Source organism: Scyliorhinus canicula, chromosome 21 (assembly GCF_902713615.1).
Source record: "Scyliorhinus canicula chromosome 21, sScyCan1.1, whole genome shotgun sequence".
NCBI classification, from domain to species: domain Eukaryota; kingdom Metazoa; phylum Chordata; class Chondrichthyes; order Carcharhiniformes; family Scyliorhinidae; genus Scyliorhinus; species Scyliorhinus canicula.
The window spans coordinates 50,235,831-50,524,188 of NC_052166.1; the positions used below are offsets into that span (position 1 = coordinate 50,235,831).

Here is a 288,358-nt window from a genome sequence, read left to right on the forward strand (position 1 = left end):
TGCGCATGACTGTACACCTTTAGCCCCATTTGTGACACCTCCGATAATGAAGCAGTCTGTGTCCAAATGCAGCAAAACCTGGACAATATCCAGGCTTGGGCTGACAAGTGGCAAATTACAATCTAACCATCGCCCCTTGACATTCAATGGCATTACCATCACTGAATCTCTCACAATCAATATCCTGGGGGTTACCATTGATCAGAAACTGAACTGGACTAACCATATTAATACTGTGACTACCAGAGCAGGTCAAAGACTGGGAATCCTATGGCAAGTAACTCACCTCTTAACCGCCCAAAGCCTATCTATCATCTACAAGGCACAAGTCATGAGTGTAATGAAATATTCTCCACTTGCCTGGATGAGTGCAGCTCCAACAACACTCAAGAAGATTGACACCATCCAGGACAAAGCAGCTTGCTTGACTGCTCCTCCTTCCACAAACCCTCCACCACCGGCGAACAGTGGCAGCCGTGTGGAACAAGATGCACTGCAGTCATTCACCAACGTTCCTTCGACAGCACCTTCCAAATAGACGACTGCTGCCATCTAGAAGGACAAGAGCAGCAGATACCTGGGAAACCCTCCAAGTCACTCACCACCCTGACTTGGAAATACATCGCCGTTCCTTTGCTATCGTTGGGACAAAATCCTGGAACTACCTCCCTAATAGCACATTGGCTGTACCTACACCTCAAGGACTGCAGCGGTTCAAGAAGATAGCACACCACCACTTTCTGAAGGGCAACAAGGGATGGGCAATGAATGCTGGTCTAACCAGCGATGCCCACATCCCGTAAATTAATTTTTTTTTAAAACAAACTCTACCCCTGGAATGGGTTACACACTGCCCCAGAATGGGATGCATTCTGCCCGCAGAATGGGATGCACACTGCCTCTGGAATGAGGTGCACTCTGCCCCCAGAATGGGATTCACTCTGCCCCCCGGTTTGGGGTGCATTCTGCCCCTGGTTTGGGATGCACTCTGCCCCTGGTTTGGGATGCACTCTGCCCCTGGTTTGGGATGCACTCTGCCCCTGGTTTGGGATGCACTCTGTCCCTGGTTTGGGATGCACTCTGCCCCTGGTTTGGGATGCACTCTGCCCCCGGAATGGGGTGCACTCTGCCCCCGGAATGGGGTGCATTCTGCCCCTGGTTTGGGATGCACTCTGCCCTGGTTTGGGATGCACTCTGCCCCTGGTTTGGGATGCACTCTGCTCCTGGTTTGGGATGCACTCTGCCCCTGGTTTGGGATGCACTCTGCCCCAGAATGGGGTGCGCCCTGCCCCCGGAATGGGGTGCACTCTGCCCCCGGTTTGGGATGCACTCTGCCCCCAGAATGGGGTGCACTCTGCCTCCGGTTTGGGATGCACTCTGCCCTGGTTTGGGATGCACTCTGCCCCTGGTTTGGGATGCACTCTGCTCCTGGTTTGGGATGCACTCTGCTCCTGGTTTGGGATGCACTCTGCTCCTGGTTTGGGATGCACTCTGCCCCTGGTTTGGGATGCACTCTGCTCCTGGTTTGGGATGCACTCTGCCCCCAGAATGGGGTGCACTCTGCCCCCGGAATGGGATGCACTCTGCCCCGGTTTGGGATGCACTCTGCTCCTGGTTTGGGATGCACTCTGCCCCTGGTTTGGGATGCACTCTGCCCCCGGAATGGGAAGCACTCTGCCCCCGGAATGGGGTGCACTCTGCCCCCGGAATGGGGTGCACTCTGCCCCTGGTTTGGGATGCACTCTGCCCTCGGTTTGGGATTCACTCTGCCCCTGGAATGAGGCGCCCTCTGCTCCCGGAATGGGATGCACTATTACCCCCGGAAATAAGATGCACGCTTCCCCCGGAATGGGCTGTACGCCACTGCTGGAATGGGCTGCATACTGGTTTCGTTCCCCGGAATAGGATATCTGCTGCCCCTGTTTCCCGCAATGGGTGCACACAGCTGCTGACTCAGGATTGGGGTACTTTTTTTTGAAAAATATATTTTATTCCAAACACAATGTAACATCAACCAAGTAAAAAATACACAATCCATCAAATCACAATCCACAGTTTGTACAATTTTTCCCCATTTATCTCCCGGCTTCAACCTGTGACTCTACACAATGGCATCAGCACCGACATTCTTTCTAACTTTCAACTGGTTCCACACCCTGACCGTCGATTGCACCAATGGGCTCCCTGTGTATTTTCCTGCAGCTAGCATCAACGGCGTGTCACCAGAGTCTCTGGCTGGATCCCCTGCAGCCCCCGCCCCACCACCCACCATCGCCTCATCTTCTCTACATTCGCTACCTGGTAATAATGCGGCAGGTTCGGGAGAGCCAACCCTCTTTCTGTCTCTGCCCCACCAACAGAGCCCTCTTTACCCTCGGCACCTTCCCCATCCGTATAAACTCCGAAATCAGTACCTCCATCCCCTGGAAGAAGGTCTTGGGGAGAAAGATCGGGAGGGTCTGAAAGATAAGCACGAACCTTGGCAGCACATTCACCTTCCCATCTGCACCCTCACTGCCAACATCAAGTGCAACGCATCCCACCTCTTACAATCCTCCACTAACACTGTCAGATTCCACCTGTGCATCGTGGCCCACTCCCGTACCACCTGAATCCTCAAATACCTAAACCTCTCTCTCACTACCTAAATTGGCCCTAAATTGGCCTTCCATCCTGCCGCATTCAACGGAAACTCCTCACTCTTCCCAACTTTCAGCTTCTGCTGGAGAAGGCCCCAAACCTCTCTAACAGGCCCATATCCTACCCCTACTCTCCAGCGGGTCTGACACAAACAACAATAGGTAGTCTGCATGCAATGACATCTGTTGCTACCTGCCACCCCCCCCCCCCCCCAACCCCTCGTCACTCAGCAGACCCCCAAAGTGCCATCGGCAAAAGTTCAATCGCCAACGCGAATAGCAATGGCGACAGCAGGTACTCCTGCCTCATTCCCGTATGTAACCCAAAGCCCGGTTGTAGCCATCTGGGATGACCACTTACAAAGGAAACATGGACACTTGCAAAGACTCGAGGGAAATATGGCCAATACAGGAATCAGGCAAACTCAGAGCCTAAATGTATATTTGCTAACAGAGAACCATACAGTATCGAAACTCTAGCCGATTTGCATTCTAATGACCCATTTCCCCAGGACAAAGGACTGGTACTCAGGTATCAGATACAATTCCAAACACAGCAGTGCCACTCCCTTCACCCAGGAAGCCCAAACAGCCAAGGTCAATGACCGCTCAGAACACGCCCAGCCATCAAGGCACCCGCCCCTTTATTGGCTCAAAACGAAGGCAGTAATCGAAGCCTGCCGAATTATTGGGTCCAAAGCTAAGGACCACCCAAAAGAGCGCAAAACCCCAAAGGATAAAGAGAGACACTGCCATGTGTTCGACCTCTCTTGGCCCTGGCACACCGGCACTCTTTGGCCCGGCCTATACCTGAAGCCAACTGCAGCACCACGACCAGGAGCAGTTCAAGATCAACAATCGCTGCCAGACGGATGAACCGAGCAGTAACCAAAGTTACTTCTTCAGACTCAGTCACTCCAGATCCGAACAAAGGCCTTGTTCCTCTGCCAAAGCCGGGTGCCTGAGGTTAAGTACAGGTTGTTGTAGTGTTAGGTATAATTTAGCTTGTAGTGTTTTCATGTTGCATGTGTGAGTTAATTTTGTGTGTAAATAAACTATTATTGAATTGAACCTTGTGGTGGTATCATTTGATACCTGGCGACTCTGAAAGCAATATCCTCATTAATAACGGTCAGATTAGTATCTGACTAAAGTAGATACCCCAGACTTGGCAACATTATTGGTGACGCTCATGGGATAGGATTCTATTAAAAAGAGCAACATTACTGGCGTCTCCGGTGCCAAATAGCAACACGGTGAACTCAACTTGTTTGTACGCACGCTTGGCACCAGGGATGCGTACAGCAGATGCACCCACAAACTTCGGCCAAACCCAAACCTTCTCAAAATTTAAAACAAGTACAGCCTCCTGATGTTACTGGAGGGCTGCCTGCCCTTCACAAAACCCATCTGACCCTCAGAGACCACCCCTGGCACATACCCCTCCATCCTCCCCACCAAACCTTTCATGTCCTTATTTAACAAGATGGGCCTGTACGTCACACACTCCAGTGATCTGTCCCCTTCTTCAGGGCAGTGCAATCCATGCCTATGTCAGCACCTCTGGCAACCACTCCCCCCCCCCCCCCCTCCCCCCCCCCCCCCCCCCCCCCCCCCCCCCCCCCCCCCCCCCCCCCCCCCCCCTCCACCACCTTACTAAACATCCCCAGCAGTGGGGCCAATTCTGTCGCAGACAGCTGATAAAACTATAGGAAAGCCAGCCAGAACCGAGGCCTTCCCCAACTGCATTGCCCTGATACTATCTAGCACCTCTCTCAGCCCTAGTGGCTCCTCCAGTGCCTGCCTCTTTTCTTCCTCCAACTCTGGGAACTCCAGCTCATCCAAGAATCGTCCCATATCCCCCACTTCTCCGTCCGGCTCGGTCTTATACAATTTCTGGTAATACCCCTTGAACACCTCATTTATCGTTCTCCGATCCGACACCACCTCCCCATTCTCCGCCACATCCTCCCTTCATCCCGGAAGCTTCCTGCCATCATAACTGTCTTGTTATGCTCTATGTGTAGCATAAGCGGCTTCCTTGTGGTGCACTTGACAAAGGAAGGATCAGACGTGGAGATAACTTCAACACGTTTATTAAACTATATACACTTCTATCACTTGGGTTCAACACTACTGTTAATCCTACTATAGCTACTCAGACTGACTAACCAGACTGCTACAATCTACTGAGTGATATCAAATGAACCCTGTGTCTCTACTCACTGACTGTCTCCACTGGAAAGAGGCAGATCATGTGTGTGGTGTCCTTTATATATGAGTTGGTGTAATGCCCTCCTGTGGTCGTGTCACCTCTGTGTGTATCGTGAATGCCTATTGGTCGTGTCCTATCTAACTGATCTATTGGTTGAGTGTGTGTGTGTGATGTCTCTGGTGCACCCTCTAGTGTCTAGCTAATCTACATGCATTTACATTAACCCCTTGTGTATTTACAGTGATGCACATCACCACAGGAGCTGGTGAGCCAACATACAGCTCGCCCGCTGTCCATACTTGGACTGCACCCCCCTCGCCCTCTACAGCTGCCCCACCACTTTGCCAGTTGTCAACGTATCAAACTGGCCCTGCAGCCTCTTCCTCTCTGCCAACAACTCCTTTGAGGGGCCCCCAAGTATCTCCTATCCACGTCAATTATCTCACCCAGCAACCATCCATGCCCCTCCCCCTCCTTCTATCCCTGTGGGCTTTGAACAAGATAATCTCCCCTCGAACCATCGCCTTCAACGCTGTCCAGAACATGGCTGCCAACACCTCCCCATTCTCATTAAGCTCCACATAATTCCAATTGCCAGTCTCACCTTTTCACAAAATGCCTTATCCACCAAGGGACCCGAATCTAACCTCCACCCCGGCCTCTGCACCATCCCCGCACTGAGCTGAACCTTCAGCCAATGTGGCGCAAAGTCCAAAATCACAATTCCCGCATTCCCTGCCCCCACCGCGCCCAACAGCACCGCCCGACTCACCACAAAGAAATCCATTCTAGAATATACCTGATACACGTGTGAGAAGAAGGAGTACTACCTCCCTTCCGGGTTCCTAAACCTCCACGGATCCGCCATCCCCATACGCTCCATAAATGCTCCCAGCTCCTTCGCCAATCCTCGACCTGTCCACCTTCGCCTCTATTACACAATTAAAATCTCCTTCCATAATCAGTTGGTTCTTATCCAAGTCTGGTATTGTTCCCTTTGCACCTCCGCATGGTCCTAATTCAGCGCATATACATTGACAAGCACCACCAGCGCCCCTTCCTTCACCCCACTCACAATCACATGCCTTCCCCACCCGCGGGTCCCACACTTCCCTAGCCCCCGCACTTCGCTGGCCCTACAAATCTCGTCCTCTTGTTCAACAAATAGCCGCCCCCCCCTCGACTTCGAATTAAATCCCCGAGTTAAATACTTGCCGCACCCATCCTTTTCTCAGCCTAGCTTGATCCTCATCCGGAGATATGTCTCCTGTAGAAAAATCACCTCCGCTCCAAAACCCCTCAGATGCCCAAAAACCCAGGACCTCTTGACCGGTCCATTTAACCCCCGGATGTTCCACATCACGACTCTTACTGGAGGCTTATGCCTCCATTCCCCTCTACCATCCTCCATCATCCCACCAGTTCTGCCTCACTTAATCCCGCCCTGAACTAGGCCCATCCAAGGTGCCCGCTGCCCTCTCTGCCCATGACCACACTCAACCTCCAATCCTGCCATGTCGTATTTCCCCCTTCCCCTCCCCTCCGCAAACCCCCCCCCCCCCCCCCTCAAGCTGGCCAGCCCTCACGCCCTCTTCCCCCAGATCCGTTCACTAGCATTGTTTTTTAGCATAGCAGCCCCTGCCTGAAGACACCCCTTGCACATCCTAGTGCCCCTCCTCCCCACTCCTTAGCCTGCACCACCGGCCCCGAACCCCACTGAATACTGACAAAACTATCAACCTCACCCCTTACATGAAAAAGAAAGCACCCAAATTCACAAATATCCTCCCCTGAAAGAACAATACAAAAGCAGGGGGGGCGGGGGGGATCGCCCACCCCAACAAACTTCCAATTCTCCAAACATGGGGTGCACACAGCCCCCGAAATGTGATGCACACTGCCCCCGGAATGGGGTTCACACTGCCCCCAGAACTGTCCCTGTTCCCTGGAATGGGAGCATGAGATGTACACCGTGCCCGTTTCCCGGAATGGGATGCATGCTGCCCATGTTCCCCGGAATGGTGTATACACCGCCCCATTCCCCGGAATGGGGTACACGCTGCCCCTATTCCCCGGAATGGGGTGCACGCTGCCCCTATTCCCTGGAATGGGGTGCACACTGCCCCTATTCCCCGGAATGGTGTGTACACTGCTCCTATTCCCCGAAATGGTGTGTATGCCGCCCCTATTCCCCGGAATGGGGTGCACACTGCCCCTATTCCCCGGAATGGTGTGTACACTGCCACTATTCCCCGGAATGGTGTGTACGCCACCCCTATTCCCCGGAATGGGATGCACACTGCCCCTATTCCCCGGAATGGTGTGTACACCACCCCTATTCCCCGGAATGGGGTGCACACCGCCTCTATTCCCCGGAATGGGGTGCACACTGCCCCATTCCCCGGAATGGGATGCACACTGCCCCTATTCCCTGGAATGGGGTGTACACCACCCCTATTCCCCGGAATGGGGTGCACACTGCCCCTATTCCCCGGAATGGGGTGCACACTGCCCCTATTCCAGAATAGGGTGTAACTGCCCCTAGAATGGGCTATGAGCTACCACTGGAACGGGGCGCACGCTGCCCCTGTTCCCTGGAATGGGATGTTCACCGCTCCTGTTCCTCGAAGTGGGATACATGTTGCCCCTGTTCCCTGGAATGTGGTGTTCACTGCCCTTGTTGCCCGGAATGTTGTGTTCACTGCACATGTTCTCTGGAATGGGGGTACGTTGCCCATGTTGCCTGAAATGTGATGTACGCTGCCCATGTGCCCACTCCCGGAACGCCTTGACCCACTTCAATTCGCATACCGTCGCAACCGGTCCACATCAGACGCCATTTCCCTGGCCCTACACTCATCCCTAGAGCATCTCGAAAACAAGGACTCCTACATCAGACTCTTATTTATTGACTACAGCTCCGCCTTCAACACCATAATCCCAGCCAAGCTCATATCAAAGCTCCAAACCTAGGACTTGGCTCTCCACTCTGCAACTGGATCCTTGACTTTCTGACCAACAGACCACAGTCAGTAAGAATGAACACCAACACCTCCTCCACAATAGTCCTCAACACCGGTGCCCCGCAAGGCTGCGTACTTAGCCCCCTACTCTACTCACTGTACACACACGACTGCATGGCAAAACTTGGTTCCAACTCCATCTACAAGTTTGCTGACGATACGACCATAGTGGGCCGGATCTCGAACAACGACGAGTCTGAATACAGGAGGGAGATAGAGAACTTAGTGGAGTGGTGCAACGACAACAATCTCTCCCTTAATGCCAGCAAAACTAAAGAGCTGGTCATCGACTTCAGGAAGCATAGTACTGTACACACCCCTGTCAGCATCAATGGAGCCGAGGTAGAGATGGTGAGCAGTTTCAAATTCCTAGGGGTGCACATCACCAAAAATCTATCCAGGTCCACTCATGTCGACGCTATCACCAAGAAAGCACAACAGCGCCTTTACTTCCTCAGGAAACTAAGGAAATTTGGCATGTCCACATTAACCCTTACCAACTTTTACAGATGCACTATAGAGAGCATCCTCTCGGGCTGCATCACAGCCTGGTATGGCAACTGCTCGGCCCAGGACTGCAAGGAACTTCAGAGAGTCGTGAATACCGCCCAGTCCATCACACAAACCTGCCTCCCATCCATTGATTCCATCTACACCTCCCGCTGCCGGGGGAAAGCAGGCAGCATAATCAAGGATCCCTCCCACCCGGCTTACTCACTTTTCCAACTTCTTCCATCGGGCAGGAGATTCAGAAGTCTGAGAACACGGACGAACAGACTCAAAACAGCTTCTTCCCCACTGTCACCAGACTCCTAAATGACCCTTTTATGGACTGTCCTCATTAACACTACACCCTGTATGCTTCAACCGATGCCAATGCTTATGTAGTTACATTGTATATCTTGTGTTGCCCTATTATGTATTCTCATGTATTTTCTTGAATTCTGTTCGATTCCCTTTTCTTCCCATGTACTGAATGATCTGTTGAGCTGCTTGCAGAAAAATACTTTTCACTGTACCTCGGTACACGTGACAATAAACAAATCCAATCCAATCCAATGTTGCCTGGAATGGGATGTACACTGCCCCTGTTCACCGGAATGGGGTGCACACTGCACCTGTTCCCCGGAATGGGGTGCAGACTGCCCATGTTCCCGGATTGAGGCGTACGCTGCCCATGTTGCCTGGAATGGGATGTACACTGCCCCTGTTCACCGGAATGGGGTGCGCACTGCACCTGTTCCCCGGAATGGGCTGCATGTTGCCCCTGTTCTCGAAATGGGGTGCACGCTGCCCATGTTCCTGGAATGAGGCGTACGCTGCCCGGTTTCCCAGAATGCAGCAGGGTAGCATTGTGGTTAGCAGAATTGCTTCACAGCTCCAGAATCCCATGTTCGATTCCCGGCTTGGGTCACTGTCTGTGCGGAGTCTGCGCGTTCTCCCCGTTTGTGCGTGGGTTTCCTCCGGGTGCTCCGGTTTCCTCCCACAGTCCAAAGATGTGCAGGTTAGGTGGATTGGCCATGATAAATTGCCCTTAGTGTCCAAAATTGCCCTCAGTGTTGGGTGGGGTTACTGGGTTATGGGGATAAGGTGGAGGTGTGGGTTTGGGTAGGGTGCTCTTTCCAAGAGCTGGTGCAAACTCGATGGGCCAAATGGCCTCCTTCTGCACTGTAAATTCTATGAAAAGAATGGGGTGCACGCTGCCCCTGTTCCCCGGAATAGGGCGCACACTGCCCCTGTTCCCAGAATAGGGTGCTTGCTGCCCCCTGTTTCCGGGATGGGGTGCACGCTGCCCCTGTTCCCCAGAATAGGGTGCACACTGCCCCTGTTCCCAGAATAGAGTGCTTGTTGCCCCTGTTTCCGGAATGGGTTGCACGCTGCCCTTGATTTCGGAATTGGATGTACATTGCCCCTGTTCCCCTGGCATGGGGTGTTCGCTGCCCATGCTCCCTGGAATCAGTGTGGGAAGGGACTCATTGATTCATCCACCCTGCAGAGACATCAGCGAGTTCACACTGGGGAGAGACCATTCACCTGCTCTGAGTGTGGGAAGGGCTTCACGCAGTTATCCAGCCTGCAGACACATCATGTACACTGCCCCTATTCCCTGGAAAGGGATGTAGGCTGACCCTTTTCCCCGGAATGCCATGTTCGCTGACCCTGTTGCCCAGAATGGGAGATAGGCTGCCCATATTCCCTGGAATTGGGTTTCCGCTGTCCATGTTCCCTGGAATGGGGTGTACACAGCCCCTGTTCGCCGGAGAGCGAGTATGTTGATCCTGTTCCCCAGAACGAGATGTAAGCTGATCCTGTTCCCCAGAACGTAATGTAAGCTGATCCTGTTCCCCAGAATGGGATGTACGATGCTCGTGTTCCCCGGAATGGGATGTATGATGCTCCTGTTCCCTGGCATGGGGTTCACGCTGACCCTAGAATGGAGTGGCTGGAGCTGATCTGGATGATAAGGGAGTTTATAACTCCCTGATGGCGGCGCGTTAGCACAGTGGTTAGCATTGATGCTTCTCAGCGCCAGGGTCCCAGGTTTGATTCCCCGCTGGGTCACTGTCTGTGCAGAGTCTGCACATTCTCCCCGTGTCCGCTTAGGATTCCTCCATGTGTGCTGGTTTCCTCCCACAAATCCTGAAAGACATGCTGTTAGGTGAATTGGACATTCTGAATTCTCCCTCTCTGTACCCGAACAGGCGCCAGAGTGTGGCAACTAGGGGATTTTCACAGTAACTTCATTGTAGTGTTAATGTAAGCCTACCTGTGACAATAATAAAGATATGTCACTGCTGCCAATCACGGCGCCGACGGCCAGAAGTACCTGAGCACTCCATTCCCATGCTCCAGTCTGGGGCAAGTCATTCTGAATTGCAATAGAATTCCACCTGCCAGCCTTCACGAATCCCTGACAACCTGGTGGATAGGGCACAGGTACATGCACATTCCACAGCCAATCAGCAGGAGCCCCAAGTTGAAAGGTCTTTACAAACTTCTTGTCTGGGCTGTAACACATTTTACACAATCAGGACAGTGTCTGGGCTGTGACACACTTTACACAATCAGCACAGTATCTGGGCTCTGACACACTTTACACAATCAGCACCGTGTCTGGGCTCTGACACACTTTACACAATCAGCACCGTGTCTGAGCTGTGACACACTTTACATAATCAGCACCGTGTGTGAGCTCTGACACACTTTACACAATCAGCACCGTGTCTGGGCTCTGACACACTTTACACAATCAGCACCGTGTGTGAGCTGTGACACACTTCACACAATTAGCACCGTGTCTGGGCTGTGACACACTTTACACAATCAGCACCGTGTCTGGGCTGTGACATACTTTACACAATCAGCACTGTGTCTGGGCAGTGACACACTTTACACAATCAGCACCGTGTCTGGGCTGTGACACACTTTACACAATCAGCACCGTGTGTGAGCTGTGACACACTTTACACAATCAGCACAGTGCCTGGGCTGTGACACACTTTACACAATCAGCACCGTGTCCGGGTTGTGACACACTTTACACAATCAGCACCGTGTCCGGGTTGTGACACACTTTACACCATCAGCACCGTGTCCAGGCTGTGACACACTTTACACAATCGGTCACAGGGTCCGGTCTAATTCGTTTTAAAACTTTCTCCACAAAATTCTAACATTATAAATATGATGAGGACATATTCAGCATGTTCAGCATAAACATTATAAAATATATCCCCTATGCCGAGAGTAAGCCAGTCAGTGCCGCCTGTGCGGTTTAGTAATCTTCCGGAGATTCCTGTCCATTCCTGGGCGTCACTGTACAAATGGGAAAACAATAGTTGACGTTGCAATTTCGTAGCAATACTTTGGAATAGGTTGTAACTCCTTCAGACACCCCAACTAGACGGCTGCTGTGCTGGTCCAAACTAATGTTAAATACATTACTCATACCCTGTTGTACTAATAATACTGCTGGGCACAAGTTTCCGTCTTCCATCAAATCATTGATGCCAAAAGGATATCCATTCTCGAAATTGGCGCTTTTATTTCGTTGCTGATGTTGGTTTGCCTTCGCTAAGGAGTTGGCGAAGGTGCTTGAAAGACAGCAGCTGCCTGCAGGCTCACAGTTGACAGTCCCTCAGCTATTGTGGCAGTGGCCACACCGCCTGTTTTCATTATATAATGCGGCGCTTGCTTCAGTATCTCATTCTCTCACTGACAGACATGTTCATGTTGTGGATCTGGAGGGAAATATTGAAGTCTCGGCTTTAACCCGACCTCCAGATCCTCACTAAACGATGGAAGTTTAGTGACTTCTTGAACAGGATGGCTGACTTCGAGAGAGGAGCTTTGCAGTCCCTGAGATACATATTTAAATCTGTTCGGCTTGGCATAAAGCTGAACTGAATTGACCGTGTCCAAGTTTGGATTTGCAGCAGGCTCGCCCCCAGTCTGCACCCCCCACCGTGCAATGCACACGTGCTTCCGTCGCCAGACCCACCGACATATATTTGGCTTGGCGGTGCTGTACATAATCCGGGGGTGTCCCCAACCCTCTCACATACACACACAAAACACAACCCAATAACATGCTTTTAGCCCAAAGGAATTCGCCTGCCTCTCAATGGTATGTGAGCTATTAAGGCGAAGAAGTGCAGGAAAATTAAGACTGTTTTTTACTCTCTGAGTGTGTGAGTGCTTTAAAGTGTTTTAAACACTTCCCATTTTTCCTCTTGCTGTCTGGACAGGTCGATGTATTGGCGGCAGAGGGACAGCGGGGGGCGCAGTGGTCCGATCGCGCTTCACTGGCACAGTTCAGTTGCCAACCTGCCTGCGGGAAAGCTGATGCGCTTCAGGAATTGAGGTACAGCATTATATCCCACTTCCAGTCAAACCCAGCCCTGTACTTTGCACTAAACTATTTTCCTACCCATTTCCACTGGTCAGTCGCTGCATAATAATTGTTCATGACCACCACCATCCCCACCTTCCCCTCCCGAAGACAGTTTATAGTTGAAATATAGAACAGTCCTTTCAAACTGTTAGCGTCGGCGCTGATGATCCTTCGAATCGTACCTCTTTACGGGATTTGTTCGTTAAATAGCGGGTTTTGCGGCGAGAAATATTAATTTCGCAGGGATGCACGCCACGTGTGCATTTAGTGGCGCCACTTGAAGTCCCAGTCGGTGAGCGTTAGGAATGGCAAAAAATAAGGGGTTGGTGTGAAAGCGTCCAAAATCAATCGGGACATTTGCGGGGGCTGATCGGAGGCCACGGAGTGGTTTTACCAGCTGGCCTAACGTCCTGGTTCTCGATTTTCAGTTTCATTCGAGGTAGCGGCTGGCTGTGAGTGTAGATATTTCAGCACAGAACCGGCAGAGCAGAGCCTGCGCTCTCAGATCGATTATTCCGTTTCAGAGGCTGTTTGATACATCACAACATTAAAATGTAACCGTGTCAGCAACCGGGCGATGCGACTCACTGTTGGGGCGTTTCTTTTCGTTTTAAAATGCAGCTTCTGTTATTTAATTTAATTGTATTTTAATGGGTGATGATTTGAACAATTAGAAGTGGCCAGGAATCGGTTGAGTACATTTGCAGTGTTAAAACTGAATGTATTGTGATGGGCGATGGGAGATGCACATTTGTAAACGGGAGACAACTCTGTAGCACGGGGGGGTTACCCCTAACTTTCTGACACCCCCCACCAGACATCTCCATTTACTAAAACGAAATTGTTGGAAAATAAATCCAGCGGCTGCTCCTTTCGTCAGTTTCCTCGGAGAAAGGGCAGCGAAATTTGAGTTGTTTTCGAAAACCGTTGAGACAGGAATGTGAGCGACGATCAGAAGCATTATTCCGAAGAATATACAAATATATATATTTTAAAACTGGGTCGAATTACAAGTCGTTTAAATGCATTTAAGCCTCTCGTTTATTTATTTTTTAAAAAGAAGAATTAAACACCGTTCATTTCCATTCGCCCTGTCACATGAAATTGCACATTGGAAATAAGAGATATTAAAATAAACGTGTGTTTTTTTTTTATAATGATCTTTGAATAAACGGCGTCTTTCCCCAGGATGCCAATTAGTATTTAATAACCTGGATGCCCACTCGCCTCCCATTCGCCGCTCAAAACAATTCTGTGAGCGTGGATTCGATATTTCGATATTGTCTGAATTGTCCTTTTCGAATGGATTTGGCGGCTGGGGGGCGATTCCGCTTTTGAAGATAATGTGAGAGGATGTTCTGATTCAGCAATAAAGCCTCTCTCTTTCTCTCTCGCCCTCTGAATTGTTGAAGATATCAGTTTAGTGCCGTTAGCTCCGAGGTTGCCTTTGCGGCGCAGCTTCGGTTCCATTGCGAGTGGTGGGAAGTAAGTAAATTTTAACTAAATAAACTGTTTAGCGGCCGGGGTGGTGTCAACAATCTACCTCTGACTGTGCCGCTTTTTCCTGCTGCATTGGGCTCCCACACTGGCATCAGCGCTGTTCAATCCCCCCCCCCCCCCCCCCCGAACGAATCGAGAAGAGAGTAAAATTAAGGGGCCACTTTCAGCCGAATTGCGAGCGCGAAAGTGATGTGTGTGTGTGTGTGTATAAATATATTTTTTAAAGGGCCCCTATTATTTAACGGTTCAGGGACTAATGAAGTGAAGGGCAAAAGTGATCTTAACTCCCCCCCCCCCCCCCCCCCCCCCCAACCTGCCACATCAATCTTCCCTTCAGGCAACCCAACACCGAAAGAAGTCATTTCACAAATAGCGCCTCGCTGCAATGTTCTCAACACATTATCAACTCGGTCAATTTACGCGCAGATCCCATCGGGTGTGACCATCATTTATTTCCAGAATTAGCAACAGGCAGACTCTCGGCCTTAGAGACAGGGGGTAATTCCTCCCGCGCTGACCTTTCACAAGCGCGACTCCCACCTCTACCCAGGGACATTCGGCTGGGGCAGAGCAAGGCATTTTAATTGAGATATTGCGCCCTTTGCAACGCCAGGAAGGTTAAAAAAAACGAGGCGTCCCCAAAATAACCCTGCAAATCGCTTCTAGATACGAGATGTGGGTTTTTTTTGTTAGTTTTTTTTTGGGGGGGGGGGGGGTATTCCCATTCTGTCCAGGCCTTGTTTGCTGTCAGCCTTCGGTAACTGTTCTCGTTCTAAAAGGCTGGGGACCAGGCTGCTAAATGTCAGCCTACGGGACCGGAGGCGGAATGGTGATGAGGGACGAGCGAATCGAGAATATAATGGAAGGTGGGGGGCAATCCTCCAGCTGTCATTTTTTTTTAAATCAAGGGCATGCTTTCTTGAATATTATCTCTGTTCTTGTCACACACACACAAAATGACAAACTACCCCGCGCGGCGCTCAACAATATCTGCAAAAGCCATCTATGCAGATTTGCAGCCAGAGACAACTGGCCGTTCTTGTGATGATTGTGTTGAGAAGAGGATACTGGGTGGAATTGTTCTCGCCTCCTTGATTCTGTTTGACATTATCGCCGGCCATCGCCAGGTGCACCGCAAAGGCAGTCGCTCCGCTTGCTGCATTCCCATTTTCCTCATTCGCAGCGACCTTGGGAGAGTTGGGATGGGCGTCCGTAATGTTTAATTTACTGCATTCTGAATTGTGGTAATTAACTACCAGATCGAATGTGCTGGTGTAGGGTTTTTTTTAATGTTACAAAAAAATAAATGAGCACCGTTTTAAAAGGGGAACGAAGCCTGATGGTGTGTGAGTGTGTGTGTCTGTGCTTGGTGTGTGTGCATGGCGTTGTGTGTCTGTGCATGGTGTGTGTGTCTGTGCATGGTGTGTGTGTCTGTGCATGGTGCATTGTGTGTGTGTGCATCGTGTGTGTCTGCCTGTGCATGGCGCGTGTGTCTGTGCATGGTGTGTGTCTGTGCATGGCGTTGTGTGTCTGTGCATGGCGTTGTGTGTCTGTGCATGGTGTGTGTGTCTGTGCATGGTGTGTGTGTCTGTGCATGGTGCATTGTGTGTGTGTGCATCGTGTGTGTCTGCCTGTGCATGGCGCGTGTGTCTGTGCATGGTGTGTGTCTGTGCATTGTGTGTGTGTGTCTGTGCATGGCGTTGTGTGTCTGTGCATTGTGTGTGTGCATGGTGTTGTGTGTGTGTCTGCATGGCGTTGTGTGTGTCTGTGCATTGTGTGAGTATGCATGGTGTGTGTGTGTATGTGTCTGTGCATGGTGTATGTGTGTCTGTGCATGGTGTGTGTGTCTGTGCATGGTGTTGTCTGTGTGTCTGTACACGGTGTGTGTGTGTCTGTGCATGGTGTTATGTGTGTGTCTGTGCATGGTGTTGTCTGTGTGTCTGTGCATGGTGTATGTGTGTCTGTGCATGGCGTGTGTCTGTGCATTGTGTGTGTGTGTCTGTGCATGGCGTTGTGTGTGTCTGTGCATTGTGTGTGTGCATGGTGTTGTGTGTGTGTCTGCATGGCGTTGTGTGTGTCTGTGCATTGTGTGAGTATGCATGGTGTGTGTGTATGTGTCTGTGCATGGTGTATGTGTGTCTGTGCATGGTGTTGTCTGTGTGTCTGTACATGGTGTGTGTGTGTCTGTGCATGGTGTTATGTGTGTGTCTGTGCATGGTGTTGTCTGTGTGTCTGTGCATGGTGTATGTGTGTCTGTGCATGGTGTGTGTGTATGTGTGTCTGTGCATGGCGTGTGTGTCTGTGCATGGTGTTGTCTGTGTGTCTGTGCATGGTGTGTGTGTCTGTGCATGGTGTGTGTGTCTGTGCATGGTGTTATGTGTGTGTCTGTGCATGGTGTTATGTGTGTGTCTGTGCATAGTGTTGTCTGTGTGTGGTTGGGGGGGGGGGTGGCTTTGGGCGATTTCTACCGATTGTGGCGTCGATTTTGAAACGAGTGCTTTAAACGTGTGTGTGTGTTTCAAAGTAAATACTTATCTCGGGTTGTGTCAAAGAAAGCCACCTTAAGGATATCAGGAAGAGCAGTATGGCCAAGCGAGGACGTGTTAGGCTCTCTGATTATTTGAACGCTCTCACCTTTCACATCTGCAGTGGGTCTCTGAGCAGCAATTGGCCACGTTTAACGATTTCCTTCCCTGTCGTTTTAACATAAACAAAAACACAGTATTTCCGAAACCATTAACTCGTCACTTAACGCCAACTCACTTTTGCAGGGTAGAAATGTACATGCAGTTCGCCACATTGATCCCGAAATGTTCTCTAATATGTATGGGGGGGGGGGGGGGGGGATTTCCCTCTACCCAGAACAGAAATCATGATTATTTTGTTTTAGCTTTTTTTTTTCGTTTGCATTATGTTTGACTTGAAGCAGCGAGATGGTGAAGAATGTCTACATTTAGTGCTCAGAATGGAGGTTAAAAGTGAATTGAGTTCCCACCTGGTGCCTGCGGAGCTGACGCTCTATTTCCTGGCTGCAGCTCTCATTCCGGAGGGAGGCGCAGGCGTTCTGGCGTCTGTATCCATGCGCCGGGGCGCTCCACCCCCACCCCCCCCCCCCCCTCCCCCTCTCTCTCTCCCCCTCCCTCCCTCCACTCCCAGGTTCTATACCCACCCGCTCCAAAGAACGCTCCATGGCACATTCCCATCCGAGCACCCAGGGAAAACCTTCACCTCGCTTCTTGGGGATTTACTCCTAGTTAACTTCCTCCTTGTTTTATCTTCGCGTGTGTGTGTGTGTGTGAGAGAGAAATACTCCGAGAAGGCTGGATTGCAACTTTTACCCTGGTTCATTTCAGTCCTCTCTGCTCACTTGTGCTCCCCCAGGTGCTAACAAGTCCGCGTTTATTTTAAGAGAACCTTTTTTTCTCTCTCTACCGGACCAAGTGCTGGTCTAACTTGTAAGTGCAGCCATCAATTACTCCCGATTACAAGTTTCGAGACCCTCCCCCCCCCCCCCCCCACCCCTGCATGTAAAGAACGTGTCCTCGGAAATAGCTGGTATCGATTGTGCTAAAGTTAGCATTAAAGTTGGAGGTGTGTGTGTGTGGGGAGGGAGGGGAGAGAGGAGAGAGGGAGGGGGGCCGCCGTTTGCTGCTTGTATAATAGTGACCCTGGATGGCTCTCGCAACAGGTTCCCAATCCCTGGATAGGTGCTTCAGCAGAAGAGAAGCCGAGGCTGCAAACATGCTAGACGATATAAAAATGGAGGAGCACCCGTTACGTTCAGGTCCTGCCACCTTGGGAATGCGACTGGGTAAATAACGCGTTTGTAAACTTTTTTCCCCCCCTTTTTGTTCTGTTTTTGTTTTTCTGTCTTCTGAAACGGTTAAAGGCCAGTCAGTCCTTTGCTTGCGGCTCGCGGGATTCGAACCATTTATCTGCCGGCTTTCAGCCGGGCAGCCGGCTGCCAGGAATGAGGAAGATGCCGACAGTAGGGCGATGTTTTTGTGTGTGTGTGTGTGTTGTTGGAGGGGGGGGGGGGGGGGGGGGTGTGAAGAAGCGGCAAATGTGATTTCTTCGTTGAGGGGAGATTACATTGTTGGCAGCAGATTCGGAGATACTGCACACACTTTCTCCAAATTGTCCCGTTTGCTAAAGAAAAGAACATTTGGAAGGGGTGACAATTTCTGCAGAGCTGGGGTTTTTTGTTGTTGTAAAGCGGTGAAGGTGTTTCAGAGGCTGGGGCTAAGTGGGGAGGGGGTGATATTCGAGGGAAGGAGTCACTTCCACATCTCACGAACACTGGTCGCCAGGAGAAAGAAGCTGGATAATTTTATTGTTTCGTTCCAAAACACCTATTTGTTTATTCCCCTCTCTCTCTCTCTCCCTCTCGCCCGCTCCTGTAGGCTCCGACTGTAAACATAAAGAAATGTGTGACGGTTGCCAAAGGCCGATAGAAGATCGCTTTCTTATGAGGGTCAATGAAGCTTCCTGGCATGAACATTGTTTGCAATGCACGGTGTGTCAACAGCCCCTCACCAGGAGTTGCTACTTTCGAGACAGGAAACTATACTGCAAACACGACTATGATCAGTAAGTGCCAACGCGTCTCCTTTCACCAAGGCAAGGGGATTGCCCGTTTATTATCGTGTTTCATGTGGATTGAGCTTTTCTGTTTTATTTTGTGTGTGTGTGTGTGTTTGCTGGTTCGGCATTAAAGCCGCAAATTCCGATATTTCTTTTAAAAAGTGAGTTGCTTTCCTTCAACACCCCCCCCCCCCCCCAAAAAAAACCAAAAAGAAAATATAGTTTCGCCGGTAACTCTGTTATTGACTGAGTTTTCTGTTTACCGTGAAGTTTTGAAAGCTAGAGATTGTTTCTTTCTCTAGCAGAATGTGGGTTGCTGAAAGCAATTGGGCCTCGACATCCTCAATTCCGCAAATTCAATCTTCGCCGAATGTTTAATGTGCGTGTCGAGGCCTCTTGTCTAATTTTTTTTGGGGGGGGGGGGGTTATATTTTACAAAGCGCCGTTTATAAGGGAGCATTGTGTGATTCTCGGCGCGTACCTTGCTCAGACTGTGTGAGGGATGTCGTGGGTTTTCATTCCGTCTGAAGACGTTTAGACTGTGCCTCTCAAGATTGGGCCTGGACAAGGCCACATCGGAATCTATCTGTCACCCGCTTGCAGCAGTTCGATTGTAGAAAATACAGCCATTGTGGTCAGAATTATCAGGCAGCCAGAGTGTTAGTTTTCGGATATATTTAGAATTTTCCGGGACACGCAAAACCACCAGAAATAATTTCAGTTGGCCACGATTGACAGTGCAACTGGGCACCTACCTGTGTGCAGAATGTCTATATTACAGGCGGCACCTCGAGGATAGGAAAACCAGTCCTTCTCTTAAATGATTATGTTGCATTCCCTCACCCACCTTCCCCACAAAAATAAGAACATATTAAGAGCTTGAAAATTAAAATCATGCCTCAAACCCCAAATTATGCCTCAAATATTTCCCCTCCCCACAATTATCTTAATCAGAAACAGTATCTTGGAGAGCGGCGGCAGCCCTTGACGATGAAGTAAGCCGTGTTTATACAAGTTAAAGCAGAATGTGTGTGTGTTTAATCCCCACTCCGAGCTTTCCATGATGATTTGTTTTACTGAATGTCTCCTGGTATTTTTTTTGGGGGGGGGGGGGTGTGTATTGGAGGGACACACACACACACTGGAGTTGGAGACGGACTAGTTACCTGAGCCACAGCAGACCGTTCCTTCACAATGGCTCTGCTTCTACACAGAGCTCCCACAAACATCTAAATATATCCAAAACAAAACCACATGCACACACACACACTCCGGCAAAATAATAACTACACTGCCCAGGATTTGCACCACCACAAAAGTGAAGATGTATCAAACCGCCCGCCCCGGGACAGTTTGAAAGGAAATCTATTTATCTCCGACAGACAGGCACCGGTTGTACAATTCATGCAGCTCCCCGGCTTTCTGCTGGGAGCGAGCCACAGTGAGGGTTTCCCTCGGTGCAGATGCATTTCCAGGACAGCCTGGATTTATCCCAAAGAGGGAGAATTTGTTTTGGGACACCAGACCGGATTGATGTATTTTTCTTTTGTAAATGTCAGTGTTTTTTTGCCAGACACGGGTGGCATTTGGGCCTCTGGGGGATGTTTGGCGGTGTTGCTGTGGGCCGCACGATTATTCCGCAGCCTCTGTACAGACAGGGGCACTTGTACGTGGTGCTCCCTGATGTGGACTTTTGCAACCAGTTGGAAATATGAGAGAAGCTCATTGCCTCTACCCCCTTCCGGGGCCTTTAGGAAATTTTGAGAGCCAAAATATATTAGTCAAGTTCAGCCTTCACACTTTGATCATCTGTCATCTGCAAGTGGCTGTAATCGGGGCTGGATCAGTCAATCCATTGATGCCATTCAGGCCCGTTGTGATGTGCATCTTCTGGTCAAGTTGTGTGTGTGTGTGTGTGTCTGGTGGCTATGGGGGCAAAAACTCGCTCTCCATCCAAAGCTAGAGATTCACTCGCTCAACAAGGGCGTCAACCGATTTGAACTCTGGTATATAATCGGCATTCTTTAAAAATATCTATAGAGTGCTCCCATCATATTTGAAAATACAAGCTCGGCTTTGAATATTAAAGGTCAGATATTCCATTTATAGATAGATGGTGGTGTATGGGTGTAACAACGACAACGGGAAGAGTGTTGATTGTAAACGTAGAGACGAGACGAAGCTGAATTAGGCTTTGCGATATGTCCCGTCAGTCGGGTTCCTAAACAGTAAAAGCCGCTCAGATAAAGCTGCAAGCCAGGAACATATTTTGGAACATTCAAAATGTTGCGCGTTATGCCGGCACATTGATCTTGTGATGAATTATTAATAATCGTTTTAGGTTCCGTTTAAAGAGTTCGATTTTCCTTTCGGGGGGAAAGCAAAGTTCTCTTCTATCGACCCTTAACCACGGTTTCTCTGAAAATTTAATGAAACTTCGTATTTAATTTAGAGGCAAATCAGCCCAATGTGTTGGGGAATTCTGAAGCTGGGGGGACGGGAATGTGCGAGGAGAAAGGGAGGAGAGAAAAGGGGGAACTAGGGAAGGTGAAAGGAGCAAGGTGGGAGAAGGGGAGATGTGAAAGGGAAGGTGGAGAGGGAGGGTGTGGGTGTGGGGGGTAGAGGGTGTGTGGGGAGGGAAGGAGGGAAAGCGTGAGGTGAGAAGAGTGAAGGTCTGAGGGGGAAAGAGGGAAGGTGTGGGAGAAGGAGGGGTGTGAGGGGGGAAAGTGTGAGGAGGGAATATGTGAGGGGGAAAGAGGGAAGGTGTGAGGGGGAAAGAGGGAAGGTGTGAGGGGGAAGGAGGGAAGGTGTGAGGAGGAAGGAGGGAAGGTGTGAGGGGGAAGGAGGGAAGGTGTGAGGGGGAAAGAGGAAGGGTGTGAGGGGGGAAGGAGGGAAGGTGTAAGGGGGAAGGAGGGAAGCTGTGAGGGGAAGGAGGGACGGTGTGAGGGAAGAGGGAAGGTGTGAGGGGGAAAGAGGGAAGGTGTGAGGAGGAAAGAGGGAAGATGTGAGGGGGAAGGAGGGAAGGTGTGAGAGGGGAAGGAGGGAAGGTGTGAGAGGGAAGGAGGGAAGGTGTGAGGAGGAAGGAGGGAAGGTGTGAGGGGGAAAGAGGGAAGGTGTGAGGGGAAAGGAGGGAAGGTGTGAGGGGGAAGGAGGGAAGGTGTGAGGGGAAAGGAGGGAAGGTGTGAGGGGGAAGGAGGGAAGGTGTGAGGTGGAAAGAGGGAAGGTGTGAGGGGAAAGGAGGGAAGGTGTGAGGGGGAAGGAGGGAAGGTGTGAGGGGGAAGGAGGGAAGGTGTGAGGGGGAAGGAGGGAAGGTGTGAGTGGGAAGGAGGGAAGGTGTGAGGGGGAAAGTGTTGGAGGGGAAAGTTTAAAACTAATGATGGGCCAACTTCATTTTGTCAGAGCGAGGTTTACTGTGTGGGGTGAGAGATGCCGCGGGACGTTTTGTTTTAGTGTTGCTGAGAGTTCACACGTCAAACTGCTGCACAGAGGCGGTGCCTGAAAGCTCAGTCAGACATTCTGATATCAACTCTTGCTGACAAATATCCTCAGCCTCTTCAAGGGTGACATAACCTCTTTTTTGCAAACTTTAAAAAAAAAGTTGGAAGATTGTGTGCGATATGGAAAATGGTCACAACAGCAATTGGCAGAGGAGGAAGACGCCGAGGGGCAACGCAATGACAGCAGCTACCTACTCGCCTTTAAATAGGGGGTTCATTCATTTTAGGGGGAATTTCCATTTCCAACTTTCTTCGGAAGTTTGGCCGCTGAATGGAGACTGAGTATTTGAACCAGTGGGTTAAACCTGGAAGCGCCTGGCCAAGATTGTTAAAGTCAGAGATATGTCCTTGGAGAGGAGCTCTCCCGAGGGTTAGGGCCGCAAATGCTGTGCATTAAACCCTCTCAGACACGCTGTGAGTTTTGAACACACATGGAATCCTTAGTTCATTTTTGTTTTAACGTGCTCGATGGTCTTTTAATGTTCAGGCATTAGGAGGGCTAAACCTTAGGACAGAAGACAGTCCTTTCAACTCTGAAATAGGAGGGTGTGAGAGAGGTGAATTGGCGTCCAGCTTTCAAATGGCCAGGTAGCGATGTAAAGTCAATCTGTAAATCAAACATTTCGGCCCAAAACAGTATAGAAGGGATTGGTTAAAAAAAAATAAACACCTACAATTAACGAAGTCCAGTTGTAGTCTTCTGTGAGATTATTTCACAGTAACTTCATTGCAGTGTTAATGTAAGGCTGCTTGTGACAATACAGATTCTTATTATTAAATATCAAAGAGGGAGCCCGTTTTCAATGGTCGCTTAAAACCGAAACCATTCAAATCAGTTTAAACTCTGGAATATGAGAGACGAGGCAAGCGGGCGATTCTTTTTAAAACGAACGAGGCAGGTCCGTTCGCACGAAATAGGATTGCGGATAAAACGGGTTGTGTTCTGAACAATTAAAGGTAAACATGGTTCCCCAGCCTGTCTGACTGAAGCTATGAACGGTTTAGAAATGTTTTTCAGTCCCCCCCAAACCCCGAATTCAGTTCACAGCCGGTTGATTTGAAATGATTTTGCCCGACTGCAAATAATAATCCTGATCTTTCCAGCCGGTGGCTAGAAATTATACTTGTCTTCGTTTTTTATAATACGCGCCAGACATCAAATCGAGCCATCGCAATGATTAAAACGATAAGGAGATATGCCCAGCCCGCGAACAGCGATGATCTTTGAACGTTTGTTCAGAGAGGTGCGTGCTGATAACTAGGGTTGTCGGGGGAATAGCTATTTTAAATAAATTGCCAACATACCAAAATTGCCATCAAATGTGATATAGGTGTATCTTGTAAAAAAGGGATTGGGGAAAATGGTGTCCGGCTGCAATTTAATCAAGGGATTTAATCAAGTTCTCCCAGTCACCGGAGTGAAGTATCTACTGGGAATAGGGAACAAGGTGAACTTGCTGCTTCTGCTCTTGCGTGTACTGCACAGGTTTACAGTGGACCCATTACACCGGAGAGTTAGGGAAGCTCGCAAGCCTGCCAATCATTTCATTATTGTGGCGGAGAGCTAATTAGCAGAATCAGAAACACAGACTATCACCGTCCCTGGAATGATGATCAAGTGCAGTTCCATTGTTGGGAAAAGTCCTCATTTAATTGCGTTGCGCGACGACAGGGAATTCGTTACAAACCATACAATTTTTAAAAAAAACTTTAAATTCGCGTTTTGTCACTTTTCACCAGGATTTCTCTGCTAATGCCACAATTGTGAACACTGGGCGTTTTGCAAATGCTTGCCTGCACACATCTACTCCTTACTGCCTCGGCTGTAATGCGATTGACTGATGCATGGGAGAGTGTAGAGTTTCTGATCGAAAGTCCTCAACGTGTTTAGTCCGTGTCCCATTTTGTGAATTCGCAAGGCAAGGGACTCAATTTGTTTCACTTCTTATTTGTGTGTGTGTTTGAGGTTCTGACTTAAGCCCGGTTATTTATTTTGGTAAGATTTTCTTTTTTGCCAAATTTTGGACTTTCCAGAGAGAATCAGCGTGATGTCATTCTTTAAAAAAAAAGAAAGGGTCTACCCCACATAGCTGTCCACTGCATTATCACACTTCATGCCTGTCAGTAGAATTTAGCCCCTTTTTATATATAGGGTTTTAACATGGCCACTTCAATCACTGGCGCATAATAGTACTCTGCTAGAAGCCTGGCAACTAACAAAAGACAACAACTATTGCTTTGCATCAACTTTTGTCAGGCATTGACGAGCCTTCCCAACAGGGTCTTAAGTGGTTAGTGGCAACAATGTGAATTTCATAGCTACAGCATGAAAATCCATCACCATGGATACTGGCAGTAAATGCTTACACAGGAAAATCTTTGTTGAGGTTATTGGGCTTCTGAAAGATTTTCTTTAAATGCGAACTGGCCCGACATAGTGTTGCCTGAACATTGGCCCAGGGCTGTGGCCACTTTCGCAATGCAAAGCGCAAAATACCGAGTCCAATTCAACTCGGTTACCTGAGTCCGGAGCCTTGCTGCATCCCGCAGATCTGATCCAAAATTATTTCAATGCACAAGCAAGTTACACATTGACCTGCCATGTTAAATGGTGCAGCTGAGATCTGTAAACAGTTCTGCGGCAGAATAGTTTATACTTATTAACCTCTGTTGAATCGTGATACCTGGTGTGACATGACATGGCAGCCTGCTGTGAACACTACCTCAGACTGACAGCCGCAAACATTTAATGAGATGGGATGCAGCCGCATAAATCAACAGCTCTTTGGAAGAACACTGGTTCTGAAATGCTTTTACAAGTGGGTATGTTCAGCATGGTAACCCACAGCTTCTTTTTTCGTTGGGACTTTTTAGTGGACCCACTTAAATATGATAGGCAGCCCACAAATTGCAGTGGTGGGTCAGGATAGTTTTTTGTTAATCCAAAAAAAGTCGATGCTTTCTCATAAAAAGAAGCATCCATTCAGATCGCAAGGCAAATATTGCATCAATGTGGAATCAAAACTTTTGAACTTCTTCTTTGATTTGATTATTGGGATCAGAGTATGCGTGGCCCAAATTGGGGGCACAACCGATTGCCATTTTACCCAAGGGCTAGTCTGCACAAAATATTTGTAAAGGAAGTGATTCAATTCTGGGGCCATTTGATTTTACAACAGGTGACACTTTTTCGTAGATGCAGTTTTATATCCGTTACTTAAAGGAGAAACAAACAAAACATGGAACATTTATTGAAACATAAGTTTCTTAGGATGGCACGGTAACACAGTGGGTAGCACTGTTGCTTCACAGTGCCAGGGTCCCAGGTTCGATTCCCGGCTTGGGTCACTCTGCATGTTCGCCCTATGTTTGTGTGGGTTTCCTCCGGGTGCTCCGGTTTTCTCCCACAAGTCTTGAAAGATGTGCTGATAGGTGAATTGGACATTCTGAATTCTCCCTCAGTGTACCCGAACAGGCGCCGGAATGTGGCGACTAGGGACTTTTCATTGCCATGTTAATGTAAGCCTACTTGTGACAATAAAGATTATTATTGGAAGCCTACTTGTGACAATAAAGATTATTATTATGTTTTTTCAGCCGTTCAAGCTGGATATGTTTACTTTTGTTTATGGTGTGGGCTTATAGCGGTTAAAATAAAGACATCTCACTATACATGTATGTGATTGAGTCCCATTGCCACAGCTGAGCAGATGGACAGGAATTTAGTAATAGCGTGTGTATAGTATTGTCTCAGGTTATAATTCTGTTGATTAGGGCAGCACGGTGGTGCAGTGGGTTAGCCCCGTTTCCTCACGGCGCTGAGGTCTCAGGTTCGTTCCCGGGTCTGTCCGTGTGGAGTTTGCACATTCTCCCCTTGTTTGTGTGGGTTTGGCCCCCACAACCCAAAGATGTGCAGGCTAGGTGGATTGGCCATGCTAAATTGCCCCTTGATTGGAATAAATTTATAATAAAAAATAATTCTCTTGATTAGATTACAGTTATACTGTCATCCTTGTGTTGTAGTTTTTGTTCACTTCACTGTGACACAAATGTGGCAGTGTAATTCTGAAGTCGAGTCTAGACGCGACTCTGGGGGGGAAGCAGTGTGACACACCTTGAATAACGTCACCTCCTGTTCCTTGTTATAATAGCTCCTGTGTCGTCTGACACCCAGTTTTTTTAAATGTTCACGTGTTTGCAGGAGGAAATCAGTAGCCGTGGTATGATTGTAGTGTTAGTTAATTCCTGGACGTTGTTTGTTATTAATGCTGTCATTTTCTATGGGGGAGTAAATACGTCAATTAAAAAGTACTGTTTTAGGCAGCACCTATTAGTTTTGTGTATATTTATTCTTGGGGACTGGGTGTTGTTGGAAAGGCTCGCCCCTATGTTTCCTGCTGTCATTTGGACTGAAAGATTTGTTGGGGAAGCCAATATTGAGTTGCTGCGATGGTTGACTGATAATGATCATATACACCAAGGAAGCTTTTGCCCTTGGTTGGTGGCAGGTATACTGAAAGGGATGATACAATTACCCTTACAGTACATGGGCCAGTTAATAATAATAGTCTTTATTAGTGTCCCAAGTAGGTTTACATTAACACTGCAATTAAGTTACTGTGAAAATCCTGTAGTCGCCATACGCCGGCGCCTGTTCGAATTCAGAATGTCCAAGCATGTCTTTCCGGACTTGTGGGAGGAAACCAGAGCACCCGGGGGAAGCCCACGCAGGCACGGGGAGAACGTGCAGACTCCGCACAGACAGTGACCCAAGCCAGGAATGGAACCCGGGTCCCTGGTGCTGTGAAGCAGCAGTGCTAACCGTTATGCTACCGTGGCACACAGTTGAAGGTGGTACACAGGGCACACTTAACTAGGGCTAGGATGAGGTGGTTGTTTGAGGGGGTGGGAGGTAAGCGTGAGCATTGCGTGATGGGCCCAGCAATCATGAGCATATGTTCTGGACATGTGAAGCTAGTGAGCTAGTGAAGTTTTCCTTCTTCAGCACCTTGTCACTGATTCCACAAATGGAATTGGAGCCCAGCCCCCTGGTGACCATATTTGGGGTGTCGGACCTGCTGGAGCTGCTGATAGGTGTGGGGGCGGATGTCTTAACCTTCACCTCGCTGATCGCTTACAGGCGGGTGCTGTTGGAGCAGAGGTCAGCTTCTCCACCCAATGCCTCGGTATGGCTGGAAGATCTTGTGGAGTTTTTGCACCTTGCCAAAATTAAGTATTCAATAAGGGGCGCAGTGGAAGAACTTTATAAAACATGGTGTCCTACGGGCAGCACGGTGGCACAGCAGTTAGCATTGCTGCCCCACAGCGCCAAGGTCCCAGGTTTGATCCCTGCTCTGGGTCACTGTCCGTGTGGAGTTTGTGCATTCTCCCCGCGTCTGCGAGGGTTTCTCCCCCACAACCCAAAGATGTGCAGGATAGGTGGATTGGCCATGCTAAATTGCCCCTTAATTGGAAAAAAAGAATTGGGTACTCTAAATTTAAAAAAAATATATGGTGTCCTTTCATTCTGTTTTTGAAAGAGCTAGTCACCGTGAGCTGTTGGGGTGGGGGTTTGTGGTTTTGTTTGAGAGTGTGTTTTGTTTTCCTTTATTGTTCTGATTCATTGAAAAATGTTCAATTAAAATATTTTAAAGAAGAGTACGTGGGCCGGTAATGGGAACAATCGGTCAGTGCGTCCACTTTTTACTGCTCCCCATTGCACACTGCTGGGATGTATCTGCACATGGATATGTCTGGTGAGGACAACAATGGACTCAGCTGTGATGTTCATCCCATTGGGAATGGCTGGTTGACATTCCCTCTGTGCACTTGCACATGAAGAAAACCAGGCGCTACAGCCTGCCATGTAACTCATCATGAATCACTGTCCCCAAGAGAGAAGGGGAAATGATGGGGGAGGAAATTGGGAAAAGAAAGCAGATACATACGTCAATTAAAAATGTACAAGATTCTGCACTTTAATCTTGAGTAACACTTTGAATCTGATTTTGTTTGTTTTCCCCTGGCCTTCACGGGGCGATAATGATCTTGGGATGGAATTGATGGCTTCATTGTCTCTTTAATATCGACGAGGCTGGTACTAATTTGAAAGGGATTTACCGCAGGGCCTGCCTGTTTTGGGAAGTAGCCCAACTTTGATATGCAAAACTTCTCAGATTGTCGTTTCACTTTGGAAATGTTTGGAAGAAGCACTGTGCAACCCTCCAAGCATTTCCACGGGCGATGGGGAAGAACAGGCCAGTCAGGGAAAGTTTGCTATTTTTGTGGGGCACAAAGGTGCATTAGATCTTCTCTATGGTCCACCTATTTACTTTGATGTCAGGGGAGCGTGACATTGGCCATTCTTAATCCAGTGCGTAGCACTACAATTCTGGCTCGGCACCCACTTCCTGGTGTGATTTTAAGAGTGGTGAGTGCCTCAAAATCATGGTCAGCTCTTCACCATAGATATGGATAATCGAAGGTCAGCGCCATTCCCTTTCCAAAACTGAACCGACCATTTATAAAAAATAAATTTAGAGTACTCAATTATTTATTTCTAATTAAGGGGCAAATTAGCGTGGCCAATCCACCTACCCTGCACATCTTTCGGTTGAGGGGGTGAGACCCACGCAGACACGAGGCGAATCTGCAAACTCCACATGGACAGTGACCTGGGGCCGGGATCGAACCCAGGTCCTCGGAGCTGTGAGGCAGCAGTGCTAACCACTGCACCACCATGGCACCCCAAACGTACCATTTTAAAAAAATATTTTCCCAGCTCATTCTCTAAACCCCTTCTGGGACATCATAGGATGAAATGTTAAAAATCAGTTTTAAAAAGGAAACATCAAAAATATTAGTAAGATAATTTAACAGCAATTACTTTGAGAGTGAGCACTCAGAATTTGTGGATTGTTGCACGTTTCGAACTGAAATCGTGCTTTTTTCCATCCAACTGAGAATTAACCTGCAATTCAGAACCGCATTCACATTCCAGTCAAAGCTCAATCCATTAAATTAAGCGCAATATTCACAAATGCAATTATGCACTCTATGCTTTTGATTCCTGTGTTCCAAATGTTATCCCATTTTTAAACTTCGACAAACGAAAGCTTCGAACATTGAGTAAAAGAGTCGGAATCTAGCATTAAGTGTTTTCAGTGCCTTCCACACATTTGAATGGCAAAAACTTCTTTATTATCAGTGCCATTCAAATGTGTGGAAAGCAGCGTCTGCTTTTAAAGTTACTAAACATTTGCAGGTTTTCTGAACCAGATTTTGATTAACCTTCATTTGGTTTCTCTTTCTCCCGTCGAGTCATCCTTCTCCTTGGCTCAACAGCTGCTGAGAAGCTAGTTTAGCGCTGTGAAGAATGTTTGGGGAGAGCAGATCATTAGGGAATTGTGTTAAGGTTGGGAGGGCCGGAATATACCCTCTCATTCTCACCCTGTTTAGATTGCTGATACTTAAAAACCATTTCTCAGTTTGCTGAACAAATAGAGGCCTCCTATGTTCTGCGAAAATGAGTTCTCCCATCTGCAAAATGAGGGAGACAATATGGAAACGGGAGACTTATCTTTGTCTTTCTGTCACCCGGCAGCTGAGGAAATTATAGTGAAGACAACGACTAGGTAAATAGCTGAAGGCATGCAGTGTGGCCTGCATGACAGTGACTCCCACTATCAGCTGCTGTGTGCACTTAAAACAGAAAACTGTCTACACCTTTAGTAACCGATGGTTTGGCTCCTGTTATAAATCCTACTGTTGTTTGCCTGCCTCCGGGATGTCTTCCCTAGAGGCAGGAGTTTCGGATAGCCTGGGCCTGATTTTAACCCATTCAAAACTCACCCACTTGCAGGGAATTAAAGTTGGGTCGTCTGTCTCGGAAGGATATATTGTGGTTCCGAAAGGTTTCCCCACTGATTTGACCTCTCCCTGAGTTAAAATACTGTGACATGTTGGTCTATTTGGTGGTGTATTGCTTGACCTGATAATATGTCTCGCAACATTTTAATAGTTCTGTATCTATGTGTACATTTATCTCTTTTCCTTTCTCCTTCCATTTCCATCTGCTGCTGTCATAGGCATGATGGGCTGAATGGTCTCTTTCTGTGCTGCATCATTCACTATGTTCGGTCACAATGCAGTAGACAGCAAGAGGTTAGATTTGAGTCTGGATGGTGGGTTACTATGAAGGGTATTGTAGCGAGGCCTGACCCTGCCTCTCCCAATGTCCAGCCATGCACACTCCATTAGTGGTTGCTGCTCGTGATCTGGAACCGATTCTTAATCTGCTGTTTTCATGGAATTATAGAATCCCCACAGTGCAGATGTATGCCATGTGGCCCATCGAGCCTGCACCAATCCTCCCAAGCTCATTCCCCGCTCTACCCCAATAACTCCTTCACCTAACCTACACATCATTTTTGGGCACTAAGGGGCAATTTAATATGGCCAATCCACCTTAATTGCACATCATTGGACTGTGGGAGGAAACTCACGCAGACACGAGGAGAAATTAAATGAAAATGAATGAAATGAAAATCGCTTATTGTCACAGGTAGGCTTCAAATGAAGTTACTGTGAAAAGCCCCTAGTCGCCATATTCCAGCGCCTGTTCGGGTAGGCTGGTACAGGAATTGAACCTGCGTTGCTGGCCTTGGTGTGCTTTACAAGCCAGCTATTTAGCCCAGTCTGTTAAACCAGCCCCATAAAGTGCAAACACCACACAGACCGTCACCCAAGGCCAGAATTGAACCCGGGTCCCTGGCGCTGTAAGGAAGCAGTGCAAAGCACTGCTGTTATTTTCCTTGGCTAGTAGATAGGGTGGGCAATAGTGAGACCATTTGCACAATCCCCGCACCACCCCAGCAGGGTACAGCAGAGACTGGAACCTGTGACTCTACTGGGCTGTATTAATTTTTTGCCACAATGCACAGACATTGAGCTACGGCAAGAAAGGATCTTTTCTACTTGTACTTTTATTTAGTTTTCCAGACAGACTGGTTACTTTATAATGTTGGAAAAAGTAATTGAAAGACCATCATAGATGCTGCAGTATTTATTGTTTTGAAAGATTCTTATCAATAATGCATAAGATTTTTTAATACCGTCGCTAATGGAAGAAGGTTTCAGAAGGAGTATTATGGGGTTAAAGTAATAAAACCAAACCATTTTTATGTGACATTTTCATGTGAAAGAGGCACTATTGTGGGAGTGTTAGCAGTTAGAACACCCACATATTATTTACATCACATGCAAGCTATGCAGTATCGGGAATTGCTTCCTTCCATCTCGGGAAACAAAATGTTTACATTATAGGTTTACCTGGGCTCAGATGTTATTTTTTTTTCACAGTTACCCACTCAGTGAGTTTTGAGCTGTGAGTCTGCCATTGGGGAGGAACGGGTCCGAGGTGCACTGGGAGGAAAAATGTAATAAAATAAATAAATTTAGAGTACCCAATTATTCTTTTCCAATTGAGCGGCAATTTTGCGTGGCCATTCCACCTACCCTGCACATCTTTGGGTTGTGGGGGTGAAACCCACGCAGACACAGGGAGAATGTGCAAACTCCACACGGACAGTGACCCGGGGCCGGGATCGAAACTGGGTCCTCAGCGCTATAGGGAGAAGTGCTAACCACTGCGCTGCCGTGCTGCCCACTGGGAGGGAAAATCAGCAAGTGGCTGTATGGCACATTTCCTCGTAGCCCATTGTGGAGAACCATTGACAAACTACGTTACTCAGAGTGATGACACTATGGCGTCTGACTGTGCTAACAGATTCACAAGGGAGCTGGGACCAGCTCCTACAGAAAAAAAAAGTAGATGGGTATGGGAAGTGTCACAGAATATGATATTTGTTCACTGCTGAGACAGGGCAAATGGATATTTTCCATGGTCTTTTTAGGCCTATACGTTTTGGATGAGATGTTAAAGCAAGGCCCTGTCTTCTTGTTCTGGTGAATATAAAGGATGTGACGACAAGATATGAAGAGAAGCTGGGGAATCCGCCTCCAATTTCTGACCAACACCTATGGTCAGAATAGGTGACCATATTCTGCACTTACAAACAGGACATGCAGAAATAAAAGGCTGCACGGTGGCGCTAGTTAGCACTGCTGCCTCACGGCGCTGAGGACACGGCCCTGGGTCACTGACCGTGCAGAGTTTGCACATTCTCCCCGTGTTTGCGTGCGTCTCCCCCCCCCCCCCCCCCCCCCCCCCCACCCCCCACACAACCTAAAGGATATTCAGGGTAGGTGAATTGGCCATGCTAATTTGCCCTTAATTGGGGGAAAAAAAGAGTTGGGTACTCTAAATTTAAAAGAAAAAAAAACCAGAACATTCAGAAATAGGTTCACTGGTTATTTATCACATTGCAGTTGATGAGATATAGAATGGCTGGCATGGAAAGAGACCAGCAAGAGCAGGTCAGTGGGTCCCACTCCCCAGCCCCTTCCCTGAAGTCATGCAAATTTCTTCCGCTCATGCAGGACCTTGGCTGCAAGTGGCTGCTGCATTTGCCTGCAGAAATAACAGGCGGGCAGCACGGCGGCGCAGTGGCTGCCTCACGGCGCCGCGGTCCCAGGTTCGATCCCGGCTCTGGATCACTGTCCGTGTGGAGTTTGCACATTCTCCTCGTGTTTGCATAGGTTTCGCCCCCACAACCCAAATGTGTGCAGGGTTGGTGAATTGGCCACGCTAAATTGCCCCTTAATTGTAAAAAATTAATTGGGTATACTAAATTTTAAAAAAAATAACAGGCTGTTTGCTTCACTGGCAATTAATTGACTGTGAAGTGCTGTTGGACATGCTGGGGACTTGAAAGATGTCATATGAATGTGAATTATTGCCGTTTAAACATACCCAAAGCAAATTCAGCTACCTGGGGATCCAAATGGAAGCTGACTAGTCTGGCAGAGGAAGTAGAGAAGGACCTGCAGAGGTGGGACACACTCCCACTCTCCCTGGCGGGGAGGGTACAGACGATCAAGATGAACATACTGTCCAGGTGTCTCTTCCTGTTCAGATCGATACTGATTTACATCCCCAAGGCCTTTCTTTTTTCACCAAAATAGACAAAATGATCATGGCGTTTGTATGTGTGTGGTGGTGGGGGGGGATGTCCCTCTGGGCTCTTCCCATAGCAACACCGATGCCTGCCAGCCAAGCACTCTACGTGCCCAGTGGTTACAGCCACGCTCCGGTCATAGAACCAGCTAATGTCCACCATAACTCCCATTTGCAACAACCACAGGTTCATGCCAGCCATAATGGGCGGCACGTTTTAAGAGGTGGAATGAAGACAGGGGGACTTTGACAGTTAGTGACTTCAAACAGACTAGCGACATTAGAGGAACCGACGTAGAGGTCTCAACTGCCCAATGGAACAAACTACGACATCTACAAATCAAAAACTTCCTCCGCAAGGAGACAATAACATACCCGTGGACGCTGAAACACTCAATGGTCGAGGAACCGCTGGATGTGGGCGACTTAGGTGGCGGGAACTGCAGGGACAAGTATGGACGACTGTTAGAAGAGTCACGTTCCTCACTGGACGAGACATGAGAAAATGGGAGGAAGAACTAGGGGCAGAAATAGGGGGAGGACTCTGCAGTGAAGCTCTGAACAGAGCCAACTCCACCTCCACATGCACTAGGCAAAGCCTAATGTAGCTGACAGTGGTACACAGAGCACATCTACTAGAACTCGAATGAGTCAGTTCTTCTCGGAAGTGGCGGACAAATGTGAACGGTGACAAGGAGGCCTGGCGAACCACACCCACGTGTTCTGGGCATGCCCCAGACTAGCCGGTTTCTGGACAGCTGCCTTTGAGGCAATGTCTAAGGTTGTGGGGAAGAGGGTGGAGCCAAGCCTGAAAGTGGCAGTCCTCAGGGTATCAGACCAGTCAGAACTCTTCATGGGGAGAGGGAGCCGACACCCTTGCCTCCCTAATCGCCCGCCAAAGAATCCTGCTCGGCTGGCAATCAGTAGCACCGCCCAAAGTTGCAGACTGGCTGGCCGACCTGTCGGGGTTTCTCCACTTGGAGAAAACCAAATTCGCCATCCGGAGGTTGGAGGAGGGTTTCCACAAGACATGGAAGCCATTCTCCAACTTGTCCCAGGACCTGTTTGTAGCTAACAGCCAATAGTGTGGGGGGAGGGGGGTTAGAAACAGATGAGCCATGGTTAGCAAAAAGATGAGAAAGGGGAAGGAGCAGGGGGGATAAAAACCCAGAAGAAGACTGTGAGATGCAAGGGGCACAGAAGCAAGGGAATAAACCCGAGGTCAAAAACAAAACGAGAGGGCATAATAACAAACGATAAAGCACAAGCCAGGGCCAACCACAGACAGTGCAGCAGAAGCTAACTGGCCAAATAATATCCACAGCCACCAAAGAGAGACGAAGCATGAAGCTGTAAATATGTACAGTGCACCCAGTCTGTTCACACTCGAGTAAACATGTTGGATTTTCTTCTTTTTATTTTCTTTATTATTATTATTCAATTTATTTGTTTTCTTGTAACATTGATCTCTTTGGTTTTTCTTTCTTGTATAAACTAGAACCACAGCCTGATTACTTTCTGTAAAATACTATTTGCTGGTATGACACCTGCCATGTAATGTTCAAGCTAGAAATATGTAATATAAAACAAATTGCCAAATTATATAATGTGAAAATCCAATAAAAACATTTTCTTTAAAAATGAATGTGAATTTTTTCTTTTCTTTGTCAGAGGCATGAGGCAGGACCTTGCAGCTTGAGCTGGCCAAAAGATAATCTCCTCTCCCTGTAAATTTAGTAGGCTTGCTTGGACATCCAGGGCAGGATTTTACAGGCACCAACGCAATGGGCTAGGTGCATAAGAGGTGGAGATGCCAGGCAAAATATCTGCGGAGCCGTGTGTCAGACTAGCTCCCCGACTCATAGTCCGCCTCCGGGTAAGCTTCCCAGCCATGGGACTGGCTGCAACCCGGCTGCCCACCAAACAGGGACGGAATGCCAAATTGAATAATTAAAGGCCCAGTTAAGGACAATTTTCCCAGGCCGCTGGCATGTTACCAACAGCCGAGCGGCAGCCCATCTTGGAGACGGCATCTCCCTGCAGTCTCTCAAGAGGGTGGGTTCCCATGGAGCCAGAGGTTCCATGACCCGGGGAAGCCAGCAGCACCACAGGCCACCCTTGCAGTCCCGGGGCTGTTCAGCACACTGGGCTAAATCGCTGGCTTTGAAAGCAGACCAAGCAGGCCAGCAGCATGGTTCGATTCCTGTAACAGCCTCCCCGAACAGGCGCCGGAACGTGGCGACTAGGGGCTTTTCACAGTAACTCCATTGAAGTCTACTTGTGACAATAAACGATTTTCATTTTTTTTTTCAATGCTGCCACCAGAGTGGTTTCCTTTCCATTCAGCAGTGCCTACCTGCTGGCAGGTGTAAAAAAAACAAGTTATGCTCACCCACTTCAGGGTGCTTCCATTTCCAAACACAACGTTTCAACAATGACTGTTTCTCTCATTGGCACTGCTAAGTCTCTGGAGCTGCTGCCCTACTGATTGGATGAGCAGCATAGAAGACCTGCCCACTACCCTTAATTGGCGAGCTTCACCCACCAATTTTAATTGCCTTTCCCTGGCAATATCTCAGGCAAAATCCCTCCTCCTGTCCTCAACCTTCAATCCAGAAAACACTCTGACAACGGAACCTCCACCATTTTGGAAAAATCTCACTGAGCAATTCTCAGCCTGACTACCACAGCTTTTCAAGATTCTGGATGACAGAAACTTTAGTTGGTCATTTATATGATGAGCAGTTTTATTTTTGAGTGTGTGGGCGCGTGTATGTGTGTATGTATCTTCTTCATCTTCTTGGGCAGTCCCTCAGCATTGAGGATGACTTGCTTCCACTCTGGGAGATGGGATCTGCGGTGGCTGAACAGTCCAATCCTCGATCCGCAGACTCTGCCACAGGTTTGGCAGATGGTGCTTGATGTGGTGGGTGGGTGGGACTCTCTGGAATTGGTGCTCTCTTTCCACTGTTTACACTTAGCCTCCACGTGCACCACCCTACAATACTCGAGGTGATTAGAACCTTTGCGGATGATTTTTCCCCAGTCTGTGATTTCTAAGGCAAGTGGTTCCCACATGATTCCACGTGCGTATGTACATATATATGAAAAATGCACATTTAATAAGCATATCATTTTACTGGAAGTTTAGCCATTTTAGAAGTAATTGACTCTGTGACGCATGCCTAGTTTAATATATGATTTATATAAAATATATCTGTGTGTGTGTGTATGTGTGCAAAATCAAAAGGCATAATCTTAGAACATAGAACAATACAGGCCCTTCGGCCCTCAATGTTGTGCCGAGCCATGATCGCCCTACTCAAACCCACGTATCCACCCTATACCCGTAACCCAACAACCCCCCCTTAACCTTACTTTTATTAGGACACTACGGGCAATTTAGCATGGCCAATCCACCTAACCCGCACATCTTTGGACTGCGGGAGGAAACCGGAGCACCCGGAGGAAACCCACGCACACAGGGGGAGGACGTGCAGACTCCACACAGACAGTGACCCAGCCGGGAATCGAACCTGGGACCCTGGAGCTGTGAAGCATTTATGCTAACCACCATGCTACCCTGCTGCCCTTATTTGCCTTTTAAAATTGCTTAGTTCTTAAATTGGCCAATAAGTAGGTGAAATTGGCACTGATTTGTGGTGAATTGTGTGCTTTTCATTAATCCTTTACCTCAATGCATTTTCTGGCATCCCTATATGCTTAGTTGACTGGTTGGCTGGTTTGTGATGCAGAGCAAAGCCACCAGCGTGGGTTCAATTCCCATACTGGCTGAGGTTATTCATGAAGGCCCCACCTTGTCAACCTTGCCCCTCACCCCCTCAACTTGCCCCTCACCCCTTCAGGTTAAATCACCACCAGTCAGCTTTCAACGGGGACAGCAGCCTATGGTCTTCTGGGACTGTGGTGACATTTACATTTACCTTTAACCAAGATTTGTGGACACATGAGATTTGCTTTAAACTAGCATGTAAATCCCTTTGCCTATACTTTCTTCTGAATTTTAGACTGCTTTACGTGCTGGGAACTCAGGCTCTGCGAAACTATTTCAACAATTCTGCCTTGCAGGTAATAATAGGAATGAGTGTCAGAAGAGATTAAAGTGCAAGGTTTGAATACACTATTGACCTTTTGTATTGTTATTCTTGCGGTCTAATAATCTACTCCCTATGATAAAGATACTTTTGATTAGTCAGAGGAAACCAGATTCTGCTTGTTAGCTGTTGCGCAGAAATGTGTTGTTCTCCTGCAAAAAAGCAACATAAAAAGGCTAATTACTGCAAGTTTATTGCATTTCTGACATTATAAACTGTTTATTCAATATTCATTTTATGAAGCTGAGCTGCTTGAGAATGTAGGAGTTTCATAGATTTTAATTTTGGTATTTTAACCTTTGCTGGAGAAGGAGGTTATGTGCATTTTGTAACGATTGTAAATAATTTCCTCAGTTTTAAAAGATAAAATAGACCCAAATCCAATTAGACTCCTCCTCAAATTCTCCAGGCAGTTGAGTGGGGAAATGCACTATGTATTTTGATGGTGGGCCAAGAACACCAGAAAGAGACCAGCTTCAATCCCAGACTGTGCAGTGCTTGAGTTTTGTTGGCTGGAGGGGAAAGAACAAAGAACCTAGGACATAGAAAAATACAGCACAGAACAGGCCCTTCGGCCTACGATGTTGTGCTGAACTTTTGTCCGAGATTAAGAACAAATTAATCTACACCCCATCATTCTACCGTAAAAGAAACCGATACAATCGATCTCCTACTTCTAAAATTTGCAAAGGCGATAAATGACCAGATTTGGTGTTTCAGAAATGTAACAAATACCTTGATCCCTCCCTTTCAAGAAGAATTCAAAGCCAATTATCTGATGGTCTGATTTATTTTCAGGGGGAATTGCAATTTTCCCATTTCATTGCATTGCATCATTCAAATTGCTGGATAATACAACATTTTCCGAGCACAGATAATGACTGAAGTATCAGCAATGGACTGTATAATAGGAACAAATTAAAGGGAGCAAGAGAATCTGTTCTCGTAACAAAGTGTCTAATACTCACATTCAAAATGTTACCACAAATGACGGCTATATTAAAGAGTTAAAGGAATTTAATTGTACAAGCAGTGATGGTAAGACAGGCCTTGCTGGTTGTACTCTCGCCGTCAATGACTGTGAGCCCCTTCCATCTACTCTTTGGGGTGAGCATTAAGATATGCCTTGCATCTGGGATGGAGACTGTCTGATGGCATTTCTTTTACAGCATTGATAGTCACAATTGGCCCAGCACAATGGGCCAAATGGTCTCCTCCTTAGCTTTATCATTACAAGATTCTATATTGGAAGTTATATATGTCCCCTTCTTGAGCGTCAGTCTAAATATCTGAAGGTAGCGTGTGTTCCCAGATTGGTTTAATCCAGCTACAGCATTTGGCATAGCCATAAAATTATTTATAGTTCTCCATAAACTTTATGCAATGGATGGAACTATCTCCCTGTGCCATCTAATTGTTTCTGCTCGCAATAACTGCAAACCCTATTGCCATGTATATGTTACAAAATCCAATACTCTTGACATTGGACTTTTGATATTACATCAGTTTGAAAATCATTGTGTGACTTGCATTTGTGTCTAATTTGGAAGGTTTTCAATGACAGTATTTTAGTCGTTAGAATTTTGTAATAATTACTATATGTGATGAATGACTGTCACAATATTGCAACTGTTTTATGGATGTTTTTTCAGGATTTAAGAATACTTTCCTATCAATCTATTTGTAATGAAATCTGGTGCTATAATTGAGGTATAGTATTCAAATCCTAGTTGGCTACCTTTTTTAAAATGAATTCAGAGTACCCAATTCATTTTTTCCAATTAAGGGACAATTTAGCGTGGCCAATCCACCTAGCCTGCACATCTTTGGGTTGCGGGGGCGAAACCATGCAAACATGGGGAGAATGTGCAAACTCCACACGGACTGTGAGCCAGAGCCAGGATCGAACCTGGAACCTCGGCGCCTTGAGACAGCAGTGCTAACAACTGCGCCACCGTGCCGCTATTGGCTACCTAATTATATTATAAATGTGTAGAATAATGATAATTAAGCAGTACAGACATAGGCCTCGGCGGGCATGGAGCAGGACAAGGAACCAAGAGGGCGCCGCAAACAGCCACTCGAGAGGGCATCAGGGCGGAGGGAGACCCTGGAGCGCAGGGGCGCACCCGTGTGGCGTGCACACAGCTGACGGCCACATTGGGTGCTCCCTGGGCAAAGGGAAACCCCTGAGCGCTGGGGTCCGACCCCATGTTGAGAGCGGTGACCCTGGCCGTTTTGGACGGCCCCCTAGCAAAGGGAAACCCCAGAGTGCAGGGGTGCGTCCACCAGGTAAGTATGGGTGATCCCACAGGACCGGAGGGGAGGGGTCAGAAACCCCCCACCAGGATTGTTACCTGGAATGTAAGGGGACTCAATGGCCCAGTGAAAAGATCCAGAGTGTTCACCCACCTAAGAAGCCTTAAAAGCAGACATAATCTACCTACAATAGACGCACCTGAGCGAGAAGGACCGACTACCCGTAAGGGAGGGCTGGGTGGGACAGACGTACCACTCATGCTAGGGGACGAGGGCTAGAGGGGTAGCAATATTAATAAGCAAAAGGACAAGGTTTACGGGAACCAAGACAGTTAAGGACCCAGGGGGAAGGTCGTCATGGTCAGCAGTGTCCTGGAAGGGGCACCTGTCGTACGGTAAATGTGTACGCTCCCAACTGGGACGACTCAGAATTCATAAAGAAGACCATGGTGGAAATCCCCGACCTTGACACACACCGACTGATTATGGGGGGAGGGGGGGGGGGGACTTTAACTGCGTGCTGGACCGACTGACTGACCGATCAAACCCCAGAACGGGAAAACATCTGGCAAGGCTAGGAAGCTAGGGGCCTTCATGGAACAGATGGGGGCGGTGGACACATGGAGGTTCCTGCACCCGGGAGAAAAGGAGTTATCATTCTTTTTGCAGGTGCACAAGGTATACACCCATATCGACTTCTTTGCAGTGGGGAAATCGGTGCTTCCAGGGATCACGGGAACGGACTACTCCGTGATCGTTATCTCCGACAACGCTCCACATTATATGGATGTGAGGTTGGAGACAGGCCGGGCCCAGCGCCCCACGTGGAGGCTGGACACGGACCTCCTGGCCAACAAAGCTTTCTGCCAAAAAATATCGCAGGCCATAGGCGACTACGTTAGTAACAACCAAAATGGGGAGGTCTCACCCCTCTGATCAGAGGAGACATCAGAGCCTACAAGGCAAGTAGAGATAGGGAAGAGAGGGTGGCCAGGCAACAGCTAGTGGACTCCATTCTGGAAGTCGATAGAAAGTACTCCAAGGCCTCGACCGTGGAGCTGCTGGCAGAGAGGAAAAGTCTGCAAATGGACTTTAACCTGCTATCCACCAGTAAAGCAGTGCACCAACTCCGTCAGACACAGGGGATCTTCTATGAACACGGAGACAAGGCTGGCTGCTTATTGGCTCACTAGCTGAGAAAGCAGGCAGCCCACGAGGGAAATAGCGCAGGTTAATGATCGCAAAGGCAGACTGGTAACAGAGCCAAAGGAGGTCAATCGGGCATTCAAGACCTTCTACCGGGGACTGTACACCTCCGAGCCCCCCGACGGGGATGCGGGAATGAAACAGTTCCTAGGCAGACTGGAACTACCAGTGGTGGGGGAAGACAGATGGGGGGAGCTGGAAGCACCAATAGATCTGGGAGAAATCATGGAGACCATCAGCTCCATGCAGGCGGGGAAGGCACCGGGACCCGACAGGTTCCCGGCGGACTTCTACAAGAAATTCGCACCAGTCCTGGCCCCACACATTAGGGACATGTTCGCGGACTCACTGGCAAGGGGCACCCTGCCCCAACACTAGTGCAGGCCACAATTTCACTAATACCCAAAAAAGATAAAGACCTGACAGAATGTGGATCATACAGACCCATTTCCCTGCTGAACATGGATGCGAAAATACTCACAAAGGTCCTGGCCAAAAGGCTGGAGGCTGCGTACCAGAGGTGGTCGCAGAGGACCAATCGGCCTTTGTTAAGGGTAGGCAGTTCACAGCGAACGTCAGGTGGCTGCTGAATGTGATAATGACCCCCCCTCCCTGCCCCTCCGGGGAGAGAACACCAGAGGTGATCATCTCCCTGGACGCAGAAAAGGCCTGTGACAGAGTCGAATGGAGCTACCTCCTCGAGGGACTGTAACAGTTTGGGCTAGGAGCAGGATTCACCGCCTGGGTGAGGCTCCTGTACAACGCTCCCAAAGCGAGTGTCCGAACTAACACCACCAGCTCTGAATACTTCCAGCTACAGAGAGGAACAAGAGAGGGCTGCCCCCACTCCCCACTCTTGTTCGCACCAGCAAACAAACACCTGGCAATAGCCCTGTCAGACGCAAAAAGCTGGAAGGGAATCCGGAGAGGAGACAGAGAGCACAGAGTCTCACTATGTGCAGATGACTTGCTCCTCTATGTCTCGAAGCCACAGGAGGGACTGAAGGCAATACTGCAAATACTGAAAGAGTTTGTAGACTTCTCGAGCTACAAACGTAACCTTGGCAAAAGCGAGATATTCCCATGAACCCAAATGGGGAAGGGACAGAGCTGAAAGGGCTCCCGTTCAAAACGGCCCAGAACCGATTCCGTTACCTGGGGATCCAGATAGCCAGAGACTGGACACAGATCTACAAGTGGAACCTGACCAGCCTGGTGGAGGAAGTGAGAAAAGACCTTCAATGGTGGGGCTCACTCCCACTCTGCCCGGCGGGAAGAGTGCAGACGATCAAGGTGAACGTACTGCCAAGGTTCCTCTTCCTGTTTAGATCCATTCCGATCTTCATCCCCAAGGTCTTTTTCCAAAACATAGATAGGCTAATCATGGTGTTTGTGTGTGTGTGGGGGGGGGGGGGGGAGCAAGAACCCGAGAATTCCCAAACCGACACAGCAAAGAGGGAAAGTCAGAGGGGGCCTGGCTCTACCAAACCTACAATACTACCACTGGGCAGCAACAGCAGAAAAAGTGAGGGGATGGATACAAGAACCCGACACAGATTGGGTACAAATGGAGGAGGCATCCTGTAAAGGAACAGCCCTCCGGGCCCTGGCCACAGCAGCACTTCCATCCTCCTCAGCAAGATACACAACGAGCCCAGTGGTAGCGGCCACGCTGAGAACGTGGACCCAGTTGAGACAGCACATCGGGATAACCAAAATGTCCCTTATAGCCCCCATCTGCGGCAACCACAGATTCCCCCCAGCATGCTAGATACCACCTTCAAAAGATGGAGGCGGGACGGGGGCACACTGACGGTTGGAGACTTCTACATAGGACGCAGACTGGCGACACTGGATGAACTGACGAGGAAGTGGAAACAATCAAGAGGATAGGAATTGAGACACCTCCAAATAAAGCACTTCCTCCGCAGAGAGACAGTAGGGTACCCCGGGGCTCCAGAAAGCACACTACTAGATAACCTGATAGGCTCAAGCAGTGAGAAGGGGGGGGGGGGGGGGGGGGGGGGGGGGGGGGGGCTATGTGGGAAAATATGCAGACAGCTACTGGACAGAGCCCGAACACCACTGGACGGGGCCAGACAAAAATGGGAGGACGAACTGGGGACAGAGGTAGGATGGGGACTCTGGAGCGAAGCACTGAGCAGGGTGAATTCCACCTCCTCCTGCGCAAAGCTAAACCTAATGCAGCTCAAAGTGGTGCACAGAGTGCACCTGACCAGAACCCGAATGAACAGGTTCTTCGCGGAGGTGGAGGACAAATGTGAGCAGTGCCAGAGGGGCCCGGCCAACCACACCCACATGTTTTGGGCTTGCCCCAAGCTTGCTGGGTTCTGGACAGCCTTCTCCGAGGCAATGTCTAAGGTTGTGGGGGTTAAGGTGAAGCCATGCCCAATAGTGGCAATCTTTGGGGTATCGGAGCAGCCAGAGTTGCACATGGGGAAGGAGGCCAGCGCCCTTGCTTTCGCTTCCCTAATCGCACGCTGGAGAATCCTGCTCGGCTGGCAATCGGTAGCACCACCCAAAGCTGCAGACTGGCTCGCTGACCTCTCGGAATTTCTCCATCTGGAGAAGATTAAGTACACCATCCGAGGGTCAGAGGAAGGCTTCCTGGATACTTGGCGGCAGTTCGTCGGCCTGTTCCAAAACCTGTTCGAGGCCAGCAACGAGGAGTAAGCCAGGGGAAAAAAAAGATGAAGAACCAAAGGACTGCGCAACCCGGTGGGGGGGGAGAAAAATGGGGAACTACAAGAGAAGAGAAAGGGTGCTGAAACCAATTGGGGGAGGAGGAAGGGGTGATATGATAGACCGATTCAGAGGGAAGCCAAATGTACGTACAGTTAGTCAAATTAAGGACAAAACAAACCTGTCAGTAAAATAAAGCAAATTAGCGTGGGCAAGAAAAATGTAATGTATATAAGTATCAACTGTTTAGAAATATGAGAAAAGCCAATAAAAAGATTTTCAAAAAAAAGAATAATGATAATTCATTTTACATCAATGGATGAAAGAACAGAGCAAAAATTCAGCAAGAGGGGAACAGGGATTGTAAACCAGGCGCCAACTTATGGACTGGTAGGTGTCTGAATCATCATGCTGAGAAGTAGGTCTGAAAATGGGTATAGTACAATCACAGCAGAGGCCATTTGGCCCATCGTATCTATGGCAGCTCTCAACAATAGCAAATTTAACTCGTCCCACTCCTGCCCCCCCCCCCTCCCCCACCCCCTTTCCTCACAAACCTGAAAACCCAAAGTCTTCAGCTAGTTTTTAAAAATTAATTTAAGAGTAACTAATTTTTTTTTTCCAATTAAGGGGCAATTTAGCATGGCCAACCCATCTACCGTGTCGTCGGGGTGAGACCCACGCAGACACCGGGATAATGTGCAAACTCCACACGGATAATGAACCAGGGCCAGGATTGAACCTGGGATCTCGGTGGCGTGAGGCAGCGGTGCTAACCACTGTGGCACCGTACCGCCCAAGTCTTCAGATAGTTACCCAATTCCCTTTTGAAGGCCAAGATTAAATCTGCCTCAACCATCCTCTAAGGCAGTGCATTCCAGGTCCTAACCACTCACTGCTTCCAAAGGTTTTTTTTCTCATATCGCTTCTGGTTCTTTTGCCAATCACTTTAAGTTGGTGTCCTCTGGTCCTCAACTCCTCTTTCCAATGAGATCAGTGTCCCCCATCCACTATAACCGGACCCTTCGTAGTGTTGAACACCTTGATCAAATCTCTTCAACCTTTTGCTTCCAATTTCTCCAATCTATCCAGTTCACTGAATGGCATGCTGTCTCCCTCTAAAGAACTGTTGAAGCAAGGTCAGTTGAAAAATTCAACATGGGGGTTGGGTAGATTTTTGTTAGGTAAGGATTTCAAGGTATATGGAGAAAAGGCAGATGAGTGGATTTGAAGTGCAAATCGGCCATGGTCTAGCTGAAAGGCTGAAAAGCCTTGAGCAGTGGTATGTCCTCTTATTCCTTCTTTTTTACGCTGTATCTGATTATCAAATTGGAGTTCAGGGTAGAGTGATATATAAATGCCAAGTTTTAACATGTCCCATGCTAGATAATATCTCTATTTTCCAGTCGAAATATATTGACACATTTTTAAATAGAGCAAAATGGCTTTAATGTGATGCTGCAAATTCTTTAATTACTATGTCACTGAGTGATAGTGCTATGGGTTCACATCTGTGCTTTGCCATATAATGAGTTGTCAGTCTCCGCTGTGTTGTCAGGGCAGGTGTCAAGGAGATGCTACTTACTTCTCCACTGAAAGATGAAGGAAAGTTGGCAAACATTTCTTTCTGTTGTAACCTGCTTATACAGAAACCTGTGAACAGGTCACCTCCCCATCTGATGGGAATAGTTGAAGTCTTACAAAGGGCGACCAAATTAAATTAAAAATAGACAAAAACAAAATACATGTAAAGTTTAGACGAGACCAGGGCATCACGGTGACTCAGTGGTTAGCGCTGCTGCCTCGTAGCGTTAAGGACCCGGGTTTGATCCGGGACCCGGGTTCGATCCTGGACCCAGGTCCCTGTCCGTGTGGAGTTTGGACATTCTCCCCGTGTCTGTGTGAGTCTCACCCCCACAACCCAAAAACAAAAATGAATTGGGTGCTCTAATTTATTTTTTTAATTTTTAAAAGTTTAGATGAGACCTATTCCTCCGATGAGGGGATTGTCCCATGAACAATTGATCAGACTAGGCCGCTATTCCTTGAAGGTTTGAAGAATGAGAGGCAATCTGATTGAAACTTCTAAAATTGTTAAGGGACTTGAGTGGGTAGATGCTGGGAGGCTGTTTCCCTGGTTGGGGGGGGGGGGGGGGGGGGGGGGGTGATAGAACTAGGAGTCACAGTTTGAGAATAAGAGGTCAACCATTTAGGAGTATGCTAATGAAATATTTCTTCCCTCAAAGTATTGGGTGAGCCTTTCAAATTATCCACCCCAGAGAGTTGGATGCTCAGGTACTGTGTACATTAGATTGACAGATTTTTGGATATTATCGAAACCAAGCGTTATAGGGATAATATGGGAAAGTGTAGCTGAGTTGGATCAATATTCCATGATAATGACAGCGGAGAAGGCTTGAAGAGCTTACTCCTTTTCCTTACATTCTTATATATATGTATATAGGGGATTATTTCATGAGCTGGAAACGGAAATCAATCTGGATTGTACAACGGTTGTTCTATTGTAAAGGTAGTTATTTAGCTATATCTCTATACTGTCAGATAGATTGTGGCGTCTCTTCCTGTATTCTTGAAATGTGAGGTGAGAATGACTGCCCTTGACATCAAAGTAGCATTTGACCGAGTGTAGCATCAAGGAACCCCAGCAAAACTAGAGTCAGTGGAAATCAGGGGGAAAGCCCTCCGCTGGTTGGAGTTATACCTGGCACAAAGGTAGATGGTTGTGGTTGTTGGAGATCAATCATCTCAGTTCCAGGACATCACTGCAGGAGTTCCTCATGGTAGTGTCCTAAGCCCAACCATCTTCAGCTGCTTCATCAATGATCTTCCCTTTATCATAAGGTCAGAAGTGCGGATGTTCGCTGATGGTTACAATGTTTAGCACCATTCACGACTCCACAGACTGAACCATGCCCATATGCAGCCAGACCTGGACAATATCCAGGCTTGGGCTGGTAAGTGACAAGTAACATTCATACCACACCAGTACCAGGAAATGACATCTCCAACAAGGGAGAATCCAACCATCTTCCCTTGACAGTCAATGGAATAACCTTCATTGAATTCCCCACTATCAACATTCTGGGGATTACCATTGACCAGAAACTGAACTATAAATACTGTGGCTACAAGAGCAGGTCAGAGGTTGGGAGTTCTGCGGAGAGTAACTCACCATTTGACTCTGCAAAGCCTGCCTGCATCTACAAGGCACAAATTAGGAGTGTGATGAAATACTCTCCACTTGACTGGTTGAGTGGGTGCAGCTCCAACAATGCTCAAGAAGCTCAACGCCATCCAGGACAAGGCAGTCCATTTGAATGGTACCCCAGCCACCACCTTAAACAGTCATTCCCCCCCACCACCAGCACACAGTGGCAGCAGTGTGTACCACCGACAAGATGCACGACAGCAACTCAACAAGGCTTCTTTAATAGCACCTTCCAAACCTGTGACCTCTACTACCTTGAATGACAAGGGCAGCAGATGTAGGGGTAAAAAACACCTTTAAGCATCATCCTGATTTGGAACTATATCTGTATTCCTTCACTGTCACTGGGTCAATATCCTGGATCAACTCTTTAGCTGCACTATGGGTGAACCTGCATACGTGGACTGCAGCAGTTCAAGAAGATGGCTCACCACCATCTTCTCAAAGGGCATTAGCAAATGGGCAACAAATACTAGCCTAGTCACCAATACTCACAGCTTGTAAAAAAAATAGCTTTAAAAGATCTGTGCAATTTTTTTTTAAATTCAGTATTTACTCACTTACACACATTATTTTTGTATACTAATAAAAAATATTTTCTACAATCATTGCATGGTTTGTTTGGAAACTGACTTTTGGAAGTTAGCAGAAGGAATGTTTAAAAGAGGTTTACCACAAAGAACTGTTTGGATGCCATAAGTTCAGGATAATTGCCAGAAAGATCACAGAAGAAACAGCCAATAAAGCAACTGATTCTGGAACAATTCTCTGAATGAAGTTGGCTTTTAACCACTTGCAAAGAACAACAGTAAATTGTTGCCACCAAAGGGGGAATGAACAAAATTGGGGATGCTCAAGTGACCAGAATTAGAGTGCAGACAGTCTGAAGAGTTGTGGGGCTGGAGGAGATTAGGAGAGGGTAGAGGCACTGGGATAGAATTAAAGAAGCTCACACCAAGCTAAAACTTACATTGAAATTTTTCATTTTATGTCATTTGCCCTCCCTCTCAATTCTGATTTGGTAGATGTGAGTACTGCTAGTGTGGTGCCAGACAGGACTGAACCCATCTTTATTCCATTTACGACACCATGTCAACATTCTGGTTTCAGGATGCACAACAGTTTTAGACAACCATCTTTCACCGTGAACTTTGATCTGTTGCAACAGATGTGCATTTCTGTCACAAGGTGACTGTCACCATATGGAGGGACTGTGCTCAGAATAATAGCCCCTTGGGCAGCACGTGGCACAATGGTTAGCATTGCTGCCTACGGCGCTGAGGACCCGGGTTCGAATCCTGCCCTGGGTCACTTGTCCGAGTGGAATTTGCACATTCTCCCCGTCTCTGCGTGGGTTTCACCCCCACAACCCAAAGATGTGCAGGCTAGGTGGACGGCCACGCTAAATTGCCCCTTAATTGGAAAAAAAATTAATAATTGGTTACTCCAAATTTTTTTTAAAAGAGTAAAAAGAATAATAGCCCCTTGGGACGTTTTGCTATGTTAAAGGTTCTATACAAATGAAGTTTGCTGTTGTGGAATGTAGTCCCATAAAAGTATGACTGCAGTGTCCAGACGATGCTTATTATCTCCTTTCCAGTTGCTATTCATTGTGGCAATTTCCCACAAATTTACTTACGGTAACTCAGCACAGGTTCTTCTCTCCAGTGATCGTTCTTGAATAATCTGGACGAACTCACGTACGCTCTGCATGCTGGACAATGTTTCAGGTTTACGAAACCTGGATCAAGACCACATCACCTGGTTGTGATTCAGCTTCTGTGTAAATAAGACCATAAGACATAGGAGCAGAATTAGATCACTCGGCCCATCGAGTCTGCTCCGCCATTCAATCATGGCTGATATTTTTCTCATCCCCATTCTCCTGCCTTCTCCCCATAACCCCTGATCCCCTTATTAATCAAGAACCTATCTATTTTTATCTAAATACACTCAGTGATTTGGCCTCCACAGCCTTCTGCGGCAAAGAGTTCCACAGATTCACCACCCTCTGGCTGAAGAAATTCCTCCTCATCTCAGTTATTTTAAAGGATCGTCCCTTTAGTCTGAGATGGTGTCCTCTGGTTCTAGTTTCTCCTACTAGTAGAAACATCCTCACTACATCCACTCTATCCAGGCCTCACAGCATCCTGTAAGTTTCAATAAGATCCCCCCTCATCCTTCTAAACTCCAATGAGTACAGACCCAGAATCCTCAACCATTCCTCATACGACAAGTTCCTCATTCCAGGCCCCATTAATGGCGCCATTATTGCCGCAGTTAACCCAAAGAATGATCAAATCCCATTCTTGGTGACGGCAACCACTCTCTTTAACCCCGCTTGTTCGATCCCCTAAGTACGTTCCCTCAGTCACATTGATACTGCACCTTTCAGCCTCAATCATCAAGCTCTGCTTGGCTGAATTAGTATGTTGTTAACGTACGTGAGATGTTCATCCAATTGAAACTTTTGATCTATGATTGTCAGAAATAAATCCGACAGCTGATCTGAAAGATATAACTCTGAACTTTAAAAAAAACTCATTCATGGGATGCATTTATTGCCCAGCCCTCGGGGCATTTGAGAGTCAGCCACATTGGTGTGGGCCTGTAGTCACAAGTAGGGCAGACCAGGTAAGGATGGCAGATTTCCTTCCCTAACTGTCACTGCTGAACCAGATGGGGTTTTTATGACAATTGGCAATGGTTTCATGGTCATCATTAGACTTTTAATTCCAATTTCTGTGCAAACCCCCATGGTGGGATTCGAACCCAGGTCCGCAGAACATTACCCTGGATCTCTGGGATTACTAGTCCAGTGACAATACCACTGTGCTACTGACTGGACATGAATGGACTGTTGCACTTAGTTGCATCTGCCAATAACTTTGTCAAATTCACACTCAACAGGTAAGTGTCCCTCAGCTTTACCAGGATACCCTCCTGTGTGTGGTGTAAAGTTGGTGTCAGGGCTCAGCCTCTGTCAGATCCCCATCGCTGAGCTACACGGTCTAAGTAGACTGAGGAAGTCATGTTCAAACCGCACACTGCGTTGGTCAGGCTGCACCTTGAGTATTGTCTTCATTTCTGGTGACTGAGAATCAAAGGGTGACATTCAAGCATTGGAGGCATTGCAAAGAGCCATATGTGTCGGAGCGCTGTGTTATGAGCAAGGTCTGTCAAAATATTCGGGCTTTTTAGCCGAGAAAGGAGATGTATGAAAGATGATATTATAGAACTATATGGAAAACACAAATAGTAAATGTTGGTGACATAAATTTTGACAATAGGGACACGGGACACAGTTTCAAACTCGACAAAGGTAAATATCAGGAAGCACTTTCTAATCCTTGCAATTAATTTATGGATTGAACATTGGAGATAATTCAGAAACAATTTAGCGTTGAAATGGAAGGATGGATGAATTCTTTTTGTTGGATAGACCAGGGCCATCCTCGAATACAAGTATTTTCTCAAGATTTTGAAAACTAGGTCAGGAAAATTCAGGTCTTTTGTGTAAACTTGCCTTACTCATCAAATTTGGACAGATTTAAGGGCAGCACGGTGGCACAGTGGTTAGCATTACTGCCTAAGGCACTGAGGATCCGGGTTCGAATCCCGGCCCAGGAGTTTGTGGAGTTCGCACATTCTCCCTGTGTCTGCGTGGGTCTCGCCTCCACAACCCAAAAATGTGCAGGGTAGGTGGATTGGCTATGCTAAATTGCCCCTTAATTGGAAAAAATAATTGGGCACTCTAAATTTTAAAAATAAATTTGGACAGATTTTTGATAAATTTGACTTGTATGTAAAGAGAAAATGAAATGAGTGTTTACTAATCTGAAGCTTATTTTTATTGACATCCAGAGTTAGCAGATCTTACAGCAACATTGAATTGGAATATTATTGGCCAGAAAATGTTTGAAAAGCTATAAATTGCAATAATGTGAAATACATTGTACTGTAATGGAGTACATGGGGAGTACAAGAGCAAGGAGATTATGTTGAATAGATATATGTATATAAGTCACTAGTCTGGCCTCAGCAAGGGTATTGCATCTGGTTCTGGGCACCACATTTTAGGAAGCATGTGATGGCACGAGAGAGAGAGCAGAAAAGTTTCACAAGAATGGTTCCAGGGATGACGAACTTCAATTATTATTTTTTTTTCTATTTTTTTTAAATAAATTTAGATTACCCAATTATTTTTTCCAATTAAGGGGCAATTTAGTATGGCCAATCCACCTACTCTGCACATTTTTGGGTTGTGGGGGCAAAACCCACGCAGACACGGGGAGAATGTGCAAACTCCACACGGACAGTGACCCAGAGCCGGGATCGAACCTCGGACCTCAGCGCCGTGAGGCGTTTGTGCTAACCACTAGGCCACCGTGCTGCCCTCCGAACTTCAATTATGAAGATAGATTGGAGAGGTTAGGACTATTATCATTAGAGGGATATTTCATTGAGATATTGAAAATCATGAGTTGTTTGCGCAGAGTAGATTGGGAGAAACTGTTCCGCTTGTGGAAGGATCAAGAACGAGCGGGCACAGATTTAAAGTAAGTAGTGAAAGATGCAAGAGTGATAGCAAGAGAAAATGTTTTAAGCAGCAAGTGGTTAGAGTTTGGAATGCACTGTCAGGCAGTGTGGTGGAGGCAGGTTCAACTGAAGCATTCAAAAGGGAATTAGACTGTTATCCGAAAAGGAAGATTGTGTCATGGGTCATGGAGAGAAGTTGGGGCAGGTGGTAAGCCCTCTCTCGTACTTTGTTAGTGTTACAGTATAAAATGGCTTTTGAATCCAATCTACCACTGTGGAGGTAGTTGGAGTTGGTTTGGACTCCCTCCTTAGGGCAGCCTGTATCTGTTCCAGCACCCATGTAGAGAGGGGTGGGGGGGAGCCGGGGGGGGGGGGGGGGGGGGGGGGGGGGGGAGCGGGGGGGGTCTTTTAGGACTTTTTAGAATGCTGGCCCTCTGGCCTGCTGTTGCAATGCCACTGTCAGACAGTTAAGCTAGTTTTTGTTGCGGATGTGAACCTAAAGGCCAACAGCAAATTCCCAGTTGGACGCTTTTAATTGGTCTAACTGGCCCTCAACAAGCCTGACTAGGTACCCACTGTATGCAGGCAGGTAACTTCCAGTTCAGCCCAACGTTCCTCATCTATGAAAACCCGGTGTGGAGAGGGGCAGGGAAGGAGCAGGATTTCCTCGTGAACCTGCTCCTGGGTCTGACCAAACTTGCCATAAACAGGTCCGGGTAGATGGAACCAAGGGGCCGTCCAATCTGACTCTCTACCCCTCTACTGTGGCTATATTCGTCGCTGGGTGTCCTTGGAGAGGGAGCATGCAGTGTCCACTGGCACCACTGAGGCCTTCGGTGCCCACAGGGCATGGAGGGGCTGGGGTGCCTTATAGACCCTTTTAATAACATTTTAGTTTGATATTTTGGGATTTGTTTTTGTTTAAGGCAGTGTCCCTTTAAGGGGTTGCCCCTTTTACTTTGTCCCTCAGTTTATTTAATTTTGTTTACTTGGGTTTCGCACAAAATAATTGCAGGCAGGTAGCCCTGGTGTCCACCATCTTGCCTCTGGGCATTGTCCGGGAGCCAGATGGAACCAGGAAACTGGCACCTAAACTGGTATTTCAGTTCCCCCCACATCTACAGTTCATCCTCTGATGTTAGTTTCCCTGCTGTTTGACCTTTCACATCTTTTGTCCTCTCTGGGGACTGCCATTAACACTCTTTCCCCCTTGGTATCTGTGGCCATTAGCACCCAGTTTCCCTGGGTTTCTGTGGCTATTACTCATCTTTCATTCTCACTCCACAGTATAAATATTTCCCACTTTCTCTGTCTGTTAGCTTTGACAAAGATTCACCTGAGGAAAGAGCTGCGCTCCGAAAGCTCGTGCTTGAAACAAACCTGTTGGACTTTAACCTAGTGTTGTAAGACTTCTTACTGTGCTCACCCCAGTCCAACGCCGGCACCTCCACATCTTGACAAAGAGTCATCGGACTCGAAACGTTAGCTCTTTTCTCTCCCTACAGATGCTGCCAGACTTGCTGAGATTTTCCAGCATTTTTCCTTTTGTTTCTGGTATTTCAATATTTAGTGCCCACCCACCTCTGATCGTGCCTGGTATGGTGAAGAAAAATAGGTCCTCACCTGCGTTCTCAGGTGGATGTAAAAGATTCAGTTATTTTTGAAGTAGCATTAGGGGAGTTCTCGCTGGTGTTCTGGCTTATATATAATCCTCCAACCAGCACCACTAACAAAGCAAGTTGCTGTTCACGGAGCTTGCCATGTGCAAATTAGCTGCCATATTTCCTACATTGCAACAGTAAATATACTTTAAATTAAAAAACACAAAATAAAATACTGCTGTAAATCAGAAATAAAATCTGGAACTGCTGGAAATATTCACCAGCCTGGCAGCAACAATGCAAAGTAAGTGAGTCAACTTTGCAAGTTTTTGTGATTTGTGATGTCTTGAGGCTTTAAGTGAGCTATGTAAATGCGAGTCGTTCCCCTCTTCTTTTGCATACTTGTTGGGATATTCAAATTGCGTCTCTTTTAAGTCTCTCACGTCTGATGGGTAATTACTTTTTGATAAGCGTGTTGTCACACATCTAATGTCACTTCTGTGCGGCCTCTTCACCTGTACGGTTTGCCCTCTCTGATGCTGCGCCCAACATTTTTTTCTTGTAACTGTGACAAAGGGTGAAGGAAGCAATTTGGATGTAATTATAATAAATGAGACAGTTGGGCTGAACTGCAGATTTATGTGTGAGGTCCTGTGCTGCCTTTGTGCTTGTATGTGCATGACTGGTGCTGCCGCTTACGCATGCACAAACTCAAAGTCAACAAGGAGCTGCAGGAATGTGCATGTCTGCAATTCAGCACCACTGTCGTTTTGCTACATTTCACACAGCATCTTTCAAATTGAGCAGCGCGCTTTCCCTTACGAAGAAAAGCAAAGATAGATTTATTTTCAATGGTACACAAGAATACATAAACAACCAGTTCCGCGGCACTGTGCAGGCCCCAACGCCCGCCAGAAAATCTACTGTATGAGCTTTTTCAAATGTTCAGTAGATGTTATCTGGGACCATCTTTGCTGCTGAAAGTGAATTGTAACATAACACCATATGTAACATATTGCCGGTTCCAGCTCATTTCCATGTGCTTTTATTGCTCAAATGTAACTATCACAGCAATGGAGAAGAGAACCTTTTGGTAGTTACATTGCCTTTGCTCATCGGCCTGTAAATAGATACATTTTTTAATGAAATGGGTCGGTGGAAGGTGAGGGTGTGCTGTGCATAAAACATCCAAGTACAGTCTCTAAAGGCTGACAAAAGGAGGTAGTGTCTCTTTGTAATCCGATATGTGTAGTGGTGTAGTAGCTTACAAAAAAAAAGGCATTTTGGTACAATTGAAATGGTGGCTTATGCAATATGTGCAGCAAATCCTGGTTAATTCTATTCATTTACTGCAGCTAATTAAAGATAGAAATGACACAAGTCTCCTCTGTAGGGTTTGCTTCCTTTCCATAACTGACGACTTTTACTTTTGGGGTTGCAGGTTAAATGTGGGAGCACTTGTTCTGGGAAGTTGCAAAATGTGCCAAGATCTAACTCTATTGCCTCAGTACAGAGCCTAAAGGGTGAAGCTTTTATACAATACGCCTGGTGAATTTTATACACCAATTTACATACCTGTCAACATTTTAATAGATTAACTGAAAGGAGCACTGTGGTTACTGGGAACAGTATAGTGAGTGACGGTGAAGCACAGGTTTGGGGAGGTCAGGCAGTAACTGGGGGTGGGGCACTATTGGGGACTGAAATATAAGGATAGAAAGACAGCACAGAAATAGGGCATTCAGTCCAGCAGGTCTGCGCTGGTGTTAATGCTGCACAGGAGCAGCCTCCTGCTTCACTCCACCTCACCGCACACGGTCAACATGTCAGATTAGAAACTGACAGCAGACCGACGGAAAGTAAGAACACGGAATGATCTCCGCACCAGCATGGGGCGACATGGCAGCACATTGGTTAGCACAGTTGCTTCACAGCTCCAGGGTCTCGGGTTCGATTCCCGGCTTGGGTCCACTGTCTGTGAGGAGTCTGCACGTTCTCCCCATGAGTGCGTGGGTTTCCTCCGGGTGCTCCGGTTTCCTCCCACACTCCAAAGGTGAGCGAGTTAGGTGGATTGGCCATGCTAAATTGCCCTTAGTGTCTAAAAAAAAGATTACTTGGTGTTATTGGGTTACGGGGATGGGGTGGAGGTGTAGGCTTAGGTGGGGTGCTCTTTCCAAGGGCCGGTGCAGACTCGGTGGGCCTAATGGCCTCCGGCCTACTTGTGACAATAAAAGATAGCTCACTGGGCTAAATCGCTGGCTTTTAAAGCAGACCAAGCAGGCCAGCAGCACGGTTCGATTCCCGTACCAGCCTCCCCGGACAGGCGCCGGAATGTGGCGACTAGGGGCTTTTCACAGTAACTTCATTGAAGCCTACTTGTGTCAATAAGCCATTTTCATTTCATTTCATTTTCATTATGCACTGTAAATTCGATGATTGTGGGCCTCGTTCAAGTGAGAACAGTGTACTGCAGGCCATGCTGGATATAATCCATGCAGCCTGATGACAAATTGACATTGGCTATCAGGCCACTTTTCTGCTAGCCACAGCCCTCAGAATAGGTCCTTGGGTGGTAGCATTGGGTTAGTTGACAGTCAAGGGGATGGGGGCAATCAGGCCACATGGGGCTAGCAATGGTCATCAGCACTGCATCTCTTTCCAGCACTACCTTCAGGCAGATATTTCTTTGATGGGAGCCTCCAGGTGTCCCTCTATGCACTGCTGGTTAGGCCATAAATAAATCATATTTTCCTGGAAACCAGCCTGGAATTGGTGCTGCCCAACTTTGTAAATGGGGCCTCAATCAGGTCTGAGGCTTCTTGGTTGCCTGTGAGCTATTTCAGTGGAGTGCCTGTACCAAAATGGCCAACACAGAGTGTGGACATGCCCACCATATTGGGTATTTTGGTGTTGGCTTTATGCCTGAAAAATAGGCATAGCACCAACTGAAATTTTGGTATCTTTGGTGATTTCTCTGTATAAATGTCTGCTTCTAATGCATACAACATAGGGTGAAGTAACTTAAAGGAGGAATTAAATATAGAGCTAATGATTGGAAAGTTTCTTTATCCCCAATTTGGGTCATATCAATATTCTACGCACAAGTGCAAAAAGACTTGCATAATGTTGCACTTCAGCCTTCTCTCTTTTGTTTATAAATTTAGATAACCTAATTCTTTTTTTCCAATTAAAGGGCAATTTAGCATGGCCAATCCACCTGATCTGCACATCTTTGGGGTTGTGGGGGTGAGACTTCACACAGACAGTGAGCCCTGAACCAATATGTAAGTTATACAAAAGTTCATAGCATTTTATAGGACAGAAAAGGCCCTTTGGCTTAACGTGTCGCCATCAAGCACCTATCTATTCCAGTCTAATTTCCAGCACTCGGTCCATAGTTTGTATGCTATGGCATTTCAAGTGCCCATCTAAATGCTTCTTAAATGATGTGAGGGTTCCCGTCTCTACCACCCTTTCAGGCAGCGAGTTCCAGATCACCACCACCCTATGGGTTTAAAAGATTTTCCTCAACTCCCTTCTAAATCTCCTGCCCCTTGCCTTAAATCTATGCCCTCTGATTACTGAACTGTCTAGTAAGGGGGAAAAGTTTATTTCTATCCATTCTATCTACGTCCCTCATAATTTTGTAAAGCTAGTGTCTCCCCATCTTGATTCCGAAGGCTTTCTTTAGGAGGGTTAAGTTTGCGACTTTAGAGGAGTTGGAGGGGAAGTGGGGTCTCCCCCTGGGAATACTTTCAGGTATATGCAGATTAGGGCGTTTGTTAAGCGGCAGGTGACGGGGTTTCCGCTATTGCCGCCAAGGGGGGTGCAGGATAGGGTGCTCTCGGGGACGTGGGTCGGTGAGGGTAGGATCTCGGCAATTTATCAGGTGATGCAGGAGGGGGAGGAGGCCTCGGTGGAGGAACTGAAAGCGAAGTGGGAGGAGGAGCTGGGGAGGAGATCGACAAGGGGACGTGGGCGGACGCCCTGGGGAGGGTGAATTCGTCCTCTTCTTGCGCACGGCTCAGCTTGATTCAACTGAAGGTGCTGCATAGGGCGCATATGACTGGGGCCAGGCTGAGCCGGTTCTTTGGGGGTGAGGACAGGTGTGGGAGATGTTCGGGAGGCCCGGCGAATCACACCCACATGTTCTGGGCATGTCTGGCGTTGGAGGGGTTCTGGAAGGGGGTGGCGGGGACCTTGTTCAAGGTGGTCGGTTGCAGTGTGGAACCGGGCTGGGGGCTCGCTATCTTTGCGGCAGCATCGGAGCTGGGAGTGCAGGAGGCGAGAGAGGCCGGTATCCTGGCCTTTGCATCTCTAGTAGCCCGGCGCAGGATTCTTTTACAGTGGAGGGACGTGAAGCCCCTGATCCCGGAATCCTGGATTAACGACATGGCCGGGTTCATCAAACTGGAGAGGGTCAAGTTTGCCCTGAGGGGGTCGGTGCAAGGGTTCTTCCGGCGGTGGCAGCCTTTTCTTGGTTTCCTGGCGGAGTGTTAGGTGGTGGTCAATTTCAGCAGCAACCCTGGGGAGGTGGTGGGGGGGAGGTAGTGGAGGGGGGGGGGGAGGGGGGCGGATTATGGGTCTGTTAAGTGGGTTTGTTTTTGCAATTATATGTTTGTTACTTTCTTTTTTGTTATTAATTTATTGCTTTGTATTGGGGGGAGGGGCTTTTCTTTCTGTTTTTTCTATGCCTTGTTTATTTTATTGTTGGGAGAAAATTTGTTGGTGAAACATTTGAATAAAAACGATTTTAAAACTAAATAAATAATTTAGTAAAGCTCACCTGGATGGAAGAGTGAGCTGTAAGGAGGATGCAGAGTTGCTTCCGTGTGATTTGGACAAGTTGAGTGAGTGAGCGAGTGCATGGCAGAAGCAGTATAATGTGGATAAATGCGAGGTTACCCACTTTGTTAGCAAAAACAGGAAGGCAGATTATTATCTGAATGGCTACAGATTGGCAGAGGGGAATGTGCAGTGAGACCTGGGTGTCCTTATATGCCAGTCACTGAAAGTAAGAATGCAGGTGCAGCAGGCAGTAAAGAAGGCAAACAGCATGTTGGTCTTCATAGCGAGAGGATTCGAGTACAGGAGCTGGGATATCTTGCTGCAAATATCCGGAGCTACAGTGAGACCAACCTGGAGTATTGTGTGCCGTTTTGATCTCCTTATCTGAGGAAAGATGTTCTTGCTATAGAGGGAGTGCAGCGAAGGTTTACCAGACTGATTCCTGGGACAGCAGGACTGACATAGGAGGAGAAATTGAGTTGGTAAGGATTATATTTACTGGAGTTTAGAAGAATGAAGGGGGATCTCATAGAAAGCGACAAAATGCTCACAGGACAAGACAGGGTAGATGCAGGAAGAATGTTTCTGATGGTGGGGGATTCCAGAACCAGAGATCACAGTCTGAGGATATGTGATAATCATTGAGGACTGGGATGAGGACACATTTCTTCACCCAGAGAGTGGTGCCTGTGGAATTTGCTACCACAGAAAGTAGTTAAAGCCTAAAACATTGTTTGTTCTCAAGAAGGGGTTAGATATAGCTCTTGGGGCAAAAGGAATCAAAGGATATGCATGGAAAGCGAACAGGTTACTGAGTTGGATGATCAGTCATGATTGTGATCAATGTTGGAGCAAGCTCGAAGGGCTGAAAGGCCTCCTCCTGCTCCTAGTTTCTATGTAATCAAGCCTGCCCTCGGCCTTCTGTGCCCTAAGGAAAACAAGGCCAGCCGAACCAGCATAACTTCATAGCTGAAATGCTTCAGCCCAGGCAACATCCCTGTGAATCTCCTCTGCACCCTTGTCTAGTGCAATTCAATAACCTTGTGAGCTGAGCTTCCCTGATGACACAGTGATGAAATGCACCAAGCTGTTTTTGTGCAATTGAGCCACATCATTTGAGAGCTTTGGTCCATTCTGTGCACACTGAGTTAGCTTAGTTTGTGTGATCCCAGCAGCGAGCTGACCATTGACTTTACTCTGCCCATAGGCTAAAGAGGAAAATTACCACTGTTCCCACTCTTGGCTTCTGTCCTCCAGCTGCTGTTGGGAACAAGCTCAGGCGACTGTGTGGTTGGGGAAACCTTTGCCACCATTTCCCTCCTCAGTCAATATCCATCGTCCTGGTCCACGCTTAACAATTGGCAACTTGGGAGTTGTTGTAATATTTTGTATTGCTAAAGAACTGTGGCACTTATTGCATTTTTTGGCAGTGATTAGTTGTTTCCCGTGTTCTTGTTTTCCTTCCATTTCCAGCCTCCCCGAACAGGCGCCGGAATGTGGAGACTAGGGGCTTTTCAAAGTAACTTCATTGAAGCCTACTCATGACAATAAGCGATTTTCATTCAGGGGCTGGTTTAGCACACTGGGCTAAATTGCTGGCTTTTAAAGCAGACCAAGGCAGGCCAGCAGCACGGTTCAATTCCCATAGCAGCCTCCCCGAACAGGCGCTGGAATGTGGCGACTAGGGGCTTTTCACAGACACTTCATTTGATGCCGACTTGTGACAATAAGCTATTTTCATTTCATTTTTTCATTTTAATTTCGGTCCTCTGCTTTGATTTCTTCATGTCCCTGCCGCTTTGGAATCCATGCACCCCCCCCCCCCCCCCCCCCCCCCCCCCGCACTGGCTCTGGTGGCAGTGGGTTTCATAGAGTCCCTACAGTGCTGAAGGAGAGCATTCAGCCCATTGAATCTTCACGGATCCTCAGAAAAAGCCTACCCCAGGTAGGCCCAACTCCCTGCCCTGTCCGCGTAACCCCAGCTAACTAACATCGTTGGACACTAAGGAGCAATTCAACAAGGCCAATCATGGAATCGTGGAATTTTACAGTGCAGAAGGTGGCCATTCAGCCCACTAAGTCTGCACCAGCCCTTGGAAAGAGCACCCTACTTAATCCCATACCTCCACCCTATCCCAGTAACCCCACCCAACCTTTTTGGACACTAAGGGCAATTTAGCATGGCCAATCCACTTACCTTGCACATCTTTGGATTGTGGGAGGAAACCGGAGCACCCGGAGGAAACCCAGGCAGACACGAGGAGAACTTGCAGACTCCGCACAGTCACCCGAGGCTGGAATTGAACCCGGGTCCCTGGAGCTGTGAGGCAGCAGGGTTAACCCCCGCGGTAGAGAAAAAAAACTTTTCAACCTCTTTTTCAAGGAGCAGAAGAGCTCACCTCCCTGGCCTGGTACCCCCTCATTGCTGAGTGCGTGTGCAGCAGGACAACACACACATCCACAGGATGGGCTGAAGAACAAGTATACCCTCCAGACATTGGACAGATGGAAAACGTCACCTCTCTTGAAATGGCGGAACTGGAGGAGGGCTAAAACCCAGAATGAAGTGTATTTACGCCACAGTTACTACCAAATTCTGAGCCAGATTCACGTACATTCATCAACATGGGTCTGAATGAGGGAAGCACGGTGGCCTAGTGGTTTAGCACAGCTGCTTCACGGCGCTGAACTCCCAGGTTCGATCCCGGCTCTGGGTCACTGTCCGTGTGGAGTTTGCACATTATCCCCGTGTCTGCGTGGGTTTCACCCCCACAACCCAAAAATGTGCAGAGTAGGTGGATTGGCTGCACTAAATTGCCCCTTAATTGGAAAAAATTATTGGGTAATCTAAATTTATGGAAAGAAAAACATGGGTCTGAATGATAAGTGGGGTGGGGTGTACTTTAAACCCTGAATTGAGGGGGGGGGGGGGTGACAAATTTAAGCTGAACGATTTATCAGACCCTCCCAACTTCCCCAGGTTTTCTGGCGTGTAACACACTTCCACTGTTCTTCTGAAATGAAATGAAAACCGCTTATTGTCACGAGTAGGCTTCAACGAAGCTACTGTGCCCCACAGTACGAAGCCCCACATTCCGGCGCCTGTTGGGGAGGCTGGTACAGGAATCGAACGGTGCTGCTGGCCTGCCTTGGTCTGCTTTCAAAGCCAGCGATTTAGCCCAGTGTGCTAAACAGCCCCTTTCTGACAAATTGAAAGATAAAATAAAAGCTGTTAAAACTAAAGGTCGAGTGCATTGCAGCCTGCCGAACCTTTAATCTGTTCAAATGATGCCCCTTCTTTTAATTTTTCTCTCTCTTTTTTTGTTTAATGAGGGAATAAAATGCAGTTGTGCAGAGTATTTAACAAGTTGCCGCTTCTTTACTGGCCACATCTTGGTCTGGGTGATTTAATGCTGACTTGCTCTAAAAGAGCGGAACAAATAATTTTACACTCTGGCCCGCTTATTAGCGCCGCTGCTCAGTTTGAAGAGGATAGCGCGCTTGTTAACTTTAATGTCGTTTGGAGCGTGGGAGGAATGTGAAACCAAACAGCTGTTTTGTTGACTTATTTTTAACCCCCCCCCCCCCCCCCCCCCAAAAATTAAATAATCAGCAGAAATAATATTTATTTTAAATTAACTTTTGTACGTGGTGAGGACAGACAGGGCTTGGGGCTGTCCACTGCTGCCTCTAACCCCTCCTGCTCTCATAGTGAGTGGCCTGTTGGTATTAATAAAGCTGCGGGATCTGAATGGCAGAATGATCAAACTCAGGCCCAGAGCCTTTTATGTGGAGAGGATATCCATCAGTTAATGATGGTAATGCCCTCTCTGTGAACTATATGTGCGGCATTCTGCCAAAGAAAAAATGTGCATCGGAGTCCATAATGTTACTTCTTATTTACCTGCCCCCCCCACTAAAGATTTCATGGAATAAGGCACGACTTCCCCGTGCAAAACCGTCTTGTGGTGGGGGCGTCAGCTGCATGTTCTGTCTGCTGGCTGACATGACGGTCTGTAACGTTAATATGAACACAGAGGCACGCCAGAACACATTGCAGAAATGTTCCTCTTGCACACAACTCACAGGCCCGTCAGCCGCCTCTTCTTTCTGTACAACAATGATGTACAATTGTGTGTGGGGGTGGGGGGGGGTTCCCCTCAGTGTCGAAAAACTTTTTGTTTTTCAAATGAACTTTTTGACGTTTTGATCCTTTTTTGGGGGGTGATGTCAGCTGGAAACGGCCTCGTCTGCTAGCCTATTATTAACATGTGCCAGCCAGGGCTACTTGTTACATTGAATGCATGGACCAGCGCCAGATATTGGCCACCTCAACACCAAAGGATTGGGGGGGGGGGGGGGGGGGGGGATTATTTTAAGCGCAAAAATTTTAAGCGCAAATGAAGATTCTGTGGTCCTTTTGTGCGAGTGTTATTATTTTAAAATTGCCTTAAAACACTAGCCCCTCGGCTACAAAACTGGGTAGACCTGCATAGTGAATCAGCATCGCAATGTTACACTAATTGCAGTCCTTCGTACCCCTAAAAGTTAAACTGCAACTCTTGTTGGTCAAAACTCTCTCAGGGTATGTTTGCAAAACATTCGAATGTCATTTTTTTAAAACTAAGAAACTGACGCTCGCACACCATCGTGTCTACAATATTTGTACTTCATTTTTAATCCAGAGTCAGGTTAGGTGGCGTCTTGTGTGATTAGGGCTGTTATTTAAAAAAAAATTAAACTCATATTCAGCCTCATCCATCCAGTGCCCTGATGCCACCGTCCTTGAGTCTATACCAATTAATTTTTGTAAAGCACAAGATTCATTCTTTCTAAAATATCAAATGTGCTGGATGATGTTGCTGCAGATAGGTTTTGTGTTGGTCATCAAGCAATTGAGTTTTTGGGGAAACCATGAGGGGGAGGAATTTTTGTAAATGGGCAGGATTTTGGGTGCAATTTGTGCCCGTTTCACCCATTGCGTCCAAAGTGTAAACTCTACCCCCTGCATCATTTCACCATGGCTGACCATCTCCTTCCAGGGGTGGAGAGGAAAAGAATGACCCCCCCCCTCCCTCTCCAAATAATGTGCTCTGGCCTTGCTGATGGTCCAGTTTAGAATAACTCATTCACAGGGTCAGTTCTGATCAAGGCTGGGATTAGACTATCTGAACAGGCCAGTTTCAATTATTTTGTCTGGGTTTTTTTTGGATAAACAAAGCAACGACTGAGTCACGGCTGTAAGTTGATATCTCGTGAACTCTTCTAGCCCTTGTGTGTATTGAACTTTAGGATATGGCCAGATTTAAAAGGGAACATTTTCCCAGGCTTCCTGCAACCCTCAGATGGTGAATGCGCCAATTTGATGCGGTGACAGGCGGAGAAAGAGGTGGCAAGATGGCTGGCTATAAGGTGAGAACTCAAAAGCATGTGGACAAGGTTACAGGAGGCCCTGCTACTAATGCGTTTGACTTAGTGGGATGGGGTTTGGCAGGGAGGGGGAGGGTACATGGGCCCCAGTGAGAACAGACACGAATGCTGAGATGTAGACCTAAACCCGAGTGAGGCCAGGGAGGAATTTGAAAAAAAGAAGTGAGGACCTTAAAGTTGGTCCACTGGAATTTTTGTGAACTGATGGACGTTGGCAAAGGCGGTGGTGTTAGATGTTGGGGCCAGGTGCACGATATGATCCAAGTAACAGAGCTCTGGTTGAATTGCAGTTTACATGTGGTGAAACTCAGGAAGCTGGCCAAGAGAGAAATTGAGATGAAGAATCCATAGAATCTCCACAAGGCCCATCGAGCCTGCACCGACCCTCTGAGAGAGCACCCTACCTACCCTGTAACCCCACCTAACCTGCACATCTTTGGACTGTGGGAGGAAACCCACACAGAGATGTGGAAAACACACAAACTCCACACAGACAGTCATTCAAGGCCAGAATCAAACCTGGGTCCTTGGTGCTGTGAGGCAGCATTGCTAACCATTGTTCAACCGTGGCTGAAGGTGTCAGCAGCAGTGTGACTAAAGGCCGAGGAATTAGGTACTGTATTGTGTGATAATGTAAGCCTTGAAATTCAAACAGGAGTTTGGAAATATACATTCATTGTGTGATTTAGATATGAAGAGTAGCCATTTGAACAACTTTAAAAAAAAAATAATTTACGGGATGTGGGCATCTCTGGTTAGACCAACATTTGGGCTTTTCACAGTAACTTCATTGCAGTGTTAATGTAAGCCTACTTGTGAGAATAAAGATTATTATAAAGATTATTATTATTTATTGCCCGTCCCTAGTTGCCCTTCAGAAGGTGGTGGTGAGTTGCCTGCTTGAACCGCTGCAATCCCTGAGGTGCAAGTACATCCACTGTGCTGTTAGGGAGGGAGTTATAGGCTGTTGCCCCAGCAACAGTGAAGGAATGGCGATATATTTCCAAGTCGGGGTGGTGAGTGACTTGGAGAGGAACCTCCAGGTCGTGGGATTCCCAGGTATCTGCTGCTCTTTGCTTTCTATATGGTAGTGGGTTTGTAAGGTGTTGCCTAAGGATCTTTGGTGAGTTACTGCAGTGCATCTTGTAGATAGTACACACTGCTGCTACTGTTCATCGGTGGTGGAGGGTTTGAATGTTTGTGGTAGGGGGAGCAATCAAACGGGTTGCTCTGTCCTGGATGGTGTCGAGCTTCTTGAGTTTTGTTGGAGCTGCACACATCCAGGCAAGTGGAGAGTATTCCAATACACCCCTGACTTGTGCATTGTAGATGGTGAACAGGCTTTTGGGGTCAGGGGGTGAATTACTTGCCATAGGATTCCTAGCCTTTGACCTGCTCTGCTAGCCACAGTATTAATGTGGCTAGTCCACTTCAGATTCTGATCAATGGTAACCTGCAAGGATGTTGATTGTGGGGAATTCTGCAACGGTAATGCCATTGAATGTCAAGGGGCAATTGTTAGATCCTCTTTTGTAGGTGATGGTCATTGCCTGGCACTTGTGTTGCACCAATATAACTTGCCACTTGTCAGCTCAAGCCTGGATACTGTCCAGGTCTTGCTGCATTTGGATATCAATTGCTTCATTAACTGAGGAGTCGTGAATGGTGCTGAACATTGTGCTGTCATCTGCGAACATCCCACTTCTGACCTTATGATGGAAGGGAGGTCAATGATGAAGCAGAGAGTTGGGCTGAGGCACTCCTGCAGTGATGTCCTGGAGCTGAGATGATTAACTACCACAACCGTCTTACTTTGTGCCAGGTATGACGCCAACCAGCGGAGAGTTTCCCCCCTGATTCCCATTGACTCCAGTTTTGCTAGGGCTCCTTGATGTCATACTTGGCTGGGGATGCAGCAAGTTCTGAAGGCTGCTAGCTTCTTAGGTTTCTAACTAAATAATGACCAGCATGGTCATAGATTCAGCCAAGCAGAGAATCTTATAGCACAAAAGGAAGCCCTTCTGCCCATGAGCCTCTGCTAGCACTTTAAGAGAGCTGTCAAATTTAGTCCCATCCCCATAATCCTGCAAGTTAGTCCTTTGCAACAATATTCTCTGCTGCCATTTGAAAGTTTCTATAGAATCTTTTTCAGGTAGTGCATTCACGTCTTAACTTTCTATGTGAAAAAGTTTCTCCTCATTTTCCTCATTTGCCAGTTATGTTAAATCCAGGACCAACATTCCAGGGGAAATCGTCTTGCCGTCCTTCCTCTATTGAAACCTCTCATAATTTTAAATACATCTATTCAGTCTCCCCTTAAGTTTGTCTGCTGTAAGTAGGACAATCTCCGCTATGGGCAGCATGGTGGCACAGTGCTGCCTCACAGGGCCAGGGACCCAGGTTTGATTCCAGCCTGGGGTGACTGTCTGTGTGGAGTTTGCCCATTGCCCTGTGTCTGTGTGGGTTTCCCCTGGGAGCTCCGGTTTTCTCCCACAATCCAAAGATGTGCGGATTAGGTGGGGATTACAGGGATAAGGCATGGGAGTGATCCTCGGTAGCGTGCTCTTTTGGAGGATCGGTGCAGACCTGTTGGGCCTCCTTCTGCACTGTAGGGATTCTATGTTTTTTGTATGATTCCATTTATTTCCCATTCGCTGTTTCGCTGGTGGTAGATGCCTTTCACTGCTACAGTCAACCTCCAAATGTTGCTCCCACAGTGGTGTTTCTTATTATTGTGCTTCATTCGTAGTTTTTGATTTAAAGTGAATGGTTTTGCTAGGCCATTGTAGCAACTATTCAGAGTGAACTACCGAGTGCAGATTAGAATCACATATCATCAACCAGATCTAGTAAGGATGGCAGGTTCCATTTCCTGGGTGGGGCTATAAGGCAGCTTTCATATTGATTGGTACGAGTCACTATTCAGTGGCTTTATTTACTTCAATTTTACAGCTCTCCCTGGTGGGATTTAATCTTAAAACCACTGGATTCTTGGTCCAGTACCACAACATGACCGTACCCAAGTAGCAAAATCATGGCTTGTAGTTGGACACTAAAAAAACAGCAAGAACAACATGTTTGGAAATTCACAGTTCATTGTTAAATCTAGTCCTTCATAAAGACAGGATTTTTTATGATGCATATTTAATCACAACTACATTTAATGCACTGGCAAGCTTTATTTTCTTACAAAAATATTTTGTTTAAGGTAATTTTATTGCTAGAGAATAGAATACTTAAGGGGACTTGGCAACATACTGCAGTGCATTAATATTTCTATACCATGAGCGATCATGTTATCAGTGGGCTAGGTAGAGCTGATTTATAAATACCACTGGGTAGCAGGAGCAACATAGATTGCTGTTGCATCCTCCGTACTCGACCTAGACCAAAACGGCTAATAAAGTAGAGGTGGGAACATTTATGAGAATGTTCAACTCGCGTAGATTCTTGTAGCAGGAACTCTGAGCAGAAGTAACTTTCCATTGCAATCATGTTAAGATTCTGAGCTCTGTTGTGTTGGATGGTTGGACATTTGCTAACGATCCAATAATGCCGTACTTTTGAGGACGTTGGCATGCTGTGATAATTTCCTCACATTGACCCAAAAAACTGCACAGTAACAGAGCCTGCCCTCTGACAACACTGGAGAAGCCATTATCTAGAATGGCCTTTTGTCTTTCTTTGTGCTTGAGGTGGACAGCCTTTCCTTCCTTTCTGTAAATATTTTTATTTTGGTTTCACTACTGCTCTGCCTTCCATTTTGTACAAACTCGAAATATGCAAATGAAAATAGCTGATAAGCACAATCAGTAGAAGACTGCAAGAAGTCCATGTATGTGTTTGGCCTAAACCATAGAGCACCCTCACCCTCCAACCTCTGCCAAGAGGGCAGCACGGTGGCACATGGGCGTGGTTAGCACTGCTGCCTCATGCTCCAGGGATCCGGGTTCAGTTCCAGCCTCGGGTGACTGCGTGGAATTTGCACTTTCTCCCTGTGCCTGCGGGTTTCCTCCGGGTGCTCCGGTTTCCTCCTACAGTCTAAAAATGTGCAGTTTAGGTGAATTGACCATGCTAAATTGCCCCTTCATGTCTCAACAGTTAAGCCGGGTTACTGGGTTACATGGATGGGGTGGAGGCTTGGGCTTAGGTAGGGCTCTCTTTCCAAGAGTCAGAGCAGACTTGATGGACCAAATGGCCTCTTTCTGCATTGTAAATTCTATGGTTCTAAGACCAATGCAAATAAGCAGTATGACTGGGTGCATTCCATTTGCGCTGCTGATTAAGTACAGTATGTCAGCGCTCCAGTGATAATGTAATGGGGTGAAAGCAACTTCATTGGTGGAGTGATGTTATAGGATAGTCCCCTTCACTCTTTCCCCTCCTGTATTATTACTCCACGAGTCTGCCAAGAATCTATCTACATGCAGAAATACACATAGACTGACATCATGTGAAAGCACCGTATCAGATTTCAGGACTGCTGACACTGAGCCCTCTTTTGATCTGCCTCTCTGAATTGTCAAACTGCTTGTCATACATTTAGTACTGGATGAGCAGAAATTTTCCGCAGCTAAATATTGGTGAGACCAAAGGGGCCTTTGGTCCCTGCCACAAAAGTCCATTCCCTAGCTGATGACTCCATCCCCCTCCCTGGCCACTATCTCAGAGAACCAGATTGCTCATAGACTCACCATCCTATTTAACCCTGAGCTGAGTTTCCCACCCAATATTCTCTCCATTACCATACTTATTACCTCCAGATTAGACAATTCCAATGCTCCCCTTGCCAGCCTCCCATTTTCCAATCTTCATCCAAACTCCTGCATCCAAATGTGCCCCAGGTCCCATTCATCCACTCCCCCAGTGCATGCCAGTTGTCTGTCAATGCCTCCAATGTCAAATTCTCACCCTTGTATTAAAATCCCACCACATCTTCCCTGCTCCATATCTCTGTGGCCTCGTCCAGGCCTATGGGATCTCTGCATTCCTCCCATTCTTGTCCAACCCTGATTTCCATTTCCACACCACTGCCTTCAACTATGTGGGCCTTAAGTTCTGGAATTTCCTTCCGAAACTTCCCTGTCTCTCTCCCGCTCTCTCCCAGTTGAATGTATTCCTTAAACCCGACCTCTCTGACCAAGTTATCGGTCACCTCTCCTGATGTATCTTTGCTCAGTGTCAAACCTTGTCAGATAACCCTCCTGTAAAGCAGATTGAAATATTTTACCATGTTAAGGGTGGCTGTTTGCAAGTATTATTTTAAATATTAATTCTTCACCTTACTTAATCTCCCCTCTCGCAGCTGAGGGCTTTTGAAATTCTTGTCAGCTGCTGGAAAGTTCTTTATTTTAATTTTATTTTGCTTTTATTGCGGAAAATAAGTGTCAAAATGTTTACTTCAAAATGCTCTTTTAATTCTATTATATGTAGCAACTTAATTTCCTCTATCGAAGCTGCAGAGCAAACAATCAATGGGGGAGAGAATTAAAATGCCACCTGACAACAATGAGCCATGGACACAACTTGTACAAATATACAGCACACATCTCTGGGCCCTGTGTTTGAACTGGTGCTTTTCATTATTTGCACAGAATATGGAATTTCTTTTTATTTAGAAACCAACGGCCAACCATCTTCAACCTTGAATTGCTTCCCTAGGTACTCCATCAGTACAAAGTTGGCCTTATGCCTACTAGTCCCTCGTGAGTCGGCCTTCTAATGTAAAATTGAATAAAATAAAGAATTCCGTAAATGCAAGCATTTGTGTGGTTATTTCCATGACATTTAACAGTTATGCATGTCAAAATGAGTTCATCAAGATGATATCTAATGCATTAAGGCATTGATTTCTGAACAGCTTCTAAAGCATTTGCAGTCTGCTGCAGTTTCCTAGCTGTGTATCACAATTATGTAAATTCTTGAAAAGCGTTCCCAATGCAATGTGAAAATAAAAATACATGTTACAAAATACCATCTTGCCTCCTATATATCCACATAATTATTTTATAAGCCTCCAGATTCGGAGTTTGTTCCTAAATGGTTTACAGCGGCCCACATGCAAAATCCATACGGCACATTTTGTAAAGGAGTAACCAACTCTGAAGTGCATGAATAATCAAAGGTTATGTCACCTCACATTTACATAATAAATGTAGAAATGATGAAAATAACATACAATTTCACAGGAGCTTAAATCTGCGCTGGGCCCAGAATGGCTTCTTCAACTGATTAATCAGAAGACCAATTGTAACATGTCAGTCAAGCAACTATGCCCAGAAACAATGGGAACATAAAAGAGCTGATTTCTAACCACTTGATTTTCATCACCCCAGGGTCTTTGGGGAGTCGTAAAGGTTCATTTGGGACTGGAATGAGCACTTCAATTCTTCCCTTTATAAATAACTGAAGCCTGCGCAAAACCAAAACAAAATATATTTTCAGTCAGATTTTCAAATGAAAGTATTTGGGGGACAAAAACGTGTGTTCAGAAAGCCAAGGAAAGTTGACTGGAAGACATTTGCCATTTCATCAGTCTGCTGGACTGATCCCTATATATCATAAGTGTCCTGTGTCATTTAATGCCAAAACCAACATAATCTTCCTCCCCAAAGACCTCTAGGGTTTTTTGTGATGAATGTTTATTTATTAATAATATACTTTAAAGAGCTCATTTCTGACCTCAAGTCAGTAAAAGAATCCATCTTCTTTTGGAAAAATCGCACAAGTTTGGTTAGATGCTCGGGGAAAGAGGCAGCTGACAGGCAGTATTTGTTAAACTTCTGCCATTTACCACAGCTACTATGCTTACATTATTCAGCTTTCTTGTCTAATTCTTTATGAGGCCCTATTGTCCCATGAGTGGCTACTTTTGTAAAATTTGGAAGGAATAGAGCTGACATTGACAGAACTTCTTAATAGTTTGTTGGAACTGTGTGCAATTGCATTGGATTTAAAGGAACCAACGAGATTACTCCATCTATTTATTCTCTTTGTGTGTGAAATTCATTTATCAATTTTATAGACATTTTATACTTGGGCAATAAATGGTTTTTCATTTTATTCTTTTGACTTCTGTACTGTATGGTTCTAAGGATGGCCATTTCAATATTAACATAATTTGCAGCATTAGTGAAAGATTCTACAAATTCTGAGGCTGAGTGTTGCCGCAGTGAATTAAAGAAATGTATTGAGTCACATTACATTTCTTGATTCACAGTACCCATTAGGTTCGGCAGATATTGCTTTTTTGCTCTATTATACAGGGCAGTGATATTGCATTTCTCAGAGTAAACACGCAAAGGATGACTGTCTCTGTCTGTTTGATTCGTAAGAGATTATTTAAGATTTATGTTGTTTTATTGAGGAGAGGGAAGGGCAAAGCATTTGCCTTTTTGTATGCAAATTGGGATGCAGCAAGCTTTAAAACCCCGTCTTCAGAAAATTAGTTCTGGCATGATATTCCCATTTCAAAATGTAAGACAATTAATTAATTTGAACACAAACAAATTTGCATGCAACTGGATGTTTGATATCTTCAAATTAAAATATTTAATTTTTGAAATATCTGAATTTTTGAAGTCACTTCCATTGCTGCGTGTTCATTCGTAACAGATTTGGACTATGACAACAAAATAAACAATTTCTCTTTTTTTTCATCTGATTTGGTGCAACCACAAATCTCTGATTTTAAAACTATCCGCACAGGAAACAGAACAGGTGTCCCTCTTTAACACAGAAAGCAAAACAGCATATGGAAGGAAAAGGAGAAATAATAGGATGAGAGCAATTAAACTTAACTTTTCCATATAAAAGGGACTTTACTCTTTTATCCCCTAATAAGATTATGTCACAAACACAAGTACCTATGAGAAACCTGATTGACAGGCCCCTGTACTTTTATCAGTAACTGTGACACTAAACCCCTAGGCTCTTTGTCCAATATGGTGAGCTGACGGAAGCATGCCACCCTAATCCCCTTATTCGTGTCAGGCAAAGAAAAGAAGTCTGACTCACATTTGGATGGCATCAAACAATGGTGTTACAACGAAGAGCCAAATGAACAGAGGACAGATTTCCCCCCATATTGTGGGGTGAATCTTGTGTCTCCCTAATCATGATGGGCATGTTTAACCCTTATCCCAGATTGATCATTATTTGTATTGTTTCTAAGACTGTCTCTGCAACCACTGGCCGGAGATATTTGTAATGAGAAACGCTTCACCACGCTGTAAAAATCATGCACTGCATGTCAAAATAATCTGTAGTGACTGCTCAAATTAAATGAAGTGTTACTTACCTTCCACATATCACATTTATATGCTGAATATTGTTGGTGAGGAATTGTTAATGTCATTCTTTTCTTTTAAATTCATTTTTTTAATGCTATAAGCTAAGATCAAGAAAACTTTCATGAACACATGATCTGAAAGAAGGGAATGGACACAGAATCTGAGCTACATGCCCTCTTTTCAATGAAACAAGCATGTGTTAGATTTACCACAATGGCTCAGTACATAAATGCATTGCGTGGTTTGGTATTGAGCCATGCGGGTCATGAAAGTCCCAGGCTTGAGATTTGGTGAATGCATGCATCACTGAAGGAAGGTTTAGTGTAGGGCAGCATGGTAGCACAGTGGTTAGTGCTGTGGCTTCACAGCGCCTGGGGCCCGGGTTTGATTCCCGGCTTGGGTCACTGTATGTGCGGAGTCTGCACGTTCTCCCAGAATATCTGAATGGGTTTCCTCTGGGTGTTCCAGTTTCCTCCTAGAACATAAGAACATAAGCACTAGGAGCAGGAGTAGGCCATCTGGCCCCTCGAGCCTGCTCCACCGTTCAATCAGAGCATGGCTGATCTTTTATGGACTCAGCTCCACTTTCTGGCCCGAACACCATAACCCTTAATCCCTTTATTCTTCAAAAAACTATCTATCTTTATCTTAAAAACATTTAATGAAGGAGCCTCAACTGCTTCACTGGGCAAGGAATTCCATAGATTCACAACCCTTTGGGTGAAGAAGTTCCTCCTAAACTCAGTCCAAAATCTACTTCCCCTTATTTTGAGGCTATGCCCCCTAGTTCTGCTTTCACCCGCCAGTGGAAACAACCTGCCCGCATCTATCCTATCTATTCCCTTCATAATTTTATATGTTTCTATAAGATCCCCCCTCATCCTTCTAAATTCCAGTCCCAGTCTACTCAACCTCGACTCGTAATCCAACCCCCTCAGGTCTGGGATTAACCTTGTGAATCTCCTCTGCACACCCTCCAGTGCCAGTACATCCTTTCTCATGTAAGGAGACCAAAACTGAACACAATACTCCAGGTGTGGCCTCACTAACACCTTATACAATTGCTGCATAACCTCCCTAGTCTTAAACTCCATCCCTCTAGCAATGAAGGACAAAACTCCATTTGCCATCTTAATCACCTGTTGCACCTGTAAACCAACTTTTTACGACTCATGCACTAGCACATCCAGGTCTCTCTGCACGGCAGCATGTTTTAATATTTTATCATTTAAATAATAATCCCTTTTGCTGTTATTCCTACTAAAATGGATAACCTCACATTTGTCAACATTGTATTCCATCTGCCAGACCCTAGCCCGTTCACTTAACCTATCCAAATCCCTCTGCAGACTTCGGTATCCTCTATCCTAAAAGACATGCTTGTTAGATGAATTGGACATTCTTAATTCTCCCTCAATGTACCTTAACAGGTGCAGGACTGTGGTGACTAGGAGATTTTCACAGTAACTTCATTGCAGTGTAATGTAAGCCTACCTGTGACACTAATAAAGATTATTATTGCATGCACTATGAGCGGCACGCTGGCACAGTGGTTAGCACTGTTGCTTCACAGCACCAGGGACCCGGGTTCAATTCCAGCCTTGTATAACTGTACGTGTGGAGTTTGCACGTTCTCCCCATGTCTGCGTGGGTTTTCTCCAGGTACTGTAGTTCCCTTCCACAGTCCAAAGATGGACAGGTTAGGTGGATTGGCCATGCTAAATGGTCCCTTAGTCTTCAAAAGGTTCGGTGGGGTTCCTGGGTTCAGGGGATAGGGTGGGCCATGGGCCTAGGTAGTGTGCTCTTTCCGAGGGTTGGTGCAGACTCGCTGGGCTGAATGGCCTCCTTCTGCACTGTAGGAATTCTATGTCAGAGGTGGGCAGGATGGATCTTTGTTGCGACCACTTGCCACCATTATCTGTCCAGCCTCATACATGAAGCACAGAACCCAGGGTGGGGCACTAATGAATGAAAAACAATGCCTTTCACAACTGCAACAAGGTCCAATGCGTTTTACAGCCAATGGAGTAATTTGAAGGATAATCTATCATTAGGAAACTTTAAGGCTGCCGACTTGTATCAAACCATACCTCAGCTTTGAATCTCGTTGTAACAGTAATGAAAGTGTTCAAGGGAAAAGATTAACAAAACGAGCTAATAGCAAAATAGGACAGTTTTAAAACTTAACCTTTAAAATGTTTTTGTAATGTACAAGTATAGTTTGCCACCCCAATATCTAAAAAGGAATGAAATACTATGAATTTTCATGGAGTAAATTTCTCCAGTGCAATTTGTATAAAATGAATCTAATAAGTTTCAGTACAGCAAAGATGAGATAAGATTTTCAAGGTCACTATTGTTTAGAAATTATTGAGTGCACAAACTTCATGAAAGCCAGATCAGTAATGTCAAGAATCATAATTTACCGTGTACTACCCGGAAGTAGTTACGCGGTGATATGTCAATATAATGGTCGGAAGGAGCTTTTTTAAAAATGCACCCTTCTTGCCAGCTAGCCTAACACCAGAATTCTTCTCTGCGGTCAGTATTATACTTTCATAGCTGCAGCCTTTGACCAACTTAAATTCCTTTGTTCATATCCCTGTGGTAAACCATTTCAAATGGTTATTCCCTGGGGTGCTTTATTTACTTGTCCAACTGTTTGGAAGTCTGTTAGAGTAAAGATCAGATGCACTGAAACAAATCTTATTACCTTAACCAGCCCAGCAAATTCTTTTCTATCCTTTCTTTATTGACTTCTCTTCAGCTAGAACTAATACATGTACGGCAGGTGGGCAAGTATGTCCGCCTCAGCTTCGACTCTCAGATTTAACATGAGCTGCTATAAATCATGTAGTTTATCTTGGAAAACAGGCTAAACCACAGGCATTTAAGAAAAAATCTAGTGCCCTAAACATTGGTGCATGTGCGTGTGCGTTATTTCTGTTCACGAATCATCATTTAGTCTGAAGAAAGTCACAATGACACAAACTGGCCGATGCAATTTAAAGAAAATCCATATTTTGTAACTTGTCTGTCAGCAATCTTTTAACAATAAACGATCAGCTATTGTGGGCGAAATTCTGCCTTCTCAATAAAATGGCAAAAACTGCCTCATTATCCACTGTAAGAATAGTATCGCTATTGACTTACATTTTGCTATTCAACTGTGATTTGGGCACTTTGGTCTTTTGTAACCCACAGCAAAAAAAACAATAGCAAGAGGTAGTGGCTACAGATTTACAAACGATTCCCCATGAGAGGAATCATTAGTCATTCTGTTTCTCTCTCTCTCTCTCTTACTCACACACACACGGATACACTGTGCAGAACTTTAGTGTCTGAATTTGCTGCTGATCTGGAATTAAGTTAACTGAATTTGGGTGTCCCTGGTACATCTGAAACGGGCACAGAGTGTCCAACTTCTGCAGTGTTTAGGGGTCGAGGAAGGAAATCGGGTTTTCATTAGGTAAACTTTAAAGCATTTTTGCTTGAGTGGTAAAAATGACTGTGCTTGGAAACTTCGTGACCTGTTTACCGCAGTGGCAGTAATTCATAAAAAGTGCTCCAAGCTGAGTGTTGCACTGTAAAAACTAACTACTCGGTTTTATTGGAAACTAGACAATGTTGTAAGTACTGCATCTATCAAAGTGAACAAAAATCCACGGTAAGCCATGAACCTTGCCCAGCAGGGCGCGGAGCACACTAGCTGTCCTGTGCTTTCTGAACAAGAGGTTTTGTAAACTGCAAGAACAACATTCGCATCGGAGCCCCCCTTCCCTTGCACTTTGTTGTGGTGTCACAGCTGATGGCAACTTGCTCTCTCGGAAAGAAAAATAACGTTAGCAAACGTTTTCGGATTGAATTTCAGAGCCTTCTGTTCTCTGTCCCCAACCCCCCACTATTAGCCAAGATGATTTGTGCTCAGAGGTCTGTGACCCAGGGAAGCATCAAACAGAGCGGAGGGGAAACATTTGGAGGTACAGAGGAACAGTGGATGGAGCTGACCAATGTAAGACAATGCAGATGTTTCCGATCAGAACTGCCCACTGATGACAGGAAAAGACACTGCATCAGGCACACCATTCCGATTCTCAGCCAGGTTTTTAGGTCCAGCTATCTTGGGCCATGATTAAAGGTAATACCCAATTGTCTAAAACAAAAAAATGATCATACGAAGTTTAGCAAGTCAAATTTATGCCCGATGGCATTTCCTATAAAAATGAGTAAAACAGTGTGGGTTTAAATATTTTATTAGTATAAAATCTACAGCCGAGAGAATGGGGAGGGAGTCAAAAGTTAATGAGCTCTACTTCTTTCGGGACAATATGAAATATTAGCCAGGTCTACTGTATATTACTGGCTAATGTTAATATTGAAAGATGAGAACCAAGCATTTCCTACTTACTGCCAACTTTAATGGGAGTTATCTGTGCTGATAGCTGTTTATACTTTATAGCAGGATATTATAACTGTAGAATCTACTGATGTAATGTCCTATATTCATTTGAAATTTTAACTGTGAGCTCAACATTCCCTTACCTGCTCTACAAGATCACAAAGACAAGAGCACATCCTTTTATCTTCCATTCAGGTATAACTCATGTTAAAATCATCACAACTTGAGGCATGGGGGGGGGGGGGGGGTGTCATAGTGGTACTGACGTAGTAATTCAGAGAGCCAGGGTAATGCTCTGGGTTTGAATCCCACCATTATTTGAATCAATAAATATTTGCAAGTGAAAGCCTAATGCCGACAATAAACCCAATTTTTATTGTCGTAAAAACCCATTTGGTTCACTATAGAAATCTGCTGTCCTTACCTGGTCTGGCCTACATGTGACTCCCGATGTGGTTGACTTTTAAATGCTCTCTAAAGGTGCCATTCAGTTCAAGGGCAACTGGGGATGGACAATAAATGGTGATTAAAAATAAGTGTGAAGATTAAAAATCTACACACTCAACAATGATACTTTCTTTCCCTGGTCCTCCACAAACGTTTTTGAGTAACAATCAGTCACTGGGTAAACTTATGTGGTTATCACTTAACAATGGTTTAGCTCACTGGGCTAAATCACTGGTTTTTAAAGCAGGCCAGCAGCACGGTTCGATTCCTGTACCAGCCTCTCCGGACAGGCACCGGAATGTGGCGACTAGGGGCTTTTCACAGCAACTTCATTGAAGCCTACTCGTGACAATAAGCGATTTTCATTTTCATTTCAATACTTGCACTTAGGTAATTCCATTTTTATAAGCAGCTGAAAACATTTCACATCATGATTTTTAAAAAACTTGCTACACAGCTCAATACAACAGAAATCCTGTTTCAGGAATGCCCCAGAAATATCAATGAGAACAATGGCAACTGAATCGTTTTTTTTTCCATGATGGTATTTGGAAAGGATTGCTGGCCAAGTCACTGCTCTTTGAACCACATGAGTGTATATTTTAACAGCTTGATGTTCCCTCTGAAAGACAGCAGCTCTGATAGTGCAGCACTCGCTCAGTGCTACACTGAACTATAAAATTAGATCATACTACTCCACAATCTTCTGTCCTGAGGAGAGAACAGTGAGGTACCCTGGTGTTACAATCCCAGTTGATGTTATAATTGGATGGGAGAATCTCAAAATGCAATCCTGGCACAAAAGGATCATCAGCTGGATTCTCCGTTCCTGAGATTAAGTGTTGATGTTGGAGCAGGATTTGTGGACTTCTACGACAGCAAAACTGGCGCCGCGCCTGGCCCAGTTCAATGATCATTGAGGGGCTAGCACCAACGTCACATGGAACACAATCAATTGCAATGAGAAATGTGTCTGATTCGCTGGATTCGCAGTTGACACTCAGGAGGCCGACAAGCTGCAGCTGCATAGACACACTTCACTCCCCACGCATACCATCCCAGTCAACAGGATGACACTGGTTGCGCTGGAGCACGCCTATACAACTGATGGGTTGGCTGGGGCTAGAGGGCACCTGGGGAGTGGCCTGGGGAACACTCATATGACCCGTGGCCCTAGGTTCACAGTGGGCAGTCAGCTGCATGCGCAGCGGCATGGCTGCCTTTGCCGGTTGTGGCAATGATGTTCCGTGCCCATCCACCCCAGCCCGCAGCCCACCTCCTAGCGACCCCCTGCTACTCCTCCCGGCCCTGGCAGAAGCACCCAGGCCAGCGGCACAACCGTCAGCAAACTCTGGCGATGTTGGACACTTCCTGTAACACCTCTCTCTCCCTCAGCAGCCATGGCGCCTCTTTCACAATTGTTAAAGCACAACTGAACCTCGCCATTGGGAATTTGGTCCAATGGAGGCAGAGAATCACGGAGGCCGCAGAGAATACCCAGTGAGGCCCTCTAATGATATGCCAATGGTGCTTACTGTATATGCATTCTGGAACACATTGACGCCGCTGTCAAGGTGATGGAGAGTTACGATTTGGCGTGAAATAAGCTCCCGCCACAATTACGGCATCGGAACCGATCCTCCGCACAATCGGGTTTCCCAATTCTGAGGCCGGCTGATGAGGAATCCTGCCAGGTAACTTTTAATATTTTTCAATGAAATGTGGAGGAACAGAGTCACAAGATGACTAATTTGTTTTAACAACAAGAAACAACCATTGATTAAACATGTGTCCAGCGGAGATTCACACGGATGATCCCTGGAATGGCGGGTCTAACATATGATGAACGGCTGAGGATCCTGGGATTGTATTCATTGTAGTTTAGAAGGTTAAGGGGAGATCTAATAGAAACTTACAAGATAATACATGGCTTAGAAAGGGTGGACGCAAAGAAACTGTTTCCGTTAGGCGAGGAGACGAGGACCCGTGGGCACAGCCTTAGAATTAGAGGGGGTAAATTCAGAACAGAAATGCGGAGACATTTCTTCAGCCAGAGAGTGGTGGGCCTGTGGAATTCATTGCCGCGGAGTGCAGTGGAGGCCGGGACGCTAAATGGCTTCAAGGCAGAGATAGATAAATTCTTGATGTCGCGAGGAATTAAGGGCTACGGGGAGAATGCTGGTAGGTGGAGTTGAAATGCCCATCAGCCATGATTGAATGGCGGAGTGGACTCGATGGGCCGAATGGCCTTACTTCTACTCCTATGTCTTATGGTCTTATGGTCTTATGGTCTTATGAAAAGATTGGATGACAAAATTATACCCCTTTACTCCCCCTTTAGTTTAACAATTATACACAGGTTTTAAAATTTAGATGGATTACAAAGTACATCTTAAGTACAATGGTCTGAGTAACACACAAAGTCCTTTTAAAGCACACAAGATGACTGCAGCAAGACACACTCCTCTCCAAACCAAGTGAATATTTGTGAATTTCACCTCAAAATCCACCAGATGGTTCTTCTACTGTGAACCACCTTATCTCATTGAACTCCAGCTTCCACACGAGGGATTTCAAATTCCGCTTTCAAAAGTCACAATTATGCTTTCCCCTGCTGCTTCCATCAAGGTTTCACTTTCAGGTTTGACATCTCTCCCTTCAGCTTTCCTTTCATTTAAAGGTTCTTACACAAACTCCGACATCCAGCCACGATTTCTCATGATCCTTAACACTGGCAGCATGTGGCACAGTGGTTAGCACTGCTGCCTATGGCGCTGAGGACCCGGGTTTGAATCCCGGCCCTGGGTCACTGTCCGTGTGGAGTTTTCACTTTCTCCCCGTGTCTGCGTGGGTTTCACCCCCACAACCCAAAGATGTGCAGGTTAGGTGGATTGGCTACGCTAAATTGCTCCTTAATTGATAAAGAATAATTGGTTACTCTGTTTTTTTTAAATGATCCTTAGAATTACTGCAGATATCTTTCAGCCCTCGCGTGCAGGCAGCACGGTTGCATTGTGGATAGCATAACTGCTTCACAGCTGCAGGGTCCCAGGTTCGATTCCGGCTTGGGTCACTGTCTGTGCGGAGTCTGCACATCCTCCCCGTGTGTGCTCCGGTTTCCTCTGGGTGCTCCGGTTTCCTCCCACAGTCCAAAGATGTGCAGGTTAGGTGGATTGGCCATGATAAATTGCCCTTAGTGTCCAAAATTGCCCTTAGTGTTGGGTGGGGTTACTGGGATAGGGTGGAGGTGTTGACCTTGGGTAGGGTGCTCTTTCCAAGAGCCGGTGCAGACTCGATGGGCCGAATGGCCTCCTTCTGCACTGTAAATTCTATGATCTTCTATGATGATCCAGTGCCTTTTGAATTCTGTGATCTTATGGGACATTAACCTGTTCTGCTTCCCAGTCTCCTCTGTTCCAAGCCTTTTGGAAATCTCTCATAATATCTCTAGTATATCTCTAGTTTCCCTAACTAGCTGGATTTTAGATTTCCAGCACCTGTTTTCCTCACCATTAATCAATAGTATAGCTTTTCTTCCAGCACAGCTGTGAGAAATTAACACATCTTGAATACAATTGACTCATTAACACTCAAAGTCCCTTTTAAGCACACAATATGATTGTGGTAAGACATACTCCTCTCTAAATCCAAGTAAATATCTATGGATTTCTTCTCAAAACCCGCAGGTGATTCTTATACTGTGAACCACCTAGTCTCATTTAACTCCGGCCTCCACACAAGTTATTTCAAATTCAGCTTTCAAAAGTCACACTTTTAAATCTTCCATTGCTTCCATCAAGGTTTCACCTTCAGGGTTCAATTGTCTTAAAGTCTTTTACACAAACTCCGATGTCCAGCCACTGATTTCCACAACTTTTTTAAATAAGACCTCCCAAACTCTAGTAATTTCTCACAAACCTTAGCACTGCTGGTGATATCTTTCTGGCCTCTCATGATCCTATGCCTTTTCAACTCTCTCTTCTGAAAAGCAATCTGTTCTGGTTCTCAGTATCCTCTGTTCCGTTAACTCCAGATTTCTTGGAAATATCTCTTAGTTTCTCTAGTTTCCTTAACCAGCTGGACATTAGGTTTCTGGCATCTGTTTTCTTTTTTTTAATATAAATTTAGAGTACCCAATTATTTTTTCCAATTAAGGGCAATTTTAGCGTGGCCAATTCACTGTCAGCGTTCACTCGTTCTTTTGTTTCTTTAAATTTTCTTCCGCGGTTCAATTTTTCCGCATCTGTCAAACAAGAAGTTAAAATACTAACCAGTCAGCGTCTGAGAGAGAGAGAGGGGGATAGTTCCATAGTATGGTTTTTCTTCTATCAAGGCTGAGAGGGATGTTCACTCTTTAGCCTTCTAAAACCAACTGCTTCTAGCAGAGCTGTGGGAGATGCCTTCTCTCTCACTACCCATCCCCAACGCCTCAGGCTTCCGGTTAAAACTAAGAACAGAGGAAAGCCCTTCCCTCTGGAAAGTGGCCTCCTGTTGCTAAGCAATTACTTCTATTTACTCTTCACACCATAACCCTCTCTAAGCACAACAGATTCACAGCTGAAATTTAAACAACACAAAAACCTTTGTCCAGCAGGAATCTAATTGTAGGTTATCCCCGACCAGGCACAAAAACATTAAATTAAATCCACTCAAACCTATATGTTTATCAATAGAAATATAAATCCCTTAAAATTACCTTTGTTTTCCTAACACTGGTCAATGTACCAAAGGACAGTGCGTTGTGCTTGGGAAGATGGTGAACAATCTTACATATCAGCAAGTGCCCCACAACACAAGTCCTTTTGTTCAACAAATAACTGCACTCATAAATTTTTAATATTTTATTACAACAAATCACTTAGGAATTAATGAACATGAAGTTCGAGCTTGTTAATGAAAACTACGATATTAAAACGGCCTTGTTAAGAAAACTCGCTTTGCCAGTCCCAGCAGAATCTTTGTGTATTGTAGTGAGTTATGATAAAACCTTACTAATAAATACCTTGGATTATAAACTTTTCTGGTCCCAGTGAGTTCTTACTAACGACGTGCTGCTGGCGCATTTGTTGGATTAGTTTATTTGCTGGATTACCTTTTTATGTTGTTGTCACCAGTGTTCCCCTGGGTGCGCAACGCATTGTGTAACGACAAGCGTTAAAAATGGAAAGCTTTTTAAAATATATATATACATGAACATATAGACATGAAGGCTTCACGCTGACATTCTTCTGTGTGCAACTACTTGTATCCAGTGGGTTTAGTCATGTGAGAAAATATGACTTTTGAATGCAAGACGAACCGCGGTGCTGTTTGGCTGCGGGGCAATGTCTGCTCGCACATCACCTCCGCCGTTCAAACAGGTCCGCTTGGCGCAGCTTTCGCGGTATTTAGTTGCGCAAAGTGTGGACAAGAAAACCTGAGACGAGAAGGGAAATTCCGCAGCAGGGAATGTGGGGGGGGGGGGGGGGGGGGGGGGATATAAAAAGTATTTCGGTATGCCGGGGGCAGCCAGCAACAGAGAGGGAAACATGAGTGTAAGGGTTTCGGCTGGATTCCGAGGAAGGAAAAGTCCCCCACTCTCTCTCTCTCTCAGACGCTGACTGGTTAGTATTTTAACTTCTTGTTTGACAGATGCGGAAAAATTGAACCGCGGAAGAAAATTTAAAGAAACAAAAGAACGGGTGAACGCTGCTTTATTTTTGGACCAGGTCAGCATTTCAAGCTCGATGGAGTCTAGTTTGAATTGTGCCTTGGAAGACCCAAATACAGCGGTGATTAAAAAGTGACAGCGTTTGCAACACCCCCCCCCCCCCCCCCCAAACATTAAACGTGTTAGCTGTTAATTAATTCCAAGAACACTTAAAATGATCTAGCTACATTTCTATCCGAGTATTAGAAATATTGCGAGATGAAGGTGTGATTCCTGTTGTGTACAGCGCGGTTACGTCTCGAAAGCTCACTGGCCAGTGGTGGTGCCGACGGGGCGGTGAAGCCAATCCACGCCGGAGTGACACCTCTTAAGGGCGGTGAACTTAGTCAAGTGACAACTTGCCCCCGGATCTGGTAGTCTTGAGGTAGGAATCCGAGTGCGTGAGCCCCACAAGGAAGACGCGGGAATGATTTCCTCATTTCACTCAGCCAGTTTAGTGAGATGGGAAAGATAAACCTGAGCCTTTGACCATGTGTGTCCTGATAGTAAAGGTGGTGGATATTTACACTGCATTTATACTGCCACCCTGCATCACTAGGAAGCGGCTTGAGCGGGGTTTGTTTCCATTATGAAACAGGGCCACATGATTCTGCAGTCAACACCCAGGGTGTTTCTGGAATGTGGAATGTACTAAGTCCCGGAGCTTTGAGATCCCTCCAAGCTCCCATGTAGTGTAGAACTCCAGGATGGTGTGAAGCCAGCTTTTACATCAAGCACCCCGCAGAGTCCTTCAAATGTAAATTTCCTCCGTGTAGTGTTTGCACGTTCTCCCCACGTCTGCGTGGGTTTCACCCCCACAACCCAAAGATGTGCAAGTTAGGTGGATTGGCCACGCTAAATTGCCCCTTAATTGGAAAAAAATAAATAATTGGGTACTCTAAATTTAAAAAATAATGTAATTGCCACATTTTCCTATTTCCAGAAAGCTGCCAGTGGAGCGGTGGTCATTCAAACCTGGTGGACGGGGTGAAGCTGTAAGCATGCACAGGCTGCAGTATAACTGGGGGTTTTGCTGGCTCTACCCTGGGCTGTTTAGCACACTGGGCTAAATCGCTGGCTTTGAAAGCAGACCAAGGCAGGCCAGCAGCACGGTTTGATTCCCGTAACAGCCTCCCCAAACAGACGCCGGAATGTGGCGACTAGGGGCTTTTCACAGTAACTTCATTGAAGCCTACTCGTGACAATAAGCAATTTTCATTTCATTTCATTCATTCACTGACTGTTTTTGAAGGAGGTCAATTCCACTGAACTATGTGATAACCATTTGAGGGTAACTGTGTCATAGAGACAGAGTTCTAAATATTACAGCTCATTTTTGGAGTACCTGCTCCTTGTCTGCTGCCCAAGTATTTCAGGAAATCATGAACAGCATCTCCACCATTGATCTTTGGGGGGCAGTGGCTTATAGACTGTCTGCCGACAGCCCCTCCCTGGAAAATGGGCCCCAATGCCAACTCATTATTAGCCATCCATTTGCATTTGGTTATCTTTACAATACAACAAAATTCATGGGTGGCACAATGGTTAGCACTGCTGCCTCACAGCGCCAGAGACCTGCGATCAATTCTGGCCTTGGGGTGACCGTCTGTGTGAAGTTATGTTCTCCCCGCATGTCTGCATGGGTTTCCTCCGGGTGCTCTGGTTTCCCCCCTGCAGTCTAAAGATGTGCCGGTTGGGTGGGTTGGCCATGCTAAATTGCCCTCTTGGTGTCCAAAAGGTTAGGTGGGGTTGCAGAGAAAGGGGGTGTGGGTGAGGTAGGATGCTCTTTCGCAGGGTTCATGCAGACTAGATGGGACAAATGGATACTATGGTTCAAAAATAAAAATGCCTCATAGACGTTTGCAACAGAGAGGGAGATCACATGTCTCATTTCTGTGGAACTATCCACAGATTATCCCAAAGGTATGTTTTGACAGCTCTTGCAAAAAAAAAATACATTACCAGTAGGTTTTATTAGTATGCCAGATTACCAATTGGTGGTTGATGAGCCTCCTGCTGGCCGGTGACAGTGTTGCACCATTACGTTCCAGCTCCTCTTGGGTTGAAATCCCTGACGGTTGATTTGAAAGAAAAGAAAGACCATTTATATAGCGCCTTCATGGTGTAGTTACCGTTGCAATGTGGAAAATGCAGTAGCCTGTAAAGATAACCAAATGCACACAGCAAGCAGCATCGTGAAAGTGAGCAGATACTCTGTTTTTGTGCTAGATGTTGAACAAGATTCCGGGGGGATAGTTTCCCTGTTCTTTAAAATGCGGCCATTGGATCTTTCATATCATCCGAATTGGGAGCCAGACAGCTTATCGAAAGGACAACACTTCTGCCAGTCCTTCAGTAGGGCACTGAAGTGTCAGCATTGATTTTTGAGCTCAATCTCTGGAGTGGACCTGAACCCACAACCTGCTGAGTACCCATTGTTTTTCCAGGGGCAATTTAGCGTGGTCAATCCATCTACCCTGTACATATTTCGGGCGGGGGGGGGGGGGGGGGGGAACCCCATGCAGTTATGGGGAGAATGTGCAAATTCCACCTGGGGCCGGGATCGAACCCGGGTCCTTGGCGCTGGGAGGCAGCAGTGCTAAGTTACACAAAACTCTAATTAGTTAACATGATCTGTTAAATTATGGTTGTGGAATTTTTTTTTAATGTAAATTTTCCAGCTAGGCATGAAATAAACCTGTTATCTAATCTAATGTATGAATAATTGCCGTTGTTTTCTTTTGCTGAATATAACAAAATCTTCTTCAAGTCCTGTAATTCTGGAAACTATTTTGGTTATAATGTGCTGAATGGGCCTAAGAGGTGAAAATCTTTCCACTATTTCTAACTATGTAAGAACAATAAATATTTTTTAAACTTTTAAGAGTACCCATTTTTATTTTCCAATTAAGAGGTGATTTAGTGTGGCCAATCCACTTAACTTGCACATCTTTGGGTTGTCGGGGCGAAGCCCAGGCAGACACTGGAGAATGTGCAAACTCCGCACAGTATGGAAGAACAATGGGGGAACTATTTATTAAAATACAAGATCAGTTCTTGTAATACAAATGTGTGAGTTCTAAAAAAAAAAAAGATTGCCTGGATTTTGGTATGTGTTCCACCAGACTCAGAATTGCAGAATTGTTGCAGCACAGATGGGGTCTTCCATTTGCTCATTTATATATGTGACGGCTCTCCGAATGAGCAATAAGGCACCTGGTGTCACCCCCCCCCCCCCCCCCACGTTCCCCATGTAGCCCTGCACATTCTTCGTTTTCTGATAATCATCTAATTCTCTCTTGTACGCCTCAGTTGAACACATCCCAGAAAATACTACTCACTACAGGAAAATGTTTCTCCTCCAGTCCCCTTTGCTTCTTTTGAATACATGGGGAGACCCTCAATCCACAGTCATTCCCGTGTACAGTTAGTTACAGCCTGCAATCAGTCCCTTTTTAAATGGCATCGGTTGATGCCATTCTGGCATTTCAATGTAAGATAAACTGAGCGAACGTGAGAAGAGAGAGGAGTGTCTCACTCAACAATGAAGTTCAATGGATTAAGTGTTAGTCATGGTGGCTCAATGGTATTGTCATTGGTCTAGAGACCCAACGTAATCCTCTGGGGACCCGTGTTTAAATCTCACCATACACATTGTAAAATATGAATTCAATAAAATTCTGGAATTAAAAGTCTAACGATGACCTTGAAACCATTGTCGATTTCATAAAAGTCCATCAGGTTCATTAATGTTCTCCATGGAATAAAATACTCCGTCCTTAGCCAGTCTGGCCTACATGTGACTCCAGGTCACCACAGCAATGTGGTTGACTCTTAAATACCCTCTGAAATGGCCTAGCAAGTCACTTTGTTCAAGGGCAATTGGGGAAGGGCAATAAATGCTGGCCTTGTCAGCAACGCCCACATCCCACGAATGAATAAGAAAAACTATTTCTCCCCTCCCTCATGCCACATAAAAATATGGCTGGAAGCAGTTTTCTGCTGATAACAGCAAATAGAAAGAGTCCCTCTGTTTCTAATACAGTTGATAATCAGGTACGGAGCAGTAACATCAGCGACGGCCTTTATCCCATCGCCCCCCTGATCCCCATTAGTGTATTCCACCCACACTGGCATTAAGCTATTATAATCAGTGTGGATTCCATGAGGTATAGAGTTTTACCCTGCAGTGCTATTATCATAATATAAAACCATTTGAAAATTGGGCAGTAAAAGTATTATGCGCAATAAAATCTAGTCTAATGTGGTTTCATCAACTTGTGTGCCAATTGCAAAGTGTACTTTCTGAATGTTAGCCAAATTGTTTTTATTACCTTAGTGAAATTTTATGGAGAAAATTGGTAAATAATGGAAGAACATTAAGTGCCTCAATCACTGTAATTTCATGCACTAATCTAAAATTCGTGGTGAAATGTAGGTCATCTTAAAAGGCACTGTACTATTTTACTTGAGCTGTGTGAATGTGATTCTAGTGTATCCTGGAGAAGGAGCTTAGATATAGAAGCCAACAGTTCTGATTAGATTAATGATGACCTGAAGAACAGATCTCCTATTACCCATGAAATGCTCTTTTGCATGGCATGAAGGTTTGTTTCGCCAACAGTTTTTCACACATTTTGCATACTATACTTTGCAAATGGCTGTTACAGCCTAATTACAGTTCATACCCACAATCCTATGGATTTTGCTTGAAAAGCAATTGGCGGCCCCTAAAATGGGTCTGGGCTCGTGTCCTTACTCCTTCAGAGTTTGCTTAAAAATGGAAGGTCCAGGAAAGGCTGTTTGAAGACATGTTGTGGTGAACATACATCAGCACATTAAACTTTTAATTTCCTGGTAATTTTGGTGTTACGGTTGTAATTTTCTGATTTTGACTCTCCTGTGTGATGTGATGATTCCACAGTGATAACACCACAGTTGTTTTTCAATCAAATGGAATATCCTCAGCTCATTCAGAATGGAAATGACTTTGGAAGGACAAAGTCCAGTTGAGGGCATATAATGCAAATTAACAGCATCTTGTAGTTAAGTTTAGGGCGAAAATCTAATATCTGGTTGGGATGACAGCCACAGCAACTTGCATTTATATAGTCCTTTAACTAGCAAAACTTCTCAAGGCGCTTCATAGGGTTTTCAAACATACTAGGGTGTCTGACTACATTAGGACCGCTGATCGAAAAAATGTGTCTGAAGAGATTTGATTTACGGAGCATCTTATGGATGGGAAAGAGGTAAAGAAGTGAAGCAATTTAAGGAGAACTGACCGGGATTTGGGTGTAGATGGCTGAAGGCACCAAAGGTGGAGTGATTAAAATAGAGGATCCATAATAGGCCAGAATTGGAGGAGCACAGAGATTTCTACAGGATCTAGGAGCAGAGGAGGCCACAGAGATGGGGAGAGCCAATTCAAATATGGCAACAATATACAGGCTTGTTGCATCCTCCAATCCTGTTGATTAAATTGTATGTTCTCTCCTCCTGAATATCCATTACTGGCAGGAATGAAGATTTAATATACAGATGAAATTTTTTTTGGATTATATTACCTAACCATAGAATCCCTACAGTGCAGAAGGAGGTCATTCCGCCCATTGAGTCTGCACCGGACCTCTGAAAGAGCACCCTACTCAGGCCCGCTCCTCTGCCCTATCCCTGTAAACCAACCTAACCTTTGACATATAGGGGTAATTTAACTAGGCAAATCCACTTAATCTGCATAACCTTGGACTCTGGGAGGAAACCAGAGCATGCAGAGGAAATCCACAGAGATGTAGGGAGAACATGCAAATCACACCTAGGCAGTCACCCAAGATTGGAATTGAACCCGGGTTCCTGTTGCTGTGAGGCAGCGCTGCTAACCACTATGTGCTTCCCTATTGTGCTGTTCCTAGATTGTCCCAATCCTTTTATGCACTAATTAGCCAGAATCTGCAAATATGATTGATGCAGTTTGACATGACTATTTCAAGAACCACCGAGCATAGTGACCTCAACCAGGACAGGCAGTTTTTTTATCCACACTAACCAAAGCAGATTAATTTATCCAACGTGACACGTATTCAGAAAGACTATTTTCCATTACATGGTTGCAGACATGGAAATCTCTGTTTTGGTGAAATGACAGATATCTTACGGCTGCTGTAGATTGCCACCCTAATCAGCCATTGAGGATGTTTAGCTATCCTGCAGTTTCTTTCTAGGTGTCAGTACTTCACCCGAGACTGTATTGTCCCACAATTCTGCGACACCCAACTGTATGCCGAGGACCTGTGTTCTAGCTTCGATCTGTGCTTTTCCCCTCCCCTCTTTGCAATGTCTCAATAATTATTTATAAAACATTGATAAAGGGATCGTATTTGTTCCCAAGAGGATGGCATAATCTCTGTAATTTAAAAAAAATTTTTTTCGAGTACCCATTTTGCTTCTTTCCAATTAAGGGGCAATTTAGCGTGGCCAATCCACCTACCCTGCACATCTTTGGGTTGTGGGGGCGAGACCCACGCAGACACGGGGAGAATGTGCAAACTCCACATGGTCAGTGACCCAGGGCTGGGATTCGAACCCGGGTCCTCAGTGCCTTAGGCAGCAGTGCTAACCATTGTGCTACGTGACCACCCTAATCTCTGTGGCCTTAACTGGTAGTCTGCCAACCTCTCCACAAGTGACAATGCTGGAGCTTGGAGGGTTAACCTCTGCCTTAACGTGATTTTACTCAGCAAAGCATTTGATTTTTGTGAATTTGAAATGAAGTGAGACACTCGGGCCTAATGATGCTGAGAAAGCATGTAGCAAAGCTGATGTGGCTTTCTGTAAAATGTGATCCCAGTGAATCAGCTGATTTCTTTACCAGATTGATGTCGCTCATATGTAAATCTGCAGAACATCTGCTTTCCATATGGATAAATACATGCTTTGTGTATATTTTTCCTTTTAGCTGTGACGAAAACCTAATGCATAGGTGGTATTATTGAACATGAATTTCTTTGTATATACCAGAAGGTGAGAGGAAAGGTTAGCATAAAACAAGTCTCATAAAGATATCGAGGAACATATAACGATTCTCACTTTGAAAAGAGTGCAATGAAGTTGCAGCATTACTGGGATCATGTATGATGCCAGACCATATTTTGGCAGACACCAGTTGAAGCAGTAAAGGAATTATCCAAATGGGAGGAGAATGTATGAACTTACATAATTTCTCCTGAAGCAAATAAGGAGTTGCTAAGTTAATTAATGCATTGGAATTAATTTCCTCCTCATGATCACTGATTAATTTTGGCGGAATCTATAATGATTCTAAATCTTTGATTCAGAATCTATGCTTTTATCTTCTTTTAAGTTTTTTTCTATTTAAGAGTATGCGCCTCTAACCGTTGTTCATTATTTTGTCATAGGTTCTAACTTTCTCCACAGCCTCACGACCGATTCAGTGCAGAGCACGCAAGGAAACACAGTACATTATTCAGCTCTTGAACTCAAATTGCTTCTGATTACTTTGCATGCTTTCCCCATACTGCTTTTATTACAAGACGGAATATATTTCTTTCAATGGTGTCTTCAATTAAGTGAAAGAAGACGGCATTCTGTAGCTATATGTAGTGAAAATGGTCATTACCGCCACAAAATTACTGTCAAATCTGGTTCTAGTAAAATAGACGTCTCGTTCACCAACCACAGCACAAAGTCATCTTTCCCTGCAAAACATTTTTCTCAGCCATTATATCAATAGTCTGTATACAATCTAAATTTTAGAAGTATGCAGCTAGTAAGTGAGGCAGCTTTCAAATTACTGACTTTCTGTCCTCAGAAACTGAAAGCTGTGTTTTATCACCTTTCGGCTGTCTGACATGCAGAAGTTTGCAAAGATACTTGGCCTTTTTCAATTAACTAAAAAAAAATCATTTAGGTTTTAGTTCAAACAAGGACTGGGTAGAGCTTTAACGGTTCTGTGCTTTGAACCGAACCGAATGTTTGAAACTGTCACTTTGAACTATGTTTGGATGCCCCATGGAGATGACCACCTCCTCCCCTCCTTACCTCAGCAGGCAAGGATCTGGTTCCAGTCTGAGAGTCGTGGAGCCAGAGAGTGGGTCTGGTCAGGTAGCCCTACTGTGAGATGAGAGTCTGATAAGTAGAAGCACAGACTTATCAGTAAAGATCGAGTATATGCCACATGAACTCAACATGTTTAAATATCAGCATGCGTCCAAGGCCTCAACTATGAATTTGGAGGGAAAGGTGAACTGATGAACCCCTTTTTAAACATTGGATTGTCCTTGAAATTAAATCCTTTCAAAATCACAATCGAGCTAAACATTGAAAAAATAGTTGGCCTTTCAAAATCAAAATAATTGTGCTCAAGCAAGTCACTATTTTCAGAATTTAGCTTAAATTTTTAAATAAATGTAACATTATCTCTCTATTTATTTATATGTATGTCTATATATAGATGTAGTTGGCAGCACGGTAGCACAGTGGATAACACTATTGTTTCACAGCGCCAGGGACTCGGGTTCGATTCCCGGCTGGGGTCACTGTCTGTGCGGAGTCTGCACGTTCTCCCCATGTCCATGTGGGTTTCCTCCAGATGCTCCGGTTTCCTCCCACAAGTCCTGAAAGACATGCTGTTAGGTAATTTGGACATTCTGAATTTTCCCTCTATGTACCTGAACAGGCGCTGGCAATGTGGTGACTAGGGGCTTTTCACAGTAACTTCATTGCAGTGTTAATGTAAGCCTACTTGTGACAATAAAGATTATTTTATTATAAAATATATTTAGTGCCTAGGTAATCGGCGTGAAAATGAATACAAACCACTTGAGACAATAAATTATAATTTTAGAGCATCCCCCAAATTGAAAATCCCTTGATTTTCCCTTGCTAACAGTGAGGACACCAAGCCACAATGAGGAAGAACTGGGGCAAGTGAGGGACTAAAAGCCCAATTGAGGAGAGATATTATGAGGATTTTGAAGAAACTGAGAGAAGTGACAAGGCAAAATGCTTTGGAGAAAGCTGCACTAAACGTTTATGCCAAACACCACAGCCACATTTGTTACAGAACAAATGTTGCCATGGTCAAAGCTGTTGTATGAGACATAATATAAAGTTGAGCTTTGGCCCTCTGATTTTCATTATGCAAATTAGATAAAAGGACCATGGCAGGGGAGTTGTAAAATTTACTTTAATTCTCAACTTCTATTCCAGCTTTCTCAGAAGAGATAGTAATTTATTCACTGATCTCAATGTTCTACTGATTTATGGGTGGACAACTTGATAATCATTTCACAAAGATGTCTATACATTTTGAAAGTTACAGCTACATGATATAGCATGAAAAGTGACATTTCACCCTGTTATGGTTTTTGAAACATTTATTGAGAAACGTTTCTGCTTTTAAAGTTAACAAGAAATTCTTGTGTATGTTTCAGTGAGTTGATGTAAGAATCTGGCTGTTTGAGCACCACTTTGCAAATAACTGATGCAACCACAAGCCACAAAATCTGTGCCAGGAAAAATGACTGTGATGGCCCTGCAAATGAAATTCCATTAATTCTCCAAGCACCTTTTAGTCAAAATGTTTCCACCATGACCAAATGACAGAGAAGATTGCTTATTCATGACCACTGTATCATCATTCAGTTGGATAAAGTCATTATGCAAAACCAGGATAAAACTACCTGCACAATATATGAGAATGGGCTGCATTTTTTTTGAAGAATAGATATTTGTGGGTTTCTTATAACCCTTTGCGGTGACACAGTGGTTAGCATTGCTGCCTCACAGCGCCAGGGACCTGGATTTGATTCCGGTCTTGGGTGACAGTCTGTGTGGAGTTCACAGGTTCTCCCTGTGCCTATGTGGGTTTCCTCCAGGTGCTCATGTTTACTCCCACAGTCCAAAGACGTGCAGGTTAGGTGGATTGGCCATACTAAATTGCCCCTTAGTATCAAAGATGCGGGGAAAGGGCAAGGGAGTGTGCCTAGCTTGGGTGCTCTTTCAGAGAGAAGGTGCAGACTCGATGGGCCGAATGGCCTCCTGCACTGTAGGCATTCTATAAATGCAGTTTAACTTTGTGCTTTTGATGGCTACACATTTCTTTACAGGGTAGAAACCAATGTATTTCATTGTAAAAAAAAATAACATTTTAAAGATGGGAATATTTTTGTTAGATTATTCAATCAAACACTTTTCTTCTGATTGTGCCCAACAATCACCAGGACTTGTTTAAGTGTGGTGTCTGCTTTTTATACCTTATAGAATTTATGCATTTGAGAATTCAGAATTGAAGATTTCAAAATGAGTTTACAGCACTATTTTCTCTGCAAATATACATGAGCTCTATAGTAGGAAGTAGAGAGAGAGACATGTTACAAAGCTGGGTCTCTTCGGGTGAAAATACTAGAGTTTTTGTAGTATACGTGTAAGTTGTAAAGTCATGGCTGGTTTCAATCAGTCAGTAAGATTGCCAGTGATAAGCAGTTCCTGTGGTCTCAAATCTTAAAAGTAACTGCACGGTGCTTGACGAACGCTGTAATGACCAATTCGGTTCATTGGTATGCTGTCACTTGTTGTGGATTGAACTTCTGTCTCCGGAGCAGTAAAGACTTATCTATTTGTAAACTCAGTCATTTATGAGAACATGCTCCTTTCTTACAATCTGCTGTGACGTTACTTTATTTGACAAGAGGCAACGACAACAAATTGCTGCATCATGCTTTTTACGCCAATCTTGGTCACACGTTCTGCATAGACCTGTAAATATGCAGATAGATTAACAATATTCTGTTGGCATTTTAAGGTAATTCCAGGAGTGTTTGAGTGAGGCATGTAAAGACTCCTTAATACATTGCAGACAGATAGTTGTTTTCAATAGACACTCCACAGAGATGAAGCAAACTACTGAAGGAGTGAAATTTACCAATTCTTATTGGGATATAAATGTTGGCCTTTGATTTGTGGAGTTCTTAACATGTGAGTGACACTTGCGAGGGATGTTTTCTGTAACTTCAGGATGCACAGTTGAAACGGGAGCGATGTATGAATTTACTCAGCAGATTTATTAGGAAGTAGGACATTGGGAAGTAGGTTACCTTAAGCTCATGAGTTTGGGCGAGATTTGATTATCAAACACTCAGGAAGGGAGTTGAAAGATAAATTGACTGATCAATTGGGAAGAACACCAACAAAACTGGGAGGGGTGTTTATAACCTATGGAATTCAAAAATTACTTAAGTTCTTGAGAAGTATCTGAAATAAATTAACATCTATTCCAGTGGACTTGGTTGATGTGGGGAATGGACAGATCTCAGATTCAATGAGAAACCAAGGGAAAACGACTTGGGAATAAGGTGAGAGTAAGGTAAAGATGCTCTACACAATCATAAACTATTCTTAAATGCTGGAAGATGTACGGATTTAAAAGCTTTTCCTATTTCCTGTTCTAAATCTCTGTGTTCAAGGCCTGTTCAAATAAGGTGCAGGAGTAGATGGTGGAGGAGGAAGAGGAGGTGGAATGTTAGGTGAAGTAAGGGAAAAGCTAACAGAACAATTAGAAAAGAGGATGTGACCAGCTCTGAGTTTTCCTTTTGAGTTGGATATGCAGAAAAGAATGGGAGGGAATGTCTCTAAAGATGGAAGTGAGCAGCTCTCATTGTGACTCCACCTACCTCACTTGCTCGCGAACTCACACGTTTTAATCATTGAAATCCTGGCAAGGACAGGGCGCAAGAACAAGAGACGACTTTTACAACAACGGAAACTTTCCGTGAGTTACTTGTGAGTCCCAGGAATGTGCTTAATTATCAGTTGTCATCACGTCGCCGACTATATTTTTTTGTAAATATTATATTTTTGTTCTAATCTGCCGAGATCCTATTGGCTGGGACAACTGGTTATCCCGTGTACCTGGAGGAATACGAGCTCTCCAATGAGTGGCGGCGGTGGTAAAGGTGTGGGGGGCGGTGGGGGACTGTCCGGGGTGGGGGGGGATGTGGCAGCAATCACGAGCAGTGCAGCTATATAAATTGAGCTGGCCACTGTGGTGCCAGCGAGAAAGGGAACCAGCAGTGAACTGCTGGTACTGTGTACACATTGTTGTAAATAAACTTACTTTCTGTTTGATTCTACAAACTCGTGCTGTATTCTTCATGACATTACAAAAATTTCATTAAGTTCAGTTAATGTTTACTTCCTTGTGGTAGTATGACTAGAGGTACTATGGTATCTGGGAGTGTGAGCTGCTATTGGTGGAGAAGGCTCGCCGCCATTGGCCCAAGTGTTGCTTTCCCATTGGTCGAGATAAAGGTAGCACCGCCCACAAGGCGGAGTATAAGAACCCATGTTTCCCAGCAGCCATCGTTCTTTCTGTACTCAAGCTGCTGGGCACACTTCTTGTAGATTAAAGCCTTTGATTCGGACTACTCCTTTGTTTCTGTGCATATTGATCGCACATCACTCCTTTACTCAAAAATGTCTAAGAAAGACAATGGAAAAATAGTTATTCCATAGTAATTTTAATGAGGATTTTTGGTTTGTGTACAAATAATAGCATTTTTTAAAAAACTACTCTGCGCTGTTATAAATTGATCATTGTAAGTGTCCCTTAATACGATCATAACTAATTAATATTGCAAATATTTAAGCCTCCTGTCTACAAAAGTTTGGAATTTAAGATTCAGATGTGTGCAATGACGAGGGTAATATTTTTATTTGCATCTACAACAGCAGTGGGGAATGAGAAGTTAGTCGATGGCAGCATTTAGAAAAATAAAACCACTGGGTCATTTCATAAATATGTATTACGAGTGGAGATCCATATTGTTGCTGATGGTAATCTGGGACCAAAGGTCTGGGGTGCAGTCATAACATTTTATGTGGGTCCGTTTTGAGCCAGAGAGAACATGTTGGCTCTGGTGAGCACAGGGTAGTTAGGAAGAAAGGCACAGTTAATTTCAAATTTGAAAGCACTGCACCTTGAGCAAAAGCATGCTGACATCACACGGGGTCCTGTGATGGCAGCCCTTGGAAGAGATTGTTCCCTCATCCCGGATCTTATTTCCAATCAGCAAGCTGAAATGTGGGAGAACCGAATATTGTTTATCCAATCGGAAACCTGAGTTGGGATTTACTTTAAAACACCAGTATCGATTGACAATAAGGCTGATTTTTTAACAAATCATGCTCCGGCTGTCTTTGCTATCAACTGTGAAATTAAAAGGAAATTGGAATTCAACAGGGCAAGAACACAGCTGGACTGGGTAGGCTGGAATAAAAAGTTGGTGGGAAAAACTGGAGCTGAACAGTGGGTTACCTTCAAAGACGAAATGGTTAAGGCAGCACGGTGGCACAGGGTTAGCACTGCTACCTCACGGCGCTGAGGTCCAAAGTACGATCCCCGCTCTGGGTCACTTTCCGTGTGGAGTTTGCACATTCTCTCCGTGTTTGCGTGGGTTTCTCCCCCACAACCCAAAGATGTGTAGGGTAGGTGGATTGGCCACACTAAATTGCCCCTTAATTGGAAAAAACGAATTGGGTACTCTAAATTTAAAAAAAAAAGAAATGGTTTGGGCACTGTCAAAAGCGAAAGGTAGGGCAGATTTTTAATTAGTCACAGGTTGAAAGGTTATGGAGAACAGGCACAGTGGTTAGCACTGGTTCAATTCCGGCCTCGGATGACTGTGTGGAGTTTGCACTTCCTCTCTGTGTCTACGTTGGGTTTCTTCCGGTTGCCCCGGTTTCCTCCCATAGTCCAAAGGTGTGCAGGTTGGGTGGATTGGCCATGCTAAATTTCCCCTTAGTGCCCAAAAGGTTGGGTGGGGTTACTGGATTAGGGGTATAGGGTGGAAGTGTGGGCTTAAGTAGGGTGCTCTTTCTATGGAATAAAAGGGATAGTAGCAACGTGGATTCATGGGCGGCATGGTAGCACAGTGGTTAGCTCTGTTGCTTCACAGCACCAGGATCCCAGATTGATTCCTGGCTTGGATCATTGTCTGTGTGGAGTCTTCACGTTCTCCCCGTGTCTGCTTGGGTTTCCTCCGGGTACTCCGGTTTCCACCCACAAATCCTGAAAGATGCGTTGTTAGGTAATTTGGACATTCTGAATTCTCCCTCTGTGTACCCAAACAGACGCCGGCATGTGTCGACTGGGGGATTTTCACAGTAACCTCGTTGCAGTGTTAATGTAAGCCTACTTGTGACAATAAAGATTATTATTATTATAAATTGGTTGAGTAATAGGGAACAGAGTAATAGTCAATGGATATTTTTCAGATTGAAGGTTTGTACTGGTGTTCCCCAGGCATCGGTATTGCAACCCTAGTAATGATCTAGATCTTGGTGTGCAGGGGACAGATTCAAAGTTTGCAGATGATACAAACTTGGAAGTATTTTTTTTAAAAACCCATTTTATTAAAACTTGTATCAAAGTAGGTTACAGCAAATAAATATCCCGGGAAACATTCTTCCCAACAATTAACTATGCAGTTTGTACAGATTTTTCTCCTTTTTCACCCCCCCCCCCCCCCCCCCCCCCCAATCACCCACCCCCCCTACGACAAACAGCTCCTCAAACACGGTCACAATCATCCCCTACCTTTTCTCAAACTCCCCTGCTGAGCCCCTTAACTCATACTTTGTCTTCTCCACCCGCAGGAAGTCATACAGGTTACCCAACCATGCTGCTACCCCCGGTGGCGATGCCAACCGCCACTCAAACAAAATTCGTCGCCTTGTAATCAGAGAGGCGAAGGCCATGACATCGGCCTTCCTCCTCTCCATGAGCTCCGGCTTCTCTGAAACTCCAAATATCGCCACCAAAGGGTCCGGGTCCACTCCCTCTTCCACTACTAAGACCGCGAACACTCCCGCCTAGAATCTTCCCAATTTTTCACAACCCCAAAACATGTGCGCATGATACGCTGGCCCCCGCTCACACCCCTCACACTGATCTGCTACCCCTTGAAAGAACACACTCATTCACGCCAGAGTCATATGCACCCTGTACAGGCTCAGGCTCATCCTTGCACAAGAGGAGGTCCCGTTTACCCTTCGCAGTGCCTCACTCCATACTCCCCAATTGATCTCCATTCCCAACTCCGCTTCCCATTTCTCCTTGAACTTCACCACCCGTCCGTCTCCCTGCTCCCCCAGCCACTTGTATACATCCCCAATTCTACCCTCCCATTCTACATCCGGAAGCAGCAGTCGCTCCAGCAGAGTGTATCCCGGCAATCTACGGAACCCCTTCCAGACGTTTCTGCAAAGTCCCTAACCTGTAGATACCTGAAATCAATGCCCCTCACCAGCTCTACCCTCTCCAAACTTGGAAGTATTGTAAACTATGAAGAGAACAGAACTTCAAAAGGAGATGGACAAGTTTGTGATTTGACAGATGTGTGGGGCAGATGAAGTTCAATGTGGAGAAGTGTGAGGTGGTGCAATTTGCTGGAAAGAACATGGACAGACAATACAAAATAAGGGGTACAATTCTTAAGGGTGGGGGCACCTGGGTGTTTATGGGCAAAAATCATTGAAGATGGCAGGACTGGTGGAGAGAACCGTTAATAAACCATATGGTATTGTGGGCCTTATTAATAGGGACATAGATCACAAGAGCAAGGAGGTTATGTTAAACGTATACATGACACAAGTTAAACCAAAGCTGGAGAATTGTGTACAGTTCTGAGTGCCACACCATAGGAAGGATGTGTATGCATTGGAGAGGGTGCAGAAGAGGTTTACAAGCAGAGTTTCAGGATTTGAAGCTTCAATATTGGGGATAGATCAGAGAGGTTGTGACAGATTAGGGATAGATCGGAGAGGTTGTGATTTACTGGGGATAGATCGGAGAGGTTGTGATTTACTGGGGATAGATCGGAGAGATTGAGACTGTGCCCCTTGAGCAAAGGTGACTAAAAGGAGATTTGATAGAAGTCTTCAAAATCATGAGGCGGCTAGACAGACTAGATAAGGAGAAACTGTCCCCATCGTAAAAGGATCGAGAACGAGAGGGAACAGATTGAAATGGATTTGCAAAAGAATCAATTGTGAAGTCAGAAAAAACTTTTTCACACAACGAGTGGTTGGGGTCTGAAATTCACTGCCTGGAAGTGGGCTGGAGGCCGGTTTAATTGAGGTATTCAAGATGGCATTAAATTATTATTTGAATAGAAAAATATGCAAGGGTACAGGGAAAAGGCAGGAGAAGGCATTAAGTCAAAATCTTCATTTGGAGAGCAGGTAGAAATGCAATGGGCTGAATGGCCTTCTTCTATGCCTTAACAATTCTGTGAATTATTTTTTTAAATGTTTTTAAAATATATTTTTCTTCCAATTAAGGGGCAATTTGGCGTGGCCGATCCACATACCCTGCGCATCTTTTTGGGTTCTAGGGGTGAGACACATGCAGACACGGGGAGAATGTGCAAACTCTACATGGAAAGTGACTCAGGGCCAGGATCGGACCTGGGTCCTCGGCGCCCTTAAGCAGCTGTGTAAGCAACACTGCGCCATTGTGCCGCCTGCAGAATTATTTTTAAAAAATAAATTTAGAGTGCCCAATTCATTTTTCCAATTAAGGGGCAATTTAGCATGGCCAATCCACCTACCTGCACATCTTTGGGTTGTGGGGGCGGAACCCACGTAAATCACGGGGTGAATGTGCAAACTCCACACGGACAGTGACCCAGGGCCGGGATCGAACCTGGGACCTCGGCGTCCTGAGGCTGCAGTGCTACCCACTGCACCACCGTGCTGCCCTGCCTGCTTAATTATAAATCTTAATGGACTTGTTCTCAATGTTCTTAAGAGGGCAATATTTTTAGTTAGGTCCAAATTAAACTTGTCAACTAGAATTACTATTAAGGAAATAATGGAACCTTTAAACTTGTTTTTTCTATATGTTTGTTGGGTGATATTTCAGCAAACCAGTTGCATGACTGCTTGTGTGAGCCATTATGAGACATTTCAACATTTCTGTGAAGGAATCAAATAGTCCAACCACCGATTTAATCTTATGTTATTGGTCAGAGTTTTCTAGAGCAGGACATACTGGTGTGTGCCATGTTAATGAGCTTGTTTGTGCATCTTCAGTTCAAAATGTTTACCCTGCAACATTTTGGAAGTATGAGCTGATAATGCTGCAGTGAAGGTGACAGGATATTGGGGGCCTCAGTGAATGATGGGACCAACAGTGTAACTCCTTAAACAAGGAGAACCAAGGTGATTCGGAAATTGAGAAATTATCAGAGATTGAAAGAAAGGGTGAATCAAAGGGAATGAATTGAAGTCAAATTGGGTTGAGAAAGAGAAACAAAGAGATATAAAGTCTCCAACAAGCATTCATACATGTTGGAATGAGATTCCAAATTTTTAATTGTTCGCTTTCTAAGCCAGATAGTGGCAATCAGTAATAATTATCATGTTGTTGAAGGGATACTTCTGATTTTAGTAACTTGATTTAACTTTTTGTGGTGAATTTAATAGCCAAACTCAGCCACCTTGGGAGGTTAAGGTGTAGATTCCCCTTCCTGGAAGCAAGTGGTAAAACGTTCAAATTAAAACGTTCAAATTAGTCAGCAACTTGTGGTGACTCACAATTCATGGGTAATCTCTTTCTTACCATTGCTTGATGGCCAATTTCCACATTGCTTCATTTTCAACTGATTCTGTGTCTTTTAATTGAATAGGTTTCCGAAATATAAGACTCCTATTTCCTGCACTGACAAACTCAGCTCATCAGTGCAGGAAGAGATTGTGGGTGCCATTTTAAAATGTTGCCTTGATCTCTCAAAACCGCCCGCGCCCCCCCCCCCCCCCCTTCCTCCCTCCACCCACCCACCGCAGCCCCCGGACTCCACCAATGCCCCAATTAACAAGGTTGGTAAAACTGTCATCAGTACAGTGCCAAAGGATCAGTTCTGGGTCTTACATATATGTCACTGACTTGGATGAAGTAACTGAGTGTATTGTAGAAGAAATTTGTGACCATAGGGGCAGCACAGTAGAACAAGTGGATAGCACTGTGGCTTCACAGTGCCAGTGTCCCAGGCTCGATTACCCGCTGGGTCACTGTGTGGAGTCTGCACGTTCTCCCCGTGTATGCGTGGGTTTCCTCCGTGTGCTCCAGTTTCCTCCCACAGTCCAAAGACGTGCAGGTTAGGTGGATTGGCCATGATAAATTGTCCTTAGTGACCAAATTACGTAACATTATTGGGTTACGGGGATAGGGTGGGAGTGAGAACTTAAGTGGGTCGGTGCAGACTCAATGGGCCGAATGGCCTCCTTCTACACTGTATGTTCTATGTTCATACATAAATAGATAGATGGCAAGGCATTTTGTGGGGATGACACAAAGATAGCTCAAGTGAGTCGGTAACAATTAGCCGGATGGAGGTTGCCTACCTTGGCAGGAAGAATAGACAACCGGGATATTTAAGGCAAAGATAGACTGGTATTTGATCTGTAGAGGGGTGTAGAATTATGGGGAACAGGAAAGAAAGTGGATCTGAGGATCAGGGTGGCCATGATCTTATTTAATGGTCAAATTGTCTTGGCGGTGGTGGGGGCTGGTCAGAGGCATGAACTTTTTCAATGAATAACTCCCCTCCAGACTCCTCAAAGCCTTTCCACCATCTATAAAGCACAAGTCAGGAGTGTGTTTGAGTGTACACTTGCCCAAGATGCTGGCACCATACAAGACAAAGCGGCCCGGTTAATCAGCAACCCACCCGCCATCTTAAACATTCAGCTCCTCCATATTGGCACATAATGGCAGCAGCGTGTACCATATACTGAAGCAGCTCCTCAAGGCTCCTTCGAAAGCATCTTCCAAACCCATGACCTCAATCATCTAGAAGGGCAAGGGCAGCAGATGCATGGGCACACTGCCATCCGCAAGTTTCCCTGCAAGCCACTCACCACCTTAACATGGAACTATACTGCCATTCCTTCACTATCCCTGGGTCAGAGTTCTAGAACTCCCTCCCTAACTGCAATGTGGGTGTCCCTACAGCACATGGCCTGCAGCAATTCAAAAGGCTGTTCCCCCCTCACTTTCTGAAGGATAATTACAGATGGGCATTAACAGATGGGCTTGTCCAGCGATGCTCATAACCCATAAGAACATTTTTGAAATCACTGAAGCATCCCTTGGGGTTATTTGTGTAAGTATTCAGAATGTGCAGTGGAATGCTGGTTCCACCATGAAAAAGAAAGAGCAGTAATTTTGTACAGGCCAGCTCAATGGACCGAGCGCCACATTACTCAGTAAAGCTTAATGGAGTAAGAATTGCATTACAAAAAGGACCTCCATGAATTAAAGTCAAAAATTGCTTATGAATGCTATTAATATTTGCCCCGTTTCTTACTGTGAATTCCTTCTTATTTCATAAACGGGGTCATTGTCCGCCGTCAGATGTTTGATTGCCTGCTGTTCTGGGTTCTCCTGCTGCTATTTCTTTTTTCTAACCAAGTTAGACAGGAGCTGTGGAGGTTGTTGAAATCTAATGCCAAGCTAAAGATTCCCATTTGTCTTTGTACTGGCTTATCTGTTGTTGTAGATTTATGGCGACCTGCTTTGAAGGCTGTTGGGGGGTATCGGCATGAAGCATGTAGGACACCAGATGCAGACAGAATGCTTCCGCCTGTGAAGATCCAAACCTTTAGTACTGCCCAGTTAAACAGACCCATTGACCAGACTCCAGCTTGACAGCTAAACGCAATTCAGAAATATTTTTATTCGCCAGGCTGAGTTTCAAATAGCCTCCACCATCATTACCTGCCAGGTTTTATTTCTGAAATTCCTCTTTTCTAAATCAAACTGTGTTGATTGCGCTGTGACAATGGTCCAAATGCTGACTCTGGAGCTGCATTACCGAATGACCACATTTTTGTTGCTATAATGTTTTACAGGGCTAGGCAAAATGTGCAAATTTAAGGAAGTGGAATATCACTCGCGCACCCAGAGCAAGTGACTTTCCAAGATTCCTTCATTTTTCACAGTGTTTGCCACTTTACTTTTGGTTTTGCACATGGAAGGTGGCAGGGAAGGGAATATATTGTAGCATAATGATGTGTAGGCAGGAAAACCAAATGGAAGCTATTCAACATGAAGATGTAATTGGTCATTGCTGAATGTTATTATTATGCTGGCTCCTGTCCATGCCCAGTGGAACACTTAATGCTTTTTGGAAGCTTGCTGGGCTGCTAGGAGATTTGGTGCTTACTGAAAATAACTAGCAGAACAATACAGAATGTCCAAACATACAAAATACATGATGTAAAGTCAGTGAGTGTAATATCAGATTCAGAACCTCATAGTGCAGAGTGAGACCATTAGGTACAGTGCTTGTGCAGAATCCTTGTTGGAACTATTCACCACTAATTGTGCTACTTCATTCTTTCCCCATGACCTTTTATCATCTGTTCAAGTGTTTCCTCTTTTCCCTTAAAACAATAAACTGAATTACTCCCGGTTGGAAAGCATCTAATGCCCCAACAATTTTACATGTGAAGAATTGTCTCCTCTTGTTTCTCCTCCCTCTCCCTGACCAATTCACATTGATAAGCTCATATTACTGACTCCCAACTCCCAAACGAAGAACGGTATTTTCTCATAAAATCCTTAATAATTTTTCAGTTCTATATTAAACCTGCTCCTTGCCTTTGTTGCTCCAGTAGAAATTGCCCTGGTATTTGAAACCTTTCCTGATGCCACAGGGCTAGAAGTTTGGCTCATGCAATCAATAGAATTAACTATCTGATAACTAGCAGACGATTCAAAATCATTCACTTTTGCACTATCACCCGAGACAAATTTCTCATTCGTATCTCATTCTTAACTTTATCTTTGTGAATTAGGGGCAGCACGGTAGCATTGTGGATAGCACAAATGCTTCACAGCTCCAGGGTCCCAGGTTCGAATCCCGGCTTGGGTCACTGTCTGTGTGGAGTCTGCACATCCTCCCCGTGTGTGCGTGGGTTTCCTCCGGGTGCTCCGGTTTCCTCCCACAGTCCAAAGATGTGCAGGTTAGGTGGATTGGCCGTGATAAATTGACCTTAGGGTCCAAATTGCCCTTAGTGTTAGGTGGGGTTACTGGGTTACGGGGTTATGGGGATAGGGTGGAGGTATGGGCTTGGGTAGGGTGCTCTTTCCAAGAGCCGGTGCAGACTCGATGGGCCGAATGGCCTCCTTCTGCACTGTAAATTCTATGAACTATGAATTCACTCTTTAGGTATTCTATGATTTTTAACGTATTTGTCCAGCATGGCCTTCCCAAGCTCTGTGGCCCATAACTGTGGCCCATGGGCGGCATGGTGACACAGTGGTTTGCACTGCTGCCTCACGGCGCCGAGGACCGGGTTTGATCCCAGCCCCGGGTCACTGTCCGTGTAGAGTTTGCACAGTCTCCCCGTGTCTGCGTGGGTTTCACCCCTACAACCCAAAAATGTGTAGGTAGGCGGATTGGCCATGCTAAATTGCCCCTTAATTGGGAAAAAAAAAGAAGTGGGTAATTTAAATTTAAAAAACATAACTGTGACCCGACCATTGCTTTGTCCAAATTTCTCATCACTTCTTTATTCTTGTCCCTATTATAATGCCCCAACTGATATTGATTTTCTCATAGCTTCATCTGCTTGCACTCACATTTTAATGAAGTTGTGTCTTTGTAATTTGTGGAATGTAGTAATTTAAGTAATTTTATGAATTAAGAAATGTCTATGCAATTACATTTATTCTCCTTGTTCTTCTACACACTTGTGGAAATTTTAAAGGAAGCTGGAATGAAATGTGTATACTTTGAAAACTGCAAAGGATATTCAAACTTTGTTTATAGGAGCCCATTTAGTCCACTGACCTTTTGACTAGTTTAGTTATCAGAATTTCCCTTGCCATTTATCAGTTATGTCACAACAACTTTTGTTATATAACTGCTATCGCCTTAACAGGTTTCCAAGAGATGGTTGATTAGTGTAGATGTAGAACTGAACAACTGGCTTAACACCACTTCGAATGGAATATGTTCATTAGCATTGAATGGTTGGCTTTAGTCCTTCCTTGCATTTTATGGGAATGCAGAAGAACTGGATCACAAGTCTGAAGTTTGGACTGTGAACTGAAGTAGAGCTTGGCTCAGTCATTCTGGCACGAATTTGGCAATCATTTTGTTTAGTTCCTCGAGCTAACGGAACTGTCACTTTCAGCCAAAGCTATTTTTCTGATCTTGGTATTTTGTTTCCTACTTTAGACTGGTATTGCAGTTAAAGTGAAATTATACAGGGATTTACAGAATATTGCAAAATTCCTCTTGGCTTAACCCTAACCAAAATGGTATTCAACTACAATGCCCATTTAGTATACGTCTAACTTGCTTATTTTATTGGCAAGGTGGAAATATTGGTCTTAAGTAGCCATGGAGGAAATGTAAACTGTAATTTATGGAATAAAATGCTCCTATGTCAGAAATGTATAACTAAAAATATCACTTAATCCCTTATCCTTCTTGTGTACAAAGTGAACATATTATTTGTTTGCTCAATATTGATGGTTGCACAAAATGCATTTTAATTTAATATTTTTGACAGTAGAGTATTTTAATATAGCCTTCTTATTGATTTCTTTCACTATTTTGAAGTAAATTTCATTTTATTCCATCTAATATACCATAAACGTTTCTGCGCCTGTGCACATATCTTGTTTAGTTTGATTCTTTGGACTTGTCATGTATTTCTTTTTCACTTTTTTTCCTGTCACATTGAATTAGTTGGATCAAAGTAAATCACCAGTCAAGTAGAACAGAAAAGGTAGGAAATGTAAGGATAAGAAGTAAGCATCTTCGAGAAGTGGCAAAGTGCTGAAGACCTCTGAAACAACTAATCTCCATTAACTAATTAGCATAGAAGAAAGTGAAACAATTGGATCGCTCACAGCGGGGTAAAAATGAGTGTGAAATGTTTTTCTCCACAGTAACTGCAAACTGTGTTATTCAGGTTTTAATCAAAATGAACAGGCCAAATTTACAGGGACATCGAGAAGGAGAAGATGAATGAAGTTAGTTGAATAGTCCTACCAGGGAGCTGGCACAGACGTGATGAACCAATTGGCTCCCTTCAGTGTTACACCATTCTTTAATTAATATTTCACAATATGACAGTCACGTTTAGATAGAGATTTCCTTTGTCATTCAACAGCTTCATTAGATTTTTCTCCATGCCCTTAGCTTGTCTCGGAAGCCAAGACTAAACCTGCATAGTTGTTTTCTCAAAACGGCTGAAAGGAGTTACTAATCACAATTGTACACTGAGTACATGCGTTTTCCAGAATTTGCTTACAGGCATCTGTAGATCTCGCTGGATTGACCAAAAGACAATGGCCAGAATTCTCCAGTCCTTGAGATTCACTTCTAGCGCCGACAGCGTACATCCCCCTCCGCTCCACCCCCCCCACCCGCCCCCGCACCCTCACCTATGGGTCTCCTGGTGGGGTGGGGTGGTTACAATGGGAATCGCATTGACAAGCGGTGGGAAGACAGAATCCCGCCGGCAGCAAACGGCATGCCACCGAGAACCACACGCTTGGGGAACCGGGGAATCCCATCCAATATCGTTTTTCCCAGTTTGGAATTTCTTTGCCTTTTCCTAAAACTGGAATCAAACTGCAGATTAAGTTCTCAAAGCTTTACTTCATTTAAGTTTCACATTTAAAGTGTTAGCAGTCCATTAAAAAAAAATTATAAACATGTTTAATTTTAGCTTAGGGACAGGGAGACAACACCTGTGGTTAACAGCACCTGTAGATTATTTAGCTGGCTAGAGAAGAAAAAAAAATTAGTGAAGATGATTTTCTTCCTGATGAGAAAATTGACACGAATTCCAGTTTGTATTTCTCAGTGGATCCTGGTGTGAGTCACTGCCTTTAGGAGTACAAAAGGGAGGAGGAAAGTCAGAAACAATGCAGAATAATTTTCAAGAGGAATAAACGTCTGATCTCACCGTATTGCATTCTTTGCCCTAGCTTTCAAATCAAAATTTGGGATCCTACATAATCCCCCAAGATAGTTTTAAATTCCGAGGCTTATTCACCAATGTGTCTTTGAATTTGATCAGCTGTCCAAAGAATTGAGTCTATTTTTCATACAATCCCATCAAAATCCATTTGTAGGTGTTAGATTTCAATGGCTAGAGTGTAGTAGCAGTAGAAACTGGAAAGCAGTGTAATCTATTGTCAACTGAACAGCATCTTGATCCATCCGAAACAAAGGGCAGTGGACTGACTTTGGTCCAAATGATTCCTACAATGTCATTGAGAACGCAAAATTAGATTAGTCTTAATTGAATACTTTTTAATCCAATTTATGTAATTGAAAAACAGAGTAGTAACTTTATAATTGAAAAGAGGCAATATAGTTTTATGTGTGCAATATAATTACAAATTGCGATTTGGTTTTGTTCTGAGTTTGGCTTTATTTGTTTACCCTGTGCTGATAATTGTTCAACTGCCTCAAATATGACTTCAGGATAAATAACGTTTGATTTCTTCTGTTCATTAAAAAAACCCAAAGCTAGTTAAATACAATACAGACTCTAAAATGTTTGCCATGCATAATTAATATTGTGTCTCATCCCTGCCAGCAAATAGCAGAAGGCAAATCAATAGTTGTATATGTAGATTACTGTGCAGTTGTGGTTAGCACATAATGTTGGTATGTACCCTCTGTTTTATGGTTTAAATAGCTACCTTAGGTCAATTTACCACAATTGATTTAAAGTGCAAATATAAAATATTTGGGTGGAAAGATTGCGTTGAATTGTGGATTCAGCTGTAGGATTTCACCATGAGGCCATGATTTTGAATCCAACACAGACTGATGGAATGACAATCTCCTCCCTCTCTTGGCCGAGCAACCCATTTGAAATTCAGTTGCGCAGCCTCAACCCAGGTTTTAGTTGTTCTGAGCCAATGGCACAAAACAGCTTGTAAATTGGAAATCTCCTTAATAACCAGCAAGGTGGATCATGTGGGACATGGAACGGTCACACTGCTGCTGCATGTGGGGTGCTTGGAAGTTGGCCTTCAAGATACATTGTCACCTTGACAGGGCAGAGCAGAGGGAGCTTCACTTAGCAGCTATACCTGTCCCACTGGAAGATAAAGTGTATGACCTGGAGATCCAGGACCATTGGGTGCCTGAAAAGGGAAGGGTTTTGCATTTCCTCAAGCTGAGATCTCTCGCTTTGAAAACCATAATGAATCCAATATTTTTGTGTCATCTTCAATACGTACGACCATCGGTGAAGTGCTGCAACTTGCTGCGATTTGCAACATCTTAATCCATTTTATTTTTTAAGGATTAAGAGACAGATACCAGACCCTGTATCCGGGAAGCTTGGGCGATGATGTGTGGCGCGGAATTGGGGATTTTACAGATTTTGGGTCTTAGGCCTAGCACGTACTTATAATACATTAAATGAAGAATAAAAGGATTTTATTCAAATTGCTACCCAGGGTGTCAGTGCTGGTATTACAAATTTTCATCTGTGTATCTATTTCACTGGAAGGAGATCAGGCAGCACAATTTATGGGCATTTAAATTTTTTTTACCCATTTTGCATCACTGCTGAACTTTTAAATTACCGCTATTAAGTTCCTCCCACATCTTCTCAAAGATAATCAATTGATATCCTTAATTTTCCATTTGAGCATTTTAAAAAATTGACATTTTTCAAATCCCTCTGGAATATAGTTTTTAAGTTCTTGACCACTTTGTCTTCTGCTGTTCGTTCCGCTCCCCATTAATATCTTTTAAGTATAGATATTCTTTGGCATTCTAAGATCACAACAATTGTTGTAGATAAAGGGAAAGGGGCGGCACAATGGCGCAGTGGTGAGCACTGCTGACTGCGGCGCTGAGGACCCTGGGTTCGATCCCGGCCCCGGGTCACTGTCCGTGTGGAGTTTGCTCATTCTTCCCGTGTCTGCGTGGGTTTCACCCCACAACCCAAAGATGTGCAGGTTTGGTGGATTGCCACACTCAATTGCTCCTTAATTGGCAAAAAAAAATTGGGTACTCTTTTAAAAAAAAAAGTTTTAATAAATAAATAAAATACATAAATGGAAAACTATATTTTCTCACTACCTTCTCTCTTCACAGTCTGCGCCATCTTAATATTCATGCTCCTCAGGCAGCAGCAGATTTCAGCTAAAGCATGCTCCTATATGTGAAAGTGTGATTTATGGGTATGGCCCCTGAGCATTGCTGTTGTTTTTTTAACCTGTGCTAATCAGCATGTGAAGAAAGAGTAAATACAGATGACATTTTTAATACACTGAAATTATTAGACATACATGTATACACTTTATTATAGGGTTTCAGGAACACTAATGCATGGTAATACTTGAAGCTACCGAGGGGATAATACAATATGATTATCTTCCCAAAAATGATCTTATCAAGTTAAGTATTTACGTTAGCCCAAGAGGTAAAAACCCAAGCTTGTAGAAACTAAAATTATTCTGATGCTGCGTCTGAAATTAGGGAGCAATCCGTATACCAACATTAAGATGTTAAATGGTTGTCATTTTCTCATATCCCAGTTATCATATTAGAGCTCCAGATAGTTCCAGAAGTATCATGGGATTCAAATGGGAAGTTATTATTGGTTGTACAGTGGATTCTGAACAGAATGCAGCATAATTAGTGCTTTAACTATCAATTTTGACAGTTCCCAATTTTAAAAGAATCAAAGTGATACTATTCGAAACTGGCTGAAGGTTTTTTACGCCAGTTTGTTTCACTCTCAAAATAATACTTTTATTTTGGTATGTTACACTTGGGTAAAATTGGACAAATGTTCAGCAAAAAAATATTTTTCAAATGGTAATTGCAGCTGAAACTACGATCCCAGTGTGGAAGGGAGGTCCTATCTATGTTACAATAGGGGCGTGTCACATAAGACCACAACCTTGTTCCAAAAAACATCTGTATTCCTATTTTCTGTATGTTACACGAGCAGCTGCAAAACTGCAGTCTCAAATCTATTGACCGCTTTTCCATATTTTGAACTATCATTTAGTGGTATCAGAAGTCATGGTTAAAGCATAGGATTTCAATTTTGTGGGATATAATACTAAAAAAAGTTGTTTTGTTTTGGTCTTCCATGCTAATAACCTAAAATTGTACACAATTGATTTGGTCCTGTTAATATGCACTGCACTCTGATAGGTAGCTAGAAAATTACAGGTAATAATGCTTTTATTGGGACAAACTGATACGGAGAGCACATACAGTAATTACTTGTGTTAATTTTTCAATATTGCTTTTCTTCTGTGTTTTATTAAATGAAAGTCTAATGAAAATCATATTGTCTCAAGCTACTATAGTGTATTTAATTGCTTATACCAATACCTGAAGCGGTAAAAAGAAGTTGCCAAACTCCTATCAATGCCAGTGTTTCAGGCGTTAAGAATAGCGATGGTGTCAGGTCTTACCTTGAGTATTCAGGGAATGGAGCAGAAAGAAAAATCACTGTGATTTTTTTTTCTGCCCCCCCCCCCCCCCCCCCCCCCCCCAAACATCCTCTGGCAGCACTGTCCTGTGATTGCCAGTCCGATTTGGCAGTTTTTAATCATTTTATCTCTCTTGTTCGCTCTCATGGGAGACAGTCAGTGTTTAGCAGTCTGCCGTGAAGACCTCAGGGCTAGTTTAAGCGGCTGTAGCTCAGAGCTCAGATTATTAGCTCTGCTCTTAGGAGCAGGCTCAGATCTTCCCCAAGGGAGCTGTGTGAAAAATTAACACCGGCTACAGCACCAGTGCAGCAGCAAATGATGCAACTGTAATTACTCCATTGATATTCTTCACACAATAACCCTGTCATCAGTCATTTGCATAAAGTTTCTTGCATGAAAAGCATATGACTGCTTATAATCCTACAGTGCATGCATTATTTATTTCTTCCATATTCCAGACACGCTGTTTTTGTACACTCGAGCAGGCCGAATTTAATTGTAGAAGTATTATTTTTGAAGCAAGCCAATCAATAAGTTTAAAAACCTAATGCCATTTTATAATGGGAAAGGCATAACAATAAATGCTTCTTTATCAGTCACATATTTTTATATGATCTTTCCTGTCAATCCACCAATTTTGCATCACAATTGTGTCATGGTACTTTCAATTCTACATTTAATATACAGTGTTAATATACAGTGTTAAAACACAATATTCAAATGTATCAATTTGAGTGGCTCATCAGTTGTTTTGTGTTAATGATTGGAAAGTAATTCTGCCCTGTTTGATTCGATGAATGGAAGTGTTTTTTGAGTTGCGCTTGTGACTACAAAGGTGCTCTTTTTGGCAATAGCTGGATGAATGAGTCTCTCTTCAATAGTTCTCCTGCCAAAAAGCAAAACTCAAGTTGTTGCCCCTTGTCTATTTTAGCTAATAAACTCAGTCCGAGATTCAACTAATGACGCTGGGTTATTTGCTTCTCAACATCTGTTTTCTTTTAAGCTTGATCTTGTGTGCACCTAGAGCAACAAAGGATGCATTTTGAAAGAAAAGAGAAGCTTTGAAGTGCACGGTCAAACAGAACAATATATAAATCGAGCAATTTTTATTGGTTGCATTGTGGGATGGAGTTGTCAGCTGAATGCAGAGGCCGCATTGTGGATTGACAGGTCCTGAACATCCACTTCTTTGTTCCTTTGCTGAGCAACAAGGACCTGCAGGGTACAGCATTACTTATTGCTGTCACAATAAACATTCTCAATGCCGCTGGAAGGGGTGTCAAGGGGAAATGTAGGCACCTTAGTCAAATTTCAGCTGTTGAATATTTAATGAAGCCCGCAGTGTTTATTTGGTTAGGCTGTCGATTTTTATCGTTCTGTCAATAGTTGCTCATATGTGGTGTGGTGATGATCTTTAGCAGCACGTCCCCAAGGAGCAGAGCCCCTAAATGCAATTATGGAATTTATACTGCAATGTGTTTGATATTTCTCTTGATCTAATTTGCAATATGGTAGTTTATTGTTTGGCATTTTAGAGCAGCTCAAGTGGCAAGAAAATTTGATTTCCTCTCATAATTCTTTATAACATCATTAATGTTCTTAGCACATTGGCCTCCGTTTTTAGAAATCACAAATGAGCCCATAAACCAAGATATTTTATTTCCCCATGTCATGGATGCAATAATTATTAAGAATTATCATAATTTCCTCTCCCTCTCTTTAACACAATATTGGAGATTACTGGGATCCATTTGAGTTATGTATTGCTGTTCAATCTAAAACTTAATTTATACACACTTGTAGGAGTATCTGTTTAATGAACAAATACAATGATTCAGGCATTCTCAAATAGTGCGCTATTGGAAATGCAAAGCTATTTTTGTAAAACTAATTAACATCTGTAACATTCAGCCTGAGACTAACACATCTTTGCAATCTTACTGCAGTTTGCTATGACATCTCTTTATTGCACAAAAGGCTGTGCAAGATGCCGTTGAACAATTTTATAATCCATTAAACAGAAGCTTCTCTTTTTAACATACAGTATTTGCATCACTAATGCGAAAGTGAGAACTGACTGCCTCTAGCTTTGCACTGAACTTGTCGGATATGTGCACTCTATCGCTGTATTTAACTACTTTCCTGCCAAATTGCTTCCTCATCATAAGATATCCTCAATTTCCTACCAATGTAGTTCAGAATGTTGGATTTACTGTTGCCATTGTGTCAGCAATTAATATTTACATCTTTTTCAAAGCTACCTTTACAACAAATTAATATGTCACAAAGTAGACCCCAGTGGTGCAAATTATAGTATACACACATGGAAAAGTCATGTGCCTAGCACCATTTTTAAAAAGTGTTTATTAATAAAAGTGTTTATTTGTACTGTATTAGAATTGTGCTGCACTGAAATTCAACACAAATATTTGGTTACATTTCAAACGCTCTGTCCAGCATAGCTCCCACAACTTAAAATTGTCCAGCGTTCAGAAGTTTCTGAGAAAGGTATTGAAATTTATGGGTGGGAACGTTTCCTCATGTTTTTTCATTTGCAACTTTTCATTGCTTCGGTATCCATTGGCTTGAGGTTTTGTGGACCAAAAGTGAGCATTGTCTGGAAAGGATACTGAGATGTCATTCTAAGGTTGAAGTTAATATAGCAACAAGCTGTGGACCTGGCTGCTTGTTCTTCAGTGTCATTCCAGAATGTTGTCTACCCAAAGCGGTGCAAAATATTTAAAGCCTGTAGTTAAGCACCGTCCCTTGCCAAAAAAACTGAGGCGACTAAAATATGAGCTCGGTTTCCAAAAAACAAAAACCACATTCTGGTAAACAGAATGTTGACTGAAACTGAACGCTGACTGAAACTGAACAAAATCGGATGTCTCAAAAGCTGTTTTAACTTTTTGCTGCAGGGAAGGGGCTTGTGAACATGATCCTTTTACCATGTAAGGCAAAATAACAACGTGGTTTCTGTGCCCCTTTTCAAGCCACGCCCATTTTACTAATTCTCGTTTGATGCACTTAGTGTTTTATTTGGTAAGCATATAGATAGCAGTCTGATTTCAGACTACAATCAGTTCTATTTTTTTTTGATCACTGATTAAGGAAAAAAAAATTTTTGTTTCCCTTTCGCAGTAAAACTTGACTCCAAAAATCCACATTAATGGATGCATTTGAAAGGCATTTAGAAGTGATAAAGTGTTAATAACCGATGGTAACATGCACATTTGCTGCATTTTATTTCATTAAACATTTCATCAGAGAGTTATGTTTTATTTTTAGTTAGTTCATGGGATGTGGACATCATTGCCAAGGCCAGCACTTACTGCCCATCTTTGCCCTTGAGCAGGTGGTGGTGAGTTGGTTTCCTCAGCCGTTGCAGTCCATGTGGAGGCATATTCGTATTGTTGCTATTTTGACCTAGCCACGACGAAGAAATTAAGATATATTTTCAAGCCGGGATGATTTGTGACTTGGAGAGTAACTTGCAGATGGTGGTTTTCCCATGTGCCGACTGCCCTTGTCCTTCTCGGTGACAAGAGGTCACGGGTTGTATGGTGCTGTCGAACGAGTCTCGGCGGATTGTTGCAAGTCATGTTATAATATCACACGGACATATTGTATCAATTTGGCGACCAGGTACAATGAAAATGAGTGAATTAGAACCTGAATATAATTGATTTTGCTCCGACCTCTTTCTTGTAAATGGTACGGACCAATGGCATCTTTTTCAGTCTCTAAGTCAGGTTTTGTCTCTGCTTTATTTTATCCTGGGACACTCCAAATAAGTCAAACCATGCAATATGATGTTGTTTTTCAGCACTTGCCCTTCCTTTGATAGATTCAGAGATGCAACAAAATACAGTGTGTGCTAGTGGCAATAAACAGATATCATCAGTAGTCATGTTGCCTGGCTTCTGTATTATCCAATCTGATAGGATTGACGTATCAACCTGACTATTGGAACATTGTAAATGTGTGTAGTGTTTAAACACATATTCCAGAAAACTCAATTCAGTTATATTGGAGATCAGTGATAGGGGCCATTTAAGGGATCCATTGTGATGAACAGATCTGATTTTCGTTTAGTGCTACGCTGACATACATTTTCATTTTTTTTTAAGTTTCAGTATCATTGAAATACGTAATTGAAGCATGAATGTAATTGAAGAATTCTGACTTTATAATCTCCGGCATGCACTTTAATCTAATTCCTAATCAAAAAATCATCTGCCCACCAATGCAGAACAACATTTTCCTGATTCACACAGCTTAAAAAAATAAAGCTGTTGCTGCTGTCGGTAGGAAAGTAAATCTGCTTAGCTAGGAATTCCTGTGCACAAATTTGTTTGTTGTACAACTTTGAGGTGTGAACATTAGGTTATTACCTTCCATAAATCATGAAACGCCAGGGCCAATAACTTGCCCCAAGTCTCTTGATATTCAGTGAAGAGTTAAGGCAAGAGAAGTATCGAGCCAAACTCATTAATGGCATTTGTTCACAACCACCTAGTGATCTATTTGCAGATGATAGATGAGTGCTTTCTCACCCTACACTGTGACCAACCTTGTCCCAATCTTGAATATCTGTCAAGACGTTAAGTGGCCTGCCACAGTCACCAGTGAAATAAGACCTCTGTAATCTGATGTTCCACTTAGAAAAGAAAACAAAATTCCTGCCACTTAATATAGGACTACAGCATGGTCAATACAAAAAGCGCATTCAGCAAGTGATGTAGAAGCTTGATAAAATCTTTACACCTCATTATCAAAAGTATTGCATTTACAGCCAGCTGCCATCACAAGTATAAATCTATTTCAGTTTTAAGTCTTTGTTTCCCCCCCCCCAAATGGTTATTTTCAGCAGCACCTAAAAACACATTCTTCAGCACTTAGTACTATACTCTTGTGTATGTACCTTTTATAATTTAAAGATCTCTGTGGTAAATCTGTCAGATGCATGGATAGTGAATAAGAGATAGACTGTGATTTGAGAGCAAGGTGAGAAATAAAAGATTTGAACAAATCTCTCTCCCTCTTTTTTGGGATTAAGTAGGACGCAACACTTTTTTTATTTCACACCTGATTGGCTTTCAAAACAAACTCAAAAGATCAAAGTGTCAGTTCTGCCTTTAGTCCAGAGAATTCCTCTCCTTTCACACTAAGCCTAACCTGTTCCCACCTGACACCTGACAGACTTCTAATTCATAGTTTGCATTTCACGAAGGATTAGTCGCCTGTAATTGACTGCTCTGCATGATTCTCAAGGGCTGGTGGGGCGGTGTGGGGGGTGGTGGTGGGGGGGGGGGGGGCAAAAGTCACCAGCACATACCCTTGGCCTCATTAGAGCTACGGCACAGCTTCATAATACCAAAGACCGAGGCCAGGAATGCAAAGGCCTGAGGTTAACCACACGCGTGCACAGAGGCTTTTGATTGGACACACTGAATTCCTTTACATAATTCAATAGAACTACAAACAAAAAAAATCAAAGTTTATTTTTGGTTTTCTTTGTTTAAAAAGCAAACCATTTTCATACTGTTTCTATTAGGAGGGCGTCAATTCTGCGCACTTTGCAAGCTATTTATGCACGGACATTAAAATAAATTAAGAGATTATAGTATTATACCGTTAAATATATCGCTGATGTGGAGCAGAAGTTAAAACGTGCAGAATCTGATCCCTGTGAAATTGTGAGGTAACAGCGAATAATATTTTACAATTGTAAAAGAAAATCGCCAAACAGCAAGCACCAGTTTGCCTGTGATTAAAGACAAATAGTGTGTGACTTTAAAAAAAATAATTAATTTAGAGGATCCAATTCGTTCTTTCCCAATTAAGGGGCAATTTAGTGTGCCCAATCCACCTACTCTTCACATCTTTTTGAGGTTGTGGGGGTGAGACGCACGCAGACACAGGGAGAATGTGCAAACTCCACATGGACAGTGACCCAGAGCTGGGATCCAACCCGCTAACCACTGCGCCACCGTGCCGCCCCTATAAATAGCATGTGACATTGAAGTAATTGTGGTTTTTTTTTACTGATTTCTAATTATCGTGTATTTATTAGCAATTCTGATAGATATTTATATTAGGGCAAATGCATTGAGGAATGAATCTGCAGAAAAAGTGAAAGAAACCTTTCGCTTATGATATTGCCTCAGCATCCAAAAGATCGATTCTCTAGCGTCATTATTCCACACCACTGATGCAAACCTGTGTGGGTGTGTGCATATGATACAGCTTGAGACTAGGCTGTGTCAACTTTCATATAGTTGCACGTTTGACTGGTAGGCATCTGAAGAGTTACTATGACCTTTACCAAACCTATTAGTGCCATTTTCAGATATTTCCTACATACTGGAAAAATCCACCAGAGTGGCCATAATTTAATTGTGAAATGAGTTATTGCAGACAAACCAGAAAATTTGGAAAGTATTATGATGGCAGGGAACGAAGCCACCTTTTTCCTTCTCCAAATGAGTTTAGAAATCCCGTTAGACGTATTTAATACCCTCCAAGTGTGTGTGATTAATAGCCATCATTTGTACACAAGAGCTTTTCCCCCCGATTACATATTTTAGTTACAAAAATGATGACAATGGTGTAGTAATGCAGCAAAATTTTCCATCCCTGTTATTATTGTCTGAAACCTCCCTGTTTGCTTTGAGGGTTGACTTAATGGAATCAGTTTGTACGTAGTGCTGATTCTCATGGTTCGATCAAGTGCGTAACTTTGGCAGATCGCACTTTTTATAAACAAAAGAGCTTCAAAGAAAGAAGCAAAGGCTAAAACAGCTTATTTCTTAACAGCCTTTCTTAAAAAGACGCACGTGGACCTGAAACAGTGTTGCTGGAGAATGGAAGATCAATCCACTCATCTGAAATTTCTGTTTCCACTAAGACACTTCCACTAATTTTAAGAGTGATTTCGGACGGGCAGCCACGGTGGCGCAGTTGTTAGCATTGCTGTTTCACGGCTCCAAGGTCCCAGGTTTGATCCCGGCTCTGGGTCACTGTCCCTGTGGAGTTTGCATATTCTCCCCGTGTTTGAGTGGGTTTCGCTCCCACAACCCAAAGATGTGCAGAGTAGGTTGCTTGGCCATGCTAAATTGCACCTTAATTGGAAAAAATGAATTGGGTACTCTAAATTTAAAAAAAAAAGAGATTTCAGACTAATTCATGCAAACTGCTAAATCATGGCAGAATATCAGAGTTGATATCTCTGGCCTACTACATTTTTATTCTTTTTTTTTGTAGCCTATTTTCAGGCTACTAGGGTCCACCATTTTGTGACTCCTCTCCCACCATGATTTGTTATGGGTGCAGATTATTGAGGGAACCCACATGTATCTCCGAGAGGCTCTCACTGGTCTGACCATGAGACAGTAATTCACCCGTGAACGATGGTCGGTCCAGGGCCACTCATAGGCAGAAATCCGTTCTGCATCAGAGAATGAAAAGTGCTTCTTCTGGGTACTCTGTTTGCCAATATCAAAGTCTATATGTCGCTTCAAATTGTATAGATATTTGTCATTGATGTAATGCTGAAAACTATGCTGACAGGTGTTCAATGCACAGTATAATTGTTGTATAAAATTGGCATTTTCTTCTACATGAAGGCTGTTTTTGGACCCGACGTGGCGTCGCAGAGGCAGGTGAAGGCTAAGGTTTAATCTCTGAAGAAATGCAACTTCCAAAACTTCGATGTTGTGGGTGCGATTTAACGGTGAAAAAACAGAGACCCATTTTGGGTGCATTTAGCGAGGACCCCACTATCAGTCAGGACTCTTTTTTTTTTTGGTGGGCTTGGCGAGGAATGGCCTGCCAAGGCCACACTTACCTCATTTCCTGCACTGATGATCTCAGCTCAGCTGTTTTTAAATGTCACCCCAATCTCTCGAACACCCCCCCCCCTCCTCCCCAGTCTCCAGAACCCCCCACCCCAACTGGTCAGGGGGTCCTCGAGCCCACCCCCCACCCCCCTCTCCCCCCCACCTCATAAGGGCAGGGCACCCTCGGACTGATCCCTGGCACGGGAAACCTGGTGCCGGAGCATGATAGCAATGCCACCCTGGCAGTACCAGAGTGGCACTACCAGTGTGCCCAGGTTGCAATTGGAGTCCCAGGATTACACTCTGCCTAGAGGCCAACCACCTGGGGTTGCCTCCAATGGCCTGGGAGACAGCCCCCCCACCCGTTTGTGTGGATCAGTGCAAAATGGTGTCACATATTTAAGTGAGTCTAACTGTTCATTAAAATATGTAATTCTGGACCATGCCCAGTAAGGTTGAGACCCAGATCGCGGCATATCGCATGATCTCACAAGGCGTTCCGAGTCTCACAAATCCCGTGAGAGCCATCCTGTGAGATTTAATGGCCTCACCACATCACTGAGTCAGGCACGCCGAGACGGTTCAATCTCACGCCGAGACGGTTCAATCTCACCCTGAGAGCAACTGCGTCACCAAGAGTCAGTTGCCATTTTAAGTAATAGAAGTTCTTCATAATGTACTTGCTGAAGGAACTGCCTGTTTTGAATTTTTAACTTTATTTTCAACTTGTTTAAAATATCAAAACATGCAATTAAAATGTAATGCTTCATAGGAATTCAGAATATAACGCCAGTGTTACTCCAGCATAGACTTTTTAAATTGTAATTAGTCCTGAACTTTAGACAACTATACCATTTCAGTAGGAGATTTTTATGCACAAAATTATACACTTGAAACAGATATGTACCATTGTACATCAGAACAATTTGTAGTTGACTTACTGGAGGCATTTGAGAGCCTTGCTTTGCGTTTATTCCTAGCATTTTAGTGTCCAGCGAGCTGTTTCTTATCTATTTTCTTCTGTAGATATCTTGTTTATTGGAAAACCGCAGTCACATTCCTGTATTAGACTGAAACAGAAATGCAGTTTTTAAATAGTTCTTTTCATGAACAAAATTTTAAAATATGTTAAACCCATGAATTTGTCCCCACTTCCTATAATATTTGCTGTCATGAATATATATTTCAGAAGCAGTTGAACTCAAAATATTAGACAGCAGTTTATTATTGTTTCAAACAAGTGACTAAAATGCTTGCAACGTTTTATTTTAAGCAGGAGGCAATTTCTGCCTTTGTTCAAGGTACTGAAGATGATTTCACTCTTGTCTAATTCATTAGGTTTTCTAAAAGGCAAACCTGAATATTGTTCTCTCCCACATGGTCAACAGTTTTTTCTTGTAATTGTGTTTTATTCTTGCACCTTATAGGAAATAATGAGGAATGACAATTAAAGTAAGCCAAGGGAATAGGAATCAAAGGGTTGAAATTCCCTTTGGCAAAGGGTTCACTGTTTGAATGTGCAGTCACTAAACTCAAAACAGATGTGAGCTCACGGCTGTAAGAATCATGGTCAATGCCAGAGACATAGAACAGCTCTATGTTGTGCAAAAGTGAACTCTGCAGAGTACAGATCAGTTTAACTACGGCAAGCCATCTCTTAACTGTGGTTGTTTTGTAAATATCATGCGTAATAATGAGTTCAACTTGCAGTTAAACCTTTAAGAATCGTAGGATACCATTGCTATCATCATAACATCTTGGCTCAATAAGAGAATCCACGATATACTGGCAGCAAAAGTTTTTGTATAATACCAACAGTTGTAAATTCATAGTTTATTAGGATATGTTCTGCCTATATTACTGATGTTCACTGGAAGAAGGAATCTCACAATCAGGATTCCCTAAGAACTGATATTATGTTTGACATTCTTTTATCATTTTCTATGCCCTTTTATTGATTAATAAAATATTTGTTTAAATAGTAAATGCTGACAGCACATATCTGGCCAAAGGACGACTGCATTTCTGTTTTATTTGGTTTCTCCTTTCATGTGTTTCCCTCAATTTTCCAATCCTGTCTATGGGTAGAATCTTTTGCACTTTGCGTCGGCTGGAATGGAGGGATGATTTTGAGGTTGGGAATCCAATTTCTAATGGGCAGGCAATGCCAAGACCCTTTCCTGGAACAACAGCGTAAACACCCTGTCTCCAGGTTACCCCGTCTCCTAGTTCCCCAACCAACCAGGGAGCTGTTAAAGCAAGAATTTGGGGATCACCTTTAAGAACTTAAGTACTTTTAAGAACTTGCCAGCACTTGAGACTGCAGCAATCACTGGAATGGAAAGGGGACCTGCTCCTCACATCTCTCACTTTTACCTGGATGTCCTGCAATGGGATCTGAGGGACTGCAGTGAGGTGAACTCTTTTGAAGGTGAAAGGAAGAGGACAGCCTCTCCAACCAAGCAGGCATGGATCAAAGTGGTTGAGGAAGTCAGCAGCAGATTTGTGCTCTCTCCACCCTGAAGATAGTGCAGCTAAAGGATCCGGGACCTCAAGAGATCTCTCTGAAGGCTCCTCACATTCCCATCTAAACAGCCGACACTAACTCCCCCTCAGCCTATTGTCCACTCCCCTGCAAGCCTTGCCACCCTCAATAAATGGTGTCCTTCCCTCCTCTTCTTTTAAAAAAAAAAATTTTTTATTGAAATTTTTGAAAAATGTATAACAACAGAACAATAATAATAACAATAATAAACACCCCCCGGACCCATACGTGTCCTTCCCTCCTCTGTGCACAAACCATTGCCAATTATCACACCTCTCTGCTTTTTCTCCTAGCATGAGCACACAACCTTGAAGAGAGACCAAGATCCAAGTGGGAGGTAGGATGTGGGGGTGGCCTTTCAATAACAGCCACTGCCAGTGCGCATCCCACCTACTCCACTGGAGAAGAGGTCTTCTTCCAGAAGCCCATAGGTGTCAGCAGCAACCAGCCATGAGATCTTGAGGTTCCAGTGGCATCCGTACTCGGGCATGTCAAGGGAGCTGATCCTTTGCCTGTAGACGCTATGCTGGGGACCTTTCCTCCTTCCAGTGATCGGGGGTCCATTCCCTCTGCCCTGGGGAGGGACAATGTAGTTGAGGAGAATGCAACAGGTGTGGCTGCTGGTGTTGTTGGTGATGATGCCTCATCAGAGTGGAGCTGCTCCTAAACTATGGTGAAAGTTGGCAGCAGAGACGTGTCGCTGAAGGAGCGTCAGATGTTAGAAAGGTGTTAGAAGGGCAGCACGGTGGCGCAGTGGGTTAGTCCTGTTGCCTCATGGCGCCGGGGTCCCAGGTTCGATCCCAGCTCTGGGTCACTGTCCGTGTGGAGCTTGCACATTCTCCCCGTGTTTGCGTGGGTTTTGCCCCCACAACCCAAAGATGTGCAGAGTCGGTGGATTGGCCACACTAAATTGCCCCTTAATTGGAAAAAATGAATTGGGCAATCTAAAATTTAAAAAAAAAGAAAGATGTAGGGCAGCATGGTAGCATGGTGGTTAGCATAAATGCTTCACAGCTCCAGGGTCCCAGGTTCGATTCCCGGCTGGGTCACTGTCTGTGCGGAGTCTGCACGTCCTCCCCGTGTGTGCGTGGGTTTCCTCCAGGTGCTCCGGTTTCCTCCCACAGTCCAAAGATGTGCGGGTTAGGTGGATTGGCCATGCTAAATTGCCCGTAGTGTCCTAAAAAGTAAGGTTAAGGGGGGGGGGGGGGGGGGTTGTTGGGTTACGGGTATAGGGTGGATACGTGGGTTTGAGTAGGGTGATCATTGCTCGGCACAACATCGAGGGCCGAAGGGCCTGTTCTGTGCTGTACTGTTCTATGTTCTATGTTAGAAAAGTGTGCCTCCCAAGAAGTCGGCAATCATCTGTGGATCACCTTGGTGATCTTGGCCAATTGCTGACAGACTAGGAAGCATGTCCCGGGGCTGGGAAGTCTTGAATTGAGGGTGAAAGCTGTCTTCATTGACTTAACTACCTGGAGTAGTTCCAGCATGTTAAGAGAACCAGCACCGGTTTAACTCAGAAAGGGGAGTGACCAGGATATATGCCAGATCGATAGCGAGTGAGAGAGTCAAACACAAAGAAACAAAACCATAATTAAAATCAGGCTAGAGAAAGTTGCAATTATAATGGGTGGAGCTTCAGAATAGTGCATTAAAATGGCTAATAATGACACACATCCCAGGTACTGGAGGAGAACATGCCAGGATTAACAGCAGAAGAGCTAAACGATCTCCAAAAGATAGGAACCACATTGGAAAATGGGTTCAGAAGCAGATTAACCATCCATATTTATCGATGAGAGCTCATATTATTTTGACGGCCTACAGAATCTATTGACCACTTTATCAGCAGGTGCAGAGAAAAAGGTACATAACTGTGATTTTTCAGATGAAGAACTAGCAGACAGAATTGTCGAGTTGGTGATCACATCCACTCCCCTGGAAGCATTCCAGTAAGATGTGCGAGACAAACCCAAAATGCACAGCATTGACAAGCTCCTCAAGGATGGACGCAAGTATGAAGCAATTCTCACAGTTCGTCAAAGCTTACAAGTCCTCAGTACAGCCCAAATTGTTGACGTGCTTACTAGAACACCCAAACCTAGCCAGACATGTGGAAGGTGTGGCCTTCTGTATACACCAGCTTTCCACTAATTCTGCAAGGCATGTGGTAGAAAGGGTCATTGGCAATAGTAGTGTGCTAGAGCAAAGGCTGATACAAAGATCCAAATAGACCATTCGCAATGGGTACCTTCAGGCACAAGGAATGGCCATTCTGTATCCCATCAGAAACGTACACATGAGGTGACTGACAAACCAGAAAATGTTGATGACGTGCGCATGAGAAGACGAGTCAATCTCATAGAATCCAAAGTGTTTGTAAAGATTCAAATGATCTGCCCTAAGAATATTGGTAACTACCCGTTATTGGCCAAGATTGGCAAGACATGTATCCACAGATACAGAAGGACATGGCAAAATGTATGCCTACTGTAAAACAGTCAGCAAATAATTCACTAATTCCATGTGCAGGATCCATAGTGCTGGAATGCAAATGCAATCAATCATCTTGGGGATCACAGCTGTTCTACATCGGAGAGACTAAAGGTCCAGCCATTGTGGGTCTCCTGGCATGCCATGACCTCACATTCCTAACAGCCCATGGGATTAGTTGGGCATCACAATGCAGATCAACCTCAAAAACTATTCCAAAATCAAGCAATGAAACATTATTTTGGAATCATACCTTTTCATACTTATCTATTTGTGGTAAAGAGGGTGGCATGATAGTGCCTCATGGCGACGAGGACCCGGGTTCGATCCCGGCCCCGGGTCACTGTCCATGTGGAGTTTGAACATCCTCCCCCGCATCCCAAATATGTGCAGGGTAGGTGGATTGGCCATGCTAAACTGCCCCTTAATTGGTAAAATGGAGGAAAAAAATCTATTTGTGGTAAAGATCAACTACAAGCCACTGGAGATGATTAGGGAAACAAATGTTGGCTACTGCACTGTCCAAGACTGGAATGTCCATTGATATAGATTAAAGATTACAACTGTGAGATCAGATACAAGACAGACAACTTGATTTTGTAACCCAGTGAAAATGGAAGATTTATTCTTAGAATTTTAAGTTAACCTAATTGTCATCAAACTTGAAGACGTTCCCTAAATTAATCTGGTACATTTTACATAATGCAAATGCCTGCAGCTACAAGAGAAAATGGTGAAAGATTCCACATTACAGACACTCTGGAAAGCCATAATTGGAGGATGGTCTGATTCAATTCAACACGTCAAAACACGCAAGACAATTTTAGCCTTGGCATCTCTTGGGGAGTCATTTCTAAAGGGAAGCGGGTCATCATACCAGAATCTCTGCGATTTGATATTCTTCAACAACTTCATCGCTTGCACAATGGGCATTAATCTCTCGCCAGAGAGACAGTCCATTAGCCAGACGTGAACAATGACAATAGCATTGTCGTCAAGAAGTTGTGAGGCATGTCAAGAGTTTATACCGAGTCAGGACAAAGAACCACTGATTCCACATGATGCTCTTACCCATTCTTGGGCAAGAAATAACATCTGATCGCTTTCATTTCCATGGCACTGACGATCATTATCTTTTTTTTTTAAATAATTTTTATTGAAATTTTTACAAAATATAAACATCACAACAATACTGACGATCATTATCATTGACTATTTTAGCAAGTACCACATTATTCAACAATTGCATAATACACTGCGTACTTTCACGTACAATTGTTTTTAGTTTATTTGCTACACATAGAGATCATCACGGATAATAGTACCAATTTAATGGTAAGCAATTTCAGGATACGTATGAGAAGTGGTACATCAATCACACTACTTCTTATTACCCTAGATCTAATGGCCTAGCTGAATTAATGATTCATATGGCGACATCCTTCCTTCTCAAATGGAGACAAAACCAAGCAAATTCGACACATTGAGGTGTTACAGCTAAAAGCGCCACCTTTTAAGTGCAACTGTTCCATCACTGGTGGAGCTCATGTTTGGCAGAGCAGTGCACACCAATGTACCTATTCCTACCCATTCTATTACTCAAAAACTGGACAGCAACTTGTCACACTGCAAGAGAAAATCACCAACATGCACGATAAATATCCAGGTACAAAATTGTCATGGTTACAGTTGGGGACTATAAGTTCAAATCTAGGTCCCACAGAAGATAACTAACAACTAGCTGGGGTGACAGCTTTTGTTTGGATGCAAGGTCTTATGAAGCCATTATGTACAAAGAGGCAGTGGTGAGGCGTAACCAAGGTCAAATCTGATCCATTCCAACTCCTCGAGCACCATACAGTCATATTGCATGGAGGATAAATTGCTAAATAGCCCCTTTATGTCCAAAAGCTTTGGTGGGTTACAGGGATAGGACAGGGATGTGGGCCTGGGGGCTCTTTCGGAGCGTCAGTGCGGATGAGATGGGCTATCAGCAGATTACCATAACACGTTAGAAACTCCTAGATCTAGTTATTCTATACCCTTGTATAATGGTAACAAAACATGAACATATATTGTGAATAGTTATATTTCTTTGGCTTTCTATCCATGTATCTGGTCTAAATAAGTGAGCCCACGTCCACCTCCCCTTGGCAGAGAGAAATCCCCCAATGCCTCTTCTTACCTCTTCTACCCTTGGCACATTGAGAGGAATAGAAGCTGCTGTGCAGAGATGGAGCACAAAACTGCCTTCCAGTCACACAGTCGAGCATTGGGTGCATAAATTAGATTTGTTGTGCTGCTGAAGCTGGCAGTATGGAAGACCGATTGTCTCCGGGTGTGGCCCATGCAGAACCTATTGCTGGGAAGGGTGCTCATATGGATGTGTCAGTTTTCACTTTCTCCCCATTTCTGCGTGGGTTTCCTCCGGGTGCTCCGGTTTCCTCCCACAGTCCAAAGATGTACACGTTAGGTGGATTGGACATGATTAATTACCCTTAGTGTCCAAAATTGCCCTTAGTGTTGGGTGGGGTTACTGGGTTATGGGATAGGGTGGAGGTCTTAACCTTGGGTAGGGTGCTCTTTCCAGAAGCCGGTGCAGACTCGATGGGCCGAATGACCTCCTTCTGCACTGTAAATTCTATGTTCTATGATCTACGTCCACGTGAGGTGAATTGGCCATGATCAATTTCCCCTCAGTGTGCAAAAGATTAGGTTATATGGGGCTACTGGCTTAAGGGGAGAGGGTGGGGGCCTGGTCCTAGGTAGAGTACACTTTTAGAGGGTCGGTGCAGACTTGATGGGCCGAATGTCCTCCTTCTGCACTGTAGTGATTCCATTCTAATCTATTCTATTTAATGGGCCAGGCACCCAACTTGCAGGTGAGGTGATTTACACTAACCTCTGTTATTGCAAAGACTCTGGGAGTATTCTGAAGTAGTATTGGAGGAGTTGTGGGGAGCTTGGCAGGTCGTCTTGCTTCATCTTCACAGGGAGGGCAGAGGATTTGGCTGCAACAGATATGGGAGCAACAGTGGCGATGCCTCTGGGACTGCAACGCCACAGGGAAATGGAGTAGAAGTTGCCAGGGGGGCAAGTTCTGCACAATGCGGTCTGACCAAATTGGAGCCAGGCTCCTGCAGGTGGCTAGGCATTTCAGGGAGCTGTTTGTTAGATTAGTAAATGAACCCAGCACCTCAGCATACATCATTAACCGTGTTTTTCTGTAAGTCATGCTTTCAAAGTCCTCACCTGAGTCGCCTGGAGCAGAACTGATCTGTGACTTTCCCCTCTGGGGAGCTGACACTCAAACTATCCTTTCTCCATTTTCTGATTGTAACGGGCTCATGCTCACTGACTCGTGAGATTCCAACCCTGTACCAGCCTCTAAGATACGGACAGTGTCATGACCTGAGTTAGTGGCTGTGAATATGACAATACTTCATGATTGCTGTGGTGTTGCTCTCTCTCTTTCTGCTGTGTGGGCTGGGGCTGGGGCTGGCAGCAGCTTGTGTGTGTCTGAAAGCAGGAAAACAGAAGGTTGAGGTGAGGGAAGGGGTGACATTAAAGCAATAGGTCATTGGTTTATGGTGACAGTATCTGCAGAATGCTCATCGGGCCAGACAGCAAGCAGGATGAGGGTGAGTGAGACGAAAGAGAAAATGCTGGAAAATCTCAGCAGGTCTGGCAGCATCTGTAGGGAGAGAAAAGAGCTAACGTTTCGAGTCCGATGACTCTTTGTCAAAGTGAGAGTTGGGAAAGGCCGCAGATCTGGTAATATACTGTCATCCTTAATGTTCTCGGTCATTCAGGCAGACATAGGCTCTGGTGGTCATGACCTGAGGTCATTAGACTTCCTTTGGCACTTCTGCCAAGTCCTCAGGAGCAGACCCCTTGCATTGGCTTCCCTGACCACCCACTCACATTCTCTCCAAAGGGTGGCCTTTGAGGGCTTCCTGCCCCTATCCCCAACAAAAACATGACCCCTCTCTTCCTGTCCACCTCCAACACTGCACATAGGTGAACCTGGAAGTTCACTCCCTTCCCCGGAGCTCCACTTTAAAAAAAAAATATATTTTTATTCTGAAAAACTTTTCATTATAACAAAGTAACAGCAATACAGCAAACCCCAATACAAACTACACCCAACTGAACCCCAGTCCCCTCGCCCCTCAGCCATCCATAACAAAAGCAAAAATGTAACAAAATGAGGTACCCCCCCAACAGCTGACAGTAGTCACTTCCCTGAGAAAGGAGATAAAAGACTGCCACCTCGAGTAGAACCCTTCCACCGACCCCTCTCATAGTACACTTGTTTTTATTGAAATGTTGCAGTTTTTACATAGTTTACAGAAAGAGATTGTCATACATTTACATATGAATACTTCCTCCCCTCCGCCCCCCGCTCAAGTAGCGCCGCCCTCCCTCTCCACCCCTTCCCCCTATTTAGGTGTTCCCTTGGCGTCGTGGTTTGTTCACGTTTTGGTTAGGTTTTATTTGTTTACTTCTGCCTCATTCTGACCTGGGACCCTTCGTCCCTGCCATAGGGGCGTGTCTTTGTGGCCCTGTTCTTGGCCCCCTGTTGTCTATTCTGCTGTTCCGGTTGCCATCCCCCTCCCTCCTTCCTCCCTCATCCTATTCTTTGGTGCCTTAGTGGCCCCAATGTTCCCCACCCCTCCCCTTGCTCTGTCGGCTAACCTGGTCTGGTGCTCCACTTGTACAGACCCTACGTAGAGCCAGTGTCAGTACAGACATGCAGCAAAACCTCCCTTCTATTGAGTGCAGCTTCCATATCAGAGGGAAGTGCACGCTGTTTGGACCCCGCATTGAGCATTCGGGCAGGTGGCAGCACATTCGATCCAACACGACAATCATTTAAATGAAGAGGCAGCCCCAATCTTGCAGGCTGCTTGCTTCAACAACATCAGGCACAGGCAGGTCGAAAACCACGACCCAAAATAGTTTGTAAATATATTTTCTCGTCCATTATCTTTTTAATTCATAGTTTTTTTTCTAAATTCTTGAAACCCTGTTGTTAAATCGGTTCTTTTGCAGGGTGTGTGTTTCTCCCATTGGACGGAAGCACTTACTTGGCTAATCAAAGTGAAAACCTGGGCCCTTTTTACCCTGAACAAAGCATTGTCTGTTATCAATCAACAATCTCCATTCTGGTCAATTCTTCTTTTTAATAGTTTCAGAGAATCTCTCATTTGGTCATAATGTGCTGGAGAATTTGTTTTCTGTTTGCATTTATGTGAACTATTTTTGAGGTGGACAACTGGAAAAATGTCCCTGTTTTGTTGTCATTCATCGCTTTAAACAAACACAATGTAACGGTGCCAGGTGGATTTACTCATGGGATTCCTGGCTCACCCTGTCATTTGCCGATGAGCCGTCAATATTCACTGATCCTTTCATTCCCACAGGATGGGCAGAGGCTCTTGGGAAATAAAGGAACCAACATTTGCATTACAATCCCATCTTAAAATTAAGTTCTGGCGTGATGTGCACCGTTACATTACTCTTTTATCACTTGTATAGCCAGGCTATACATGGGGGCAGACCTGACACACAATCCCTCCTTGCTTGGATTGCTGGGGGTGGGTGCAGAAATTATCTCGAGGAGAGAATGGCACTTGGGGGTACTCGTTCGTCAGCAGAGAATGCAGATCGAATCACGTCATTCATTGTACATATACTTGCTCTGCCATTGCAAAAGCAGAAATCAGAAACGGTTTCCTTGTGAAGAAACATCCATTTTCTAATGAGCAGGGGCATGTGGAGCTCGGCTGATTGACTTTGTACATAACTGTTAGTGATCCCCGGCGTGAGGTCCCTGGTAGCCCCCTCCTGTAATCTGTTATTCATATACATGATGTATGTTTGGCCTTGCCCAGAGCCTCGAGTCTCAGATAAATTGAAGTAAGGATTCTCCAGTCATTTCTGTTGTGATGACAATGTGAGCATTTCAGGCCCTGGTGATGCGGACAAATGTGAGTTATTAACTGCATGACTGGCAGAGAAGCATTAATTAGCTTATTTTTGCAATGTTATTCCTTTATGCTTTCAGAGTTGACTTAGCTCCCATTTCCAGTTGTATCAGTAACTGATTTATTTTCTTTGGCGCTGTCTTGTTTGGATTCAGTGTCATATGTTCACATGTGCTGGCTTTCTCATCCGCATGCTCCCCACCAGTGAAATTTTAACCGTTAAGTGAGCTGCTGCTCTGTGACAGTTGGCTCAATGATAAGTACGAGCTGTGTGCTATTTGCTGCCAAGGGTTAAAAGATGTTTCCTTCAAGGATGGGTAGCAAAGAATGCCAAAAAGAAAAAAATCCGAGGTGTTTAGTGCTGGATGATCGGGTGCAAATGATTCATTTCTGTGCTGAAAGGAATAACACTGAGCTGCTTTCTCTACTGACAGGATCAAAGACCTAGAGACAAAAAAAATGATGTGAACTTGATACTCCTCCACAGTCCTGATAGTCACGGGCGATATACACTGCAATCAAATGGCACTTAGGGTTCATGTAACCTGATCTTATTTCTGTAGCCCCCCCTCCCCCTTTATTTTGTCCCCATGACCTGCCTGCACCTGAGGGGGCTGGACAGTAAAAGAAAACACGTCGAGCATCAAACGTAACATCTCGGGGCGCAAATGACCCCTTGCTGCCACTTGCCGGACTCCTGAAAGCAGAGTCCGCTAAAAGGCAAGGTAAAGGATGTGTCATGTTGTGCGGGATGGGAGGTTAGGCCTCCGCTCTCATCTGAGCAAGTGTTATGTTTTAATCAAAGGGAGAGCTGCTAGCCTGGCAGCCACTAATCTTTTTTTTTCTGTTTGCAAATACGAGCACAGGGCAGGCTTTTTTTCTCAAAACACAGAAGGAAAACAAGAGTCAGCAACAGCCAAGAATTTCAATTCATTTCACAACAGGAAATGTGGAGGATTTGGGGATTGTGGGGGGGGGGGGAGTAGGAAATTAATTTAAAAGGGAGGAAAATGCCATTATTATTGACATCGGTATTATTATCCTAATTCTTTATACTCTCACCCTTTGAGTTCATTCAACACATGGTGTGTAATATACAAATTTAACTCTAACATTGTGTTAAAGCATGTGCTTTGATGGTGCAAAGATTTAAGAATAGCGTTAACAGCAGCAACTAAAATAGAAAATGAAAAGTGCTAACCTTAACGTAATTTAAACACCAGAGGAAAGCATTGAGTAGCCTTAGAGGGTTAATTATCAAATGTAGGATCACCAAGCAGTTTACATTCTAGTGTCTCCAGGGTACATTTAAGAGGCGGGTAATATATATACTCTAATGTCTTGTAGGCAATTTAGGTAATGATTCTGATAAACTGAAAAATGCACTATAGATAATTGGGGGTCTAAATGCTGAGGCAGACTACTAAAATATTGTTGGCATTTTCAGTAGTTAAGTGCTAAAAGGGGAAGCAATACATCTGAGCCATGATATGTTTGAATTGGGACAATTGATGTTGGGCGCAATCTGTCGGCCTGGCTACATCCAACTCGGGACGCGACAAGCCTGGTAAATCTTGCGAGAGGCCTCTCGCGGGAATTACCAGCCTCGCCGTGCCTCGCAAGGTCTAACGAGACGTTGCCCATTGAGTTCAGGATCCAAATTTGCCTATTCAAGTGAGCAGTTAGTCTCACTTGAATATGTCTGCGCTGGATCTACCCAGAGCGAATGGCCTCGCCTCAGAGACTCTTGAGTGGATGCTGTTTAGCACTGGTTTCCACAAATGTGGACCAGGCATAGCAGCACTTGTTGAGAGGGGATCGCCCAGGTGAGCGAGGACCCCTCAGGCCCGGGCGTCATGCTCTTATGAGACGGGGTGCGGGGGGGCTTAATGACACTCTTATTGGTGAGTTGGGGCATTGGGGGGTGGGTCTAGAGAACAGGGCGCCATTTTAAAAATAGTGCCCCAATCTCTGTCTGGCGAGTGGAGCTGGTTAGTGTAGGAAGTGGGACTATATGGCCTCAGCGGGGAATCCTTTGCCGAGGCCCAGAAATGAAGCAGAGTCCCATTTAATAGTGAGGTCATTCTAGACGCTGCTGCCTCCAGGGAACGCCCGACTAAACGTGCCCAACACGGGACTCTGTTTCATTTCCACTAAATCAAGCTCGTTGACTTTTTTATTTCACTTACTAAATTATATTTGTCATTGGAGATGGAGCAGGATAAATAAGCCCACCGGTGTTACTAAAGATAACCTAAATATTTCCTCCTTGATCTGGAATGCCACATTCCTAAAATTAAATTTCTTCAGGATTCTTGAAAGTGAGAACCAAATATTGCATGGCTGTGATAGCTGAAGAAGTGTAATCTTTGCGGCTTTAAAGGTCGCCTCAGCCGCCCCCCCGGCAAAACGTAAATAGCGCCCCAAAAAATGACCTACTGCTTATTAGAATTGTGTTTAATAAGATTAACCATAATGTATAGAACTTGCCAAGTCACTGCCATATCCCCAAGAACCATTGTTCTATAGCTGTACAAATCCTGTACATAAATCAGTTAATAAAACCTTACCTGACAACTACCAGCTTTATGTTGGATGGAGCTGCCAACGGAGCCCTCCCAAAGCCTGAAAAGCACAGAAGAAAAATGAACCCTGTCAGACAGTGCCTCGGGAAGATTCACAGTTTCCAGAAAAAGACTTCACCTCAAGCACCACAGCACTGTACCAAAGACGTTAGATCACTCCCATAGTAGATTATCTCTCCAGAGATCAGATGAAAGCCTACTGTCTCAAGTGGAAAATCGTGTCTGGCCTATTAGGATGTAACAAGATGCAGTTTGGGCCTAGTGAGCTTCTATCAATCACTCCATGAAGTAACCCCCTAATTATCATTTAATTGCAGCCTTCAGCTTGAGCTGCCCATCTTCACACTAAAATTAGTTTGCCTCACCATAAGCAGTGTGAAGGGCGTGAGGTACAAAAATCCCAGGGCAACCAAATTAATGGCTTTGTGGTTTTTTTGCTGTTGGGTGAATTTGCTGTTCACTATGAAGACAGATTGACTAAGGGGAAAAACACAGATAATAGGGATTCTGGTGTAGTGGCTGATGATGAATCTGTGACAAAGATTAAGGAATAAAGGAGAACAGTGCACATTACTGTTGGGACTCAAAATTTTGAAAGAGGAAAGTGTTTTCATGCAAAGACCATGTTAAATTCAGATTTATCTGTAATTTAATAGGGTACACAGACACGCACATGAATGTATGTCCTTCCGATAAACAACTTTGTGTTCTGGGATTTCCCTGTGAGGCGTCCTACAGAGTTATTTGTTCCTTTAAGTAACGATATGTTTGTCTGTCATATATCACAATTTGCGTGGTACGGACTTGCAGTTAATAGCATCAAACTGAAATAATGATGAAATTTAATTGTTGAAATGTGTGGTCGTATAAATGGAGAATGTTTTATGTTGTTACAACAGTGAATAGAAGCAGAAGAGAAAGGTTGTTGACTTATAAAGAAGGAGCCACGGCAGTTCAAAATATCAGCTACATTGGGGTCAGAATTTTGTTTGAACCGAGACCATGAATACATTCACAGTGACAGCTGGCCCTTTGCCTCTCCTTGTGCCTATTGTTCTTCTGATTCTGAGTTACTGTGCATTCCCCTCCCTCCCTGTTCACTTATTGAATCACTTATTTGTGAAAGACTTAGTCATTCTGCCCTCGCATGCTGGAGTTTTCTTCCTAAGTCCTTCCCCCTTGCCAACATCTCCCAACCTTCAGAACTCATCCATAGAAGGGCGGCATGTGGCGCAGTGGTTAGCACTGGGTCTGTGGCGCGAATCCCGGCCCTGGCTCACTGTCCGTGTGGAGTTTGCACATTAACCCCGTGTCTGCATGGGTTTCGCCCCCACAACCCAAAGATGTGCAAAGAGGTGGATTGGCCATGCTAAATTCCCCCTTAATTGGAAAAAAATAGTAATTGGGTACTCTAATTTATAAAAAAAAGAAATCATCCTTAAAAAGTAACTAATTGAGAGCAGCTTCTATCCCCCCCGCAGACTTTCACCTTTATTCTGCAATGTGTCAAAATTGCACTGGTGATGCGCCTTTGCTGTAGTAAAGGTGTTTAATTTAACTTGTGACAGGCAAGGTAGTTCGATATTGGCCGCAATTCCCTGACCATTGCGACCGTTTTCCCACCAGCAGTGCACCCCCGCCCACGGGTTTCAATGGTAAATCCCAATGACAAGCGGCGAGAAGATGGAATCCCGCTTCCAGTACTGAGAAACACGCGGCCGGGGAATGGGAAAATCCAGCCCATTACATCTGTCTTCCATTCCAATTCTTTCTTTGCACCTGAGAAAAGGATGACCTTGCAAGCTGACATAGGTTTCTAAATGTATTTTGCTTTTAGTTGGCTCCACAGCGACTCCCAGTGAATCGAATTCCGGAGCATGGAGCTGACCTCCGCTTGTTGTCTATTGGACAACTTCACACACAAGACCCAAATCCCAAAAGGACAACTGGTGAAGAAACAGAAACGGAGCCTTGGGGTTAATCTACACAGGTTTGCATTTCAAACCAATGATGTGGCGCAGTTTGTTCACGAGACCGAGAGCGAAGAATGATATTCTTCAGAAACTTTCATCCACCCCTTTGTACAGCACAAAATCCATGCCCACACTTGTTTGAACAAAATCACAGTGGGTGGTGTATTGGCAGATTTCAAACTGTACCAAGCTAGGGCTGACTATTAATGGATAAAATGTTACTGTACACTGATACTTTCATATTTGCAGGAGGTAGGTATTCCTCTTCCAACGCCTAGAGGAAGGGATTTCCCTTCAGAAAACCCTCCTGATATTGATTTCAGGCTAAATCAAGGGCAATGTTTTGCCCTATCACAATACTGCTCAGGAGACAAGAAACACAAATCTGCCCTGGAGTTTCATTGCACTTGGGCTAAAATTGGTGCAGTGATGAGAAAGTGTGACTAAAGCACATGAATTAGCAAGTCGCATTTTGTAAGTTAGTTTGGAGTTTCTGGGACTGGGGGGGCAAAAGACAGTTTTATTTGGTCCCCGTGTGAAATGTTTCTAAGCAACCTGGCACTAGGTAGAATTATAGAATGATAGAACATATAGAGGAGGCCACTGTGTCCGTGCTGGCCATTGAAAGAGCTAGCCAAATAGTCTCATTCCCCTCCTCTTTCCTGGTAACACTGCAATTTTCTGCCCTTAAGAATTTAGATGATTTCCTTTTGAATTTAGATGATTTTCTATTTAAGGGGCAATTTAGCATGGACAATCCATCTTTGGGTTGTGGGAGTGAAACTCACGCAGACATGGGAGAATATGCAAACTCCATGCGGGCAGTAACCCGGGGCTGGGATCGAACCCGGGTCCTCAGCGCCGTGAGGCAGCAGTGCCAACCACTGTGCCACCCTCGGCACACTTAAATATGTCTGTGAGAGTAAACCAGCTCTTGGGATCGAATGGCCTCGCTGAGGGGACCCCAGCGTTAGCACTGCTAGGGTGACCAGGTGGCACTGCCAGGCTGGCAGGGGCAGTTCCAAGGTACCAGGGTGACAGTGCCAAGGGGGCCTTTTGCCCCTGCTGGGGATCGGGCCCGAGTGTCCTCTGCCGTTATGCGGTAGGGTGCGTGGGGCTCGAGGATCCCCCAACAGAAAGGTTGGGGTGTTGGAGGAGCTCGGGGGGCCGTGTTGGGGTTGAGAGATTGGGGGTCCTCAGTGGAGGAAACAAAGGTAACTGTAGCCTTGGCGCGTCTTCCCAGTGGCACAATAGCACAGTGGTTAGCACTGTTGCTTCACTGCTCCAGGGTCCCTGGTTCTATTCTCGACTTGGGTCACTATCTGTGCAAAGTTTGCCCGTTCTCCCCGTGTCTGTGTGGGTTTCCTCCGGGTTCTCCGGTTTCTTCCCACAGTCCAAAGATGTGCAGGTTAGGTGGGTTGACCATGCTAAATTGCCCTGAGTGTCCAAAGGTTTGGGTGGGGTTACTGGGTTACGGGGTAGGGTGGAGGTGTAGGCTTGGGTTGGGTGCTCTTTCCAAGGGTCGATGGGCCAAATGGCCTTCTGCACTGTAAATTCTATGATTCTCTATGATCCTATGATTCCCCCCCCCCCCCCCCCAGGTCTGAAAAAATAATAGAGTCCTGATTGACAGCGGGGTCATTCCCAGTGTGACAGCCCCTGGAAGCATCCTGCTAAACCCGCCTACAACGGGATTCTGTTGTTTTTTTGTTAAATTGCGCCCATTGATGTTTGCAAATCCTATTAGCTGCCATCTTGTAATCTTCACTAAGCTCAACACTTCAGTAGAAATAAAATCTGTGACATAAACTATGAAAATTGCATGCTGTCGTAGAAAACTATTAAATAAACCACAAATTGTCTGTGTTAAAATTGCCGCGGAAAACAGTTCCCATAAAGTTCTGTAATGAAGACTGAACTTCCAGATTTTGCAGGCTCCTGCACCACTTACATTTCTAAATCTCCTTTAACATGATAAAAAGTTCCAGTATACTTCACAGGAGCATTATAAAACCCAAATTTCACACTGACCCTCAGTAAGAGATCATTGGTCAAATGACCCAAAATTAAAAGGAGTAAAGCAATGCAGAGGGATGTAGGAAGGATATTCCAGAACATCAGACCTGGACAACTCCACGCATGGTCACCAGTGGTGAAGCATTTAAAATTGGGGGTGCCCAAGAGACCAGAGTTAGAAGAGCGCAGATATCTTGGAGGGTTGTGTGTTTGGGAGAGAGTACAGCAATAAGGAGGGATGATTCCATGAAGGGGTTTGAAAACTAGGCTGAAAATTTTAAAATCAAAGCATTGCCTGACCGGGGTGGGTCAGCGCCCAGGGGTGACAAGAGAACGGGACTTATACGAGTTAAGAAAATTGCAGCAGAGTTTTGGAAGGCCTCAAGTTTATGGAGCATAAAATGTACGGGACCAGCCAAGAGGCTGTTAGAATAGTGAAGTCTACAATTAACGAGGTTATGTGTGAGGGCTTCAGCAGTAGATAAGCTGAAATGGTATGAGAAAGGGTGATGTTACGTTGGGCACAACAGCAGCTATGGAGCATGTCCGACAGAACTTTCTGTTTGCAAGCTTCGCACTTCCCCCAATATCCAGTAATTGAAAAAGAGTGAGAAATAAATCAGCAATTGAGAAGTAGTGGCAAGAGCAAGGGAATATTTTTAGAAACTGAAAATTTCTTCTCCATAAAATATTCAAGCGTGATAAATCATGGGCTCCAATGTTTTCCGATGCAATTTTTCTTAAAGAAGCATATTTAAGTTGTTTACATGTTGAATGTATGAAAATTAAACTTTCCATTTGAAATTTGTTTAATATTTGCATGCTGTAACATCTTATAAATGCTTGTATTCGTTTGTTTATAACAGGAAGAAGCAAAATGCAAATGTGTATTTTGCAAAAAGCTTTTGGAATGGCATCAGTAGTTACAGAATCACAGAAAAGTACACTGTGGGCAGCACGGTGGCCTAGTGGTTAGCACAGCTGCCTCACTGCGCTGAGGTCCCAGGTTCGATCCCGGCTCTGGGTCACTGTCCGTGTGGAGTTTTCACATTCTCCCCGTGTCTGCGTGGGTTTCGCCCCCACAACCCAAAAGTGTGCAGAGTAGGTGGATTGGCCACGCTAAATTGCCCCTTAATTGGAAAAAATAATTGGGTAATCTAAATTTAAAAAAAAAAGAAAAGTACAGGACAGAAAAGGCCCTTCGGCCCATCAAGTCTGCACTGCTGCATGAAAGACACCTGGGGCTGGATTCTCCCCTACCCGGCGTGACGGAGGGTGCCGGCGTAGGGGAGTGGCGCCAACCACTCAGGGGTCGCGCCTCCCCAAAGGTGGGGAATTCTCCCCACCTTTGGGGGCCAGCCCCGCGCCGGAGCAGTTTGCACCAGAAGACTGGCGCAAACACCCGGCGCAGTCGGAAGCGGGGCTGGCCGAAAGGCTTTCGGCGGTCGGCGCATGCGCCGGCAGTGACGTCAGCGGCAGCTGGCCGCTGAGGTCACTGCCGGCGCATGCGCGATGCGGGGTTCTCCTCCGCGTCCGCCATGGCGGAGGCCGTGGCGGCGCGGAAGGAGAAAGAGTGCCCCCACGGCACTGCCCCGCGGAGTGAGCGGGGGGCCCCGATCGCGGGCCAGGCCTCCGTGGGGGCACCCCCCCGGGTCCGATCGCCCCTGCCCCCCCAGGACCCCGTGGGCCTGCTCGCGCCGCTGAGCCCGCCGTTCCAGAGGTGGTTTAAACCTCGGCGGCGGGAGAAGGCCTCCCAGCGGCGGGACTTCGGCCCATCCGGGCCGGAGATTTGAGGTAAGTTTAAAAAAAATGAAATCCCGCCGGCGCCAGCTGTTTTCACAGGCTGCCGGCGGGATTTGCACAACGCCGGTTTATGACCGGCGGGAGAATTCAAAAACCTGCGGGAGCGGAAATAACGCCGCTTCCCGCCTATTCTCCGACCCTGCGTGGGGTCGGAGAATTTCGCCCCTGATCTGCCAATTCTAATCCCATTTGCCAGGATTTGGCCAATAGCCTTGAACGTTAAGATGTGCCAAGTGCTTACATCCAGATACTTTTTAGAGGATGTGAGGCAACCCGCCTCTACCACCCTCCCTGACAGTGCGTTCCAGACCATCACCACCCTCTGGGTAAAAAAAGTTTTTCTTCAAATCCCCCCAGAACCTCCTGCCTGTCACCTTGAACTTGTGTCCCCTTCGTAACTGGCAGCTGTTCCCTATCCACCCTGTCCATGCCCCTCATAATCTTGTACACCTCGATAATGTCGCCCATTAGTCTTCTCTGCTCGAGCAAAGACAACCCAAGCCTATCCAACTTCTCTTCATAACTTAAATGTTCCATCCCAGGCAACATCCTGCCGTATCGCCTCTGCATCCCCTCCAGTGCAATCACATCCTTCCTATAATGTGGCGACCAGAACTGCACACAGTGCTCCAGCTGTGGCCTCACCAAAGTTCTATACAATTCCAACACTACTTCCTTGCTTTTGTAATTTAATCTATTACAGTTACAGTGAGACAAAATGACTAATGGATATAGAACATAAATTGTCAATGGGTTACACCATTATACAAACGCAAGGGTAAGCTCTTCAGTTGAACCTGATTAAAGCCGAATCATTAAGGACTGTACATTTATAAATGAAAAGATGGCGTAAGTCACTGGTTTGATTTTTAAGTTTAAAATGTAATCTAAATTTTACAAAAATGCAAATAGATGATTATCAAAAGATTTTGCTTCCCTATAATATGTGTGGAGATATATTAATGAAACTGTGGCATTTTATTTATTTGCCTACTTGCAGACGGGAAAGAAAATATTTTGTTTTCAAGAAGCCTCGGAGAAAGTCACAATTTCTTTGGAGTTCTGTCACAAATCTCCGTAAATTCTTTACTTGGATACGTGACTCGCAATGAGTAATGCCATGCTGTGTATAAATGTTATACATCATACTATGGACGAAATGGTAGCACAGTGGTTAGCTCTGTTGCTTCACAGCGCCAGGGTCCCAGGTTCGATTCCTGCTTGGGTCACAGACTGAGCGGAAGCTGCACGTTCTCCCCGTGTCTGTGTGGGTTTCCTCCGGGTGCTCCGGCTTCCTCCCACAAGTCCCGAAAGATGTGCTTGTTAGGTGAATTGGGCATTCTGAATTCTCCCTCAGTGTACTCGACAAGGTGCCGGAGTGTGGCAACTAGGGGATTTTCACAGATATGTGCCCTTGATTAGTTCAAACTTTCTATTAATGAAACAGTGAAAAAAATCTCAGGTGGAGAACATGTCCATCAGAACGTACTAATGAAAACCGCCAATTCTGAAGTTAAAGAAAATCCTAAAATCCGGCATGGATGTTCAGCAATATATGTACGTAAGGAAAAAAAATTGAAAGTGGCTGATCAAATTGCTCAAAATACCAATATTGGGCCTCTATTAAGCTGAGGGTGTATTATTGAAAATACAATTTGTAACATTATTACATTCACAGGAATATGACCAAGCTTACCTATGAAACTAACACCTTTAATTATCAACTAACAATAGCACCTTCACCATCTCTAAACTGACATCCAGCATGCCCAACATCGTTTATTGTTTCCTCCAATTAAATACTGGGAAGACAGAAAAGCATTGGGTGGAACATGTGCCACAGGAGATTCCGTCTCAGCAAAGTGACTGTGAGGAATCTGTGCCACGTCCTCGTTGACTTGGCAACCCGCGGAGGATGAGGACTATCGCTCCCGGTGCCCATGACTATCACCGCAGCCCTGAACTTTTATGCAGCCAGTTCATTCCAGGACTCGAGCGGGATATCACAAGTCACAGCCCACAAGTGCATCCGTCTGGTCATGGATGCCCTGTATGCCCAGGCAGCAGACTATATCAAGTTTGAGCTGGAGCAGGCCCACCCAAGATGCCCGGGTTGCAGGATTTGCCACCATTGCTGGGATGCCCCAAATCTTGGGTGCACGGGGGTATCAATAACAGGAAGGAGTTCCTCCCTGAATGTTCAACTCATGTGTGACTACCACCTTTAGATCATGCCCGTGTGCGCACTCTTCCCAGGGAGCGTACATGACAGCAACATCCTGGAACACCTAGAGATCCCCAGCATCTTCGAGGACCACCCAGGATGATGGGTTGGGTCCTGGCTGATGACACCAGTGCAGAGGCCGAGGCGAGGACCTAATATATGGAGGCCCAGGACAGCACATTGGCGCAGTAGTGGCACTGCAGTCTCACGGTGCCAAGGTCCCAGGTTCCATCCCGGCTCTGGGTCACTGTCCGTGTGGAGTTTGCACATTCTCCCCGTGTTTGTGTGGGTTTCGCCCCCACAACCCAAAGATGTGCAGGCTAGGTGGATTGAACATGCTAAATTGTCCCTTAATTGGAAAAATTTAATTGGGTTCTCTAAATTTATAAAAAAAAATATAAGGAGGCCCATGTTGCTACCTGTGCTGTCATTGAGCGGTGCATTGGACTGCTCAAAATGCGGTTCTGATGGCTGGACCGCTCTGGTGGTGCACTGCAGTGCACTGTCCAGAGCGTCTCCTGCTTTGTGGGGTTCTGTTGTGCCCTCCACAACCTGGCACAGCAGCGGGGCGACATGCTGGAGAAGGAGGAGGGACATGCCTCGTCTGAGGAAGAGGAACCGAACCAGGAGCTGATGGTGGACGAGCCCGGGAGGAAATGCAGGAGGAGCTGGAGGATGGCGGTAAGGGTCCAACATGCCCAGAGGACCAGGGAGACCCTCATCCTCACCCACGTCTCATAAGATGAAGATTTGTTAGTCAGCTCACCCCTTCCTCCCCCCCCTCCCCCCACCCCAGTTCCCCTATTTCCTTTCCCCACCCTGTTGATCCTGTCTCTGCTTGATCTTTCGTGTCTTTTGCTACATTTCTGTTTGACCCATGATGCACATTGGAAGTGGAGGCAGCCTGCTGGTTTTTGCACCCTGTGGCCTTTGGCGGATGTCCTCTGGAAGGCCTGTAGCCAGGGGATCTGGCCAATTTACCAGTGTCTGGTTTTGCCATGCCATCCTGTTTTGCCTGCTGCACTTGAGATGCGCCAGTGTTCAGAAGAAATCAAGATCGCCATGGTCTCCGTGGTGACACGGCGTAGGTTGGCCTTCAGTGTTTCCTACTCCCTGACTGGGTCTGTAGGGCCCTGTGGGTCTTCAAGGGATGGAGGGGCAGCTGGAGTGATCTCCAAGGCCTCTGAGTTATCTGGCTCTGCCAGTCCTGGCGCTTCCCTGTTATCGGCACCATGGTGTTGACTCCCTTAGCAAAGCTCCTCAGTGACTGGGCCACACTCTGCAGTGCCCTGGCAATGTCCATCTGCTTCTGGGATACATCTCTCAGTGACTGGGCCACACTCTGCAATGCCCTGGTAACGTCCAATTATATATGGGACATGTCCCTCAGTGACTAGGACATGTCCCTCAGTGACTAGGACATGATATGGAGGCCCTCAGCCATGGTCATCACAGACTGAGCCATGCCTTGGGCAGCATAACTCAAGGCACTGACCTCTTGCTCCAGGCTTTCCACTGCAGTCGCCACTCCAGGAATGTTGGCCTCAGCGCCACCCACTGTCGGCATCATCTCCTGCCCCCTCCTCCAATCGGCAATGCACTCGCTGGAATGTCGTTGACACCAACACCGGCCCCCAAAAGAATCTCATGGCTTTGTCCAGAGGCTTGGCAGAATCTTGGGATCCAGCAGATCTCCGAGTATTGATTCCCTTGGGTGATCCTCCTTCCACCTGATGTGCATCAGCAACTGTGTGGTATTCACCAGATTGTGCCGAGGTGTGTGTCTCTGCCCTGGTGGAAGGTTGGGGTGATGGTTGTGACACTGCAATAATGGTCTTCTCCGAGCTCCCCTCTGAGGTGGTCTCTTGGGGCTGGGCCATCCGGAGTTATCCCCTATCCCCCCTGTGCCGCATATCAGATGGTGATCCTGCGAGACAATGGACGTGTGGTCAGTGAGCGGGTACTATCTTTTTTTTTACACGAGTAGCTCACTTCAGACAGCTCATCTGGGTGAGCGGGCAAAGGGTCCTCACCTCTCTGCCGCATGCCAGCCTCGCTGTCAGTGACTGCTTTCTCCAGGGCCCATTGCTCGTGATGAGGACTCGGATCTCTGGTACTCCACCCCCTGGCTTCGACCTTTCCCGCTTATTATGGGCTCTCTTCGCTTGCAGGATCAAAGAGGGTTTTGTGAGCTGCGCGCTTGATGGATCAGGGGGCTATATGGCAGGTGGCATGTGTGGACACCACAATTGGACACACAGGGGTTGTGCTGATGGGTGCCAAGGGGTGCTGAAGAAGAAGCATGAAGATCGGATGTGGGGAGGGTGCGAGGTGCCGCCCAGTGATTTGTGTGGAGGTTGAGGGGTGGCAGTCATAACTGATGCCAGGAGAGAGGTGGTAACTTAATCTTGCAGCTCGGTGGAGGTCATTGGATGTTGGTCATGCAGTCGTTCTGACGCTTCCCAGATGGTATTGATGACCCTGCTGCTGTCCTCTGACCCCCTGGAGACAACAGGAAGTGCCGTCTCCCATCCACAGTGTGAAGAAGCCAGCCCAGGTTGGCAACCCCAAAGTGAAGAGCAGGTCTGCGCACTGCCATGCTTGTGTGCTGACTGGGAGTGAGTGGTGAGAGCGTTTAAATGCAGCTTCCCCTTGTTAGCTGCGAGTCGCTGAGGTGCGAGTCACGGCGGCGAGACAGTAATGGCGAGAAGCTCATGGAGCCTCATTTCCAGCTGTTGAGTTCCATCCTTGGATCTCTTTCCTGCTTTGGAGAACCTCCTGAATAAGGCATTTCACATCTGCCCGATGGCTCTTTATGTGGCTTGATGTCGATTTTTGTTTGATAAGCGCTTGTAAACATTTTGATTACATCTAAATTCAAGTTGTCATTGTATTTGAATTGCCTGTAATGGCCATTTCCATGGGGGGGGGTCTGTGCCTATGCAACTCATTACCCCCCCAGGGGATCACTGATGGCTGACACAGTTCGCCATATTTGCAGGATGAAGTTCACAAGATGTACTTGTGTTTGAAAGTCAGAGATTTTGATCTTGCTGAATGGGTAGACAAGACCCTCCATTCAGACAGAAAGCTGGGACTTTCCACCAGTTAATTTCTCCCAATCCAACGTACACGCCTGTTCATCATTCGGAAGTTATTGCAATGGAAAATCTGCATGGAAAATCGTCTTAAGGAGAGGGAAGTTTTTTGTATAAAAACAATTAAATCACTTTCTCCAAATTTAGAGAGAACTTTAAAAGTCGCTGTGGTAACTTGACCGTAAAAAGGCAGTCGAAACTCAGTTAATCTTAAAGGTAAAGTTAATCTTCTTTAATACATAAAAATAACAAAGTTTAAAATACAGTATGGACTCAAAATTGGGGACAGCTAGTAAAGCATCAAAATAACAGTAACAATAGAATTTATGACAGTTAAATACGAATGTACACAGGTAATAATAACAACTAATGTCACAGCACTTACTGATGACATTAGCAATGGGTTTAAATAAGAAGATGCATAATAATAGTGCATTCTCCCCCCCTTAAATTTTAATCCCCTTTAAAAACAGCAGTACAATGGGTGCGATCGAACGGCCACGCGGTGTAATGTGGCCGATAGAAGCCGGGCGACTCTGCTCCCAGGATCTATGTGGCTCGCAACGCCTTGCGCGATCGAATGCGATCTCGCGACACATTGAGTTGTAAATATCGCCCAGGATTGAGTGAGACAGCTAGCCTCACACCAATATGCAGTTTCCTGAGGCACCTGAGGCTTTGGCATCTATCCCTTACGCCTCGGAGACCTTGGGTGAGCGCTGTTCAGTACTGGCCTCCACAAATGGACCAGATGGAACAGCACTCATGGGGGCCTCCCAGGTGATTGGAGACCCCCAGGTGCATGCCCTTTGGGCAGGGTGCTAACCTGGCACTACTGGTGCTATCTTGGCACCCTGGTAGTGCCAAATTGGCACTCTGGTAGTGCCACCTGACACCCAGCTCTACCTGACCACCCATCTCTCTTGACTCCTCCACTGCTGTGCCACCTGGGTGCCAGCCTGGCAATGCCAGATGGCATGGGCACTGTCAGGGTGTCAAGTTGGAACTGCCAAGCAGGCATTTTTTTGCTCGGTGGCAATTGAGCTGGAGTGCCCCACACAGGGGAAGTGTGGGGGTCCCGGGGACCCTTCATAGTGAATCGGGGGCTGGGGGGGATGGTGCCAAGGGTCACATCACGGGCTCCAGGTTACATAGCGTCCTGAGTTTTCGCTACACTGAGCAGCTCTGGTGAGCAGAGCTCCTCAGTGCAGAAAATGGGGCTATGTTTGGCCTTGTCTGGGCGTTACCCACTCAGGCCCCCTATCTAACCCAAGTGCTGTTCGATGCCATTGTGTTTCTTGGCGCTGCGAGTGCCGGGAAACATATGGCTAAAAGCGCGCGCTATGTGACTTTGTTCCCATTTGTGCCCAATTAAACTAAAGCAGGACACCGTTGACTAAGCTCATGGTGGGGTAGGTACCCCGTGTAAACTGGAAGAAGTATGGGAACTATCAAGGCTGTCACCCAATTAATGTGAATGTGCACAGGGGATCATCTTGGTTAATGCCAATTATCCTAGCAGGAACCATGATGGCTTAATTCTGAGGCAGTCCACCATCCTTGGGTGCGATTTAACGCAAACAGAACAGAGTCCCACGTCATGCGCTTTTAGCGGGGAGTTTGCCGGCACTTGTGGCACCGAGAACGACCTTGCTATTAAACGGGACTCTGTTCTTTTTTTCGGGCTTCTCCGCCGAGGCCGCACTTACCTGAATTTCTTGCACTGAGGAGCTGTATCAATTTCTGCATGTATGTTGATGACACCCAGCTCTACCTGACCACCCATCTCTCTCAACTCCTCCACTGCTGTTACATTATCAGTCTGCCTGCCTTATATTTAATGCTTGATGAACAGAAATTCCCTACAAATAAATGTTGGAAAGACCAAAACCATTGTCTGTGGTTCCATACAAAATTGGTTCCCTAACCACTGACCCCATTCCGCTCGCTGGCAACTCTCTGAGACTGAACCAACTGTTCTGAACTTGAATTTCAGGCTCGAGTGAGCTTCTATCACTAAGACCACCTCTGTGATGTCTCCCAACTTTGCCCCTTTCTTGGCTTATTTCCTGCTGAAGCCTCTATGACTTTGTTACCTCTAGACCTGACCATTTCAATGAACCCCTGGCTGCCCTCCCTCACTCTACTCTGCATTAACTTGAGGTCATCCAAAGGTCTGCTGCCATATCCTTAATCGCACCAAGTCCCCATTCCCCTCTCCTGCCCTATATCAGCTCCCAGTTAAGCAATGCTTCAATTTTAAAATCCTCATTCTTGTTTCCAAATCCCTTCATTACCTTACCAGCCTCCCTGAACAGCGCGCCGGAATGTGGCAACTAGGGGCTTTTCACAGTTACTTCATCTGAAGCCTACTTGTGACAATAAGCGATTTTCATTTCATTTCATTTCATTGCCTCACTATCTCTGTCATCTTTTCCATTCACACACCCCTCAGAGAAACTTGCGCTCTTCTCCTTGTGGCATCTTGATTTTAATTGCTGCACTATTGATAGTTTTCCCCCTCAGCTGTCATGCCCTAAGCTCAGAAATTCCTTCCCTACATCTCCCCAGCTCCTGACCCCGGCCCCATCAGAAGGCCACGCGTGCTCCAAGTGTGGCAAAGCTTGCCTATTGCTGCTCGGTTTATTCCAGTGGTGACAATTGGCACAGACAGGTTGAAACTTCTGACCCCGACTCCCTAAAATGAGCATCATTGAATTTTACCTTCGTATATACGAATGAAACTTAAATGATTATGCCAGCTGAAGCTCTTTTATTTGTGGTTGGTTACTTCAGACATACAAAATGTATCAAGGGAATTTCATAAACAGCAGCAGGAAGGACTGTACCATTATTTAAATTTGGAGGGAGGTTCTCGATAAAAGTTTTAATTTTAAAATAATTTTATTTGTAAGTAGACTCTCTTTGCTGATTCAGCTGATTTGCTGATTTAGCACAGGGCTAAATCGCTGGCTTAGAGAGCCGACCAAGGCAGGCCAGCAGCACGGTTCAATTCCCGTATCAGCCTCCCCGACAAGGCGCCGGAATGTGGCGACTAGGGGCTTTTCACAGTAACTTCATTTGAAGCCTACTTGTGACAATAAGCAATTTTCATTTCATTTTCATTTCATTTGTAACATCAGTTAGGCTGTAGACAAAATTGGTGAAGAGGAAAATATTCAGAATTTGATTAACCTTTATATATTTGTGTATTTCTGCTCTTCACTATTAAAAAAAATAAATGGGTAGTAAAGGTAAATAGTTTATTTGGCTGTAATGTGCAGGTATTATTTGAACAGCAGTATTTATACATGCATTTATTTTCTAATCTACGGTCAAGGGGAACAGTCTCTATTTTCCAGCAACCAATTTTTAAAAATCAATTGCTAAACTATCACTATGTAGATCTCATACTTCTGCATTTCTACCCAAATTCTAGAGCCTGGTTACCTGAGAATCTAATCTCGTGGCATATTTTCCAGTATAGTCTCCCCCCTCTTTCCCCCCCCCCCCCCCCCCCCCCCCCCCCCACCCCGGCTTGTGACGGGGAAAGGGGTTGCACAAGTTGAGAATTCCTTTTTTTTTATATAAATTATTTATTTTTCCATTAAAGGGACAATTTAGTGTGGCCAATGCACCTACCCTGCACATCTTTTGGGTTGTGGGGGTGAGACCCATGCAGACACGGGGAGAATGTGCAGTAAATTGAGAATTCCTATACTTTCAGCAAGGTATGGCATAGTGTCTGCTGGCCCATTTACAGCAGTGAGACTGACAAGTGGGGTGCAAGCTAGGAACAAAAAGGAGGCTGCTGCAAGATGTTTGTTTGTGGGGAGAGGGTGGCAGGTGGCGGTGGGGTGGGGCAGTGGTGCGTGTGGCGGGGTGGAGGGGGTGGGTTAACTCGGCAACCCCATGCTCTGTGACTCTTCGGTGAGCCCTATTGGCCTCTTCAGGACAGGAAGGAGTCACCCCCAGACGAATGTCTAACCTTTTAGTTCATTTACTCAGTCACAGTATGTGGGTGCCACTGGAAAAGCTCACGTTTGCCCTTGAGAAGGCGGTGGTGAACTGCTTTCTTAAACACACCTGAGAGGGCAGGTAAATGTCAACTTGAGGTTTGCAGGCCAAATCCAGTTGGGACAGCAGATTTCCTCCCTGTAAAACCCGTTCGTGAAATGGATGGGTTTTTATGTCAGGCCACGAGCTTCATGGTCACCATTCCTCACACTAGCCTTTTTTATAGTGGATTTATTTAACTAACAGAATTTAATTCCCTGACCATTGTGGTGGATGTGAACTTGTATGTACCTGAATCATTGGCTTGGAATTTGTATTTCAGTAACATGGCCATTATGCTACCAGAGCTCACCTGATGAAGGCTTCAAATTACAGCTACCTACTCCTGGTCCCAAACTCTCTGATGGGTGTCGATAGCAGAGGTCCAGGTTAGCTCACCTTGGCACTCAGCCTGAGATTCATTGTCCAGCAGAGTTTTTGGGGCTGCCATCTTTTTTTGTGTTTTGCATTGCTGGTCCAAAATGGATGTAATGTAAAAAGAAAAAGTGGCTTCCATATCTATAGCGTCATTCACAAAGGCAGGACATCCCAGAACACTTTACAGCGAATGTGAAACGTAGCTACAATCGTAACATAGGAAAGGTAACGTGGAGAGTATAACATCTTTTCTCACAAGTCATTCAAATATACCTATTTTAATTGCAACCTAATGCAAGTTCCCAGATCTCTTCGACATAAAGGAGCAAGTTATCTCAAGGTAGCATATGTTTAATTTATTTAACAAGTTGGTCGCTCGATATAATTTTTTCAAATTGAGCAAAGAATGGAAATTTATTTGACACCCTTGAATAATAAATGAATAGAATTGGATTAAAAATGATAATTGCAAGCAATTATTGCTTCTCTGTTCTGAAACCTGATCAAATCCATATATAAGAGGTATAATATAGTAAAACGAATGCCTTGTCTCTATACTGGGAAATATTAACATGACTCACATAGTGCCATAGTGCTGATAATTTATAAGTGCCTTTTGCTTGTGGGGGCGAGAAGCAAGCCTTGTAGTGTATTTTCCCTGTTGCATTATCCTTGAAACACATCTATACAATGGAATTTGTTCCTGTGCAGTTCCTTTGAAAATATATTTACCATAAGCAGGTATAATGGTATGGTAGGACAGATATTGCTGCAGAAAATGATCTTAATTATTTGCATTGTGCTAATTTTTTTTTGCAGAAACAGTCGACCTTTTGTACGGCTTAGAACCGTAGAAGAAAAAAAATCCAGATTGTCAAACATGTACCTCACCTCTACTGTTTTCTGGTGCGCAGTATTACAGTTCGTACATAAATTACTTTTTATTGCTTTGTTAGAACCTCTGGGGGCTGTTGAAGTACATCAGAATATTCCCAGTACTGTAAACCTGAAGTTTGGCTGCTGAAACTTGTATAAGACTGTAAAATGAATATCGCCTGAGGAGTAGAATGAGCACATGAAAGACTGAATATGATGCTTTCCCCCAAGAAATATTTCTACCGTTGCAAGCTAGTTTAATTGAGCTTTGAAATGTTGTTTCAGTATTACTGCTTTGTCATTAAGTGGTTCAGCCATGAAGTTTTGTGAATGGAATATGCACTATAATATTTGGGGATATTAAAGAGCATTTTGGATGGAGTTGAACTGTGCTCAGTGTAAAATCAGACAAATGAGAAGTAACCTCCAGAAAAGCGGTCTCACATCTCCCAGGGCTTATAAAACCACGTTTTAGACAGATTAGCCCACTTCTCACTGATGGAAACATGGCATCCTTTCCTGTTGCTGCAATTTGAGAAATATGCCCACATCCAGTTGGCGGCTGTGAAAGCTATACATGGCCCACTGTCATGGCTTTTCGTTTAAACATTTACTCCTTTTACAAAATAAAAGAAATCAAGGAACTAAGCTCAATGCACATGCCAACGTGCAGACTTAAAAGGATAAAGGAAAAGATAGGGTAAATTGAATTGCAGCGATCAAGACGTGCAAAGGGTTGGGTTATGTAGCTTGATGCCTGCTGATGACTCCGCTCTCAGTTACTGGTCATCTCTTACGCACCGTTCCAGGCGGACCTGCTCCCAGATTTCCCTAGATCTGCTAGTCAGAACACACAGCAAGTTTCCTTGGTCTCTTTGCGATTTCATCAGACCACCCCCCACTGTACTTCCTGTATGATCAAGCGATCTGCCATTTTGTGGTGCAACATGTCATTTTGTTTTTAATTGCATCCCCTAATGATTCAGTTGGAACAAACTGCACAACTGAGCTATACAGACCAGTAGGTTCCCAAGTTTGTTTCTTTGAGATCAGAGTTCGCTGATCTCGGAGAGTGGAGGTAATACAATTGCTTCCAGTATCACTGGATAAGGGGCTGGGGGGGAAATCACCTTGGCGGTCCTCATCAGGATCCAATGACCTTTGGTGTAAAGTATCCGTAAGCGTCAGTTTGTGATGGGCTTGTTCCTAACTGTGAATGGTCCCCAACACTAACTGTTGAGATGCCCACTTGATGAACTGCCATTTGTTAGTGGGTGAGCATTGCTTATCGAACTGTATCCAAGCCAGGTTTAGAACCTTTAGGGAAGAATTTTATGGGGAAATTTACGAAAGAAATTTCTTCGAGATTGATACCAGTGAAGTTGACTGCAGGTAATCTTTAACCTTTGGCTTTGGCTGAGGCATTGTTAATCTTCTTCCAATTAGATATAAAGGGGATAGGGCAGCACGGTGGCGCAGTGGGTTAGCACTGCAGCCTCACGGTGCCAAGGTCCCAGGTTCGATCCCGGCTCTGGGTCACTGTCTGTGTGAAGTTGACACATTCTGCCCGTGTTTGCGTGGGTTTCGCCCCCACAACCCAAAAAATGTGCAAGCTAGGTGGATTGAACATGCTAAATTGCCCCTTAATTGGAAAAATGAATTGGGTACTCTAAATTTATTTTTTAAAAAAGTTTTTAAGATATAAAGGGGATGGGGGTAAAATTTAACTTGAATGGAGGACACCAAACCTGCTTATCGCCAGTTGCCAGTTTATCAGCCTCTCCCAATATTTATCCACTACATTCTATGGAATTGAATATCAGATGGGTTGTAGAACAGCAAGCAGATCCTATGCTGCTAGTTTTACATCCTTGCCCAAGTTGAATTTTTACACCCTCCCCCTCCCAACACATACAAAAAAAAAGTGTTTTAACATCTTCTGTATTGGATGCTTTTTCTTGTACTTTGATTGCCCCAGGATATTATTGTTTGATGTTTTGACTATCTTAATAGAGTGGTGGAATATAATATAATGATGGCAGAATGCTCACTTTTTGCATATTGTCATGGTTTGCAGATAAATTTCTCTTTTTATTTAATGCAGTTCTGATGTTCGCATTTCAGAGCTTAAATTCTATCATCAGAACTGTTATATCCAAATTTTAAAACAATTGAGAGATAAATCAAGTGTAGCTAGATGGGGCTCTGTCCTATTCACCAAGAAAGTGAGATTGTATTAATGACCCTGTAAAAGACTCGAGGGTGTGGACCAATGTGGTGAATGGGGCCTGCAATTTCATTGCAATTGGTTTAACCACAATCGAGGAAGAGATCACCTACCAACAGAGCTCTGGGGACACCGCTGTAATACATCATTGAACAATTGAATAATATCTTTATTGCTTATTGGAAACCACTACGTTGCTTGGTTTGCATTTGTCATTCCTGAAGATGTGAAGCTTAAAAGCTAGGATTTGTATGAATAATGTACAAGTGCCCAATATGCAATGACATTATAATGCTGATCTATGGAAGATATGGAAAGATTGATGTTAAATCACAGAGCTCAATTTTATGAATGAAGTTCAGCTAAAGTAGTTTGATAAGGTCCTCAGCCAAGAAAATCAGAACAATGCAACACAAAATAGGAGGACAGTTTACCAAGTATTGAAGCTAATATATTTGATGAAGAGACTGGAAAATGAGGAAGGAAAAGACCGGTGGGCAGACTGAGGTCATGCATGAATGTGAACTCTGTTCCAAACTTGTACCTAATGCTAAATGTTCCCATAGGGCTTTTTCAAAAGTCGGTACTCGTTGAATGGCTGTAAGTCAATAACAAACATTTTAGAAATATTTGCAGCTTTAGCTGGTGCATTTTATCTAGATAAACTTATTTCAAATACTGTTGACTTTCTGGATAATGTTTTACGGATGCATTATATTTGAAAGTCTGTTTACATAAATTTGGTTGTGTGAAAATTCCATGTTACATGATACCAGAGGTAACGTCTCTGCTGTGTACATACAATATACTCTACCCACAATCCGAAACCGATCGTAGCAATTAAATTCTAATAGAGTTGGGATCCAAGTTATTAACTTAAATGTTGTTCCAGTTGAACGTGGTGTAAATCTAATTGTTTCTTTTAAAATTTCAAGCTTGCTTGTCTAATCAGGAAATGTTTCAATCTTTTGGCAGTAAGTGTGACAATCTTTTCGTTGCATCCAATTTTCATATTAGTCTTTTGAGGATGCTAGTTCCTTCAGTTGGCAGAGTATAATGTTTCAGGTAATACAGTTTTAATGGATACTGTTAATTTTGCATGCTGTGTAACATGAGAACGCTCCTACTTATTCCTATTTTGCTGCACATGTGATGATGGTTATAATATTTAGATGAGATGATTGGCATATAACTCTTGTCCTCCATTAGCTGGAAGGAGAAATACTTTTTGAATTCACCTGTGTGCCTTGGTAAGGAGATTGGCATAAAATGATAATTGGAATGTGACAAAGTAGCTGCAGTTGTAGCTGTATGATTAAACATGTTGTGTCTGCAATTATGTTCATTTTATTTATTATTTTGTGTGCGACGATCATACCAGCTGGATATTTGGCAGCAGTTAACCTCAGTAATCTGATTGCTTGCCTGCACTTTATCTTAAGCAAAGAGACTGACAAATAACTGCAAACTAATGAGATAAAAGCTATACGTATCCCGGGTTTGCCCAAGCATCTTACCCTTAACTAGTGATGACAAGCTAATAACATTGGCTTGCAGATACGCTTGACTATAAATTGGTTTGTTAAAAACATGATGGATGAGGCTAACTGTAACCTTATTTCAAAAAGCAGCTCTTGATTTTTAAAAAAATTTCATTCCTATGTATAATGAATGATATTTAATTAGTAGCTTCTAGATCTAATTGTTAGGCTGAAAATTGTAACCATAACCTGCAATGCCTCACTAGCGTTTGGTATTGTTTTATTATTACAAGTATGATATGGTGGACGTTTAAATATAATGTGGCAGAAAGCTATAAAATGGCAACAAATGACTGGCAAAAGGGCAACATGTTATACATAAATTTCTCCTACCTATACCTGTATTTAAAAAATGGTTTGAAGTATTTTGCAATCAATTGTTTTAATTTATTTCAGCAAATGTGCTTTAAATGCCTTTTTTAACTCAGAAGGAAATGATTTACTTCTATAACTTTTTCAGCGCTTGACAGTAAGAATATTTAGTGTATTATTGTACAAATAAGTTATTTTAATATATTGTCATCTCGGGAAAAATAGCATGGCTTACAAAGAGGTGGCTGCTAACTGATACCATATTGTCATTAAAGGGAAAGATGGCCATTTTATGGAGCAAAGCCTGGCGGCTGCTGTTGGTGTGTTGGTTGGTGCTTTTCAAGCTAAATTACAATTTCATGCCTTCTGTCACTGGCTGTGCTTTGGCGTACAGGGATCGCTGATTGAATTCTCCACACGTTTGATGGTAGACAATTGTGAAAAGCTTTCTTGGTTATGTCTTGTCAACGTTATAATATATGGCAACCCCATAACATCTTTGCTGTGACTATATTTTGTTGCAAAAAGTTGCTAATTATAAATTATGGGAGCTTCAGCAGAATAATTAGGTTTATTTTATTCTCCGTATTTCGCGCTAAGGAATCAATCATTTTATTCAAGGTCTGGAGTTCTTTTTGAGATATTGTAACGGAGCACGAAGTCTGTTTTGTGGTACATTGTGCCACTTCGATTAAAGCTTACACTTAGTGTAGATGTTAAAGCCACTTCTGTAGCTTTATTCACATCACAGTGCACCTTACCAGTATCTGAGGGTAAGATGTCAATTGATACCCCAGAAAACAAATCCTAATGTAAACAGAACTGTTACTGAAAATGTCAGAACAATATCAATCCATTTAACAGTTCTAGATCCAGAAAATATAAAATGTTGCCTTTTTTTTCTGAAAGTAAGAGAAAATGATTTCTTTGTTTCCACTTTTATTCTTCTCTTCCCTCTGTCCAGACCCTCCCAAAGATCGAACCTTAAGCAGTTGTCTAGTCAGGTGTGAAGTAAACAGTCTTCTGCCAGTGCTTCTCCATAGCTAAAGTATGAGCTAACAAGTGGATTCAAAGTGGCTCCAAGTGAATTGCCCTTTTTCCCCTCAGTGGAGGAATTGTTTATCCTGAACTTGTCATCTCCCTCAATATCTCAGCCAAGATTAAACTTCCCTTGGTAGAGAATTGTGGATGCACAACAGTACATCACCAGTCTGTTGTATAGGTGCGTTGATAAATCAATGCATCACATTCTTCAACTTTTCCCTGATATTTTAATTTATCTGCGAACATTGCCGTGTGAAAGAATTGTTTTTTTTTTACTGGAGTTTTTACTGCATTTTTATTGGATTTTCTTTATTGCTTTATGAACACGGGTTTTAAATTAGCAGCACGGTCTACAACAGAGGCGCAGAGTGTGAGGCATTAGAGTGAAAAATAGGACCGATAAATCTGAGTCCTTTTAAATTCTATAATATAACAGGATAAAATTTGATTGTAAGGGTTTGGTTTACAGCTCGTTAACTCTTAAAGCACTGGTCATCACATTTATTTTGCCAGCAATGTTTGTCTGAGCGGGAGTTGAAAAATTACTGCTGAGCCACTGCCGTTTCTGCAGTTTAATATTTCCTATTAACTTGTGCCCTGTAAAAGAGGTGCATGAAGCGAGGGATTCTTAACCATTCAAACAGGGTGAATACCTGAAAGTGCAGTTTGTGCAGAGAATAATGCCTAACCTCTGTTTGTAGAAACAGATTATTTGAACTGAACAACAAGGAATCTCGAGAGCACAAGCTGGAGGCGGATCCATTTGCCAATTTGCTTTAGGGATCTGCTGATAGATTCTGCCCTTGGGCACCACATTTGGAACCCTGAATTGTAGTGGATATAGCATTGATGTTTCGACCACCTAAAAAACCCCACTACAGTTGGTAAGCATGCTGGGAAGAAGAAAGCATCTAGCCAGAGGGCATGTCAGTTAAATTCTGGGTGACACAAATGGTGCTGTCTATTTTTTCTTGGGGGTAGGGGGGGGTCACACATTTCATGGATTCAGAATTGAATTGAAAGTGTTGCTGGTGCTGGAAACACCCATTAAGATCAACTGACACCTGGGCAGAATCGGCTGTCCGCCCTGTGGCACATCACTGGTGCCCGGGACAATATGAGGCTGGTGGAAATAGGACCTCCCCTTGTGCAGATCATTTGGGGCCTGGGTTGCAAACCTCCCATTGCTCATCCTCACATATACAGAAACAGCTGTTTCACAAGGTAAATTAGCCAGAGAACCAACAATAGATTATTGCAGGGGGGCGTGAAATTTTCAGATTAATTAATGCTTTCAAAAGATTGACAAGGATTGTCTGTGTCCTGTTTGCTGCCATTTGCAGCTGCAGATCCTAGTGGCTGCTGACATAATGCGTTGCATAATAGACTGCTGAGTTTAGCCATGTTCCACATTGTTCATTTGGTTCTCTGTGCACCATAATGTGCAGCTGAATTCAGAGCTGTGCCCTCATTTGCTAAACAGTAGCATACTGCCTGTCCTGATCCAGCCAACGCCTTGATTTATTTTCCACTCCTCGCACATTTCTTACATTGACTCTATTTCCAAAAAGCACGGTGATAAATATCAAACCTACGTGACCCAGTGGAAAGGAAGAAAAGAACAAAAAGAGACGTGTTTAAAGATGATACATGGGCAGCTAACCTGGGACATGACAATATGCTAGAAAGCTGGTGGTTCCTTCAAGGAAATGTATTTTACATGAATTATCGCTTGAACCTCTGAACACGGAATAACATTCAGCTTATTTACCGTAAAGATTTGCTTATCTTAAGTGGAACATAAATGACTCAAAGGAGTCTCGATAAAATGGTTTTGAAGCATTCAAAAATTGCCTCGCTGAAGTTTATGGAAGAAACCGTAAATGGGTTTATCTTTTTAAGCAGTAGATTTGAAAGCAGTCCTTAAAATTATATTGGGCGAGGGGGGGGGGAAATACGCGGTCAACGTATGAGCTGCACACTCAATATATAAACTTATATGTAAGGATAGTTGGAATGTACATATTCAAAGATAAATCACAGCAGTCCATAAAACTCACTAGTTCCTGGACAACGTAGATCCGTGACTTTAATCATAATCTTCAAAGTGATCATGTCGAATGAATCATGTGTTTGGCATGAGAGAATCTGGAAATCCTAAACAATGGCTAATTTTTGTAATTCTTGTGCTTGAAACTCTTGTCCAAGAGCATGTGGAGACCGATGACGGGGAGAGTTTGTTTTGCAGGATGCAGAAAGGATTTTTGGCTGATCATGTGCAGAGTGTCTCAGTGGATGGGATTCTCTTTGAAGGAATTGATTAAGTTGCCATACCAAACTTGCTTCTGAAGAGGCAGCATCTGCGTTCATCTGCTGAATCATAGAACATACAGTGCAGAAGGAGGCTATTCTGCCCATCGAGTCTGCACCGACCCACTTAAACCCTCACTTCCACCCTATTCCAACAGCCCCTCCTAACCTTTTTGGTCACTAAGGGCAATTTATCATGGCCAATCCACCTAGCCTGCACATCTTTGGACTGTGGGAGGAAACCGGAGCACCCGGAGGAAACCCACGCAAGACACGGGGAGAACTTGCAGACTCCACACAGATAGTGGCCCAGCGGGGAATCGAACCTGGGACCCTGATGCTGTGAAGCCACAGTGCTATTCACTTGGGCCCCTAAGGGGGTGGTTTAGCACACTGGGCGAAATAGCTGGCTTTTAAAGCAGACCAAGGCAGGCCAGAAGCACGGTTCAATTCCGGTACCAGCCTCCCCGAACAGGCGCCGGAATGTGGCGACTAGGGGCTCTTCACAGTAACTTCATTTGAAGCCTACTTGTGACAATAAGCAATTTCATTTCATTTCATTGTGCTACCGTGCTGCCCTAATCATATTGTTGCGGTTTTAGGTCTGCACATGTTCCAATGTATTCCATTTTCGTGCAGGCTGATATTATTTCAAAGACATCAGGAGCCACTTTTCAATTATAAGTGACCCCTGATTATCTTTGTGAACACACAACAGTCAAACTTCTGTTTTTGCTATGTACACATCATCCCCACTATTACAATACACTGCAAAATATCTCCATCAATTTACTGAATCTGGGTTATTTTATCCAGTGTATCATTGGTTACAAAATGCCTAAATCCAGGTTGTTAATAGTTTAAAGGCCATAATTAGATTACATGATGAAAGAAAAAATCCCTCCAGGACATTTTTCATGCATTTGTGGATATCTAGCCAGAGCTCATTATCCACTTTTATCCTCTACTGCTTTCAAGGCATTTTGTCCTGTTAAGCTGTTTTGTACTATATGATGTTGCACATAATCCTTGTGCACTTAAATTTACAAGTGTGAATAATCAGGTAAATTTTACTTGCATTTTTAATAATTTAATTTACACAGAATTTCCAAGGTAGCCCAAATCAATTAAGTTTGCCATTAAAATACCCAAAAGTTATTTAATTAACTGATTATGAGGGAAGCAGTTATTACAGAATTAGCAAGTGATTGATTGTAAGACACAAGCAATGATTTAAGTAAGATCTGATAATACTTATTTCCTAATGATTAACAAATTATAAAAATGTTAGAGAAACTAAACTGTTGTGTGAATTTTAATTAATTGCTCTCCCTCCCCAGATATTATTTATTTTAAATAACCAGTGAGAGTTTAAAAAGCACAAATTAAAAACAAAGAGATATTATGATTTATCATACGGAATATCGGGAGAGGCATGCTCTTTAAAATTGTCATTCCATAAAGACTGTCAATTATAGGTTTAAAGCATAACTCGGCACTTCCAACTGTGTTTTTTTAAAGTAGACAAATAAAAGTTTTTTAATTCATTGAGTGATTGTATGCACACACCCCAGTCCATTCTTTCGCAACATTAGCAACAATTATTATCTACAGATTTCTCCATTTAAATATAAAGAGAAAAATCCCCAGATTTCTTCAGATATATGTATTGATCTTCATACACATCACTCTCGGAATTAAGTGATCGATAATAAAGGAATTGATAACCTTTTATGTCCCCAGGACATCACTAAACAAACCCTCAACCCATAGATTGCTCTTGAAGTTTCGCTGTTGTTACTTAGAGAAAGGTAGCAGCCGAATATTGCAAAGGAAGGTTCTAGAGAAAGGTAGCAGCCGAATATTGCAAAGGAAGGTTCTAGAGAAAGGTAGCAGCCGAATATTGCAAAGGAAGGTTCTAGAAAAAGCAATCAGACAAATGAGCAGCTAAATAGTTTTTTTTTGGTGTGCCGATTAAGGGATAAGTGTTGGTCAGGACCCAGGGGAGCACTCCCATCTCTTCTTCAAATAGTTTTTTAAAATAATTTTACGGGCATCACTGGCTAGGCCAGCATTAATTGCCCATTCCTAAATTCCTCTCAGAAAGTGGTGGTGAGAAGCCTTCTCGAACCACTGCAGTCCATGTGGTGTAGGTACACCCACAGTGCCGTTAGCGAGGGAGTTTCGTGATTTTGACCCAGCGACAGTGAAGGAACGGTGATACATTTCCAATTCAGGATGGTGAGTGGCTCGGAGGGGAGCTTGCAGCTCGTGGTGTCCACGTGGATCTGCTGCCCTTGTCCTTCTAGATGGCAGAGGCCGAGGTTCTGGAAAGTGCTGTCGAAGATAGTGCCACAGGATCCTTTATACTGACTTAAAAAGGCACTCAGGGCTTTGCTTTAATGCTTCATTTGAAAGATGGCGGGCGCGATTCTCCGACCCCCACGCCGGGTGGGAGAATCGTGGGAGTGCCGGCCGAATCACGCCACGCCGCCCTGGCACCCGCACGCGATTTCCCCCCCCCCCCCCCCCCTCCCAAACGGCGTGTCGCGTTTTGCGACAGGCCGTTTGGAGAATCGCCGCTCCGGTCGAGCAGCGATTCTCCGGCCTGAATGGGCCGAGTGGCCTGCCGAATCCGACCGGTTCACGCTGGCACCAACCACACCTGGTCGCTGCCGGAATGAACAGCGCGGGACCGCTGCGTGTGGGGCCTGTGGGCGGCGGAGAGAGAATCGAGCACCAGGGGGGTGCTCAGGAGGGGTCTGGCCCGCGATCGGTGCCCACCCATCGTCGGGCCGGCGTTTCTGAAAGACGCACTCTTTTTCCTCCGCCACCCCGCAAGATCAATTCTCCATGTCTTGCGGGGCAGCGGTGGGGAAGACAGCAACCGCGCATGCGCGGGTGATGTCATTTAGGCGCCGCCGGCCGCGTCATTCAGGCGGCGCCGCTTTGACACAAGCGTCGAGGACCGGCGCGCGAGATTGACGCGCCGCCGCTCCTAGCCCCCTGGGGGTGGGAGAATAGGGGGCGAGGAGCAGCGTCCGACGCCAGAGTGAAACACTCCGGTTTTCACTCCGGCGTTGGCACTTTGTCTCCCTTTGGAAGAATCGCAGCCGGCATCTCTGGCAATGTGACTCTCCCTCAGTACTGCAACAAAATGCCCGTCTAGATTATGCACTTGTTTTTAAGCAATTTTATTTTAGTGTGGAAATGCCACTGCAATTATCTTTTTTAATTATAAATTTAGAGTACCCAATTCATTTTTTCCAATTAAGGGGCAATTTAGTGTGTTCAATCCATCTACTTTGCACATCTTTGGGTTGTGGGGGCGAAACCCACGCAGACACGGGGAGAATGTCCAAACTCCACACGGACAGTGTCCCAGAGCTGGGATCGAACCTGGGACCTCGGCGCCGTGAGACTGCAGTGTTACCACTGTGCCACTGTGCTGCCACCACTGCAATAATTGAGGAGTTGAAATAGCTCATTGTATGTGAAATAGATAGAAATAACTGACGTTGAGTGTGAGGTATAACTTACACAGTACTAGTTTTTAGGGTTGAGCCCCAGTATATTCAGCTCACAGGCCCGCAGAGCTGGAGGTAAAGTTTTCCATCATTTATGAGAGCCTGACCTTTGGCTGTGGAACTGATTCAATAAAAAGAAACAGAAGTTAGACATTGGATTCAAGGCACTCAAATGCAACTGAACTTGAAGCAAAGGTCTAAAAACTCAACCATAAAAAAATCCTCACCCAGCTTTTAAAATGCAGAGGCGTTTGTGACAGCCTAACTTTCATCACTCAGGTAATAACTCCAGTAGGTGCGGAGTGAAAGGCCTAACTTGTTTATTTTAAATTGAAAATAAATTGGCGCGACTGTGCCACCCAAAACAAATGTCCTAGCCCAGGAACATTGGGACTGCGGTCCGGGTCTGGGAGCTACGTTGAAAGGCCCCGCTAACAAGCCCCAGCTGGACCGACCTGCGCCCGCTCACCATGGTAACTCATATGCTACAAAGCCCACCGGGAAATCAATCAACGATTCCCCCCTGGTCCTCGTGAGGGTTATGACAACTAGTACATTCAGCCCATTCATTGTGATTTTTATCATAGAATTATAGTGAGGCACAGCAGAAAAAGGGGCAGTTTGGCTCACCGTACATGTGATGGCTTTTTGAAAGAGATGCTGGGCATCAATGAGGCTGCACTTCGAGACCTGTGTGCAGTCTTGGTCATTGTACTTGAGGAAGGACGATAGTTGCTTTGGAAGCAGTTCAGGGAAGGTTCACTGGACTGGTTCCTGGGATGAATGGGTTTGTCTTATCAGGACAGGTTGATCAGGTTGGAGTTTAGAAGAATGAGGGGTGATCTTACTAAAACATATAAGATCCTAAGGGATCTTGACATGGTGGATGCTGAGAGGTCATTTCCCCTTGTGGGCGAATCTAGAACTAGTACAGAAATTGAACCCACTCTGTTGGCATCACGTGGCATCACAAAGCAGCCATCCAGCCAACTGAGCTAACTGACCTCCCTTGAATATATTTGGGGCTGAGTTAGACAGATTTCTGATTGACAAGGGAGTTGAGGGCTATGAGAGACAGAGGGTTGTGGAGTTAAGGCCACAACCAGATCACCCATGATCTTGTTGTATGGGAGAGCAGGCTGAACGGGGCCAAATGGCCTACTCCATTTGTACTGTTGATGGCCTCTTCCATCACTTTCCTCTTGATTGAGAGCAGATTCATTGAAGGGGTAATAGGCCCGGTTGGATTTGCACTGCTTCTTGTGTACAGGATACACCTGGGCAACTTTTCACATTGCCAGGTGGATGCCAGTGTTGTAGTTCTACTGGAACAATTCAGCCTGTGGCGTGGCAAGTTTGGAGCACAGGATTTCAGCACTATTTATTGCTAGAATATTGTCAGGGCCCATAGCCTTTGCAGTATCCAGTGCCTTCAGCTGTTTCTTGGTATCATGTGGAGTGAATCGAGTTGGGTGGTGAAGACCGACATCTGTGATGCTGGGGACCTCCAGAGCAGATAGAGATGGATAATCCATCCAGTACTTCCGGCTAAAAATTGTTGCGCAAGTTTTCTTTATGCATTGATATGCTGGGCTCCCTTATCATTGAAGATGAGGATATTTGTGGAGCCTCTTCCTCCAGTGAGTTGTTCAATTGCCCACCACCATTCACGACTGAATGTTGAAGGACTTCAGAGCTTAGATCTGATCCGTTGGTCATGGAGTCACTTAGCTTTGTCCATCAGTTGCGGCTAATGTTGTTAGGCATGCAAGTAGTCCTTAGATTCATCAGGCTGACACCTAATTTTTAGTTATACCTGATGTTGCTCCTGGTGTGCCCTCCTGCAATCTCCATTCATCCATTGTTAATTGCTAGACCTTCTCAGGGCAAAGCCTTGCACAGGCCATTGGCTCATTGCACAATTTATGTTGCCATATTGCGTCTAATTTTAAGCGATTTTAAACTATGCGATGGGCATGATCTAACGAGGCCGGTAAATCTCGTAAGAGGACTTGCACAAGATTTAGGGAGCTCGTTATGCCTTGCAAGATCTAACGCGATCTCGCGAGGCGTCACGATCTAGACCCGCCCACAATGGGCGGGTTCTAGATTTGCATATTTAAGTGTGCAGTTAAGCTCATGTTTCGTGCCAGTTACCCAAGGCGTTGGTTCTAACAGCCTCGCCTCAGAGACCCCGAGCGGGGGTCATTTAGCACTGGTTTCCACAAACATGGACCAGGTGTACCGCCACTTGGAGGTGTAGGGGGGATCTCCAAGCAATCGGGGCACCCTGGGGGGGGGGGGGGTCTCCCAAGCAATCGGGGCTCCCTGAGTGGTTGTACCCTGGAATCCCCAATGCCACCTCGGCACTGTGGCACTGCCTGTCTGGCAGCCTGACAGCACCACCCGGGAAGCATGGCAATGCCAGGTTACCAGGCTGGCAGGGGCACTGCCAGCATGCTATGCTGGCAGTGCCGTGCCCAACTGGCATCTTGCTCTGGGGATCAGGCCCGGCGATGCTCTGCCCTTATGAGGTGGGATGCGGGGGATTCTAGGACCCCCTAATTAGTAAGTTGGGGCGTTGGGTTGGTTTGGAGGCCGCGATGTGGGTGGGTGGGGGGGGGGGGGTCCAGAGATCGGGGCACCATTTAATAAGCAATCTCTTCCTGCATTGGCAAGCTGAGCTTGTTAGTGCAGGAAGTGAGCCTGTGTAGCAGGGTGCTCCTCGCCGAGGCCCGTTTAATAGCGGGGTCGTTCTCGGCACTGCCCACACCAGGAAACATCCAAAGATACCCAAAACAGGACTCTCCTTTATTACCCTTAAATCGTGGCATATATTTACTTTTTGTAGGTATGTCTCCATTGCTTTGCCCAACAGATGTTTGAACTAAGCAAAGCCAAAGTTTGGACACACTTTCGTTTTCCACCAATGCCCGTTTGAGGAGAAAGGTTTCTCCGTGATGGTACATACTGGGGGTTACATTATTTTCAATTTGCGGTTTTTCTAAATATTAGAAGCAAAATTCACAGCAAAGGGCAAAGTGGGGTGGGGGGGGGGGATTTTCCGGCTGTTTTCATCAAGGGGATCTCCGGTCCGGCCAATAGTGAACCCGCACGTTTCCCAGTGATGGGAGGATGGATTCAATGGGAAATCCCATTGACAGTGGCGGAATCAGAATATCCTGCCGCCAGCCAATGGCGGCCTGCCTCCCGCTGCCAAAAAACACACTGCGGAGGACGCGGAAACCCCCCCTCCTTAAAAAAACTAACATATTTTAACAGTGTTCACGAAAATGACTTTGATGTTGGAGTGCAGTCAGAAGTAGTCGTTTTCTTTATTATGATAACTCCGACTCAAAATATGCCTAAACTTTTAATTGCAGGAGTTAAAGTTTTGGAAATATCAGTGTCAAAACTGTTGAAAACTACAAGGTTAATGCTTTCTACTTTTTAAAATTAATTTAGAGTACCCAATTAATTTTTTCCAATTCAGGGGCAATTTAGCATGGCCAATCCACCGAGCCTGCGCATCTTTGGGTTGTGGGGGCGAAGCCCATGTAAACACGGGGAGAATGTGCAAACTCCACACAGACAGTGACCCAGAGCCGGGATCGAACCTGAGAGCTCGGTGCCGTGAGGCAACAGGGCTAACCCACTGCGCCACCGTGCTGCCCACTTTCTACTTTTAATGTACTTGGGTATCAACAAAGACAGCATTGCCACATCACTTGATTCCTTGAGGCAAAATACAGCTTCTCCATGAGTTAGAATACCAAGGTAAATAAGCAAGCTCTTGCTCTGTACTAAGTTGTGAGTTGGTCTGGTGATCCATATAAACCTGGAAAGTCCTGGTGGTGACCTGGTCTCTGCTGTGTTCATCGATCTGCAGAGTGGCAGGGCCCTATCTTTGCCCTCGGGGTTCTGAGACTGGAGGAGGCCACGGTTCCCGCTCCTGTCCCCTATCCAGCGGCACTTATTCCGACTACTTTTGCAGTTTTAGGGGCCAGGATTGTTAAACAACTTCTTCACAGTAGGGTAGCCCATCAGCACTCATCACCACCTTTTGCACATGATAAATAATGGCCTGATGACACTGGTGGGTGATTGGTGCCTGTGCAATTGCATTCTAGTAAATAGCCCATGTGCTTAAACGTGGGGTGGAGGGAGGAACAAAGTTGCTTCGGAAATAAAGGGGAAACAACCAACATTTGCGATCAACCTACTTAATTTGAAGTACGCACCTGGGACTCTCCTCCACATCTAATTTGTGCTTTGAACTGGTAAAAGCGATTTCAACCAGTTATATTTCTATTTACCTGCCTAATCATTCATTCATTAATCTGTCACTTACTGCAGCTTGCATGATGATGAGTGTTGAGCGCTCTAGTCACTCTGCACCTTGCCAACACAGTGTCATGTCCCTAAATTTGCTGAACAATGACTAAGCTTCATGGGATCAAAAGTAAATGTTTTAGATGGCTTTAGCCTATTGTACTGTTGAATATCTCTGTCGGCTTTTGTTTACCCATGCTAATGGGTCAGTAGCTCCATATTCCTTTCAAAGATTTTAATGCCCAATTGACATTGCATGAATATCCCTTTCGAACAACAAACCCAAAGTGGAGAAATTGAGAAAGGTACCTTTATAATCCAGTCAGTGGAAATGGCGAAGTCGAATCGGTTAGATCAATAAATGAAGCAGATGTCATTGCTTTGTAAGAGAAATATCCCCGGCTCTTCATAGTCTTTCAGCCACTGTGAAAGGTAGGTTCAAAATGAAGCATGTGTGCATGAATCTTGTATGTCAATCATTATGTTTGTAGTGGAGTCTCGGGGGTGGGTGGTGGGTGGCTGCTATTTTGTTTGGCAGCATCTCAATTTAGCTATCTCGGGGTGCAGGTGTCCCAGGACTGGACAGGTCTTTGGAAGTTCAATTTTGCGAGCTTGATGGGGATGGTGAAAGCCGATTTGTTGAGCTGGGACAATCATCCTCTGTGGCGGGCCAGGTACAGGCAGTAAAGATGAATATTATACCATGATTCTTACTTTTGTTTCAGTGCCTGCCAGTCTTTTTTCCCATGGCAGTTTTCAGGGGGTGGACTGACTGATCTCCTCGTTTGGCTGGGCGGGGAAGGTGGCGAGGATAAGGAAGGTGATACTGCAGAGGGCAGCACGGTAGCATGGTGGTTAGCATAAATGCTTCACAGCTCCAGGGTCCCAGGTTCGGTTCCCGGCTGGGTCACTGTCTGTGCGGAGTCTGCACGTCCTCCCTGTGTGTGCGTGGGTTTCCTCCGGGTGCTCCGGTTTCCTCCCACAGTCCAAAGATGTGCGGGTTAGGTGGATTGGCCATGCTAAATTGCCCGTAGTGTCCTTAAAAAGTAAGGTTGGGGGGGGTTGTTGGGTTACGGGTGGATACGTGGGGTTGAGTAGGGTGATCATTGTTCGGCACAACATCGAGGGCCGAAGGGCCTGTTCTGTGCTGTACTGTTCTATGTTCTATAGGGGACGGCAGGTGGGCGGGGCTAGGCTTCCCGCATTTGATGTATTACTACTGGGCAGCGAATGCAGAGAAGGTTCAGGGATGGAACAGGGAGGTGGGGGTTTTGTGGGTGAGGATGGAGGGGGGCTCAGGTTGGGGGCCGTAGTTGCGGGCACGGCTCCCGATGGCCAAGCTGAATATCTGGAGGCAGTTTCGGCAGCATTTTGGGTTGGGAGGGCGTCAGGGGTGCTGATGAAGGGGAATTATGGGTTTGAACCAGGGAGGTTGGATGCGAGGTTCAGGGGATGGGAAGAGAAGGGGATTAAGGAGTTGAAGGATGTTTCTGGGGGGACGGTTTGTGAACTCAGAGGAGCCGAATGATAACTTTGGAGCGGCCTGGGGCGAAAGGTTCAGGTATATGCAGGTGGGGTCTTTCCGACCGTCCCATGAGCGCCTGCTTCCTCCCAGTTGGAGGCGGTGATGTCAGCGGAGGGTGGTTGGAGAGGGAGGTCGTCGGAGAGGGAGGTCGTCGGAGAGGGAGGTCGTCGGAGAGGGAGGTCGTCTCGCCGATTTACGGAAGGATTTTGGAGGAGGATGGGGTATCCGTGGAGGGGGTTAAGGCAAAGTGAGAGGAAGTACTGGGGGTAGCGCTAGAGGAGGGATTGTGGTGTGAGGTGTTGCAGAGGGTAAACACCTCGACTTTGCATGCGAGGCTGGGGCTGATACAGCTGAAGGTAGTGTATCAGCACCTTACAAATTCTAGGGTGAGCCAGCTGTTCGAGGGGGTGAAGGATGTCTGTGAGCGATGATGGAGGTGCCCTGTAAACCATGTACATATATGTTTGGCCTGACCGAAGCTGGAAAAGTTTTGGAAGATGGTTTTCAGCACCATTTCAGGAGTTCAGATTGCGGATTTTGCGACCGGTCCCCTGGAAGCCATATTCTGGGTGTCGGACCGACTGGAGTTGCAGACAGGTGTGGGGGCAGATGTCTTAGCCTTCGCCTCATTGATTCCTCACAGGCGGATCTTATTGGGACAGAGTTCAGTTTCTCCATCTTGTGCCTCAGCGTGGGGGGGGAGGAATCTAATGGAGTTTTTGTCCCTGGAGAAAGTGAAATTGGCCCTGGAGGGACGGTGGGAGTGCTGGGTTCTACAGTAGTTGAGGTGTGTTCATTTTGCAGAGTTGGTTACCGTTGACTGCTGAGGGAGGGGAGTGAGAGGGATGGAGGAGGTGTGGGGGGCTTAATGTGGCAGGGGGGGAGGTGGTTTGTGTTTGTTGTAAATTGTAAAAATCCTGGCGAGTTGGGGAATTCCAGCCTATACTTACCAGAATGTACAAGTGTTATGGACAATTTATACTAAAGTAGTCAACCTGCACAATTGCATAATTTCTGCAAATGGCTTCACGTAGAATATCTACAATAGGTAAACATTTACATTGAGCATCGGAAAGCACCACATATTTATCTATTGGCCCAGCAAACGGATTATAAAGAACAAAGAAAGTTACAGCACAGCAACAGTCCCTTCAGCCCTTCACGTCTGCACCAACAGTGCTGTCCATCTAATCTAAAACCTATTACACTTTCGGGTCCCATATCCCTCTATTCCCATCCTATTCATGTATTTGTCAAGATGCCCCTTAAATGTCACTATCGTCCCTGCTTTCACCACCCCCTCTGGCAGCGTGTTCCAGGCACCTATTACCCTCTATGTAAAAAAAACTTCCCTCGCACATCTCCTCTAAACGTTGCCTCTTGCACAGTAAACCAATGTCCCCTAGTAATTGACTCTTCTACCCTGGGAAAAAGTTTCTGACTATCCACTCTTTCCATGTCCCTCATAATTTTGTAGACTTCTGTCAGGTTGTCCCTCAACCTCTGTCGTTCCAGTGAGAACAAACCGAGTTTATCCAACCTCTCCTCATAGCTAATGTCCTTCATACCAGGCAACATCCTGCTAAGCCTCTTTTGTACCCTCAAAGGCTCCACATTCTTCTGGTGATGTGGCGACCATAATGAACACTATATTCCAAGTGTGGCCTAACTAAGGTACTATGCAGCTGCAGCATGACTTTGCAATTTTTATGCTCAATGTCCTGTCCAATGAAGGCAAGTATGCCATATGCCTTCTTGATGACCTTATCCACCTGTGGACCTGTACGCCCAGATCCCTCTCCCTGTCAATACTCTTAAGGGTTCTGTGATTTACTCTCTATTTCCCAGCTGTATTAGACCTTCCAAAATGCATTACCTCACGTTTGTCCAGATTAAACTCCATCGGCCACCTCTCTGCCCAAGTCTCTAACTGATCTATAGCCTGCTGTATCCTATCGCTATCTGCAATTCCACCAACATTTATGTCGTCCGCAAACTTACTAATCAGGCCAGTTACATTTTTCTCCAAATCATTTATACGTACATTGCAGCACTAATTTCAGCATGTATGCGGAAATAGTCATAGAATCATCGAATTTACGCTGCAGAAGGAGGCCATTTGGCCCATCGAGTCTGCACCGGCTCTTTGAAAGAGCACCCTATTTAAGCCCACACATCCACCCTATCCCTGTAACCCCACTGAAACCTTTTTTGGACACTAACAGCAATTTAGCATGACCAATCCACCTAACCTGCATATCTTCCTAGTCATAAAAGAGTTGAAGGAAAATCCCTACTTTAATCACCTGGAAGCAAAAACATATTCAAAGGCAGTAGCTTTCTTCTCTTGCTCACAGAGGTAATTTCTGGAGAAGAAACATTACTTCTAATGTTTCCTCCGGGTGCTCCGGATTCCTCCAAAGATATGCAGGTTAGGTGGATTGGCCATGCTAAATTGCCCTTCATGTCCAAAAAGATTGGGTGGAGGCTTAAGTGGGGTGCTCTTTCCAAGGGCCGGTGCAGACTCAATGGCCTCCTACTTTTATACTAATTACAATTTAGAACAGGTTTAATTTGGAATGTCATGTGCTTATCACCCTGAAACAAGCTTGTTCGACTGCTCATGTGGACATGAGTTAGGAGAAATATTTTAGTCCTGTTAATTGCATTAATGTTGCTTTTGTTATTATCCTTATCCACTCTCAAAGGACTGAATATTTGGAGGAGATTTTAAAGAATTTTTAAAATCAACTATTTTTAAGGTTGAACAAAATAGCTGGTTAAAATGTCCTTTAGTATTTATAATAGCATAACATTTCGATTTGGTAAACCCTCTATGGTAGCTTACATTGGGTTGTAACAGAATAAAATGAGATAGATTGGATTTAATAGTTCCAATATTACGCTGCTTGTGAAAGGGCCTAGCTGCATAGCTTGAGGCCTGTTGAGTTTCTATAGCAACATTCACAAATTCCTATCTAGCTCATCAAAGTGAAAGACATATTTGTTTTGCCAGCGTAACTTTGTAACACAAAAGCTTTTTTTGCATAACACCTGCTAATCTCTCCCTGGTCCTTTTGAAGAACCCTGCTGATCAGAAATTCAAATAAATGTTTCATGCTAATCTCGGCAGTAATCCCCGGTCTTTGGTTCATTCACTTCCTGTCAGGGAAAATAGTTTTCTCTATAAATCACCACAGTGAAGCCCGACTGCAAAGAGTGAAAGCAAAGGGGAAGTCGCACTTCACCTTCAAAAAACTTTCATTTTGATGGATTGCTGATTTCTTTGGATGGCGAACAGATACAAAGATGACTTCAGGCAGACGTGAGCAGTAGAAATGCAGCTGATCTACAATGTCCAGATGCTTTCGGATTGAAGCATTAACTGGTAGCCTCCACCCCATGTCTCCAGATTTTAAAAAAGATGGTTGAACAAAAATGCAGAAATAATTTGACAGAACATTGGACTTGGCTTGACTATCTTTAACTCTCTATTACATTGCTTATACTTCATGGAAATTACCTCATAATTGAGAGCAGAAGGCACTTGCAAGAGAAGCATTTCACAGAGATGTCACCAGAGCCAATCTGCTTATCGGTGTGATTTGAATTTATAATTTGTTATTTTCGCTTGACTTTTAGCAATTCACCCAAATGTGACAACATTTTTGATTAGCCCCAGAGCTCCTCGATGTTTTCTTTATTTATAGAAGTGAAATTTTGTGCAACGCCACAGCAGTACCATAGGGCTATTGCAAACTAGAAACTGCTGTTTACATAACATTCAATCAAACAAGGATATTAGTGCACCTTGCTAATTTGCAGAATTTGGCCAAGTTGTAGTACTACTTGACAGCCAAAGTGAGGTAGCAGCATATTTTAATGAGTATTTTGTTTGGCAGCATTGGCAGCCTTCTAGAATATGAAGGTGACGTGCATTAGAAGCATGGGGATATTTAATAAAAAGTAATTAGTCTTGGAGAACAGATTTATTCTTTCAAATAAAGCTATGGCATGCCAAGATGAATTACGAGAAAGAGGTTGAAGTCTTATATTAAGATACCAGAACCCGTAGTCTGGGGCGGCACGGTAGCACACTGGTTAGCAGTATTGCTTCACAGCTCCAGGGTCCCAGGTTCGATTCCCTGCTTGGGTCACTGTCTGTGCGGAGTCTGCACGTTCTCCCCGTGTTTGCGTGGATTTCCTCCGGGTGCTCCGGTTTCCTCCAAAGATGTGCAGGTTAGGTCCAAAATTATTAGGTGGGGTTACTGGGTTACGGGGATAGGGTGGAGGCACGGACTTAAGTGGGGTTCTCTTTCCAATGTCCGGTTCAGACTCAATGGCCTCCTACTGCAGTGTAAATTCTATGATTCTATTCTATGAATCTTCAGTTGCAGCTGCACTTTTGGTCTAACTATTTGATTTGAAACTTTAAGAAGTTTGATTTGCCACCCATTTGAGTACTTTTCAGTTTCCTCTCCTGTGGCTTCATGACACAGCAATGTTATATTCATCTTAATTTTTTTTGCCAAATTTAAATAGCTACTGGCTTCAAAGTTTTGCTAGTTAAATCAACAACAAAAATAGAAATCAAGTTATCTTAGGATGTTGTAACTCCAAACATTTGCAGAGAGCCATCCAATTCTCAAACTGGTGTTGGTAAGAAAAGTTTCCAATCTATCATTTGAGTAGAGTTACAGCATAGATGAACCAACTCCATGTGGTCGGTCCGTTAGTTAGATTCAATAATAGGGAAGGTTGCCATATAATCTTGCGCCCCATTAATAGGTTGCAACACTGATTTGCAATAGATTCATGTGATTATGGGCGCAACGGCTCACAGCGCCAGATACCCCGGTTTAATTCCGGCCTTGGGTGACTGTGAAGTTTGCACTTTCCCCCTGTGTCTGCAGGGGTTTCCTCCGGGTGCTCCAGTTTCCTCTCGCAGTCCAAAGATGTGCAGGTAGGTGGATTGGTCATACTAAATTGCCCCTTCATGTCCAATAGATTACCTGGGGTTACGGGGTTGTGGGGATAGACTGGGGTGCTCTTTCAAAGGGTGGTTGCAGAGTCAATGGGCTGAATGGCCTTCTTCTGTACTGTAGGGATTCTATGAAGTGGAATAATGGCAAAGTTAGTTTGTCTGAATTAACCTATTGATTTAATGGTGTAGACTTTGTTATTAAATTAACATCTTTAGGAACACTTCAATAAAGTTAGATAGTGCAGTCCATAACTAATAAAGCCTGTTATTACATGGGAAAATGTAACAAATTAATACAAATTGTAATGCAGGGAATAATCCACCCATTGATTTGACAGTTATTCGCTATTGTAACTTTACACTCAATCAAAAACAATACGAGATGCTATGGATTCTTTAAGAGTTGCTTTTGAATATCCTGCTTTGAATAAAAAAATGTCTGCAACCACAATGTTAACCAGGTTGATTCTAGGGTCCAAATGAGTGAAGAGAATATCCAACGAGAAAATCTTCTGTACAAGTGCCATTTCCATTTCTATTTTTAAAAAATGTTTCGAATTAAGGGGCAATCTAGCATGGCCAATCCTCCCTGCACATCTTTGGGTTGTGGGGGTGAGGCCTACGCAGACACAGGGAGAATGTGCAAACTCCACACAGAGTTTTTTTAAAAATCCTCCTGCATTTCAACCTTCTGCTTATTGAAAACTCATGCAAAACCACAAAATGCACTTTTTAAGTCAGATTTTTTATTTTACATCAACATGAATGAGCCATTTTTTGATTTACGTAATTACAGGAATTGCCTGCTTGAACCGCTGCAGTCTTTCAGTTGTAGGTACACCCACTGTGCTGTTAGGGAGGGAGTTCCAGAATTTTGTCCCAGCAACGGCAAAGGAACGGCGATATATTTCAAAGACAGGGTGGTGAGTGACTTGGGGGGGGGGAACCTCCAGGTGGTGGGGTTCCCAGGTATCTGCTGCTCTTGTCCTACTAGATGGTAGCAGCCGTGGGTTTGGAAGGTGCTGTCTAAGGAACCTTGGTGAGTTACTGCAGTGCACCTTGTAGATGGTATACAACGCTGCCACTGAATTCCCTGATTGTTAATATTATTTGAAGAAGTATGTTTATTGATAGCAAATTGAAATAAATATTGGATGTTCTTTTCTGTGCAACTTGATAATTTTCAGTTTAAATCTCAAGGCATATTTTACTTTTTAACATTTGGAAATTTGCTTGTGTAGTAGCATGCGGCTCTGCTCTTCTGCAAAAGTTCTTGAGCACAAATTCTCTCATGGCGGCTGATGGATGATGGAAGTTTCCGTAACACAGCCTCGGTGGGTTTAGTTCAATTGTACTATTACAAGAAAAGTGCCATAATAATCACAACTGCACAACCATCACTTACATATTCATTAATGGATTTTAATATCTCGTCTTTTCAAACAAATCTGTTGCTAATTAAATTCCCTCCACTTGCTGGGGAAAAAGAAATGTGTGCAATTGTTGCATTTGAAAACGTCTTCTGCGTATCATGTTTTACAAAGAAATGCAGCGGTAACACTGGAGGGTCTGGCAGCTGCAGCAGTTAGTGTAAAGAAACCCTTTTAATCTTCCACTCAGAATCTCTGCCGTGCTCCTCAGCTACACACCCTGTGCCGGGTTGCCAAGCATTGGCACTACCATGTACCCAAACAGTCCCCTGAGTACATAGTAACAGCTGTGATTCGTCGTATCGTTGCTACACGTGCACCATCCTGTCTAACTGCAAAGCGCCAATTGCCGACTGCTCGAATCAGCAGCGCCTACTTGTGAAAAGCAGGTCTACAAAAAGTGTCGAGAAGCCGTTATGTTTAAATAGCTTTGACTGTGGAGTAGTCTCCAGTTTATTTTTACTTTTGGGGGATTGGTGTTGGATTTGCTTTGAGTTCATTTAACATTGCTTAGATAGCTGGTGCCAGGGAAGCAGGCTACGGGTTTTATTTGTCTGCGAAAAGAGTCTCGAGCTTATCGGCAGACAGCGACAGGCAGATATTTGTTGAAGAAATGGAGAAAGGCTCAGACTGTAATTAAACAAACCTCGGAGAGAAATGTCAATGTCGAGGTACACTGAGGGGTAAAAGCCATTTGCAATAGTTTGACACCAGAGGCCTTTCATTATCGGGCGAGGACTGTTCACTGCTCTGCATTGTGTGGGACATAAGCAAAGATGAGATGCTGCGACCATTATACTGAGGCATGATACAATAGAAACGGAAAATAATTCATTCAGCCTCCGCGAATCTACTAATGAATATATTCTAATATCATACACTATAATGGTATGTACCACGGGCGGAATTCTCCCATTTTGAGACGAAGTGCTGTGGAGGATGCAGGAACATGGAGTGTTTGCCGCTGCAGCAACTGGTGGAAAAATGCGTTAAATTTCCAGCCCCGACCTCATTAAATATGCACCCAGATGTGTAACACTGTTATTTCAGTGGTGGGGCAGGCTTAGATGGTGCATAGTCCACCATCGTGTTCAGCCGTCATATTGAAAAGTTGCCCAACATCAGTGACCAAAGAAAAAGGTGGACCGCTGAAGAACGAAGAAATCACCAGGAAATCACCGAGGCTGGAAGATGGACTCCCTCCAGGACACCCAATTTGGAAGGTTCACCTGCAGATAGCTCCAACCCACTGCCGTGGTATCCAGGGTTTCAGGCAGCTCCGCTTGAGCTCCGGAGGCAGCCCCTGGCATTGCTCACATTAAACACAACATCTGCGCGCCATGTTATTCTGAATGTGTTTCATTCCGGAGTGTTCCTCCCCCCACGGCACCATGGAGAATCTGGTGTGCGGGATCAGGCCTTCATCTGCATCCAATTAATGGATGCGAATGAGGATTTCACTGGTCTGAGATGGAGTTTCTGACCCACCGTGGCTGGAATTTTCCGCTGTAAATTCATGCCAATTTTTAGGCGTCCCGCTATATTGCTACCCCCCCCCCCCTCCATGCCCTCCACCAAACTAGCCGGCAGGGGCTTGGGAGAATGATTGGCACAAATCGCACACGGACAGTGACCCAGAGCCCAGATTGAACCTGACACCTCGGCTCCTTGAGGCAGCAATGCTAACCACCGCGCCACTGTGCTGTCCATGTCAGGAGAATTCTTAGAGAAGCCCCAAATGGGACTTGCACCAGGTGCCAAACAGTTTCCGATGCCCACTCCAGCTGGCATGATCATGATCTCACCCAGAAAGGGCGACAACCTGATCAGAGCTCATTTGCATTCATTTAACTTCAATAGTGAAATTAAAGTTGAATGCAGAGGCCTCATGGTATGGTCCCCCCCCCCCCCCCCCCCCAAGCAGGAAGTCATGTGGGTGCAATTCACTACAGGTCCCTAAAAGCAGGGACCAAATGCCATGAACTCTGAAGGGGAGCAAGGAGGTGAGTACCCCTCTCCACTTACCTCCAGGGACCACAAGGGCACAGGAGCCACTTTTCAACCTCTGATGCCTGAACAGCATGCCTGCATGGGAGGAACCTTTCCAGCATATGAACAGTTGGCAGCACTCCAACATTAGTACAAGGGTTCTTCAATGAGGACATTCTCACAGCCACTGTGGATAAACAAGATGACCACACCGAGGGGCTCAGAGAACTTTGTCTCTCCCGGGTGGTCAGGACATGGTTGGACAATGCTCTGGCACTGCCCCAGGCACTCTGGCAGTGCCAACCTTCTGGGATTCTGGGGGCAGTACCAGGTTGGCACTGCCAAGGGGCAGGATGTGGGGGGCGGGGTGACCTGAGGAGGAGGGTTGCGTGAAGTGCAGGGGTGCTGAAGGGGACGCCTTTAGCATCCCTAGAGTAGCGTGTCACTCAATTGGTGCTGGGGCGTACCTGACGTCAGTGACTTGTGGGGGGTGGGGTGGTGTCTTTGCTGGCAATTGTGGGGGGGGGGGTGTCCTGTTGGGTTGTCTTATGATTGGGGTGCCATTTAAAGATGGGCCCAGATCTTTGAGTAGCCTGGCACACCTTATTCACAGTGTACATCACATCAACCCGACCTCCAAGGAAAGTCTAAGTGTGGGTGGATTGTGATCTGGATCAGGTGACCCTCCCGGTGGAAATTGCACCCCGTTTTCCACTGGAGACCACACTTAGAAATATTTTGGGAGAATTGCGCCCATAATGTGAAATGAAAACAGAAAATGCTGCTAAAATGGATTAAATCAGTACTGTCCACTTCAGTGTTTGAAGTTCGTATGAAGGCCACTTAATCTTACAGATCCTGACTGACCTATTGTGCTTTTCAAGTATTTTTCTCCCATCTTCTTCCAACAATTGTGCCTTTGCTTTTCATTTGCATTTAATACTGGATGGGCAAGAGCTATTTCACAACTTTGTCCAGTGAATCAAGTTTGACCAGGACCGCTGGACCTTCCTGTCATAAGAATCGGACCTAACTGAGGTCCTGTGCATTGTTCCTTTCCCTGAAATTCAACATTTAAAAAAAAAAATCAAACTTTGAAGACAATTCTCTTTTCGAAGAATTTTTCTTCATCTTTGAAAGGTACCAACGAGAATCAGAAGAATGCAGCTGAAACTACTCTAAAGATTAGCTTTGGTCATCACACCACCAGATTGCAAAGCAAAAGTCATATTGCTGACAGTAAATGAGAATTATTTTTTTCCCCAGGGATAAAGGGCTTCAAGTAAATTATCATGGGGGATGCAAAATGAGAATCAAGTGAAATAAAATGATGTTTTTACAATGTGAAAATGTTACATCAATATTTATGCGACCTTTGCGCTTTGTGAATAGCAATTTTTAGAAAGGTTCCAATGTGAGCGACAGGAACCAAGGTTTTAAAAAAATAATTACCAGTTAGATTGCAGTGAGTTGTGGACTTTACTGCAATTTTTGAATGGTGTTGCTGTGTTGAAATGACCCTCGACGTTTCCCATGGTTCAAAACACCAGCAGCATCCCCCTGATGACATTACAAGCTTTTAATATTTCCCCTCCAGTAGTTGTTCTGGAATCCAAAGGCTTCACAGTGCATCTTGCATTTGCAACAAGAAGGATGCAAAGAAATATTTCTGGAGGTGGGAAATTTTTGCACTTGACCGTGCTCCACCTTTTGTTGCTGATACAACAAAAAAAAAAGTCATTTTCAAAATAAATGATGCAGGGTGCTGCTTTTCCACAGCCGCCAGGCTCCTTCCTGGAGATGTGCTTATTATCTTGAAACTTGGAAGTCGAACCAATTTTGGGTTCCTGACTCCGGCTCATTTCGAAGACGGCCTCAGACCCGACGGTTTGCTGAGCAAACAGTCTCAACAATCATCGGGGCCTGATACCTGCTAATTAAATCCTGCGCAAACATCCCCCTCTCTCTCTCGGCCAGTGTCCCAAAGACAACCGAGGCCGAGAACACCAGACATGGCTTTTCTCCAGATTTTCCTCGTCTGTCTAATCCAGCAAGTTTCTTAGCGATTGTAACCTTTTCAGCAACAGAAGGTCAGGTTTCCTTGCCCTTGGTATCCAGCTTTGGAATTTTTCAATTACGAGCAGCTGGGTCACAGTGAGATTCGGCAACACAAAAGCTGCTGTAATATCCTGTAGGCTTTTGGAGCAAAACAAGACGGAAAAAAACCCCAATCGTGATGTTCACAAGAAGTACCAGTCTCTGAATATTTAGTCAAACAACTTCACAGCCGCGCGAGTGTTTCTTCCACCCCGCCCTCCATTCTAATCCTTTAAGGCATACAATTGATATCTTGAAAGTAAGCTTAACTCTTAATCATAAAACGGGTTCCTTCAGTTGAAGGAATCCTCTGGCAAATACTGCGGGGTTATTTTTAAACTACATTGATGTCCCATTTATAAAAATGTGGTTTTAAAATGACTGCAATGCAGGAAATGTTTCCAGGTAAGTTGTCATTCTGAAGTTTAAGGGCTTGTGTGTCATCCCACCGGCAGTTTTGGGGGGGGGGGGGGGCGGGGGCGGGGGAGAAACACAATTGTTATAACAAGCCTCGTAGAGTGTGTTGCCATGGCAGCACTATTTATGTGGCATTTGGATTTGGAGTACTACTCATACCTGCCCCAGGAACCAACATGACATTTCTTCCATTTGAAAAGCCAGGATTTCCTGTTTGTCATTTTGCCTTTAAATCGCAACTTCAAACATTTGCAACAACGTGAAAGAGGTGCATGCCTCAGAATCTCCAGCCGAGTTTTTAAAAATATATGAAAATGTGTGTCCAATCTTCCAAGTGTTAGCTGACGGAGGAACCTGCCTCCATTTTTCTTTCGGTAGAGAGTTGAACGGACGGAATGTGTGCTTTAACCTGGCGCAAGAGAGATGGTGTGCTCTTTCCAAACCTGCCAGCCTGTTACAGATTGGCCAGTTTTTCCTCACATTTCATTCCCGCGAAGACCCCTGAGAGATGGCCGAAACTGCGAACAATCACGGCTGGGTTCCTTTTTTCATGGGCAAAAGAAAAACAAAGAGCATGTCACCTTCTGTTGGGATACGCTCACCCCAAGGCGGATTCTGAAGGGGGGGGGGGGGGCGCATAAAATTGAATAGATGCCCCCCCCCCCCCCCATCAAGGAACTCGTCCGCCCAAACCCAGATGCAATGTCACGATTGGGCGGGCAGGGCTTTGGGCGATGCCGCCCTTTCACCTATTAAGGCCCTACTACTATTACAATGGTATGCTCCAGAGAACAGCTAGATGTAAAATTTGAATTTCTTCAGCCTGTTGGCAGCCTCCTCACCAGCCTGGTGTAGGGCATTGAGACCATGACTGAACCACAGATTGCATGTGGCCAATTAATGGCCTTATGCCGCCCCACCTAAATTTTTAGGCTGGTGGGTGTTGGTAAGGTGGGAAAGTGACAATAAAGCCTCTCCCCATCTCGGGTGGGAATGTGGTGGGTGGGGGAGGGGCATCTCATTCTGAAGGCCCCCTCGGAGTTGGGTATCTTTCCCCTGGGACGATGGAGCTCCGAGACACCCTTGCCCACCCCCCCCCCTCCCAGCCTACCCCCGCACTTGTGGGTGTTCCCTACCCTCCTGCCCTTACTACCCATGGGCCATGGAATTTACCTTTTCAGAGACACTGGGTCTTGGTCCCAGCCAGGGTACTGCAGTACTGCTTCTAGCCACTGCAGCTCTCACAGGCAGGACCTCCTTCCAAGGGCAGACAGAAGTCCTGCCCACACCAGTCAATGGTCAAGTGAGCATTAAGTGATAGTAGAAGTTCGAGAGTCAACAGCTGCCTCCATCCTTGAAATTCTACCCTTGAAGTACAAACCAATTATACGTTATATGATTTATTTTCCACTCCACATATATAAAAAATGGGGCGGATGTTTCCACAATCAAATACACATCAAATATGGGGTGCAGTGGTTAGCACTACAACTTCACGGCGCCGAGGCCCAGGTTCGGTCCCGGCCTTGGGTCATTGTCCGTGTGGAGTTTGCACAATCTCCCCATGTCTGTGTGAGTCTCACCCCTACTTCCAAAGATGTGCAGGGTAGGCAGTACGGCCATGCTAAATTGCCTCTTAATTGGAAAAAATGGAATTGGGTACTTCAATTTTTTTTAAAAAACGTTTTAAAAAGTACACATCAAGAATAGCAAAATTGTAAGCCTATTTATGAATAACAGAATATTGCTCATTTGGAAAGCAGATATAAAATAAATGTGCAGTTTCTGAATTTTGTTGTTGGATTTTGGGTTGCTTTTACACAGAGTAATTTGAAGGAAGGCCTGGCGTTTTCAAAAGAGCGTTCAATAGGGGGAAATGGCTGGGCTCCTGCGCAACACAAACAAAATCCACTTCTAAAATATTTTGCAGCTGTGGAGGGAAGGCAAACACGCTTTCCATCTGCAGTTTAAAGAGTATAGTTTTGATAATTTTGTACGCATTCATTGAACATTTTTGTTACTATGAAATCTATCAAAGCATTTTGCAGAGGCAAAAATAACAAGGCACCGAGTGGTGGTAGAAGAGATATAAGAGAGTATCTCCATTGAACTCGGGACCACTTTAAGAAAACAAGAAAATTGTAAACTGGATAGCTACTTATAAACAAACCTCACATGTTTCGACTGGGCGCCCAGATTTCTCCATGTGGCAAGGGTGGAAGGAAAATGCCCAGTTGATACAAAGCTAGAGTCCACATTCGACATGGGAAAGGTCTTTCCGCTAAGTCTTTCTAAAGTTTTGGCCAAGGCATTTTCGATTACAAGCAGTTCTTTAAATAAAATTCTGTGATACATTTAAATATGAAGCCAGAAATGTTGATTGTGAATGAATTATTTCACACAGAGGCTGGGGAATGTGTCACACTGACTGCGGTGGAAGCAGTATCAATGAGTTGAGAAGGATCCATTTTTGGCAATGAAGGTGGCAGAGAGCTGCAAGAGTTGCAGTATTAACAATAGCCCTCCACTGCACATGAATGAAAAAAATGAAAATCGCTTATTGTCACAAGTAAGCTTCAATGAAGTTACTGTGAAAAGCCCCTAGTCGCCACATTCCGGCGCCTGTCCGGGGAGGCTGGTACGGGAATCGAACCGTGCTGCTGGCCTGCTTGGTCTGCTTTAAAAGCCAGCGATTTAGCCAAGTGAGCTAAACCAGCCCCTCAACATCACAAGCGAAGGTTGAAATTAGAAACAGCTGGAGGTGCAACGGGAAAAGCAGCAGGAGATGTGGCATCACAACTTAGGGGTCATCTTTAATCCTACCTGATGGAGTCAATGAAAATCATCCCCAGAAGCGGCGGCACATGGCGCAGTGGTCAGCACTGACACTGCGGCGCTGAGGTTCGAATCCCGGTCCTGGGTCACTGTCCGTATGGAGTTTGCACATGCTCGCCATGTCACCCCCACAACCCAAAGATGTGCAGGAAAGGTGGATTGGCCACGCTAAATTGCCCCTTAATTAGAAAAAAACCATAATTGGGTACTCTAAATTTATTTTTAAACAATCATCCCCAGAAGTGGTATTTGTGTCAGATTTTGCAATTGCTAAGTTTTTATCACTCCAATCCATTGGCACCTCCTTAAATTCTAAAAAGTGCTTCCTACAGTTGATGGAATCCTCCGTACACATCACAGAATTCCCAGACACTGTGACAACTTGCCTTCGTTCTCATTATAAATGTCAACAGTGACATTTATAATATCATTCTGATGCCTAACAGTTACTGACTTTTGATATATTTTTATCTTATTATTTCTATTTTGATACTTTTATCAAGGAGCAAGACTTTGATTTGAAACACCAATATAAACTGAACTTATGACTTCCATATATAATGTTTGCATTAGATTTAACTGACAGAGAGACTTAATAAGAAGATAGAAATGGTACCCAGAGGTGTACAGTCATATACAGGAGGAGGCATGCTGTTTCCATGCCTCTTTGTGTTTTCATTTGCTAATATGTGCTGTAAAAATGGAGAGGAAGAAAACTCCTGCATTTATATAACACCGCTGGATGTCCCAAAGTGTCCAGCCAATTCTGCACACACTATTGCAATGCAGGAAATGTGACAGTCAATTTGTGCACAGCAAGATCCCACGATACCAACATGATAATAGGCATATTATTCCTTGTTTTTTAAATTTAGAGTACCCAATTCATTTTTTTCCAATCAAGGGGCAATTTAGTGCGGCCAATCCACCTTCCCTGCACATATTTGGGTTGTGGGTGTGAAACCTATGCAAACACGGGAACAATTTGCAAACTCCACACGGACAGTGACTCAGGGCCGGGATCGAACCTTGGACCTCGGTGCCGTGAGGCAGCAGTGCTAGCCACTGTGCTGCCCCATATTATTCCCTGTTAATAGTTTTGGTTGAGGGATAAAAGTTGGAGAAGTCCCCCAGCCTAGATTTGTGCTCCAGCTTTGAGTGGGTCTTGAAATTTCCTGTCACGTGGAAAAGGGGTCCCGTTGCCACTTGAGTGAAACACGATGAGAGACGCACAGAACTCAGCGATAAAGCATTGTAGATCCACTCAAAGAAAAGGGCCGTTTGTTTCGATCCTGGCTTCTTTTACCTTTAAAGGTAAATGGGATGGATCGTGACTTTGTGAAGTTAAGTAAAATGGACAATAGAAAATCAAGAACCCATTTAAAAAAAATTTAGAGTGCCCAATTTTTTCCCAACTAAGGGGCAATTTAGCATAGCCAATCCACCTACCCTGCATAATTTTGGGTTGTGGTGGTGAGACCCACGCAGACACGGGGAGAATGTGCAAATTCCTAATGGACAGTGACCCAAGGCCAGGATTGAACCCACGTCCTGGGTGCCGTGAGGCAGCAGTGCTAAGCACTGTGCCACCTGGACAATCCATTTTAAACCTCTCCTGACTTCAATGGAAATACAAAACCCAGGAGAGTTATAAAACAGGCTCCTGATTCACTATCACTAGTTTTACATTGTTGCAGCAAGTCAAGATCTACTTCAGCATATTTCTGGCAGCAAAATCAGTTTTTGCTCTTACAATATGTACCTCTTTTTCACAGAAAACTATGTTTGAATGAGTGTGATAAAAGTACAAATAGAAAAAATGTAAATAAGTGTAGCTGATTTCACAATTCTTAATATCTACAGAATAAATGAAAAATATAACAAGCTTGTGACTTATTTATTTGATGATAAGAATGACAGTGAAACATTAATCATGCGTAGGCAAATCTTTATTTTGTCGAGAAGCAATGAAAAATCAAATTTTTAACTCCTGTGCTTCATCTTTTGAGGAGTCAAACATTTATATGACAATATTTGGCCATTGATAAAGATAACAAACTTCACTGCAGTCTATGGCATTTCGGTTCAGCTTGCACACATCCGCAGAGAATTAAGCAATTGTTATGCTTCATCAGAACATTGCCCATTCAGACAGTGTGTAGCGAGTTAGAGGACCAGTATGCAGAACGTGCCAGCAATTAGAGTGCACATCAGCTGTTTTTTTTTTGCTCTGAGTGATCTAATCTGCCATGCCATTATTCATTTGTTCAATTTCACCCATTGGGACAAGGAGCAATGAAGTACTATTTTTTTCACACAGTGCAGACAATGTGCTTATGACATCTCAGTTCTGGCGTTTCACCTTATGTCCTCATAGCTTCTTCATCATTTTTGATGAGCATGGATAGAAGGAAGTCTCGGCTCTAAGCGTTTGAGATGAAAGATGTTCTGTATTTTTAAAAGTGATTCCCTTCTTACACTTCCTGATGAGAAAGGCCATTGGGATAGAAAAAAAAAAGGGTGATGAAATGTATGAGAATAGCCCTTGTGTACTTTGGCTAAGCAAGAATAAACAGTTAGTTATCTGGAGACCAGGTACACATCCAGTGTTTAGTCAGCTGCACTGTCAAACTACAGATGTTACAATATAGTGGTTTGTTGACAGGAGTTTCTAGTTTTGAAGCCAATTTACACAGTCTGTTGCATCCCTGGGATGGATCCATAACAGAAATAAAGGATGCATAACCAATTCAAGTCCATTATTTTCATCACACAAGTGGGCTTTGAACACCATTGTGAAAGAACTATTGAAATATGCACCCTGTACCAGTATATTTGTTTGTATTCTAAGGAAAGCAGCTGTAAAACATAACACATGGTGTGTATTATTGAATGACAATACAGTGTAGTGAATGGTTGTTTTCTGGTACAGAGGGGGAAGACACATGAGTGAGGAAAAAGATCAGAGACGGTTAGAGAAAGCAAATGTCAGTTTGTTGTTATGTTTTCATGCATTTATAATGGGGCCTTCCATGGGGGAAAAAAACAATTTCAGGTATGGTAAATTGTTCTTGAAAATCTGTTCATACTTTTCAAAATTATAATCCCATCCATGAAAATTGCATTTTCTTTCCCTTTTTGCATTGTTCGCTTTTTACTGTAATATTGAGATTAACTCATGAAACTGACAGTGAAGCAAACTGAATAGGGGTGGTATTTGTCTTGGGATAGGTGCAAAATAGGTGAGAGTGAATGAGCAGTCCATTTTTAACCCTCTGTCCTGTTTTAACACTGAGTCTCCAAGATGAATTCCACCCTCACCCACCATTACCACCAACCATTTTTAAAATTTCCCTTTCTCATCAGTGGATCTTTTCATTGTCACTGTTAGGCAGAACTGTTGAAATTGGTTTGCAATGTTCTCACTCCATAACTGCCAGTTAATCTAGTTTGTTGGTAGTGGTGGAACGGCAAAGGAAATTGGAAGAGCTCTCTGCAGTTCTTTGAATTGCCCACTAGAGTCTTTACCACCCACCAGAATCAACAATGCATCAGTACGATCTCTCAATTGAAGAAGGCACTTATGACAATGCAACAATTCCACGATGCTGCATTGAAGCGCCACCCTAGATTATGAGAACCTTGGAGCTCTGCTGGAATACGCTCCACTTTCCTTGATGAGTGAAGCTCTCAAAGTGCCCAAGAAGCTCAACAAAATCTAGGGCAAAGCAGACTGCTTGATCAGCACCCCATCCACTACCTTAAACATCCACTCCCTCCACCACCAATGCATGTTGGTAGCAGTGTGTATCATCTACAAGATGCACTGCAGCAACTCACAGCTCCTTCGACAATGCCTTACAAATCCATGATTTCTACCACCGAGAAAGACAAGGGCACCACCACCTGGAAGCTCTCCTCCAAGCCACACACCATCCTGACTTGGAACTATATTGCCCTTCCGTCACTGCCACTGGGTCAAAAGCCTGAAACTCCCTCCCTAATAGCACTGTGGGTGTACCTACATCACATGGACTGCAGCGGTTCAAGAAGGTGACTCACCACCACCTTCTCCAGGGCAATCGGGAATGGGCAATAAATGCTGGTTTAGTCATTGACACCCACATCCCATAAATAAAAACCCAACTCGTACTGTTCACCTTGCCTATGCAGAATCATTGTGTTAGACTAATAAAGTTACATTATCATTCACCTGAGCTAATGGACTCTGTACAAAAAGGAACCTGCAACACATCACACTTTATGGACAAGCCGTCTTTCTCACAGACGGAATGACAGTGGCTGAAACAGTTCAATTAAGAAAAAATTATCATTGCCGTCAAGGGAATTTTAGATCACATATGCTGCTCGTCATCGATCGATAAGAATAGAATCTCAATTCTGCTATAGTACTGCCAAGCTAAGTTGCTTTCTAACTTCTAAAAATTTTTTAGAATACCCAATTAATTTTTTCCAATTAAGGGGCCATTTAGCGTGGCCAATCCGCTAAACCTGCACATCTTTGGGTCTTGGGGGTGAGACCCACGCAGACACTGGAAGAATGTGCAAGCTCCACACGGACAGTGACCCAGGGCCGGGATCGACCTGGGACCTCGGCGCCGTGAGGCAGCAGTGTTAACCACTGCGCCACCGTGCTGCCCTCGCTTTCTAACTTCTTGACAGGTTGCCCAATGAAGGTCAAATATTTTCCATGGGTGCAAATTAATATTTTCCATGGGTGCAAACATTGTCATTAGAGTAAAAGGAAAAGTCCAGATGGTTAAAGGAAACGTCGAAGATGAGGAGCTGCGGCATACCATTTATAACCCCGCAAACGAATCTGAAAATAACATTCAAACAAAAAATTGAAAGTGAATTATCGGCTGAACTGTGACTGGAATCTAGATCATACCGCATCAGTCTTAGGGTTAGGTGTATCGATTGGTGAGTGAATCTGACATTGCCCCAAACTTCGTTTCACAATTAAAGACTTGTATTTCTGTTTCATGACTTCAGGACATCCCAAAGCCCTTTCCAGCAAATGGAGCACGTTTGAAGTGAGGTCAATGATGGCTTGGTTCTGTCAACTGCACAGAATGTGGCACTTGCATTGTCAATACAATGAAAAGAGTGACTCTACGCGGCGTAGGATGTCAGAAATTGTTGCAAGAACATAAATAATTCACATATTTCTTGACAATCGAAGCTATAACATTTAGCAGCTCATTGGTGGTGGGTGGGGGGAGGAAGCATTTATCAACAGCTCCGCTAATGAAGTTGCTGTAGGGCACAGAATTCTTAAGTGGTGATGGTGAGAAATACAAGTTTGCAAAGAGCAATGAAAATGTAACTGTCAACCACAGTTCACCTGCAGTAATATTACAAAGTGGCCAATGAGCCACTTAACCCCAATAAAGTTCGACAGTTCCAAGAGTCTAACTGTAGAATGTGGAGTAGTGGTGAGAAATGGCTCCTCGAGGAAAGCGACATAAAACCAGTTTCAGTCAGCAGAGCCTGGCAAACCAGAGACAGGGCTGTCTATTTGACAGATGGAGGTTAGAGTGTTCGTCAAGCAAGGTGTAGCCAGATATAAATGGCAATGTCAGTGTCGTGTCCTCCACTCGGAGCACTTGGAAAGAGACGTGGAAGAGAGTTCCAACATGAAAGAGAATGCAAATAAAACAGCAAATATCATTAAAATGGACCCCACCTCTTCATTCTCCTGAGGAAGGAGCTGTGTTCCGAAAGCTAGTGATTCGAAACAAACCTGTTGACTTTAACCTGGTGTTGTCAGATTTCTTACTGTGCTCACCTCAGTCCAACACCGGCATCTCCACATCACCGCTAATATGTAAAGATAGGACGTGAAGGAAAGTTATAAAAGCTACATGGAAAAATGAACCCTATCAATGGAGAAATGGTAACAAGATTGTGGAGCATAAGGCATTTGACACATACATAGCAGGATTATGCAAATAGCATCAGATATATGCTGTGGTGGGAGCATGAATGTTTTGCGGAGGGAATATAGCATTACTATATCGTCATGTCTCAACTCCATCTGCTTCGAGGTGTAAAGGGAAATTTGTACATTGTACATGAGAATAACTTGTGACAGACTAAGGATCACCAGACCTGAATGTATTCTGACATGTGAAGTGGAGTTGGTAGATTACTTCAGACAATAAAACCTGGAAAGTGATTGCGTTTTGGCAATTTGGCTAATCCAAAGGCCCAATGGTAATCATAGAAACATAGAGTTAGCCTTTTGAGCTTGCTCCGCCATTTAACATGACCAAAGCTGATTCTCCGGAGACACTCGGCGCCCGACTCGATGACACGACAAGGCCATTAAACCTCACAAGGCAATGCTCGAAATGCCTCGCGAGATCTAACATGATGTCAACAAACAAACAATAACAATAATACAATACCACAATAATACAAACAATAATAATGTGGCAATAAATAAATCCAATCCAATCCAATCTTGTGAGACGTTGCGATCTGGATCTTGCCCTCACTGGGCGAGATCCAGATTTAAATATTTAAGTGAGCCATTAGGACTGTTAAAAGTATCTGTGCCTAATTCTACCAAGGCCTGGAACGAGCGCCCGTGCCTGGGATACTTCGCCATGGCGCCGTTTGGCACTGGTCCGGTCCACCCAATGTGGACAAGGCGTGGCAGTACCTGGGGAGGTCTTCCTGGCCATCGGAGGCCCCCAAGTAGATGGGATGGGGCAGGATGGTACCCTGGCACTCCCGCTGCAACCTGGGCCCCCTGACAGTACCACCTGGGAACGTTGGCAGTTCCACCTTGGCACTGCCAGAGTACCCAGATGGCACTGGCAGGAGCACTGCCAGGGTGCCAGTCCAGCAGTGCCTGGGTGCCAGGTTTCCTATGTCAGGAATTGGGCCTGTGGGTGCCCTGTCTGTGAGGTGGGGGGGTGGGGGATCCGGAGGCCGCGGTGGGATGTCCGAGAGGGTCGTGAGATCGGGACGGCAGGTAAAAATGACGCCTTGATCGCTTCCTGTCCTGACGATCTGAGCTTGTCAGTACAGGAAGTGAGGTATGTACAGCCTTGTCAGTACAGGAAGTGAGGTATGTGCAGCCTCGGCAGGGCATTCCTCGCCTAGGCCAAAAAACAATTGTGCCGTTTTTGGGCTATGCGCACCCAAAATGGGACTCTGTTTTTGGGTGTTAAATCACATCCTCTATCTCAACCCCATACTCTGGCACTCTCCCCATACCCCTGGCCTACCCCGTATCCTGAGACTGTGACCTCTTGTTTCCCCTAGCCAGGGGAATAAGCCCTGCATCTAGTGTGTCCAGCCCTGTCAGAATTTGACACCTTTCAATTAGATCCCCTCTCGTTCTTCTAAATTCCAGTGAATACAGGCCCAGTTGACCTAATCTCTCCTCATATGATAATCCTGCCACCAGTCTGGTGAATCTTCGATGCACCCACTCTTAGATAAGGAGACCAAAGCAAACAATCCTCCAGATGCAGTCTCACTGAGGCCCTGCACAGCTGCACTAAGACATCATATGTACGATATTTGTCAGTTATTAATTAGTTGTATGTACTGTATTAGTTTGTTATTCCATGGTTTGCTACATGAACATATCCATTCGCATTCCAAAATGTTGCATGACCCAAATGGTTATGAAGATTTTAATGTAATAAAGGTATACCCTCTGCTCCCTGTACATATCAAGGGCAGTAATAACACAACAGTTGTACCAAAAGCTATCAATTGTTACGATCCCTACTGGAGGCAGGCACTAGCATTACAGACAGTATGAGGAAGGTGGATGTCAACCAGAGCAAAGAAAAAGTAAGAGAGTGTTGATGAGAAAGTCCTATAAGTCATAGTGCCTGTTAATGATACAGGACAGGCCCTCAGTCTACTGAGTAACCAGCATGAGGAACTTGGGGATATAGCCCTTAAAGGCCTGCTTTCAAACAAAGACTGTTAGTAGCTGTAGTGATTGTCACTTTAAGGACAACACAGCAGAGTAAGGGTCACCTGACCTGGGTGACCAAACGGAACTCATGGTGTGAAACCACCCCAAGGGGAGGAGTTCTCTTAGGCAGAGGCATTCCAGAACTAGCTGCTGACATGCTGCTGCTCTTGTAGATTCTTGTAAATAAATCTTTTTGTTGTTAACTAATGAAGTCTCTGAAAGTGCATCATTACAGTAGCACAGTGTTCTTCAAACTTTTTTTCCTGGGGCCCCATTTTTACCAACTGGCCAACTTTCGCGACCCACGCCGGCCGACCTTCGCAACCCACGCTGGCCGACCTTCGCGCCCCACGCCGGCCGACCTTCGCGACCCACGCCGGCCGACCTGCGCGACCCATCATTTTCTCTTACCTTGTTTGCTGCTGACAAAGATGGAGGAAATTATTTTGGGTCCCTTTGGCCCTCGTACACGCTCCTCCAATGGAACCAGTTGGATGAAGGTGAAGCCTTCCGGTGTCGGAAAGTATGAAGTCTCCATCTGCCCAAAGGTCTGCATTTTTTTCCTATAACGCTTTATCAAATAAACCCCCCCGAACTTGTAAAAAAAACTAAAAATAAAATGAATAAAATAAATGAATAAAACTGCCCGAATTTGTAAAACAAAAAGCTGCGGCCGTTTAAAAAAAAAAGCGGCCGCATTGCGCATGCCTGCCCAATTATCGGTTTTGCACATGCGCATTGATGATCTGGCACGCGTGTGCAGTGCGGCTGCATTTTTTTTGGACATGTTTGCAGCCATTTTGAAGGCCACTTGCAGCCGTCGTTATTAACAGCCGGCTGCTGCGCGCAGATTTGTGCGATCGTGAGCGCCGCGATGGATGGCTCCACGACCCTCCCGACATCCGCCCGTGACCCACCCGTGGATCGCGCCCCCGAGTTTGACAATGCCTACAGTAGCATATAATAGCAGTAGCAAGGGTGGCATGATGGAACAGTGGTTAGCAATGTTGCTTCATAGCGCCAGGGTGCCAGGTTCGATTCCCGGCTTGGGTTACTGTCTGTGCGTAGTCTGCATGTTCTCCCCATGTCTGCATAGGTTTCCTCCGAGTGCTCCGGTTTCCTCCCACAATTCCCAAGAGACGTGCTGTTAGGTAATTTGGACATCCTGAATTCTCCCTCCGTGTACCTGAACAGGTGCCGGAATCTAGTGACTAGGGGATTTTCACAGTAACTTTATTGCAGTGTTAATGTAAGCCTACTTGTGACAATAAAGATTATTAAAAATTACATAGAAAAGTTAATTGCCTCTTTGGACGTGCAATCTCACACGCACATATACACGCACATATACACAGACTTTTCTCTCTCATTTTCCAGACTCCCTCTCCCTCTCAAACATACACACATTGGTTCACACTCACACACTTGCTGACACACACCTCCCACACTCTCTCCCCCGCCCCCTCACCCTCTCTCTCCCTCTTGCCCTCTCTCACGCACTCTCTCTCTCTCTCTCACACACACACACGTGCATGGCCTGGCTAGTTAGAGAATGCCTGACATTGAGATGCAATCATTTCCAATTGGCAAATTCCTGGAATAACAGCTAAGTGCACTGCAGTCTGCCATTGAGTACACAGCATTACCAGCAGTATATTTACTGAAGGACTCAGTTATACAAGCTCTACGCATGGTAGAAGCATCTGTAATCAGCATTCACACTGCTGCTATGGAAACTCTGGGGCCAAAACTTCAAGATGCAGCTGTGACTAACTTCAACCCATTTGAACAATAGTTACTGGAAACTTTTGTTGAGGATTTCGACACTTCATTGTTGACAACAGTTCTGATCTTGTATTACTGAGCATCAGTGGACATTATTGGGAGATGACGTCTATCACTGGAGGACTTAACATAACACAGGTGCAGTCAGTTTGTTGGCAGTCATTATCAGCTGTTCTGTGCAGGAACTTTGGTCCTCATTAGTGATAGAGGTTTTCTGATAAAACGTTCAGCCTACAGTGCCAAGATATGGGCAATGCTGGCAAATCTGTATGTGCAAACCCCACACGAACAGTGACCCAGAGACGGGATCGAACCTGGGACCTCAGCGACGTGAGGTAGCAGTGCTAACCACTGTGCTGCCCTACCTGGGATTCCTGACGGCCACTCCAAGATATTTACATTTTTTTATTTTTTTATTTTTAAAAAATTTCGAGTATCCAATTCATTTTTCCAATTAAGGGGCAATTTAGCGTGGCCAATCCACCTACTCTGCACATCTTTGGGTTGTGGGGGGCGAAACCCACGCAGACACGGGGAGAATGTGCAAACTCCACACGGACAGTGACCCAGAGCCGGGATCGAACCTGGGACCTCGGCGCCGTGAGGCAGCAGTGCTAACCCACTGCGCCACCGTGCTGCCTGCCACTGCAAGATATAACCATATCTCTCGAGATGCCTTCATCTGGATCCCACCCACAATGGAGGGGACCCAGTCTCTCACTAATCTGTGAATTTAAAAATCCCATTCTCTCTGTGCCTGCATGGTATTACCCCCCCACCATGTGCAAGTTAGGTGGATTGGCGACACTAAATTGGCCCTTAATTAATTGGGTATTCTAAATTTATTTTTAAAACATCCACTTAGCCGTGATGACAGCTGGATTGAACAGCTACCCAGCACCTATCAGCCTCACTGAACAGACTCCAGCCAGGTACCAAGCAGAAATGCAGATTCTCCCCGTGTCTGCGTGGGCCTTGTTGTGTTATACTGCTTCAGATAACACAGGCTGCTACTTGATGCAGTCTTAACTAAAGGATGCTCCAGACTCTGAAATTAGTTCAACGTGTTTATTGAACTATTAACACGGTTCTCAAATTAGTTTGACTCTCTGCTAATCTAACTGTAGTAACTCGGTCTAACTGTACCAGCTTGCTCTCAGCCACGTGCTGGGGTGTGATGCTGCTCATCAACCATGTCGAACTCTCTAGATGTCTGTCTGTGGAAAGAGGCAGGGTGTGAGCGCCTCATCCCCTCCACAGTGTTCATGTCATGCATCCCCGTGGTGATGCCACCTATGATTGTCCTGACTGCCCATTGGTTGTGTCCTATTCTGAGTGTTCATTGGTTGCATGTTTGCATATCATGACAGGTCTCACCCCACAACCCAAATATGTGCAGGGTAGGTGGATTGGCCATGCTAAATTGCCCCTCAATTGGAAAAAAAATTATTGGGGTACTTTAAATTGAAAAAAAAGATTGTGCTCTTAATGTTATGCAGATGCTGCAAAAAAAAGCTCACAATGGAGAAAAGCTGGACCTAAGTTGTAATTATGTCCAAAAGGAAACCTAAGCGCCAACCTCCCCAGACGATCTGGGCAAATGAGTTCCTCAAGCAGCTATGTCCCTGTCTGCTTGATTCAAATGTTGCTTGTTCTTGCTGAACTCAGTTGTGAGGTGCATGGTAATGTAAAGCTTGCATTACTCTGAATGCCATGTGGTAAAAAGTTCTGGAAAAGGAAAATGATCAAAGTGGGAGGAACTTCTGGAATGTGTACATAAAGATAGTGGCTGGAGGCCTCAGGCGTTATTTCCATATACATGACAAGCTGCAGGCAACAGTTCACTTGAATGCAGGTTGCCGGTTGGGACACCCTCAAAATTGGCCAGCTCAGATTTTGAGCCTTCTTGTGGTTCGGTCTTGTGGGGATCTTGTGGTCAATAGAAGAAGAGCGACTGCCCGGGTTGCCAATCTTCCAAGTTTGCCCTTAAAGCCTTCAAGAGGTAAAGGAATCTCTCGAACACTGCTGTGAGCAACAAAGGAGAAAAATCACATAGGGCAACTTAAAAATGTACTTTGGACACCTCTAATTATTAATTGTACAAATTTGAGATGGTTGAAAAACCAGTAATGTTGACTGGCAGTGCAGAATTACCCAATCTGGTAATAAAGTGTCGATTCATTTTGCGACTGGTGTGAGAAAATTATATACTGTGTGGATGGACATATGAAGCAACCAATGGTAGGATTGTGAAGGTGGGTCATTTGGAGGCAGCAGGTCCTTCAGGAATATGTTGAACCTGAATTGAAAACCTTAATGATTGTGGACCTGCATTGGGCCCAATGTAAATCTGGGGAAGCAGGGCGAGCACGCTGAAATTGAAGCCAGTACCCTTCCATGGTCGGGTGAGATCATGCGCAGGAGGTCGCACACAGATATTGTCCACACAAAAAAATTTACAGAATAGAGATCAAATCCACCTCTTCCCCCTACTACCCCCCAATTCGCTACATAACCAATGGGCCCATGCAAGGTCCTTTTAGGCCCACTATATTCACTGGGTGAGGGTAGTTTGTGCCTCACAAATCTTCCAAATCTGCTGCCCTCCCATCCCCCGCACCCTCGTCTGGCACAGTAGATCTGGTCATGGCTGCTACTGGTTGGAAACCTCTGGTACTTCATTACTGTCTTAGTTCTGCACACCTGTTAATTTCTGAAGCTATTGAAAACATTCACTTTCAATGCATCTCCTTTGCTGCAGAATATGAGGGATTGTGGCTCTATAGGTACCGTGACCAATCCACCTACCCTGCACATCACTGGGAGGTGGGGATGAGACTCACACAGACACGGGGAGAATGTGCAAACTCCAAGTGGACAGTGACCCGGGGCCGGGTTTGAACCCGAATCCTCAGCCCTGTGCGGCGGCAGTGCTAACCACTGTGCGTGAATGTGCGTGAATTTATGTTGCAATAAAAAACAGATTTCTGCACTAATTGCTCACTCATGGATTTTAACCATTGGAATATTGATCCCCAAATCCCAGCCCCTCCTGCTGGAATCTTTCAGTCCTGGTGACGTCAACAGAGATTTCAATGGATCGCCACATCTGCCAGGGGAAAGCTCGCCTTGTTCGAGCCACAAAGTCCCAGCCATAGAATCGGAAAACACTGTTGGAGGCCATTCAGCCCATCATGCCTGTGCCGTCTTCAAAATATTTGCTACACTTTTGTACAATTGCAACACGTTTGGATAGTTTTCATTTTGGGTTGAATTCATGAAATGGCTCAAATGGTGCTTAAAATTGCATCTGTTTTGAAAAGTGTACCTCTTGCCTTGTGTGTCTGCTCAAACCATTTACATCTCGCCAAATGGGGATAAATAAAGTGCGAGTACCTCCTGTAGAGGAAGCTGATTTCAAATGAGTGAAAATGATTTTTAAAGCATACACAAAAATATTTACTAGTTGCTATTGGGTCACAATGGTCTGTATCTTAGTAAGTTTTAAAAAATTGTGTTCAAAGCCTTTGAAAACTTATCCAATGGTGCCCTAGCAACCAAAAGCTCCCATTTAATTTTTGGCGCCTTTTGAAGGTGCGCAAAGTGTGGGGAACCAGCAGAAACTTATGCCGATGATGAACTCACCCTGCAGAGTGACTTGTTTTGTGGGTGGAGCTTGCTCATATTGTAGCAGTTTTTAAAAGTAGTGTTAAAGACCACGAAAACTCTGTTTGCACTTGGAACTTTGCAATGTTTTGCGCCAGTTACACTGATTTGGGGTGAATTGCACCTAAAGAACCAGTGTCACTGAGTGGAACCTCCAGGACATTGTATTTTATTATATAACAATTAAGATTAATTATTTAACATTTTCAGATGTAATTCAAATGCATGATTAGATATCTAATGCCTGCAGATTTTAAAATTTGTTTTTTTTTAAGAAAACGCTTTGGGCCACTGAAATCTGAATATTCTTAAGTAATTTGTTATATTTGCACCTGCTGGGAGCTTAATTAAAAAAGAAAGAGCCTCAATTTAAAGCTCATTACTATGTAAACGTATGTTAATTTAGTAAGAATCAGGCGGTGATTAAGTATAATGCATCTTTTTAAAAAGGAGGCTTAAAATGCCTGAGGGACCAAAGAGTGGGAGTTTCTTGGTATCAGTGCATTTCCTTGCTGCAGAGTTTATCACATGATAGGAATAGCAGAAATGCAGAATTGTTTTCATTTAATCTGTTAATATGCAAAGATTTTAATAAGAGGTGTGTTTTTCATGAGTTAATAAATATGAAAAACTTATTTGGGCTGAATGGTCCATTTAGCTACTCTTTAATGGAAGTATACTTTAGCACTTAGTCTTCCCATAATGTAGAAGTGCAGGCTCAACCAGTTGAGGCCACCGTCATCCTCAATTGTTTCCATGACAGGCTGTGCATGAACCTATGGCCACAAAACCTCTGATCCTAACTTATCAGTCGTTGGCACCTGTTTGTCTTTATTCCCAGAAAGACATCTCAACTGGTTCAAAACTTGCTCAAAGTCAAAAGAGTACGGCTCTGCCATTGCAAGTGATAAAAGCCTTTGTAGAAACCATTCCAATGATGTTCTTCAGTTTTGAGAAGGCTTTGTGCAGCCATCTGCACCATACTAGGTTCACGAGGCAATCCCGAGGTCTAAGAGCACAGATCTGAACCTGTATTCATTTTCACATGGCACCTAAATTAAATTGTTTGAGGTTGCTTGTAATTTTCCTTTGTACAAAGACCTACAGCTGGGCTGGCACCTCAATGAAGATAAATATTTCATCTGTCCCCTGAGTAAGGTAACCAGTTATTGCAAACAGTTCCAAATATTTTGCCTTCCCCTGTAATTGTTTGGCACGACTCATTCGCCCCAGTTAATGCCGAATACCATTAGATATGAAAGGCAATTTCTGTTATGCTGGGCTTGTGCTCTGTCTCCTAGAGTGTTGGCATTGACAGCCAACTGACTTGTCACCGCTAAATAGTTGGCAAACTGTGCTACGTTTCTTGGATATTAACCGCTTTTGGAGTTGGTAGCATTTGTGAAGTTTTTATCAAAACTTGTAATCGGAAACAAAATGAGGAAAAGCACAATAGTACATATCAACAAATTTGGAGGCTAATTACATCAAAACATGTATGTTACTTCCTGATATTATTGCATTGTAGAACGTGTTATTCATCTGTCATCTTAAAATGGGACAGTGTAAATATATATACAATTTAAATATCCATTATTGAATTCAGCTAACCTTAATACTCTATTTTGCACACATGGATTTCAAGCAGTCATAAAAACCAGCAGGATCTCCTATTTATTGTCTTTAACTCTCATCTTTAGAACATCAGGAAGAATTGACTGGTTCTTTGTACAAGCAGGCTACTTCACATGGCAGCCAGAAATATGTGAGAGTCCTGAGGTCTCAAGCAGTGCCACCTTGTGTGTCCACGAGACAGACTCAGGCTTAAGGCTAGCCAGAGAGGTGCCTGTACAGGGCAAAGGTCAGGAGGCGATATAGCCTGTAAATTTTTAGTCCCACAAGCCATGCTGGGCTTGCTGGAACCCCCAAGGCCTTTGAAATGTCCAATGGCCTTCTACTGACCCTGTATACACCTTACATTCTTCTTTTAATGATTGACACACAGTGGGTATGTGCCTTGAGGCACAGAAAAGCCATAGTCTTCATCAAAGCAAATGTTTACAGCTGTTTCTACTTTCGTACTAATAAACAGTATTCTTTTTTTGCCCCAAAATATGAAGCAGTTAAGTCTCTAAATAGATTGTGTGCGTGGAGACAGTGAAACCTCAACCAATAAAATGCACAGACAAAGATGAAAACAAGGCATATTATCTAGTCAAGATACCCAGTGCTTTAAGCTTTTTACTGCTTTTATCTCTTCAAGTAGATTCCTATCAGGAGAAGTGTAGCAGAAATGATAAGTCTTTAGTCCAGAATCATTGATGTCATGTGGTGAAAGCTTAATATGTTGTTATACTTTAACTTGGTCTTAATAAGGTCAGAGTCTCATCTTACTGTTTTTAAGGAGTCCTCAGCAGGTAAAAACATTATAGAGCAGTAAAGTATTTACTTAAAAAGAAACTTATATTAGATTCACAAAGGGCAGTGAAGCAGCTTCATGCTGTCTGCAATCACCACTAATGCATTTCATTGCACAAATGAACTTGCAGTTGTGCCTTTTGCCTTTATTTTACAAGTCCTGCCTGAAAGCATATTGGGCAATGTTTATTATTGTAAGTACAGCTGAAGATAGGAACGCTTTGAGGACTTTCGAATGTTTGTTTAGCCGGATTTTCTAAAACTTTCAGTGATTCTCAAATACGCCGTGCACTTCTCATTGGCTGTATTTTTGGTGCCAACATCTCGTTATTGGTTGACAAATGCTTATGTCTTTTAATTTGACAAAAGTGTAATAACGTCACATTTAAGATTAGTAATTACAGTACTTTTGAAAGCCTCATACCCATGGGGAGATCTTTAATTTGCAAGCAAGCAATTTTAATGTACAGACAATTCAACATAACAGTATCAAACTGAGCTGCATTATTACTGTGCTATCTTACATACGTCAGTTGCAGGCAGAGCAGTTGACATGATGGTCAGTACCATGATGATGTCTGCGGGAGTTTTGTAGTCCCAAACAGTCAGCAAGATGACAAAGTGCTGACACTCAATGAAAGTGAACCAGCTCCAGGTGCCGAAGATCTCTGCATAATCAGTGGGACTACTTTCAATAGGTGAACACTTTAAGTTAGCTGGCTTATATGTAAAAATGTTTTGGTTCTTGCTCAAACTGCAGCGGGGATACATCTTGCCTTGAAAAGTAGAACAGGAATCTTGTTTGTATCTTTTTTTAAAATAAATTTAGAGTACCCAATTCATTTTTTCCAATTAAGGGGCAATTTAGCGTAGCCAATCCACCTAGCCTGCACATCTTTGGGTTGTGGGGGCGAGACCCACGCAAACACGGGGAGAATGTGCAAACTCCACATGGACAGTGACCCAGAGCCGGGATCGAACCTGGGACCTCGGCGCCGTGAGGCAGTAGGGCTAATCCACTACGCCTCCGCGCTGCCCGTCTCGTTTGTATCTTGCAGTAGATAATACATTTTGAAGATTCAGTAAAACAGCGAAAGCATCCACGATGTAACAACGAAGCAGAGAAGCCATAAAATTAGTGTCTTTCAAAGAATACTTTAAGCATCCTCGCATTGCTTTTCATGTTCAAAATATGAACTTTAGGTGAAAGGAAGGGGTGGAGAGAGTTGAATTTGCATGTCACAAACTGGTTCAACTGTTCCTGTGGTCTCACAGATTTATGTGACTTCTCTTTAAACAGGCATAGAAATGGATTCAGTTAGACAGATGTTTAGCATAGCGTTAAATCTGTCTTTCAGATCTCGTTTTGATTGTTTGGCAAGATTGACTTTGCACACCTTTAATTCCTCTCAGAGATGCTCAGCCCATGTAAACCTGTGGGAAGGCACAGAGTCAACATTAGTATTCTCGGTGAAAGGCCACACTGGGTAGTTTACCATGCGCAATTTATCTGGAAATCTGTGGATTCAGGTGTGAAGAGGATGGTCCACAAGATCCTTACCACAAACACAGATGCACAAATGACACGCCAGGAGCTAAGCTAGTGCTTGTCTTATCAGTCTTATCTAATCGTATCCCAACAGGCTACTTACTGGGTCATTTACCTAAAACTGACAAGGGAGCTTTTTGGCTGCATTGTTTAAAATAACTCTGTTTATCAACATACTCAAATGCCACTTTTGCTGTGAAAATTTAAACATGCTTTGAGAAAAGCAAAGAAAAAGCACTGGATCAGATTTTTCTTCAGTCCCAGAGATGGAATAAAGCAAGTTTTATAATTGTATGTTTTTGTAATAGTACACAAACATGGCTTTGAAAGCAGACCAAGCAGGCCAGCAGCACGGTTCGATTCCCCTACCAGCCTCCCCGAACAGGTGCCGGAATGTGGCGACTAGGGGCTTTTCACAGTATCTTCATTTGAAGCCTACTCATGACAATAAGCGATTTTCATTTTCATTTTCATTTCATTTCACATTACAGATCACCAGAAGGAATCGGAATATGGGGTTTAATTGAAGGTATAGACTCCCTACTGTGCAGAAGGAGGCCATTTGGCTCATAGAGTCTGCACCAACCCTACGGAAGCTACCCTACCTAGGCCCAATCCCTCGTCCTGTTTCTACAACCTCACCATAAGGGGCAATTTATCATGGCCAATCCATCTAACTGGCACATCTTTGGGCTGTGGGAGGAAACGGGAGCACCCGGAGGAATCCCACAAAGACATGGAGAGAATGTACAAACTACACACAGACAGTCACCCGAGGTTGAAATTCAACCCGGGTCCCTCGCTCTGTGAATCAGCAGTGCTAACCACTGTGCCACCATGCTGCCCATGAATAACTTTAGCCTTGTTCCGCATTTCATAGAATCATAGAAATTAGAGTGCCAAAGGAGGCCATTCGGCCCATTGAGTCGGCACCAGTCCTTGGAAAGAGCACCCTACTTAAGCCCACACCTCCACCCTATCCCTGTAACCCAGTAACCCCACCTAACCCTTTGGGCACTGCGGGCAATTTATCATGGCCAACTCACCTAACCTGCACATCTTTGGACTGTGGGAGGAAACCGGAGCACCCGGAGGAAACTCATGCAGACACTGGGAGAACGTGCAGACTCCGCACAGACAGTGACCCAAACCGGGATCGAACCCAGTTTTCTGCCGCCGTGAAGCAACAGTGCTAACCACTGAACAGTGCTAACCACTGTGCTACCGTGCTAAATTTGAGCTAAATCTATTACATTATTAAGAGAGGAATTAAAGGTGTGCAAAGTCAATCTTGCCAAACAATCACAAGATCTGAATGGCAGATTTAATGCTGTGCTAAACATCAGTCTGTCTGAATCCATTTCTGTTGTCGTAAGAACATTTCAGTGATATACCAGTTTAAAATGTTCATGCAATTAATCAGCAATTGCAACCATTGTTCTAACTGAATTATGTATTAAGCTTTGACCATCTCTACCAACTAATGTTTAACTGGTGTACAATCAAATTGTGTAGTCACAATGCAACTTCACTTCTTGTTAGTGTTTTCTTGTTTCATGCAGTGCTACTTTTCCTGATTATAACATGCACACAGCAATTAATGGGTTAAGTTGCTTTTGCATTTGGATTCTGAACTTGGAAAAGTATTAAAGTAAGATTAGATTCTTCCACAACACAGCTCTTGTATCATTCAGAACTTTTTTTCTGCGCCGTTTGATGGTACACAACAGCAGGGGTCTGAATGACTAGTGCTGGAAAAAAATACTGGGGATAGGGTTAAGTCCTCAGTCCAGTGCACCCCACTAATCCCTCTTGTTCCACAAAGGAGGATTTACTCTTGCTGCCAGGCTGTGAAAGGCTTTCTCGGTACATAAGAGATTGTCCTTGCTTTCCTCTGCAGGTGTGGTTGCTATAGTAGAGTGTCATGCCTGCAGTTTCATACAAACCTCAGTGGTCATTGGTATGAGAGCTAAAGAGCAAAACTTGGGTTTAGAAAACATGACAATAGATAAACAGGAAGACAGGAGACAGGCCAAATGGGTATTACAACCAAAAAATAATGAAATGTGAAATAAGGGGAAATGGAAAATAATGGAGAACAACAATGGGGAGAAAAGGGGAGGGAAAGCCAGGCTAAGTAAGAAGGAAGATAAAGAAGCTGGGATAAGAAAACTGTATAGATTTAATTGAAAGGGCAAAGTTTAGCAAACTTCCACAGTCTGAACTTAACAAATCTTTGAATCAATAAAAGGACAGTTCTGTGGACGGGTGCCGACTCGAAAAGTTAACTCTGTTTCTCTCTCAGCAGATGCTGCCAAACCTGCTGAATTTATCCAACATTTTCTGTTCTTAAATCAAGGGGCGAGACCTTCCGGCTGCCCACAGCAGCGGGATCTTCCAGTCCTGCCAATGGCGCACCCCTGCCGCGGGTTTGCCGGCGGCGTGTCAGTGGTGGTACTAGGAAATCCTACTGCTGGCCAATTGCGCGCCACTTCCGCCATCGTTTTGTTGGACATATAATGCTGCATGTATTTATACAAATGCAGGTTGTAGCATTGCTGATCTGGAGTACATTTCTTCACCATGTTAACTGTACTTAATACCCTGTTGGATATTACCTGTTTGTTGCAACATGAGTAAGTTACAATCTAGCACATTTATGAAAATGGGGAGTAGGTGGAGGACAAGGTTTCCCCGTATAACCGAATGGGCAAGAAGCTGCTCGTACACCAGGAGGAGACAGTATACCACCCCGCCAGGTTTGGTGTACACGGCTGTAGCCCCACACCAGTCTATTCTAATCTCCATAAACTGGAGGTCACCCAAGTCTCTGCTGCCTGTATCCTGACTCCCACCATCCCTATTTTAAAATAAATTTAGAGTACCCAATAATTTTTTCCAATTAAGGGGCAATTTAGAGTGGCCAATCTACCTATCCTGCACATCTTTGGGTTGTGGGGGTGAAACCCACGCAGACATGGGGAGAATGTGCAAACTCCACACGGACAGTGACCCAGGGCCAGGATTCGAACCCGGGTCCTCAGCGCCGTAGGCAGCAATGCTAACCACTGTGCCACCGCGCTGCCCCGACTCCCACCATCCCTGCGCGTGCTTCTCGACACTGGTTCGCTGTTAAGCAGTGCCTCAATTTTAGTAATTTCATCCTACTTTTCAAACCCCTCCCTATCACTGTAATTTATGGAGAAAATAGATAGATTTCTGAACTCTGAAGGTTTTAAGTGGTATGGGGAGAGAGTGGGAGTATGGCGTTTTGATAGAGGATCAGCCATGGTCCTATTGAATGGCCGAATACGCTTGAAGGACTGATTGACCTGTTCTCTGAATTTCTACGGGTGAGATTCTCTGGCTCCCCGCAGTGCGAGGCAGCCCATCATTGGCCAGCGGCGGGGTCTTCTGATCCAGCTGCTGTCAATGGGATTCCATTGAATTCACCCCATGTCGCCGGGAAACCTGTGGTCGGGGTGTGCCGTCGGCGTGACCAATAGGTCCCGCTGATGTGAACAGCCGGAAGATGTCGCCTGATGTTTCTATGTTTAATTGCTTCAACTATTGGTGGCCAGGCCTTTGGCTGCCAAGGTCCTAACCTCTGGAATTACCTCCCAAAACCTCACCACCTCTCCACCTCTCATTCCTCTTCCTTTCTACCTTTTTCCTCCTGTCAGACGCACCTCAAAACCTACCTCTTTGAGCAAGAGTTTTCTCATTTGCTCTAATAAGCCCTTAAACGATTCAACATAAAATGTTGCTTCATTAGGCTCCTGTAAACCATCGTGGGATGTTATCATTAAATGAAACGTTCTGTATAAAATGCAAGCTGTTATTGCACAGTGCACATGATTTGTCATGTGTTTGTTGTGTGTGAGTGCCGAAGGAGAGAATCTGTTGCTACAACCTGACACAGTCAGCAATAAATCACAAGTACCTATAGCCAGAAAGAACATGAGAAGTGAAGTAATTGCTGGTGAAAGAAGTGGATGGGAGGTATTGCTGCTCAACATAAATTGTTCACATTACAGTGTCCAGTTGACAAAAATGAAATAATTACCTGTGTACTCCATAATTACAGCTGTGGTTGGCCACACACCCTGTAATCAGGAACCTGAATACTGAAATGGGGTTGGGGGCAGGTGGGGGAGGGGAGGGGGTGTGGGGGGAGCAGAAAGTTGTCCTATTGAATGATGACTGTGACAGTGTAGATATTTTTACAAAAAATGCAAGCATATGTATGGTACAAAAGCACTCCATTATTTATAAATGACACATTCTTTGCTCATATGCAGGAAGATCTGATTCAGCCAGATACTCCTCCTTAAATGGTGGTTAGATCATGCAGGATTTTTTGCCAGAATTTTATGAGATTTCATGAGAATTGTATATTGTTTGTTGGATTGTCAGTGATGGATGGAGAGTCAACAAATGACTGTTCGCTATCGGCAAATATATCATTTCTTTTCAGAATAGGTGCACAGTGATAAAATATCCCCTGCATATAAATCAGAGATATTTGAAACGCCTGCTTAAGGGGATTAAAGTTTAATTTGAAGTTGTACGGCACATCATTGTCTTTATATAGGTGGCAGCTTTGCAGTATAATCTTCAGAGTTAACTCTTGATGACAGCAGGTTTCATGCTGTCTTCATCAACTCGGGCCGCGTTGTTGAAGATCAGTTTTGGTATGTTTTTTAGAGAGCTATTGAGCAAGCATTGAAAGAAATTGGACACACACGTTGCCATGTACAAGAAAGCGAGCGTGCAAAGACGATACTCGCCCTTGTAATGTGGCCACTGTAAATCTTGAACCATGTAGTATCATCTTGGGCAGTGTTCCACCTAATGCTTTGTGCGCCGTTTAAGATGGGAAACTGTTTTCATCATTGATATTACTTTTGGGGTTTTGAAATTCGGATGGCAGTACCATGGGTTTCTACTCCAAACCTCAATAATTTATGATACTGATTTCCCTGTTTCACCACAGATTAGGAAAAATTGAAGCCATTATATGTGCTGTGCAGTTTAATGCTGTAAAGAGGGAAGGGAATACAAAAAGAATTATGGAATTCCCAAAGGTAGTAATATTCTTTGCTTTATAAATGAAAAATTGTTTTAATTCCCTGCCAGAAGCAATAATTTGATTTTTCATAAATTCTTTCATCAAAGTGTCATGAAACAAAAATTGACACAAACTGCATCTTTCAGATAATGAACAGATACAAAAGAATAAACTAGATAATTGAGACAAGGAGCAAATAGACTCGTGGATCAAAACTAAACCCTGAATGAAAGCCAGGTTAGAAATAATAATACTAGTAAGGATATTTTTATTATTTAAGCACGGTGATATTTCCTCAATTTTGAAAAACATAAAGTAATAAAATGATCCTTCATGATTGTTTTAATGGCGTGAAAATTGTACAACCAAGTCTCTTTCGTTGTTGTACATTGTCAAAAGCTCTGTCGCCCAATGAAATGTGTAAGAGCATGATTTAAACATGAGTAGGTCAATGGCATATGTTTCATAGTCAAATTCAAACAAAGAGTTAATAAATCCCAGCTTATTGCTGTGGCCCATTCAGCACAAGAGATAATTCAGTAAACAAGCAACATGGATGAATGAGTAGACTTTTATAACTACCATTCATTTATCGGAGCTCTTGAAGCGCACTTAATGTGAACAGCAAATTGCACAAACTGCACTGAAACCTATCTGATCATAATTAATTAGTTATAATAAAACAATTAAACTATGTTTGCGTGCAACAAAGGAAATGAAGGGCAGGGCAAAGCAATACAGGGGTAAAGAGTGGGTTGTTAGGACAATATAAAAGTAAACAGTGGAGTACTGATTTGCAGCAAAAAGGACAGGGTCAAATCCGAAGCAAGATAAGCCCCCTATAGATAATAAATCAGCTGTACATATTAAACAACAGATGTTTCTGACTCAAGCAGGAAGACACAATGGATCATATAACAGCAGTTATGTTTGTAAGGATTACTGAATCAGACTTCAACTTCAGAGGAATATCCTACTATATAAAATCTTTATAGTCACTTCCTTTAACTAACACAGATCAGCCTTCTGATTTAGGCTTGAAACATCTGTCTACTCTTTAAAGGTTTATGGCCAAGATGTGAAACTGTGCAGTGAAGCCTACATAGTGTCCACTCATAATAGGTGTCCTGTGCAATATTATCGTCATCTCAGGTCTTAAACTGGCTTTATTGCTGACATGTTATGAGATTTACTCCAGTCAGCAGTTAGATTAGCCACAGTGAAAATACAAATCATTTCACAGTAATGACTTGCTGATATACTTTCTAGAAGAGTACGAAACATTTTACTTAATTTGGGAATTCTTCTCAATTTGGTCTCCAAACAACCTCATTTTTAATGGAATAACTGAATGTCGCGCAGCTTAAAATTATCCATGTACCAGTTTATTGTGTGAATTCCTGTATACTAAACAGGAGAATAGTGCTCAAAGCCCCATAAATTAATCACAGAAAAGATGAGGAAATGTGGATTTCAACCTATAATCATGAAATATCTGTCACAGCTTCTGCATTAGCGTGGAACCGATGCATTCTACAATTGTTACTTCATGTAAATTATTGCATTTCAAATGGCTCTGCAACACAGTAGAGTCCCATTTCATCAAAAATGTTTCATAAAATACATGAGGATTTCTCAGATGGTCAGTGTAATAAAATAAAATGATTGGTTCTTAGGTTGGAATGTTACTGAACCCTGTAAAATGGCATTCTATAGATGGACAAGTACACAGAGAATTAAAAAGGCTCTTGAAGTGAACACTTTGGGGGACGTTAACCTGATTTACTGAAGGTATTTTGTTAAGTCAGAAAAATCACGACCCAATTGTGAAGAAGCACCTTTTTGGGGGGGGGGGGGGGGGGGGCATGCCTGGAAAAACTGCGGAGCTATTAGCTCCAGCTCAAAAAGACAAGTATCAATGACGGAATCAGGAAAATGGGCCGTTTGTCCATTATGGGCAGATCCGGATTAGTTTGGATTTCAGGACTTGATTTGCAATCACGCCTGATTGTCTCCATTGAAGAACACATCCTCACACCTAACCATCATTGTAAAATTTTAAAATTATTCTAAAGATTTGCTTGGGTCATTTGTCAAGAGAGTTAATCTGTTGTCAAAGATGGAAGTTGGAATTATGTTATTCCAATCTTCGGGAAATACAGAACTTTCTACCATAAAAACACCTGTATTTAGACAACAGCCCGAGGCTTAATTAAAATCAGCAAAGAGGTTAGTTAACAGCTTACTGTGAGTAGACAGTCACAGGTGGTTCATTCACAATACAAGCAGCAGAGCGGGTTTAAGATTTCCGAATGTAATCCTTTCTTTAGGCTTTTTTCGACAAGGTTTCTTTAAGAGTAGATATAAAGAGTAAACTTGTCAGTGAAATATATATTTACAAAATCATAGGTGTCTAGGAGGCAGCCTGAAAGAGGGCAAGTGGCTAATTAAAATCAACCGGGCACTTCCAGGATGAACGAATGGTAACTCGTGAAATTGCAGGATTGGGGGATTCACCTAGTAACACCACCTTTGGAGTTCTTTGATTGAGAGGTTGAGCGCAGGCCCGCCCGTCCTCGGTTGAACATAAAAGACCCTATGTAGCTATGTGAGGGAGCGCAGGGAACTCTCCTGGTGTGCTGATCAACTACTTATCCTTCAGCCAACACTTAAAAACAGATGACTGGTCATATTATCCCACTACTACTTATGGAATCACACAAAGTGCAAATTGTCTGGCACACTTCCTACATTACATCAGCAGCTACACTTCAAAAGTACTTAATTGGTTGTAAATATTTTGGGATGGGCAGTGGTCTCATGAGATGCTGTATGTATGTCTATGCATATATACACACATGCATATATATATGTTTTTTCTTTGAAGATGATACCAGTGCAAGATATCAAAATTGCCAACTTGAGCCCTGCCAAAGGCTGTGTGATTTTTGCAAATGGCAAGGAGGGCCCTGAAGGCACTGCCCATACAGAAGAATTTTCACAAAATAATATGATAATATGCCCAATTTCAGGTTCTCTGATAATGCTGATAAAAGAAATCCCATACCATTCCATCTGATATCCAAGCTTTCTCACAAGAGTCTTTGAGCTGTGTGAGGTTGTGGGAGGCCTTAAGATGATATATCAGGGCAGCACGGTGGCCTAGTGGTTATCACAGCTGCCTCACGGCGCTGGGGTCCCAGGTTCAATCCCGACTCTGGGTCACTGTCGTGTGGAGTTTGTACATTCTCCCTGTGTCTGCGTGGGTTTCGCCCCCACAACCCAAAAATGTGCAGAGTAGGTGGATTGGCCACGCTGAATTGCCCCTTAATTGGAAAACATAATTGGGTAATCTAAATTTTTTTTTAAAAAGGTGATATATGAACATTAACAGAGGGGTCAATTGTATATGCTCATTATATAGGATGGCACTGTGTGTTGAATTATCTTTTTTTTTTTAATTTAGATTACCCAATTATTTTTTCCAATTAAGGGGCAATTTAGCATGGCCAATCCACCTACTCGGCACATTTTTGGGTTGTGGGGGCGAAACCCACGCAGACACGGGGAGAATGTGCAAACTCCACACGGACAGTGACCCAGAGCCGGGATCGAACCTGGGACCTCAGCGCCGTGAGGCGGTTGTGCTAACCACTAGGCCACCGTGCTGCCCTGTGTGTTGAATTATCAATGGATGGCACCAGGACAGTGGGGTGGGTGGGGAAACTGACTTGGCATCGCTGATGCTATTGAGTTTCTGCTCTCTGGCCTGTTGCTTGGTGGCGATCTCAGAGGAGGATCAAAACCGAGAAGCACTGTCCTGTGCGTCCCAGCACGTGACTGAAAAGTGTGAGTGATGAAATCCTGTCAGCAGAACCCCAGCCCACTCTCTGTGCTGCAGATGGTGAGTGGCCAAGGTAACTTTAGTGAACACGGAAGGATTTATACCCTGAACAAAAGAACTGTACCATTGAGCTCCTTGAATTGTTGCTTGAACTGACATAGAGCCAAAATCACATCCAGTAAACTATGAAGGATAAATTAATTTTACTTCATTCTGTTTCATTTTCTTTTTTTTTTAATAAACAATTTTATTGAGGTAGTTTTTGGCTTTATAAACAGTTACAGACATCATCAGAAAGAAAGCAAAAAAGGCAAAAATGTGCAAACATCCACGTACTTTCAATACTTCCATCGTAACATATTGCACAAGCTCGCTCCCCTCCCACCGGTACTACCCGCCATATTTTCCCTCCTACTCTACTGTACCCCCACCCCCTCCCCCCCCACCCACCCACCCCCCTGCTGACGCTCACTCTCCCGCAAAGAAGTCAGTAAATGGTTGCCACCTCCGGGTGAACCCCTGCACAGATCCCCTCAAGGCGAACTTAATTTTTTCCATCCCCAGGAAACTCGACATGTCCGCACTCAGTCTTTGGGGACTTTGAGTCCCTCCACGCCAATAGTATTCGTCGCCGGGCTATCAGGGAAGCAAAGGCCAACACTTCGGCCTCTTTCTCCCCCTGGACGCCCGGGTCTTCCGAAACCCCAAAAATTGCCACCCCTGGACTCATCACCACCCTTGTTTTTAGCACCTGGGACATGACCCCCGCAAATCCCTCCCAGTACCCCCTCAGCTTAGGGCATGCCCAAAACATGTGAACATGGTTCGCTGGTCCTCCCGCGCACCTAGCGCATTTGTCCTCTATCCCGAAACATTTGCTCATCCGAGCCACCGTCATATGGGCCCGGTGAACGACCTTAAATTGGATCAGCCCGAGCCTAGCACATGTCGCGGTCGAATTTACCCTACTCAGGGCCTCTGCCCACAGCCCATCCTCCATTTCCCCGCCTAGCTCCTCCTCCCATTTAAGTTTCAGTTCCTCTGTCTGGGACCCTTCCTCCCTCATGAGCACCTTATATATACCCGAGACTCTGCCCTCCCCTTCTTCCCTCCTAGAGACTATTCTGTCGAGGATCCCCATTGGCGGGAGGCGCGGGAAAGATGGGACCTGTCTACGAACAAAGTCCCGCAACTGTCGGTATCTAAAATCATTTCCCCTTACCAACCCAAATTTCTCCTCCAAGCTTCTCAAACTCGCGAAGCTCCCTTCCAAGAACATATCACCCACCCTTCCCGCCCCTGCTCGCCGCCATACTCGGAACCCCCCATCCATACTGCCGGGGGCAAACCGATGGTTGTCGCAGATTGGCGCCCAGACGGACGCCCCCATCTCCCCCACATGCCTCCTCCACTGGCCCCATATCCGCAGGGTTGCCACCACTACCGGGCTGGTGGTGTACTTGGCCGGCGGCAGCGGTAGAGGAGCCGTGACCAGGGCTTCCAAGCTGGGGCCCCTGCACGAAGCTGCCTCCACCCGCTTCTGTTTCATTTTCTGAGAGTAATTGATCAATTAAATGTCCACACACAGTATTTTCTTTATGTTGGGGAGCACACTAACTTAAATTTGTCAGGAGTGGCTCAGTACATCTATAGAATAGATCTAGAGAAACCTTGCAGGGAATAAGGAGGCCATTAAGCCCATCAAGTCTGCACCAACTCTCTGAAAGAGCACCCTACCTAGGCCCACTAATGGCCAATCCACCTAACCTACACATTTTGGACTGTGGGAGGAAACCGGGGAACCCGGAGGAAACCCACGCAGACACGGGGAGAAAGTGCAAACTCCACACAGTCACCCAAGGCCGGAATCGAACCCGGGTGTTGTGAGGCAACAGTACTAACCATTGTGCCACCATTCAACCCACTGTGCCACCACGCCACCCTTCTGTCTCTGACCTAAAAATTGTGGGATCAAATCCCACCCCAGGACGTGAAAGCACAAAAATCAAAGTTGAACACTCGAGTGCATTAGTAAGGGAATGTAACACTGCCAGGGTGTTATCTCTTGTGTGAGACGTTAAGTCGAGGTCCTATCTATCATAATAAACTTTATTGTCACATGTAGGCTTACATTAACACTGCAATGAAGTGACTGTGAAAAGCCCCTAGTTGCCACATTCCGGCACCTGTTTGGAAACACAGAGGGAGAATTCAGAATGTCCAAATTACCTAACAGCAAGTCTTTCGAGACTTGTGGGAGGAAGCAGGAGCACCCGGAGGAAACCCACACAGATATGGGGAGAACGTGCAGATTCCGCACAGACAGTGACTCAAGCTGGGAATCAAACCTTGGACGCTGGCGCTGTGAAGGCATAGTGGTAACCACTGTGCTACAGCGCTGCCCACAGGCAGATGTAGAAGATCTCATGGCATTATTTTGAAGAAGCGCAAGATATCACTGATGACCTGGCCAATATTTATTCCTCAATCACCAACATCAAAATAATTACCTAGCCAATATTGCATTGCCAGCTGTGAAAGCTTGCTCTGTGGTAATTGGTTGCCTTGTTTCCTTTGTTATAATACACTTCAAAAGTATTTAATTTAGGGCGGCACGTGGTGCAGTGGTTAGCATTGGGACTACAGCGCTGAGGACCCGGGTTTGAATCCCAGCCCTGGGTCACTGTCCGTGTGGAGTTCCAATCGGTGCCCACCAATCGGCGGGCCGGCCTGACTGAGAGATGCACTCCTTTCCTCCGCTGCCCCGGAAGACCACTCCTCCATTTCTTGCGGGGCGCCCGCGGGGAGGACGGCAACCGTGCATGCGCGGGGTGGCGCCGGCCAACCTGCACATGGGCAGGTGATGTCATTTAATTTACGCGGTGCCGCTCCTTGCCCCCTGGGGTGGGAGAATAGGGGGCGAGGAGTGGCCTCCGACGCCAGGGTGAAACACTCCGGTTTTCGCTCTGGCGTCGGCACTTAGTCTCCTGTTGGGAGAATCCCGCCCATGGGCTGTGATCATACGGTCTTGTCGCGCCAGACTTGGTGACAGACGTGGTAAATCTCGCAAGAGGCCTCGCGTGAAAATGATGATGCTCGGGTTGCCTTGAGAAACCTATCGAGACGTCGTCATCTGGATCTCGCCCTCAATGGGCAGGATCCAGTTTTGCATATTTAAGTGTGCAATTGAGCTCACTTAAATATGTTCGCACCGGAGACTCTCAAGGCTGGGGATATATGCCCACGTCTTGAAGACCTCGCTGTGATGCCCTTATGGCACTGGTTCACACAAATATTGGGCAGCACGGTAGCACAATGGGTAGCACTTTTGTTTCAGAGCCACAGGGCCCCATGTTTGATTCCTAGCTTGGGAAGTCTGTGCGGAGTCTGTACGTTCTCCCTGTGTCTGCGTGGGTTTCCTCTGGGTGCTCCAGTTTCCTCCCACAAGTTATGGTGTTCGGGCCGGAAAGTGGAGCTGAGTCCACAAAAGATCAGCCATGATCTCATTGAATGGTGGAGCAGGCTCGAGGGGCCAGATGGCCTACTCCTGCTCCTAGTTCTTATGTTCGTATGCTCTTATGTTCTTAAGTTCCAAAAGATGTGCTGTTAGATAATTTGGACATTCTGAATTCTCCCTCGAACAGGCGCCAGAATGTGGCGACAAGGGGTTTTTCACAGTAACTTCATTACAGTGTTAATGTAAGCCTACTTGTGACAATAAAGATTATTATTATTATGTGGGCCAGGTGTAACGGTACCTGAGGGGTCTCCCAGGAGATCGGAGGCCCCTGGCTGTTTGGGCACTGGGCAAGATGATACCTTGGCACACCCGATGCCACCCAGGCACCTTGGCACTGCTGGCCTAGAACCCTGGCAGTGGTACATAGCCACCATGACAGTGCCACCATGCCACTGCCAGGGTGCCCAAGTGTCATTGCCAGGATGGCAGGGGCATTGCTAGGCTGACAGGGGCACAGTCCGGGTCCCTGGATGGCAGTGCCAAGGTGCCTGGGTGGCAGGTTGTGCCCTGCCCTTATGATGTGGGTGAGGGCAGCACGGTGGCCTAGTGGTTAGCCCTGCTGCCTCACAGCACTGAGGTCCCAGGTTCGATCCCGGCTCTGGGTCACTGCCTGTGTGGACTTTGCAATTCTCCCCGTGTCTGCGTGGGTTTCGCCCCCACAACCCAAAAATGTGCAGAGTAGGTGGATTGCCACGCTAAATTGCCCCTTAATTGGAAAAAAATAATTGGGTAATCTAAATTTATTTTAAAAAATAAAAATGATGTGGGTGAGGGGGGCTCGAGGACCCCCTTATCAGCAAGTTGGGGCATTGGGGGGGTACGGTGACCGCGGTGAGGGGTGGTCAAGAGATCACAGCGACATTTAGAATTGGCGCCCTAATCTTTTCCTGTACAGAAATTAATGTAAGTGCAGTCTTGGTGGGGCTTTCCTTGCTGAGGCCCAAAAACCCCCAGAGTCCCGTTTAATAGCAGGGTCATTCTCCACAGTGCAGGCACCAGGCACCGAGAAACACTCCACTGTACGTGTGCCCAAAACGGGACTCTGTTTTTTTCCCCATTAAATCGTGCCCATGCAGACTGAGTAAACCATTAGGAACAGGAATTAGGTTTAATGAAAACAAAAAAAAAAGCACACAATGCATTAATATCAGTTGCTCGTAAATGATTTGCCACAATGAATAGATTATGAAAATAAGACTGCCGCATCCATGAAATGTTTGAAAAAGTAACTGTTTAAGATGTTGAATTTACTTTGAGTGCAAAAAAAACAAATTAATCGTTATGCAGAGCCATATATTCTCCAGGTTTACAGAGTGCTTACCATCCAGTGAATTACATGTGATACTTAATTACTGTTGTGCCATATCAGCACATACAGGCACAGCAACACCCTACACACAGCAACGGAGTGGAATAACCAATTAATTTGTTATTTGTGGTGTTAGTTTTGGGATGAATGTTGGTCAAGGCCACACTCCTATTCTTCACATAGTGCCGTGGGGTTTACTACACCAGTTTGCCATCAGGTCGGAAAGAAAGCACTTCTCACATGCAACTCTTTCTCTTTTTTGTTAAATACATTTAGAGTACCCAATTTCTTTTCCAATTAAGGGTCAATTTAGCACGGCCAATTCACCTGTCCTGCACATCTTTGGGTTGTGGGGGAGATGCAACTCTTTCTCAATACTGTGCTGATGTATCAACCTAGATGATAGGGGCGGCACATTGGTTAGCACTGCTGCCTCACAGCGCCAGGGACCCAGGTTCAATTTCAGCCTTGGTTGACTGTGTTGGGTTTGCACTTTCTCCCCGTGTCTGCGTGGGATACCTCAGGGTGCTCCGGTTTCTTCCCAAAGAAGTGCAGGTTCGGTGGATTGGCCATGCTAAATTGCCCCCTAATGTATAGGCATGTGGAGATGGGTTGCGGGGATGGTGGGATGGAGTTGGCCTCGGTAGGGTTGCTCTTTCAGAGGGTTGATGCAGACTTGATGGTCTGAATGGCCTCCTTCTGCACTGTCAGGATTCTATGATCTTATATGCTCATGTTCTGGTAGATCTGTTTAGCCCACAGTTGACATAGAATAGTACAAAGAATTTATATCAGGCAATGTCATACAGATTCCTTGTAATATTACAATTCGCAATCCATATGAAACCATTCAATAGGTTCAAAACTGTGCCCTGAATGCCTATGCAACTGAGGCGTAAATATCAATCAAAATTGATGATAGCCGTCACAATACTCAATGCAACAAGCAAGCTGCAATGTCTCAGACTGTCTTGTCTTTTCCAGGTTGTTTGCCACGAAGTGCAATGGCTGTATGGAGAAGATAGCCCCGACAGAATTTGTGATGCGAGCTTTGGAGTGCGTTTACCACCTGAGCTGCTTTTGTTGCTGTGTCTGCGAAAGGCAACTGAGGAAAGGTGACGAGTATGTCCTGAAAGAGGGACAGCTGCTTTGCAAAAGCGATTATGAGAAGGAAAAGGAGCTTCTGAGTTCTGTTAGCCCTGATGATTCTGACTCAGGTAAAGATTGTACATTCCAAGCACCCCCCCCCCCCCCCCCCCCACCCCACAGGGGGAAAAACATTCACCGCTGCCGTCTGAATTATTTTAACCCACATGCCTAATGTTGCCCTCAAATGCTTGCAGCGTTCACACAGTATATGATGGCACAGCAAAAAACAAATTTGTCCCCTTCCCTCCCTATAAATAGCCAACCTGAATCTAAAGGCCCAACCTTGTCTGGAGTGTTCAAATGGAAAATATGACTCGCGTGCGATGCCTTAGTGTAGCCATCTGTTGTCATGACAATGTCCTGCACAGCTTTGTATATTTTAATGGCTGTGCTCAAAACCAAAAATGCCAACTGATTGGAATGGGGCTTTTCAAAGAACAATTTTATCAGACGTTTTTAAGACATCGTTACCTTACAGATGATACTTTGTCTTTTATTTTAGGAACTTAACACATTTAGAATCAAAGAATCTGGGAACACACCGTTCGCCACACGGTGCATGTGCCAACTCTTGGAAAGAACTATTCAGTCAACCCCACCCCTCTGCTCTTTCCCCACAGCCCTGGGAATGCTTTCAGCTTCTCAAGTGTATATCGAATTCCATTTTGAAAGTTATTATTGAATCGGTTCCACCACCCTGTCAGGCAGTGCATTCCAGATCATAACAACGGGTACTGCTTTGAAATAATTTTTTAAAATCCTCCTCTTCCCGCTGGTTCTTTCGCCAACCGTTGTAAATCTGCATCTTCTCGTTTATTTGATTAAAGCCCCTTGATAATTTTGAACACCTCCATTAAATCTGTCCTGAGCCCCCTTTGCTCTAAAGACAAAAATCCCAGCTCCGGCTAATCTTTCTATAGAAACTGTCCCATCCCTGGTCCAATGCCAGTAGATTTCTTTTGCCTTCTATCTAAAGCGTTCACAAAGGTGTTGTGTCTAAAATTGGACACAGTAGTCCACTGAGGCCTGAGCAGTGATGTACTGCCCAGTGTAACTCTGGATTTTTTTCCAGACCCCTGCGCAGCACCCCCCCCTCCCCCGCCTCTCTCTCCACCCCCCCTCTCTCCACCCACCAACAACAGAGGAGGTTCACCATAGTGGGATCTTCCCGTCCTCCATGCTGAAGTATCAAATGGCATCTGCAGCAGCAAATGTTCCATCGCACATTGGCTCCAGAGTTAGTGTATCTTTCCTTTTCAGAGCCACACTCCGACATGCTCCAAAAGATGTATTATCCTACAATCCTCCCAAATGTTTGCCAACACCAATTGATCATGAATAAATTCATATACTAGATAAGCATCTCGTGTTGTTTGTCAGAACTTGGCTTTTCATTTCTGTTCTTGCTGCTGGAGTTCAGTGTGTTATATAACATTTTGAATCAGTTAGAGATAAAATTGCTCCATGTGTATACAGCTCGGTTTGTTTTGTTTCGTTTTTATAAGAAACAGTATGCCACTCAACTTGCTGCACCCACTAAACATCCACACCCATTACTCAATTTGTGGTATTAACTACAGCTGTTCCTTATTTTGTTGCAGACAACTGTCAAAGAATTTGTCAAAGCATCTCCGTGTGCCTGTTTTTGTTTTCTGGGAACATTCCATCTTAACTCAAAGTGGACTAGGGCAAATTCCATGTTTGATTAACAGCCCAGATGTAAATATGGCACTAAAGGAACACCAATAGTTAACTAACCTTTATAACATTCAGCTGGAAGGACACAAAATGCTCTCCATTTTTGAGTTATCAAAAACAGATGATCAAAGAAAGACTCATATCAGCAGAGGGCGAGCGAAGGTTGCGTATGTGTATGGGGGTTGGGGTTGGGGGTTGGGGGCGGGCGCATTGTTTAATCACAAAACTGTTTTTGATTCTTTTACTATTTTGGAAGAAGTGTTTGTATGGAGTGTGTTTTTATAAAATAAAAAGACGACGCCGACACGCTGCTAGACCTGCCGTAACTTTCCAAAAGACTAGGAGTTATCAGGTTTAGAAAGCCATTAAATTTAAATGGCATTTCAGGAAGTTTATAATGACACGGCTATTAAAGTGAGTGAGCCAGCGTTTGATCATCACATAAATATGTGGAATTGAAATAAAGGGAGATGATCCTGCAGGGCCAGTAAGAGGCAAAAGCCAGTGGTGAACTGCATTAAAATAGATCACGTTCCAGCTGGCTGACTTTTCCAGAAGTTTGTAAAAATATGTTGATTCACTTTATAGTTTACAGTATTATAATAGACAACAGTAACTTTTGAATTAACATCCAAAATTCCACAGCATTCAAATCTCTCATTTTTAAGTAAGTTCCCTTCGTTGGGAGAAGCCACGTTTTAAATGAAATGAAATGAAAATCGCTTATTGTCACAAGTAGGCTTCAAATGAAGTTACCGTGAAAAAGCCCCTAGTCGCCACATTCCAGCATGGTCTGCTTTCAAAGCCAACGATTTAGCCCTGTGCTAAAGCAGCCCCTAAGAACCCATTTCCTCCCACTTCTCCCCAATTTTTAAAGTGAGTCCTCCATTTGAATTATGGTGAGGTATTAAAACATGTTCACCTATAGTCCTTATGCTGGAAATCAAATTGAAATAGTGGGGAGCCATTGTCAGAGAAAGTAAATGCAAGGAGCCCTAAGATCAAAGTCACAAGTTGTGGAGGTTGGAACAAACTAGCAAAGTTAAGATTTTGCCTCCACAGTCCCCTTTAAGACCAGCATTGAGCTACGAGTGGGACCTCCCCGTGGAAGTGGTGCTGCAACATAAATATAGACATCAAACAAAATGCACAGATAACATCAGGCATATCAGCGACAGGGAGGTTCATTTGTCTGCTGTGTGTGCCCCTTTCCTTTGCAAATTAGCTCACTGCGAAGTGGAGGAAATGGTTCAAACAGATTTGGGGCAGGATTTTCTCTTTGGTTTCTGATTTCCGACGTTAGACTCAAATGGGGGTCAGAAGCTCGCACTGAGAGAGAAATAATTGGCTAATTAGTGGCCGGGGGGCAGACTCACTACCAATTAAGGATTATGGATAGGTTATGAGGGCTATGAAAGATAAGCAAGAGGGAGGGTGCCCAAGATGGAGCCTCCCTGCCCCTCCACTCAATTTTTAATAATTCCTTTAAAAAAAAGCATTTGCAGCCAGGACATCAGGACACGGGGGGAGGGGGGGGGGGGAGGACCACCCTTTCCAGACAGGCAGGGAGGGTCTCTAAACCTGCCCAGAGCATTGGTCTCCCAATCTGCTACTGGAAGGCTGCTTCCGCGTAGTCAAACTGTCCCTGGCCTCCTATGGGGACCTGGAGCCGTCACTGAGCCGTCTTGACTCCCACCACTTGTGGGTAAATGGCTCGGTCTAGGATGGAGCCAAGAAACCCGCACACTGGCTAGCAGCTCTCATATCTCCATTGCCAGACCCACTGGGGTCTAAATGTCCTGCCCTCAGTAATTGTCCATGTCAATTCAGGAATGTCAAAAGCCTTGTGCCATCACCCGAAGATATGGTTAGAAACAGGTCTCTGCAATGATGCTCATTATCACCTCCCAAATGGCTCCTCCAAAATGGCAGCACCCAGAGCATGTTCTCATCTCTCTACATATGTATAGTATCAATTGAAAGGTATTTTGTGAAGATAAATTCAGGATACATCAATATGTGAAATGGTAAAATGTCGATTCAGGCACATTTGTCTTGGACGTAGCTTTGGCTGCATAATTTTTGTGATTGCCTGCAATCTTACTGTTAGTTATAAGTTGCTGTACAGTCTCAACTGGGCTCCAGGTGCACATGAGTCCACATGGAAAATAATTACCCTAAATTTGGCAATAAATCCACAATTGTACCTGGGAGTTGATAATGGAAAAATGTCACACTGGTGGCACTCCTCTTGAGGATTAATGAATTTTACTTGGGTAAAAGAGTTCAAACCTAAACTTTAAGCCTAATGGGTGCCTTTGGGTGCCTGTGGTTCACAGTAAGTGTTTGGCATGCCCCATTTCCAACCCACTCGGCTTGAAAAACTACACCAAAGCTTTTTTTGTTACAGAAGACTGTTGGATTTTTTTCTCAAGCATTGTATTCATGGGCAATTCTGTAATATTTTAAATTGACAATGAATTTTATTTCATTTGATGCATTTACAGTGAAAAGTGATGATGAAGATATTGACATTAAGCCAAGTAAAATTCAGGGAATTCAGGGAAAGGCTTGTGAAGATGCTAAGGATCAGAGAAGGCCAAAGCGGCCCAGAACAATCCTTACAACACAGCAACGGAGAGCATTTAAAGCATCATTTGAAGTTTCTTCCAAGCCGTGCAGAAAGGTAAGGGTTTCAGTTGTTGTCTGGTACACCTAGTTATGTTATTTACCTGTTAGTTTTCACTGAACTACAAAAAGTTTTCAGCGCAAAGGCAAGTCAATTTCTTTTAGCCCCTTGTAACTAATCCTCAGACCCAACATGATCTTTTGATGGTTGTGTGTGGCAAAGATTGAGGATGCTGCCAAACTGTCCAATTCTTTGCAAGACAAGGCCCGGGAGATTGGCATTCCCAGCTCTCTGCATAAGCCCTCCTACCTGAGGTTTGTGCAAAGTGCTCGTTGTCCGATGTGAGAGAATGAGATTTCATAGAGCAGGAGACTGTCATCCTAGATCTGAAGTGCGGTGTGTTTGAGATGGAGGAAGGGGGGTTGGCGCATCGTGGTTGGGGGAATGGGTAGAGGAAGGGGTCAAACCAGAATGGAAGTGGTCCAACATTTCCTTCTGAGACTTGAAGGATCAATAAAAGAAGGAAAACTAAATTAAACTGAACTCACCTTTCTGGGCCTCCTCTGTCCCTGATCCCTCCTGTATCGAGTTGGCCTGGTGCTGAATCCTTTCATGAATTGGCCTTCAGTTAAAATTACAGACCTGGTCTCAAAATGTTTGGAGCCAACTTTGCATATTTAAAGAAAGCTTTCAGTGGGTGCTCTCCCCTTGATCAAACTGCAGAAAAGCAGCAGGATCAGTTGGGGAGGATAAATCACTACAGCCAATTTAACTACCCATCAATCAATTTTGGCCAGGCAGGCTGGTTGAAATTAGCCCTTCTATTTTCCGGAGCTTGTAACTATTTCTAAGAACGAATGAAATGGGAGCAGGAGTAGGCTACGCAGACCACCAACCCCCTCAATCTGCTCCACTCAAACATCATTGTTGATCTCCAACTCCCCATTGCCCTATCCCCATATCCCTTGACCCCACTTGCTGTCCATGACCTATGCTCAATAGTATGCTTTTGCATTCAGAAAACCGAGTGCACTTCGGGAAGATTGCTATCGCTGAAAATCCATACATCTTTCTGTTTGCTTATTAACGTCAACATACAAATTATTTTTCTCAACAGGTCAGAGAAACGCTCGCATCTGAAACGGGACTTAGTGTCAGAGTAGTTCAAGTTTGGTTCCAAAATCAAAGAGCCAAGGTAACCTTTTGGTCGCAAGTTACTCAAATTTGAAATCTTTTTGCTTACCATTGTTCTTTTTTGGAATATTATTTCTCGTGCAGTAGGGCTCAGGAGTCAAGTAGTCATAGCACTGGGTGAAAACCTCTGGAGGTTGGGAGTTCAAAGCCCACCGTGACAAGCTGTGAAAATGAAGTCAATAAATCTGTGGACTAGCATCCAAAAGTGAGCATGAGAGCTACCAGATTGTCAAGCAGGTTCAGCTCGGCCACTAATGTCCTTCAGTGAACTTTCCATCTCCATCTGGTTTGGCTTTAGGTAGATTTTTTTTAATGCTAGCTTGGTGGCCAACTCAGTTGTAAATTAATTATTAGAAAATGGAACTTCAAGAGATCCATCGCAAGCCTCTAGGCAACTAGGGAGGGGCAATAAAGGCCACTTTCCCACATGCATTTAAGAATAAATATAAACGGAAAATGGAGCTGGGGAATTGTGGCCGGTTACTGTAATGATGCACTCTCAAAGGCTTTATTGGTGAACAAAAAGGAATTTATTTACAGTGATCTTCAAGAGCAGCAGCATGTTCGCAGCTCATTCTAAAATACCTCTGCCGAGGAGAACCCCTCCCCCTGGGGTAGTTCCTCATCGAGTCCCGATTGGTCACCCAGGCCAGCTCACCCTTACTCTGCTGTGTTGCCCTTAAAGCGACAATCACCGGAGATACAGTTGTCTTGGGATGCAACATGACAACAGGCAGCAGCGAATCAGCAGTCCATTTACATTCCTGCAAATGCATTTCCATGTTCAGGCAGAGTTTATAACCGGTCACCAATTTGCTACTCCCCATTTCTCGATGCCCTGTAAGGGTAAAATCCAACCCAAACCCCACTCACATATGGCTGGATTTGAACCCAGCTCAAGTGAGCAGAATGGAGACCCGTGTGTCTACTAGCATTACAGCTAGGCGTGAATTGGGTTGGATCATTCTCTACCTCATTTTGAATTAGCTGCAGCAGAAGCTCAGCTCAGAGTTTGGACTCTGGTCTCATTCTGAGAGGGGAAGAGAGGTTGGTGTGAGAGAAAAGTAATGACGGTCGTAGGGGAGAATGTTGGTTTACATTTTTCAGATAGTGCAGTGTTGCATGTGCCGTGTGTAATTCCTGACTTTGGGGGTACTTGATGCTGGGTGAAATGTTCCCGGCAGACACCCATCTCCTTTGTGAGGCAAAAGATCACCTAAAACATATAAATGGCAAACTAGCCAAAGGGCTACCAGCGCCAAATCACATATACGTCCCCAAGATCCATTACATAGCCCCGTAGAGTGGGCGGTACGGCGGCAGAGTGGTTGGGACTGCTGCCTCACGGCACTGAGGACTTGGGTTCGATCCTGGACCTGTCTGTGTGGAGTTGACACATTCTCCCCGTGTCTGTGTGGGTGTCACACCCACAATACAAAGTGTTGCAGGTTAGGTGGATTGGCCACGTTAAATTGCCCCTTAATTGGAAAAAATTTGAATTGGGCACTCTAAATTTATTAAAGGAAAAAAAAACATTGCCCCATTGAAACAATTCTTTGACACACTTGTAATAAATGTCAAATAGTACAATGTATATGCAGAACTGAGGTCTCACAATAGCTTTGTTTTTTAAATTTAGAGTACCCAATTCATTTTTTCCAATTAAGGGGCAATTTAGCGTGGCTAATCCACCTAGCCTGCACATCTTTTGGGTTGTGGGGGCGAAACCCACGCAAACATGAGGATAATGTGAAAACTCCACACTGACAGTGACCCAGAGCCGTGATCGAACCTGGGACCTCGGCGCCGTGAGGCTGCAGGGATAACCCACTGCGCCACCGTGCTGCCCATCTGACAATAGATTTGAGATAGGTAAATAGGCACTGCGTAATTGGATAAAATACATTCTCATTCAAATTTCTCGAATTAACTTTTCATTGTTATATTCCAGTCGTACTCCTGTAAATGTTGATGAAAACATGTTAATCACATGTGAGGAGCACTGGTATAATGTTTTGTTTACTTCATCGGGGAGAAATGTTCATGTTTTATGGCTGATTGGGATTAATTAATCACAGCTCTAATGATGCCCTTCCATTTGTAACAGCAATAGCTGCAGTGATAGGGGGGTGAATGGTGTGTCTCCCCAGCCGCACATTCCTCGGCGGCATGCTATTGCCGGGAGCGGGATTCTCCATTCCCGCCGCCGGCCAATGGGATTTCCCATCGTGGCCATCCTAAGCCGCAGGTAAACCCGCTGGTGGGGTTGTGCTTCCGGCAGAACGGAGAATCCTGCCGGCAGAGAATTCACCCCATGATCTTATGACGTGTAATATTATTTCACTCACAATACAATTTTCATATTGCAATTGCCTTCTATCCCATGGCACTTCTCCCTTGTGCAGGAAAAAGTCATACCCCCACCTTATAAAGTACCCAGTGGATCTGTCTGGTCCATTTTGTTATTAGCTGACTTTTAGAGATGTAATTCAATTTGGGTGTTTTCAAAATCCTGCTGCTTTGCCTGATTTCCCGCTGATTTATTTGCAATTTTTAAGATGAAAAAGCTGGCACGAAGACAGCAGCAGCAGCAAGAACAACAGAACGGTCAACGCCTTGGACAAGGTAACCATCTGATGATGGGGCTAGTGGGCAGGACAGCAGGTGGAAGAGAGATAAATATAAAACCTTCAACAGAAAACTGTTATGAATGTCTTACTCGACTGCTGAATGTTCTGTAATGAAGAATTCAAAGCAATCTGGTTTTAAATTGCAATACCACTGTGCGCAAGTGTAACAGGATTAAAAAATAGTCTCAATAAATACTAAGTGTTAAACCACAATTGTCGATATCCATCACTACCAGAACCCGGTGATGTCACCCCAACCATTGTACAGTCACTCTGCAGTTTAATTTCCTTTTAAAATTAAAATCTGCATCCAGCTTTTATCATTTTAATTTAGATTACTTATCTAGCCTGTGGTATAAACAGAACACATAATGAACAGCCATAGGATACATCTGATATCCCACTCGTGAGGGTGACTCACTACGAGGGTTGCTGGTGAGTTATGAGACAAGGCGACTCGATCGCTGCGGTACCTCATCACTCCGCTCTCCGCCTCGATTTATTGTATTCCCATCGTGGATCCATGAAAGATTAACGTGCTTTATTCAGACAAGAAAGCTTGTTACTTCCCGACAAAGAAACAAATCTGCTCTATTGAAAGAGACTATTTTCTGAAGCCAGGAAGGCCAGGCGAACTCCTGATTGATCTTGTTTTCATTGGCAGAAGTGATGTCAAATAGAATGGATGGGATGATAAATTCATACGCCCCAGTTGGCCCGCAGCAGCAGCTCGTGTCCATAGACCAAAATGGTTACAACTCTGATCCATTTCAACAAGGACTCACCCCACCCCAGATGCCAGGGGACCACATGAATCCATATGGTAGGTGGCTACTTGTATTCAGTTACTCTGTCAACTTTCAATTTAATTTCCTGCACCCATTTCAAAACATCACCTTATACTGTTTAACTATTAGGAAAGATTGAGTAGGCTTGAGTCTCTCTGCTCAAGAAAAGAAAAGACTGAGAGATGACCCAATGGTGCTCGTTAAAAGGCAGAAGGGGGTTTAAAAGCGTAGACGTAGAGAATATGTTTCCACTTGTGGAGGAGACCAGAACTCGGGTCTATAAATACAAGATCATCGCTTCTAAAACCAAATGGTTTGAACAGAAAGCATAGATAAGATTAAGGGGAAGCTATATAAATACATGGAGAAAAAATAGAAAGATGTGCACATATGTTAGATAAAGCTATTCGAGTGAGAGGAGGCTTGTGTGGAGCATAAATGTCAGCAGAGGACCGAAAGGACCTGTCTCTCTGCTCTAAGTTTTATATACTGTAATGTTGAAAGTATAGGCATCTCTGCCTATGCATTAAAGGCCTTTAAAATCTGATATTTTTGGAAATGCACCAAGCTCTGATTTTGGACAAACTTTTTTTATCACAAAAAGGTGGCGTGAGATGACTGCCCTTGATATCAAGGCAGCATCTAACCACATATGGCAGTCCTAGTAAAATTGAAGCAATGTTGGAAACAGTCCCGGAGTCATACTGAGCACAAAGGAGGACCGTTGTGGTTATTGGAGCTCAATTATCTCAGCCCCAGGACATTGCTGTAGAGGGTCCTTAGGGCAGTGTCCTCAGCCCACTCATCTTCAACTGATCCATCAATGATGATTTTCCCTCCATCATAAGATCAGAAGTGGAGATAATCACTGATGGTTATGCACTGTTCATTTCCAATTACAACTCCCAGGTGATGTAGCAGTCCGTGTCCACATGCAGCCAAACTGGGACAACATTCAGGCTTGATTGATGAATGGCAAGCAACATTTTGAGCCACCACAAGGGCCGGGCAATGACCATCTCCAACAAGAGAGAGTCTAATCAGCTCCCCATGGCATTCAGTGGAATTATCATTGCTGAATCCTCTATCATCAACGTCCTTTAACCAGATTGGCTGCGAGTAAGGTCTAAGACTGGGGATTCTGCATTGAATAGCTCACCTCCTGACTCCTCAAAGCCTGTCCACCATCTACAACCCCAATCAGGATTATGATGGAATACTCTCCATTTGCCTGGATGAGTGTAGCAACACTATGAACCCCAACGCCATCCAGGACAAAGAAGTCCTCTTGACTGGCATTCCATTCACCACCTTAAACATTCACTCCTCCACCATCAATTTATTTTTAAAATTAGAGTACCATGTCATAATATACATCCATGTATATGATGGAGTGCAGACAGGCAGTGATTGACACACAGGATGACCAGAGAGCACACAGAACACAGCAGCCAATCACCAGACAGGATACAACCACTATAAAGCCAGAGGGCACCAGTTTTACCGCTCTCTTGGGATCCAGCCTCTGAGACAGTCAGAGCTCATGAGCAACAGCTAGTACAAACACCATGTGGTAGTCAGTTAGTCTGGTCAGGCTAGCCTCAGGTCTCCAGTCAAGTCAGCATAGTGTCAACCCACAGTTAAGCATGTAATATAGTTAGACGTTAAATAAAATCGTGTTGCATCTCATCAAGTGTTGGACGCCTGTCTCTCTCTATACTGCATCAAACGCAGCCCACATAGACCCAGCTTACCAAACACATCATACCCAATTCATTTTTCCAATTAAGGGGCAATTTAGCGTGGCCAATCCACCTACCCTACACATCTTTGGGTTGTGGGGGTGAAACCCGCGCAAACATGGGGAGAATGTGCAAACTCCACACGGACAGTGACCCAGGGCTGGGATCGAACCTGGGACCTCAGGGCCGTGAGGCAGCCGTGCTATACCCACTGTGCCACCGTGCTGCCCTCTCTAAATTTATTTTTAAATGTATCCTAGCGCTGCAATAGTTTCTAGTTTTTAGGTTTCAGTTGCAGCAGGGGCAGCAGGGTGGTTAGCATAAATGCTTCACAGCTCCAGGGTCCCAGGTTCGATTCCCGGCTGGGTCACTGTCTGTGTGGAGTCTGCACGTCCTCCCCCTGTGTGCGTGGGTTTCCTCCGGGTGCTCCGGTTTCCTCCCACAGTCCAAAGATGTGCGGGTTAGGTGGATTGGCCATGCTAAATTGCCCGTAGTGTCCTAATAAAAGTAAGGTTAAGGGGGGAGGGGGGTTGTCGGGGTTACGGGTATAGGGTGGATACGTGGGTTTGAGTAGGATGATCATGGCTCGGCACAACATCGAGGGCCGAAGGGCCTGTTCTGTGCTGTACTATTCTATGTTCTATGTTCTAGTTGCATTCAGCACTCATGGTTATATTTGATGGCCCATTTAAGTGACATACTTAGAATTAAATGTCACTTAAATATATAGCCTCACACACTCTCTCACACTCTCTCACACTCTACGGTCCCTGCAGATGCCATTCACTGTACTACCACGGTTTCTGAATGAATGTGGAAAGTACCTGGTTGAAAAGAAAATAACTCTTTGCTCTAATGCTGGCTACAGACCTCAGTAGAACTGAGAGGCGTGGAAAATTGAGTCTCTTTGTTTTGAATTGAATATTATTAAAAGGAGGCTAAAAGCTAAAGGAATAGAGTATAAAGGTAAGGAACTGCCTGGATTATTGATAACAGTTTTGGTCCCCTTATTTGAGGAAAGATGGAGCTGGGTTGTCAGGCATTGGAGACAGTTCAGAGGAGGTTCACTAGATTGATTCCAGAGATGAGGGTTTTGTCTTATGAAGAGAGATTGAGCAGTCTCGGCCTATACTCTCTAGAGTTTAGAAGAATGAGGGGCGATCAAATTGAGGTATATAAGATGATAAAACCTATGGATAAAGTAGACGTGCAGTGAGTGCTTCCTCTTGTGGGGCATTCTAGAATGAGAGGTCTTAGGATAAGGGGTAGCAAATTTAGAACAGAGGTGAGGTGAAACTACTTCTCTCAAAGGGTCGTCAATCTATGGAATTCGCTACACCACAGTGTGGTGGATGCTGGGACAGTGAATACATTTAAGGAGGTTAGGCAGATTTTTAATTAGTAATGGTTTACAGAGAACAGGCAAGAAGGTGGAGCTGAGGTCATGATGAGATCAGTCGATCAGATTGAACGATGGAGAAGGCTGGAGAGGCTAAATTGCCCACTTCTGTTCCTAGTTCTTGTGTGTTAAGAAATAACTATTCTGTATAATTCCACCTTCTACCTCTTGGCCTGTATCCCCGTAGGTAAAATCACCTCAAGCATAAATCTTGTGTCCTTGATTAATAAGGGGGTTTCTTGATTAATAAGGGGATCGGGGGATGTGAGGATAAGGCAGGAGAATGACGATGAGTAAGATACCAGCCATGAGCTAAGGAGGAGCAGACTCGATGGGCAAAATGGCCTAATTCTGCTCCTATATCCTGTGGAATCATACAAGTCAGCAGTTTGGTCCATCCTGTCTGGACCTACCCTTTGAAACAACTATCAAAGTCCACTCTGCTGCTTTTCCCCTTGAAAATTTAACTTTATTAATACATTTATCCAATTCCATGTCACAATATCTTACCATTGGGCAGCACGGTGGCCTTGTGGTTAGCACAGCTGCCTCACGGCACTGAGGTCCCAGGTTCGATCCCGCCTCTGGGTCACTGTCCGTGTGGAGTTTGCACATTCTCCCCGTGTTTGCATGGGTTTCGCCCCCACAACCCAAAGATGTGCAGGCTAGGTGGATTGGCCACGCTAAAATGCCCCTTAATTGGAAAAAATAATTGGGTTATCTAAATTTTTTTTAAAAATCTTACCATTGAGTTTGTGCTGCATCAGGTGGATGATCACAATTTACTGGGTTAAAAAATATTTTTTTTTGCTAATTACTTATTGGGGCTCTTATTTTACCTTCTAATAAGAGTTGATAGTCCGGTTGATTGGAGGTATCAAAATATGACTGTTTGCTAATTATTCACTTGAATACAGTTGGTTAAGAACTGAATAAAAACTTAGAAATGAAATATCAAACAATACATAAAAAGGTTGAACACATGGCAAAACAATCATAAAGAAATCACTTTGACACAATCGAACAGATAGATGATTCAAGAGATCAGAAATTCAGAAACAAAGACCTCGATCATAAGGTCTTTTAAGGGGATTTCTATCTCTGGTTTAACCCCTCATTTACTGTCATTGGTTTCTAATTCTCAGCTGAGATAGCCTGGTTTATTCAAATGAATGTATATCATAGGATGATTTATTAATCAAACATTGGACATTACTTAAGATTGACTGGTGCCTATCAGAACTAGCTCTGCGCCTGCGTGTGCAGTCTTAGGAAAATTATTGGATGCATTTCTCACACTTTCCATGTTACACAGCTTGACCTGGAGTCCTTTTTATAGCTGATTAGTTGATACATTCTTAGAACTAAATACAACAATGGATAATTCATTATGTGATACAATGACTGAAACAGTGTGCTGGACTCTCCGTTTTTGGGACTAAGTCCTCATGTTGTTGTGAAAACTGCTCTTTTATGCCAGGAAAACTGTTGTTAAATAGCCACAGATTCACTGTTCTGCTAAGGGCTAGCAGGCAGCCATCATAGAGCTCACAGCTCTAGCTGCCGATACGCCCCCCCCCCCCCCAGCACTTCTGGGTCAGAGGCCGTGCATGCCCGTGGCAGCTGCCGTGTTCCATGGCGGACTCAGGCCGTGGACCTGGAATGGCAAAATAGTGCATGCTGCACTCACGCGCCACAGACCACCCATCCACATTGCCCCCAGCCCTGAATGATTGGCCCTTCCCTGATGTTGGCGGCCCCAGACTGAGTCCGCAGCTGCCACGTGAGGATCCCGGACGAGTCCCATGCCATCTGGGAATTCGGCCGGTCGGCAATGGAGCATCGTGGGGCGGGCCTCAGGCAGTGAACCATCATTTGCATGAGGGAACCTTTTGAAAGGTAAGTTCAAAAGGCTCCCTCCCCCAATGCTAAGGCGTGCCCTTTACCACATACCACCTGTAGTCTGTTATACTCCTCATGATGCTAAAATGGGACATTTTCATGCTTGTTCGCACACTATACACTGTACAAAGAAATCTTTAGTGACAATAGATTGTATTAAAAAAATGCTTTGAAACAGAAATTCACTGATAGCTGGTCTGTAAAACTATCTATCATCTCGACCCTTTATTGTATCAGTAGCTGAAACTGCAAGCACTTGTGTAAATAAACATTATGCAATTGACAGAAGAGGTCAGAGAGCCAAATAATGTTTTATTATCACCTCATTCTGCACAATTGGCTAAAGGGCATCATGGAGGTAAATGCGGGGCATGAGGTGGCATGGATAGCACATGGGGTGTGAGGAATGAGGGCTGAAGAATTTTATCAACTTCATAATGATGTCCACAGGACGAATTCCACAATACTGCGGGGTGGGCATCTTTTAACTAGCCCACCTGGCCACCAGGTAGTTTCTGTCACTGCCTCCAAATTCTTTCCTGGGTCATGTGGCCCAACTGCAGCCTGCACCCCCTCCTTTCCCCCACACACAATGTGAATCCCACCATTCCTGGCACCTTCTCCCAATGTGGGGTGTGAGAGTTGGGAATGTATCCCACTTTTGCTACCTGCATGATAATCCAGCCCAAGATTTCAAGGCGTATACTGTCGACTGGTATTTTAAGTCTAGTTTTCTCACCTTATTCCCCCTTTCTACTGCGGTAGGAAGGGACAGCACTACTATATTTGATATTTTAAACCAAGAGTTTGTGAAGATTCCCTTCATGTTTGATATTGAAGCTGATAGCCCGATGCACTGAACATATTCACATTTTGCTTAGTGGAAATGTAATTTTGACATTAGTATCAATAATAAACTTAGTGTCAATCTGTACAAAAAATACTAGTTTCTGGAAGTAGTATTTTAATATTGTACCCGCAAATTTAAAAAGAGGACTCTTAAAAGAATGTATCATTTTGTGCTCCTCTATATATACCCATACTGACACTGTGGCAATATCCCCGTATTTCTTTTTTTTCTCATTTTCATACATTATTTATTATTTATCAATTGCTTTCTGGATTTCTGTATTTTATGAGCATCCAAGGACCACAAAGAAGTCATGAAGCTTCATTAAAAAATGAAAACTCATCATAACGCCCTTTAAGTGATTTAATGCTGTCAATTAAGTGCTTTCATTTTGTGATTCCAGGAAACGACTCCCTCTTCCACGATATCGATAGCGACACCTCCCTCACCAGCTTGAGCGACTGTTTTCTCGCCTCGTCAGACGTTAACCCCATGCAAGCGAGGGTGGGCAACCCAATCGACAGGCTCTATTCCATGCAGAACTCATATTTTGCCTCGTGAAAACAGCAGGACTTGAGAAGAAGCCGGATGTATTATGGTGACTTTAAATGAGGGGGTGGGATTGGAGGATAGAAAATCGAAATAAAGAAAAGTGTACAGCCATATATTACCTTATTCTTGCCTCATAAATGAACTTATCTGCTATCTCTCATGTGGCAGAAAAAGACTGCCACCAAGAAGATAATGTCAGTGATTCAATAGAATTCAAATCAGCACAACAATGGCAGCACGGGACATAGAGACTGCAGCTGCATTCCATTGTTTCAATGCTTTTATACAAAGACTCCAGAACTTATTGTTCGTAATTATATACACCAACATTTGGGAATCTCAGCCTCTTTCTTACCATTCTGTTGATTATTGCATTGGGCCATGACTGGATCTCAAAGGTTTTTTAAAAAACGCACACCCAATTCTCCGTGCACTCAATGTAAAGGAGGTTAGAAAATGTTATAGTCCATTCTCATTTTAGTCAGATACATATGCATAAAAAAAGCAAGTAGACTAATTTGGTCTGAGCTCCCTTGCATTTTGCATGAACCATCTCCCTTCTCTCTCACGTGGCAACAGCTAACACTTTTATTCAGCTACAAAATCTAGTGCTCAAGTTTGTATTGTCCTTTCCTCTCACGGTATTTGCTGCTCGTCCCCGTCCCCGCTCAAGCAGTGTGGAATGGCGCGTGGCGGTATTGTCAGTGCTATTAGCCAAGTGCCAATAAATGGAAAAATTGTTTGCAAAGGTGGCTGTTGATAATTTGTCAAATTGAAATCCAGCGTTAGTTTTCGTTGCTATTTCAAAAACTCTGCCGGAGAGTTTGTTGTGATGTTATTTCATGCAGTTTAGCACATCACACTGTTTTTCACTTTTAGATTGTCCCAATTGCAACATGTTGTGTCTTTAGGCCGAGTAACTTCAGACATGCTCTGCCCTGATACTATATGCTAAGTGACAGTCTTGATAGTGCATATTACAATGCATAAGTTCAGGTTGTTTAGTGCAGGTGGCAAAACATCCCCCAGCCCCATCAAAGGAACCAAAGTTTTGCTCCAGAAAATGTCCAACACGAATGAAGTATTATTGTGGCAAAACGTACTTTGTGATCGCAGTTTCATATTTCATCAGCAATAGTGCTCAATACTCAGCAGTCGGTGATGAATACGCCCATGAATGGGGGGAGATATTTTGCAGCATTGAGACAAGTCACTGATAAATCGTACAAAGGCAGATACATGAAGCCCCTCCCTGCTCCATATCCATCATCTGCCCCCAAATAATTGGAACGATAGAGAAATGAGTCAACATCCAGCTCAGCAGTGTTATTGTTTTTATATTACGGTGTACATTTATTTTTCCACAGTATCTCTCCGGCAAATGCAAAGAGATTTAAAACCAAAGGCAATTGCTAAAAGTTAAACCTCATCTTTTTTAAATTCAAAATATACAAACAAAACTTGGACCTGTAACTCAACTGGGATCCACCTGCCTTCTCCTTGTTAATTACGACAAGAGACGCGCCCCAGAAGCAGAAACATATTTCACTGATGAGTTCAACGGTATGAAAGCAGAAGTACAAGCACTGTTACCATAATTTGTATCATGATTCATCCCATCAAATGGTAATCTCTGTGCTGTGACCTGAGAGTTCCAGTAAAAGATTAAGCCTGAAACCAGTATTTGACCTTTCTGTTTCGTTCACCTCATTTTGGGACTGCCATGGGAGGGTATGATTGCTCAAGTGAGGATAATGCGCTTTAACTGAAGCAATACTTTAAAGGAAAAAGCAAATTGACAAACTCCTGTCAGGCACCCTTAGCATTTGATGTGTTCAGTCAGACAGCATGCCATTGATTATGCAATTGGGACTTGGGAGGTTATGGGTCAAGGCAACTGCAGTTTATTAGTCTTCCCATACAATGATTGCCTTCTATAGGTATCTGGGGAGGAAATCAACCTCTTTACTGTATGCATGCATCACATTATATAGTAATTCCATTGTCATTCAAAATGAAGTTGCTATTGAGGAAAGCAGAAGGAACAGTGTACAGAATGGTGATTGATTACACCAATATGGTGGGAGTTTCGTTAGTGCTGCAGTGATGGCTACGTTCATGTAAAACTTAACCACGAATAAGTTTGGTTGCCACCTCTGTGATTCCATTTAATATGGTTTTGAAAGGGTATGCTGCCAGCTCTTCTTGCATTTTATTTTGGGTTGCATCCCCCGCACCTGAAACTGTTCAATATAAAGCAGTTTAGAATATTTCGTTCTCGGCCAGTTGTCAGGAACAGTAGAGAGAAAAAAATAATGGGCTTCTAATGCGCAAACTTTTAATTGTTCCCAGCTCCATACGAGTTTTTGGAGATTGTCAAATTTTGTCTGCTATTTACAATTATTTAAGGTGCTAAAAATGATCTAAAATACTGTTTTCGTCAAAAGCATAATCAACATAGTCACTTGAGGGGCAAGGCAAAGGTGAATGAAATTGATCCCTTTTAGTTCATTGAAGAACATTTTCTTCACGCTTTATGAATTGGTGTAGAGAACAGAGTATTGGATATGGCTGAAACGTACATTCCCATGGCTGATCTTGGAAGGGAAACCATACCTGGAGTGTTCTCACCCGAATATGTTTTGCATCGAAAACAAAATCACAAAAGTGGGAATAATATAAATTGTGTATAAAGCTATGTACAGCGAATGTTCTTACATTTTGATGTGCCGGTAGCTTAGAACAAAAGACAAGCAAACCTCTGTCTCCTTTATTACAAGTTCACGTCCATGATTTCAGTATGGCTGTATGTATTGTAAATTTATATATTCTGTATTTATGTTAGACCGAGTGTAGAATTTTTATAGTTGTGTCTGCTATTGTCATTAACTTGTAAACAAACCTGTGCTATAACATCTATGATTTTTCTTTCGCAACATTATTTAGCGACAGCGCTGGTTTCTTCCCCCCCTCCCCCCCCCCAATCCCATCCATCCCCTTCCGTGTCAGGCATGATGAGAACCTTGCATTGTGTGTAGAACATATTTTATTATTTAAATTACTTGTTATTTTTAAATTATTTATTAGTGTTCCTCGAGTTCATTTTTGTGGCATTGTTAAATAAAAAGAGTTTTTGTACAACCTTTTGCTTTACAATAACCACCTCACATTGTTTTGCATTCTCAAGTAGTTTTGGCTGGATACCTTACTCCCTGGTAATTTCATAGATGCCCTCATTTATAATTGACCACAGTGAAGCGCAGCGATTGAAATGTATTTATATAACAATTAAAATTAGTTTCATCATCCTAGTGTCTGAACTATGGAAACGTTGTATAATAAAGAAAAAGTTCACTCTGTACAGAATGATGTGTTTACAAATACAATGTATAAAACAGCACAGTTTAAACCTTTGTTGAAACCGAGTGATTGTCGAATTCGCACTGATATCTCCGAATAGAGAAATAGAGATTGATTTATCTCACACAGCTGCACCAAACAAAAGGAGTGGAACGAGGACATTTGACTGCAGGTAAAAAATGCCTCCGCAAAGGCTACCGGCACTGACGCTGTGCACCTGGATTGTTTAAAACGGGCCAGGCAGTTTAGCATTCAAGGCAGCGACTCACATGCTCCACAAGTCTTTCAGTCAGTTGTAAATCTGATTATCAGCTCAACCGATGAGTTCAAACAGCTCTTCAAAGATTTGTTTTAATGATCACTGTCTTATCTTAATTCCTGATTTATCTATAATACTACTGCTGTAGGGCAGATCTTTTTGATAATGACTTGTCAATCTCACCGCACTCTTTTCACAGCTTTTCCAGCGCTGAATTGTTCTGCCAATTGGGCACCTTCCCTGTGTGCATTCAGTTTCATAGCTGACGGGAGAGTGGGGTTTAGTTTCTTCAAACGATGGGCTTTATTTACCCCGACTGACAGCAATCCCTTGACAAGATTGGGGCGACAATTACAATGCCACACGGGAGCACTTGCTGTCACAAGCCCTTCCACCTGCTGAGCGACATGTATTTTTATGGGAAATATTCTATCAAAAAGATAAGACATGAGATAAAACCAAGAGTCCTTGGCAGGTTTGATTCAAATGTGTCTGTGAAAGGCGTGGGGTCTTTGAGCCTCGTGGTCTTTACTTGTTCTATCTTGTATCTTAAGATTGAGTACTTAGTGTCACTGAGACCAAGATTTGAACTCTTCGCCAACACTGCTCCTGCAGCCCCATCCCGCCCGTTCCCAGATTTAGAGCAACAGAGTTTGAATCTCGAGCTGCAAGAACATTTTTCTAAAAGCTCCGGGGGGGGGGGGGGGGGAGAAGGTAAATCCAAGCTAAGTTTAATTCAACAACAAAAGTAAAGGCCGTGACGTGGCTTCCAGTTCCAAGGTCCCAAACATGACCACCGTTCTAGCCAGTCCCAGGCAGGGCCCGCTTTTCTCAGGCCATTTCTAACAGGGCCAGACAGGCCGGGCGATCGAGGGGGTCGACTGTCCCTGGAGAGGGAGTATGCGGTGTTCATGGGCACTCTCGGGGCCTTCCATGCCCGCTTGGCACCGCAGGGGTTGGATTGATTTTTCGTGCCCTCTTCACATTCTGATTTGATGTTGCCAAGTTTTCTTTCTCATTTGTTACTTGTGGACAGTGACCCCACCAGGAGGAGTTTAATTCATCCCTCAGTTCATTTCCTTTAGTATATTGAGTTGATTTGACCCTAAAATACACCATGGGGGAGATTAACTGAGGTGTCCCCGTGCTTCACATTCGGATTTCACATTTAGCCCAGGCCCTGTTTACATTTCAGTCCCAAGACTAGAAAGAGAAGCTGGGTATTGAAGGTAAGGAGGAATCACGTTTTGCTAGAATTGCAAAACTATTTGCCAAGAGCTAGAAAGCACTGCGCAGTGCGCTGTGCCTCTTTGATCGGACTGTACAACGTTTTAGAATGAAGGAGCTTGACTTAAAATCTATTGGTTGTGAAGACAAGCCCTTAAAACATCGTATTTCCAAACCACGTTGATTTGAGCTGAAATTGTCAGGAAACGTATCCACTATGAAACCTGGCATGCTGGAACTGGACAGGGTCTGTGTGGAAGACAGTTCATTTATTCGACACACTTGGCGGAAGATTTGCTTACAGGTGACTAGATCAAAAGAATGTCGAGCAGACACCGCAAAGGGTTCCAAACTGGTCTTTCTTCAAAAGCTGGCGAACCGGATTGCCAGGCGATTCTGCTTTTTATTTGTTTCCCAGCTTGCATTATGTTTCGCTGGAGCCTAGTTGCGTAGGAGCACCAACCAAAAACCTCTCAACACAAACGCAGGCCATTCGGCCCAACTGGTCTGTGCTGGCGTTTGCACTCCACAGGAGCTTCTTCTCATCCTACTCCACCTAACTCGTTATCAGTGCAACATTCTGATGCCTCCTGGCCCATGTGGATCTCTCGCCCCAGCAATGCTAAAATATACCCTTGCTTGCCATCATTCCTGCTGCCGTTCTTTGACAGCCAGAAACCAATGGCACAGCCGGAATATGGTCAAGTTTAGCTCATTTCGAAGTGATAAGAGATCTCGTGAAAAATGTCATTGGGTCTCTCTATATTAGAGAATGCAGTTGACCGTGAAGAGTACCAGCCATCAGCGGCATTTCAGTGCAACAACACTTCAAGTAAAAGTCAACGAACGCTGATGAACGAAGTCAACGTTCATCTTTAAATCAGATTTAACCTTCCGCCAACATACTGGGCGAGTTTTACCAGACCGAGGGGACGCGGGGTGGCGGGGGGTTGCAGGTCTGTCTTTCTCGTTTTGGCCAATGAAAACTGAGCAGTAGCCCCAGCATAACAGCCAATATTTGGCAGTCCATCACTCACTGTGGCCATTCCCCCTTCCTGTGTTCTCCTCTCTGCGTTAATAACGAATCTTCACCATTTGAAAGTGGGCTCTGTCAATCTGCATTCCACACACACATCGCTTGGAGTTGGCTAAAACACGCCCTTCGCACAAATGGATTTAAAACATTTTGCATAACCACCTGAATCACACTTTCTACATAACAGTGGGCAATCCACATTATTCCTTGAGGAAAGACGACCCCACGAGGATTAGAAACTGTGGCGACCGTGTTTTCAACTGCCTAGGCTATAGCTATAAACCCTGGAATTCCCTCCATAAACCTCTTTTTAGATGTTCCTTCAAACCTATCTCGGTGACTAGGTTTTTCATCTTAGTGGCTCATTGTGAATTGCAAGTTGCTGTTGTAAAATTCTCATGTCCGTTCTGAAACAAATACAGTGTATGCCTTCATGGATATAGATGCCCCAGGGAGATCCTCATCCTCACCCGATTCTCATAGGACAAGGCCTTGTCTGTCAGCTCCCCCCCTCCCCAACCTCCCATTCCGCTCTCCCCCCCCCCCCCCCCAACACCACCCTGTTCCACCCTTCTAGGGCCTGTATAACATCCCCCCAGGGTGATGGGCCTCTGTTGACACTGTCAGCGGGTCAATGTACAAGGCAGGAGAGGGATGATAGGAAAGCTCTGGTCCTCCTCGGTTTCTGCCAAAGTCTGACTCCTGTCTTTCTGCTGACAGTGCGCTCACACCCATCCTCTGAACAGGATCTGCATTAGCCGTTTGATCTTGGACCACTATGCCCAGGGGCCGAGGGTTTAGGCAGTCTTTGGGGGTCCTCCATGGGATGGAGGGGCAGTTTAGTGAACTCCAGAGGCCTCTGAGTCATCTGGCTCTGCCTATGCTGGCCCCCTTCCGTTATCTGCACAATGGTGTTGATACCCTCAGCAATGCTCCTCAGTGACTGGGCCACACCCTACAGCACCACGGCAATGTCAACCTACATTGGGATCCATCACTCAGCAACTGGGCCATGCTTTGGCAGTGCCTTGGTAATATCCATCTGTGTATGGGACATGCCCCTCAGTGACTGGGACATGATGTCAAGACCCTCAGTCGTGTTCATCATAGACTGAGTCATGCCGTGGAAACCACCTCTCAAGATGATGAGATTGTGCTCCAGGCTTCCGCTGTGATTGCCATCTTCACAGTGTCGGCCTCGGTGCTACGCATTGTTGGAATCATCTCCTGCATCCGTAGGAATCAGCTATACCCTCGCTAGAATGTTGCTGACATCGCCTTCCAAAACTCACGGCCATGTTCTAGCATCTGCATCAGCTCTGGGATAAAGTTGTCCACCGAGGTGTGTGCCTCCCTGGTGGAAGGACGGTGGGGGTGATCACCTTGATGGTGGTTTCCTCTGAGCTCTCCTCTGAGGTGGTTCCTTGGGTGGTGGGTGGGCTGGGTGGGGGGGGGGGGGTGGGCGGGTGAAGAGGGGCCCTATCAGATGGACATTGTGCAAGAGAATGGACATGTGGTCAGCGAGAGGGAAGGATCATTTTGTCTGACATGAACAGTTCACTTGAGATAGGTCACCTGGGTGAAGGGGCAATGGATGCTCATATCTCTGGCACAGGCCAACCCCGCAATCCCTAGGGACCATTCCACATGGGGGTGAGGTATCTGGTGCCCAGTGACCCCCCCCCCCCCCACTCCACCCCCCACCCCCACCCACCCACTATCCTAAAGAGAGGGCTTTTTGAGCTGTGCACTTGATGGATCAGGGGCGAGATGGCAGGTGGCATGTGTGGGCAGCACAACTGGACATGAAGGGTCATGCTGGTGGTGCTGATGAACAAGCACAAAGATCCACTGTGAGGAGAGTGGGAGGTGTCAGCCAGTGGTTTGTGAGGGGTGCTCGGCGAAACTGATGCCAGGAGAGAGGTGGTAACTTACCCTTGCAGCTCAGTGGAAGTCATTGGTCTTCTTCTGACCCTGGACACTAAGCATCCTGCCCACAGTGACAGCTGGAAAGCATGCACACATGTACATGATCCAGAGGTGGTGGTTGCACACAAGTTGAGCATTCATTGAGTAGAACTCCTTCCTGTTAATGAAGGGCCGGTGCGGACAAGGTGACATGCGTGCCATCAATTACCCCCTGGCCCTGGGGCGTCCTGGCAATGGCGAAGAATCCTGAAGCCCGGGTACCTTGGTGGGTCTGGTCCAGCTCAAAGTTGATGAAGTCTGATGCCCATGAATATAGGGCATCCATAACCTCATGGATGTACTTGTGGTTTGTGAAATGCACACAAATTCCCATTTGAGCCCTGGAATGAACAAGTTGCATAAAAGTTCAGGGTTGTGGTGACCTTCACCCACCAGTAGTGGGTGTCCTCGTTCTCCACAGGGTGCCAAGCCCATGAGGACATGGCACAGGTGCCATAAGATCATGAGACATAGGAGCAGAATTAGGCCACGCGGCCCATCAAGTCTGCTCTGTCATTCAATCATGGCTAATATTTTTCGCATCCGCATTCTCCCTGTATCCCCTGATCCTCTCATCGATCAAGAACCTATCTATCTCTGTCTTAAAGACATTAATTGATTTGGCCTCCACAGCCTTCTGCGGTAGAGAGTTCCACAGATTCACCACCCTCTGGCTGAAGAAATAATAATAATAATAATTGCTTATTATCACAAGTGGGCTTCAATGAAGTTACTGTGAAAAGCCCCTAGTTGCCACATTCTGGCACCTGTTCAGGGAGGCCAGTACGGGAAATTCCTCCTCATCTCTGTTTAAATTAAAGGATCGTCCCTTTAGTCTGAGATTGTCTCTCTGGTTCTAGTTTTTCCTACAAGTGGAAACATCCTCTCCATGTCCACTCTGGCCTCCCATTTGGGTTCCTCCTTGGCCTGATGGGTGGCCAGATCTTCAGGGTGTGCGGCGGCCCCCTGCATGTGGAATGCTGCCTCCAGCCTGCATTGAAGCTTTGTCGCCTTCTGGAGAACCTCTCTCTACATACTCAAGCCCAGCCACAGCAGGAGCCATTAGGCCCCAGACCTCTGCCGGGAATATTAGGGAGACTATGCTCCATCCCCCCCCCCCTCCCCCCCCCCCCCCCCCCCCCCCCCCCCCCCCCCCTCCCCCCGAGCCCGGTGTTCCAGGACCCAATTATCTGTCTCTCTTTCCGGCTACAGAAAAGGAAGGAAAGAGCAACAGCAGCCTCCTGGCATCTGTAGCCACTAGCAGCAGCAAGCAGCTAACACAATCTGTAGCTGCGAAGTGTTCTTCCTCACAACTAACAAGGTCAATTCCTTATTATCAATAGCCTTCAGCTGTTAAGCTAGAGGCTGCTCACAGTCAAAAGGTGTTAAAATGACCATCAGCCAATAACCAAGAACAGGGCTCTGACCTGAAACCTTTTAGTAGGGCAGACAGGCAGCCACTGAATCATAGAATCTACAGTGCAGAAGGAGGCCATTCGGTCCATCGAGTCTGCACCGGCCCTCAGAAACCCACGCAGACATGGGGAGAACGTGCAGTTGCCCCTGTTATGGGTATCCACAATATTTAAAAGGCCTTTTGGATGAAAAGCCCCTCATCCACCCCCCTCCCGGCCCAGAGGGCAACTCCGTCTTCATGGAGAACTGGGGCAGCAAGTCCAGTGTCCTTCAGCTGCATGCCGAAAAATGGAAATGGCTACTCACCTCCTCTCAGCAGCTATTGCGCCAGTTTCACATTCTTATAAAGGAGTACGAAACGATGACTGCATGATTTCTCGCTGGGGAGCCAGTTAACTCCCGGGAGGCCATTGCATTCGACTTCAATCTCGCTAATGATATGAAAATTCATGTAAATTAGGGTTAACGATATGTTCGCCATATTTGGACAAGATCCGGAACTCGCCATAGGGAGTGGGTCAGTTAGATAGTAAACAGTTTCGCCCCCCCCCCCTAGTGCAAATCTTGATTTTTGCCTTTCCTGCTATTTAATCGACGCGCTAGATCTGCGCCAGGTGCAACATGGTGGTTAAATTACATCCGAGAAATCTTCTTAAATATATTCATTGCAGGAATCAGTCTGGTGAACCTTTGTTGCACTCCCTCTGTGGCAAGTATATCCTTTCTTAGGTCCCAAACTACACACAATACTCCAGGTGTGGTCTCACCAAATCCCTGTACATCTGCAGTAAGACATCCTTGCTCCTGTAATCAAGTCCCCTTGCAATGAGGACCAACATACCATTTGCCTTTCTAACTGCATGCTACACCTGCATGCTACACCCTTATGCTTGCTTTCAGTGACTGCTGTACTTGGAAACCCAGGTGCCTTTGAAGAAGAGGAGGTGAAGGAGTTGGTGACGGCTATATGGAGGTTAGGAGCAGGGATGTGTGGGATTTGGTCCTGGGGTGTTGAGGGTTTACGAGTACAGTGTACTGTGTATTGGAGCTGAACACACCAGGTGGCATTAAAATAAGATACTGTTCAACTATGTAACATGTGCCTCGAGCTGTCTGAGGTAGGTTTCCCATGCACGACACATGATCACAGAAAATATACAGAGCCGATGGGTTTCCACTTCAAGTGAACCCTTGTTACCAAAGAAACAGGAATGTAACCCAATGCTGCAATAATATCAGAAATAGTCTACCACAAGTGAACACAGCATATTTTATTGTAGCATAAACACACCAAAATTGCCTCTAGCATGTTTCAGTCTGTTTTCTATAGAATGAATAGTTTTGCATCTCGTAATTGTTTATCATGTGTGAAATATGCAACAGACTGGAAACATGTAAGACAAGCGAATGTGTCCCTTATGCTTATACCTGATTAGCCCAAATAGCTATTATTTATTACATTATTGTTGATTGGCTTAAATATAGACAGGTGGGGAAACCTATATATGACAAGCTAAATTGGTGGAAAGAGTGACCAATCCACAAAGAACAACTCCAACAGATTTGTTGAGTGCTTCCTATCTGGAATTTAGGTTGTTCAACGAGACATTTCGCCCTTCAGCATTTCAAATGCATGAGTGATTTTGCAGCTCTTGCTTAGCTTCCTTTTTTAAAATAAATTTAGATTACCCAATTCATTTTTTCCAATTAAGGGGCAATTTAGTGTGACCAATCCACCGACCCTGCACATCTTTGGGTTGTGGGGGCGAAACCCATGCAAACACGGGGAGAATGTGAAAACTCCACACGGGCAGTGACCCAGAGCCCGGGATTGAACCTGGGACCTCGGCGCCGTGAGGCTGCAATGCTAACCACTGCGCCACCGTGCTGCCCCCTTGTTTAGCTTCCTGACAGCAGCACAAAGCTTTGGCACTCTCCTCCTGCTGCCCACTCCTCCTGCCGCCCACACCACCCAGATCAGAACTAAACGCTGGTGCTCCCTCCGTAGTGCAAAGCTCCGCACTATGTCCCTCCCCAGTCACAGATGGCCTCCCCTCCCCCAACCAAGAAACTTTAGAAACAAAGTAATAACTTAGATTGTTATAGTACCTTTCATGATCTCGGGATGTGCTTGACAGCCAGTGAAGAAGTTTTGAAATGTAATCATTGTTGCAATGCAGACAATGCGAGAACCAATTTTTACACAGTGACCTCCCACGAACGCAATGGAATAATGACCAGATAACACGGCCAGAGGATCACACCTTAAGTTTGGGCTGGACCGGTGAAAAACTCCCCAGGGTTCCAAACAGTGACAAAAGTGTAATTGAACAGTGATGGGGAACTCGCCGGCAGAGCCGGCAGGAAACTCCCTGAAAAACCCGCCACAAATTAACTTAGAAATTTTGGGGGACAATCGCGCCCTTTGAATTAAACAGGCAACCATCTGACTGAGAGAAAAATCAGCGGCGTTTGGTAAAAGTGATATGAAGATTTTGGATAGTTGTAAAACCTCAACTGCTTCTCATGTTCTTTCTCATAAGGAATCTTTCTATCCTATCCGTATGTTACTCCCATCCAATACCAATGCAATCGACAATTAACTGTTGGCTGAAGCGAACAAACCACTCAGCTATCACACTCAGGGTAACTAGGGATGGGCACTAAATATTGACTGTGATTCCCACATCCCAAGAACAATTTTTTAAAAAGACTCAAAAGGTTGCGAGGCCCAAATCCGTCATATAATATGTGGTCAAATCTTGCACAGAACTCCTAGCCACTGCCAGGCTCTACCCAAAGCCCACTCCTCTCACCTCAAGTTACCACCTGCCTCTGTTGGACTAATCACTGATCTCCGCAAGGAATTCATTCCTTCCCTGAGTGTTCACGGAACCCCACTTATGAACACTCCCCAAACAGGCAGCAGGTGGCGCAGTGGTTAGCATTGCTGCCTCTTGGCTCTGAGGACCCGGGTTCGATCCCGGCCCTCGGTCATTGTCCTTGTGGAGTTTGCACATTCTCCCCGTGTCTGCGTGGGTTTCGTCTCCACAACCCAAAGATGTGCAGGGTAGGTGGATTGGCCACGCTAAATTGCCCCTTGATTGTAAAAAATGAATTGGGTACTCTAAATTTATTTTTGTTTAAAATGAACACTCCACAAATCCCAACTGGGTGCTCACTCTCTCTCCCTCGAGCGCTCACTCCCCGCACCCCCACTCCCACAGCTGCTCACTCCTTCCTCTTTTTGTTCACTTCCTCCCCAAATGCTCGCTCCATCCCCTACAACTGCCCGCTCCCCCCCTGCACCCATGTTTACTCCATCCTCCTGTTTCTCAATCTTAATTCTCATTCCTCACCGTGCTTAATACCCCTGCCCGGCGTGCTTTCCTCCCACAACTCTCCCTGTCACCCAATGCCTATGTTCACAATCCTCCCCATTCAAATCAGGCAGCAATAGATTCCGACGCTGTGACAAAGAGCACATTTCAAACAATTCTATTTATGTTGTAATTTTTCGCATTAGCTAATGATCCTCACACTTTCAACTGAGCGAAACTCCAACTGAATCCGGGCCAAAAGGACGCACATGAACAAGGAATATTTCCAATGTCCTGAAAAATAGGAAGCCTTTATTTCATGGCTGGGCTGGGATCTCTTCCTCTCTTCCTGCTGCTGTATACTTTACTTTGAATTCTGTTCTGGAGCATTCTGCCACCTTGTTTTCTTACAGATTTATAAATTTTGATGAGTCATATTCCATTTTCAGGGAGCTCACAGAGGCGTAAAGACAGTTGCATACAGTTGGGGAACATTATACATCCAGTTTAACTGTCATCTCTTATGCAATATGATTGCAATTAGCCCCAGTGGTGACTGCGATTTATGTGAAAGTGTATCTTAAATTTTCCAGGTTATCTCTTCCTGCCAGCTGGTAGCAATGTAGTGTTATGGTCTTCCAGCGAATGAGCCATCTTTTGTCTAATGACAGGTTTAGAGACCCAAGCCTCTCATCTTTGAAACCTGGCTTCTATAAAAATGATATCCTGGGAAGGAAACAAATGGGATTTCTTCAGGTTTACTATGAAGACCATCTGGCTAGATGCTGAGACTGTCTGGAGCACAGCTCTCCTGACTCCTCCCTGAGAATGAGTTGACTAAGTAAGAATAGACATGCAGTCTGGTAAGGAACCATTTGAGTAAAGATGTTTCCCCTCAGGTCTTATTTGAAGGTTACACAGAAGACGGTACTTTATCCGCACTAAAATCTAATGCGTTGTGTGCAGAGGGAGGATGCAGCCACCTGGGTAGGCTGCAAGAAGATGTTCATTGCAGTGTTGTAAGCGGATGCCAGAAGGATTGATACAGTTTGAGTCTCCAAAGCACCAGAATAATGAACCGACAATAAATGTCATGAACCTGAGTGCTGAGTTCTGGCTTTCTTTCAATTCAGAGGATTGACTGGCCAGAGATACAGCAGTCAGGGCTCATTACAAGTCCTTTGATGCTCAGATGTGTGGCTATTATTGACAGACACTTTGCAAAGGCCCTGGGGGCTGAGGCTAGACCAAAGAGTATTACTCTGTATTGGTAGCATATGCCCACCACCTGGAATTGTAGAACATTTCATGGCAGTTCTTGATCATTATGCAGAATAACTTTTTTAGGTCTATTACTTTCTATTACAATCTCTCATATATGCTATCAAAATATTAGATTGTGTTCTTATTGAATGTTTTTTTTCGGAGGAGATTGTGTACAGTTTGGATGAGCATGATGCATGTAAAGGTTTGCCATATTTTTCTGGGAATTGAAACATAGCAGAGACAGAGACTGTCAATAGTTCAGTTTTATCCCACTACCTCTACAGACTAGGAACGGATTTTCCCATCCCCCGGCCGGGGGCTGGAGGTCAACGGACATTTTGCTTGTCTGTCGTATACTCCGTCTCACCCGTGACGATTCCCATGGCGGATGGGACCAGAATATTTAGGCCTATAAGTCGAATAATGAAGCTACTTGTAAATTTGCAGGTAGTGCAACCCACCGACTCCTTGTTATCCACCGCGCTGCTCCCAGATCTGAGAAATATTAGTCCGGCCATGACTACTGGCATAATTCAACAGAGTTTCTCTTTGCGGTAGTACCTCAGTCAATGTATCAGCAACTTGGAAATTACATTGTTAAGCCAGTTTCATTGTTGGAGGCAGGTGATGAGCATTAATTCGCCCATAAATTGGACATACCTTCCATACCTGGTGGGCACTGTGGGGACCAGGGTGTTTCATTGACCACTTTAATCACATTTTACTATGGTGTTTTAAGTTTCCTTTGTGACTTATTCTTGTTTAATGCAGTATCCCTTTAAGGGACCGCTCTTTTCATTTGTCCCTTGGTTTGTTTAATTTAGTTTAATTGGTTATACGCAAAAGAGTACAAATTGAACACAGCTGGGGTGAAAGGGAACAGAAAGAAGTTGTGTCTCTGATGAATAAGCCTGCTTAAGGTGGAAGACAAGTTTCAGACATCTTGCACCATATACAATTATTGGGGATAAACAGCTGCTTTCAGAGGCCCATGTGAATGCGTGCTGTTCTGGATATTTTGGACACAGGCAGAATCAGGAAGGCAGCCAGAACCATGTTCACCTGGTGGCAGTTCTTACGACGAAATAGCACAGATTGTTAATCCATTGACCCTCAGTACTCATTTGACAAACAGTCTTCAATGGTTCAGTGTCCAGCCCTGGAGAGGATGATGATTTGCATTGTGCTTGATGAAGTCCCTTGATACCAGGGGTGAGAGCTGACATCAGGTGAGCAGAGACCTGATGAATTCTCCAAACTGAAATATCCAGGTACTGATCAAGGGACGTAGCATTGAATTAAAAATAACCCCTGAAAGCTGATATTCTTCAGACCATTTATGTTTGCATAACAATCGGGGGAAATACTTCCGATTCAAGCTACTCTCTCCCATGCTTTTTTCTCCTCTTAAAAATATATTGTTTGAGGGATCATCCCACAATATGACAGACGGTATAATGTTACTGAATGGATTTTGCTTTAAAAGATAGTAATCGAGGAAGGAAACTGTTCGGCTTAGATAAATTCACCCATCCAAAAATGCTCTTAATTTCCTGCGTTAGATTTTGGCCGACTAGACCGTTTGTGATTCTGAGGGAAGTGCAAAGACAAATAGGGACTGAAGACTCTGGTATAATTGGCATTATACCAGCCTCCTGATAACCTGGTCAGTGGCCTTGGAATGATTTGCTAATTTTTGAACCCCAACAAAGATGTTTTGCAACCACACAAAGCACAAAACGTTTTGATATATTAAATACTCCTGGCTTTTCAATGAAGGTCGATTTATTCTCAAAGCAGTAGATTGGACGTCATTATCTGTTGAGTCTGCTTCGAATCTGGCCACACTCTCCTTCCTTCCAAAAAAGGTAGAACATCACAAATATTGTAACTAAAAGCTGGCTTTTACCATTAACTTTTTATTTATTTTACAAATGCGGTGCTGGATATGAATTAATTTCTCGATACATTTGCATCAGTTCCATGCATGGGAATTAAATTGAAACAATTATCTTGCAAATGTGCGGCTGTTACATAATAATAATCTTTATTATTGTCACAAGTAGCTTACATTAACACTGCAATGAAGTTACTGTGAAAAGCCCCTCGTTGCCACATTCCGGCGCCTGTTCGGGTACACAGAGGGAGAATTCAGAATGTCCAATTCACCTAAATTAGCACGTCTTTTGGGACTAGTGGGAGGAAACCAGAGCACCGGGAGGAAACCCATGCAGACACAGGGAGAAATTGCAGACTCCGCACAGACAGTGACCCAAGCCGGATTCAAACCCATGACTCCGGCACTGTGTTGCAACAGTGCTCGTCACTGCGCTGCCGTGAAGTGCTGGAATTAGTTCCAGTCTATTCGGGTATGTGGCATTTTCAGGAGAACCTGCAGTATCACAGCAGAAAAGAAGTTGAAGTTATTTTGAACTTGCTCAAGTGAGATTGGCAATTTTGGAAGCCACACAGAATACTTCAGCCCACAACCTTACTCACTTTATCTGGCTGGAATTGCATGTTGGTCTGGTTAATTTAACATGGAGTCTCTAACTTCATTTTCCTCATCTTAGGTAGTCAGAGAGATTTATTTGTTAACTTCTCACCTGCAGTATACAAATGGTATTATTGACCCTCACAAAAAATAGAAAGTGTTGGAAAAACCCAACAGGTTTGGCAGCGTCTGTGGAGAGAAATAGAGTTAATGTTTTGACTCCAATATGACTCTTCTTTGAAACTCAGAATTATTTGCCCCGCTTTGATTCTGCACATTAGCATCTTTTGTAAATGCTACTGATCCAGGAGTGATATAATCTTACAGGTAACAAAATGCTCACAACTCGACTTCCCTTCTGGTCAAACCATCATATACGCTTTTGACGGAATCTTAGGCACTTTACAAATAATTGTGCGTTGAGACTACTTCAGAGTCCCTGCACTTGCTGTCAGTGTGTCCACCTGGGAGATTTTGCCAGGGAGGCTGTTTAAGGGTCCGCTGCTCAATTGAGGCCAGCCAATTGAAGCAACATCCCAAGGTGCTTCATGGGAGCAATATAAGTCAAATTCACATAAGCAGGAATCAGAGGAGATGACCAGAAACTTGTTCAAGTAGGTAGGTTTTAAGGAAAATCTTAAAGGAAGGAGAACTGGCGAAATTGAGGGAGGTAAATTTAGATCTTGGGGCTTAGGCAGCTGAAAATGTGGCCACCAGCACTGCAGCAATCAGAATCAAACATACTCAAGGCGCCAGGGTTGGAGGAGATAGCAGAGATGGGGCAGATGAGGCCAGGGAGGGATTACAAATCATGGTTAAGAATTTTAAAATGAAGGTGTTGTTTGATGGGGAGCCAGTTTACATCACTGAGCAAAGGGTGAAAGGTGAATGGGACTTGGTAGAAATTAAGATAGGGGCAGCAGGGTTTTGGATGTCTTCACATTTTCAGAGTGTAGAATGTGGGAGGCGTACCAGAAATTCATTAGGACTGTCAATTTGGGAGATAACAAAGACATTGATGAGGATTTCAGCAGCAGATACAACAAGGTAGAAGCAGAGTTGAATGAAATTACTGAAGTAGAAATTTGTGGTCTAAGTGATATTGCAGATGTGTTTGGAAGATCATCTTGAAGTACAGATAAATAAAAAAAAACCCTCCCATTGTTTTCAAAGGGAGTGACAATAGTTTTGGTCATACAAATAATTCAGTCGTCTGTTTTTTTAAAAGTGTTTTTATTCAACAAATTTTCAATTACAATTCACAACAACCCCACAAACCCGCCGCCCACCCACCTCAACAGTCAATGGTAACCAACTCCCGAAAGTGCATGACAAACAAACCCCAACAATTGTAGAACCCATCATTCGCATCCCCAGTTCAAAGACCCCAGCAGGTTCCCCCCCGTCCCTAAATGCCGAGGCAAAGGGTGGAGAAGCTGACCATCCCAACAAGACCCGCCTGCAACTCCGGCCGGTCTGACACCGTGAATGTGGCTTCCAGGGGACCGGGTTCCACGCCTGTATGTAAAAACCCAGGGGGCAGCATGGTGGCGCAGTGGTTAGCATTGTTGCCTCACGGCGCCGAGGTCCCAGGTTCGGTCCTGGCTCTGGGTCACTGAACCTGTGGAGTTTGCACATTCTCCCCGTGTCTGCGTGGGTTTCGCTCCCACAACCCAAAGATTTGCAGGTTAGATGGATGGCCATGCTAAATTGCCCATCAATTGGGAAAATAAATAATTGGGTACTCGAAATTAAAACCCCTGAGATGGTGCTGGACAGCGTCCTCCAAAACCTTTTTGAGCTTTGGGCAGACCAAACCATATGTACGCGGTTTACAGGGCCCTTCCCACATTGGTCACAGACATCCTCCACCCCTTTGAACAGCCGGCTCATCCTAGACTTCGTGAGGTGAGCCTTGTACACTACATTCAACTGTATCAGCCCCAGCCTTGCACACAAAGTCGAGGAGGTTACCCTTTACAGCACCTCACACCACACACCCTCCTTCTGCACCACCCCTAACTCTTCATTCCACTTCACCTTAACCCTCTCCATAGACACATCATTCTCCTCCAAAATCCTCCCGTTAATCAGCGAGATGACCCCCCCTCCCCCACTGACAGCACCTCCTCCAGCAACAATAAGGTAAGCGTTATTGAGAAGGTAGGGAAGACCATTCTCGTGAAGTCTCGCACCTGCATATATCTGCAACCTTCGCCCCGCACCAGCGCAAACCTCAACTCCTCCAAACTTGCCAATCACCCTCCCAGAAACAGATCCTCCATTTCCTTAATCCCCCTCTCTTCCCATCCCTGGAACCTTGTGTCCATCCTCTCTGGCTCGAAGCCATGGTTTCCCCCTAATCAGCATCCCCCTCGTGGCCCAGCTCCCAACCTAAAAAGCTACCCAAACTGCCTCCAGATCTTCAACGTGGCCACCACCACCGGACTCACCGAATACTTATCTTGGGCTATTGGGAGTGGCGCTGTTGCCAGTGCTAGCAAACCCCGACCCCCAACAAGAGCCCGCCTCCATCTTCACCCACAAAACTCTACCCTCCCTGCTCCATCCCCTGAATCTTCGCTGCCTTTGCCGTCCAATAATAACATATCAATTTTGGGAGGCCTACCGCCCCCCTCCTCCCTCACCCCCACCTGCCCCCCAGCCTGCCGTCTCCTCTGCAGTATCACGTTCCTAATCCTAGCCACCTTCCTCACCCAGGCAAATGAGGAAATCAGTCTGTCCACCCCCAACACATTCATCGACACTGCCTGCACCCAGCCCGCCAATGACAAGAGGGAGATTGTCCCACCTCAGCAAATCAGCCCTCAGGCTCCCCACTATATTTGTGGTGCAATAAAAGTGTCATATCGAATATTTATAACAACTCATGAAAATTACGTCTTAAAAATAGCCAGATTTGTATCCCAGCTTTTAAAAAAATTTAGAGTACCCAATTATTTTATTTTTTAATTAAAATTTTTTTTTTTCCAATTAAGGGGCAATTTAGCGGAGCCAATCCACCTAACCTGCATATCTTTGGTTTGTGGGGCTGAAACCCATGCAGACACGGGGAGAATGTGCAAACTGTTGGACAGTGACCCAGGGTCAGGATTCGAACCCGGGTCCTCAGCGCTGTAGTCCCAGTGTTAACCATTGCGCCACGTGCCGCCCCGTATCCCAGCTTTTTCACTGCATCAAGGTTTGAGGAAGAGTCATATTTGAAATTGTGTACCTTTACTTCCACAGAGAATGGATTCATATGCTAATTCTCTCCAAAGGTTTAGAACATAAATATTTTGGAAACTGATACATTCTTCTGGGCTGATCAAGGCTGAAAAAAAAGAGACACGTCAAAGCTTTTCATCTTACACTCAACAGGACACTTCACAAGAACACCAGAATAAGGAGAAAGCAACAATATATGTTTTATGGGAAGAGGGTGCTGATTGGTAGGCAAGTGGACTCTAACTTGTAACGGTGATGCCATGGAGAATGCATTGTTTGAAACACAAACCAGACAGCTTGACTCTGGTTGGTCAAGGCATTGCTCTGAGTCAGCGAATGGCTGTCACTTATTTTCTTTAGCTGAAAGAGGCACAATGCATGTACATGTTCTTTCTGTCTACAAAGAACAGGGCCCTGTGCATTAATATCTGTAGCTTGCAGTGAACCCTTGCACCATGAGACCAACTGGCAATCCAAACTGGTTGTCAGCATAATTCATAGCAAATTGAGGATTATGTAACAAATGTAAAATCGTGGAATTGTATCTAATGTTGGACATTGTGTGTGAGTTTTGCAATGTGACAAATGTCGGAATTTGTTGTATATATTGGATTATAAGTATCTGGTGTAGTAATGGATTTAAAAATGCAGGTTTCGAAGACAGGCAGACACTGTAGTTCTTGAAGGAGGCATTAAGATGTCATAAAAGTGAGATCATCGCTATTTCAAACCATGCTTATGTTTAAAAAGAGAGGCTTATGGGTTTTTGATATGATTTCTGGGAACTAGATAATTAGAGACTTTAAGCCCAATTTAATGGCCTTGTTGCACCCGACTTGGTGATGCAACAAGGCCATTTAATCTGGCGAGATGCCTGTCACGAGATTCACGATGCTTGAAATGCCTCAAGAGATTTACCAAGGTCTCACAAGACGTCGTGATCTGGATCCAGCCAGACGCTGTGATCTGGATCTCCCCTTCGCTACGCGAGATGCAGATTAATATATTTAAATTATCCATTCGACTTGTTTTATATGATTGTGCCGGATTGTCCCGGACCTGGTAATTAACGGTCTCACCTGGAACACATTGCCAGGGTGCTGTTTAGCAATGGTTTCCACAAATGTGGACCAGGTATAATGGCATCCGACGGGATCTCTCACGCCATTAGGGACTCCAGGGTGATCGGGCTCTGGGCACCTTGGTACTACTATGGCACTGCCAGGCTTGCAGGGGCACTGCCACTGTGCCAGGCTAACAGTGCCAAGGTGTCTTGGTGCCAGGTTGCCCATGCCAGGGATCCTTCACCTTAAGAGGTCAGTGAGTGAGGGCTCGAGGAGCCCTAAGAGGTAAGTTGGATGAAGTGGGGAGGGTCTGGAGGCTGTGGCGGGGAGGGTTGAAAGGTCGGGGTGGCATTTAAAAATGGTGCCCCTATCCGCGAGTCATCTTCCTGCACTGGTGCGTTAGGCTCACTCGTGCAGGCAATGTGGTAAGTGCAGCCTTGGCACGGCATTCCACGCTGAAGCCCCCAGAAAAGGGCGGCACGGTAGCACAGGAACAGCACGGTAGCACAAGTGGATAGCACTGTGGCTTCACAGCCTCAGGGTCCCAGGTTTGATTCCCCGCTGGGTCACTGTCTGTGTGGAGTCTGCACGTTATCCCTGTGTCTGCGTGCGTTTCCTCCGCGTTCTCCGGATTTCCTCCCACAGTCCAAAGACATGCAGGTTCGGTGGATTGGCCATGATAAGTGACCAAAAAGGTTAAGAGGGGTTATTGGGTTACGGGGATCGAGTGGAAATGAGGGCTTAAGTGGGTTGGTGTAGACTCAATGGGCTGAATGGCCTCCTTCTGCACTGTATGTTCTGCGTTCTATGTTCCTGTTAAATAGTAGTATCCACTGTCTGTGTGGAGTTTGCACATTCTCTCCATGTCTGCGTGAGTTTCACCCCCACAACCCGACAATGTACAGGTTAGGTGGATTGGCCACGTTAAATTGCCCCTTAATTGGAAAAAAAAATAATTGGGTACTCTAAATTTATAATAAAACACAATAAAATAATAGTGTCATCCTCGATGCTGCAGGCACTGAGTGACAGCCTGCTAAACCTGCCCAAAACAGGATTCTGTTTTTGTCTCATTAAATTGCACCCATTGTGTTTAAAACTGAAATAATCAGGTCATGAGATTTGAGTGGCATATAGATTATGTAGTATTGGGAGGGTCCAGGTCTCGGCAGTGAGTTTTGGAGTCAGTTCTGCCAGAAGTTATGAGCTGAACATTGCTTTTGGCAAATGCTGTGAGGTTAAGCAATCGTTTGACAACGCACCTCAGGCAAGGGGCAAGGTTGAGAAAGCGGGCCATTAGTCCTGTATGGCCTGTGCACACATTGCACCTGTTTCAGCGAAACAAAATAAGTCACTGCGATTCGCTGACACATTTCTCAGGGCAATGGCTTGACCAATCAGGGTTAAGTTCTTTGGTTTGAATTCCAAACAATGCTTGACAGTTAACTGTCAATCACGATGAACTAATGGACTCTCTGGCAACGTCTCTGCAAGTCAGAGTCTGCTTGCCAACTGATCAGCACACTGTTCTCAGACAGTATAAACTGCTGTCTCCCAATATCCCTATTGTTGCAAAGTGTCCTGAGAAGTGCAAGATGAAAAACTTCGACATGTTTCTTTTTTTCAACGATATTCAGGTTCTGCACTACCAAATGACTATTTGTATAGTTGAAACAATAATTGCAAAACAAGTTGGGGAGGAAGCAGCTTTTTTCAAGTGACCATGCATAATTTGAAATATTTGATGTTTCAAATGGACACAGGAAGCCGGGCCTGCCTGCAGTCTGGGAGGGCTGAAGTGGTCACAGTTCCATCCCCCCATTAAGTGCTGGAACTGAGATTTGAGTAAAAGTTCCACTGAATCCAATGTGTTTAAACACGGAATCAGGTTATTAAAGCAAAACATTGTCTTGCCTGCTATGACTGAAGTAATTTTATTACAATCAATTCAGTTGCTGTCCAGTAACTTAATCCATAATTGCTCATAGCTTTTGTGGATTCCAACTATACTAATTAAACCTTGGTGGACTACCTGAAGTCATAGATCCTTCAGGCATCTATTCATAGAACTTATTCTGCTGTTTCCTTGTTAGGAGCAAATACAAAGTGAAACAACATCAGTTTCTAATTATCAGCAAAGTGGCATCAATTTGGCACCAATGATATTTAATCATTGAGTAGTTTGTCCAGTTGATTCAATTATATCTCTCATTTAAACTGTAATGCAGTTTTCACTGTTTATCCAAAGGAAGATGTGCTAAAAGTAAACATTTGAAGCACAATCTTTGTGATGGTGGGTTACTGATTGAGATTCATGCCTCTCCCCCTCCCCCCCTAACTGTTCAAAACATGGAGCTGATTGTTCAGACCGAGTCGAATTTCTGGGCTTTTTGCTACCAATTTCAACTGCCAGTCCCCTTCTTTCCTAAACAGGAACACTATCCGGTATGTCCTTTTGATACAGAGCTTGGGAGCCACGCAACTTAGATTTGTGTCTTGTCTACCAAAATTGATTCTTTAAAAAAAAACCAAGAACAAATTTTATCCAACTTGCCCTGCAACCACCGAGGACAATTCAAAGAGTGATGGGTCGGGGGGGGGCAAGGAAAGAGCCAGAGAGATTTCTGGTCAGCCATGAGGTGGAAAGAATGTTGGAGCCTCTACCATTATTATCCATAGCTCAAGGGTATGGATATATGTATATAGAAGCGCATGTTGCCATGACAACACGATACTCTCCAAGTGAACTATAGTATACCACCACATTTGACATGGGCGGCCTGGTGACACAGTGGTTAGCCATGTTCCTTCACAGCGGCAGGGTCCCAGGTTTGATTCCTGCTTGGGTCACTGCCTGTGCGGAGTTTGCATGTTCTCCCTGTGTCTGCATGGGTTTCATCCTGATGCTCTAGTTTCCTCCCACAAGTCCCTAAAGATGTGCTTGTTAGGTGAATTGGACATTCTGAATTCTCCCTCAATGTACCCGAACAGGCACCAGAGTGTGGCGAATTTTCACAGTAACTTTACTGCAGTGTTAATGGAAGCCTACTTGTGACAATAATAAAGATTATAGATTATTATTAAGGGCGCAATTCAACATCTGCGTTGTGCCCGGCGCAGATCCGGGTGCGGTGAGTGAATTGCACGAGAGCCCAAATCAGGCTCCATGCCGCGCCTGACTCGCTCTGCCCTCTGCGGTCTGGGTCTCGCCCTCGCTGGATGAGATCAGATCTGCATATTTAAAAGAACTATTAGTAGTGGGGTGCTGCATTTTCTGAGACTTTTGTGCTGGTCAACATGCTGCAAGTGGGTGGCACAGTGTCGTAGTGGTTAGCACTGCTGCCTCACAGCGCCGAGGACACAGGTTCGAACCTGGCCCTGGGTCTGTCCATGTGGAGTTTGCACATTCTCCCCGTGTCTGCGTGGGCCTCACCCCCACAACCCAAAAAGATGTGCAGGTGGATTGGCCACGCTAAATTGCCCCTTAATTGGAAAGATAATTGGATACTAAATTTATATAAAAAAACATACTGCTGCAATGGTGTTACTTTTCAAGGAATCCCGGGCCCTGGCAGAGCAATCGCTTAAAAAATAGCTAACTCAGATTTTGACAATGATGAAAGTTTTGAAGCAAATGTTGAATGCCGGCCAAACTGACACCAAGGCATAGGCGTGGGAATGAGTTATTGTTACAGGGCCAACGCAACAGAACTGCCACCTTTTCAGAAGGTAAGAAGGAAGAACTTGAATTCATAATGTTTAATTCCTGGCTCAAAACACTTCACATACAGCGAATGTAAATTTTGGTGATTCTTGCCGCACCACTAATTGAAGCAGACGGCGGCTGTGGAACATTATGGTGCACTATTCCACATACGCAAGTTTCCTGATCTACAGAGTGCACCAAACAGCAATGCAAACACATGCTTTGAATCTTCGTTTCCTAAGGGGGAACACGTCATTTTTCAAAGTAGCTCGCCAAGTTGTAACTCAATTGAGCCATAATTGGTGGCACTGGTTTCTACATTCTGCCATGGGCAAATGACCTTAACAGGAAATTTTGGTGTAACTTCCCATCCGGCAGATTGGCATAAACACTGGCGGAAATTAGATCCCAGTAGCTCACCTCTTGATGGAGGGGCACGCATGTCTGTTGTGAGGCAGGAATCCAGTCAAAGGGGTTAGATGATACGAAGCACAGCACAAATTTGTTTGACCAAACCAAATATGGGATCCACTAACATCCATGTAGCATTGTCTGTTATTCAGGTCTTGGTGAAACTTAACTACTTCAAAACAAATGACTGGTGCACACGTCCTGCAAGGTTCCTTATCCATTTTGATGAAGCCCATTAATTAAATAAGCTGCTAGTGAATGACATTATAGGCAATAAGGCAGAATAGTGTTAGGTTATACATTATAGAACAACTAATATTAATATAGCACCTGCCACCTAATAAAACATTCGCAGGGGCTTCACAGGAGGGTTGAATAGGAAAATTAGACAGGGAGCTGCATTTGGAGATAGTCAGGCAGATAGCCGAATGCTTGGTAAAGATGGTGGGTTTTAAGGAAGTCTTGTGGTCAGAATGAGAGGCAGGCAAATTTCTCGGAAGCTTGTGGGTCTGGGCTCAGAGGACATTCCAGAGACAGGGAGGGGAATGCCATGGAGGAATTTGAAAATAAGGGGGTGTAATTTTAAAACTGAGGCGTTGTTTACCTGAGATTTGATCGAGGCCAGTGAGCACAGTGGTGAAGGACAAGCGGGACAAGAGTGGCAGAATTATGGATGAACTCCAGTTTAAGGAGGGTTGGATGTGGGAGACTGGCCAGGAGTTCGTTGTTCTAGTCCTGTAATGCGTGTGTTTAGCCAGGTGTTTCATGCCGCTCGGAGCGCTGAGAAATCCCACGCTATCGAGCGTGTTCCCATTCGGGGAGATTCAGGGCTTCAGTGGGGAACCTCCCGACGAGACCTTACTTAGTGCCCTTTTTGCACCGAAGGGCTCCACTCACCGGAACTCCTAAATGTAGAAGGAGATCAGGGCGTCATTTTTTAATGATCTCTTGACACCTTCGCCCCCCCTCCCCAAGGCCCAACTCACCTATAAGCGGGTCCTCAGCCCCCCCCCCCCCCCCACACACCTCCTGCACCCGCACAGGGCACCCCTGGGCACAATCCCCATCATGGGAAAAACCACCTTGGCACTGCCAGGCTGGAAATGCCACCTGGGCACCACCAGGCTGGTAGTGCCAGGGTACCCAGGTGGCACCAGCCATGCCAGGGTGCCACCCTTCCCAGAGGGAAAGCACCAGAGGGCTTCCAATCCTCTGGGAGGCCCCCATGAGTGCCGATCCCTCTGGTCCCCATTTCTGGGGACCAGCACTGAACGGCGCTCACCTGAGAGCTCCAGGGCAAGGGGTTAGATCCCAACACCTTGGTTAGACTGTGGGAGGGCATATTAGAGTTGCTAATTTGCTAAAAGGTGATCCAGCCACATTGGGCGGGATTTCGATTGCAACACCTCGCGAGATTGTGTTAGATCTCACAAGGCGCAGTGAGCCTGTTAGATTGTGGAACAGGGATCTCCCAGCATCTATCAGCCACATGGTGCCGCACCGTGCTTCCTTTCAGGCGTAACGCGGTCAGTAGATTATGCCCATAATCACATACAGAGGTAGCCAAAGCATGAATGGGGCACTAATGAAATGATTCAGCAGCAGATAAACTGAGGCAAGGATGAAGTTGGGCAACGTTATGGAGGTGGAAATAGGCAGACTGTAGGATGGACACTTTGGATTGAGTGTAAAGGAAATATCTAGAGTCTGGTGACAAGTTACATTGATCAGAATGCTGGCTGAACTGGAATATTCCTTTTGTATATATTTAAATAGTCTTGTTTGCAAGATGCAGCACTCTAATTTTAGATTATAATCTTATTTTAGCTAGGCGGGTTGTCGTAACAAGAATGAATGATGTCTGGTCCACAGTTAATACAATCACCTATCAATGCAAAATTTTTGTAGCCTTTAGTTCTTTCGTTATTACATCCATTTATGGAGCCTTGACAGAATAATGATTTGCTTGACAAATGCTTTCACACCTGCAAAGTCAGATCCCTCTTGCTGATAGAAGTGTGATTAATAACTGCTAAAGCAGTACAAACCCTGCTTTGGGAGAATTTTCCTTGCAATTGAAGAAATGCAGACCTCCTGTACCGTTGCTCTGGGGGCCAACAAAGACTGTTGCTGGTCAATATTAATGAATTATTCATCGTGTCTGACAGAAACAGTATCTATCACTGTATATGATGTGATTATATTTAGGAGGCAGAGTGAGTGAGCAGCACTAAACTATGACAAGATGGACACCTTTGAACTTCTTTTATAGAAGAAAGAACTTGGGGCGGGATTTTCTGGAACCGTGCAAAATGTAGACATTGGAGGGGCTGGAAAATCCTGCCAGCCACCACGCAGGAAATAAGGCAGCTAACAGCAATGTGACAATGGTCAGATTATATTAATGATGGTGTTTGAGGGAGCAATATTGGCCTGGACATCAGAGAGAACTCACCTGCCCCTCTTTGAATAGTGCAATGTGACCTTTTGCACCCAGCTCGGGACAGTCTTGGTTTAACATCGCATCTGAATGACAACATTTCTGATGCTGTGGTGTTCAGTGTGCACCTCGATGGCGGTTTTGGAGTTTGGGACATTGGGACCAGTTCTGGGGAAGGTGCTATCCCGTCAGGAGGTGTGTGCTGCATCTCAACAGAACTGGGTCCATGTGCTGATCGGGTAACTTGCTAGTGGTGTTGGAAAGGTTCAGACCAACTTGGCGGAATGGGATTTACGGTGTGGGGTGGGTAGCATTTGAAAGGAGAAATACGGTGCGCAAAGGGTGGGGCGAGACTCATAACAATTGAGTAATATAGGGTATTAGGTGGGGGTTCAGAGTAAGATGGAACACAAATTATATTAACAGAGCACATATGCAAATACATGTAAGAAATGCTGCTGAGCTGCAGGCACAGATAGCCATATGGGAGTATGATCTTCATTAGGCCATAAGAAATGGGAGTAATATATGCCATTCGGCCCATTGAGCCTGCTCCGCCATTGAATGCAATCTTATCTGATTATGGCCTTGGATCCACTCTATGCACGACTCCCTTGTAGATCAAAAATTTGACTAATTCAGCCTCGAATCTATTCAATGACCCACCTCCACTGCTCTCTGTGAAAGTAAATTCCAAAAACGCACGACACTCAGAGAGAAGAAACTTCTCATCTTCATCTTTAAATGGGAGGCCACTTATTTTTAAACTGTGTTCCTTAGTTCTAATTACCCCCATAAAGGAAAAACATCCCCTCGGAGTATATGTGTGTAACATCCGGAGTACTGTGTATAGTTTTGGTCTCCCTATTTAAGCAAGAACATTCTTCACAAGACTGATTCCTGGGATGAGGTGAGTTATCCTATGAGGAAAGGTGGGGCAGGTTGGACTTCAATGAATGGTAATCTTATTGAAACATGTAAGATCCAGAGTGGATGCTGAGAGTTTCCCTGAGGGGGAAAGACTGGAACTAGGGGAAACAGTCTCAAAATAAGGAGTCTGTCATTTAAGGCCAAGATAAGGAGAAATTATTTCTCCCAGATCAACGTGAGTCTGTGGAACTCTCTTCCCCAGAGAATGGTTGAAGCAGGATCATTGAATATTTCAAGGCAGAGGTAGATATATAGACTAACAAGGGAGTCAAAGATTTTAGTGGGTAGGCAGAATAGTGGTGTTGAGGCCGCAATCAGATTTGCCATGGTCTTATTGAATGGTGGAGTAAGGTTGAGAGGCCGAATGGCCAACTCATGCCCCTAATTTGTATGTTTCTACCCTGTCAAGCCCCCTCAAAATCTTAATATGTTTCTTTTTTTAAATAAATTTAGACTACCCAATTATTTTTTTTCCAATTAAGGAGCAATTTAGCGTGGCTAATCCACCTGCCCTGCTCATATTTTATGTTTTGGGGGAGAGACCCACGCAGACATGGGGAGAATGTGCAAACACCGCACAGACAGTGACCCGGGGCTGGGATCGGCACCGTGAGGCAGCAGTGCTAAGAATCTTCTATATTTCAATAAGGCAACATCTCATTGTTCTAAACTCCAATGAGTGTAGGTTTAACCTGCTTAAGCTTTCATCATAGAACATAGAACATACAGTGCAGAAGGAGGCCATTCGGCCCATCAAGTCTGCACCGACCCATTTAAGCCCTCACATCTACCCTATCCCCGTAACCAATAACCCCTCCAAACCTTTTTGGACACTAAGGGCAATTTAGCATGGCCAATCAACCTAACCTGCATGTCTTTGGATTGTGGGAGGAAACGCGGACACGGGGGAACGTGCAGACTCCACACAGACAGTGACCCAGCGGGGAATCGAATCTGGGACCCTGGCGCAGTGAAGCCACAGTGCTACCTACTTGTGCTACCATGCTGCCCAAAGACAACCCCTTCTTCTGAGAAACCTTCTCTGAACTGTCTCCAATGCAAGCATATCCTTCCTTAAGCAAGTCCAAAATTATACAGCGGACCCCAGGTGTGAATGTTGTGGCAATAATGGAGGCCAGGCTCAAAAAAAGCATAGGACTGGATACTAAATATACCTGGAAACAAGATGCACAGGAAAAGATGGGAAAGGAAAGAAAGGGGGTGAGGTGGCAGTATTGATTAGGGATAGCTATACAGTGCTGGAGAGAGAGGGTGTCCTGGAGGGGTCAATGATAATCTATTTGGTTAGAGTTGAGAAATAATAGACGTATCACTATATTACTGGGTGTACTCTGGAGGTCACCAACTATTGGGAAAGATATGAGGAATAAATTTTCTTGGAAATAAGAGGTTCAAAAATATAAAATAATGATAACGAGGGACTTTAAATATCCTAATGTAGGCTGGGATAGCATTGAGGTAAAGGACAGAGAGGGGGAAGAGTTTCTGAAGTGTGTTCAGCAACATGTTCAGTTCTGGCCCAATGAGAAAGGAGACCCTGCTGGATCTAGTGATGGGAAATTAGGTGTTTTAAGGGAGACATTTAGAGGATATCGATCATCAGAAGGTTTCGGTTGGTGATGGAAAAGGACAAGGAGCAATCCAGAGTAAGAATAGATAATTGGGCTGAGAATATATTCGGCCCAGATAAACTGGAATCAAAGGTTGGAGGCATAACTGAAATTGAACAGTGGGCTGACGTTAAAGATGAGAAGGTTCGGGCAGCATGGTGGCCTAGTGGTTAGCACAACCGCCTCACGGCGCTGAGGTCCCAGGTTCGATCCCGGCTCTGGGTCACTGTCCGTGTGGAGTTTGCACATTCTCCCCGTGTCTGCGTGGGTTTCGCCCCCACAACCCAAAAATGTGCAGAGTAGGTGAATTGGCCACGCTAAATTGCCCCTTAATTGGAAAAAATAATTGGCTAATCTAAATAAAAAATAAAAAATAAAAAATAAAAAGATGAGAAGGTTCAGGTCTAGTCAGTCAGATTACACGAGGGGGGGGGGGGGGGGGGGGGGGGGGGGAGAGAAGGTAGACCAAGCAGATCCAGAGTTCCCTGGATGACGAGATATACAGATGAAGCCACAAAATGTCCAGATGGCAAGTTGGCAATACAAGGGAGAACTCGGTTAAGAATAGAAAGTTTGGAATGGAAATGTGAATGAAATAAAAGCAGCAAAGTGAGAGGAAGAGACATAACATAACAAAGGAATCCAAAAGTCTTTCGTAAATACATAAATAGAGTCACGATACCCTGGTCTAGTGCGCGGTCAATTTCAGCCCACTTGACCCGGAGTCACAACACACGTGAAATTAGATTTTATTTAAAATACGTCCTTGGTTGAGCCCAATAAACTACAGTCACCAGGTTTGTAGCTTTAACACAAGTAACCTTAGATTATGTATCAGACAAACAACACAGAGGGGATTGGGTGGTGGAAAGGGAAAGAAAATATTACAAAAAGTAAAAATAATAAGGATCTTTGATGCACTGGGATGACTTCCAGTCTCCAGTCAATGTCTTTCTGAAGTTCAGGCTTTCATTTTGGTACTTCTTCCTTCTAGGCTTGAGATGGTTTTCTCTGGCAAAGTTGTCTTCCTGCTCTGCAGACTCAACATAATGTCAAGTTCACAGCAAAGGATGTGCCAGGCATTCATTGCTTTCAGGCAATAGAGCAGTTTTTTCACTTCAGCAAGCAGGAGAGGGCGAGGAATGATGGAGAGAAAGTTTCTTTTATTTCCAAGGTCTAAACTCTTCTGCCCAATTCTCTCAGAAAGCATCATGCAGGAACCAGTCACTGACCGTTGTCAGGCAGAACAGTGCCCCCAGCCAACCCAGTTGGTTGCCAGTTAACAAATCGATTTGACTCCGTCCAAACATAATACCTAAGATCCATTCGGTGCTGAGGAGTCTGGATTCCTCTCTCCCAAAACCTGGGAACATAGTGTCCCAAAAAACAGGCTGTTTGAACTTGGGTCTTCTGTTTAAATGCACATTCCGATTATGGATTCAGGGACAAGAACAATAAAAATAAAATAACAGATGTGAACAAAGGAAATAAACAGGAAGGGTTCTTACAACAGTAAAAGGGAGTAAGAGGTGGAGGTCAGGCTGATTATGGACCAAAGATGTGTGCAAGCATTGGACATAGTGATGTACTAAGTAAACACTTTAAAATCTGTCTTTAATAATACTGCCAAAGTCATAGTGAGAACACAAATTGATGAAGAGGTGATATTAGAAATGTAGGCTATATTTAAAAGTTAATAATTCATTAGGACTGGATCTGATGCATCCAAAGGTACTGAGGGAAATAAAGGTGGAAGTTGCAGAGGCATTTTTCCATAATCTGCCAATCCTCCTTTGATACAGTGGACTGGAGAATTCCCCGGGCTGAGGAATGTAGAACTGTCTCTTGGGGATATGGGGAGCAGACAGGAGGGTGAAGGTACAGAATCATAGAATTTACAGTGCTGAAGGAGGCCATTTGGCCCATTGAGTCTGCACTGGCCTATGACATATTGAATGGCAGAGAAGGCTCAAGGGACTATATTGCTTCCTGCTCCTATTTCTTATTTTCATAAGCCTTGTGAAAATCAGTGGGGTTGCATTCACCTTCAGTACCGGAAAAGCCACCCTTTTACGCAGTGGCTGCTGGTCAATGGCATTGGATACCAGGCGCTGGGTATAACGGCCAATCCAATATCACCCGTTCAGTGCCACCATCCAAGACAAATTTCGAGGCCAATCTGTTCAAAGGTACACCATTATTTTGCACAGCACCAGAATACTTTCTGTTCTTTGCTGGAGCTCTATAACAGCAGACTCCAGTGTTATATGTCCAGCTCCGTCCTGCTGAAGTCATGCAATCAATCTGAAAATGGTGTCTTTGACTCTGTGAAACATTTTGTCAGTGGTGAAGTGAGTGAATGTTGAAGATGGTGGATTGTGGTTGGGGGGGAGTGGGGGGGGGGGGGGGGGGGGGGGTTAATCGAGGGGACTGCTTTGTCCTGCATGGCATTGAGCATCTTGGGTGTTGCTGAAGCTGCAGTCAATCCAGGCAAGTGGAGAGCATTCCATCACACTCTTGATTTGAGCCTTGTAGATGGTGGACGGGCTTTGGGGCGTCAGGAGATGAGTTACTCACAGCAGGATTGTTAGCGATAAGGTGGAACACAAAGAGAAATTTTGAAAGAAGACAAGCAATTTTTATAGACCGTAACAGGAATCTCTTTACAGCATTTGGAAAATGATAAGTAGCATCTAGTGATTAGCAAAAGCTAAGGTAATTTCAATCTAATTAGCGTTAAAGTTATTTTGGTGTTTATGGTCTGAACAATTTATGGGTTTCTATTGGATTTTAATGGGACTCTCTCAAACTTAACTGGAAAACGTACCCAGCAGAATGAAACTCTCTGACATTACACTGGTCGGACATAAACTGGTGTGCTGCAGGTCCCCACAGAATCACAGTGTATGCTGAAATCTGGCAGCACATAGGAAATCCATTCACAGACAATATTTTAACTTGATTATCATGCTTTAAAGCTTGTGCGCAGCGTTCCCTGGTTATTGGTTGGCCTGTGGAAAATACAATAAGCCTTCATGAATAAGTAACTATCTGTCTCCAGTTTGATTTCCACCTGACTCGGACCACAGCAGCAAGGAGAAGACCGCACCAATCTGACAATCAAATGCATTTTATTTTAGGAACTTCTTCCATGCCCGGGATGGAACTTGGGAGGAAGATAAATTTGGAAAGACAAATGAAAATAAAAGAGTAAACGCAATTAACTTAGTTACAGAAAATACAATTTGGTTGGAAACCTCTGATTTTTTTTATTCCCGGGAAGTAACATCGTAATTTGACATTGGAAAACTCTGTGGGGCAGGGCACTTTGACCTCCAAAAAGCTTTTGAAAAAATTCCACATGGAAAGGCTGCTTTCAGGCAGTGAGTATCTTGGGTTACAATTTGGAGGCGAATGAGGATATGGGCCAGGATTTTACAACCTCGCCATAGCGTGTCCTCCACCATTTTTTTTTTTTTTTATAAATTTAGATTATCCAATTATTTTTTCCAATTAAGGGGCAATTTAGCGTGGCCAATCCACCTACTCTGCACATTTTTAGGGTTGTGGGGGCGAAACCCACGCAGACACGGGGAGAATGTGCAAACTCCACACAGACAGTGACCCAGAGCCGGGATCGAACCTGGGACCTCAGCGCCGTGAGGCGGTTATGCTAACCACTTGGCCACCGTGCTGCCCGTCCTCCACCATTTAAATTGTTGTTTACTTCAGCAGGACTGTAATATCTGACTGGGTGGGAGAGGCTGTGAAACGCTGGCCATGGTCGCTGAATTATGCAGGGTAGCAACTTGAGTGTGATGCTCCTCGAATCTGTGCTGGGATGTCTGCCATTGTTAATGTGCACAAAATGCAATTTGGCTTTGATTTCCGGGCAGTGCTCAATAGGGCAGAGAGGGGAAAGGATGTACACTGGATAAAGCAAAGGATGAACTACTGGAAAATCTAGATAACATTTTCAAGGTGCCGGAATTTTGGCAAATGCAAGTTAGTGCAGATAGGTGCCATGTGTTACATACGGTAGGAAGGAAACATGGCAGAGAATCAGGATTGCATTCTTGTGCAATGACATATGCCACATTGGTTAGTGACATGGCTGAAACAGATCTGGAACTAATGGTGGACAATGTCCAATTCTTGTGAGTAATAGATCAGCAAGCAATTTTGAGTATGCCTGTGAAACAACCATACCCCCTAGGTGATATAGGGCACGATTCCGCAGCCTTGCCGTGCCCTGTATGAACGGAATCTTGTGAGATGTCATGATCTGGATCTTGCCCTCACTGGGCGTGACTCAGATCAGCATATTTAAATGAGCTGGGCGGATTCACCCGACACCCGGGACTCAACGGCTGTGCCTGTGAGGCCTCTCAAGGGTGCCGTTAAATACAGGTCTAAACAAATGTGGGCCATGCTTAATGGCACCTCGGGCAGTCCTGCAGGTCATTGGAGTCCCCTGGGTTGTTGGGGACAGGGCAAGGTGGCAACATGGCCCCCTTGGCTTGGCCAGTGTGGCACCCTGGCAGTGCCACCTTGGCACCCTGGCAGTGCCACCTTGGCACCCTGGCAGTGCCACCTTGGCACCCTGACAGTGCCAGGGTGCCCACATGCCAGGTTGGCAATTCCAGGAAACAGCCCCGGGGATCTTACCAGGTAGAAGTGAGGTGAGAAAGGTTTCTGGGAGCCTCCCCGAGGTTGGGGAAGTGGGGGGGAGGTTGAAAGTAGGGGGGGGGGGGTCTGTATAGTGGGGGACAGGGGAAGATCAGGGCAGCCTTTCAAAATGGCCCTGATCTGCGAGGAGCCTTTCCTGCTGGCATCTCGCCACAAGGAAATCCCTCTAAGTGCGGCCTTGATGGCAAGAATCTACCCGAGACCCAGCAAAGTGCTGTTAAACGCAAAATGTTTATCGGCGCTGCAGCCGCTGAGGGACACCCCACCAAACTTGCCCAGAACCAGACATGGAAGTTTCTCAGACGAATCGTGTCCATAGTCTATCATTTGGCTCAAATTGTTACTTTGGCTGGGGTAAGGGATATTTTAAACCTATAATAGCTTCAATGCTCCTGCTAAACTGCACCAGTGTATGGCTGAGTAGCAGATGTAAGGTGCTGTGCAGGTCTTGGTTGGGTAACACGATGGTTAGCATTAGTGTCTCACAGTGTCAGGAACCCAGATTCAGTTCCAGTCTTGGGTGATTTGAGGAGTTTGAACGTTTTCCCAGTGTGTGCGTGGGTTTCCTCCGAGTGCTCTGGTTTCCTCCCTCAGTCCAAAGATGTGCAGGTTAGGTTGATTGGCCATGATCAATGCGCCTAGGATTATGGCGATAGAGTGGGAGAGTTGGCCTAGGTCGTGTTCTTTCGGGGGGCCAGTGCAGGGTTGATGGGCTAAATGGCCTCCTTCTGCACTGTAGGGATTCTATGGATTCTTCTATAAGTCACTTCTGCATGCAGCCATGCAAAAATTTAAAGTGATCAAATAAAAAACTAGGAGGGTCCCACACAGCAACTACATTTTAATGGGAACATTGATTGGTTTCCCAACAGTTAAATTTGGGAATAATCAATTTTTTTCTCTTTTCGCTCTGGAGGCTAACAAAAAGTATAGAGACACAGGATGTCCACATCAGAGCACAGGTTTTCAGTTAGGTGGCTGTGTGGCTGGTGATCAAATGTCAGTATTTCATCATAGACCTTGTCGGGAAGAATGTACTGAAACGGAGCTCCATCTACCCTCCAAATAAATGAAAACCAGTGTGATCACCTTTCAATCAAATCAGCACAGTCCAGCAGCATCGCCTGTCTGTCTGGTCTTTGCAAACAAGGGGTGGCAGGCATACATTTATAATTTTCTTTAAAAAGCGTAATTGACATGTGGACAGGTTGATAACAACTAATCGAGATGTGCTGATGAAGCATTATCTTTGTTCGGGATTTGTGCACCAGACCCAGGATTTGGGAGCACCAACCGTGCTCAAAGATTGCTGCACTGTTTTCTTGACTGTGTGAGGCGTAGAGGGAGGGTGAAAGAGATTTTGCTTTCTTACTTACAATGTACAGAAAAATCAAAAACCCTTCGACAGGTTTTCAGTTTAGTTTCATGGTAAATGTTAAGGAAATTAAGCTGGCAATGTGGAGAGGTTCCCACTGATTATTAGGCCTATTCGCTTTATTTGGTAAGCTACTTAAGCAGTTATGTGTGCTGCAAAAGGAAGACTCTAAAGCATCTTCTTTGCGCCAGTAAGTTTTACATTCCACTTGACAAGGTGTTTTTGCTTATACTGCCAGTGTGTTACCCACTGGGTGGGATGGAATGAGAAACTACTGTTGCGATAGCAATTCTATTGTTACGACCGGTCCCCGGGGCCCAAATTTGTTTACCCGTCCGAGATCAACAAGTTTAATCTAAACAGGATTCCTTCCTTCACGAGAAAACATTTTCTCAGTCCAAATATTTATATTTTAAAAGGAGCCAGCAGGTTTTCTTGAGTTCAAGGTAAAGGGCGCGATTTAAAGGAAATGGAACAGGGTCCCGTGTCGGATGCGTTTAGCTGGGTGCTGCCTGATGCTGGCAGTGCTGAGAGCGACCCCACTATTAAACGCGACTCTGCTTCAGTTCTGGGCCTCGGTGAGGAGCGCACCACCGAGGCCACTCTTAGGCTCACTTCCTGCACTAACCAGCGGAGACCCACCCAGCTGGGGTTGATTCGAACCGCCCGAGCAGGGACCGGCATGTCGGTTGTCCCAACGAGGGTTGTGGTTGCAGATAGTTACTGCCGTGGGAAGCTTATCGTTTCAAAGTAAATTAAAATTTTTATTCCTTCCATTGACTTCCTTGGTCATTAAAGGGGGACAAGTCTAGAAAATAATGAGGAGCATCGATAAGGTAGATAGTCGACATCTTTTCTCAAAGGCAGAGGAGTCTAGAACGAGAGGGCAGAGGATTAAGGTGAGAGGAGAGAGATACAAGAGAGATCAGTGGAGCAATTACTTCATACAGAGGGTGGTGAGCATCTGGAACGAGCTGCCAGAGGCAGTGGTCGGGAAGGTGACAATTTTGTCCTTTTAAAAAGCAGTTGGACAGTTATATGGACAGGTTGGGTATAAAGGGATATGGGCCAAATGCAGGAAAGTGGGACTAGCTTAGTGATAGAAACTGGGCGCCATGGACCAGCTGGGCCGATGGGCCTAGTTCCATGCTGTAAACATCTGTAACTATCTATGACTCTAAGCCGAGTTGCTCTTGTAGTCTGGTCGCCGCATTATAGGAAGGATGTGGAAGCATTGGAAAGGGTGCAGAGGAGATTTACCAATATGATGCCTGGTATGGAGGGAAGATCTTATGAGGAAAGGCTGAGGGACTTGAGGCTGTTTTCGTTAAAGAGAAGAAGGTTAAGAGGTGACTAATTCCCGGCCCTGGGTCACTGTCCGTGTGGAGTTTTCACATTCTCCCCATGTCTGCGTGGGTTTCACCCCCACAACCCAAAGATGTGCAGGTTAGGTGGATTGGCCACGCTAAATTGCCACTTAATTGGAAAAAAATAATTGGCTACTCTAAATTTATAAAAAAAAAGAGGTGACTTAATTGAGGCATACAAGATGATCAGAGGATTAGATAGGGTGGACAGTGAGAGGCTTTTTCCTCGGATGGTGATGGCTAGCACGAGGGGACATAGCTTTAAATTGAGGGGAGATAGATATAGGACAGATGTCAGAGGTAGGTTCTTTACTCAGAGAGTAGTAAGGGTGTGGAATGCCCTGCCTGCAACAGTAGTGAGCTCGCCAACACTAAACGCATTCAAATGGTCATTGGATAGGCATATGGACGATAAGGGAATTGTGTCGATGGGCTTTAGAGGGGTTTCACAGGTCTGCGCAACATCAAGGGCCGAAGGGCCTGTACTGCGCTGTAATGTTCTATAGAGCTGGTATGGACAAGGTAAGCCAAATAGCCTCCGCTGTGCTGCAATCATTCTGCGCTATGAAGCATCCATTCTCAGGGTTCGCAACCCCCCCCCCCCCCTTCCCTGTATAAACACTTTCCCTCCTGTTCTCTTTCAGTTTATCTTTTATTTTCGGTTTCCATTGGCTACCACTTAATTCATTAAGTTCTGTTTTCTTTTCCATGGTCATACTGCTGCTTTCCCTTAGCTCTGAATCCACTAATATTATTTTTAGCTTCCAAAGGCTTTGTGGTGTGCTTGCTGTCAGCCTTCAACCTGTGTGTGAAAAAGAGAGTGTTGGTGTCGTACTAAGGTGTGACAGCTTGGGCTGTTTTCATTAGTTTTCTTCAAATTTAAAACAAATGTCTTGCTTCATAGCTGTGAAAGCTGTCCGCAAGAATATTAACAGCGACAGCAGTGCAGCTTTTTTTGCAAGCTGTGTAAGATTTCGACAATTGCATGACATCTGTATATTCTGACTATTCCTCTGGGAGGAGGATAATATCTGAACTTTCTACAGCATCCACATTTCACTCTGTCAATCACAGAGTAGTGAAATACAGATGCAGTCAATAATGCGCTGAGGACCCGGGTTCGAATCCCGGCCCTGGGTCACTGTCTGTGTAGAGTTTGCACATTCTCCCCGTGTCTGCGTGGGTTTCACCCCCACAACCCAAAAGGTGTGCAGGAGAGGGGGATTGGCCATGCTAAATTGCCCCTTAATTGGAAAAAATTGGGCACTCTAAATTTATAAGAAAATATAATAATAATAAGGACATCGGCATTCGCCAGTTCCAAGTTTACTATGTGTCTCTTATTCCAACACTTATTCTACAGGCTGAATTTTCCCATGAACGTCAAAGCCATTTCCAGCCCCCGCTGCATAGTGATATTTGCACACAGAGCCACTCCCCGCCCCCAGTGCAATCTTACAGGAGGTGACCAGTTCAGAAATGCCTCCACTTTCACCATTCAATTAAGGATGTGTGGTAGTCACCCTGATGTATATACTGTATATATATATATGTTTTACGGTAAGGCCCCTGTACTACAGGTACGGGGGTAGATCGCTGCCTGCTGGCTCCACCCAGTAGGCGGAGTATACAAATGTGTGCTCCCCGTACAGCAGCCATTTCGTCAGCTGCTGTAGGAGGCCACACATCTCAATGTAATAAAGGCTCGATTACATTCTACTCTAGTCTTCGCGTAATTGAAAGTGCATCAGGATGGCAGGCAGAGCAGTGAGGTGGGAGGCCCAAGCCTGCAGGACTAGGCAGCTGGCAGCTCCACCAGGAAAGATGGACGCTGCTAAGGCAGAAAGAGAAGCATGAGGGCACCTTGAAAATGGAGGCGCTCTCAGCTAGCTGCTGTCAGAGAATTTAAAAATGGAGGCCATAAGCTGCCAGGGCCTTCAGGAAGATCCTCTTCTCCTCAGGATTGATGGTGGCCTTGGGCGAAATTCTCCCCTACCCGGCGGGGCGGGGGGTCCCGGCGTAGCGGAGTGGCGCCAACCACTCCAGTGTCGGGCCTCCCCACCACGGGTTCTCTGCACCTTGAGAGGCTAGGCCCGCACCGGAGTGGCTCCCGCTCTGCCGACTGGTGCCAACGGCCTTTGGCGCCACGCCGACCGGCGTTGGGGCTGGCCGAAAGGCCTTCACCGGTTGGCATGAGTCCGCGCATGCGCCGGAGCATCAGCGGCCACTGACGTCACCACTGCCACATCCGCATGCACGGTGGAGGGGTCTCTTCCGCCTCCGCCATGGTGGAGGCTGTGGCGGCGGCGGAAGAAAAAGAGTGCCCCCACAGCACTGGCCCGCCCGCCGATCGGTGGGCCCCGATCACGGGCCAGGACACCGTGGGGGCACCGTGCCCCCCCGGGGCCCACTCGCGCCGCCAGCTCCCGCCGGCACAGAGGTGGTTTAAACCACGTCGGCGGGAGAGGTCTGACAGCGGCGGGACTTCGGCCCATCGTGGGTCGGAGAGTCGCCGCGGGGGGGCCGCCGACTGGCAGGGCGCGATTCCCGCCCCCGCCGATTCCTGGGTGGCAGAGAATTCCGGTCACAGCGGGGGTGGGATTTACGAAGGCCCCGGGCGATTCCCCGACCCTGCGGGGGGGGTCGGAGAATTCCGCCCCATGTCTGTGACCATTTTATCTTTACTGTTCCTTCACAGGGACATTGTTGAGTGGAGACCTCCTGGTCAGCCACCTGGAGGTCGCCTCCAAGTTCAGTTGGGGTGGCTGGTCTAATTGCAGGAAGATGCTGGCAGGTTCTGAAGGTGGCCACGAAATGGGGCCTCATATGAGTTCCCAGCCCATGGGGGTGTGGTAATCACCACTGTTGTGTATATTAGGAGATGTGTGGTAAGACCCTGTATTACAAGTACGGGGGTAGTCCCTGCCTGCTGGTGTGTGCTCCCTGTACAGCAGTCATTTCGCCAGCTGCTGTAGGAGGCCACACATCTTAGAGTAATAAAGCCTCAATTGTATTCAACTCTCGTCTTTGTGCATTTGATCGTGCATCAATTTATTACTCTAAGATTTTCAGAAGATGGACCTCCGCATGAAACCAGATTGCCTGCAGCTGGATCCGCAATCAAGCGACTCCAAAAGGACTTTCAACATTGGCTAGCTTGTTTCGAAGCTTACAACAGGTCTGCACCAGACCCAATTCCGGAAGCTCAGAAGATCCAGATACTCTACTCGCGGCTGAGCTCCAATGTATTTCCTCTTATCCAGGATGCACCGACCAACGATGGAGCCATGGCGCTACTGAAAGAGAATTACATCTAGCGGACGAACATGCTCTTCGCTCTTCTCTTCCGCCGGGTTGGAGAATCGCTGGGGGTCGGCGTGAATCCCGCCCCAGCTGGCCGCCAAATTCTACGGCCCTCCAAAAGTCGGCGAGGCTTGAGTCGCGCTGCCCGCCCCGGAGAATGGCGGGGACCAGCGCGACTCAATGGGCCCCAGGGCTGTCCGAAGTCTCTGGCACGCGATGGGCCGAAGTCCCGCTGGTTTTTTGTCGATCCCACCGGCGTGGATCAGACAAGGTCCCTTACTGGCGGGACCTGGCGGCACGGGAGGGTCCGGGGTCCTGGGCGGGTGCGGGGCGATCTGGCCCCAAGGGGTGCCCCCACGGTGGCCTGGCACACGATCGGGGCCCAACGATCCGCGGGCGGGCCTGTGTTGTGGGGGCACTCTTTTATTACGCATCGGCCGTGTCAACCTCCGCGACTCCCGTCGCGTAGGTGACACCCACCCTGCGCATGCGTGCGGATGATGTCAGCAGCTGCTGATGAACCCGTGCATCTGCGGACTCTCGCCGGCCGGTGGAGTCCCTTCGGCCTCGGCTGGCGTGGCACCAAAGGCCTTTCACGCTGGCAGGGGGGCGCAAAACACTCTGGCGTCCTATTCCGCACCTTTGGCATGGGCCAACGCCGGAGTGGTTCACGCCACTCGGTCTCGCCGGGACCTCCCACCCCGCCGGGTACGGGTGAATCGTGCTGTGTGACTGTCAGGCCGTCACGGCCACAGAACATTCGAACCTCCTCATGCGGGATGCTTTTGTTACGGGGATAGGGTCAGACCTCATACGCCACGCTCGACCTCACAGAAACCAAAAAGCTGGCGCTATCGATGATGGTCCCCTTGCGCAATCTGCAGGCCTACACCCCCAGCCCCATGACCCACTCCTCCTACACATCGTGGACTCCATAGTTGGCCGCCCACCGGGACCCCACTCAGCCAACCCTACGCCTGTGCCATGCGCCAGCCAGTCAACCCCGAGGGCCCCCGATGTTACTTCTGCGGGCAACAGAAACACCCCCCATCGCTGTCCGGCCCGCAGCACCCTTTTGCAAGGCCTGCGGCAAAAAGGGGCACTTCGCTGCTGTGCGCCAGGCCCACGCAGTCGCCGCTATTGCCCCGACCCCCCCCCCCCCCCCCCCCCCCCCCGCGTACGGACAGTGGGCGGCGCCATCTTCCCTCCTCGGACCATGTGCGGCCCATGGGTGCTGCCATCTTTGTCAACCCCCCGACATGTGCGGCCCGTGGGCGCCGCCATCTTGTCTCCCCCACTGCACATGGGCACCACCATCGTTCCAGGACCCATGCCCCCCGGGCACCCCATCGTTCGACACCAGCGACGACCAGCCGCGACTCGCCTCGGTCACGATTGACCAGTCTTGCGTGCACAATCTAGCCACTGCCTCGACAAGCGTGAAGATCGATGGGCACGAAACCTCTTGTCTGCTGGACTCCGGAAGCACCAAAAGCTTCATCCATCTAGGTACGGTAAGGCGCTGCTCCCTCGTGGTACACCCCGCCAATCAGAGAATCTCCCTGGCCTCTGGGTCCCACTCCGTGGTGATCCAGGGGTACCTCATAGCCACTCTCACTGTTCAGGGCATAGAATTCAGCGGCTTTCGCCTCTACGTCCTCCCCAACCTCTGCGCTGCCCTGCTACTCGGCCTGGACTTCCAGTGTAACCTCCAGAGCCTAACACTGAAATTCGGGGGGCCCCTACCACCCCTTACTATGTGCGGCCTCGCGACCCTAAAGGTCGACCCACCTTCCCTATTTGCAAACATAACTCGGGATTGCAAACCCGTCGCCACCAGGAGCAGACGGTACAGCGGCCAGGACAGGACCTTGATCAGGTCCGAAGTCCAGCCTCTGCTTCGGGAAGGCATTATCGAGGCCAGCAACAGCCCCTGGAGAGCCCAAGTAGTAGTGGTGAAAACTGGGGAGAAACACAGGATGGTCGTGGACTACAGCCAGACCATCAATCGGCACACGCAGCTCGACGCGTACCCCCTCCCACGCATATCTGATATGGTCAATCAGATTGCACAGTACCGGGTCTTCTCAACGGTGGACCTGAAATCCACCAGCTCCCCATCCGTAAGGCGGATCGTTCATACACTGCCTTCGAGGCAGATGGCCGCCTCTACCACTTTCTCAGGTTCCCTTCGGCATCACCAAAGGGAGATGGACCGAATGGTCGACCGGTACGGGCTGCGGGCCACTTTCCCGTACCTAGATAATGTCACCATCTGTGGCCACGATCAGCAGGACCACGATGCCAACCTTGCCAAATTTCTCCACACCGCCACTCTCCTCAACCTAACTTATAACACGGGGAAGTGCGTATTTAGCACAAACCGCTTAGCCATCCTCGGCTATGTGGTCCAGAACGGATTTCTGGGACCCGATTCCGACCGCATGCGCCCGCTCATGGAGCTCCCCCTTCCCCACTGCCCCAAGGCCATCAAGCGCTGCCTGGGGTTCTTTTCTTACTACGCCCAGTGGGTCCCAAACTATGCGGACCAGGCTGCCCACTCTTTCGGTCCACCCTTTTTCTCATGACGGCTGAGGCTCAACAGGCCTTCAACCGTATTAGAGCCGACATTGCCAAGGCCGCGATGCATGCAGTCGATGAGACGTTGCCCTTTAGAGTGGTGAGCGACGCATCAGACGTCGCTCTAGCCACCACGCTCAATCAGGCAGGCAGGCCCGTGGCATTCTTTTCCCGCACCCTTCATGGCTCCGAAATTCAGCAATCCTCCATCGAAAAAGAGGCCCAAGCCATCGTTGAAGCTGTGTGGCATTGGAGGCATTACCTGGCCGGCAGGAGATTCACTCTCCTCACTGACCAATGGTAGCCTTTATGTTTAACAACACGTAACGGGGCAAGATCAAGAGCGATAAAATCTTGAGGTGGAGGATCGAGGTCTCCAACTACAACTACGAGATTTTGTATCACCCCGGTAAGCTCAACGAGCCTCCAGATGCCCTATCCCAAGGTACATGTGCCAGCGCACAAGTAGACCGACTCCGGACCCTGAACGACAACCTTTGTCACCCGGCAGTCACACGTTTGTGAAGGCCCAAAATCTGCCCTATTCCGTCGAGGAAGTCAGGGCAATCACCAGAGACTGCCAGGTCAGTGCAGAGTGCAAACCGCACTTCTACCAGCCGGACGGCGCACGCCTGGTGAAGGCCTCCCGCCCATTTGACGCCTCAGCATGGAATATCAAAGGGCCCCTCCCCTCCACCGACCGTAACCCGTACTTCCTCAGTGTGGTCGATGAGTACTCCAGATTCCCCTTCGCCATCCTGTGCCCCGACATGACGTCTGCCACCGTCATCAAAGCCCTCAACACAATCTTAGCTCTGTTCGGCTTCCCCGCCTACATCCACAGTGACAGGGGATCCTCATTCATGAGCGATGAGCTGCGTCAGTTCCTGCTCAGCAGGGGTATTGCCTCCAGCAGGACGACCAGCTATAACCCCCGGGGAAACAGGCAGGTGAAAAGGGAGAACGGGATGATCTGGAGGGCCGTCCAGTTGGCCCTACGGTCCAGAAATCTCTCGGCCTCCCGCTGGCAGGAGGTCCTCCGTGATGCACTGCACTCTATTCGGTCGCTCCTATGCACTGCGACTAATGACACACCCCATGAACGTCTCTTTGCCTTTACCAGGAAGTCCACATCTGGGGTGTCGCTCCCGACTTGGCTCGCAGCCCTATGACCTGTACTCCTCCGTAAGCACGTACGACTCCACAAGGCGGACCTGTTGGTTGAAAGGGTGCAGTTACTCCACGCTAACCCCCAGTACGCCTTCGTGGCTTACCTCGACGGCTGCCAGGATACTGTGTTCCTTAGGGACAGGTTCCACAGGCACACACACACCTCCGGCCTGGCGCCACCCTCCCCTCCCCTCCCCCCGCGCATCCAGCAGCACCCCCCCAGAACCATCCGTCCATCCCCTGCCCACGCCCGAGGATGAAGAGGATTTCAGCACGCTCCCGGAGTCACCGAGGATCAGGCCACCACCGGAATTGCCGCCACTGCTGCGTCGCTCCCAACGTCACATCAAGGCCGGGCCCGGACCGGCTAAACCTGTAGTTGGTTCGGGACTGTTAAAGCACCTTGTACTGGACTTCAAAACATTTTTTTTTGCCTCTGTGAGAGAGTGTAGGACCAGAGAGCATATTCAAAGAGTAAGGGGTCATTCATTTAAGACAGATGAGGACGAAATTCTTCCCTCAGGGGGTAGTGAATCTGTAGAATTCTTTACCGCAGAGGGCTGTAGAGGCTCGGTCATTAAGTATGTTCAAGGCTGAGATAGACAGATTTTTAATCAGTCAGGGAATCGAGGGTTATGGGGATAAAGCGGGACAGGGGAGTTGAAGATTATATCAGATCTGCCATGATCTCATTGAATGACAGAACAGACTTGATGGACCGTGTGGCCTACTTCTGCTCCTACATCTTAATGGTATTATTAGACATTTTAATGTCTGTCAGTGATGCTTCAGGAGGTCGATTAGCTTCAATTTAATTTTTAATGTGATATTTGAGGAAGTGAGGCCCTCAGTAACTACGTGCAGAATATATTTTAGTTTCGAAGCAACCCCAGGTGGTACCTGAAGAGCATTTTGATTGTTGTGAGGTGTAATAGTGAAATCTGCATCTCGGAGCATATACACATCTGATCTCCTCCTAGACCCAATAGGGCTGTGATGTTCTACTGGTAACAAGTTATTAGATTGTTTCAACTTTCCCTGATACAAGCTGGATGATCAGTCGTTGAGGAAGGATGGGCATTCCTAAACCTGTTGCATGCATATCAATCAGCTCGTACGTACTCCTCATCTTCTCCAATCGATGAGCAGAGGAAATGTATTTATCCTGGAAAGTTTGACATTTCATTCAGTGAGTTCTGCTGTTTATCCATTGACTTTTGAAAAGGCCCAAATCCGCTCTCTGTAGCCTCCAGGAAGATTTGTCTTTTTTTAAAAATTTGTTTTTATTAAAGCTTTTTTCAAACAGAACTTTTACATAACCAATAACAGAAAAATAAAAGGCAAATATTGAACAAAACTAGGTGGCTGTTATCATTACACAGAGAATATACATTAAATAAACAGTACCCCACCTAAGCCTCCCCCCCCCCCCCCCCCCCCCCCCCCCCCCCCCCCTTCCTCCCACCTCGGGTTGCTGCTGCTGCTGACATTTTACCACTCTCCTAGAAAGTCAAAGAAAGGTTGCCACCGCTGGAAGAACCCCAGCAAGGACCCTCTCAAGGCAAACTTTATTCGCTCCAGGCTGAGGAACCCAGCCACGTCACTAACCCAGGTCTCCATACTCAGGGTGTTTCGAGTCTCTCCACATTAACAAGATCCGTCTTCGGGCTACCAGGGAGGCAAAGGCCAAAACCTCGGCCTCTTTCGCTTCCTGCTCTCCCGGATCCTCTGACACCCCAAAGATTGCTATTGTTGGACTCTGCTTCACCCGCTTGTCCAGAATCCTGGACATGGTCCTCGCAAAGCCCTGCCAGAATTCTTTAAGCGCCGGGCATCCCCAGAACATATGGACATGGTTCTCTGGACTCCCTGACCATCTCACACAGCTGTCCTCCACGCCGAAAAACGTGCTCATCCTAGCTGTCATCATGTATGCCCGATGTACCACCTTAAACTGAATTAAGCTAAGCCTGGCACATGATGAGGAGGAATTTACCCTGCCCAGGGCATCAGCCCACAGGCCCTCATCCAGCTCCTCACCCAGCTCCTCCTCCCACTTGGTTTGCCCACCATTTTCTTTGTTGGGTTGAGAAACATGCTGAGTTTGGATGATTCACATCACAAAGGCACCTGTCCTGAATCACAAACTTTGTGCTGTTTTATTCTAAATGCCAAAACAAAAGGATTAAAAGCAGGTGAGTTGTGCTTACTTCAACGTTGTGTTTGACATTTGTTCAGAAGAGGGTAACGACTAGATTGTTGGCGTGTGCACCCACACACACACACACACACACACACACACACTCCAAAGCTCCATTCGAGAAGCTGATCAAACCATTGGAGAGGAGTTGGCTCTGATAAATGTTGCTCTGAATTGTAGTTGTTTTCTGCCCACATGTTGATGGAATTGGTTCTCCCTTATTTCGCAAATGATTAAATTAGTACTCCGTTTATTAGATGTTTTTTCTGCCTCACCCTTCACCTTAAATTATTTGCATAGCAGGTTGCTGGAAGTGTGCACTGACAATGGTGTAGTGAGGCCAAAGAGAGAGGAAGTATCAGAGGAATGGCAGGAAAAGAAATGGGGTTATTCGAGTCAAATTAGTACAGAAAGAGATAAAGACTGGAGGCAAAGAAGAGATTTTACAGTTCTCGACAAAATCATGAATGGTTTTACTCGAACAAATAAAGAGAAACTGTTTCCAATTGCGGGAGAGTTGGTAAGTCGAGTTCATAAGGTATTTAGCAGAAGAACCACATGGCGACATGAGGAAGGGTTTTATTTGAAAACACAGCGAGTTGTCGTGATTTGAAATGCAGTTTCTCAAAGGACAGAATAGGTGGCAGCAGGGTCAGTAGTCACTTGCAGCAGAGAACTGGGCAAACACGTGAAAGGAAAATATTATCAGGGCTATGGGGAAAGGTTATCGGGGCCAAGGCAGTAGCCCTATCAAAGAGACAGCACATGTTGGGCTGAGTGGTCTCCTGTGTCAGTCGATGAAAGGAGAAATAAGAAAAAAAAATGTTAATTTCATAAGCCTCCAGGAACAATTTACTGCCTTCGGGAATGAGACTGCAATTTCAATAGCTCTCTTTCTGTTGGCTGGTGACGTTGAATGGCAATTTAGGATTGCAAATCATTGAAAGGGTCATTGCAATTGCGAAATGCCAACGTTCACGTTTTGCATGAAGCTTAATTTCCTGTTTAATAGCAATTAGCACAAATGCAGCAGTGCCTTGAACTTCATGGGGAAGCTGAGAAAATGTTGTTCCCAATAAGCCTTGGAATAGGTCTTTTGGGGCGGCACAGTGGTGCAGTGGTTAACACTGCTGCCTCACAGTGCTGAGGACCCAGGTTTGATTCTGACCCCGAATCACTATCCATGTGAAGTTTGCACATTCTCCCCGTGTCTGCATGGGTCTCACCCCCATAACCCAAAGATGTGCAGAGTAGGTGGATTGGCCACGCTAAATTGCACCTTAATTGGAAAAAGAAGAATCGGGTAAAAAAAATTATTTTTGAAAAAAGGACTAGGTCTTTTGAACAGACAAAAGGACTAACACGAGTTTAAAAGATGTCATTACTCCACCTATCTGCTGACAGCTCTTAACTGAGGAATTGTATAAAAGGACAGTGGAAGTTGTGAAACCCTTGGTTAAGTGGACATTGACTTTAGAAGAGTGCTCATCACATTGTGCCATTGCCAATCTCAAAAGGATTGGTGTACATTCCTAAGCCGTGTACCAATAAGCAATTATAACACTAAGAAATGGAAATCAAAACAGATGTCTCCAATTGCACAGAGGCTTCTTATGCATTCGCAGATAAGGTTTTACCTTGAGGCACAATAATGATGTAAGGCAGTCTCAGTTTCTCAAACCAATACTAATGCTTCTGGAATGTTCATTTTAGCTGTTGACCAGTTCACTGTTGACAGACTGTCTCCATTATTATGTTGCTAAAAAACTGTACACAAAGGTGACCAAATCTTGCTGAGAAACTATATAGAAGCCTTGAACTATCAGTTACACAGAAGTAAAACTGACAACTGGGCACTGTTGAACGGATCTTCAAAACAATGGTTTCAAAGTTATTGCGTTTAACAATGTTATTGAAACAGTGAAAGATTGTGATTAATGGTTTATCTACCAACTGATAGCAGATACTGTAATACTGGGTTATGCAGAACAGAAGCATGCAGATCCAGAATGTTTTAGTGACTCTTAAGATCATCGTCAAGTATCTATCTGTAAAATACACAGTGACACAGATCCGATAATTACAGAGCAGCTCTGCTTCTCTTATTTCAACTCCCATAATGTTAGCCTTGTTTTTAGAATTCCCAACTGATTCAAAGTGGAATTACATTAAGCAATGCCTATGCACCAATGCCCTCAAGTGGAAAAAAAACAATGCATTTTATTCATTTTGCATTGAGAATTTAGTTTGCCGCATTTCCGTGCTATCCTCCACTTTAGGTTGTATGAATATACTTTATTTTTTTTGCTACGGGTTGGCCATTTGAAAAAGTTGCATTGCAACAATTTGTAGAGTGAAGCGTTTGATGCTGATAATGATACTTGGTTGATGCTGACATTTGAGTGTAACAGTGGTGTTATGTTGTTTTATCTCTCATCGCCTCTTTTGTATTTGGTGTGTTTCTTTCTTTATTCTCTGCTTTTTAATCCCCTTATTTTGGTCACATTACTTTCTGGTGAAGAGAATATTCCTGTTCCCAGGACTGCCTCCAATGTAGCTAGCCACTGGACTCAATAGGACTCATTACCCCTCATCTCGCAGAAAGGGATCACAACCATTCTGTTTTTCCTTTCCCAATGTTTTCCCCTTATGCTCCCTATTTAGGATTATGATGGGGTCCCATTTTAAAGGCACTGATGGCATTTCTTCTGCCAGTGTTGACCATAACAATGGGACGGACTGGTCAAGTTCTGTTATGATGCTTGTACTGCCTCCCATAATATAGAAAATGCTCTAGTATGAAAGTCCCTGTATAGGAATCCTGCCTGATTTAGAGGTTTACCTCCAACAGGGAGAAAATCGGAGACTTGGATCAACTTGGTTCTCTCCGTACTGATTAACAATCATCTCTTCTGATACTGGAAAATCGAGTAAATTCAAGTTGTATTTATGTAGGATCTTACCACATCTTCCTAAGGACTTCATGGGATTATGGGATAAAAAAAAAAAATTAGAGTACCCAATTATATTTTTCCAATTAAGGGACAATTTAGCCTGACCAATCCACCTGCCCTGCACATCTTTGGGTTGTGGGGCGAAACCCATGCAGACACAGGGAGAATGTGCAACCTACACATGGACAGTGACCCAGAGCCTGGATCGAACCTGGGACCTCAGCGACATGAGGCTGCAGTGCTACCCACTGCGCCACCGTGCTGCCCTATTATTATGGGATTTTTAACATGTAGCGGAACCACAGGAAGGTGCAGCAAGGGCTTTAGTCCATAGGGATAGATTCCTGAATCCTCACCTCTTGTGAGGTACTTCTCCACATCTTGAGCATTGGGATTGCAATTTATTAATGCAAAGACTCAGGAAATAAATACCTGAATATTTTATCCAGAAGGTAATTCCTACGAAGTATCAGCCCTCTATACAGCATGAACTACATTACCTACTCTAAGTCTCAGTGGAAAGCCTGAAGCAACAGCCTTATGACTTGGTTGAGTGATGCGAACTGAACCAAACAGCACCATGACTTCTAGAATAAGTGTTGGCCATTTATTAACATTTCCTGGACTTTCCTGTTTCCACCTATTTTTATTGGGCATGCAGTATGATCTTCCAGGTTGATTGAGGAATGCGTTTCTCACTTGAGGGCTTACATAGGCATAATTGTGAGTTGATAGTTTCGCCCCCCCCCCCTCTTTTCTTTTGTTGTTTTCTTCACATAGCATCTAATTCGCTCAAACGAGCTGAGGGTTGTTCGCAATTGTGGAAACACCTTTCAGCTTTGCCAGCAATGAATATTTGGTCATTGCCTCTGCACCTGCGTCTGCTATTGCTGGGATCGCTTTCAAGACTGTCTCCTACAGAATGAGACATGCCAAGAGTCATGAATGCCAAAACCACTGACAATCAAATCGTAACTTGAACAGAAAAAGAAAGTTCTGTCTTTGTGAAGGTGAGGGGGGAAACCTGTTTGGGTCTATGTCTATATATATCTATTTCTCGATCTAGTGGCAAGGCACAGCATTGGCACTGTATCTGAAACCAAAAGCATGATGGGTCAGCTAATCTCTGTACAAAATTTTCAAGCATTTTAAAATAAATTTGTATAAAAATTTAACGTTTGCAGTTAAGATCACAGCAGAGAAGTATAACATCAAATATATAATTTCAGGGATTCTATTTTCTTAAAAGTAGAATTATGACAAGACGCTTGATGACTAGAGAAGCGGCTATTGTTTAAGTAACACCAGAGGGGATGTGAGCAATAAATCTGGCTTCATTTCTTTACAAAATAATACCACAAGTGATTGAGCTACAATTAAGGAAAGCTTCCAGTTACACCATCTATCAATGTCCCATTAGTAACAACTGTGTAAAGCCTATTTGATTTCTCTCTCTTTACCCCACCCAGACTATTCTTCAGTCAGGTCAAAATAAATAACTTTTTTTTTTCTTTTGTAGGTCTAGATTGTAAATAAAATAATAAATTCAGTTCACCCACTGTAAGCCTGATTCAATGGCCATTTTAATCAGACAGTTCATGGTTCAAAGTCCTACTCCAGTGACCCGAGCACATGACTTAGATTGACATTTCAGTGCAGTGCTGAGGGAGTGCTATGTTGTCAGCGATGTTCTCTTTTGGATGTAATGTTAAGCCACACCAAACCTGTCTGCTTATTTGGGTCAGCATCAAACTTCCAACGGCTCTATTCAAAGAAGGGCAGGCAAGTTCTCCATGGGTCTTGGTCATCATTCATTTCTTGTGCAGCAGCTACCAAGTCACTTTACTTTGTTATCTGTGGGCACATTGGCTGTCTTTTCATTTTATGAAATGACGGTGACAACACTTCAAAAGCAAATATTGATTGTGAAGTTTAAAAATGAAAATTCTTCGTACTTGTTGAGAACTGTTAGTTTCTACTTTCTATATATTTTTTAAATAGTCAATATTTGAGGATACGTTGTTCATCCTAAACCTAGCTGGTATTTTGAAGCATGCATACCCTGAGTCTATGGGAAGTGGGTAGAGAAATGCATACTTACTTCCTGAAAATGAATTACAAGGAGAAAACCTAAAGACCTCATTAAAGCATTACATTTTGCTCTGATGTGAATAAGTTTAAATATGGGGGATTTGGAGATGGTGTGTGTGTGCATGCGCGTGCGTGTGTGTCAGTGAAGATCATGGGGAGGAAGGGGTGGTGTTGTGAAATCTCTTAAGAGGCAGTGTACATTGTGACTCCCAAGAGATATGATCTGGAGGAAGGTGAAAAGGAGGGATAATTTGGAAACAACTGTCTATTCGTGGGCCACATGCAATCAAAATTCTGGGAAAAGTAAGTTCCTGCTTAGAGCTTTGTTTTGTTAAATAGCTGTGGCACATGCCAAACAAATCTGAAGAAAGAAGAATAATAACCTTTCTAAATCACCAGCAGAAATCTTTCAAAGTTAGGAGGCTCAATGAGAGCTTGCTCTGAAACCCCACTTGCTGCTGTTATAATAATAATAATTGCTTATTGTCACAAGTAGGCTTCAATTAAGTTACTGTGAAAAGCCCATAGTTGCCAAATTCCGGCGCCTGTTCGGGGAGGCCGGTACAGGAATTGAACCCGCGCATTGTTCTGCATCACAAACCAGCTGTAGAGCCCGCTGTGCTAAACCAGCCCCTAGTCTGAAACATAAATCCTGACAGTCGTCTGCTTTATAAATTAGATTTAAATATTAATGGTTATGGAAAAGCATATATACCATTCCCCATTCGTTTTTGCCTGGAGTTGTTTGGCTGATCAATATCTTGGGAGGACTACCTAATAACTTGGGTTAGATGAAGATGGCTTTGGGTAGACTTAGAAAATATTACATTGTTGACGTTGACGATAGTGGTCATTGTGCAGGTTTGTTCTAGCCCTTCAATTAGGAAGCTGCTCCATTTGGTACAGGTTGGATTTTGGAAAATTTAATCTTTTGCTGACTGCAGGCTTGATGGAAATTAGGATCTAAGAACATGCGTGTGTGGGACATGGTCAACTGCCTCAGAAAGAAAGACAATCTCCATAAACCTGCTGTAGCAGAAAAAAAATTAAAAATCAGCAGAGTACTGAAAAGAGTTTTCTAAAACCCTGCGGGTAACTAAATGAATTTGATGGCCCTTTTAATTCCACAATTAATAGGCAATAAATCTATGCATGTATGTGATCTAGTTGTATAAACAATCCATTAAATATGCAATTAAATGTTTTTCCTGTTACATGACTTTTCTATTAAAATTCCTTGCGACAATGTGTATAAGTTCTATTATGTATTAAAAGTATATATGTTACTAGAGTGCAGCACTCCTCCCAACTTCTTCCCAATGCTGCCAAATACTACATGCATTTTGTTGCTTATTATGCATTTATGATGCTCACATAAAAAAAGTGCAGTTGTGGAATTTGATCCCAAAACATTGATAAATACTTCACCATAAATCAGTGACCCTGACAATATTTTGTGCCTTAGAAAGCATACTCACCTTTTGTGATAAAATAGAATCTTTCTTTTTTTTGTAAGTTAAAGTACCCAATTCATTTTTTCCAATTAAGGGGCAATTTAGCGTGGCTAATCCACCTACCCTACATATCTTTGGGTTCTGGGGCGAAACCCACGCAGACACGGCGAGAATGTGCAAACTCCACACGGACAGTGACCCAAAGCCGGGATCGAACCTGGGACCTCGGCGCAGTATTTCTAAGATAAGCAAAATACTGTGGATGTTGGAATCTGAAACAACAACAGAGGGTGCTGGAAAAACTCATAAACTCAACAGGTCTGGCACGATCTGTAAGGAGAAAAAGCAGAGCTTTAAAAAATAAATTTGGAGTACCCAATTATATTTTTTCAATTAAGAAGCAATTTAGTGTGGCCCATCCACCTAACCTGCACATCTTTGGAATGTGGGACTGAAATTCATGTAGACACGGGGAGAATGTGCAAACTCCACACGGGCAATGACCCGGGGCTGGGATCGAACCCGGGTCCTCGGCGTCGTAGGCAGCAGTACTAACCACAACATCACGGTGCTCCCCCGAGAAAGCAGAGTTAACCTTTTGAGTTCTTTTGGCACTTTGTCACAACTCAAAAGAGGGAGAATGTGTTGGATTGTAATGTGTAGCTGGGAGGTCGCAACAAAATGTAGCAACTTTTAAGAAAAAAGACAGGTGGCTTTGTGTGCAGGGCGAGGGGTTGGGTTTACATTAAGGCAATACATGTATGGGATATATTTTTAACAGGGTGTTTAAGATGGCAGAGAAAGGCCACAATATAAAGTTGCCAAACTCAGTGCTGAGGTTGCAATGTGTCCAACTGGGAGATGAGAGGCTGCTCCTGCAGCTTGGCCGGGATTCCATGGAGTATGGTAGCAGTCATCGATTTTTCTAACTTAGCTGCGAGAAACATTATGCAGAATCTCTCGCGATCAATTGTTTTCTAGACTTTCGTTCTCAAAACCTTGTAGAACTGACTTGAATTCGTATTTACAAACTAGATTTATATTTACAAACTAGATCGCTTATTGAGTTAATGGTTCTCTTCCACTAATGCTGTTGTGTTTCTCTGAAATCAATGGAAATGCTAAGCCAATTTTCACCGTAACAAAGTTCTCAAATTATATTTCTGTCGGAAAATAGAACAAAAGGTATGGGCCTGGATACTCCGAGTGACCGCCGGGTCGGAGAATCGGCGGTGACGTGGAAATTTCCCACCACGTCGGGACGCGATTCTTCGGCGACCAGAGAATCAGCGCCATTCGTGCCCGCATGGTCAACGCAGCGCCAGTTAGGGGCCGCTGAAAGAGGCCCACGTGGTGATTCTCCGCGGTTGACCGGCCGAATTCCCACAAAGTTCTGCCGGCGTTGTTCCAACCTGGTACCACCCGGCGGGAGCTCGGGCCCACGGCCGTGGTGGTCACCCTGGTGGGGGGGGGGCGTGGGGGATCAGAATCCGGGGGGGGGGGCCTCCACCCCGTCCAGGCTGTCCGCGATTGGGGGCTTCTGATCGGCGGGCCCCTGCGATCTGGAGGAGGCCTACCTCCTTCTGCGCGGGCCAGCTGTAGGGCTCCTCCATGCCGCGCGGCCCCCGCAGAAATGGTTACCGCGCGCATGCGCCGGCACAGAATCGGCGACACTTGCATGCGCGACCCACACCAGCAGTACAGGGCCGCGTATCGGTGCCAGAGCTGCATGGAGCACTCGAGCGCATGCTGGCCCCCTGAGAGCCACCGAATCGCTGGGCCAGGAGGCCCGTTGACACCGGTGTGAAACACTCCGCTGTTTACGCCGGCGTCAATACTTAGCCGGGATTTCGTAGAATCCTGGCCATGGTTTTCTGTGGTGAGTAATAAAAAATATTAACAACTACGAACATTGAAAGACACTCGGCGGAATTCTTTGTTGCTGAGACATGCCAGGACAGGATTCATAGACTTCCACGACAGCAAAACTGGCACCACACCGGGACTGATTCAGCGACTGTTAAGGGGCTTGCACTGGCACCACATGGAACACAATCAATTCCGATAACAAATGGTGTGGGATTTGCCAGGTTCATGATTGACACTCGAGAGGCTGACAAGCTGCAGCCGCATTTACACACTTCACTCCCCACACACACCATCCCAGCCAACAGGATACCACTGGTTGTGCTGGAGCGCAACCCTTCCACTGATGGGTTAACTAGGGCCAGAGCGCACCTAAGGGGCGGTGCCCTGGGGGGTGGGGGGGGGGGGGGGGACCTGTGGCCCCAAATCTACAGTGGGCAGTCAGTAGCATGCGCAGGTGCATAGCTGTCTTGCAGGTGTTCTGTGCCTGTCCACCCTGACCCCACAGGACACCTCCTGGCTACCGCCGCTACTGCCCCCGGTCCTGGCAAAAGGCCATCGGCCAGCAGCACGACTGTCAGTAAACAATGGCAATTTTGTAGCCCCTCTCTCTCAGCACCACGGCGCCTGTTTTATGATTTTTAAAAGCACAATGATCCCCGCCGTCAGAAAACTCGACTGGCGGAAGGATCGTGGAGGCCCCAGAGACACCGGGTCAGGCCAGCTAATGATATGCCAAGGGTCAGGGTGGAACTCATTGACGCCACTGTCGAGACACCGGAGAATTGCGATTTGGCGTGAAACTGGCGTCCGCCATTATTTCGGCGCCAAAACGATTCTCTGCCCAATCCCGTTTCTTGATTCCGGCGTCAGCCAATGCAGAATCCCGCCCATTCTCTTTTTAACCAGAGGAATTCAATTGCGATGAACTTACAAAGCTCTCTTTATTTCTACTTGATGGTCAGTTACATAAGAATTGCCTTTTTTCCGGTCGAGGTTTTCCCCCCCCTATTTTTCTCGGGAGTAGTGCCTGGTCTTTGAGGTTTATAAATCTGAGTGAACTGGTACATCTTGGGCTGGATTCTCCACTGGTGGGATTCTCCGTCGCACCGGCAGTGCACGGGGGTTTCCCGACTGCCGACAATTGAAAACCCCTGGCGGGATGGAGAAAACCACTGCCGCCGGAGGCACGCTGCACCAGAAAATTGGTGCGGCAGGACGGAGAACCCCCCCCTTGTTTCTAAACAAAAAAAATCACCATCACCTGAATGTAAACCAATTTGAACTTAAACCGATATTTGTGTATTGAAGAAATGTCTCTCGACATAGATATTCAAGACCAATTTACAGAAGCTGCCTTTAAGGGAAAAGAATGCTGGATTTGTGCTCCCCAAAACTGATCGAGATCATTTCTAAGCTGCTAACTTTCATTTTTTTGAAAGAAAAATCCACATTCTGTGCAGGTCAGATTTGGGGGGAAAAGTGAGAAACTCTGTAATATTCTTATATTCATATTTATACCTGTTAATCCCAGTAGTCCAAAGCCTTAAATGATGACAGGCATTTTCTAATTTAATTTTGCGTATTAAAATATAAGGGCCTGATCAGTGCAGTCGAGATGGATAAAGAATATATTAGAGATAATTCACCATCCTGTTCACACACACACACACACACACATTCACGAGCCAAAAGAAATGTATTTCCCCAAAGGTGTTTTCCGTAAATCACTCTCGAATCTACACTCAGAATAAAGACATTTGTTTTTCAATATGCAAAGATTGTTGAGTTCTGACAGACATGGGAACATTTTCTTTTGAAATGCTGCAGTTGATTCAGGGTTTACTGGCACTGAAGCCCAAACCTATCTCATACTGGCCATTTGACTCAATTTTTCAAAGGGGTCTCAAGATGAATGCCAACTGGACACCCACCAAAGGAAAGGAGCTTTATTAAAATATTTGAAACAGTGCTGCAGGTCAGCTGCAGGACCCCACTTCAACAAATTGTGGAGGTATTAATAATCCTCCCATTTGGAACTGGTTGTGGACCAGGCTAAATAAAAGCCCTGGGAGGCTAGGCTGAAAAAAAATGTAAATGTAACCACAGTCCCATGGGTTGCTCTCCCCATTGATAGAGAGCTCACTGGTTGTGATTAATTCACTTATTTTTTAATAAATTTAGAGTACCCAATTATTTTTTTCCAATTAAGAGGCAATTTAGCGTGGTCAATCCACCTAACCTGCACATCTTTGGGTTGTGGCGGTGAAACCCATGCAGACACGGGGAGAATGTGCAAACTCCACATGGACAGTGACCCAGGGCCCAGATTGAACCCAGGTCCTCGGGGCCGTGGTCAACAGTGCTAACCACTGTGCCACCGTGCCGCCGTAACTGGTTGGGATTTAACCTGAGAATTTCCACACCTTGGGCAAGGGGAAGGATTGAGAAGGCGGGGCCTTCATGAATAACCTAAGCCAGTACAGGAATTGAACCCATGCTGTTGACGTTGCTCCACATCATAAAACCAGCCATCCAGCCTACAGAGTTGACCAAACTCGATGGAATACCGAAGGCCGCTCTCTGCTCCTGAAATGTTATTGATAAGGTTGCAAATGGAGCATCTGACCATCTACTGGTCCTCCTGCTTCTTCAACTAAAGTAAATAGTTTCCCACCTCCCTGTGCTCTCCCCCCATCAACCATTTTGCAATCTGTTTGGCAGCATTCATTGAGTGCGAGCAGCTGACTGTTCACTGAACCTGTTTCCTGTTTGTGCTCTTTGGAGTGGAAACGGGATAAGGGGAGATTTAATCGTGATGTTGCAAATTGTAAAGGGTTTATGACAGAGTAGATAGGGGAGAAACGGTTTCCACTGGCAGGAGGATCAATAAACCAGAGGACACAAGTTTGAGATAATTGGCAAAGGAGCCGGAGGGGAGATGAGGAGAAAATAAATTTCTCATTTGAGTGACGATCAAGAATGCACTGCCTGTCACAGTGGCAGCAATAGGTTCAATAGCGGCTTTCAAAACGGAGAAGGTTATGAAAGTGAAAAGGAAAGATTGGCCGGGCTATGTGGCAAGAGCCATGAGATGAGGTAAATTGGATAGCTCTTTCAAAAATCCAACTCCAGAACGACTGCATGAATATCCTCCTTCCTTCGTGTAGGATTCTAAAATGAGGCCAGATTGTGAAAATGGTTTAGGCCTCTCTGGAGCAGTCGGGTCCGTGGTCTAACTGCTCTGACCGCCAGCCGTTCCATGTACACTATAAACAAAAACTGGCCCCATTGTCTTCATTTAAACCCACGGCCCATCAATTGGATTTTATCCCAGTTGCCAAAGCACAGAAAGACCTGACGAGGAGCTCCTAGCTCAAATTATTTGGTTTATTTGAAGCTGACTGAATTGACGAAATGGAGTAATCTTCCTTTTTAAAAAAAATGATTTTTCAACAGAAGACACAAGCAATAATTTTTCTTTGTGCTGGTAAACCCAGTTGATTTTCTAATCTGTTCAAATTACTGACTGGTCTTTTTTCTAATCCTGGCAGGAAAATGTTATAATTATGGCATGTTTGTTTGTACTGATTATCACCCTGAAGATGCTTTAGATAATCCACATTAATTGCATTCCTCCCCTGTTCATATATAATTTCACAGCAAGGTCTCTTTAGCTGTGACCATGTTCCTTCCTGTTTTGCACATTCATGTTTCACTCTGGGTCTAAAACCATAATATGAGCTATCCAGTCTCGGTTTGAAACTAATTTCATTTTAGAACCAGGAGTCAAGATTTGAATGGAATTGTGTGATGGGATTTCCAATTGACTTCAGGGGTCATTGTATGGAGTGGAATCTTGCTCAGTCAGCAGGGGTCTCGTCTGCCAGCAAGAAACCTGCACTGCCTCTTTTCGGGAAGGTCTGCCAAACCACAAATCAATCGGGCACTGTCGAGGCCACCAGCAGGCCTTCCCCTGGAATCAAGCCCCTGGGAGGGCAGAGGTCTCAAGAGCTACCCGGAGCAGCTTGCCAAACAGAGGTCGGCAGCTCCAGTACTCAGCAGTGCCACTGGGGAGGCTGTGGCTGCTACCGGAAGGACATGTACTTGAGTTCCAAGATCGCAGAGTGACCCAGTCCACAGGTAACTAATGCTTGGGGTGATGGTGGGATTTACAGGATGGAAGAATGGGAAGAGGGATGCAGGGATATCGGCTGAAAGGCAGGAGGATGGCTCCCAGTGTCCCTCCCCATGCCCTTCCCGATGTTAAGTCCTTCAATCAAGCGCTGATTCACTCCCTCCCCCCTCCTCAGCCCAGCAGGCTTCAAATGAAGGACATAGAGGGGTAGATAGGTAGGAACTTTCCAATAACCAGGGACCTAGATTTAAGGTAAGGGCAGGAGATTTAGAGGGAATGTGAGGAAAATCTTTTTCACCCAGAGGATGGTGGGAATCTGGAACTAACTGCCTGAAAGGATGGTAGAGGCAGGAACCCTCGCAATATTTAAGAAGCATTTATATGAGCAACTGAAACACCATAGCATACAACGGCTATGGGCCAAGTGCTGGAAAAGGGGATTAGATTAGCTAGGTGCTTGATGTCCGGCACTGACATGAGCCAAAGGGCCTCTTTTGTTTTTGTTCTGTAAAAGGCTATGACTCCAAGACTCAAACCTCAGCTGTCCCTGGAGATGACAAGCTGGACATACATTTTTTCTTGCTTTTCATGCTACATGCTGACAAGTCTGCCCGCCACTGGGTTAATACCATTGTTGGTTGGGATGAGGCCCTTTAGTGGTCAGTAATTGGCTGCGTAAGGACCTCAATAATGGGGCTTCTTGCCCAGAACTTTTTTTCTGACATATGTGGTAAGACAGTTTCCAGTACATCATCACCCTGCCCTTGGTGCCTCCAAGCTCGCCACCAATGAGAGCACAAGATCCCACCCATGATGTCTGCCCTCCATCCACCCTAACACTACTATCGTTAGTCGCTCAGCATGTCACACTTGGCAGATCACCTTCTGATACAATTTGGAAAGTGAATAGACTCATTACCAATTGGAGAATGCTTGCCTGTTGAGCCTTTATTTGATGCCCATGTCTGATATTTTTACAACAAATGAATTATTTTTGTAATGCTCTTCCATGTGGGGTGCTTGCTGGCTGTTAAAATCCAGAGAGATCATTGAGGGTTGGTAACACTCTTGTTCTCAAACATATTGTGATTTTTGAGAGCTCGCAGAGCTTTGCAATCCTGAAGTTCTACTGCAAGGCTTGGTTTCATTCTGCCTTAAAAGTTTGTGTGAGCAGATTATTGGGGCCATTCCAAGGCCCTTTTCAGGATAGAATGATGACAGGTCTATGTTTTCAAAAAATTAATTTATTGGCTATGGGCGTCACTGGCAAGGCCGGAACCTGCTGCCCATCCTTTAGCGTCCAACTGATGAACTAAGCCAGAGCCAACCTGCATTGAAATATTTACTACTTATTTTTGTAGCCATGTCAAAAAGACTTTGGGACCTGGCACACTGGGAGTACCAAGTGTATAACTATGGTTTACAAATCCCAACCAACAGCTATGATTTATGCTGCTCGTACTTTTGTTACTCTCTCACCACTAACAGCAGAATGTGGGCTTCCTTTTGTGCAATCACACTGTTCCCACATTTTGGTTCACTTTCAATGCTGGGATAAATATGTAAGATGATTCTAGGAAGAATAGCAAAGTTCCAACTTGGCTTAAGAGAGCCCCCTGGCAGCCCAATGGACCCTGTTACAGGTTTTTGAAATGGGCTTTGGTTTTGCACTGAGGTTAGTGTGAGGTGTGTGACACTGCACTGCTTCCTGGGTGGACTGACTCTGGATTCATACCATTGCTTGACTAGGAGCAATAAGATTACAAAGCTACTTTGCAACAATGCATAGGCTGAGGAATAATTAGCCCCGGAACCGCTCTGACCAATTTTCCCTTATGATGCAGCTTAACTTTCATTCTTGTTGGCCATGCGATCGTTCGGTGGTGGCTGAAAAAACATTTGTCGTGATAGATTAAAGAAAAATAATTAGATCAAGACACCCCGCCTACCCCCTCAGGTAGCCCAAATGAAATTTTCTGACATGGTACCTACATTTTCCCCAGGATTGAAGATAAAAGACTTTATAATTTTTATAATGATCTTTATTGTCACAAGTAGGCTTGCATTAACACTGCAATGAAGTTACTGTGAAAAGCCCCTAGTCGCCACACTCCGGCACCTGTTCGGGTACAAGGAGGGAGAGTTCAGAATATCCAATTCGCCTAACAACACGTCTTTCGGGACTGTGGGATGAAACCAGAGCACCTGGAGAAAACCCAAGCAGACACGGGGAGAACGTGCGGACTCCCCACAGACAGTGACCCAAGCCGGGAATCGAACCTGGGGCCCTGGCACTGTGAAGCCATAGTGCTAACCACCATGCTACCGTGCTGCCCCCCCCCCCCCCCCCCCCCCCGGCAAGGAGTGAGGGAGTCATGGTCCTCTTTTACTACTGACACTTCTGAGTTGTCAGGTTGTCATTGTTCAAGAGGTAAATTCTTGCTTCAGCCGTTTACCCTCAAGGATCCTTTCCAACTCACCAAATTTCTAAAGAGCTAAATGCAGATCTTCACTGATTTGTGATGGACTGTCGTATTTCCTTTGCTGTTTGTGTGTTCTTTGCTGGTGGAGGAAGAAGGATTTGAAAATGTTTGGAAACTGGGAAGAGGCCATTGTTTTTTTTTTGGAACCCCCCCCCCATGAACGGTGGCAGGAGTTGGTTTCCTAGGAGACCACATGACGAGGAGCCCTGGAAGTTTGGGAGGGGCAGAATGGAGTTAATATCAAAAGAACCAACGAAGGGTATCGAGCATAATCTGCTGCATTGTTATGTTGTACTAACCTTCTGATTCTCTAAGCTGCTCTTTTCAAGAGTAACCACTTCTAATAGTTATTGAGGCTTATCAGAAAAGGCAATGACATGGTGACTTTTAGAAGTCTCATTCAAAAGGAATGGAAGTGCGGTATTTCCACAGAATGCGAGGAACACTGAGAACAATTGCTGACTATTGTGAATATCTCATTCTTATGTACATTTAACTATTTGAATACTTTGAACTGCAAAAGTTACTGTACAAACATTTCCCAATGGGGATCGAAATCGTGGTTGTGCCACCTTGTCTGGTTAAATCCACACTAAATAAAAAAGGTTCTAGGCAGTGGCCTGCACTGTAAATTGAACATTTTGAGATATTGAAAGATTGCTGATGCATTCAATCAAGGTTTGCATCCAGTGCAGAATGATAAGCTGACGTTCTCGTTCCCTTGCTCCGTTGCACATGTAGATGTAAGGATCCTGTCCCAATTATCAGTGGGGTCAAACACACAGCCCAACACCACTCAGGATTTACAGTGTTTATTTGCAAATCAGGAAGAGGCATTGCCATGTGCTGTTGTCATTTGTCTGGTCTAGAATCTATTGGAGGGAAGGAATTGCTGAGGGTGGAACACAAAGAGAAAAAGATACTGCCGGGTGTCGACGAGAGTGATGACGAGTTTTGGGCGGCACGGTGGCATAGCTTAGTACTACTGCCTCACAGAACCAGGTATACAGGTTCAATTCTGGCCTTGCATGACTATGTGAAGTTTGCACATTCTCCCGTGACTGTGTGTTTACTGCAGGGGTTCCGATTTCCTCCCACAGTCCAAAGGTATGCAGGTGAGGTGGATTGGCCATAATCAATGCTCAGGGTCACAGAAATAGGGTCGGGGT

General features: G+C 45.1%; 1 protein-coding gene across 3 annotated transcripts; it reads left to right on the plus strand.

Annotated features, from left to right (window-relative positions):
• Positions 1 to 12,654: 12,654 nt before the first annotated feature.
• On the plus strand, positions 12,655 to 228,717 carry LOC119955778 (LIM/homeobox protein LMX-1.2). 3 transcript variants are annotated; one of them, XM_038782337.1, is made up of 9 exons: positions 12,655 to 12,741; positions 17,960 to 18,082; positions 18,675 to 18,861; positions 210,215 to 210,447; positions 214,585 to 214,763; positions 215,824 to 215,901; positions 218,459 to 218,525; positions 219,195 to 219,353; positions 225,615 to 228,717. In XM_038782337.1, exons 2-9 carry the CDS (start codon positions 18,013 to 18,015, stop codon positions 225,770 to 225,772), a joined length of 1,131 nt encoding a protein of 376 aa, XP_038638265.1. In that variant the 5' UTR covers positions 12,655 to 12,741; positions 17,960 to 18,012; the 3' UTR covers positions 225,773 to 228,717. The 3 variants fall into 3 exon arrangements, with proteins under 3 accessions (XP_038638265.1, XP_038638264.1, XP_038638263.1); XM_038782336.1 differs by lacking the exon at positions 12,655 to 12,741 and adding an exon at positions 17,435 to 17,726; XM_038782335.1 differs by lacking the exon at positions 12,655 to 12,741 and having other exon boundaries at positions 17,944 to 18,082.
• Positions 228,718 to 288,358: the final 59,641 nt, after the last annotated feature.

Bases quoted from the DNA above. Each gene is read 5' to 3' on its own strand.
- LOC119955778 (XM_038782335.1), top strand. From the start codon at position 17,944: ATGGCTCTCGCAACAGGTTCCCAATCCCTGGATAGGTGCTTCAGCAGA. The intron at 18,083-18,674 runs GTAAATAACGCG...CCGCTCCTGTAG, and splicing joins CACCTTGGGAATGCGACTGG to GCTCCGACTGTAAACATAAA. The intron at 215,902-218,458 runs GTAACCTTTTGG...GCAATTTTTAAG, and splicing joins TCCAAAATCAAAGAGCCAAG to ATGAAAAAGCTGGCACGAAG.